Genomic DNA, 288,358 nt, shown 5'->3' with positions numbered 1-288,358 from the left:
ATTAGTTCTTACTAGAACAACTTGTTTCAATATGGTGTTAGAACCCCTGGCTTGTGCTATTAGTGACTCTGATAACATAAAGTGTATGGCACTAGGCAGGACTGAGCACAAGCTCATTTTATATGCAGATCACATTTTATGCTTTATTGATAAACCAGAGATCTCAACTCCCTAGTTCAAACATTTGGTAATTTATCAGGTTACTACATAAACTGGGGTAAATCAGGTTTGATGCATTTAGGTTCTACAGGTTTTCCTGATGAGTGTAGAGTTTGGGGTTTTAGTTGGCTTCCCGTGTCTCTTGTGTATTTAGGCTTAGTGATTTCTAGGAAGTTTTCTCAATTAGTTAATTTTAAAATGTTTCCAACTTCTTGGTTCAAATGAAAAAATGATTTAGATTGGTGGGCTACGATTCTGTTGTATATTAGGGGCAAAATGAATGTGATTAAGATGAATTTAATGCTGAGGCTAATATATATTTTAAGAGGTCTTCTGGTTCTTGTACCTTCTTCGTATTTTAAGCAAGTCTATAAATTAGTTAATGACTTCTATGGCAGACACCCGCCTAGATTTTCACTTTGTCGATTTCAACTACCCATTGAAGAAGGCAGGTTTAACTTTCCACATTTTCAAGTTTATCATTGGGCATTTATTCAGTCTTCAGTCCTTGGGTGGAACAATGAGTCTCAGGTTTCGGTCACACCTTGCACACATCTTGAATTTTATTATTTGGTCCTGCTGAAATCTTGGCAGGTGCTGGGTTCATTATTTTTTCGAGGATCTAGGTCATCAGAGTTCCCTCTAACATTATTATTTGATTCTGCTGAAATCTTGGCAGGTGCTGGGTTCATTATTTTTTTGAGGATCTAGGTCATCAGTGTTCCCTCTAACAGGGATTCCCAGATGTTGTTAACTACAACTTCCAGAATCCCCAGCTGCAGTGGCTTTTGCTTGGGGATTCTCGGAGTTGTAATCAACAACATCTGGGAATCCCTGTTAGAGGGAACACTGCAGGTCATTACCAGTGTTTAAAGACACAAGGCATATATGGAGAAAATTTTGGTTCTAGGCATGGTTTCACTCCTTTCTTACATGAAATATTATGTTATGGGAGAATCCGTGTTTGAAGTTTTTTGTAAATCTTTTTATTAGATTAGATCAATTTATCTCTTTTGAAACTTTGAGGGCAGAATTTGATGTATCTCTGAATGCTGGCTGGCAGTTTATTCAGCTAAAACATTTATTATCAAGACTTTTTGGTCCTGTTGCAATTGCAGCTTCTGAAATTCGATTTCTATTATTTGACCAGGAACATTTATTGGATGCACCTAAGCCTGTAACCTTGCTCTATCAGAAGCTTAAAGACATTAATAAGATGGATAATGATTATATCCAAGATCCTGGATATCCTATTTTATTAAACCAATGCTGGGTAGCTGCAGTGAAACATGCCTCTTTGGATCTCAAAATGAGTCTAATACAGCAGAAACTTTTGTTCCATGTTTATTGTACACCTCAGAGAATGTTTCACCAGGGATGGTCACAGACTTCTAGATGTTGGAGGTTTACTTTTTAGGAGGGCACACTTACGCATGTGGTTTGGTCTTGTTTGATTATTGTGCCATTTTGGTTTGAAATCCATAATATTAACATGGCTCTGCTACAATCATTGCCTGTCAAGGACCATGTTTTGTTGGGGTACACCCCCAGAACATGGAATCTAGCATTACATCAGGAATTGTGGATTCTTTGTACTTGGGGACTTGCCAAAAGGATTATGATACAGCACTGGACGGACAAATTTACTCCTGAATTGCAACTTTGGATAACTGATATGTTATCATTTGTCATCATTGTTAGCATTTGAACTGGTGTTTTTCTGAAGAAAAAGGTAAAGAAGAGGAATTGTCAGCAATTGGGTCAAATTGAATTGTTTGTGTTTGGATGGTGGGAAGAGAGAAAGGGAGATAGAGATCCTTAGAAGAAGGTTGTTTTCCCCCTTCCCCCATGCCCTTTTTTCTTGGTGGGTTGTATTTCATTATGTTAAAGTAATCAATATGCTTAAGTGATCCTTTTTCTTTTCTTTCCGCCCCAGTTATGCACATATATTAATTGTTATCCTTGATTATGAAATAAGGGAGCAGAAATCAAGTCTCTTTTGTAGGCTCTGGAAAATCCTGGATCTGGCCTTCATAACAACACAATAACAAGGAGGCTGGTGGGTCCTCATTTTGTGCCATTGTGCATTCTTAGGGGAGGCATTTCTCCTTTTTTTCTCAGAGTAGTGAAAGCCTCTTCTGAGTGGGTGTCCCCAGTGCCACAAAGGTACTGTATTATGCTATCTATATGTAGGAGGAGGGGGAGGGGGAGGGGTCTTTTCCTGCCACTTGCAGTTTTTGTAAGTAGAATCATAAAACATTCGAGCTGGAAAGGACCTTGTTGGACTCCTAGTCCAGCTCAGTGCTCAGTGTAGGAAACTCAAACAGCATCCCTGACAGATTGCAGCCCAGCCTCTGTTTGAAAGTCTCTAGGAAAGGAGAGATCGCCACGATGCGAAGCAGACAGTTCCACTGTCAAGCAGCTCCTAACATCTCAATTCCCACTGAAAATGCAAATACCTATGAAGGCCTTACCAGTGCCAGTCAAGAGCAAGCCAATGCAGTGCTCACCAGTCAGCTTGCACAGATGCTAGAGCAGCTGGAAGGCTGGAAGTTCCCTTTGCCCTAAGATTTGTGGACCTACTAATTCATTAATATGCACTTGCATAGTTTAGAAACCGAAGAAACGTGGACAAATAGGAAGAACTGAAACACAGAAAACAGTGAAATGTTTCAGTGTGGGGTAGTGGATACAAGTGTTGGGACTTGAATCAGGAAAGCTGGCTTCAAGTCCCATCTCTTAGTCTGCCCTACCTCGCAAAGTTGTTGCAAGGATGGCACGAGCACCTCCTTCAAGTCTCTGGATAAAGGGTAGGATATATATGTGAGATCAGTGATGAATGGTTAGTCTGGGAAAGGGTAGAAGTAATTCCTAGGAACATATGATGTTTCCTTATATTGAATGAGGCCCTTGGTCCATCTACTTCAGTGTTGGCAACACTGACTGGCACCTTCTCTCCAGGGTTGCAAAGAGAGCTTCCTCTCAGCCCTACTGAAGATGCAAGGGTTGAATCTGGGACCTTCTGCATGGAAAGCATGTTCAGCCACTGGAGTTATGGCCCTAAGAGGGAGATTTATCTCCCTCCCAGAACCAAAGTTGCAATGGCAACTACTGTAAATCTTCATTACACTGTAGGAGTCATGTTGACTGTTGCAGCCTGCCATTGATGTTGGCTGCTGCTACCAGGGATAATTATGCAACCTAAATGCATTCCCGGTGCCAATTAGAAGGTGGAATGCCATCTTCTTCAGTCAAAGTCCTTCTATTATAAGACACAATAGCCCACATTCTGCACAGCAGTATGACAGCAGAAGAAGGGCTCCACCCTTGCAGAGAGCCTGGAGCCTAACGGTCAAAGTCTTGTTCTACAGCCCTGTGTGCTGGGAGTGGAAGGGGGAAGTGATTTTTTGCTTCTATCCTCTCCCTGCAAAATCCCTTTACACTGCCAGACATATGTCTCTGAGGCCTGCACAACCCTCAGGGACATATTTATGGCAAAGAAAAGAGGTTTTCAAGGGAGGTGAGAGTAGTGAAAAGCATTTCCCTCTCCTTGTGTGCAGGGATGTGGAACAAGCCTTTGTCACAGTTAGGCTTCAGGCTTTCTGTGAGGGCAGAGCCCTTCTGCCCTCATACTGCTGCACAACATTTGGGTCAACAAAAGCTTTTTTTTAAATCCAGGGTTTTTAATTAATGAAGCTGTTTTCATTGATTGATCTAACCAAGCTAGTGACTAAAGTTTGCAGCTCTAAAAACAACAACAACAACAACAAAAACTATCAAGTGCACCAAACACACACATTTGTCCAGACAGTATAACTGCATCCAGGCTCGGACTGGCCTGCCGGGCAGTCTGCCGGATGCCCGGTGCGCCCCTTGCCTCTGCGCCCTGCTGCCTCCGGATTTGAGCCCTCCGCCCTCATCTTGAGCTCCCTCCCGCCGGTGCTTGCCTATCTCTGCAGGGAATCTCTGAAGACAGGCTGCTGCTTCAATCGGGTGGCTTCCCTTCCCTCTCTGTTGGTAATGCCTGGTCTGCTCTGAATTCTGTCAGGGAGGGTGCAAGAGTGCATTTGCACTCCCTTTGAATGAATGTAGAGTCTCACGTAGATCGGCAGTAGCAGAGAGTAAAGCAAGGGTTAACGTTTCTCCCAGCCCGATTGGTTCTTCTGGAGTCTGTCTTGTGCTCCTCCCCCCTGCTTGGATTTGTATGGCATTACAGAGCCTGCCAAGCTGCTTGGTCTCATTCAAGAAGGAAACCAACACATTTGGTAAAAAAACCCAACCCAACCATTTGCTGATTGTTTTGTGTGTTCTCCTTAGTCAAGCTACCCTGTTGGCTCTCCCCCGCCCCGAACCGTGTGTGTTTTGTACAGGCTAGAGAAGTCCGTGTGTGTGTGTGTGTGTGTGTGTGTGTGTGTGTGTGTGTGTGTGTGAAGTTTAACTGTTTGAGTGCAAACTTTTAAGAAAAATCCTCATCCCTACAGTATACTTTGTCAAGCAAGAGTATTAAGAGCTTTGAAAAGAATGGTGTGTGTGGGTGTGGGTGTGTGCAATGCTCTAACAAGTGTAATAATAATAATAATAATAATAATAATAATAATTATTATTATTATTATTATTATTATTATTAATGGATCTGTTGTTTTTGTTCCTGCCCCTATCTCTAATCTAGTCTCTCTGTGTGGGTTTCTTTCTCCCCCCCCCCTTATTAAAAATATTGATATGCAGCTTTTTTAAGCAACAGAGTTCTCAAAATGGCTTAAATAGCAAAAGATGAGAAAATGGCTCTCTCAACATGTTTCTGCTTTTAAACATTTTTATTTTATTTTGCTCTGTGCTTGTAGCAGGCTCCCCCACCAAAAGTCTATTTTTGTACACTTGCTTCAAAACAAGGCTTTGCAAATCAGTTCACAAGAAACTCATTTTTAAAACTCCTTTGCCCATGAAACTCCTTTGCCTGAGTCCCAGTTGCAGGGGAGTCACAGCAGGAGAGAGGGCATGCCCTCAACTCCTGCCTGTGGCTTCCAGCAGCATCTGGTGGGCCACTGTGCGAAACCCGATGCTGGACTAGATGGGCCATTTGGGGCCTGATCCAGCAGGGCTGTTCTGATGTTCTTATGAAATGATTGGTTGCCTTTAAATTTTACAAAATTGGGGTTACTCTATATATGACATTCTGCTGTCCTATTTGAAATCAAAATGGTGTCTTTTCTTTCTGTAGTGTATAGTCACACATCTCGGGCTCCTGCCTCAGAAGGCTGGATGGGGAGTCCCTGCTTGGAGAGGGAAGGAGCCAGAGCTGGTTGGGGCACCTGGCCATGATGTGAAGCTCTCCTCTTCTCCCCCTTCCCCACAAAAAACCCAAACACTACAGGCTGGCTCCTGCAGCCCAGCTGCCCTTGTCTCTATCCACTCCCTTCCACCAGTCATTTATTTTCTCCTCCCCCCCCCGTCATTTCTCTTCTCCCCCATTTCTCTGCAATGATATGCTTAAATGCTTTGAAATTCTATGACGCTATATATATTGTTAGGAACTGAAAATCATTCTTCTCTCTTGGGTAGGTGTATAGGGCTGAGGGGTGAGAGGGCAGGCATCTTGTGGAAATTGGTGGGGAGAGAGAACTTAAAACAGGGCTATTGTAGTGCTATTAAGATGCCATCCACTTCATTTTCTAACAAACTTGCAGGAACTGGATTACATAGGAAGGAACACATATATCCAAACTATTTTATTAGTATAGAATTGTGCTTCTTAATAGTTACAAGTGATACTTCATTTGAAATATTTATAGTAACCTATAAGTAACCGAAAACAGAGGTCAGATATCAAAAGTTAACAGGAAAAAATAATTATTAAATGAAACCATAAATGTAAACTGCCCTGAGCCAGGGCGGTATAAAAATCAAATCAAATCAAATCAAATCAAATCAAATCAATAAATAATAAACCTGGCGCCCTCCTCACATAAATTCCCCCGCCCTCTCAGTGCCCCCAGTCCGGCCCTGACTGCATCAGCACACTTGGCCATTTCAGTTTGCCCCTCCTTGTCCCAGTACTAATCTTCACATGTATTCTTACATGTGGCAGCAGCTGCAAAGATCAACAATGCTTAAACTGCTGCTACTGCCTCCATCTGTAGAAACTGCATCATTTTCCTGATTTTTTCTTAGATGACACCACTGCTACTGTAGCCACTACCCCTACTCCCCACTCCCATGCTCCCCACTCCCTGCCCATGCAATTATCAAAGTTTCTCTCACCCCCATCCCTGGAAAGGACCCCAGCATGGTGAACTTCCCTGAAAGTGCTGAGGTCAACATTTTGGCCCAGCACTTGTTAAAACGTCTGGACATGCCATGCATTGCAGCAAAAGATGTAACTCTTTTGCTAAACGTTTGCAGTCACAAAACATTACATGAATACAGCCATGAATGCAGTGGCTTTAGTGGAATATGCTCCCCAAGTTCTCCTCAGAATACCAGCTGGGTTTAAGAAAATGTACACAGTGTTTCAGGGTGTAAGATCCAAATTTGCCGAGTACTGCTATAGCTGAATTGTTTGAAAAGACATATGGCATCCCAAGTGTAACAGATAGTTGAATCTCAAGAGGGAACAATTGTTCATTCATCTGGACCAAGTGACATTCTTTATGCAAGAATAATTCCTGATTAAAGGGTGAGTTTTAATGGAAACTAATTAGGCAACCTCTTTAGCCTGGGCATAATGATCAAATGAGCTGTCACACAGTACCTGATACAATGATCTCACTTGGTACAAGATTTTATTCCTTAGCAATTACACTCCCACATTGCACTCCATGTGTTTATTGCCTGGAGCACACATGTCAAATTAAAGAGCAGCTTATGCACCTGATATTTAATTATTGCCTAGCACTACAGACAACCGGGAAATGTCAAAGCGAGCAGTCCTCAATAGGAGCCGCTAAAACTGATATCTTCTTTGCAAATTAAAAAAACACAGAGATAAAATATGTATGGACAATTCAGTTGTCTCACGGTATCACAGCTACAAAATATGGCTTCCCAAATCTTAAATAATTTACTATCACAATATACACAGAATATTCTGACATGGCAGAGAAGCAGGCAAAAAAAAAAGGAGGAGGGGGAAAAGAGCTCATCTATATATATTAAAACACATTTGCGTCTGGTTAAAGAGTTTTACAAAATATTTTTGGTCATATCAGAGCTATTTGTGTCTTGCTCATGCTACTCCAAAATTAGTATGCTTTGGGTTATTTTTACAGGTAACACCACAATACACAAGTGTTACAAGAAGCATTCACATGCCTGCAAAGATACTTTGGCAATTCTGTTATGCCACATTACCTTAAAAGCATCCTTAGCTAATTGGAAGTGTTCCTAAATTCCTTCAAAATCAAATCACTGCTTTAATTCTAGTTGTAATATGGCTAAAATGAAAACCCACAGTATTTCTTTTTAAAGCAAGCAAAAGCATTTCCAGAAAACTGAGATGCATTAATCGGAAAAGAAAGTTTTATAGCTATGCAGGATGAAGAAAAGGTGAGAAGGTGAGAAAAAAAATCCAAGCAGGCAAGTTTTGGAATGTAATTTTCATATTTCTCTTTCTAAAAATTCATTATGTGAAAGCATTCCTTTTAATGTACTGCTCTGCAGTGGAACACCCAAAGAGGAATCTATTGGTGTCCTGGAGCTAAGAAAGTTGTATGAGTGTGTCTTGGACAAATCCTATTCCAAATAAAGGAATTTAATTACCCATCATCTTAATTGCACAGTCTAATACTAAAAAGGCTTAATAAGAGTGCTTTTGTATTTACAAAACTGCACAGCTTGTGAAAGAACCCTCAAAACATTTGGCAGGAATCCCAGTCGAGGTATGACTGACTAGAACCTCTAATGACTACAACATGTAAACAAGTGTTTTGTTTCAACTGATAATCATTAACTTCCAGTGTCAGACTTATCCCACAAGGTTTTGTTCACTGCTTCACCAGACTGCTTTACAAAGGCATCTGGGGCTATGGGAGAAAGAAAGAAAGAAAGAAAGAAAGAAAGAAAGAAAGAAAGAAAGAAAGAAAGAAAAAGAAAGAAAGAACTGCAGAGTGGAAAAAGAAAGAGAAAAAACACCAAACCCTACCGAGTGCTAAAGTGTTGTCACTCTTAAACTAAAGTGTCAGTAGAAAATGAAAAGGGTCATGAGGTAAAATTATATCACAAGGAACAAGCTGTCATGGTAATTCCTGCCATTCTTTGATGGGTCTTCTCGCTGCTTGACGTAGTCAGCGGTGTAATGTGCTAGTTCTCCTGCATTGTTGGTGTGTGTGTGTCTGTGTCTGTATCTGTGTGTCTGTGTGTCTGTGTTTATTTTAAAAAGGATATATTGGTATTTAGATGCCAAATGTCGTGTACATTTGTTCTTGAGCAATAGAAAAAGATTGAAAAGCAATTTGTTTTTGCTAAAGTGGCAGCCACGTTGAAACCATTTGCAGCTTGCAAGACCCAGGTCCTCTGAGCACTGAATATATAAATGAAAAAGGGAAGTCACTGGCTAAGACTGGCTAGGTGATAGAGCGTGATCTCATCATGGCATGTTCAAATGCCAATGTGGCATGCAAGTCAGAGAAAACCCCATATTGACAAATGCATGCAAGAACAAATGTGTTCAAGATGCCTGTATAGTGCCTGATATTCAGAGTGCGTGGACTGAGCTAATTAGTCCCCACCCAGAATTGGTCCGAGACTCTAAAAAATAATTCTCCTATGCCATAGGCATCAATGAAATCTATGAAATGCTGAAGGATTTATCATTCGTGCATAATCTACAACCAGAGATAATATGGAGGACATTTTCACATGAGATTTAAAACAGTTCTGACTTCAATACAGTTTGTCAAGGGGATTTAAAACCCACACTGGCCAGGATGCTCATTTGCATTACAAATCCTCTTGATTTCTCTTCCACATGACCAGATATGTATATAAATAGTGTGCAAGAAAACTCCTAATGCAAGTTAAGATATATACATGAAAATGCCCTCTGGAAAATTTAAATTATTTCCGCAACCCTAAAGACATATCCCCTATCTGTAGCTGCATACCCAGTTTCACTGAGAAAGTACATATTCCCTAAAGTAATCTATCATTATCTGTAATGGTTAGGATATAATTTTAGATAGCAGTCATAGTTCAGTTATACATTAGTCAGTACTGTAATAAACTTTTTAAAAGTAACTTATACAATGATGGGTCAGATCCTGGCTTTTCTAAAGCTCTGCTTTGAGTCTCTAACTTGAAATAAGGCAGTTTCTAAATAGAATAAATAAATTATATGGCTGTTCCAAGTTCTTGGAACTGGCATTTCTTTCGTGCCTAATCAGGTCAGTATTATATTCAGCATATTTATTTGCTAACTAATAATGCCAAATTTTAGTATCCAGTGTAGAAATCTATTTCATGCTTGGTGAAATTTGATTTATAAAATTAGTGTTTCCGGGTATCCAGGTCAGGATGATGAGTTCTAAAAGAGGTGTTTGCTGTGACTTTTCTATTGGATGAAAAGGTTATTCATGCTACTCAGATCTCTTTGATACCAGGACTGGGTGGAGAGGGTGGGCAGGAGAAACGGAAGGAAAAGAATATTGGATCAGTCTTTTTCAAATGTCTTAAAACCCTGATTTTATCAAGCCTATAATTGTTTAATTTTATTTTAAGCAACTGCCGCACATGACAGTAATTCCTTCTAACTGCTTTATGAAAAAGCACATTATGCTTTTACACACCGCACATAAATGGTCAATGATTCTTAACAATGTTAAAATATCATCAACAACACCAAGAGTACATTACATGCATCAAACCTTCAGATTATAATTACATGGTTTTAAGGAAAATTCACTAAGAGTCTAACAGATGGCAAAATGCATAGGGATAGCAATTCAGTTATAAAGTTTATCTTTGTTAAGAGATAAGCAAATTTGTCCTAGATATTAATAACAGGTTTATTAGTAACATCAGAGTACAGGGAGGAAAGAAGGATTATGAAGAAATATGAAGAAAAACTCACAAACTGTTCTTCCAATAAAAGTTTGCATGTTTGAATTAAATATCTGTTTGCTTGTATTTGCTGGGTATCAGTGTTCTGGAATGCATTATAAAATTATTCCCCAAGTAAAACTTTGTAGACTTGTATGCATGTTAAGTGACTGATTTGTATACTGCAAAAAGCACACTTAAAATCAAAGTATAGCATTGGGGGAAGCCTGCAAAAAAGGCTAGACAGCAATCACTATATCTATACCATTACAAATATTTTGAATGTTTTAATCCTCAGTGAATGGAGATCGTTTTAGCTGTACAGAACTGGTTAATGTCTGATCTAATTCCATGGAATGGAACAAGACGAGAAGTGTGAATTCACATTTTCGTGTAGTGAATGCCTTCATGTTCTGTCTTCCATTCCATTTTTGGAACAGACTTTTTTTTTTTAGACCACTCATGTTAGTTTCTTATCCAGGTAAAATCTTCACAAGACGTCTGGGTTTTTTGTTTTGTTTTGTTTTTTTAAATGCTGTTGGAAGTTCAATACAGCTAGAAAAGAGAAGGACCAAATAGCTAGACAGCATTTGTCAGGCAACAACTAAATGCCCATACAAAGGTAGGGTATCTTTATCTGTCTTATACGTCTACCAGTGGTCTTCAGAAAAAGTGTTGGTTGGCTTCATTATTATTCTGAAGAAGAAAAACCCAACCACTGTTTTTGCCCTTATGTTTAAGACGATATCCTTTTACTCATAGGAGGAAATTATCCTAAAATAAAAGTCTACGTATTGTCGAGTTTCCTCTAAGCTTGAAATCAAAGTCTTTAAATTATCTCGAGCAGTCAATATGCAATCAGAGCTGCTGTGACAAATTTTCCCCACCTAATACAATTTTATACAGAAGCAGTCCTGAACAGATCCCCAAATGGTATATACATGCTTTATCTATCTTTTTGTTTTTTATGGACTCACCTACCATTGCTTTTTAAGCAAATATTTGTCATAACTCCATGACAGGAGGATTTGCAACAGTATGACTGTTAGATTATTTTGAAGGACTTTTCTATTAGCACAAGATACTGTATGAACAGAAGATTCCGAGGTAGCTTTTATTTTAAAAGACTGTTTTCCACCTTCCAACAGGCACTTGAAAGAGAAACTCAATATTAAAGGATGGATTATTCTTTTTAAATGTACCTCAGTTAAATATTCTTTGATTCGTCAAAGCTGTAGATGTATCTGATTTTCAGAAGCTTTGGCATTTAGCATATACATGTATATGGAAAACTTAGAGAACAAAGGTCCCTTTAACATTAGCATGGATGTTAAGTGGCCCAATTAATTAAGCTAGTGTAGCACTACTCGAAAAAATAGACAGCCGTATCCTAAGGGCACGAAAACATTTTGGATCAGGCCAACTGCACACAAAAATAAGCCAAATGAAAGAGTCATTCTTTATCTTAAGTGTAAAAAAAAAAATTGCCCAACTGTTTGAATTAGTTGCTTGGTCTATTTGCACTGCAAATTATTTCAGAACACATTTTAAATCTTATTCCATTCCCAGATACATAAAATGAAGCTGTCATGCTATGCTGAATACACTGATTGCCTGGCACCACCCAATGGCAACAATCAGAAATGCAGTGGAAGCTGTTACAAAACAAGAAAGTGAATTTGTCCAAGTGGTAAGTAATTGCCTTTCAGTTTGTTCATAACATACACCAGCAAAGGTCAGCAAACTATTAAGATCAACTGCTAGTTTCAAGGTCAGTTTTGCAAATACTGCAGGGAGTGGGAAAGAAATTATAGTGTTGTCCTTTTAAGGTGCACTACTTGACTAGAGTCACCTTAAGTGGCAAAGCGGGGAAATGCTTGACTAACAAGCAGAAGGTTGCCTGTTTGAATCCCTGGTGATACTATACCAGGCAACAGTGATATAAGAAGATGCTGAAAGGAATAATCTCATACTGTGCGAGAGGAGGCAATGGTAAACCCCTCCTGTATTCTACCAAAGAAAACCACAGGGCTCTGTGGGTGCCAGGAGTCGAAATCGACTTGATGGCACATTTTATTTATTTACTTAGTTGACTAGAAAATAATGTGCAGGTATTTACACACCATGAATATTAAAGAAATCAGTGACCAACTTCCCATTTTTACTCTAAAGGGCAGCGGAAGACGCATTGGGTAGTATTCAAGAAAGTTAGTCATGACTAAGCACCATTCAAATAAATGGCTGACATCCAGACTAAGTTACTCAATATTACTACTCAGGAGCTATTCTAAAGGACTACTTAATCTCAATAGGACTACTCAGGAGTAATTTAGTTTGGATGTCAGCCACTGAGGCAAGTTAGTAATGACTAAGAAATCCCACTAATTTCAATGGAACTTTCTTTAGATACAACCCATTGAGCTGGGTCTCACGATCCATGAGACCTGTTTTCTTCGGGTGAGTGGGGAGGGAGCCCTGGGCGGCCGGATCGGCTGCCCACATGATTGCCAGCTCTGAGACAGAGCCGGCGGGGGCTGGGGAGCGCTCAGGGCATACTGGGGAGACCCCCGAGCCAGGAGGCGGCTTTTCGCCTCCTGGCCGGGGGTCTACTTGTGAGTAGGTGCGGTGTGAAGGCGTGCCACAGCTACTCATGATTGTAAAAAGCAGGTTTGCGGAGCGCTCTCTCCACAAACCTGCTTTTTACCAGGGGTTCCAGAGCGGGTTACCGCTGAGCCCGACAGTTCTGACGATTAACAACAATCGGGCTAGGCTTTTGTTAATCGTGAGAATAGCCCCATTGTGTTATTGTTTTTAAATGGCTCGGACACATAGATGATCACAAAGGAGATTACAAATATTAAATATCAATGTGAAAAGGCAATGAGCTCCATGTAGGGTGCAGAACAGTGATGCGTAGAAGTACCGGAGAAAGAACAGAAGTTCTAGCGAACAAAACCTCCTCCACCTAGAACAGACTTGTCATTAGGGATGTGTGAATTGATTTGAATTTGAATCAATTTGACCCAGATCTGGTCAATTTGGGTGATTCGCACTTGAAACGAATCTGCCCAGACACTCCTGACCAAATTTGAGCTCAAATCAAATCGCACCAGATTCGAATGGAATCAATTCAAGATTCGGGTTCTTCCTATTAATTCCCCCAGATTCCCAACTTTCATTTTTTTAAAAAAAGCTAAGCTCTAGCCCTTGTAGAAGTGGAGTTATGGAGCAAAATGTATGGTCACTATTTTTCAAGTGTTTAGATTCTTTGGTGTATAATAAACATTTCCTCAATGAATCCCTATGATGATTCATTACACACCATCATTTCTTCTGTTCATTTTGACTGTCTTTGGACAGTGCCAACTGTCAACTGCCATGTGCCAACAACACCCCGCCCCCCACCTGCAAGGCAGTGGGGTACTACTCAATTTATTTTCTAGGCATTTTTTCAAGTATTTAGACTTTTTGTTGTCTAATAACCTTTTCTCATAATGAATCCCTATGAGGATTCATTACACACCAAAGAGTCTAAACACCCCAAACATTCCTAAAATATAAACTTACCCCAGTGGTTTGCAGGTTGGGGGGTAGTTGTCACGTGGGATGCCACTAATTCCCCACCCCCAAAGCAGTGGAGTCAAAATGAACAGAAGAAATGAAGGAGTATAATGAAGACACCAAAGAATCTAAACACTTCAAAAATTCCTAAAAAATAAACTGAGTACCCCAGTGTGTGGGATGAGTTTGGGGGGGGGCACTTGGCAATTGGCACTGTCCAATGACAATCAAAATTAACAGAAGATATAAAGGCGTATAATGAATCCGCATAGGGATTCATTATGAAGAAAGGTTATTAGACACCAAAGAATAGAAACACTTCTATATTTCCAATATTGCTCCACTGCCTTGCAGGTGGTGTGGGGGGTGGGTGTAGTTGGAACATGGCACTTGGCACAGTCCAATGATAGTCAAAATGAACAGAAGAAATGAAGGTGTGCAATGAATCCTCATAGGGATTCATTATGAGGAAAAGTTATTATACACCAAAGAATCCAAACACTTGAAAAATAGTGACCGCACATTTTGTTCCATAACTCCACTTCTACAAGGGCTAGAGCTTAGCTTAAAAAACAAAAAATTAAAGCTGGGGATTCATGTTAGGGATAGGGATAGGTCAACTTTGAATTCCCATTATTTCCTATGGTGGAAATATACAAAATCTGTAAAAACTAAAAAAGGCATTAAAAATCAAACAAGTGCCCCACTGCCTTCAAATTTGGGTAGTAGGTCACTTGGGGACCTACCCACAACTAAAATCTGGTGCCCTTAGGACCTTTAGAAGTGGGCTGAATCAATCTGAATCTGAATTGAATCGACTCCAACTCAAATTGAATCTGATCAGATTCAAGTTTGCAGATTTGAGTTTGAATCAAATCTGGCTGATTTGATCTAATATCAAATCACAAAAAATCAATTTGTGCACATCCCTATTTGACATGAGGTTTCTTTGATGGGGGTATCTGCTAGGCCTGTGTAAAACTGAATCAATAAAATCGGACCATGTCTGATTTTACCAAATTTGGAGGGGTTCAGAGAGAGTTTGAACCTGAACTTAGGCACCCCAGTTTGGATTGGACTTCTCCAACCCCATTTGGAAAAATTTGGAGCTTTCCAGAGCTTCAAATGGCAGCAAGAGGGTTTTTTCTTTAAGCGATCACAGTGAGGGGGGCATATTTTGCCCTCTGTCTACCCACCTTCTTGCCTGCCCATATCTTAGCTTAATTTCTTCACTCACTTCATTTGTAGCCACCAGCTGATTTCTGGGTTTCTCTTGTGATTACTTGATGTGAGGTAACTTCTCTTTAGATTCTCTGATGTTACCTTACTTCCCCTGCAACTCTATGATTTTAGATCATTTTTGTTCTGGATTCACAGCGAGTATGTTTCTGTGGCAAATGTTTTTGTCTGACTCCAAACCCATTCCCGACCCTGACCCAAATCCTGACTCTGACCCCGAATTTCAGAGGGGTCCAAAGGACCCCGAACTGACATTTTTGGGGGTCAAATGAGTTTGTGTCAGTCCTAATTCCAAATTTTTTGCATTACATCTCTACACTAGCAAAGCAGCATTTACACTACTACTACTAGAAATATGTATATGCCACTTTCCAACAAAAGTTCTCAAACAAGTGTACATAGAAAATAATAAGTAAGATGGTTCCCTGTCCCAAAAGGGTTAACAATAAAAAACATATGGTAAACACCAGCAACAACCACTGGAGGGATGTTGTACTAGGGTTGGATAAAGACAGCTGTTCTCCTTCTGCTAAATATGAGAGAATCACCACTTTGAAAGGTGCCTCCTTCCTCAATTAGCTGGGGTAGCTACCTATGGTTAACTAGGACAAGAGACTAGTCTGGATTCTTCCAATGGTTAATGGCTATCACATAAACTCTCAAAAATTACATAGGTCAGTAGGGAAAATATTAAAGAGCAGTGAATTTCCTTATTTTGCAGGTCACATTATTGTGCCTCAGCTCTGACTGAAAGATAAATTAGACATTCTAGTATTACTATATGTATTTAATAAAAGGATGGATTCCAAGGGCAGCAACAGCACAAGTAACACAATGGGAAAACAGTGGGCTGTGCAAATGTATCCTGGTCAAACTTATAAGTGAAACCAGGAAAATGAATACACATGAAAAATCTTGGTGGTGGTATACAACATTGGCCTGGATCAGACAGACAATGGACCGGGTCTCACGATCAGTGAGACCTGGTTTAGGGCGCTGAGTGGGCAGGGAGCCCTGGGCGGCCAGATTGGCCACCCACATGATGGCGGCTCCGAGACGGAGCCGGGGGGTGGGGGGAGTGGGGGCTGTGCGGCCCCCGCAAGCCCCAGTATGCCCTGTGCAAGCGCGCAAGGCATACTGGGGAGACCCCCGAGCCGGGAGGTGGCTTTTCGCCTCCCTGTCGGGGGTCTACTCATGAGTAGGCATGGCACAAAGCCGCACTGCAGCTATTCACGAGCCTAAAAAGCAGGTTTGCTGTAGTGCTCGCTCTGCAAACCTGCTTTTAAGCAGGGGTTCTTGAGCAGGTTACCCGCTCAAGAACCACCGGGCTCGGCTGCGAGCCCGGTGGTTCTTACGACCAACAAAAATCGGGATAGGCTCTCCTAGCCCGATTTTTGTTGGTCGTGAGAATCGCCCCAATACCTTTCCAGCCTGTGATTAAAAGGGGGACACACAAAGAGAACACACATCCTCACATCTTTCACAGGCATTCTGACATTCTCCTGGTATGCTCCTTTATCACATGGGGTGGGCAGTTCACCCAAATCATCAGTCTACTACATGTGATGCAAATACTAGTTTAAACTGATATTAGCAGCCCTATGCAGTTTTTAACTACTAGCTGGACACATTGGGTTTCTGTACATGGTCAGACCATTGTCCATATAGCCCAGTATTGTCTACTCTAACTGGCAGCAGCACTTCAAGTTCTCAGTAAATAGTCTTTTTAATCACCTGCTACTGGATTTTTCAAGCTGCAGATTGAGCCTCTACCAGTTAGCTTCTGATATGTCCCAGTTCCTAAGCAGCCCCTTAACAACACACTACAATTCTTCATAAAGAACCGTGTGAGTCCTCTTACACCACATTAGCAGTCTATACAACATATGAGACATTAGGTTACAAAAAATATATCTTTCAATATGATAGTAATCTAACCCTATAGAGTCAGTGGTACATTGGGACCCAGACCACCAGTAACTTTGTTAAATGAACAGCAAGCAGGTGGGATCTCCAGTACCATCTTAAGAGACCTCTGTGAGCAATCTTTTTTTGAAGAGGCACTATTTGAGAGAGGTAAAACAGTCATTGGCAAACATTCAGACTAACTCACTAAGGGACATGTTTTTGGAAGGCACAAGTGACGGCAGAGGGAAGAGGGAGCACGGAAAATTATAGCCCATCTTGCATGATGGAAAACTAACAGCATGCATTAGTCTGGATGTCAACCATTGAGTTTAACACAACAAGCATGAACAGAAACTGGACCTACATATATATATGGTGGGTGAATTAGGAGAGCAATGATAGCAGATAATAAAGTCCAGCTCTAAATGAACTTTGCCAGAACCTGATAGAAGAAGAGAGGAATATTTAGACATATGCTCTAGTCATTATTTCAGTCAAGGACAAATGTATTAATTCTTCTCCATACAGTACATGGTTACTGTCAAAATCTTTCTCCCTCAGTGGGGAGAAACAGTTAAAATGTGCTACCATACATGCTTGCGGTGCTCAAATTATGGGAGAAAAGGTATAGGAGCTATTCCAGATCCCTCTCAAATGTTAGCTAAATCATGCTCCCCCATAGGCTCTTTTGCTAAAGGGGCTGGCACAAAAGCTAAAAAGAGCAGGCCCTCAGGCCCTCCTGTAATTGGAGGACTGTCCATGCTAGTAAAAAAAACAAACAAACCCAGGAGTGTTAGCATGGTAGCATTAGTTGCTTTCTGGCTTAATTGACAAATTCATGGAGGACAGGTCTATCCATTGCTACTAGTCCGGTGGCTATAGGCTACATTATAGGCTTCTAAATACCAGTTGCAGGAGAGCAATAGCAAGAGAGAGGGATCCTTACCTCTTGCCTGTGGGCTTCTCAGAGCCATCTGCTGGGCCACTGTGTGAAACAGGATGTTGGACTAGATAGGCTGTGGGCCTGATCCAGCAGGGCTGTTCTTATGTTCTTCTGACATAATGCTCCATGCATTATGTGACCAGTACATTTGAAGATGTTTTTGTAACATTGATTGACTGATTAAGTGCCACCAGGTCAGTGTCGATTCTTAGCGACCATTTAGATAGATTCTCTCCAGGATAATTTGTCTTCAGCTTGGCCTTTAAGGTCTCTCAATGGTGCATTCATTGCTGACGTAATCGAGTCCATCCACCTTGCTGCTGGTTGTCCTCTTCTTCTCTTTCCTTCACATTTCCCAGCATTATGGGCTTTTCAAGGGAGCTGGATCTCCACATAATGTGCCTTAAGTATGCTAATTCGAGCCTGGTCATTTGTGCCTCGAGTGAAAATTCTGGATTCTGGATTAATTAAAATTGTTAGTTTTCTCTCCTCCATGCGGATTACCTACAGCAGGAAGAGGTGTCAGCAGATCCATCTTAATGGGGCCTAAGTGAAACAAACATGTGGATTTTATCTATATCTACCACCTCTGCTCTCCGAAATTCACCCATCATAAACTTGTAGACCCAATTTCCACTTATGCTTGCTAAACTTCTAAATCAGCTCTTTGCCACCAGATCTAGGAATGAAACCACGCAAGACATACCTTAGCCAAAACTTCCTTACTTTAACTTATCTGCAGCAAATCCTTATTTACCTATCTTAAACTTTCCCCAGTGTTAGTGCCTAATTCTCTGTCAGGCCTTGGCCAGGTTCCGAGGAAGGTTGCAGATGTGGAGTCTGCTTCTGATATGAATAGGTGTGCAATGGAAGGTAAGGGTGTGTGAGCTGGTTTGAGGTTGAGCAATCTGAACCCGCAGTGCTGTTTTGGACCCAGCTCGAGTTGGGTGGGGGCAGTAAATTTATTTTTAAATATGATAGACTTACCGCTGCTTAGGGTTTAGGGTTTGGGCAGCCTCAAGGGGTGCTGCGACTGCCGTGGGGGGTCTCCAGTGGCTCCCCTTCCACCTGCCAGCATCTCCTCTATTCTCCTTGGGTTGGTTCAGCCAGTTTCAGGGCCTGTTCAGCCCTCTGTGCATGAGTGGTGGCTATTTTGGTGGCCACCGCACATGCGCACTGGCCATTTGTGTGACCCCAAGCCCCCTCCTCCTGCCTGGTGGGTGGTGGGGACTCCTCCAAGTCCCCCACCAGCCTCCCAAAGGATAGGCCGGGCTGGCTGTGGCCCAGTACAGATTCTGCACATGTGTAGAGACCATTTTTGTGACCTCTGTGAATGCACAGAGGCCATCACGAAAATCATGCGGTTACGGAAACAGCTTCTGTATGTCACTTGGTATGTCGGCGGGGAGATGGAGGAGTCTCCACCACAGCCGTGTCTCTGCCACTTCACTGACACACACCTCTTTCTAAAGGTATGGATGTGCATGGAACCGGTGGTAGCAGGTTCGATGGCGGGGGGATTACCTTTAAGGAGCAGGGAGGGTGCTCTTACCCCAAGTGCCACATTTACCCCACTGGCACTGTCTTTAAAAACAGTCCCATGTGGCAGAAATGTATCTCACCACCCTGGTGCAAGTCAGACCAGAAGTGCCCGGTGCGTGTGCACGCACAATGGGCACTTTCGGTCTGATGATGTGCACCAGGGTGGCATGTACGCACGCTGCTGCCCAGTGGGACCATTTTTAAAGACAGCACCGGCAGGGAGAATGTGGCGGGGGTGTAAGAGCATCCTTCCTATTCCTTAAAGGTAACCCACCCACTGCCTTTACCATTAGGATTAGGGATGCCTCCTTTACTTGTAAAGGGGAATCCTCAAGGATTCCCCTTTACAAGTATGGCCAAGCTGGCCTGTGAACCAGCTCAGCCCGATTCGATGGCTGAACTGGACCAGGCCTGGTTCAGGTGAGCCTGAAGCCAAGCTGGCCAAACAGCCAGCTCGCACACCCCGACAAGCACCTGACTTAGCAGAACTAGCTAATGCAACATCCTTACACCAGTGCAACATAGTGCAGCATTAATCTGAATGCCAGTCACTGACCTCTGTTCCAAAACAGTATAGGGAGGGTGTTTCCATAATCCACATATTTCCCTTGCCAGATGCCCTGATGGCTTTGTGTCACATGGTGTGTGTACTTGGTTCTGGGTAAACAGGGTGGATTGGATATTTTGTTGGTGTACTGACCACCCTTTTGCCTAACAGATTTCCCAACTGAGTTGATGCTGATATTCCCAGATGTGATGTTGCACTGCCCCAGTCCTATTGTTCTAGGAAATGTTAATTTCTAAATTGAGGGTTAAAACTTATGTGACACTAGAACCCTCAAGGGCAAAGCAGTCATGTCTAGAAATGTCATTACGTTGCATATCAAAATAGCAGCGGTGAAAGAGGTAATCAGGATTAGGACCTCAGTGCAAGGGAAGGAGGCACAAGTTCCTTCCTTTCATGCGGCAGTCCCCCATGAAAATACCCTCCAAAGCTGAGTTGTAGCAAGATCAGCAAGGGCCTGTGTTCAATAAATGAACATTGATTGAATTTTTTTACTTGGTAACTTTATTTCTTACCGACTGCCCCCACTGCTGCTGCCAGTGCCACTACCACCACTGCTGTTGCTCCTCCTTCTGCCCAACCGCTCCTCCCCTTGCCGCCTGCCCCAGTACTCCCCCGCTGCTTGGTTGCCAGTTTGTGCAGTGGTGGGGGTAGGGTGCCATGGCTTCTCTCCTCACTTGAATGAGAAAAGAAGCCATAGAACTCCTTACCCCTGTGTGACCAGCTACAAAATGGAGGGCGTGCATGTGTCCAGATAAGACTTCTGGACACACGCATGCCTTCCATTTCCTATCTGGCTCACGTGGTGTTGAGGGGTTCTAAGGCTTCTCTCCTCATTTGGACAAGGAGAGAAGCCATGGAATACCTCCCCCCCCCACATACACACACTGCTCTGTAAACAGGTTACTCAGCAGCAAGGGCGAGGAGCAGCAGCAGTGAGGAGTGGCAGGGCAGGAGGCAAATGGTGGGGGCAAGGGGTAGCAGGGCAGGAGGCAAGCCGTGCTGGCGGCAAGCAGCGGGAGTGGGGAGGAGGCAAGGGAGAGGGGCAGATGGCAGGGCCCCTGGGGGCATAGGGGCCTGTATTCATTGGACACCTTTGAACACTGGTGGCTATACCCTTGCTCCTGAGCTATTATTAGCCCCCAGAGAGAGGCCCCTATAGGCATCTATGGGAGATTCCCACTGGAGACTGCTATTCAGGGGGCAATTTTTGCCAGGATTCCTGCATGGAAGCCAAATCCTGCATAGAATCCATGTGTTCTGCATGGAGGTGAATGTGTCAAATATTCCTTCCTTTATTTGCTACAGATTCTGATTGGGGCCCCTACAGCTGTCATTTCATGTGGAAAAAAAGATGGAAGGATAATTATGCTTTTAGCAGCGTGTTCCTATCCAGAGGCTGTCATAATAGATGTGATTCAAGAGTTTCTGGCTGCCAGGACAACTGTAGGACTACCTCAATGTGTGTCCAGACCCATACATGTTGCTCAGTCACACATCTGGTCATTTTTTTCTAAACAGCTGGTGGGTGATCTGTGGGTGGATCTGTTATTGATTCCAGTTATGGATGATCACTCTCTGGTTAAGTTTGGATGTTCTGGTGAACTTTCAGAGCAAAGAACCCTGCAGGAGGATGTGTGAGTGCAAAGCTGTTGCACTAAGTCTGGAGTTAGTATTGTGCAGCTGAGGCATGCCTCGTTTGTTTCGATAGGAACTTTTGCACAAGAGCTCCATAGGGCTATAGTGCAATTCTGCAGATCCCCATTTTTAAGTTAAGCTAAGCCATCTTCTTGTGCTAGGGCAACTTTGTTCATTTCACATGCAATTGGTTGCTCTGGATGTCGGTCACTGTAACTAGGACTGGTGAGCTGGTGGATGGTTTGATAGACCCTTATAAATCTGAACGTTTCCATAGAGCTTTGTGAGATTTTCAGCCTGGTCTGGGCAGCTGCCCTGTTCAAACCCTGACTCACTTCTTTAATACAGGATTATCTTGGACCAAGGTTAAGAGGCAGGCATTTGGATTTTTTTTAAATGTAGGGCTAGTTTGGACAATACATTCACCAGCCCTCTCAGACATGGGAGGAGAAGTGAACACACTTGTTGACTCCCCATTCGGTGTGCCATGTCACCACCACCTAATCATATGGTGAGCTGTTCACCTGAACAGTCCCTCAACGTAACTTACTTAAGGCAGTTAGAGACATCAAACATTGAACTAAAGCAATCTAACTTTCCCGGAACAGCAGCCACATCCCAGTCCCACACACTGACCACAGAGGTCATACTCGCCTTATCTCCTTTTACCATGTTTCTTAAATTAGCCTGTGCCAAAAGGCATCCACACACCCCACAACACCCTTGTGAGTCACATCATGCCCACACAAGCCCTCCAGAACTCATTCCCAGCAAGTGTTTGCTGGCTGGCTGCATTTATTTTGCTTTCTTTCAGTCACTGGAGGGAGAGGAAGGAAAATCAGCAAGGAAAATCAGCACGGAAGAGAAAAGGGAAATAAATTTACTCAGCCAGCATATGCTGGTTGGGAAAGCGCTCTAGAGGGCTCACACGCACCCTTAGGCATGCCCACATGTGCATGATGTGATGTGCAAGGGATATCACTGGCATGCGCATTGCGTGCACGGTGGGACAGAACCTGTGCCTCAATTCCCTGGCTCCACCACGGGATCTGCATATCCCTAAAAGATGGGTTCCATTAGTTCAACTAATTTCTTATTTAAGCATTCTGTTTCCAACTACTGAAGAACCTTTCAACTCTGCATGTCTTCCAATGACTATTTAAAACCTTTTTATTTACCCTCTGTGTTTTTAAAAATGTGTTAATTAAAATAATCTCTTTTATACTTATTAAAAATAAATTACTGCACATTTTAACATTTTCCTTCCTGCAAATTTTCTTCTTAATTAGTTATTTAAACTGTGCTGAAAGTCCCAAGCCAATACATTTCAATATTCATTTTTCCATTTCAATTTTTTGAACAAGGAAACAGTTCCCCCGCTTTAGCCTGAAAATTTAATATTAAAAAAATACTCATTGGTACTCTGGTGCATCCTTCATCACTTACAGTGAATGTTAGTGGTGGTTGCATCTGCCTACCCACATCCCACACTTAGCTCATAATGCAGGAGAGGGCAAAGTTGAAAACAGAAACAGAAAATGGCATCAAATTGGGGGGATAGTATAAAATATCCTACTTCTAAGCTAAAGATGATAAACATAGTCCAGAGATCTGTGCTAATGTCACAGTCATCCCCTGGGATTCCAGAAGAAGTAGCTAACCCTGTTTATAAGTTGAGTTATGCTTAAGTTTAAGTTAAGTTTGTTCATAAGTTATAAAACTTTGGACTGCTTCACATGTGCCTGTTCTTGGTTTTCCCCCCAAAATAAATGCACACAGACTGTAATAAGAACTTGTGACTGAGCCTTTACAGACAAATCACCACAATTGGAGAAAATAACTAAATACAGATTGAAATTGAGTGGCTCTGGAAAAAGAAAACAATAGTGGTGCCAATGGTTGTGGGTGCCCTTGGTGCAGTACCAAAAGAACTTGAACACCAACTTGACACCCTGGGCATCAATAAAATTACAACACATCAGCTACAGAAGGCCACACTATTCGAGGCAGCACAAATACTACGACACTACCTTTAATTTTTCTTTAGTTATCCTAGACCCTTGGAAAGGGCCCGATAATTAAAGTACCAAATCCAGTCAATAACATCTGGTAGATTATGTGTAAATAGTATCATCATCATCATCATCATCATCATCATCATAACAACAACAACAACAACAGTCAATAACACCTGTCTGACTGTGTAAACAAGAAATAATAATAATAATAATAATACCTGTAGCCAAACATTGGTGGGACCATCAAATTGAAAAAGTTGTTGAAAATGAAGATGTAAAAATATTATGGGACTTCCGACTACAAACAGACAAACATCTGCCACACAATACACCAGATATCACTGTAGTCGAGAAGAAAGAAAAACAAGTCAAAATAATCGACATAGCAATACCAGGGGATAGCAGAATAGAAGAAAAAGAAATAGAAAAAAATCACCAAATACAAAGATCTGCAAATTGAAATTGAAAGGCTGTGGCAGAAAAAGACCAAAATAATCCCACTGGTAATTGGCGCCCTGGGTGCAGTTCCAAAAGACCTTGAAGAGCACCTCAACACCATAGGTGTCACAGAAATCACCATCAGCCAATTACAAAAAGCAGCTTTACTGGGAACAGCCTATATTCTGTGACGATATCTATAACAATTGACAACACAATTCTGGCATCCCAGGTCCATGGGAAGGACTCGATGTCTGGATAAAACAAACCAGTCAATAACACCTGTCTGACTGTATAAACAAGAAATAATAATAATATCGCACAGACTGACTACAAACAAAGGCATGACAAGGTAGCAGGGATGGTACACTGGAACATCTGCAAAAAATACAAGCTACCTGTAGCCAAACATTGGTGGGACCATCAAACTGAAAAAGTTGTCGAAAATGAAGATGCAAAAATATTATGGGACTTCCGACTACAAACAGACAAACATCTGCCACACAGTACACCAGATATAACTGTAGTCGAGAAGAAAGAAAAACAAGTCAAAATAATCAACATAGCAATACCAGGGGATAGCAGAATAGAAGAAAAAGAAATAGAAAAAAATCACCAAATACAAAGATCTACAAACTGAAATTGAAAGGCTGTGGCAGAAAATTTAAATTTAAAAGGCCTGAGTGAACAAAAAGGTCTTTACCTGGCATCTAACAGAACGAATTGATGAAGCCAGACGAATCTCACTGGGGAAGCTATTATATAAATTGGTTGCAACCACTGAAAAGGCCATCTCCCTAGTAGCCACCGACCTCACCTTGTTTGGCAGGGGCACATGGAGGCAGGCCTCTGAAGATCTTAAGGTCGGGGTTGGGACATATGGGGCAAGGCACTCTTTCAGGTCTCAAGCCATTTAGGGTTTTAAATATTAAAACCAGCTCTTCGAATTGGGCCCAGAAATGGACTGGGAGCCAGTGCAGCTGATGAAGCACTGGTGTAATATAACACTCAGTCCCATTTAATAACTTTGCAGTCCTATTTTGTACCAGCTGCAGTTTCTGGACCATTTTCAAAGGCAGCCCCATATGCAATGCATTTCAGTGATCACTACATATTATAGGAGAAGAAAGGTGGAGAAAGGAAAGGTGAGGGCTACTGTTTTGGGCAGCAACACACACACACACACACACACAGCATCCACAGTGTCAAATTCCAGCCTGAGAGCAATGAAGCAATGTGACATAGAATAACAAAGAGTACACAGTGAGAGTCAACCTCGTGTTTCTTAGTAGGGAAGGATAAGTGTTGGTTTATTTTTATTTTATTTATTTTTATTTTTTACATTTTGTATCCCGCTCTTCCTCCAAGGAGCCCAGAGCAGTGTACTACATACTTAGCAAATACGAGAACTGAAATTAGTCCCCCTCACCGCAAATCCTGTCCCCTTTGTTTCTTCCCCTGCCAGTCCTTCTCATCTCATCTTGTCCAGACTCAAGTTACCTAGACTCGTTCTGCTTGGTAGTTGGCTTGAACATGAGATATTTGTAGTCATATAAAATGTATCCTTGTACAGCACTGCATATCCACTGGGTAATTTAGGATCCCTAATTATCTGCACCCAAAGACCCCAAGACAGAGATATGTTATATGATCACCTTATAAGCAAAAATGAAACCCCACTTTTAACTAATCCCCAACAGCTTGCTCTAAGAAGCGATCTACTGTCTCATCATGTTACATGCTGATGTTGCATGCAAAAATTAGTATTAATTATCATACCCCCAGGATCCCCAAACATGGATTTGGTCCCTCATGCATGAGATAGAGTACAAACAAATACAAAGTGCATACATTAAAGTATGCAATGAGAAAGAGATTCATACACTATATACTGTACTCTGTATGCAAATTCTCAGATTGTAGCTAATTATAGTGTTGGAAAGCAGAACCAAGACATCTCTACAATGATGCCCTTTCCCTGTGGGAATACTGCAGAAAAAAAGGCTTTTCTTTGTTAAAAGAATAAAAGTGTGAATTAATATTTTTGTGTAAATGAGTTTCACTTTTCATGTGTTGTGTTTCTCTGGATTATATATATATACACACACACACAATATTGTATAAGTCTCTGTAAGTATGATGAAATATAAATTACAGCGCTCTAGTGGGATGCAATTCCAAATATGTCGCCATCATAAAGAAAAGAACAAAAGAGATCAGAGGCTTTCACTATTTTATTTTTCTCCTCATTTTAATTTTTCTTCCATAATAGAACTTTTATGGTAGCAAAGTGTTAATAAATTCAGTGCATTTTGTTCAAACTTCCATGGCATTCAAAAATGTCATAATTCAGTAGGCAGCTGCATAGAAACAAAGCCTTGACAATATCTAATTGAGCCTATTTTTACTGCTAATAACAGCAACAGTATTGTTGGGATACTGTACTGCCTGTATGTATTTCATGGCCGGGATTCAAAGAGCCCCATGCACAAGGGGGAAAGACATCCACACGTGCTGGAGGGAGGGGTAGCAGGGTGGCCATTTTCTCTTCCAGCTGCATCCCTCACACCACATTGAATGCTGTTCCAGAGAGTCCTCTGACCTTATCACAGAATAACAGAAACTCCGAGTTAGAAAGGAGGTCAAATTTGAATGACACATACCCCAGCATGATAACCTGATGGCCAGGGAGGTGGGGCGGAGAGCAGGATGGTACACTCACATGGGACAGGGATGGTCAGGGAGTGTAATCCATGCTGTCCACATGAAGATGTCTCTTCATCTGTTTCCTCTGTTGTTTTCCCCAGTGCCTATTTTAAATTGTAAGCTCCCTGTAATAGGAACCTGTGGAGTGTGATGTACTCTGCATATTGCCTTCAAATAATACATAAATCTTTCATTTGTGATGGAGTATAGTAAGAGTCTTCATTGGTGGTTTTCTATGTATGAGAATTAATACATACAAAGGATTCATTCTACTAACGTAGGATCAATGCCATTGTAGCTCTTAACTTACTCCAATTGCTTTAAAAAAACACCCTATATAATAAGTATTCCTCCAGTGTAACTCTATATTTTAGAAGATTTTATTTACCATGGACTAACAGGGAGCTAAACTCTTTTAAAAGGAAGGCTTTAATATAAGTTCCCAGGAGTGGGGAAAGTTAAAGAACACTTAATAACTAGTCTAGAATTCAGAATCCCTCATTATCCCCAGAAGAATAAAGTATTATATTTGGGTTGACAATACTGCTTCTTAACTGTCACCAAACATTTTTAACTGTAGATGTGCTCCAGAGCTTATAAAATATGGCTACAGACAGCAGTAACAAATGTACAAGTTAGCCTCCTCCTATAGTGTTGATGCCCAGAGGCGATGGCCAGACATCCTGGATATGAAAATGGATATAGCATATAATCAGGAACATAATGCTCATGGCATTCAATTCCACCTAGCCTGCAGGCTTCGAAAAGCACTGGGAAATTCTAGCTGATGATGGAAGATGGTATTAAGATATGAGTTGCCAAAGAGAGTAAGGTTTCGACATGTATAATGCTTCATTTTACATGAGCAAGCCTGATTTGCTGTCCACAACACCTTGCCTCCACAGGCTGTTTTGTTGCTCTGGGTAAGAGGTTTTTGTAAACATTACACATTTATGTGCCCTTAACTGTTTTCCCATATAGGAAAGCTATATATGAAGTCTTCATTGATAATGATAGGGTTTAGCTTCCACAAAGATGCAACACAGATGCTATCTGCAGTTTTTGCTCATCAGTTGCTGTTTGAGATATACAGACAGATTCCTATGAGGCCGATCCCTGCCACCGCACCAAAACGAAGAGGTGGGGTGCGGGGTTGTGCCCCCGTCACATGAGGCAGGCACAGGAGCCATCTTGCCCCCCCCATGTGGCAGGGGCCAGCAAATGCGGGAAGGAGGTGGGCCGATTGTGTCCCGGCCACCTCCATTCCAAACAGTCGCTCTGCAGCTCGGCACCCTCCCACCTATCCTATACTCAGTGAGGATGGCCGGTCGCCTGTGGGGGCCAAGTAGGAATATTTGGGGTTGCACCAGATTGGCACTAGGCACAGCCTTTCCTCCCACCTACTTCTCACTGAGTCCTTTGGAGTTGAGTCATAGGTCAGCACTGAAAGAACTGGTCAATTGGCAGGAGAGGACAGGTGTTGGGTAGGTGGTTTGATTAATGGTGTTAGGCTGGAGGGCCATTTGGAGTGAGGGGGGCCAAGGAGCTGCCCTTTTTGTGACCCGGAATGGTTGGGAATGGCCCCCACTCAGGGGGGTGGCTCGTCTCACCAGCTCAGTCTGGTTGCCCCCCCTCAGCGGGGGAAAGCCACACGATGAGAGGAGGTCAGGACCTAGCGCCTGACTGAATCAGTACCTGGCCCTTCACCCAGGTGTGGGACAGCCTTCCCGAGGAGGTGGTCCCACACGGGTGGAGTACCCACACTCTGGTTAGTTAGGTACCTCGTTGCAAGTCTTATTCTGCTGTACATTAATAAAGTGGCCCTGTTTTACTCCAACTAAGGGTGTTCTGTCTTCATTGGGGCTCGGGGTACAACCTCTAAAACCATTTGCAGAACAAGCCTATTTATTCAAGTTTAAGTGTTGCTATGTTGAATAGGACTTAGTCACAGGTAAAAATTCATAGGATTTATTTATTTTGTTTAATTTGACAGCAACAACAACATTTATATACTGCTTTTAAACAAATGTTTTCTAAGAGGTTTACATAAAGAAATAATAAATAAATAAGATGGATCTCTGTCCCCAAAAGGGCTCACAATCTAAAAGAAATGGTTGTGAGGTACTGTGCTGGGGGTGGATAAGGCCAGTTGCTCTCCCCCGCCAAATAAAGAGAATCACCACATTAAAAAAGTGACTCTTTGCCCAATCAGCAGGGGTAAGAAATGTAACACATTTCTATAACACCCCATACGCGTCCCTGCAATCCTGTGCATGCATACCTGTGAGTAACCCCTACTCAGCTCAATGGGGACTTGCTTCTTTATTTAAGGTATTTATCATCAATTTTCTATTTAAATTTTTTTCTATTTGTACTATATAGCAATAAAAATAATAGCAATCAGTTAAAACAGCAAAGAAAGCATAGGATATAGACGTGCATAGGACTGTGCTGCATATATAGAATGGGAAACAAATCATGCACATTTCGGGTGGGTATTTGTGCTTATTTGAATGTCAATTTGAAATTATTCAGGAGATAGGAAGAGGAACGCTTGATTAATTCTGATTACTGAATGTAATACGAAAATTACCTAAATACCAGAGAATTCATCTCACAAGCCTATCTACCGTGTTGATGCTTAACATGCAAATACTAAATGCATTATAAGGGTAAGGCTGCATTCACATGATGGGGGGAAAGAGGGAAAGGGTGGGTGTCTGGCAAAAATTGTGGACTTGCTGCCATTGCGGGGTTTTGGAAAGTGCTGCTGTGTGTGGGCTCCCCCTCCTGGCCATGCAGATGGCCAGCGCGCATGCGTGGTGGCCTCCAAAATGGCCGCTGCCAGCACAGAGAGGCCTGGAACAGGCTGTTTGAGGGGGCCGGTGAGGGGAGACACACACACACACACACCTGTGGCTGTGGCAGCACTCCCCAAAGCCCTGCAATGGTGGTTTCCTGGGTTTTTTAAAAAAAACAAAACACCAAACCAGGCCCGGCTTGACCTCAAGCTGAACCAGGCCCGATCTGGCTCAAATGCCAGCCCCTCAGCTGGGCCAGTTCCAAGTGCATGGTGGCTCACAATGAAAGCCAGCTTGTACAGCCCTATTTACCCCTACTAACCGAGTGGGAAGGCACATTTTAAAGTGGTGAATCTCTTCTATTTATCATGGGGAGAACAACTGGCCGTATCCAGCCTCAGCACAGCATTCTTTCAACAGCTAATGCTGGTGTTACCTTGCATTTCATTTTCAGTTGAGAGCCGTTTGGGGGCAGGGGAGCACCTTATTATTTATTTTTATTTGAAAACCACTGTGAAACCTTCTGTAGAAAAGCAGTATATAAATGTTTGCAGTCATTAGAGAACAGCAAGCGAGTGGGAGACCGCTCATGCACCACTGTCCCAGCATGCAAAGAAGCTGGCTTGGTAGCTAGCTGCCTGCCATGCGCTGACCCAAGAGGTGAAGTTGCTGTCCTGGCTGGGGAGAGTAGGCTGGGTGACCCATGTGGGAGGAGGACAGAGGACTGTATGTTTGGTAAACCTAACCAGAAGCTTTCCCAGACAGCAGGCTTTACTGAGGGTTTACTGAGAGGCTTTACTACGAGTTCAAAGTTACTCCCCAAAAATGATGCAAAAAGAGGGGTTTTTTAACCCGGGATATAAATAGGGCTACATGCTAACATGCAATTAAAAAAACAATGACCCAAATTGTGTGTGAAGATAGCTTGCTGGGACTTCGGGGTAAATTTGGCCAATATGTGAGCACACCCCCTTATAAGCCATTCCTCTGGAATGGACATGAGAACTAAAAGCCAGATGTGAAAAACTTCCTGGAGATGAATATACGGTTAAGAAGCGGGGGCCTTGAGAACTCTGCACCTAGACAGCAGACTGAGCAGACACACAGCTCACCTTGTCATCAGCGTCCCAGTGGTGAGCTGTATTTATTCTCAAACTGTCCAATTTTTATTAAAATATGCATATATAACAACATTACACATATGCAAATTTTATGCAAAGTGGAGACTTTTTTGTGTGAAAAGCATCCTCAATTTAACTTTTTTGGTAATGGATATAGTCTTTTTTTTCACCTTCTGGACCTAGCAACCCTAGCCAGATCTAAGCTGTTTTAACCTGAGCTCAAAATTCCACTGAGGTCAAAATTCCCCCCCACCAAACAAAGAATTACTTTGTACCTAAAGCAATACTAGGGGTGCATTCAGCTTAGTGCTCTTGTTAGTTTAATCTGTCTCAGTATTAACTTGTGTGCATTTTCTGCACGTATAGCTGTGTTTCCTCCTCCCAGAATTGCAGGTATATTACAGAATACCGTATTAGATATATGAGATACAGAGTATTTGGATTGATTTTACAGATCCCTGGATGTGGCTGATCAAAGTAAAGTGAATGCCAATGATAAAAGATTCAAAGGAAAGCTGACAGTAAATGGTGGTGGTTGTTGTCAAAGAGGGCCATAAAAACCAAAACAAAACTCAGTTTCCCCTGCAGAGGAATCAAACAAGACTGAGCTGCTCAAGTAACAGACGGGGACACCTCATCCCTGCCTGAATAATCAGTCATCATCAAAGTAACTGAGACAAGCTTATGAACAGAGAGCATACTGACTATCATGATGTGCAGCATATCACTGGTGGTTCTGTACTGCCCACACTGCTGTAGATATCTAAAACAACGCCAGCCCTGTTGTGCAAAAGCGTTCTTGGGCTAATACGGAAAACTGCATGAATACACTGATGTGATGCTATGGCCATTGGAAATAATAGCCATAGCACTGTACAAATGTGATTGTGCCATTTTCCATATTCGTAAAAGAGTGCTCTTGCACAGCTGTGCCCAGAGGTGTAACTATTATAGGGCAAGGGGAGACAGTTGTCTGGGGGCCCACTGCCTTGGGGGGGCCCTCAGAGGCAAGTCACATGACTGACTCCCCCAGCCGCGCACCCGCCCGGGCTTCCTTCAGTTGTATTCATCCTCCGAAATTGATGTGAATGTTAAGACCTGGAGCTACCAGAACAGCATGTCTTTCTCTAGTACCATTAAATGACTTGCATCGTCCACAATTTACAAAACCTTATTAAACAAAATGTAGGATGATGTTCTATTGTGGCACATAGGAGATATATAGATATGCTTTTTGTTACCACTATTCAGCCTCATTTAAGATTTCTTTACTTCATGAGCTGAGCTTCATTGGGGGGGCACATTTTAAAATCTTGTCTCTGGGCCCACTCCAACCTTGCTACGCCCCTGGCTGTGCCGGTATTGAGAAGGATACCTGAAGCAGCATGGGTAGTGCAGAACTGCTAGTGGTATGGTGCACATTAGGGGTGTGCAATTCAGATTTTCGGTGTTTTGATTCGGATCCGAACCGAAACACCCCTGTTCTGTTTTGTATCCAAATATGGCCCATCCGAATCACCCCGATTCGATGCGGATCCGAATTTATCCGAATCCGAATCGATTTGGATTAAAAAACGGGTCTCAGAGGCAAAATAGTGGGGTGGGGTGGTAGTGCCCAATGGGTGGCGGCTACCACCCAAATTTCAGGGGGATTGGGCAAAGGGCTGATATTTGGTGAATTTTTGAAGTTTTAGTGTCTTTGGGGCAGATCGAGGGCATAAAGTAGGATATGGGCCAAAGGAGTGGGGTGGGGTGGTAGTGCCTTATGGGTGGAGGCTACCACCCCAATTGCAGAGTGACTGGGCAGAGGGCTGATTTTTGGTGAATTTCTGAAGTTTACGCGTTTTTAAGGTTTTCCCCCATTAGGTATAATGGAGGGTGTATCACTTCACGTCAGGGGGAAAGGGGTGGCCTAGAGCGGTGTGGGGTTGGTGGTAGTGCCGGGTATGGGCAAGGAAGCTACCTGAATTTTTTCATAGGATTTGGGCAGAGGGCTGATTTTTGGTGAATTGTTGAAGTTTACGCGTCTTAAGGTTTTTCTTCATAAGGTATTATGGAGCTTTCAGCAGCCCCATAAGTGCACTTGGGGGGTGCTGGGGTGGCCCAGAGCGAGTGGTGGTGTAGTGCACAGGGTGCCAACCACCCCCATGGGTTGCTAACCCATGGTGAACAGGGTTCTGTTGTTTCTGAGGTTTTCTGAGTGTAGATTCTATGACAGCAAATGAGATTTGCAATGAGACACCATGAATCCACTCTCATTTGCTATCATAGAATCCCACCCGAAAATGGTTCAGGGAGATTTACATTAAAACATGGTAATGTTAAAACAAAAATGGTAGCATGAAAAACCATGTGGCATTCATAGGCACTGCTATTAGATATAGATATAGATTATATAGATATAGATATACACTAATTTTGCTGAAGTTTCTAGGGAAAAGGAGTTCAGAAAATGAGAAGTAAAGCTAGTCTCAAAGGTAGACAGTGGCTGGGGAATAAGGCCTGGCCAGAAAATGGGCCTTCCATTTTGGAAGGGCAGTATATAAATTGAATGAATGAATGAATGAATGTGAGATCACACAATCCAAAATTAGTGGAATGAAAGGAACTATTTCTGAGTGAATAGTTGATGATCAGAGTTTAGGGCAGACTTTATACAACCCCTTTCCATGGATTTGGGAGCACACATTTGTGGGTTCCATTTTTAGACATGCATCTCTCTGAACATGAACATATGATCAGTTTATATTTTGCAATAACTCAACATTACAAAGCACAACATTAGCCCCTATATGCAAAGTAACAAACAGCAAACAGCATCAGTTGGTGACAGAGCATAGCACTAGCCCTCCTAAGACAAAATACAATATACAAATACTACAAGTATCCGGAAATAGCTTTAGCCGTCCTGATTTTAATAAGACAGTGCAAAGAGAAACCCGCAATGCACCTGCTCCTTCCAAAATTATCTATGAAAAGACAGAACAACTTCCTCCAGCTTTGTGGAGAAAAGTCAAGAGCACAAATAGAGGGGTTTTTTTTGTCTCCTGCTGGGGAATAAAAAACAAGGTAAATATAATATTAAATGAACAGGTATCCACATAAAAAAGACAATAGCAATAATAAAATATGGCCTGCACAGTAAAATGAGACTACCAGACTATGTGGTATGAGGCATTTAATCCATGTGAATTTCAGTTCCAATGATCAATTGGCCTGTATAGATTGGGGATTGCAATTTAAAAAAAAAAAAAATCAAAACTTTTAGACTTGAAACAGGCCATTTCAAGTGTCTCGAGTTCGAAACAAAATACCCTTTAAACAAAGGGCCTGTTTCGAGCTCGGAACAAAACAACCCCATTTCGAATCGAAATGTTTCAATGTTTTGAGCACCATTTTGAAGGCGTTTTTCTCTTGCTGATTGGTTTTCTGGCACAGGCTTCTGATTGCCTTGCTTCTTGATTAGCTTGTCATAATACAAATCAGTTGCCATGGGCAACTGTGCCTCCATTGGCTGGGAGAAAGGAGGAGGGAGGGGGAAGCCCAAACGAAAATGTGTGTTCTGTGACAGGAGGGACAGATTCCCTTTTACGGTGTGCTTCTGCAGTGTTTTTTGAGGCAGGGTTGCAAAATGCATTGCAAATTGCTATGCAAAACTTGTGTGCACTCTGTGAGCGTAGCTTGTTCCGGCCATAAGAAAGAATGCGGAAACTTGTAACACCCCCTAGTGAGTTTCAAAACTCAACTCAAAACACCCCATGGGCAAGCAGGCAATTTTATACAAAATTTTAACCTTTCCCCCAAACCTCCATACAATCATATGGGGGTTCTGGGGGAAGGTTAAACAATTGTTTAAAATCACCTGCTTGCCCATTTCTTTTGTGGGTTGGGGGCGAGGTAGGCAGCACCCATCATGTCCTACCACCCAACCCACTTTGGTGTCCCTAGGATTTAGCCATGGTGAACAATGGGGTGTTTTGCCAGGGGCAGAGCCACCATTGGGCGAACGAGTTCAAAGAACCCGGGCCGCCACCAATCAGGGGCGGTGAGGGCAGCCCCAGACATGCCCCCCTCATCTGACGTCAGACGCGGGGGCATTATCTCAGTCCCAAACAGGGACACTAGGCCCCATTTGGAGCCAAAACTGGCCTGTGCTGCATTGGCAGTACAGCTGGAGTGACTCTCCCTGCCTTAAAGGCAGGGAGAGCCGCTCCTGGTATCACTGCCAATGCAGTGGGGCCAATCGATCTCCCTCCCAAACGGGGCTACGTGGCCCCATTTAGGAGAGAGATCAGCCCGTGCTGCATTGGCAGCATGGCCAGAAGGGCTCTCCTGCATTTAAGGCAAGGAGAGTCACTCCAGCCCACGCTGCCCAATGCAGCGCGGGCCGATCTCCCTTCCAAATGGGGCCACTCGGCCCCATTTGGGAGGTAGACCATGTCCCCTGCGTCTGATGTCAGATGCGGGGGCATGGCTAGCCATCAGACACGGGGGGCAGGGCCAGGGATCTGCGGCAGTGGCCGCGCACAGGCCGCTGCCAGCCTCCCTATGCTCCTGTGTTTTGCCTTTCCCCATTGTTACCTATGAAAGGTTTTGAGTTTGTTTCGTCAAAACAACCAGGGTTGACTACTGTTTCAACAAAACGTTTCGGCCATCTGCATTTTGTTTCAAGCTCAAAACAGAACTCATTTTCTGAACATCCCTTGTATAGATGTGACTTTCCAGGGAGAAATCTCTCTGAAGTACATGTTTTATGGGTTTATTTGTCTAGTCTCTATCCCATGACCACTTACCTTTTAAGGCACATTCACATGTTATGTTCAATGAGTGAACAGTATGCACAGGAACAGTCATTCACATTATCTTGAAAGCAGGTACATAAGTACACTTCCTATCTGTACCATGTTTTTGAAGGGCCTGTATCCAGGTTCACTTTTAAAATGAACACAGGTACAGTCATTCACACAAACACATGTATGAGTGTACAGACTTCAGAGAATGTAAGACTGTATTGTGTGGTAGTGCATTGATTTCAGCATAAGATATCCCTGACTCTATCATCTGCTTCTCCTTTCAATCCAGGTATAGATGGTGGGCTTATGGAGATGCAAAATGCAAATAAATGTAGTACTGTACAGTAGGGATGTGCATTTCATTTCGGATACAAAATGTTTTGTTCACAAAACAGGCCATTTTGGCTGTTTTGTAGCCAAAACAAAACACCCAATGCTCAAAACAGAAAATTTTGTAGCCAAAACAAAACATCCCTGTATCGGATACAAAACGTTTTGTTGTTTTGGCTGTTTTGGAACTCCATTTTGCAATCGCAAAAAGTCTTTCTCCTTCAGTCTCAATTTTGAGTTTTGACATCTGTTTGAATTTCCAGCCCTTCCAGCTTGCAGATTGGCCAGTGAAAGCATGGGCTGATCTGCTGGCAATTGCCTCCTTATTCCTTTTAAGCAAATTTAAGGGTAAAATTTACCCTCATTGGCCAGTGGGGCAGTGTGCACACTGCATTGTTGTTGTTTCACACTCTTGTGTGTAGATCAATTGCATTTTGGGGGGGGGGATGTGGATGTGCATGACCTTTGGAAATCTGCCTGGTTCTTTGCAAAGCACTGCTGTTGTTGATGATGATGTGTGATGTCGATGTTATTTGGGTTGGATTTGGGGCAGAAAGGGGGCTTTGGGGGCAGAAGACTGGGTCAGGTGGTAGTGCTCCAATGGTTGCCTGCTGACACCCAGATTCCAACGGAATTGGGAAAAGGGCTGGTTTTTAAAGAATGTCTGAAGTTTGCATGTCTTTGGGGCAGATTCGGGGCAGAAAGGGGGCCTGAGGGGAAAAACAGTGGGTTGGATAGCAGTGCCCCAAGGGGTGCCTGCCACAACTCAGATTCCAAAGGAATGGGGCAAAGGACCAATTTCTTAGGAATTGTTGAGGTTTACACTTCTTTAAGGTTTTTTGCTCCTAGGGAATAATGGAGGTTTCAGCAGACCCATAACTCCACCTGGGGGGCACTGGGGTGGCTGGGAGCGAGTGGTGGTGTAGTGCATATAGGGTGCCAACCACCCCCATGGGTTGCTAACCAATGGGGTGCTGGATTCTGTTGTTTCTGGGGTGTTCTGAGTGTAGATTCTCTGGTAGCATATGAGATTTTCAACAACAAACCATGAATCCACTCTCACATGCTACTAGAGAATCTGAATCAACACTCAAAACATCTCAGAAACAACAGAACCCAGTACCCCATGGGTTAGCAACCCATGGGGGTGGTTGGCACCCTATGTGCTCTACACCACCACTCGCTCTGGGCCAGCCTGGTGCCCCCCAAGTGCAGTTATGGGGCAGGAATTATGGAGGTCCATCATTCCCTATGGGGAAGAACTTTACAGACGTGCAAACTCCATTACATCTTTAAAAATCAGCCCTCTGCCCAATTCCTTTGAAATAATTCTGGCAGCTTCCTTGCCCCCACTGGGCAGTACCACCCACCCTACTCTGCTCTGGGCCACCCCTTTCCCCCCAACATGAAGCTATGCTTTTGCTGAAACCTCCATTCTTCCCTATGGGAAAAATCCTATACTTCAAAAATTCACCAAAAATCAGCCCTTTGCCCAATTCCTCTGAAATTTGGGTGATAGTTTCCACCCATTGGGCCTACCACCCACATCCACTAGTTTTTCCCCAGGCCATTTTTTAAAATCCAAAATGTTTCAGATTCGGATTTTGCATTTTCGAACAAATAACAAAATTGGGGTGTTTTGGATTGGCTGATTTTGAACAAAGAACAAAATGGGGGTGTTTCAGATTTGGGCCAAAAACAAAACAGAAAAAAAAGCACAACCCTACTGTACAGCACAGTTCACATGTTACTTTCTCCACATGGTAAGGGGTGGGGCGTGGGAGTGGTGGAGATGCATGTCCAAACTGGAGAGGGAGTGGTGGAGATGTATGTCCAAGCAATTATTCTCTGTAAAGCATAGTCAGGACCAAAGAACCCACGAAACCCAGAGAAGTAAAGCAATGCACATGAATCTTTGATCTTGTGAAATTTACCCTAAAATATTAACAACAAATTAAGAACACATCATTCCACTATTGGCACCCTAGTGAAAGCAAAATGACTCATAGTGTCAGACTGTTTTGCTAATTGACTTGTTAGGCAAATTGAAAACAACTGATATCCCTTGTAAGACACATAATTTATGACAAGTCAAAACATCTGAAAATTATTGGGAGTTAGTGCACTAGGTCAATATACCATCAGAGGAACAAAAGTTGAATTTTGATCCTGTAGCAAGTCCTATGAATGTTTTGCCAACCTGTGCAGCATGCAAGTGGACTGGCTGGCATAAATAATCTAGACTCTGTAGACACTTTCCTGCGGTGAACCTGCTCTCATTTTGTAAAACATTGCCATCTGAATTGTATAGATCTATCAGGGATGAATGTTGTGGTAAATGGTGGCCCTGCCTCATAACAGAGCTTTGGGCTTGGTGTCTTCTCATCCATTCAACCTCTATGATCCTACAAATACACATACTGAGATGTCATAATATTGTACTTTGAAATGTGACAGTGAATTAAATTAAGGATGCACGAGGAAGGGTAGAAGTGTACTATACTTTTTTTTAAGTGGCAAATAAAGTAGAACTTTTTCATTAAGATGCATAATATAGTACATTTTGTAAATTAGAAAAATTAAGCCTGGTGCTTGGCTAGAGGCTTTAGAAAAAATACACCGTTAATATTTTAAATTATGTTGTTGCTTCAAGCTCCCTCTCTCTCTCTCTCTCACTCCCTCTCTCTTTATCTCATACAAAACTTTCATTAAAAAGGCTCAGACGTCCTTGAGCCAACTCCCCCCTGCCATATAATTCCACAGAATTTGCAAATTAGCTTTTTACAATATATGCGTCTTCGAACATGTCACTGCTAACTATATGAAGGGAGTTTGGAGATTCAGACAACTACAGTTAGATATAAAAAGCCACCCTTCAGCTTTCTTTCCAAGCGAGCAACTAGACAAGAGATGCAGAGATCCATGATCAGATCTCCCCCTTTTTAAAGAAAAGTCAAGAACAAGCACAGGGAGCCCAAATCAGAATGGTACCATAATACCATTCATCCCACACCATTTCTGTGAGCTAAATCACCCAGAAGCTGCTATATGCGAGCAAGTGTGCATAGGATTGCAACCTGAACTAAAAGGGGGATGAACCAGCAGCACCATCAATAGGCTTCTACCATGAGCAAGTTAAGCATTGTTTATTTTTCTATGTAAACTGCTTTGAGAACGGTCTGGCTACATACCCCTGTCCCCTTTTCCAAACCTGGCCTCAGAGCAGGGATGGGAAGGGGGTTAAGTGTCACCCTGTGCCTCCTCCATCCCAGGCTGCTTGCTCCTTGTGTCTGCCCCTCTCCAGGGGCCCCTGACACTTGCCACCAGCCAGCCTCTCATCCCCGGATGGTTCTTTATATGCCTCCTCACAGGCTACACACCACCCGCCCCCAATTACGGGGCCAATGTCCCTCTTTATTCTGTGTAATTGTCTACCCTTTACAGCTGCTGCCAATGCCTCTCCTCCTTCTCCCTCCTCCTGCTTAGACCCCCTCCCTTTGGGAGGCATGCTGCTGGTGTTATCCTCGCACACCTCCCCTTCGGCCCTTTCAGGGCTCTGCCCCTCCTCTGCTTCTCCCCGGCTGCCACCCATCTCTGCCTCCTCGGACCCCCTCACCCAGAGGTGCACCTAGCTAATTTTGGAGCCTGGGCCTAAAGGCCTTCAGAGCCCTCCGCCCAGCATGAGCCCCTCCCCCTGCCCTCAAGTTAAGCATCCTCCTCCTGCACACACACCTAGTATTTTTAATACGTGGGTTCTTGAGGGCACAAACAGCAACTGCTCACAAGAATGGAAGAATATAAAATGGGTCTATTTATGCAAATATGCATTAGCAGAAACATTTCAACCCACAACTTAACATCTTGCCATTCCACATATTTCTTTCCCCACTCCCCCCTCTACCTCGAAAGCACTGGGCACAGGTCACAATCACACTCGGCCACATGACACAGTGCGGGCTAGCAGTGACCACACCACCCAGGACAGACTAAATTTGATTTGGTGGCCCCAGGAGGTGTGGAGGCCCTGGACTTCGGCCCCTGTGTCACAGCATTGCATGCCTTAAGTGCAACCTGAGAGTTTGCCATCTTTACTGAGGAAATGATTAGGGAGCAGATTGTTATGAAAACAAACTGCTCCAAACTGAATGAAAAACTGCTACTGGAGCAGAAGCTTCCCTTGGATCAAGTTATAGAGATGGCTAGGAGGCTGGAAGATGCTCTTCATTGTGCCAAATTACTTTCTTTGGTACCCCAAAACTAATTTCCTGAAATCCAGGTTGTTCGGTCTAAATCCTTCCAATCCCCCTTTTTTCCTATGGCACTGCCCAGGCAGTGGCAGCACAAGCAAGAAAGAGTTACCACTGCTACCCATGTGGAGACTCTGCCCACAAAGCCGATTTTGCTCACTGTCCTGCCCTGAAGGTCACTTGCAACAGGTGCAAGGAAAGGGAACACTCTGCTAAGGTTTGCAGGTCTGCTGTCCACTCCATTACTGATTCACTATATGATAAAGATGAGGCAAATGAACTGCTTCATGACAGCATTTTAAGTGTGACAGACTAAGAGTCTTTATCTCCACATTGTTAAGTAAAACTTAATGGCCATGACGTGAGGATGATGGCTGATTCTGGTTCTCCATATGCTATTATTTCCCATCTAATTTACAAGAAATTCTTTAGAACATCAGATCTGCACCTGCAGCCTTCAGAAATCTACCCATGGGGATATGGAGATTCCCTCTTGCCATAAATGAACCCTGCTGTCCTGGAATAAAAGGGTGCACTGCAGAAGGGAAGTTGTACATGTCACAAAAAGGAGTCTCAGTATTGAACTAGAAATATCAGAAAGATCTATGGATAGAGTTAGACACAAATAGCCCAGAACACATATTGCAGATGGTGGAGAATCCATCTGCTGATGTGATGGCTGATTTCTCAGATGTTTTTGCTGATACTCCTGGCACTGCCATACAAAATTCAGATGAAGGCAAATGCATACCTGTACAACACAAAGTGAGGGAGGTACCCATAGCACTGTTCCGACAACTTAAAGAGTAGCTTTCAAGACTACAGCATGCTGACATCATAGAACCAGTTGATTTCTTAGACTGGGTTTCTCCCATTGATCTTGTTTTAAAAAAACACACAACAGTATACTTCGAACATTTGTAGATTTAAGAGATGTGCACTTGAACATGGTAATGGATTGTAGGGGTGTGCATAAAACCGACTGGCCCAGTTCAGATCGAGTTCAAACTGGACTCAAATCAGACCAGGCCAGTTCAGTTTTTCACCACCTCAAACCCCACCCCATCCCGGTTTGGTTTTGGGGGGGATTCACAATTGTGTGTTTGTTTTTGAAAAAATTAAATCAACTTACCCCCTCTGGGGGGGATTCTCCAAGGCTTTGGGTTGGGGGTCTCTGGACCTGGCAACACAGAGAACCATTGGGCATGTGTGGCAGCCTTCAAAATGGCCACCGCGACTAAGGGCAGGTCCGAAATGGGCCCAAGACCGCCAAACAGGGCAATTTTGGCAATAATGGAGGCCAGTGAGGGGAGGGGATCCTGTGGAGACCCCCTGTGGCTTCATAGAAGCCCTCTGACAATATTACTACAAATAAGGTGATTCAATTTTTGAGAGAGAAGGAGGCAAGTCTCACAATCGGTGAGACTCACCAGAGGGGATTCTGTTGGGAGAGCGGGCTTGGCCCGCATTCCCTGCAGACGATCCAGGTTGCAGCTAGCTGCAATTTTTGAAAAACTGGCTGCAGTTTTTGAGAGAGGAGATGAGTCTCACGATCGGTGAGACTCGCTGGAGGGGATTCTGTGGGGAGAGAGGGCTTGGTCCGCTCTCCCCACAGATGATCCAGGCTGCAGCCCTGGGTGGCCGGATCAGCCGCCAACACGACTGCCAGCTCCGTCACGGAGTCGGTGGGAGCTGTGGGGATTGGGGTCTGCGCGGCCCCTGGAAGTTCCAGGATGCCATGCACAAGCATGCGGGGCACCCTGGAGAGACCCTCAGGGTGGGGAGGCTTGTTTCAGCCTCTAGGCGGGGGTCTCCTCATGTGTTGTCATGCCACGGAGCCACGCCACGGCAACACATGATCAAAAAGATGGGGTTAGCGGAGCACTCACTCCGCTAACCTCATCTAAGGGGAAAGCTAGTTAAGCCAGTTACGCACTTCGAGTACACTGGGCTCGCCTGCGATTTCTGGGGGCAGGATGACACATCCCAGCATCTGACCCTCCACACTGCCAGGGGCAGCCAGTGTCTGCCTGGGTGTGCAATTCACATGCCCAGCAAGGACCAAACGATCATCTGCATGGGAGGTAAGTTTCAGCAGCCTTCCTCCCCATGTGCCCAGTAGCCCTTCTCAATGATTGTGAGAAAGGGCTCTCTGTTTGCTCCTTGAACCACTCCTCATTTTACTACAGAAGAATCACCTTTTAAACTACTGAGAGGAGACAAAGCTATCACCAAACTTACTCAATGGTAACAACGGACAAGGCTTTCCATACCATCTCACCCTGACAATGCAGAGATTTGTGTTCAAGTAAGGGAGAAGCAGTAAAAATACAAATTATATGTAGATGAGAAACAGGGTGCTAAACAGAGCAATGTTCAGGTGCAGGTGGGGGACTTTGTTCGAGTATGGCTGCTTATAAAGTAAGAATGGGATGTTTCTGATATTCTGGACCAAAACAAATAATCAGATTTGGAGGATATTTTGAGACTATTCTCACGCACAGTCTAGCCCAGGCTAGGGACGCCCAGGCTAGGTTAGGCGGCATGTGAGAACTGCCGGGATCAAGACCGATCCTGGCAGGGCAGCACTGCTTAGCCCAGGTTTTTAGGCTGGCTTCAAGCTGGGGTTAAGGGAATGAGTGCTCCCTTAACCCAGGCCCTGGGACTGTGTGGCCATGCAGGTTGCTTGCAACCCACAGGCTCATAGAGACAGGAGCCTAGTGTGCCTGTCTCCTGGGGGAATCCCCCAATGGACCACGCTTGGCATGCCATGCATTGTGGGATACCCAGAAGGTGGGACACATAGTCTCAGCCTCCGAAGATTGGGTGGTGTGGGAGTTCAGTCAGTGCTCCCAGCAGGAATTGTTCACTCATCGGGGGGGGGGGAGGAAAAGACTGTGCAGTCTTCCCCCCACCTGCCCACTGTCCCGCCTGCCTGGTCATGCTCCTGTCATATTGGATTATGGAAGAAATGGAACAGTTCTAGACTTTCCAGCATGCATACTATGAGTCAAGAGGGAAGGGAGTCTGATCTCAAGAGAGAAACTGAAGAGGAATTGTTCTTGCCTTCAGTTTCGACCTCACCGATGAGGCTGATAAAAGTGATGGAAAATCCTCAGTACCAGAAGAACAAACAGCTTCTGTGCCACAGAACCCAAGACTTAGAAGTATGTATGACAGGAGACCTCCTAAAAGACTTCAAGACGTTGTCACTCAATTTTAAATTAATTCAATTTTGGTTGTTATAAAGGGGAGGGGTGTGTTGTATTCAATTCAGTAATATTTTGTATTTTGTTTGTTTTTCTTTTGGTTTTCTTTATTGGGATTTTGTATAATTTTGTGTTATTTTTTATTTTCTGTATTCTGAACAGTGATTGAAATAAATGATTCATTCATTCAAGATTGCTTTTGAGTTAATTAGGGAAGCCGATATATAATGCTACTGTCAGTCAGTGTAAACATTACAATACTGAGCTAGATAGACAAGTGATCTGAGTCAGTATAAGGCAGGTTCATATAAGTTTACTGTTTGTATGTCTGTATTTTAAATGGAGAATTTTCACAAAGGAGTAAGAAATGAGGACTCTCAAGGATATGTATTGGGGCCAGTGCTTTTTAACTTGATCATAAATGATCCAGGTAAGCAGAAAGTATCCACATTTATATATAATACCAAACTAATCAGGATGGTGAAAACCAAAACAGATTGTGAAGAACTCCAAAGGAATATTTCTGAACTGGATGAATGGGCAACAAAATGGCAAATGTTGTTCACTGTAAGTATGTACAAAGTGATGCATATAGGAGCAAAACAATTAACTTTGCATTACAGGATGCCCTCAGTTATCACAGGGGCTATATTTTCTGCTACCACTGTGAATGCCAAAACCCTGATAATTGTAATCTTGCACCTATGAGAATTATGGGGTTAGGTTCTTCAGTACATGAAAAAGTGCTTTTAAAAAGGAAAAACCTGGAGGGAAGGGACAGAAATTATTACTTCTCAGCACTGTACCTTTGCCAGCTCTCCAACTCCTCCAGTAATGGTCCCCCAATCCCCCTCCCCAAATCCTCCAGATTCCACAAAAAAATCCTCCAAATTCCTAACTTGGCTCCATTCTGCCTCCAGACATGCATCCAAGCCAGGAATGCCACCAGAAGTGTGAAATGCATGCACAAGAACTGTGAATGGCCAAAATTCACCCCCACGATAATGGAAACTGGGTATATATAGTGCAACCATGAATAGCTGAAACTGTGGAGAACTCATGATGATCAAGGGTTTCCTATGCATTCATAGGGTCTGAGCTGTTAGGGACATGTGAGGGATCATTAGGAAAGGGATCAGAAATAAAACCACTCATGTTATTATGCTTTTGCACAAATGTATGGTCCAGCCATATCTGGAATGCTGTGTACCATTCTGGACATCCCATTTCCAAAAGGTTATTGTAGAGCTGGAAAAGGCTCACAAGAGGGCAGCAGAAATGGTCAGGAAGTACCTCCCTTACAAGGAAAGACTGCAAAGATTTGAGGCTCCTTAATTTACAACAAAAGACACCCAGGATAGAGAAGGCATATTACAGTATGCATGGTGTGGAGAGAGTGGACATAAACAGGTTTTTTTCTCCCTCCATCACTACAATAAAACCAAGGATAATGTATTGAAACTAACTGGCAGTAGGATGGACAAAAAGAGGTACTTCTTCACAAAGTACAAAGCCTAGATGGCTTTGAAATAGAATTAGACAGATTCACAAAGTCTATTAATGGCTGCTTGTCATGATGGCTACATGGAATGTCCAGATCAGATGCAAAGGTAGTATGCCTTTGAATACTCATTACAGGGGAGCAACTCCAAGAGAGGGCTGTTGCCTTCATCTCCTGCTTGTGGGCATAGGTGTGCACAGAGTGTCAAGTAATAATGAGGGTGCATTATTTATTTCATTTCATTTCATTTCATTTCATTTCTATACCCACTCACCCCCATCCAAACAGCTCTGGGCAGTGCACAGCAGCAAAAATAAAACCCATGAATCGTTCATTTAAAAAACAATCAATATGAAACAATTTTTAAAACAGTTTAAGACAATAAACAATCAAAACTTTCATACAGTTTAAAAACCCTGGAAGGCCAAGCCAAACAGATAGGTTTTAAGGGCTCTCTTGAAGGCCAACAATGAACTCAAACTATGGATTTCTGCCGGGAAAGCGTTCCACAGCCACAGAGAAGGCCAGCCTCTGAGTTGCCACCAGACGTATTGGTTGTAACCGGAGGCAGACCTCATGATGACCTTAATGTGCAGTGGGGATCATGCAGAAGAAGGCGCTTTCTAAGATAACCCAGACCTAAGCCATTACTTAGTATTTACAATTGTATAATATGACAAAATATTGTGTCATATCATACTGTACTGATTGTGGGAGGTCAGGACCGGAAAAATGGTTTCGATCTGCCTGTTTTGGATCGAGCTACACTTCCCCTGAAAGATCAGTTACATAGCTTGGGAGTGCTCCTAAATCCGAAACTTTCTCTGTTTTCTCAGGTTGAGGCAGTGTCCAGGAGCACTTTTTATCAGCTTCAGCTGATGCATCAGCTACACCCATTTCTGGAAGGTAAATAGCAATAGCAATAGCAATAGCACTTACATTTATATACCGCTTTATAGCCGGAGCTCTCTAAGCGGTTTACAATGATTTTAGCATATTGCCCCCAACATTCTGGGTACTCATTTTACCGACCTCGGAAGGATGGAAGGCTGAGTCAACCTTGAGCCCCTGGTCAGGATCAAACTTGTAACCTTCTGGTTACAGGGCGGCAGTTTTACCACTGCACCACCAGGGGCTCTTTAAATGACCTTAAAACAGTGGTACATGTGCTGGTAGCCTCCAGGCTTGACTACTGTAATGCACTCTATGTGGGGCTGCCTTAGTACATATTCTGAAAACTAAAATCGGTACAGAATGCGGCAGCCAGGTTGGTCTCTGGAACAACCCAAAGGGGCCATATAATATTGATTTTATAAGAGCTGCACTTAAGTACAGAGTACTTAAGAGATTGCCTTCTTTGTCATGAACTCTGCCACCTATTAAGATCATATGGGGTGGTTCGGTCATGGTTGCTGCCGGCTTGTCTGGTGGTGACTTATGGTTGAGCCTTTTCTATGGCTGCCCCTAGGCTTTGGCATGAGTCCTGGACTAGGACCGGGGAGACCCAAATTCAAATCCCCATTTAGCCATGATACTAGCTGGGTGACTCTGGGCCAGTCACCAGCTAGGGAGCTTTGAATAGCGAAAGGGCGAAGGGGCGGCAGGGAGGTCTCTGTGAAGCGTGCGCACATGCACAGGACTCCTGCTTGCTTTTGAAGAGCAAAAGGGGCAAAGGGACAGCAGGGAGGTATCCTGCCGCCCTGATTACTACTACAATTACGGGGGCCAGAGCGGGAAAGCGGCGGGAGGGGTAAGTAAACCCTCCCCCGCTCTTAAAGCAACCTCCCCACCCGAACCGAACCACCCAGGTCCGGACCAGACCGGACCGGTTCGGAGGCCTTTACAATGGCTTCTGGACCGGTCTGGGCACATCCCTACATGGAAGATCCCTCAGCCTAGGAGTTGGATTTTATGGATGTACTCTTCTCATCCTCCAAACCCCTCTTTTCTCTCTCTTTCACAATCTCTTCATCTTAAAGCTTTTTAAAGAGCCCTTTTAATCAATCTTAACCATTCCACTGCTGAGTGGTATGGTTTACATCCAATTTATTTGGTTGCAGGAGCATAGGAAGGTTGAAGCAGGTCCTGGGACAAAAAGTGAAGATGGCTGCCTCTCTTCTCCTCCTTCTCCTCTCCTCCTTCTCCTCCTCCACACCCATGTCTTTGCTGCAGAAGAACTGCATGAAGAAGAACATGAAGAAGAACTATATGTCCATAGTGAAAAGCAAAACATTCTCTGCATGCCCTACCAATAATCACACTCCACACAGTCTGATCAGGAGCCAACAGCTTCTTAAATTCATCTCCTGGGCACTTTCCAGACTAGCTTCTCAACAGCAGCAAAATGCCTCCATTCAGGCAAGACACATTTGAAACATAAACAGCAGGGGGAGAAGGGGGAGCAGTCTCACGGAAACTAACAACCCGAAAAAACAGCAACTTTTGTACGCCGGATATACAACGTCCTAGCTCTATATCACAGCAATTAAATTCGAAACAAGGCATTGGCAATGTGAATGGCACCCTGCTGTCCGCGTAGGGACTGTGGTGTCACAAAACAGGAAGTGTGGAAGCACACTTCCAAGATACGACGTGACCCCATGGCAGGGTCTAATCTGGAAAGCACCCTGGTTGGGTTCACCACACACACAGTCCTCTGTCTTCCTCCCCCAGAGGTCACCCAGCTTGCTTTCCCCAGCCAGGCCAGCAACTTCACCTCTTGGCTTAGAGCAGGGCAGCCAGCTAGTTGCTGAGCCATCCTCTTTGCATGCTGGTGCAGCGATGCATGCATGATCTCCCACTAGTTTGAAGTTCTCTAATGACTACACTTATATACTGCTTTTCTACAGAAGGTTTCACAGCGGTTTCCAAATAAAAATAAATAATAAGATGTTCCCCAAAGGGCTCACAATCAAAGAAGAATTGCAAGGTCACACCAGCATCAGCCAATAAAGGGATGTTGTGCTGGGGTTGGATTGGGCCAGTTGCTCTCCCCATGATTGCTAGAAAAGATTCACTACTTTAACTTAGTAACTGCTAACTGTGTAAAGTTAGGTAGCTGACCGCTAACTTCTCACTGCTACCACCACCACTACCACACAAAGGAAGCAAGCGGCAGTGCACCTGCTGGGCCCACCTATCCATGCTCCTACATAACATGGCTCTGCAAGCTGCCACGAAAGCAGAAACTTTCCTCTTGCTTCTCCATTAGATGGATGGTCAGTAGGATGCTGGCAGGGAAAAGGAGACAAAGGAAGAGAAGCTGCTCATGAAAGCAAAGTGTTCTGAGCAAACAAAACATTCCAGCTGCTTCCCTGAACTTCGGACATCACAACATTTGTCATTTGGTCTCCAAAAGTCATTTGGTCTCCAAAATAGTTGCATGTATGCTATAAAAGTCCCTAGTTGGCAACCCTATGGTTCAATGATAGCCATGCCCTGATTGGCTCCGTTGAAATTCCCCCCGCCCCCCGCAATATAGAGTTGTATAGATTAGCCGTGTGATCATGTTTAGCAGCTGCTTTGCAAGCCAGCTAATTTTGGAGTGCATGCTAGGCCAATACTATTCCAACACATGGTGGGGAATTAGCCTTGCGCTGGGTGAGTGGAAGCACATAATTGTGCGGCTTAAAGATTTGACACCAAAAAGAGTCTACTCTACTTTTTCCTGCATCTCTTGGAAGATAATTAGGCTACAAATGCACCCACATGACTCTCCCCTGCAGACACCTATAAATGTGGGTTTCCCAAAGGATCAGGTTGGCTACTCTGGGAAACGGAATGCTGACCTAGATAGGCCTTTGGTCTGATCCAGCAGGGCTCTTCTTACATTCCTATTATGAAGAGAACCCCACAGCTACTGCATGTTCTTTCTTCCTAAATGTTTTATTTGTAATCCCTAATCTGCCTGCCAAACTCTCTTAGGTTTTCATTCTGTTTTTTTTGTGGTTAGTTCCTTAACTAGCATTTTTCAATTTTCTCTCCCAAATGCTGGTTTAACGGGCATTTTTCTGGCTTCTCTCTGCAGAAAGCATTTAGGGTGGCTATGCAAGAAATCAAAGAGAACGGTCCCCACCATAACTATGCTGGTATTGTAGCTGAATTCTACCCTTTATATTTAGACACCACAGAATGGAATTGCCTCCCCAATCCACTTCATGAGAATAACTTGGAACATTCTGTTCTTTTTCCATTTTCACAGAGCAGAGCCTTAATTTGGAATAATGTTACACTCCAGGAACATACTTCATTATTATTTTGGTCAATGAAGAGAAAAGTCAATTCAAAGATCCAGGATGGATTTCTGTCACTCAAGCCTACTGAGAGAGTACATTGTGTGTCTGATTATAGGAGGATTGTGTGGGTAGATAACATTATTAATGGGAGTATTTAGAAACAGGGCTATTGTGCGCAAGAAAAAGTTAGAAATAATATCTATAGGCACTGCCTCTTCCCTTTTATTTGATTGTACATTGCGTCCTACATAGTGTCCTACATACACTTGCATAGCACTTAAGATTCTCCCTAAATAATCAATAGTTACTGGAAACTCACAGGGGCATAACAGTCAGAGCACTTCTGGAGAAAGGGGAGACTGGTGAAAAATTTGCCTCTCACATGTGAGCCCTCAGGGACATATTGCACAGAGTGCTTCTAGCAGAAAGGGAGATTGCAGAAAATCTCTCAAACAGCCCCCACTCCCGCAAGACGAGTGCCTGTGCTTCAGAAGTTGGAACGCTACTGCTGTGGTCTTGCATCTTTTGGTTGAATGCGCACAGCTGAATGTTGGCCTATGGTTTTAACGGTTTTATTGTATGTCCCTTTGGGACAAGACAGTGGAGTAGAATCAGGAATATTAATGGTTTGAGGAAATAGATATTATTTACAGAGAAGCAAGTGCAGACTACTTTCAATGCTCTTGCTGCTGGTTGTTTGTTAACCCCACCTCTACTCCAGGAGTGGACTAAACGTGCCCTTTGGGCATCTTGAATGTGATATGTAACTTTTAACATAAATACAGAATGCTGCCAAGGAAGCAATTTGCATGACAAATTTCTGTATGCTGTCCTGTTAATATGTGTCTGCTTCATATGTGTGTCAGCCAGGGGACCCTCAATGATAATTGAAGCATAGCTCAGTATTTACGTCCAGATAATTTCTGGATTTCCCCCCCCATGAAATTGCCATAGAGAAACAATTAGCAGTATGATTCCCCTTCTAGTAGGTGTGGTGTTTATGGTTAATCCATTCCTTGTCCCAAGCACCATTCAAAAGCTGGCCTGGTACAAGGAATGGATCAACTAGAAATACCACAGTAGGAAATGACAGCATTTAGGCTGTGATCTCTGTGCTAATTAAGGATGAAAACATGTCTTGGAATGGTTTCCCTTAGGAAAGGAATTAAGGTATTGCAACTATCACTGTGATATAGAGAACTGCTAACATTAGGCCAATGTCAGCATCAACTGGTTTTGTTGGACTTCTCACAACCTTTGATACTATTAGACCATTGCATCCTTCTGGTTCGGCGGGCAGGAGTAGAACTGGGGGGCATAGCATTGCCGTGGCTCCACTTGTATAGTACTTTTAATGCGCTTGTCTAGGAGTGTAATAAACTCACTATTACTACTACATGTCTCCACTGTAAGGTAGGTTCCAGATGATTGTGCTAGGGGACTGTTATTCAGCCATTGGCTTATGAGGTCCACAGGATTATTTCTTGTCCCCCAAGCTACCAGGGAGGCTGTAGATGTTTTGAACTAGTGCCTGGCTGTAGTGAAGGACAGAATAGGGGATAACAAGCTGAAATTTAATCAAGACAAGACAGAAGTACAGTTGACCAATGGCCAGTAGGAAAGTCGATTCAGGGTTGCATTTGTAGTAGGATTATGCATCGAACCAGATCCAATTTGACACAGGTCCTATTGAACTATTTTTCATTGTATCTGGTCTCATGAAACATTGTCTGATAGGGTCCGATCCAATCAGACCTGGAAAAAGAGTGTCCGATACAACCTATATCAGATCAGATTGGATTGGTTATGTGGGAATCTTACCTGGCAACAGTGTGGTGGGCTCCCTTTTCTCTTTTACTTCAAAAAGTTGCTGCTTAAATAGGCAGCAGAAGTGAAGTTAAAAATTCCCTGGCAGCTGGCCCATAATGCCCCAGAGGACGAGGCAACATCATGACATCATATCCTTTTCCTGGTGCATTACTGGGGGAAATAGCCATCCCTGTGGTAATTACTATTTTTCCAGTAATTCACTAGGGAAAGGCTGTGGCATCATGATATTGCTTCTTTCCCCAGGGCATTATGAGCCAGGGCTTCTAAATTCTGCTGCTGCTTCCTACTGAGGTAGCAGCTTTCTAAAGTAAGAACAAGTAACTGCAAGCCACCAGGCTGCCACCAAGTAAACCCTCCAATACATAGGCTTGAGCCAATAGCAAACTGAGCTATCAGTTCAGTTCAATACAGGCACATCCCAGGGTGCATCAGCAAAATGATGCACGCAGTAGGAATTGGATCCAATTAGACTGTGATGTTTTAAGTGATGCACAGCCCTAATTTAAAGCCTTTTCTAGATGGGGTTGTAATCTCCATGAGGAATCAGATAAGTCTGGGAGCACTCCTAGATACAGCCTTGCTCCTGGAATTTCATGTTGTGATTGTTTCCAATTGTGCCTATTCTCACTTTTGGAGCAAATGCTCAGCTATGCCCTTTCCTATCTGGCCACTGTAAACCCTATAGGTAAACATTGTGACTGGACTATAGTAACATGCTGTACATGGTGCTGCCCTGCAGATGGTCTAGAAACTTCAAGTGGAACAAAATAGTGGCCGGGGTGCTCTCTAGATTGGAAATCATTACTACAGTGCTTCCCCGCCTTCATAGGCTTCCAGTTGTTTCTGAGCAGAATTCAAGGTGCTGCTTATAACCTACAAAGTGTAAGATCTGAGGACTTGAAATACCACTTTCTTCCACATGAACCTGCTCACTCACAGTATTTGCCCACTGGAGCCTCTGTTCTGCATCCCTTAACCTGTGGAGAGTTGGTCAGTTGGGCAGAACAGGGCCTTCTTGGTAGTAGCATCCAGATTATGGAACTCCCATCACAGCTGGATTTTAAAGAATCAGTGAAAACATTTTTCCCCAATCTGTTTTTTTGTTCTGCACCTGCACCTCTTGCTGGTTTTGGTTCTAGCGTGTTTACACTACTGAAAGGTGTTTCTTTTCTTTTCTTTCCCCCTTTTTAAAATTACTCCCCACCCCTTCACTATTGTTTTATTGGTAAAATGTATATATTACATCTTATTAGCTACCTCTTCAAATGGGACAGAAAAGGGGATACAAATGTTTTAAATCATCAGTTGATTAACCAACTGCAGTATGCACTCTCTCTGACCAAAGTAACCTTTCAGAAAGCAAATTGGGATTGCAGCGTTAAATGTCTAGAATGAGGTTTTTGAAGGTTTACATCATCATTCAGAAACCTTCAACTCTTGGAAGCCTGATCTGTGGTTCTCAGAACATCTATCCCTTGCAAAGATTTGATCATGTTTCCCACTCCGCAATCAGTCCACATTTCACTGTGCTAAATGGATTATGTGAATCCTTAATTTTTCATCTCAGTGATGCTTGCTCTCAGCCACAACCTCCTTCTCCTCTGGCTCACACATACATAAAATGTGTGGGATTGAAAAGATTATTTCTGTGAGTACTATTTAAAGGTTTTCGGAACATCCCATGAAATAAATAGAGTACAATATAATAATGCTCTCTGATTTGGGAATCACCAGCAGAAAGCAGCAGAACATAAAAGAACAAATGCTTGAATAATTGGCTGAACACGGGAGTCATTAAAGTAATTTACGCTGCAAAGTAAGTGCACTGATGTTAAGAGAGAATGAAGGACATAAACCATACATTAGTACTGTCAGTTCTAGCACTTATCTCAGTTGTGTGTCAAAATAAACTTGGATATGTTAACATTTACAGAAATGAACAAGCACTACAGCTCAGGGATTAATGTGCAATATGCTGGTTATATAATTTGCATCCATATGGTCATCATTGTCTTTACTATAATTTGAGAGGTAAGTATTAGTCAATTCATTTCTAATGCACTTTACATTATCATGAAAGCACATTATGTCTGCTTTGCTGAACCCTTTGACTAGATAGCCTGGAGTGATTTAATGGCCTCACAAAAATATGTGGCATATGATAGAATGCCATGACACCTACAAAGAATGCAACAGCAACAACTTGTTCATTGACTAGATGTTTAGCTTTTAAACCACACACTATATTATACATGGATTTAGCACGTAAGAGATCAGTGTGAATCAGAACTTAAAAGATTATGAAATGTCATTAAAAAGCAGGACTTCTCGAGATGGAGAGCAGGAGATCCACCCACTCCAAACAGGCCAACACCTAATCCTACATTACTAGATTCATTATTTTACCAGAGGAGGGTTTCCTCTGCTTTCAAACTAATAGAAGGAGAAGAAAAATGTACCACACATAACTGTGAAGCAAATCTTGTGCCAAATCAGACAGGAATGTCAATATAAGGTTGTGGGTTTTTACAGCAATATACCTTCTCATATGAAGGGTGATCTACCCTAAAGCTGCTGAGAGAAACTGGGACAGTTTTAACCTATGAAAACAAATACAGGATAATGTGTGCTAAAAACATCTCTCAGACTAAACCAGGGCTTCTCAACGTGTGGGTCCCCAGATGTTATTGGACTTCAGCTCCCATAATCCCCAGCCCCAGTGGCCTTTGGTTGGGAATTATGGGAGTTGAAGTTTAATTACATCTGGGGACCCACAGGTTGAGAAGCCCTGGACTAAACAAAGCCTGGTGCAGACATCATGCTTAGCCATAGTTAGTGCTAGCCATAATTTGGTGCCTTAATCCTGGTTAACAAGAACTCAGATGCACAACAAAACCATGATCTATCTTGTCAAGCTAACAGGTATCTGGAGGTGTCTAGCAAGGTGGCACAGGGAAGCCTGCTTGCTCTCTTGTACTATTAACTACAACTAAGGATATTTATATACCACTTTTCAACCAAAGTTCTCAAAGTGGTTTACATAGAAAAATACATAATACATAAAAAATACAAAAATACATGTCCCCAAAGAGCTCACAAACTAAAAAGAAACATAAGGTAGACACCACCAGCAGTTACTGGAGGGATGCTGTGCTGGGGTTGGATAGGACCAGTTGCTCTCCCCCTGCTAAATATAAGAGAATCGCCACTTTAAAAGGTGTCTCTTTGCTCGGTTATTAGGGGTTAGCAGGGCTCTTGTAGGCCCAAGGAGCCTCAAATCACAGCTTGTTTGGTGCAGATATAATACTTAATTGTGGTTCATGCAAACCATGGTTTGTAAATTTCACATCCTGGTTTATGGACAATATTTTGCCAATTGTAATGCTTCACCATGGTTAAGGAAAACAAACCACCATTAAGGCCCCATTCGCACATGATAGGAAACTGGAGTTGGAGGGGCCTGTGGTTGAATTTCTTGAATGTCTGAATGCGTTCAACTGCAGTTTGGACACAAAAGCAACCTGAGGTTTCCCTCCCCAGCTCCAATTTGAACGTTGGGTTTGTAGTGAGTTTTGCCACTACTACCTGTGGTTTCCTTTACTGATCATTACAGCCGAATACTGCATGCTGCACTAGCCAGCACTGAGGGAGGAATCTCCTCCCTTGATCCAGCTGTGATTGGCTGCTGGGGCTGTCCATTCCAGAAGGATGCCCACGCAGCCAGTTCCTCTTCCTCTTTGCAGTCTACCTGACTGCAGTTAGGGTCCTAGCGGTTATGTCAGAATGCAAAAAGGTAACACACATGGTGGGAGCGGGCTGGAACCACTGGTCCATTGGTCCCTCAGTTCCAGGTCCCTCGGACCCTCGGTTCCAGGTCCATTGGACACTCAGTTCCACATTACATGTGAATGTGGCATGTCTTCACATGGCCCACCACCAATTTAACTTAGAATTTTATCCATAGGTTTTTTTAATCCGTGAACTACCTAATCATGTTTGATTCCTGACACTTCCTAGATGGGGAGAAAAGCTCCTAGCAGCAACAAGATGACTACAAAAGTACAGCTACAGCAGCAAGATCATAATGTTATTGCAGAAAGATCCCACCTTTTTCAGTCTCATATCACCTACCCAGGTGGTGTGCACCTGTAGCTGTTGTTTCTCTCTTGTTTTTCATATATTAGGCTTAGGTAGTAAACATACATTCCACACTTTCTAGGGTGTCAGGTGGGTGGATAGCCCATGGGAATCCAACAATAACTATGCAGGGTTTTCTTTGTTGGTGCCAGCTGTTCTTTGCCAAAGGATGCACACTGTGATTCTAAACAAGATGCATCTCTCCCACATCTGGCTAGCAGAAAGCTCTGTTTTTTGACATTATCAACCTTTTTAGTATGCAACAAAATCTTTTAAGCATCTGATTTTTAATAAGTTAATCTATTCATTGTCTGGAGCTGTGAAAAGTGACATAAAAGCACAATGAAGCCTAATTAGACTTGTTCTGTGAAAGTTAATTTGTCAAACCCAGAAGCATAGTTCAGAGATAAATGCTAATATTTGAAAGTCAAATTAAAGTTGAAAAGGTTTGTAATAACAGTTAATTAACTCTTGTTTTGTTTTCGTCTCAAAAAACTTGAACCAACTGAAATACTGCTCAGTTCATCTTTAACATTTTGGACCACAAAGATAAAATTCAAAGCTTAGAGATAAGCCTTTGATGTTGGTATTCTCCACAGATTAGATATTATTTTAAGATCTCTTTGTTTAAAAATTCATTTTTATTATCCCTGCATGAAATGCATGGCAATTCCCCAAATAACTAACCATCAGGGCAATTAACATCTTCGATCGACACCATATTCCTGATAATTAATACAGACTTTGTACCTCCCCTGTGATAGCTGCAAGGGTTTGATTTTTCAGAGCAACTGTTCATTTACGGCATCAGTTTCATCCTAATGAAAATGGATTGTGAAACTTTAATGAACAAGACTTTGCTGTCATTATAATAAAGACTTTGAAACAACACGAAGACCTACATAACAAGCATCTGACGACATGCATGCTGCTACAGTATATCAAGCCAATTAAGCTATACAATGAATATTTACACCCGTGTGCAACTTCTTTAACAATATGACATAAGATAAACTCATAAAAGTGAGCTTTGCATTCTGCTCCGACAGTTCCTGACATTAGAGTTTAATAAATAGCATCTGTAGAGCAATGGGACTTGATCTGCCCTTCTTTCTGCAGTAAACAATTTTTTAAAAACAACAACAACCCTGAAAATCCAATTTACATAACAGTACATATGTGCTCGTTATAAGCGGAGGAAAGCATCAACAATGGGGTGATCCAAATCTACTGTTCAGTGTCTGCATCTAGTAGCAGGTATTTATAAAATAAAGTAATTACAAAAGACACCTGCCAAGGCTCATAAGCTTGTTACCAAGAGGGGTATTTATCCATTGGCATGGTGTAAAGTAAATAATTGATTTGTTCTGAGGCAGACAACTCCAGTGGGAAATGCTTTGCTTTGTCAGCAGTTCTGTTTGAACTGGCTGTGGAAAGTGGTTCTTTAAGCTGCAACTTCACAGGCTGTTCTAGATCATTTTGTGGTGATGTCTTCAGAAATTTCTATACTCAGAAATGTGCTTTTAGAAACAGATGTTGCATAACAGACAGCTCATTTCCTTAAAAGGAACTACATGGGATAAAAAGGGGGAGGATGGGACATTATAATGGTGACTGACATGATGCACCGCTTTCCAGTGGTGGTACAATCTGTTCCGTAGCTGCTGCAGATTCATAAGGCAGCCCTGATGCTGTTGAAAACAAGAGGTTGTGCAGAAAACACTACCTCATTGGTCACAATGGAAATAACTGTGGAAGCACTGCTTGCACAAATCCTTTCTCCACAGCATCGATGCTGCCTTACGATAGCATCAACTGCACCATAACTGGAAAACTGCACGTCATGTAGGCCACTGTATGTGAATCTCTCCATACTATCATGCAACCAACAAGTTCTTCTAAGCTGCGCAGAGATTGCATTATGCCACTTATGAAACTAAGAGGCCCTGGTCACTGCCAGCATAAAAACGGATCTCACAGGACTGAAAGAAGAATAACTTGCTTCTCTAATGACCAAACATTATAAGGTAATCAAGTCTTGATATCCCATCTCTTTAAATTTCTTTCAAAGGTAGCACCATTAAATGTTTTTCAAACTGGGGCAAATCAGATTTAAGCCAAGAAAATGGTGCAGGGGGGAAATAGCACTCCCCAAGTGCCACAGACCCTATCCAATTTGTCCTCATGGTTGCTTTTAACAGAAATGTAAAGGAATAGGAAAGCCAGGGGAGTAGCGAGGGGAATGGAAGCCTGTGTTCACCCCCATCCTTGGTGGCATTGTCAGCGTGCATGCCAGTGATGCCCCTTGCATGTGATGTCACACACAGGGGGTGTGGCCAGAGCCCTGGAAGGCCCATGCCAGCCCTCCAGAGCTCATTCTCAGCTGGCATTTGCTAGTTGGGTGCATGTATTTCCCTTTCTCTTCCTTACTTGAAGGATAGACGGGAAATACATGCAGCCAGCTAGCAAATGCCATTCGGCGGTGGCTAGCCCGCCTAAATACCCCTCCCCTAAAATGAGGTTACTGGAGTGAGCGCTCTGCTAACCCCATTACTGTGATCGTGAGTTGCCATGGCATGAGGGGACCCCCAACTGGGAGGATAAAACAAGCCTCCTAGCTTTGGGGTTCTCTCCAGAATGTCCCATGCACTCATGCAGGGCATTCTGGGACTTCCAGAGGCCGGGCAGCCCCCAATCTCTGCCGCCTCAACCACCAGCTCTGTGACGGAGCCAGTAATCATGTGGGCAGCCAATCTGGCTACCCAGGGAGGAACCAGTAGGGATGTGCAAACTGGCTCGAAGTCGAGCCAGTTTGACATCGAGCCGGTTCAGTTCGATGGTTTGGGGTTGAACCGAACCACCCCCTGTTCAGTCCAAACCTGGACTGAACACCTCCCAAATGTTCAGGGGGTTCGCGGACTTTTTTTGTTTTTGTTTTTTAACCTTATCCCTGTCAAGGTCTTGACTGGACTTGGCTGCACGCTGTCAACATATAGTTTGACGAATGTTGTTTTTCAGCAGGGAGTAGCCGACTGACGACGTGATTTATAGTGCAAGCCACGAAAGCTCCCAGCTGGCAGGGATTTAAGGCTTATCAGCCCTCTGCAAGAGGCGTTTGATTTTCCTAATAGTCTCCAATTGATCCCTGCGTCTCGTGACACGCCGCTGTTGGGGGTCAGCGGGGGTTGGTTGCATAGCTCTTCTTCCGATTGGTCTTTCGCGATTTCCGCTGCCTCAGGTTGTTGTGCCTGCTCAGAGTCATTATCCACAGCTGTTTCATGAACACTGACAGCCTGGCTCTGCCCCTCAGATACTCCTGCATCGCCTGGAAAGTTGACAGTTTCCCCTTCCTCCTCACTGTCGGAGATCGAGGGCGTGACAATCCCCCTCGAGGGAGTTCCTGGAGGCAGCGGGGGTGGTCCATGTAGGTCCCCCCTCCCCCGCTGGCTTTCTATATGCCTCCCTCCAGCCAGTTTGGCTGCTCTTTAGACAGTTTTCGGCCTTCTCCCCTCAGCGCGGTGGCCATTTTGGAGTCTGCGCACCTGTGCAATTGACCTCTGTATTGCCCGGGCCATGCAGAGGCCAATAGCACAGGTGCGTGGCCTCGAAAATGGCCACTGCAGGGAAGGCCAAAAACTGGCCAAAGAGCTGGCTGAACCGGCTGGAGGGAGCCATATAGAGAGCTGGCGGCGGGAGGGGAAACACACACACAGCCCGCTGCCTCCTCCAGGAACTCCCCAGAGGGGGATAAGGTTAAAAAAAAATAACAAAAAAAGGTCTGCAACCCCTCCCCCCAACAGAACTGAGCTGGGGTGGGGGATCAAGGGGGTGCCAGACTGAACTGCCCCGGTCGGATTCGAGTCCAGTCTGGACTCGAACCGAACCGGGCCAGCCAGTTCCATGCACATCTCTAGGAGGCAGCGATTGTCTGCAGGGAGGTAAGTGCTGTCAGGCTTCTCCCCACAGAGAAGGCTAGCTTCTTGGAGCAATCGTGAGGGTCACTTTAGGGACTCCTTCTCTTTCCTGTTTATCTCTTCCTCTATGACCCCTCTATGGATAGAATGTACTCAGGAGCTTCCTGAGAGTGAGTTCCTTCTTCTTCTCCTCACAATGCTTCTAACTCCCTCTTCTGAGCACCATGTTTCTGTAGGTCTCTCTCTGACTAACATGTAGCCAGCTGTAAGATATAGGTCTTTTTTATCATCATGGACTTCTGAATAAAGTAGATTAGGGTAACCTTACATGAATCTCCATGCTTATCATTTACAAGCTGTTGCCCTTGAGACTCTGTTAACATCTGCTATAATGGGAGTGAGTTCGCTCCTGAGATACTCTGCTATATAAGTAATTTTCTCTAACAAATCTGACTTTGTGGGATGACACACCAGTCAGATACACAGGCATCCAAGAAGGTGGAGCCAATAGTATGAGTACCACAGGGGCAGTTTAATGCTCCCTATGAGCCATCTTCAGAAATTATGCTGTACAAATGTCTGCACACTTGTTCATGTTTTGTGTGAATAATTGTATTTGTGTTCATTTGAAAGTGAACCTGGGTGCAGGTCCCTCTAATATATGGTACATATAGGATGTGTGCTTCTGAACCTCTGTTGAACATAACATGTGAATAACTGTACCTGTGTACAGATCTCTATCCATGTACACTCTATACTTGTATTAAGTGTTGTATTAACATGTGAATAGGGTTATGGTGTCTTGACTTCATGATTGTTGCTACTGATTTTACTGATTTTCTGTCAGTAAAAATTCGCCACATCATTGGCAGCAACAGTGGGGTTGCCTATGAAGCATGAAAACATGAAAGAGCATTTAAGTTGCTATTTATGGAAATTTTGGGCAGGTAGAATTAAGCAGCATGGTGTAGTGGTTAGAGTGCTGGACTAGGACCGGGGAGACCAGAGTTCAAATTCCCATTCAGCCATGAAACTAGCTGGGTGACTCTGGGCCAGTCACTTCTCTCTCAGCCTAACCTACTTCACAGAGTTGTTGTGAAAGAGAAACTCAAGTATGTAGTATACCGCTCTGGGCTCCTTGGAGGAAGAGCGGAATATAAATATAATAATAATAATAATAATAACAACAATAATATAAATGTCATAATGTTCACTATAAACCCAGTTCCTAAACCGCTGACATAATTGCATAATAGATTGTCCCAAGGGCAAACTATTGTACATGGTCAATGCCCATGTATTAAGCTGCAAAAAATCACACAGTTTGCAGTCCTCAAACTACTTACCCTGAAATAATCACATTGACCTCATTCACATCCATGCAATATCAATACAGATGCAAGAAGTGTTAGCCAATGAGTTTACTTTGGCACCAGCATTGCCCATGAAATTTATGTTTAACAGATGCAGAAAGTCCATTATAGACATATTTTGGAACTGACATCAGCTTAGCCAGCGAGACTGGCTGACTCCCTGAAAATACAATTACATAATAAAAGAGTTCAGTATTTTGCTGATTGTATTTGCCATTTCTAGGAAATTACTGTGTGCCTAATAGAGTTTGTTGCCTCCTTCAACATTTCATTTTGTTAATGTTATTAAAGTTTGCAAGTTAAATTATTAGAAAAGCAGAACAATTTCCTTTCAGATTAGAGCCAATGTTTCTACAAGTACCATAAGAGAGTGGGGGTGCTGTCAGATCAATGCAACTGAACATTCCACCTGCAAACATGAGCTCATGGTCTGTAGATTATACTCCTCCTCCTCCTCCCCTCTTTCCTTCAACAACACAAGCAGCCAGACTCCACGGCTGGTCTTGAACTTGCTAGCTCCAGTTCATTTGCCAAGAAGACTGCAAGTCAATGTATTACAAAACAAAACAGAACAAAACAAAACACCACTTTTCTGTTGTTCAAATGTGCAGGATCCAAGCAATAACTTTGATCCTGCACATTTGCAACCCCTGCTAACTTGGCAAAGAGGCACGTTTTAATGTGACGATTCTCTTTATTTAGCAGGGGGAGAGTAACTGGCCCTATCCACCCTCAGCACAGTTCCTCCAGTGATGGTTGCTGGTGTCTATCTTATGTTTATTTTAGATTGTGAGCCCTTTGGGGACAGGGACCCATCTTATTTATTTGTTTGTTTCTCTGTGTAAACCACCCTGAGCTATTTTTGGAAGGGCGGTATAGAAATCGAATTATTATTATTATTATTATTATTATTATTATTATTATTATTAACAACAACAACAACAACAACAACAATAACAGCATGAGGGAAATAAAAGAATGATGGGTCCTTCATATTTTCTAAAGGGGCCTTGCTACTAACATTTAAAATGTTCTACATACTTTAACTAACAACAGAGTAAGGGCCTTCACACATGCAGCCTAATACAGGCTAGGGCAGCCCAGCCTGTGTTAGGCTGCACATGTGAAGCAGCGGGAGAGAGGTTGCTCCCATCACTACCCCTGCACCCAGCCCCACTTCTTAACTTGGCTTTTAGCAAACCTATGGTTCGCTTAACCTTGGCCCGCAAAGCTATGGCAAATGTATGGTTTGCTCAACCTCGGCCAACAAGCGTCTGGGAAATCACCAGCAATCACTCGCCAGTCCGCCACCGTTTCCGGCAGTAAGCAGGGGGTGGGGGGAGGAGTGGCCATGCCAAGAGCAGCGGCTGCTCTAACTACAGCAGCCACTGCGCTCCTGCCACAGGGCATCCGGGGATGCAGGAGGGGGAAGTCCTCCTGCTCCCGTTTCCCTTTGCCACACTGCCGCTGGTGTGGACGTGCATTGTGGAGGATGGCAGCTGCTTATCTGCCGGGGAAGGCAGAGGTTGTGCACAACCTCAGTGCCTGAGTGAGGGTCATGTCTTAGGTCTACATCTAAGATGATTTACGTGTACATCTAAAAATATAACATGTGAATGTGATCAATATCTGTCTGCTAAGATGTGTGTCATGTAGGGATATTTGTCCAGGAGCCAAGATCGGCTGAAATTCCTGTTCAAGTATACACATCAAGGGTGTGGCTATAATTGAACAAGACAGCAGCGGGGGGGGGGTGTCCCTGGGCCCATGGGGGAGGGCACGGGCTGGGAAACTGCCCAACTTCTCACTGTCGCCTTCCGCCGCAGTGACTCATTGACGAGCTGCTGGCTCCTGATCTGAGTGTGGGGACTGTGTGATATTGTTTACATAGGAGTGAGAGAAAGGGCATGCCAAGAAGATGTTGCTTTTCACCATGTCTATATAGTTCTTCTGTAGCAAAGACATGGGCGGAGGGGGAGAAGGTGCAGGGCCCAGGGGCCCATCCTCACTTCTTGTCCCAGTGCCCATTCCAACCTTGCTCTGCCCCTGATATACATGGTGGGAAACCTGGATTTGCTGCCATGTAATGTGTGGAAGAGAACTTGATCAGTCCCACCTAGAATAGCATACAGTTGTCTGCAAAGTATCCCCACTTACATAAAGGAAGTCAACAAATACTTTTGCAAGACATATGTCATTTGGCCCCATCATATATGTTCTAGATCCATAAGATATGTCAGGAGTAGCAGACAAAACTTACATCACGAACAAGTATTTCTCATAGCATGCTCACTATCAACTCCACAGAACGTTAAACCCATTGCTAGCATTTTCCTAGTATGGGTGAATGCTGTTGGTTCCCTTGTTCTATTCTTACAATGCCCAATATGATGTATGAAGCAATTCTGAAAATAGGAATTGTGGTTTTCATTAGCCACAGGAGTGAGTAGAACAGGGAATGGACATAAATGTACAACCTTGGTGAAATTAGAGTATGGGCTGTGAAGGAATGAAGCCTGAACCTCCTCTTTTTGTATATAAGATTTCTGTATTTCAATTGCTTTGCTTACACCCTGTGTAGGGAAGTTAGAGAATATGAGGAAGCTGCCTTCAGCAGAGTTAGTGCACTATAAGTTGGAGAATTAAAGAGTCAGAGTCAGAAGGAGTCTGACTGAAGATCCAGTGAACATCAGAGCTGGAAAGAGTTGCAGAGCTGGAGTAGGAAAGAAGTGAAAAGAGTTGCTGAGAATAAGGGTTGAAAAATCACTAGGAGAGGGTCAATCTCTCAGGAGAGCTGGATCACTCACCACCAATCTGGAACCGAAACCCCAGAAGTGTGAAATGCGAGCAGGACCTAAGGCTAAACAAGGGACAAGCCAAGTTTGTTGGAGAAGATGGAGTGATTGCAGAAGACTCTAGGTAAGGATTCTGAAGTTAGGGCCCAGTGTTAGGTCAGTTTGAATGTGTTTTGATCACATTTTATTTCTTCCTTGTGCTCATTTGGTTGCTGTTTTGGTACTAAATCTTGCAAAGGAACTATTGTTTAAAGCTGAACTGTTTTCAAACTAAAATTTCTTGTTTGTATTTCAAAATCTATAGCTTCTTTCTGTTTTCTCTGCCCCACACCTAAAGCCATTAGCACACTACTTAATTTTTTAATACAACAGAATTTGGAAGGATGGTTTCAGTAGACACAGCCAGAGAAGTCTACCTGGTGGCAGTAGTTAAACATCACGGATCTGGTTGAGACCGGGCCATAACACATGGTGGCGGCACAGTGGGATCCATAACATAAGCCAATATGCTACAGGATATCAAACGCTAGTGTTCAAAGCTGTTCTTGTATTTTGGAAGAATAGGAAAGATACAGCATTAATATCATTGCCCTTGCTTAAAATTTAATTATGATAATTGCTTCACGCTGAACTATAGACAAACTGTGTTTCCGGTCTTGCAATACAAACTGAACAAATTCTTACTGCTTTGCCCAGACTGAACAAAGAAGCCTAAGGCCTTGAGAAAAAGAGATGTTTGTTATGATCTATGCATATTAAATCTTCAATATTGTCCAGATTCTTTACTTAAGTAAATATCTATAATCACTTTTTTCTGCTAGATTTCTGTTTCACTAAGGAAAACTCTGCAAATAGCTGAACCTTACACATGAGCAGGTGTGTTATTTTCTGCTGTGTGTCAAGATTTCATTCCCTTCCATTTTTGCTGCTATACTGACCCATGTCTTGGCTAGCTCCAAATCCAGCATGGATTTTCATCTCCTTCCACTGTGCTTTGAAAGGTTTGGGGCTTTAAAAATCCAGTTCATTATTTATTTGCTATCCTTTCTGAAAAGACTATCTATTCCCTTAAAAATGCTGCTGCCAACAGGGAAGGAATGGTTTCATTATTGTCACAAGGGGCAGTCAATCTGCACAGCCAGTTTCTGCTGAAAACAGGAACTGGTTCCTGACCTTGATTCACTGTGGAAATGTATACATCTGGGTAAAAACAGGAGTGCAGAATCACATCATGCTCGCCACTCAAGATACGTGTGTGTACATAGTCTCATTTCAAACATTTCCAGATGTGCTTTGAAATATATTTTAGAAGAGACATGGCGTTTCTGAGCATCTGAATGCAACCCATTACATCATATTTCAATGCAAGGGCTGCTGTGGGCTGACAACTGAAGCATGGGTTGATACTCTGAGCATTTCTTTCCCAATCTGTATCTCACCAGTTCAGTGCTTCACACTCATGTAGGTGGAGAAGCATATAAATGGCTGCTTTAAAAAAAAAATGAACCACACAGTCACAGGTTGTGTGAAAGCACTTCAGCCATGGACAGTCTTTCATGAGGCATGGTGAGGCAGTTGTCTCAGGTGGCAGATTATCGAGGCACCAGCAGAGCAGCTAAATCCCCACCACCACCACCACCACCACCACCATTGGAGCAGCTTTGACGGCTGATCCTACCCTTGCAAGCTTCTCAGACAGTCTTTCACAGACATTCCTAGCAAAGCCTGCAAGAAGCATGAAGAGAGAAAAGGAGGCTGCTGGCAACCTTACCTTCCTGCCTGCCTTGCACCATTTGAAAAGCTTACAAAGGTCAGTTTGCATTCCCACCATTTGATGGATGTCTCATTAGAAACTGGCACACTCTCCATTTTAGAGGGAGAGGGGCTCATGGCATAAATCCCCCCAAATTGCAACTTACTGTATAGAGATTCTATTCAGGAAAGGATATGTGTTCTTTAAAAAGCAGAGAATGGTCAGCAAGGAATATGGACATTGATTAGTATGAGTACGTGTGGATCTTTTTCTAGGCTGTGAACAATCTGTGACAACCGCAAAGAGGTTAAATGAGATTGATGGGCGAATAGAAACTGGTTAGCCCTGCAAATTCGAAACACAATGCTGGAATATCTGGCTGGAAAAACAAAATGTGTTTGCAAGATTAAAACATATTAATCCAACTCAGAAAACTGTCATGTCAGAGCTTCTTACTCTAATGCTGATTGACAGCCAAACAGTTCCAGTTCTGAAGATAATGTAGCACATCGTACGTGCAGTCTGTTTCAAATCACATGTCAGTACCCAGAGCCCCCACCCCGCCCCACTGGCACTGGTCTCAATATGCCTACATTTTAATGATCCATTTCAAATCACGTCTCAATACCCAGTGCCCTCCCCTGATGGCACTTATGCTTACATTTTTATAACTAGAGGGTGCAGAGAATAAGGGCAGTGTAAGTTAATAAATACATATCACCAAACTGCTCTACAAGAGTCTCCATTCAGTATCCTGTGACCAGAGATTTAAATGTATACTACCGTGGTTAAAAATATGTTTGAATGTGGCACAGGAGGTGAGATGTGTTTGATGAAGCATTGCTTACTCTGCTGCACCCCAAAGCACAGAGGAACCTCATCTGTCCCTAGACCTGGTCTATTGACAGTTTTTACACTTCTGAGCTGTTGGAATGTTCATAAAAATTGCATGAAACTTCAGCAGCTGAACCAGTGGATAGGGAGGGCTCATTAAATATACCAAAGATGGACAAGGAGAGGAGAGCTGGTCTTGTGGTAGCAAGCACGACTTGTCCCCATAGCTAAGCAGGGTCTGCCCTGGTTGCATCTGAATGGGAGACTTGAAGTGTGAGCACTGCAAGATACTCCCCTCAGGGGATGAAGCCGCTCTGGGAAGAGCAGAAGGTTTCAAGTTCCCTCCCTGGCTTCTCCAAGACAGCGCTGAGAGAATGCCTGCAACCTTGAAGAAGCCGCTGCCAGTCTGTGAAGACAATACTGAGCTAGATAGACCAATGGTGACTCAGTATATGGCAGTTTCCTATGTTCCTATGTTCCTAACTTTTTGAGGATTGGGGGGGGGGGTGACCTATCTTCCTCTTTTAAAGCCTGATTCTCCCTGGCCTTGACATCATTTTATTTTATTTATTTTTATTTATTTCGATTTATATGTCGCCCTATTCCCATAGGACTCAGGGCGGCTTACAAATAATAACATACAAAGCAACGCCGTTTTATAAAATACAACATACATAACATCATAACCACAACCCCATACAGTACTCATTGCACCCTCCTCCCAGCAGCTTGGCCGGAAAGTGTATGAGCCAGCCCACCGCGTGTAGGCGCCCCTCCTGGTGGGAAATTAGAGGTTGCTGTGAAGGCTTCTGGGAAGGCCACTGTGGAGAGACAAGAGGTGGAGAAGCTAAACAAGAAGTGAAGGGGCTGTAGTTCAGTGGTAAAGCATATGCTCTGCACGCAGAAGGCCCTCGTTTCAATCCCTGGCATCTGCAGGTAGGGCTCGGAAATGGCCCTCTCTGAAATCCTGGGGAGTTGCTGCCACACAGACCAAGGGCCCAATTCATATAAATCAGCTTAATATATTAATATAGGTGGTGCATGATTGTTTCACACGTTCCATCTCTGAGCCAAACTGAGGCCCCAGTCCAGTAGGGGAAGGAGTTGTAGGATCTGGGAAAAGCCATGCTGCTGGACAGATGTGGGCTGGGAGCCACCAGTTTGCAATAATTCTTTCTTACAGTCTGTCACTACAGGTGTTTCAAATTGCAGCCTGCATTTTTTGATTTGGTCAAATCTATCCAATTCTATGGGCACACTGGTAAAACCAACATCTATCGGCAAGTCAGTATGTTCCATGCATCAATCTGATACCCCATTTGTCTTTCTGTGACCACAGTGCCGTAAAAGATTATCCAAACCTAACTCTGATATGGCAAACAGATATATAGATTAATATCCATGTGAAGTAGCTTTTTAAAAAACTCAGTGCTATTATAACAGCTATTTCTTTTTTATTTAATGTTTTTTGACATTTGTATTTTACATACATCTTTCCCTGTTCCCCCCTCCCTACCCCCCACCTGCCCCACCCCAACCCTGAGCCCAATCTTCCCTCCCCTTGCCAGCCTTTGTGCTGTCTGCGGGCAGGTGGGAAAAGAAAGGAGAGATGGGGGGGAAGAGAGAAGAAGCGGGGAGCAGGAGGGGAGGGAGAGAAGAAGAGAAGGAGATGCACACCGTTGCACCACGAGATGTGGGCAAATCAGAAAGGGTGTTACATATGCTTATTTAACCTTCTGTTATTTCTCTCAGAGCCCACACACCAGAGACCAACATTGACATGTATTTAGAGGCAAATTTAATCATTAAACAGATTTTAATTAATCTAATCAAACAAATAGACGTCACACATATAATACATGTGTGTGTTTGAACAAAAAATGCCAATTCCTTCTTCACAAGAGTCAAAGCAAGCAAAACAAACTAAACACAGGAGTCTCACAAATTTTCTAATCCACAGGTTGGGTGAAGCAGCTGCTCCTCAAGCTTGTCAGCGGTCCTTAGGGCTCACTCTCCTTGGCTCCTGATGCTGACTCTGGCCACAATCACATGTAACGTGAAACGGCAGTTAAATTGGGCAGAGGGATTGGAATTTGGGGATTGGAATTTGTGATTGGAATTTGGGGGTTGGAATTTGTGTACGTCTGAATGTGTGCAACCACGGTTCCATGGTAAAAGCGACCTGTGGTTTCCCTCACCCAACCCAATTTGAACCTTCAGTTTGCTGCACCAACATGAGGTTTTGTGATGGCAGCGTTACATATGAATGTGGATGCCGCCATAACTGTAGTTTCATGCTGTTTCTGGAACTGTAATCATAGAGAGGGTAGCCCAGACCCACCCGGGATACTGCCCATGCCATGCCTGTGGCGCTTCTTGTTGGCTGCCTCTCTGAGCACTCATCCTGCCCCGTCTCCAATCCAACAAAGCAGTTGCCCAGCAACAGGGATGTCACCATGTCTCATCTCAAGCTTAACATAGGAACATAGGAAGCTGCCATATATTGAGTCAGACCATAGGTCCATCTAGCTCAGCATTGTCTACACAGACTGGCAGCAGCTTTTCCAAGGTTGCAGGCAGGAATCTCTCTCAACCCTATCTTTCAGAAGCCAGGAAGGGAACTTGGAACCTAGATGCTCTTCCCAGAGTGGCTCCATCCCCTGAGGGGAATATCTTCCAGTACTCACACTTCTAGTCTCCCATTCATATGCAACCAGGGTGGACCCTGCTTAGCTAAGGGGACAAGTCATGCTTGCTACCACAAGACCACCTCTCCTCCTGGCCAGCTCTCCTCCTCCTCAAGACCAGCTGTCCTCCTCCTCTTCTTTCCAGCCTGTCAAACAGAAAGGTCACATGGGGGCAATCAGGAGAGAAATGGAATGGGTTGGAAAGATGAGCACTATGTGCTTTGCTCTCCAAAAATTTGAATGAGAGTAAAGATCTGTCCCCAGTCCTTCTGTTTCCCCAATCTGCCAACCCAGCTATGCCTGGACACAAGGCGTGTCAAATTCTCCTCTGGGTGTGTCAAAGGCTTCCCTGGAGAGGAGGGAATCGCCATGCAAAAGTTCTATCATTTACCAGATGATTTTTTTTTATATGGCTCAACACATGTGTGCACAGTCTGATGGAAGACTGAAGGCTGTTGAGCCTAAGGTCCTCTCCAGTAGACTCACCATCTCATTAATAGCAGCAAGCTATTATGGGTGCTGGAGTGTGGTTTGGTCTCCATGGACTGCTTTGTCAGGATGAGCCATTGAAAAAGCATCCTTGGTCACAATGGGCCACACCCCAGGAAGCCTCCCCACCCCTCATTTACATATCCCTTTTCCTGAGTAACAGAAAAAAGTGTCCCTCAGCACCCCCCCACCACCAGAAATTGTACTTCTGCGAGACAGTTTTGTTGCGGGGCTCTTATGAGGGGGGGGTGCAATCACTATCAGATGAAGGGCATGCATGGCATTTAAAGGTATTTAAATGCCTTTCCCTGCTGAAGGAAGGCAGCCTATTCCAAAAAGGCACAATCACACTAGGCACGTCCCCTTGAAAATAGTGGCCAATGTCTGCTGCCCTGCACTGACACTCTGATGCCTCTATGGAGCTTGCTGGGATGTGGATTCAGCAGACCAAGAAGAGGAAGAGGCTCCCCCTGCCATGAAAACAGAGGATGCTGGGGTGTGGTTGGATGATTGTCTGCGATGCAATTCACAGTCAGAAAAAATAACCGCAGGTTTGGCAACCTCCGATTTCACATTACCTGTCACATGACCAATCACATGACCGATCACATCACATTACATCACATTACTTTACATTACAGTAAGGATTAGCTCCCTCCCCTCCCCGATTACATTACATCACATTACCGATCACATCACATTACCGATCACATCATATTTCACATTACCTGTCACATTACCGATTTCATATTACCTGTGAAGGTGGCCCAAGTCATCCAATCTCCCCTCAGAATTTCCCTCTCCTAGAGCAACCCACCAGAGTGAAATATAATTGAATGCACTCCTCATCCAACAGAGGGCTACACATACTCAGAGTTACACATGCATAAGAAGAGAAAGGATGAAGGATTAAGGAAGGATTAAGGAAGCATAATTAGCGGAGGTGAGGGGGGGGACTTGACAAAGAAGACAATACAATACTAAAACAGACAATGAGGTGAGTCTCACGATCAGTGAGACCCACCGTAAGGGGGTTTGCACAATCACAATTGCATCTCTGGGCAGTTGGATCGGTCACCCACACAACTGTCAGCTCCGTCACAGAGCCGGTGGGGGCTGCGGGGATCGGGGGCTGCACAGCCCCTGGAAGATTCAGGGTGTCCCGCACAAGCACGCGGGGCATCCTGGAGAGATCCCCAAGCCCGGAAGGCTGCTTGCAGCCTCCCAGCACGGGTCTTCTCGTGTGTTGCCACAGTGTGGAGCCACGCCACGGCAATACACGATCAAAAAGACGAGGTTCATGGAGCACTCGCTCCTTTAACCTTGGCTAAGGGGAGGGGTACTTTGGGAGGTTTGCTGCCGGGAGCTCCCATTGCCTCACATGATCGGCCACAATTGGGCTAGGCTCCCTTAGCCCAATTTCAGCTGATCGTGAGAATAGCCTCAATAAGGAACTCTGCTTTTGCAGGAGGAGCCAACAGAGCACCCTTCAAAAGAACTCATCCCTGTAGCTGCATTTTAGTATGCATTCTACCCATACTTTGACTACCGCAGTTCCCTATTAAGGTTAGGAAAACATAAGTTCCCTTCATTATGAGTCCCTCCACCCATTGAGGTCATCCGGAGGGATCCATCTCCAGTTGCTGCCAGCTCGGCTGGTGGCCACATGGGGACGGGCTTTTTCGGTTGCTGCCCCAAGACTGTGGAATGCGCTCCCTACTGAGATACAATCCTCCCCATCTCTGACAATTTTTTGAAAGCATTTGAAAACCCACTTCTTTACCCAAGCTTTTTCAGTTCTTTAAAATTTTAAGGTTTTAATTTGTGGGTGATTTTTAAATTGTTAAGTTGTTTTTTGAATATATTTTAACTTGTTTTATGCTATTGTTAACCGCCCAGAGACGAAAGTTTGGGGCAGTGTACAAATTTGATTGATCGATCAATAAATAGATAAACAAACAAACAAACAAACAAATAAATGTCCTAAAACACATCATGTTTATTATGAATAGGAAATAGCATAATGCCCATGCACCCATACCTACCATCAAATGGATATGGGGAGGCAGGTGTAACTAATCACTAAACATAATTGAATAATTATGTTTTACCCCTGCTTATTTTAGACCCCTGCTAACTTGGCAAAGAGGCACCTTTTAACATGGTGATGCTCTTTATTTAGCAGGGGGAGAGTAACTGGCCCTGTCCATCCCCAGCACAGTACCTCCAGTGATTGTTGCTGGTGTCTATCTTATGTTTCGTTTTAGAATGTGAGCCCTTTGGGGGACAGGGATCCATCTCCTGGCACAGTATTTTTCTAGGTCCTAACAAGAAGTAGCAGTAACCAAACTCAATTAAAAGCAGAACTTGGATTATCAAAACAGATCATTGGCTAACATCCAGGCTAGTTCTCCGCCAATATGCTGGGTTTTCTATTGTCTGATGGGGGAGAGGCAATTATTGATTCTCCCCTTCTCTCTGCAGCTGCCTGTGCCTCTCAAAATGATATTCCCGAGGGTCCCCCAGTCCTCAGTGACATAGTTTCAAGAAGCACAGGTAGCTGAGGGAAAGGGAGATTGCCAGAAATTGCACCTCCCTTGTGCAAATAAGTAAGTAAATAAATGCTGGTGCATGGGCAGAAAGCTAGTCTAGATGTTGGCCATTGTTTCTAAATAGCATGTCAAGGATATGTGTAGAGAAGGCTAGAATTATTCTCCAGACAAGATTGTTTTCTGTGTACAGAGAAATATTTGGGTGAGCATTGGAACATTTAATTCACCCCCTCAAGACGGAAGAGGTACAGCCCAGCAAGAGCTGCACCACATGATTCTACTGATTATACAGATCAATAAGGTCTTAAGGGTGCAAATTATTTGAGGAATGGAACCTGTAGTTCATTATGTGAACTACCGTGATATTTTCAACAAAGCGATGATTGTAAATGTTAATAGATCAGATCTAGATCAGATAAAGCTTTATTGTACTAGCCATAGGCCATGACGGAATAGCATCAGTATGTACATGGTGGTAAACCTTACAATCAGTGACACACACATTAACAAATCTTATAATCAGTAAACATTTCAGCCTCTACTTGTTCTGATCTCTGAAACAGCTTACAGCAATTTTATCCAGTCCGCTTCTGCTGCTTTTCTTGACTGCCAAACCTAACAGAACTACCCCATAGGTTACAAAAGCATTTGTATTGCCCAATAGGAAACACAGAGCTTCAACTGGGAGGTAGTTCTCCCCATATTTAACAGAGGAACTATAAACCTTACTCTGGGCTCTGCATATAGTGGGTGGTGAAGGACATAGTGCATAATGTAAATAGATAAATGAAAATATCAGTAATCTCATGTATAAATTATCTCTCACTGACCACCATGGTATCTACTCCCTACTTATAGACTGCCAGCTTTATAGGTATGTAAAGAGGAAACAACATTGTTTTATATGAAGAAGTGAACAACAACAACAAAAAAAAGGTCACCAACATGATATGCAGTTCTAACATGTCCAGTAGAACTTGTGATGCCACTGCTGCAGACCCAGAAGCAGTGGCACTGTGGTACAGAACCAGTGGTAGTACTATCAGCGTTTCCATATTTATTCCCATATAACAAATGAGGGGAAAGTGTGGTAAAGCTACTAGCGCTACCGCCAGTTCTCTACAGCAGTGCTTCTGCTTCCTGGTCCGCAGCAGCAGGGTCACAAGTTTTACTAGACACATTAGAACTGTGCATTATGTCGGCCATTATGTTTAATAGTATGTATTTCTAGAAAGTCTGTGCATTTGTCAACAAACTCTAGATGCCAGCCAAAAGACATGTAGAGATAACTAACTTGTACTGTAAATGCACAGTGAATTGCTTTACATTTCCAGTAGATGTCAGCACATCTCCCTCAGTAAGCAGCTGAGGAAATCTAAAGACTTTAAAAAGTTGATGGGTGTGTGTTCGTGGGCCAACCTTTCCAGTTCTGTTGTGAGGATTATAATTTCAGGGACATTTTAAAAGATTCAAACGATGTTAAAGCAAAGCCTTTCTCTCTGCTATTGAAATATTTGTATTCCAAGTAGTTTACATAAAGGAAGGTTGCAAGCATTAAACGAAGGTTTATAAACCTAACCTAAAGATATTTGCAGCCATCTTTGGTGCACAGAAGGTGCATGCTGGTGTGAACCAGACCCTTGGAAAGAGTTGAGTTCAGCTGAGTGCTCTTGGTTTTCTAACCTGACTTCACTGGAAATTACCGCACCTCTACTCAGCCACAGTGTAATTTCTCAACCACCTTGGGTGGTGGGGCGGGGGGAGCATGCTGAAGCAACACAGCCACCGAATGGCACAGCGGGGAAGTAACTTGCCTAGGGAGCAAGAGGTTGCTGGTTCAAATCCCCGCTGGTATGTTTCCCAGACTATGGGAAACACCTATATTGGGCAGCAGCAATATAGGAAGATGCTGAAAGGCATCATCTCATACTGCGTGGGAGATGGCATGGTAAACCCCTCCTGTATTCTACCAAAGAAAACTGCAGGGCTCTGTGGTCACAAGGAGTCGACACCAACTTGACGGCACAACAACAGTTATTCACATAAAAACCTGTATGAGTGTACATAAATCTGTACACGGGTACAACATAATGTCTCAATAGGGCTTATGTTGTACAAGTGTACAGATCTCTGTGCACTTGTACATGTTTTGGGGTAAATTACTGTACCTGCATTTTAAAAATGAACCTGGATACTTTTTGCTCAAATGCATGGTACAGATAGGAAGTGTATTGTTATCCCCATGTTCAAAATAAATGTTGAATTATGCGCTGGTTCAAATGAACATCAGCCCACTGCTCATTTTACACACAAAAGTGCCCATCTCCTTCTAGCAAATGCACTCACTTCAGCATCACTCAATGTGCCGACATATTCTCAGCTTGTCCTTTACTCATGTGTAACGGGTGAGAATTTGAACAGCCCCTCTACACGTGCTGCAAAACCCTGTTTAAACTGGGCTTTGCAGCACATGTAGAGGGGTGTTCCAGATTATCACCCTTTACACATGAGTAAAGGACATGCCGAGAACACATCGGCATGTCCTTGAGTGACCTTGGGGTGGGCATATTTGCTTATTGTGTGTAAAAGGAGTGTCAGGCTGAGGTTCATCTGAACCAGCCCTATATGTATAAAGATCTGTATAAACTGTACGTTCATTGTATGAGAGTTGAATATAGCATATGAATAGGATTTCAGTCATTAAGCTTACTAGGTGGCAGTGGGTCAGTCTGTCTTTCAGCCTAACCCACTTCATAGGGTTGTGGTCAAGGTAAAATATGTGGGGAAACCATACATGTAGATTCCTCTGAGGAGTGAAGAATACTAGCTCTACTACTATTAATATACCACTTTTCAACAAAAGTTTCCAAAGGGTTTTACACAGAAAAATAAATAAATAAATAATAAATATACTGGTCTCCTGTTCTGAAAGGGCTCACAATCTAAAAGGAAATATAAGAGAAACACCAGTAACAGCCACTGGAGAGATGCTGTGCTGGAGTTGGATAGGGTCAGTTGCTCTACCCCTGCTAAATATAAGAGAATCACCACTTTAAAAGGTGCCTCTGCTCAGTTAGTAAGAGGGTATATACAAAAGTAGTAAGAAATAAAATAGGGGATCAGCTTACTCAAACATCCACGTGAATTTAAAGCACTTCTTTAGGAAGTGAACTTCTGAGCCTTTAAATTAAAAAAAAAAATTCCAAACACATGCAGTTAAAGCTCTTTTCCCTCTTGAACTCTCCAGGCATGTTATTAGATGAACGAAAAGGATGGCACAGTAGGAAAACAATGCAAGCAGCCAGCCCTGAGAAAATTAGTTGATTATTAACTTTAAGGCTTCCAGAAACATGCATGGAATATAGCTTTTTAAAAAAGCAGCAGCAGTAATAACTCCTTCTGCCTAGAAGAGGCACACACATTGATTCTTTGTGGAGCTTGGTTGTTCTGCTGTGATTTGAAGCAAAGCCTCTACTATGAATAAACAGAAAGTAAAGAAGCTATCTCTGACAAAAGTTGAAGACACAATGGCTCTGAAATGGGCAAGGACAATAAATCGTGGAGAAGAAAAGAGGAATGCTGACAAGATTAAAATTCTCCAGAAAGCTGCAGCTTTCAGTTGCTATGAAATAGACCGCGAAAAAGAAGCTCTCCTGAAGTTTCTGGAGAAAGTTCAGATATCTACAGGACACCTAAATAAAGACACTCCTTTATCAAAATCACATGTAAAGGCAACAAAGCCTCTTCTTTTCAAATAATTCAACATCCAGCGGGTGATACTGCTTCATTCAAAATTAACAATCACCACCCAACTTCTCTTGGACTTGATACTGCTTAAATCAGATTTTTGATGTGAAGAAAAGTAAGCTATTTTCTTCTTTAAGAACATGGACATCTGTATATGGTCTCACTGAAATGGTGAGGTTTGTTGATTCCCCCCCCCCCTTGGAAATCACTGAAAACTGCTGAGATTTTATTCAATTCAGGTTCAAAAGAACACTAACAGCAGGGCGGGAGGACACGAAATGGGCAACAGCTTTGTAATCCTGTAGTGTCTACCCCTAAGAAAGCTACTGATCTCCAAAAGAAAGCAACTGGTACTTGAAAGATATAGTTTGCCAGTTTGCAATCACCAAAATTCGGGAGAGACTAGTCAGAATTCTGGACATGAGAATGATGACCAGAGGACTGGGACTAAGAGGAGCGCAGAAAAGCAATAGGAGTTTCTCAGTTCTAGTCTTCCCACCATCTCAATCAGCCAGTTCAAGCACTGCACTATGAAAATACAGCAAAGGAAGTTAGTTCAGTCAGACCTTAGAAACAAAGCTTCTGATGTATATTCTCCACCTGAGGTGTTCACAGCTTCCCAGTTATAGACTGCTAAGGGATTTGGGGAAATGAAGGTATACAAATGTTACATATGACTAAAACTTATCAACAAGTCTTAAGGTTTATGATTTACTGATATCAAAGCTCAAAAGCAATCTTGGAAGTTCTGTGAAAATTGAAAATTGAAACAATATTTTTGCACTAGGGCTGCATTTTTGTGCCCAGGTATAACAACAAGAGAGAAATATATTCTAGTCATCTGTGTTTGTTAAGGACATTATAAGAATAGGGCAGAAATGCAGCCAATTCATAACCACTTATTCACTTGGTTTTCAAATTATATCAAAATGTTGAATGTTATGTACAAGTGTGGAGCATCTCAGCACAGTGTAGTCCTATTAGCTTGTTAAAATAGTTCATAAAGAAAAGGGAATTTTAATGATTATTCAGTTTTAAATTCTGAACATTTCCAAAATCGCTGGAACAGATTACCATGAGGTTTCTCTGAGTCAATTACTTTTATTAAATCCTTTTGATTTCAGAACATGTTTCCTTCTTTTTTTAAACTGCAGTTCTATATATAACCAGTTTCTTGCCTTCTTTTCTAGTCTAATACTGTAGAATAGAATAATAGAATTTTCTCAACAGTAGACTAAGAACACAACCTTTTAATGCCAAAATTATAAATATTACAAAAAGATATAGTTAGAATTCCAGTAATTCTTTACAAGGCAATTTAATACTATTAGCCAAAATATAGGAGTATTGGTAACAGAAATCATTACATAGAAAATATATCTAGATGAAGAGGGACGTTGATAAAGGGTCAAACTAGACATTTGTGGGAATGCATTGTTAAAAAGGATGCTTCTAACCTGAAGCACCTATTCCCTCACACACACAAACACACACACAAATGCTGGGGGTGGGGTGGGAGCATAGCAGGGTTTGAGGGCAATTACTATAAGAAAAGCTGTCTGATCTATGATTGTAATAAAGTTTATCTATCTATCTATAAAAAAAGAACATGAGTTGAAACAGTTAACCTCTTTGTGTGGCACTGAACTGGCCCCGCTGCAACTGTTTCTTATTCTTTTAAGAAGTCGCTTTTAGTTGGTTTGGGTGTATTATTTCAGTTTGGGAGGTAAGCTACACAGCCTGATGGTGATATGATATATCCAGGGGGCCTTCCCTATCAAGAGAAAAAAGGCAACCCATTTTCTGCAAGAAAATGAGGCCAGAGGAAAAGACTTGCACTTCCTATGTAACTGCAGCCCGGGGGTGGTGGTGGTAATCTGCATTGAGCCAATGAATGGGCAGAATTGTTGCCATGTCTCCCCCATTTGGGATTTTGTGAGAGGAAAGAAAGAGGGGTACAGTCGCCTATTGCAGTTTTCCCAATCATGAATTTGAGAATCCACAACAGGGAAATTGATCCCTGACCCCTGCGACCATCCTCACCAACTGCAACCTGGGTATCTGCGGTTTGGTGATTTTAAAAAATTGGAGATTTGGGGGGTAATTTGGGGGTCAGGGGTCATTTACGGGTCAGAGGGTCTTTTCTGGGGTCAGGGGGCAATTTGTGGGGGTCAGGGGGATTCTTTCAATTTTTTATCTTGTTTTTGGTTGCTTTGTGACCGCGATTCCCTTAATTCCCTATTTGCCATTGAAACTAATGGCTCATCTACCACAAATTTTCCAACTTGATGCAGTGTATTAAAGACACTAGAAATCTGCAGCTGGTTTTGGCTGGTTATTTCAAACCACAGTATGTGATTCTGAATCTTGGAAATGTGCAGTTCTTGCAACTACTCATTTTCTTTCCCAATTTTCCTTCTTCTCTGACTTCTTCAACCCCCTGGCTTCTGCTTCCCTAAATTTATGCTTCTTCAATTGTCTTTCATAACATTTTGCTTGCTCCCCTGTCTCTTTCTAGGATCTGAGCAACTCAGCCAATGGCAGCCAGCAACAATATGAGATTAGTGTGGCTTAGCCAATCATCGTCAGAGCCCTTACCAGCTCAGCAAACTCAGGGTTTGGATTGATCATAATATTGCTTCAGTATATCCACCTGTGACATTTTGCTGTTGTGCTGGTGTCACAGGTGTTAGTACCACCACCACCACCCCCGCATTTCAGAAAATTGTGTGAGAGAAAATAATCATGTAGCATTTTAATAATTAAACACATTTATTGTGACATAAATTTTCATGGGCCAGAACCCACTTTCTCAAATGTACAAAGTTTCCACCACATTGGATAGGTATATACAGGAGAACCTTGTTACTCACAGGAGTTCCATTCCTCGTCTACTGATGTGAGTAATGGAACGGTGAGTAATGAGTCATTCTTACTATGGGGAATGGGGGGTTAGGTTCCGAAGTGGAGGGAAAACAGGGGAAAACATATTAAAAAGGCAAAAAAACTTGAAAAAACTTACTGTGGTGTGTTCCGCGGGGTCTGTATGCAGTCAGGAATCCCATGGACCCAGGAATGCCCCAAAATGCCCCTCAAACCCATGAAAAATCATTAAAAATAGTCAAAAAAGCCAAATTTTGGAAGAAAAGGAACCACAATATGGCTCCCTGGATATAAAATGGAGAGTGGAAGTGACCTCCACTTCCAGCCCTCTAGGAACCACAGATACATGGGTTTTAAATCCTTTATATTCACGGATACTGAAAATGGGTGTCAATTAGACATCTTGTGGATATGCAGAACTGCAAATAGTGATTCAGCGAATAACGAGATTATCCTGTGTGTGTGTGTGTGTGTGTGTGTGTGTGTGTGTGTGTGTGTGTGTGTTTGTGTACGTACACACATTTATCTCCCGAGTACAGAGAAGGGAGCAGGGTGGGATATGCTTGTAAAACAAAGTAAAGCCAAAAGGTCAAGTGACAGTAGTATGTCCTACGAAGAGCACAAATAAATGCCACATCTAATCAAATGACTGGCATATCAAATTAGCCCCATGGAGTATTGTTTGTTTCAGTGTTGTTCCTTGTTATTTCTGAAGGATCCAAATTCTGGTCCAGTGACTTGTTGCAGGCTGATGGACATAAGACATTCCGTCCTCCTTAGTGCCCATAAGGCTGTTAAATTCACTTCACTATAAATGGCACCTTTGGGCTCAATCCTCTCTGTGTATGGGGAGTTAATTGATTGGAATAGCCTGCAAACAGCAACCTCCGTATGCACCCTAGAGAACCTCCATGATGTAAATGCCCATGGAAGAAGATCAGAAAGGAAAACAAAAACAGCAATATACCTATAAACAGCCACAACAACTATTGTAAAGATGTGTTTACTATTCATTCTAAAATGAAATTAAAAATTAAAAAAAATTCTTTTTGCATTATTTTGTTTGGTGACACGTTGCACAGGCTTATGTCAGCATTTCTGATCCACACTGCTGTAGGCATCCTGAGGAAGCAAAAGTTCAAGTGTGCAAACATTTGAAGTTGCTTGCTGGCACTTTGGGAGCAGAACATCTATGGAAGCTGTGTTCCTGAGGTGTGGTTGTGCATGTTTAAGTATTTCCATATTGGTGCCCTTACACAAAACCCCCAGCACTTTCTTAGATGCCTGCAGTAGCATGGCCCAATCAGAAACTGTAGCACAAGACTTTGCAAGATGCTGGCCTTTGTTTAAATTTGTATTCTGCCTCCATAAACAAACAAACAAACAAACAAACAAACTCAAAGCAGTATTTGAAACAAATCAATAAAGCTTAAATAGGAAGTTATCATATATCATATTCTTTCTCATGTAATGCAATTTTCACTCACTTGAGCATTGCATGGAAAGACAAATAACCTTTTGTTTTTAGTATTTCATTTTGAAGATAACATTTTGCTCAAGTAAATGGTGGAAGCAACTGCTTTCCGGTCAAATGTACTATTGTTATTTTCTGGCTTCTAATATCACTCATCACAGATATCTTTCTGAATCAGTTTTTGAAGCTTGCCATGCACTTTTATGTGTTCCTTTTAATAAGAAAATGTGACATTATTTGACCTAAGGAATTGATTGCATGACAAATATGGACTTGGATATAAATGGGAGTTTATTTTTGAAATCCAATTTTAGTAAAATAAAATAAGATTCTCTCTTGTAACTGGTTATTTGATGTTGTCTGTGTCAGTGGCAGCATGGCATGGCTTTCTTCTGGAAGGTGTCATTTTTAAACGGAAATTGCCCTGAAACGCAGTGTCCTGAGATGCAGTGTTAACCCAGAGTAGTTGGATAAAAACATGGCGGGTTCTACTGTGCCCAGTGTCAGCTATGGTTTAAAAAAAGATGGTGCCATCTTTACAGCTCTGGCTGCTGCCAACATAGGCATTCTAAAAATGAATCAGTAAATGTAATTTTTTAAAAAAAATAAATTAAAAAATAGAAACAAATGGGGAATCCAAAAACAAATTCAGCCCCTACAAAGGCTGCCACCTTTGGCTCTTGTCCTGATGTCTGAATTTAAATTCGGGGGAAATAACCATAATTGAATACAACTTATCATGTATAATATGCTTTTTAATCTGTCACATAATTGTGCTATCATGCAAAAGGGGCAAGTAATTAAACAATAACAACAAAATTCAAACTAGGAAGTTAGAAGGACATGACTAGTTTTAATCAAAGGCCATAGCTTTGATCTCTGCTTTCTGTATGTTGTAATATAATCTAATGTAATGCAATATGGTATAACAGCTCACCCATCAGTGAGGGAGTGAGGCTTAAGTGTTTTTATATAGGTATAGCTTGTACATTAGTATACAAAGGTACAGAAGCACAGTTTAGTGACTTGTTTTAGTAAAGGTGTTCAGGAACAGCAAGTAAGTTTATTTTCCATTAATTTGCCAGAAGATAGTAAGAATTGGACCATCTTATTTACAGTTTTGTGCTAAAATCATTAACTCAATATGACAGAACAGGGATTTTCATGCAAATAATCTTTAATAATGTTGTAGACAAAAAAAGTAGAAATACTTAAGATGCAAATAAATTCCACAGTGAAAAATATTTTAAACAGTCAACTACATGTACATTTAAAATGTACATTTACACATCTCATTATCATATGGTGTGCAAAAGACAACACATTTTTTGCATATAGAGTGTGTGTGTGTATTTATTTATCTGCCAGGTTTGTCCAATGATTACATATATATTTAAAATATTTCCAGCAATGTGACAAGAAATCATTGATATGAAAATGTTTCTGGCCAGCATGCCATTCGGTCAACAAGAGGTCCTCAGCACAATCTTGCTTTCTTTTACGTAAGCTTGAATCCTACTGACCTCATGGATACTGAATTCAAAAGATACAGGATAGCCATCTTATATTCTTAATTCAAATGGAAGCAAAGTTATAATTTAGTCAATATGATTATAAGCAACATCTAAAGAAACTAGTTCCCATCTCACTAATGCTGGTAAAACTTACAACCATTATTTGTTCACCACTGCACTGGAAGTATCACATTTGCATGTGCAGCTTAATTCTCCCCTTCAAGTTCATTGATAGCAAAGCTTGCATTTGTTAATATCAAATTCAACTCTGGGCATAGAGCTGATAATAGTTTTATCACAATTAAATGATTGGGCTTGGAGATTATCTAGAAATTCTCATGTACAGCAGTTGATTACATGCAAGGAAAATCTAGAATTTTGTACTTCCAGCATAAAAATATCACCATTGTGCATAGGTGCCCTGAAGAAACAGCAGCTTGCAAATAATTTTTATCTGCCGAACAGAAGCCAGCAACCTTATGTGCAAGATTTTGCATGATAAAGTAAATTGCACAACAATGAGTCAGAATGGCATTAGACTGCATTTTGAACAGAGAATAAAGTACAACAGCCTAGTTTGTGTTCTTAGCTAAACCTATAATAACTCTAGTCTGTGCTACTGAATAGGAGACTATGAGCAACAACAGCCTTGAATAAAGTGAAACAGCATGATTTGTGCTTTTGAGTGGGAAATAATCTAATGTTGTGCATGTGATGTGCAACAGTGAGAAGCAGTACTGATTCAGGAACCACACAATTCTACTACTATGAAGACTCATACAGTATCTGCTTTCATCTAGATGTCCATGCTCAGAAAGGCAGAAATATCGGCAAAACTAAATAGGAAGATTTTGCACATTCTTAGATCTATCCATCCCAACAAATTATCACAGTTATCAACAATTCTTGTTATCTAGTGGGAAGAAGGGAAAAGGGAGTCTGGCTTCAATCTCCCAACTGTCCAACCATGAATCAGCTCTGGTATTGCTGGATAAGACAATAGTCAGGTAGTCATAGAAATAGTAGTGTTACCAGATATTAAGGAGGACAAGGCTCCTATGCCTTTAATAGTTATAGAGAAGAGGAAATTTAGAAGGTATATATTTTCTAGATCTTACATGAGAAGCTGCATTTGCTGACAGTCCTTCCATACAATTATTAAAAGGTATGGGAGCTTTGAACTCCCTTGCATCAAAATACCCTATTCAGCAATTTGCAAAGACTTCCTTGTAAGGAATATGGGATCTGTTCCTTCATTTGCCTTTGTACGCGTGCATCTAGAGTACCCTACTGAATTGAAATCCTACTGGACTTGTATGCCTAGTTTCTTATAACTCGAATTTAGGATGATGTCACACATGCCATGGGATGCGACCATCCTGGCTATTATATATCATAATATGATATATATCATAATTACATTGACATGTTTACTCTCCTACTAGACATTCTTGGCAATGACTCTTAGGAGTATGGAAATGCTTAGTATGATCAAAATGGTCACCATAATAAACAGTTCTAAATGTTTTGTTTGGTGCATGAGCACTTGCCACAGAGGTGGGTCATATTTGGCATATTTACATGGCAAATATAATGTGTAAAACCATCTTTAGAATCTGATTTACATAAACTGCACTCCTGCTTCTTTTAGATCAATGAAAGTTTTGCTATTGACTTCAATAAAAACAGTATTGTGCCCGTAGTCTACATTCTTTTCTTCTTTGTTTCCAATTATTTAAATTAATATATTTTGATAAATCAACTAACACTGTGATTATAAAAGATGTGGTTAAAAAAACACGATAAACATTTTAATACAAAACCCTAGATTTTTGTCCTAGATATATCAATCAGAGAAGAATTTGCCTGAATCTGAAATTAAGCATCATGATGACTATCTGGACTGTTGCTCTTGTCAATGTCATAGGAGCAAACGGTATATTACTTGTATAAGGAAAATCGAAACGCCATTTTTGTCTAATGGAAAGCAGCCCTAGAAGGAGTAATTCTTCCACTCTGTTCAAATCCCTACTTTTCCTCAAAGGATTCCAGATGCAAACTTAAAAGAATACATATTGAGGTTGTTCTGATGATCAGCCAAAACTGGGCTAAGAAAGCCATGACTGGTTTCTGCTGATCATCAGAATTGCTGGGAACCTCATGGCTCCCGGCAGCAAACCCACCTCCGGAGCCCACCTTTGAAATGAGGTTAAGGGAGCAAGCAATCCCTTATCCCCATGTATTGATCGTCTGCGAGCCCCAGCTGCTTGCAGGCGGGGCTGGAAGACTACGGGGCTCCCGGCTGGCATTGGGAGTTCTGGGGACATCCTAGCCCCAAAACTTCCCTGCTGCTGGCTCAGTCAGCAATTGTCTGGGCAGGCAATCCGTCCACTCAGCAAAGCAACTCTCTGTGGGGGAAGGAAGCTTTTTGAGGCTTCCCCCACTGCCCCTTCAAGCCCTTTCTCACGGATCGTGAGAAATTGCCCATTATCTAGAACCCTATGAGGAAAATGCAAGGAAAATATGTAGCAGAAAAACAGACAATGGGGAACAGTTCCTCCTCCACTCCCTCTTAAAGCTGCTTTTCATATTATTATTTTTTTAACTAGCTTGTTGAGGTTTCTTTATACACGTAATATGGAGTTTACCCCCTAGGAGAATATAGTAGTTTATGAAAACCAAAAACCTATGGATTACCAATTGAGAACACAATCCTATTCATCTATGGCAGACCTGCTCAATTTAGGCCCCCCAGATGTTTTTGGACTACAACTCCATAATCCCCAGATACAGTAGCCAATAGCCAGGGAATATGGGAGTTGTAGGCCAACATCTGCAGGAGGGCCGAAATTGAGAAGGCCTGCTTTATGGGCATAACTCCCATATATTTATTCAGCCACCTTCTCCTCCCCAAAGTTCAGAGCATTTGCATTTGGTGTGCTAAAGATAAAGGGACATGGGGACAACTGGATAAGTATACAGAAGATTAACACAGGCCTCTTATTGAGTGTAATAGGCAAGCACTGCTACACAACTTCAGGGCTAGATCAGGAGAGGAAGAAGAGGTTTATGCTGCTCCTTTTTTGCTGAACACAGCTGCAACCACAACAGATCAGAAATGGATGGTGCCCTTACCTTTTCCCATACGAATCTCTATGCTCTTAAAATAAATTAATCATAAATAATATTTTAGCTACACAATCCTGCATAACACCAATGGCTTTATTTATGGTTTGTCTGTTTGTTTATACAAAGCTCTCTTCCATATTTGTACAAAGTAAAAAAGAATCCACAAGTCTGGGCTTTACCAATTGTTGGAAATCTGACTCCTGAAGACCATCAGGACTCATAACAGCTAGTCGTCGTAGTGCTGCCTGCAAGAAAACATGGCAATGCAATCTTAGAATGAAAAATCTGCTTTCACATGCTTGCTTTACACAAAGCAAGGTAAGCATCCAAAATGGAAAACAGTCACATACAGAATAACTCTCATGCTGGAGTTAAACAGAAATCTCTTGTCTCACATTCAACTGATTTAGTGACCATTGGAAATAGCATTGTCTCTATGATGTTACTGATGTCCATATGCAATAATTGCTGGTTTCTCTAGACAGATTTGGATTCATACATGGTTTACAAATCTCACACATTACATTAGCATTCTAGAATTAATTGATGGATTTTCTTAGATTTTGGGGGCTCAGGATGGGTAAGAACAGTTGTACATACATTTTTAAATGGCTGGGTCCCTGCCTGCAGAAATTTCATACAATCTATCAATCAATCTATCACACTTATATACCGCTTGAAATATATGTACCTCTAGGTGGTATACATAACATGACAACAATATACTAGCATGTTAGAATGCATATGGCCATTTCAGCTCACTCCTTCTGAGTGCTCTTACTTCTCCGAGGCCTCAGAAATCAGGGGAGTGTTTTTGCATAATCTCTTCCTCCTCTATCCTTGCTCGCAGCTTCTTCCAGCTGGGTCTTATTCTGAGCCAGAGCTGTTGACTAAATTTCTCCTTAGCCTTGTCTGTCTGCCCCTCAAATAGCCAGCAGCTGGCAGTCTCGCACCTGCATGTATGAGTTTCAGGCTGATGGCTTGAGACCTCGCCCGCCTGCGATCTGTCTTGGCAACCCAGCCAGCCTTGCTCACTTCACTACTGAGAATCATTACACTGTCTGCCTTCTGTGCTCCTCCCTTCCTTTGGCCACCCCACTCCCCAACCTGTCAGTCTGTTTTGGCAGAATGTCTATGGTCACGGCTCCCTAACAAAGGCTTTCCCAAAATTCTCTGGCACACCGGTTCTGATGGCACATCAGGTGGGAAACATGGTGGTTTAAACCTTTAATACACAGACAGGTTGTCTCAGTCAGAAACTTTTTTTCAGTTTCTTAGCATGAGCTTATAAGGAAGAACTGCACTGTAACAAATGCATAAATGTTGGATATACTGTGCCATGATATAATGCAATTAAAACACACAAATAATCTAAAGAAGAATGTGCTATTTTTTATTATAACTTTTAAGGTTGAGTGGCTCACACTTTCCCTTCAAATTTCACTAATGCAGTAGTGGCACCTGTAAAAAATGGGGGTAGGGGGAAGAAGGGGCAAAGTGCATGTATGGGTGGGTGAGTTGTGTAGAAATAATATTAGATTTCTGAAACTGGAATGGGGGGCAGGTGGGGGCAAATTACTTATCTTATGGGATGCCTGCCCTCCTGCCCCCCCCCCCCCGGAGCTGCCCTTGTACTAACGCCAGAATGTTTCTTACTTTTTCTCTAAAGAGACTTTCCCAAAAATCCTAGTTTTGCTGCCAAGAAATTTTTTCTTTCCAAATGCTGGCTTAGATGTTCTGTCTCTTGATAGTGTCTCTTTGTTAGAACCCTGAATTAAGAAGTATTGACATTTCTATAGATGGCTAGCCAGATATTCTGAGGACGTGCCAGCCTTCCTCCCCTGATATGTTTCTATTTCACAGACCATTTCCCTTCCCTTTGGTGTTTTTTTCTGGGCAACTTATAAGGCATACAGTATGTATCTGCTTCACTGAAGGGGCCAGGCAGTAAACTAATTGTCTAGAGAAGGATTTCCCCTTTTGCCTTCTCTTAAAGTAAAAAAGTAAAACTTCCACAGCACTTCTGCCCTTTCCTCAATGCATAAGGACCTAAAAGAGAGTTAGCTCAGTCCTTCAGTCCCTCAAAGTGATATTTTAATGACTATCACATCCATGGACGCCAGACTTGTTTAAAACAATTTTATGTTCTCTAGGCTTAATTCTAGAACTGAAAGGTGTGTGTTCTCAAATTCATGAAGGGAAGAATACCAGCACCCTGAAAAGGACCACTTAAAAGCATCCTGTCTAAAAGTATCCCTTCTCATAGACCCAAACACCCATCGACTGGCATGAGGCATATTTATTTCTTTGAGGCTAGTGCCAGTGAAGCACTTTGAGGGTCATTCTTCAGTTCAGCTCTTGAGTCCAGCACAGATTTATTGGGTGACCTCAGGCAAGCCACTTCATCTGTCTACTTAAAACTGTTAAGATTTAAAATTGACATAGGAATTATCTTTGCACAGTACATTGCATATTACTGGTTCCATTTTGATTGGTGTCTCTAAGCATTACTGTATTACAAATAGTAAATCACATGATTTCCAACCATTTGGGGACAAAAATTGGAGCACAAGACTCCATTGTACAAAGAAATATTGTCCACTTATCTTCATTATTTTTTAATGTAGCTATTATGAAAATTATTTTATCATGTTGTGAAAGTAAAGACACAAAATACTGGATATTGCTTGCAACAATCTGATAATAAATTTTAAAATGAAAACAGCAAACTTCATTTCAAGGAAAAGAAAATTATTCCAGACTAGCAAGACTTAGTGGCTCCAGTTTAACACCTTCACTTCTGATAATGTCATAGAGGCATAGATAATCTCAACCTAATGACACTGGGAACAGAAGAGAGCCAGATCATAATGCTAGTAGACTTTTGAGAGCAGAAATTCACATGAGCCAGTTTCTTTGTGATGAGTGGGATGTGTATGGAGATAGAACTTGCATATTGTAGGCATCCACATATATGGGAGACTATAAAGAGGTGTATTTAAAGACAGGGGTGAGAGTACTCTGCCCTCCCCCCCCCCCCGGTGATCCCATTGTCTCAATCAATCCATCAATCATTGTATTTACGGCCATAAGCCAAACAAAGATCTCATTGTCTGTGGAGTGTGATGTCACATTTTGCTCGCTCTCCACTTTGTTCCATGTTATAGCCGATCTATTTTGTCCCAAATAACTCAACAGCAGACACCGAGAGTTTAAACATTCCTATCAACAAAGTTCACCCTTTTTACCTGCTTATGCCTAGTCTGATTTCCATTTTTTAATGTAATGCAGGAGAGATAATAGACAGTCGGGAAAGGGCTTTTATAGTGAAAGGTTTCAGGTACTAGAATAATCCAGATCAGTAAGTCTGTGCTGTATTGTCTCATTGCTCCTCTGAAAACACATGCAACAATTATCAAAGAAGCATTATTTCTTCTCTGCCATTTAAGAACATGCTATACAAAGGTAAAAAAAAATTCTTAATTAATACTTAATTAATGTTTAATATTTCCATCACTGGAATGGCCATGAAATACCACTCAGTGGTGATACTCTCCAAGGAATATTAGAAATAATGACTAGATGACTGGTGCCTTCTAGAAGGCACCTCCACCAACGGAGCTCCACCACTCACTGCAATGGAGGGCACAGCTCAACATATGCAAAGGAACATGTGTATAGGGCTGCCTGTTCCACAAATAATGAATAGGGAAAGTCAATTACACAGGTGCACTGTGCATCTTAGTTCATGGTGGGTCCTGACCACTGTTCCCTCTAACAAGGATTCCCAGATGTTGTTGAACACAATTCCCGCAATTCCCAGCCAAAGGCCACTTTAGCTGAGGATGCTGGGAGTTGTAGTGAACCACATCTGGGAATCTCTGTTAGAGGGAACAGTGACCCTGACGCAGAATGAGAGGATTCTACTGACTTCCAAGAAGCAGTATTTCTTTGCAATCATGAAAACAAAGGTAGAGCTAATATTCCTATGCTGATAAGGGAGGGACTATGAAACTAATCCTATTGCACTGAAAACAATTCCAGAGTACAAAAAGTCCATAGGAAAAATAAATCAAAGAGGGAATCATGAAATGCACTTACGAGACATGCAACAAGAACCGAATCACTGTTACTTCTTTCAGTAGGAGACCTGCAGAGTTCTATGAGCCGTGGAATACCTATACGTGGGGGGGAAGGTTGCAAAAGCTATTTCCAATCAGCTTCAATTATCTACAGTACATATACTCAGTGTGGCATATTTCTAGATTTATCAGATTTAATGAAATTGCTGTTACACAACAGGAAAGTAAAGAATTTCTCTTATGTACATTAGGAATATCTATGAGTGGGAAGCATTTTAGACAGCAGATTTCAGTGGTGTGCTCAAAGGGCACTTATGGTTCTGTTTTCAAGGCCATGGATCCACTTCATTATGTCAGACATGGTTCCTCACTTACTTCTCTCTATTGGTGATTATTCCATTTTAAGGGAGATAGAATCCTGCCTCCTGTTTTCTCTGCAAGACCTCAACTATGCCACTGAATGACTGCAAAGGAAGAGCAAAACAAATTTTTCCCTTCCTATACTGCATGGGAGGAGGTAATGGTACATCCCTCCTGTATTCTACCAAAGAAAACCACAGGGCTCTGTGGGCACCAGGAGTCGAAATCAACTTGACGACACACTTTACTTTCTGATGAATACTGTAAAAATATTATTTTTTTCTCTTTTTCTAGAGACTAAGTCCAATGTAAGCCTTTTAGAAAATGCTGAAAAGTAAACTATCATAATTAAGAATCATACTGGGACATTAAGTCTGGATTCAAGGATGATTAAGCATCAATTCACACAACCACTGGGTTCACTGAAGCTGTAAATATGCCAACTCTCTGCCCAAGACCGGACATGTGCCACTTCTGCCAGCCATAGGAGTAAGCTTTTTGAGAAGTGCTACAAATTATATTGAGCATTTGGGGTGGCATACAAAAACCTTAGTTTGCTGTGTGAATTGGCCCTCACACAACTACTCTGAGATCTTCTTTCTTTCTGTAGAGCAGAGATTTTTTTCCTGCACAAATGAAAATTGTGCATGGGCAACTGGTCACATAAACTGACCACTACAAATACAAACAGCCAGCTTGAATGAAATGAACATGAGAAAATCCACACTGCAGAGGACACGAGCTGGTAATTTGTGCTCATCTCACTGATTGGCTCATAATGCTTTCACTGAACTAAATATCTTTCATTAATTGAGAAGAGAGCCATGGATGGGTACTCAAATGTAGTGCAACTGGTCAGATAGCCTGCAGAGAACAACTTGAAGTAAATGAAAAGCCCTCAGTGAGAACAATAAAAGTTGTTGCTTCCTGAACCTCAGTAGGATCTGTTGAATATTTTGCACTGTGCCAGAGGGTTAAACATTAAAATTCTCACAGCTCAGCTTTATGGCGGCATGTGCTACTTCGGGATCACGACTCAGCCGGGCGAGCGTCACGGCAGCTTTTTGCTGAACCCGTTCACAAGCAGCTACTTCTGGTGAATTCCCACAGGATGGTTTCTCAGATAGCATTTCCATTAAAATCTGAACACCTACAAAAGAGTGAGATGCTGGTGATAATCCTTCCAGACTATGGTAAGACTTTTCAATATAAAAGATGCAATTAAAAATAAAGCAACAGATACAGACAGCATCAACCTAAACCCAGCGGTGGTATTATGCTCTAAAAAAGAACATAATATTATGGTCTACTGCTGCTACTACTATAATATTTATATACTGCTTGTCAACCAAAGTTCTCAAAGCTGTTTACATAGAAAAAATAAATAATACATCAAGAAGACGGTCCCCTGTCCCCAAAGAGCTCACAATCTAAAAAGAAACGTAAGGCAGATACCAGCAACAGCCACTGGAGGGATGCTGCGCTGGGGTTGGATAGGGCCAGTTGCTCTCCCCCTGCTAAATATAAGAGAAGCATCACTTTGAAAGATGCCTCTTTGCTTAGTAAGCAGGGGTGCTAACTAAAAAAGTCTAAAAAAAGACTTTTCTAAAAAAGTCTTCCAAATTACACCTTCAGATTTAGGTGCAACGTACATATTGTTAACAATATAGACTTGCCTATTCTGATGAAAAGAGGGAGCAGTTGTGCCAGCCCTTCACTTGCCCCTGCATAGAATCTTTGCTCCTGGTCCTGGCCAGGCCATGATCTTTGCAACTCCTCACAGTAGTCTCTCAAAATCATTACACTGTTTGTAGTGATGATTACCACAGTTCCACCATGTGCAAGCTGTAGTCATGAAATATGCATGAAGGTGGGAGCGTAAGTGCCCGCAATAAGCCACTAACTCTCTGTTGTGATTTCTTATTAGCTAGCGACACTGTTCAAAATACACAGATAGCACATAAGTGGGCACAAGTGTAAAAATAGCTGATTTAGCCTATTATTTTATTTTCACTATGTGTTTTTTTAACTTTGTACACCACCTACAGATGCATGTATCAGGTGGTAAAGAAATATGATAGATAGATAGATAGATAGATAGATAGATAGATAGATAGATAGATAGATAGATAGATTAGAAACAAGCAATGAATCAGAACACATCAGGTACCTACTTGTACATATTGGATGAAAAAGGGACAAGTTATAAATGCAACCACCTTCTAAAATGGGAAGCTATTGCATGGGTATTTTGCCCATGCACCTCATAAAATTGCCCATGCAACTAATAAAACATACATGCATGAGTATTCTGCACTGGTACCTGGGTATAACTTATATAACAGAAGAATTGGTTTATTGTAAAAATACAAAAACAACAAGAACAGAAACAAAATCAGCAGATTGTCAGGCCACTATCTTTCAACACCACATAGGAGGATAATAACAGTGACCTAAATTTAGAGATGATGATGATGATAACCACCACCACAACAACAATAACAACAACAACAACAATAATAATAGAAGTGCAGTGTAAATATTGCCCAACATCCAGACTAACGTTGCACACAATAATGTTTTGCATGTGCAATGAGAGAAAGGCAATTTTCACCCATTTCCCCTCCTCCTCCAACACTCTGTGCCTCTCAGAAATATGTCCCTGAGGAATGAGGATCCTCAGGAACATATTTTGGGGAAGCACAGGTAGCTGAGGGGAAAGAGGGAATCAGTGGAAATTTCCACTCCCACGCATGAAATGTGATCCTGCCCATGCACTGGAAAGTCTGGATGTCAGCAATTATTTGGTAGTACTGTTAAATGTGGTGTATTGTCAAGAGTGTTGTACTAGGAGTGGGGAAACCCAAAGTTCAAATCCTAATTTGGCAGGGGCGGAGCCACCTTTGAGCGAAAGGGTTCATAGAACCTGGGCCACCAATGAAAAGGGCCGCTAGAGCCCCCGTTGTGCATGAAGTCATGTGTAAAGGGGGCATGGCCAGAAGGCCCGCCCCAGTCCTCCCCGTCTTATTTCTAGGCAGCACTTGCTGCCTGACAGCTTTTATTTCCCTTCCTCTCCTTCCAGTGAGGGTGAGGAAGGGGAATAAATGCTGTAAGGCAGCAAACACTGGATGAAATGAGAGGGGGAGAGTTCACTCGGGCTGTCTCAAGCCCATGCCATGCCCCTTTGCATGTGACATCACCGAGGCATTGTGAAGTGAAGCCCGCTACAGAGACTAACACTCAGTTTTGAGCAGCAAAACCCACTACAAACCAAGGGTTCAAACTGGAGTCTCTGGAGTTAAACCTTGGGCTGCAGAAGAAACAGGACCGGAGTTTCATGCATTCAGATGTAACTGTAGGGAAACTGCTGGCCTTTGCAACATTACGTTTGAATGTGGCCAGTAAGAGATGTTATTTAGGACTTCAGATCCAGAAACATTTGTTTTCGGTTTTAAAAGTTCTCTCAGTCAAAAGGACAACCCTGTATTACTTTCAGGTTACTTGTTCTTATTGAGGCCTTGTATACATATGCAGCAGAATGAGAATGGTCAGCATCAGTTCAGGCTGCAGGTGGACAGTAACTTTTCAAAAAATGCTCCTCTGTGTTAAAACCCTCCTGCAGATAGAAAACTAGCATTAACAGGCAAAAGACTGGACTACAGCCTTTCTCCCTGATGCACCAGTTTTCATATGGAGGAGCATTCAGAAGTGGTACAAGGCCTCTACAGCCTGAAGAGGTAAAGTCAATTCTACGACCTCAACATTCTGCCACCTCCTTCTGCTGCATGAACTCAGTCAGGGGTAATGGATTCAGAAAACAACCATATATAGACAAGCTAACAAATGCTACCCAATGGCTGTTAGACATGTTACATATCGATGTTCACTGTTTTATGCATTAGAAACTATCCCATGTTTTAAAATAAGCCAACCCTAAGGTATGAGCTTGCTTTTTCAATTCAAACTGTATCAGAGGCGTATCTAGGGAAAATAGCGCCTAGGGAAGCACTGAAATTGCGCCCCCCTGTCCAAACATCCAACACCCATCTTTCAGATAACTTTACCATAATATCAGCTGAAAAATACAAGTCAAGCTTGTTAATCTTTTAATATTTCAAAAACTATTTAGCTGTGTACGTAACCAGACCAAAAAGTGCTGGAAAACTACAAATTTCAGTATGCTGGGGCTCATGAAATACCCAAATACTATGTGGAGATGTACTTGGAAAACTAAACAGAAGTGCCTGTCTAATTCTCTACTATGTATTGTAGCATCACTATTACTTAAGTTTTAAAATTAAATGGAGAATTTGACTTTTCCCAGATACTCTGAAAATCATTAAAGGATATGCAGAGTAAACTGTGTCACTGCTTGGAATATATTCTAGTATTTCAGAAAGACAGTTAAAATGAGAGAAAGAGAGAAAGAAACTCTCAGTGGGCCTTAATACTAAGGATTTCACACTGATTCAAAGACAAACTCACCATTAATAGCCATATTATTAAGACATCACATTTTACTCACTTATCACAAGAAGCAAAGTAAGAGCAAATGAATACAATCCTAGCTCATAAGCTTCAGCTCATTATTCACAAGACCTGATTCTCTGTACATAGTGCCAAACTGAATATGTGTACAGTGACATATTATATTAAATTTAAAAAATACCTGTAGCCCCTTCGGGGGCTTCCTAAAGGCTGTGGGTGGGTCTGCAAAGGTCCCCCCTCCCCTCGCTGGCCTCTAGGGCCTCACAGAGGCCATTTGAGCATGCACAGTGGCCATTTTGTTTTCGGTGGCCATTTAAAATATATATTTTTAAAAATGTCGCCCCCCTTCAAGTGGTGCCCAGGGCACGTGCTCTGCCTGCTCAACCCTAGATATGCCCCTGAACTGTATTCCACTGTGTATTCCTCTAAACCTACTTTTTAATAGTTGAAATACATACCATTTCCTTGGATTATTTCTGAAGCACATTGGTCCAAGACAGACATGTTTGCTAATATTGTAACAACCTGCATTAGAGAGAGGAAACAGCTTAAACTATTACATCTCGCAACTGTTAACCTCACAGCTTATACAAAACTTGTGCTTACAAGAGGCCAATTTAGTACCACCTTTCTCCAGTTTCTGAGGTTGCTCTTATTTAGTTTTCTCACTAGCTTGTTCCTTTGACTGTAACAGTTCCTGCATGAATGGTGGTTGCATGAGAATGAGGGCTACTGTCCTATATGGGCCTATGACATCACAACAGCCATCCAATCCTCAGCCATTTTGTGAAGTTTTACAATTAAAAAATAAATAAAAATTAGAAGCTGGATACTCTTCTGGTTACTTAAGTGTGGGAGTGCTCCTGTAATTCTTTGAGTGTATGTGTGTGCATCTAATGAACACTCATTAAACTACTCTCTTAAAGAAATGACCTAGCATTTTGTGAACCTTTTTATTTTATTTTAATGCAACATATGGCTCTTTCCAGTACTACAATTCTCACTGTGGGGTTTTTTTAACCATAACAAAACCAGCATCCCCCTAGATGTGGCTACCCCACCTCTCACTTCCCCACATCAAGACAATCCAGTCCATATGGGGATGAGATTTCACATTTCCTCTCATGTCTGGAAGAGCTAGTCATCAAGTCAGCTTTCCCCCCTCCTTTAATCCTTCCAACTTCTATTTGCACCCAGACCCAAGGAGACACGGACACAAGTTACTTCTTTGGTGAAACTGGCCACTTTTATTAACATTCCAATTGCAGTGGACTTGTTGAGGCATTCAGCTGGGATTGGCGCTCCACCCCCCACAGTGCGGGCCCTCACAGGTCGGCCACACGTGTGGCCGCCTTACCCTAAATGCCTAGGGCGCTGGCACCTTGGTTCGAGGCGACTCAGCCACTGTCCAGCAGGAAGGCCCTTCTCAGCCGACCTAATGTCAGGTCCCTGCTGTCAGCGCTGCCCCTCCAGTGCTGTCCAGCCATACAGAAGGATGTCGCCTACAGCGGGGTAGGAGTTGAGCTGCATCCCTGATCTGTCAAGCCTCAGGGGATCAGTGCCTCCTACTTGAATACAAACGCTTACCTAAGGTGCTGCACCGATTATTCCCCTGTTTTCCGCCGCACTGCACCTGCCAATCCATGACAAAGTGACCTGTAACTACATGCAACTAAACCTCTAGCTAACTACTATGACCCCTGATATAGCCTGAGGCAGGTGAAAAAAGGCACACACCAACTGCCAATCAGGTGTATGCCCAAAAAATTCCTGCCCAGCCCCATAATGGCGACCAGCCAAGCCCAGTCTATATCCTAAGGGTGGGAGGGAGGGTGCAACTTTGAGAGCCGGACTGGGCGGGCGTTGGCATGCAGGCCACAGGCCTGCTCTGCCCTACCCCCCCGGAGGAACGCCTGACGAATGGGAGCCAGCTCCCAGTGTCACGTGCTCCTCCATAGGAGGCTGAGGCAAATGAGCCATGCCACCTAGAAAGGCGGCGATTGGCTGGTTTCTTCCACATAGCCTCATCCATTTCATGTTTCCAGTTATCAGTTAACACTATCCTTCCTTTCTGCCAAACAGCACTCCCCCGCCCCCAATGCTCTTCTCTCCACCAAGGTAAAATGTGCCATTGAGTCGATGTTGACTCCTGGCGACCACAGAGTCCTGTGGTTGTCTTTGGTAGAATACAGGAGGGGTTTACTATTGCCTCCTCCCGCGAGGTATGAGATGATGCCTTTCAGCATCTTCTTATATTGCTGCTGCTGTTCACAGCTGCATGTGCTCAATGCTGATGGCTGCAATATCAAGAAATTACTTGGACATGTGAATGAACCATTAGAGAACAGAGATATAAAAACCACAGATGGAACATGGATACTACCTCCCGTCTTCTCAAGCACAATGGCTTTCAGTTGAGTCAGTTGGATGCTAGTAACCAAGTGACATAGAAACCTGTCTACAACTGAAAGCCTACTGTGTAGAGGGTATGCCACTTTTGTGCTCAGTACAGTGTCTAGCACACTGGTGGCATTACATAAAAAAATAAATAGCATGAACATGAAGGTTCCTTGCACATTAGAGAGTGTGAGTCTTATACATCATTAAATAGATGTAAACAAGGGTTAAATTTGATGGCGCTTGAGGTATGCTATGTATTGCAGGAAAATGTGCAAGAGAAACAAACCTTTGGATAACATAGCTTCTGGCTGTAGCCTGTGTATTCAAACAAACAAACCTCACTGATAGATATGAGCAAGCCAAGTGCCAAATTGTCATCCATTTGGCTCTCACTAGGTCATTACAGTAACAAAGGAGATTTGCTTTTGGTTATGTGGCACTAAGGTCTTCCACTTCCCCTCAGCAGTGCAATAGTGTCATCTCTCTGAATAAATAAACCCAGCTAGGGTGTAAATGGTTTGATGGAATGCTAATAGTGACAGGTAGAAAAATGGGAACCCGCAATACATCTATGTATTTATTCAATGTTAATTATTAACAGAGTTTCAGGCACAGTGTATGTCTATATTCCTTCATTCTAAATTATATCCTGTTAATGAAAATTACTCTGTGCAGAGCCTGCACCCCACGTGGCTTTCCAAGCAAAATATGAAGAATTTAATTAAGAACAATTTGAATACATGCCAATTATTCCACTCCTTCAAGTTATCTAATAAATATTCTCAGATTTTTTTTGTAAAAAAGTGTGCATCTTCATGTTGCAAATTATTTGAGTGATGAGTTTATATCAGCTCAATCAGCTCAGTTCCCTGTTCCCTAATTATCCAGAACTCTATATATTTGAGAGGCATTCATACTGTGATAATACATGGTGTTCTTTTACCCTTTATAGAACCAAAGGAAAGATGGTTCAATCTCACATTCTGTATCTTTTTAAAAAGCCAAAATAAGGTACAAAATTGGGTAAACATAAATTACAGACAGAATAATGTTTCAAAATTGCAACTGACATAAAACAACAAACGACTTGGCACACTAGATCAGACCACTGATTCATATAACCCAAAATCCTACCTCCAAACATTTGTGTTACTGCCCTGAGGCAGTCCTAGACTTGCCTAATAATTAAATGTCTAGAAATTACTAACCTTCATCTAATCTTTAACTTTACACTCTATTCTTTCCTTAGAATTACTTATCTAGTCAGGGGTCATATGGCATTCCAACTGCATTTCTTTTACTTAACAAGCATTTGTACTTTGTCAATGACAGCAGTCACAGTTCATACTGAGAAAGAGGGAGAGCAGTTTGGGTAAGACCTGAGCAAACATAAACTGGAAGAAAACCAAAATATGTAAACACTTTGATTAAGCTTCATTATGCCCTTTGAATTTGAGGTTGGGCTCTTTTGACCAACTAGTGATTAATAACTGTATAGTGCAAGAGCAATAGAATAATAATTATATGCCATGATAAACAACAGGAGTGCAAAATGCCAGTAGCCTGGTCACCAGGGGCAACCATATTATCATCTTTTCGCTTGGGGGAGCAAAAAGAACACAACGTTCTTTCTTTCACGCTGCAGCAAGAAGGGAAAGCATTAAAACCCAAAAGGGTGAACTGGAGAGATCTGTATTGTGCTCCTACAAGAATGCCCCTCCCCCGGCCTTGTTGCAGGAGGGAGGGCGATTTGTCCCAGGCCGGCAACAGGCCAAGGGGACGCTGATTGGTTCTTGGGCCAGGTAGGTGGGGCTTGACGGCCATTTTCGGCGTCTTCCCACTCAAAGCCCCAGTCCGGTCCAAGACTTTCCCACCCTCCCTTCCCTGTAGCAGAGCGGCCCCCCTTTGACAATTTGAGGATATCCCCACTGGGAGTGGTCCCCAAAAAGACCCCAGGCTAGTATCGCCTCATACACCACCTGTCTTATCCCAGAGGGGGTTCGGTTAATGATGGGATCCCTGAGCATTTATGCTCTGTTCGTTATACATCCTTCGACGCGGCTGTTCGCATGGTAAGGAGGCAAGGGGTGGGGTGCTGCTGGCTAAGTGCGACATAGAATCCGCCTTTCTACTGTTGCCTGTTCATCCCGATGATTTTGACCTGCTGGGTTCTCCTTTGCGGGCCAATATTATTTTGATCAGGCCCTGCCTATGGGCTGTTCCATCTCTTGTGCGGCATTCAAGACTTTTAGCACCTTTTTGGAATGGGCAGTCAGGAGAAAGGCGGGTTCTATGTCCACAGCTCACTCTATTGATGATTTTCTTTTTGCAGAAAGTGCTTCTTCTAATGAATGCCACTTCCTGCTTCAGAGTTTTTTCAGTTAGCCAGGGAGCTAGGTTTCCCGCTGGCTCAGGGGAAGACCGAGGGTCCCGCGTCTAAGTTATCTTTCCTGGGTATTGAGTTAGTCACCATTGTTTGTTGTTCACGTCTCCTGTTGGAGAAGTTGGCAACCCTACGTGGTCTCATATGGGCCATGCAGGCTGTGCGTAGGGTCTCTCTTAAGGAGCTACAGGTGTTGGCGGGTCATTTGAACTTCGCCTGTAGGGTTGTGGTTCCTGGGAGGGCATTTTTGAGACGCCTTTGTGACCTTATGTCGGGCTTGCGGGCTCCCCACCATAGGGTACGGCTCACGGAAGGGGTTAGGGCGGACTTGGCTGTCTGGGGCACCTTTTTGGAGGGCTTCAATGGCATCTCCTTTTGCAGGGCTGAACAACTAGTTGAGGCTGAGCTGCAGGTTCATTCCGACGCAGCCCGGGGAGTGGGTTTTGGAGTTTACTTTCGCGGGCGTTGGTGTTCTGGGCGTTGGCCAGTTCTTGGGAGTGGGTTGGTATCACACAGGACCTTACCTTCCTGAAGCTGTTCCCCATTGTGGTGGCAGTGCACCTATGGGCTGCGGAGTTTTCTAACTCCACAGTCCAGTTTTGGTGCGACAACCAGGCGGTAGTGCAGGTTGTCAATTCCCAGACGTCCCACTCCCCCCGTGTCATGGGCTTGCTTAGGGCTTTTGCTCTGCAATGTTTACGCGCCAATATTTTATTTGTGGCGCGACATGTTCCCGGGCTTCAGAATAACATCGCTGATGCCCTGTCTCGCTTTCAGTTGGACAGGTTCTGGGAACTAGCGCCAGAGGCAATGTGGGACCCAGAGATCATGGCGGAAGCCCTGTGGTGGCTTGGCGCGTAGCTGCGCTGCAGGCCATCGATGCCTCCTTGGCGCACAGTACCAGGGTTAGTTATCGGGCAAAGGTTGGGGCTTTCGCGGCATTCAGGTAAGCAGAGGGCCTTGTGGAGGTGTGGCCTGTGCCTGTGGAACATGTTATGCAGTTCTTGGTGTCTCTTCATGGGGCAGGTAAGGCAGTCTCTACTATGAGAGGCTACGTCTCCGCTCTGGCCTTCGAGGCCCAGGCACGGGGGGTACAGGATGCTACAGGTGATCTTAGGGTTAGGAGGATGCTTGAGGAATGGGCGCAGCAGCGGCCCAGGGGCCCGGACAAAAGGAAGCCACTGATGTTAGCTGTGGTAGCAGCCCTAGTTCAGTGCTTACCAGCCTGTTGCTCTTCCCCTTGGGAAGCTACGTTAATGGGGGCTGCTTCCTTAGTTTCCTTTTTTGGGGATTTTAGGCCCAGCGAGGTTTTACCTCGGGGTAGGCATTCACCTTTGGGGCATTGCCTGCAGTTTGGGGATATGTCGTTGGATGGCCTGGGGGTCACGCTGCTCCTCTGCAGTTCTAAGACTGATCAGAGGGGGATGGGTCAGGTGATTCAGCTACATGCTGCCTCGGACCTGTGGATGTGTCCAGTTATAGCTTTGAGGCAGTACGTGGCAGCTGGCCCCAAGACAGCTGGGTGCCTGTTTGTTCATGAGCGGGGGGATCCCTTGACCCAGTATCAGCTATGGGCTGTTTTGAGGAAGGCCATGGCCTGTGCTGGGGTGTTGGAGTTGGGGTTCAGCCTGCACTCATTTAGGATTGGGGCGGCTACTACAGCTAGTGGCCTGGGCCTGGAGGCAAGGGAGGTGAGGAGGATTGGGCGTTGGAAGTCCGATGCGTTCTTACGCTATGTGCGCTGATGCAGCGCGGTAGTGGCTGTTTGTTATCTGTTTGTTCTTTTGACAGGTGCTGGCGGAGCAGCGGCTCCAGTACGTGTGCTCCTGTGCGGCCATTAGTTGGTTTTTTGGGCATACAAGAGGGCCAGCGCCTCACATTTTGGGACCCAACTCGGCCTGGGACAGCGGTCCAGGGTGTCCTGGTTGGGTATGCGGGGGATGCTCTGGGGGCAGTTGCTCCCGACCTTGTGGGACTATATTGATAGGTGCTCTTGTCCAGATGTTTTGGTATTGCACTTGGGTGAGAACGACTTGGGCAAGCGAACAGGACTCTCAATCATTCAGCAGGCCTCTTCTGATTTCGCATCCCTGCGGAGTAAGTTTCCGGGGATGAGGATTGTGTGGGTGGAGTGGCTCCAGCACAGAGTTTGGCGTGGTGTGCACTCTCTGAGGGGCATGGAACGAGCTCGACGTAAGGAGTCTACTGCTATTGGCAGGCTCGTTCTTAGTACCGGGGGTTGGGTGTTGGCACAGCCGGGCCTTTCGGCCTCCTTGCCTCACCTATTTAGGCCAGAGGGAGTACATCTGTCTGTTCAGGGCTGTGATTTATACTTGTCCAATATTCGGAAGGGGCTTGAGGAATTGTTGGTGAGTGGTGGGGCAGGAAGGCCAAGCTAGGCTGACCTACCTGTGTGGCAGTGACAGTGCGGGTTTAGTTGGAAAATAGTGGGTTTAACTTCGGTGAGCACCCTTAGATGATTTAATGGGTGATTGGTCAATCGCTCCCTTGTGGCTTGTGCGGCCCAGGGATGACGATTCACCATGAACCAGCTTCAGGACTTTGCAGATCCTTGGGGTGCGCGGTCCGGGGTGTGCAAACGCCTAGAAGGTTCTAGGCCCTCGCTTGGGGGTTGGTAGAAAGGAGATGGATCAGGCCGGCGCCTGATGCTCTCCTGAGCCAGGGTGTGTCGCGCAAGCATGGTGCAGGGGAGGACCGGGGTGTCCGAACCTGGCCATTGCTAGGTTCCGCACTGTCTTGGGTGGGGGAACATCCCTACCTAGTTCGCTTGCTCACTGTTGATTACGTTAATAAAGTTATGACCAGTTTCACCCAACAAATTGTGTCAGTGTCTTCTTGGGCTGGGGTCTGGGGACAAAGCCTTGTCCTGAGTCACCACCAAACGAGCCAGCGGCAACTGTAACCAGACCTTTCCAGAAGATCTTAATAGGTTAGAGGGTTCATGATTAAGAAGGCGCTCTCTTAAATACCCTGAAACCAAGCCATTGAGGGCTTTATAGGTAATGACCAGCACTTTATATTTCGCTCAGAAACATATTGGCAGCCAGTGCAGTTCTATTTAAATCAGTGTTATGTGGTCCCTTCAGGTTGTCCCAGAGACCAGTCTGGCTGCTGCATTCTGTATCAGTTGTAGTTTCCAGGTAACATAAAAAGGCAGCTCCACTTAAAGTGTGTTACAGTAGTCAAGCTTGGAGATTACCAGCATATACACCACTGTTGCTGGACACCCCCCTCATTTACCTTAAGAAATGGGGACATTGCTGACATATCAGCCAATTTAAAAAGCTGATTAAAAAATGCTCCTAGCCACTTCCTCAACCTTTCTCTCTCTGAGAAACCAAAGAGAGTTTTGGATCCAGGAGCACTCCAGAGCTACATATCTGTTCTTTCAGGGAGAATGGAACTCAGTCCAGAATAGGCAGATCTAAACCATATCTTGGGTCCTGACCCCGCCACCCACCACAGTCAGTACCTCTCTCTTACTTGGATTCAACTATTTCTGCAAAGTCTATGAAGGGGGTATCCAGCAACCCTTCTTGCAGTGTTAGATTGGATCAGATTGAATCAGTGTCAGAGGGAGTGTGGCTCTGCTGGTTCTTTTGGATTGTTTGTTTGTTTGTTTGTTTGTTTGTTTGTTTGTTTGTTTGTTTGTTTGATATACCGCTCTTCCAAAAAAGCTCAGGGCAGTTTACCTCAAAATAAAAACAATTAAAATCAGTTAACAGTTAAAATCAAAACTATAAAAACAGTATAAAACTAATTTACAGTTAAAACATTTAAACAGTTATAAACCCTGGAGAACCAGGCTGAACACTTACAGCAGTTAAAAACAATTTACAACAAATTAAAAATCCTGGAAGGCCAGGCCAAACAAATATGTTGCAAGGGCTCTCCTGAAGGCCAGTGATGAATTCAGATTATGGATTTCTGCCGGGAGTGCATTCCACAGCCCTGGGGCAGCTACAGAGAAGGCCTGCCTCTGAGTTGACACCAGGCAAACTGGTGGTAACTCTTTGCAGCGTTCAATACCATCGACCATGGTATCCTTCTGGATCGCCTGGGGGAATTGGGGATGGGGGCACTGCTTTGCAGTGGTTCCGCTCCTATCTCTCAAGTAGATTCCATATGGTGGAGCTTGGTGTCAGTTGCTCCTCGAAACAGGAGCTCTTATATAGAGTCCCTTAGGGCTCCATTCTGTCACCAGTGCTTTTTAATATCTACATGAAATCGCTGGTTGAAGTCATCAGATTTGGTGCTGGGTGTTATCAGTATGCTCATGACACCCAAATCTACTTCTTCTTGTCATCTTCATCATCAGGAAATGGCATTCATTCCCTAAATGCCTGCCTACAGGCAGTAGTGGGCTGGATGAAGGATAAAAAATTGAAACTGAATCCAAGCAAGACAGAGGTGCTCATTGTAGGGGATCAGAATTTGAGGGATGAGTTAGATCTTCCTGTGCTGGACAGGGTTACGCTCCTTCAGAAGGAACAGTTACACAGCTTGGGAGTACTCCTGGACCTAGACCTCACCCTGGTATCTCAGGTGGAGACTATGGCCAGGAGTGCTTTCTACCAGCTTCGGCCGATTTGACAGCTGCATACATTCATTGAAGAGGATGATCTCAAAACAGTGGTGCATCAGCTGGTAACCTCCAGGCGTGACTATTGCAATGTGTTCTATGTGGGGCTGCCTTCATACGTAGTTCGGAAACTTCAGTTAGTTCAAAATGCGTCTCTGGGGTAACCCGGAGAGACCATGTTATGCCTGTTTTAAAACAGTTGCACTGGCTGCTGGTATGTTTCCAGGCAAAATACAAAGTGCTGGTTATTACCTTTAAATTCCTGAATGGCTTAGATCTGGGTTACCTTAGAGAGCACCTTCTTCTGAATAATCCCCACCACACATTAAGGTAATCTGAGGAGGTACGTCTCCAGTTATCTCCAGTATCATTACAGTATCATTACATAACAATTTAAAAACAGCATAAAACCATTAACAATTAAAACATTTAAAACAGTTTAAAAACCCTGGAAGGACAGGCCAAACAGATAGGTTTTAAGGGCTCTCCTGAAAGCCAACAATGAACTCAAATTATGGATTTCTGCCGGAAGTGCATTCCAGAGCCCAGGAGCAGCTACAGAAAAGGCCCACCTTTGAGTCACCACCAGATGGTATCCAGAGTTGCCAGAGATGGTATCCTTCGACCATGGTATACCATCGACCATGGTATCCTTCTGGACCAGCTCTTGAGTATGGGAATTGGAGGTACTATGTTGGAGTGGCTCCGTTCCTTTCTTGGGGGGAGGGTCCAGAAGGTGGTGCTGGGGGACTACTGCTCAGCCCCGTGGCCATTGGCATGTGAGGTCCTGCAGGGTTCAATTTTGTCCCCCATGCTGTTTAACATCTACATGAAGCCGCTGGGAGAGGTCATCTGGAGACTTGGACTGAGTTGTCAGCAATATGCGGATGACACTCAGCTCTATCTCTCCTTGTCACCTGATCCTAGGGAGGCGGTGGATGTCCTGAATCAGGGACTGGAGGCTGTGATGGCCTGGATGTTGGCTAATAAACTGAGACTGATTCCAGACAAGATGGAGGTAATGCTGGTCAGTAGGAGAGCCAATCAGGATGAGGAGATTTTACCGGTTCTGGATGGGGTTGCACTCCCCTTGAAGGAGCAAGTACGCAGCTTGGGGGTACTACTGGACCCAGCGCTGCTTTTTGAAGTTCAGGTGGAGGCGGTGGCTAGGGGTGCCTTTGTACGGCTTCGGCTAGTGCGCCAGCTACTAGAGAAGGTAGCTTCTTTCTTGAGAAGGCAGATCTGGCCACAGTTACTCATGCCCTAGTCATGTAATGGCTGGACTACTTCAATGCGCTCTACGTGGGGCTGCCCTTGAAGAATATCTGGAAACTGCAGCTTGTACAAAATGCGGCAGCTGGGGTTCCATCTGGAGCTGCCCAGTGTGATCATATCACACCTATTCTGAAAGAGCTGCACTGGTTACCAGTGTGTTTCCGGGTCCAATTCAAGGTGCTGGTTTTGACCTTTAAAGCCCTTAACGATTTGGGCCCAGGATACCTGAGAGACCGCCTGCTCCCAAGGGTTGCTGCTCACTTGACGAGGTCATCTGACGGGGCTCTGCTCCGGGTGCTGACAATGAGGGAGGCTAGGTTGTTATGCACTCAGGGAAGGGCTTTCTCTATTGCTGCCCCCAGGCTTTGGAATGTTCTCCCAGTGGCCATTCGCTCCTCAGGCTCTGTCAGTTTTTAGAAAGCTGGTTAAATCTTGGCTTTTTATCCAGGCCTTTACATGATTGTTTTATTGCTGCTTCTGTGTGTTTTTATCCATGTATAGTTTTTCTGTGTTTGTATATTATGTATTTTAATATCAGATTGTTTTTATATTTTTAGCTAAATACTTTTAACTCATTTTTATTATGTGTTTTAACTTTTGTAAACCACCTTGTGATTGTTTTTAATGAAAGGCGGTATATAAATCTAACAATAAATAAATAAATAAATAAATAAATAAATAGGGTCGCTCTGAGGGCTATAGGCCACCTCCAGCCTCAGAGGCAAGATGCCTCTAAATACAAGTTATAGGGGAATAACAGTAGTAGAGAGTGCACACTCTCAGCTCTTGCCTGTGGGCTTCCCAGAGGCATCTGGGGGGCCACTGTATGAAACAGGATGCTGGACTGGATAGGCCTTGGGCCTGATTCAGCAGGGCTTTTCTTATGTTCTAAGCCTCACGTCATCCCTCCCTCAACACACCATGGGCAGATTTTCTAATGAGAACCCAGGCACTCATATTGACCAATTTGTACAGAAGTGGGTCACACTGACACAGTCTGTCTTCCACAAAAGAAAAGTGGGCATATTATGTGAAAGGGAGTGTGTGCACGGGCCTTGGTTTGTATTAAGCATTTTGCATGTGGAATACAGGAGCACACACACCTAGGGTGTACTCCAGTCCTCCACTACACGAATGTAGAATACAAATGCCAGGGCTGTCTGTGTGTTCATTAAAAAAAATTAACAAGTATGGAAATCTGGGAGGATAAAGAAATTAAGAAGATTTTTGAAAAGTTAAAATAAAGCAAGGCATTTGGGAATTACAAATAATGGATTTCCTCCTCCTACCCGCTTGCTATGATCTCACCTTTTCAGGAGTAAATGTCCTCATTTTCTGGTGGTCAGCATCTCTACTGCAGAGTTGGGACTTATTATGCTAATTAAATCTTTATTAGTCATAAGAAAACAGCTTTTCATAAGCTTTTATTGCTATCACTAACATGAGTAGAAAGATTTAGCCTAAAAACAAAAGTTACTGTGTCATCTCATTATGAGGCAAGGTAGATAAATATGAAAGTGCTAATATTAGTTCATCATCATCCAGATACATTGCTAAGCAAAATTGCTTTCTGCTTTCTACACATTATTTCACTTCAGTTAATTACATAAAGATCAGTTAAGGAGCATTTGCAATGTTTCAGCCAACCTATCACAGATTTGAGGGTCTTTCAATACTGGAAGCAATAAGAACTTAGCTTAAGTCTTTGGTTCCTATTTGAGATGATAAAAGCCTATATATATACACACACACATATATATACATATGCATATGCATATACATATATATATAGATATGCACACGCTCATACTTGGAGTGTTTTAAGTTAGATGCTTTCAGGAATTACAAAATTGGTTAGCAAGTTCTCAGATCAATTCTTTGGTATATGAAAAATGTATTGCCTCTTGTCTACACTTTGTAGTGTAGTGTAGTATAAAGTAAAGTGTGCCATCAAGTCGGTATAAACTCCTGGCAACCACAGAGCCTTTGGTTGTCTTTGGTAGAATACAGGAGGGGTTTACCATTGCCATCCCCTGCGCAGTATGAGATGATGCCTTTCAGCATCTTCCTATATTGCTGTTGCCCAACATAGGTGTTTCCCACAGTCTGGGAAACATACCAGCGGGGAAACATCTGGGAAGCATTTTCCCAGAAACATCTGGGAAGCATTTTCCCACAGTCTGGGAAACATACCAGCGGGGATTTGAACCAGCAACCTCTGGCTTGCTACTCAAGTCATTTCCCCCTGCACCATTAGGTGGCTCTGTAGTGTAATGTAGTGTAGTGTAGTGTAGTGTAGTGTATTTCTTTCTTTCTCTGCACTTTCCCTTTGCATCAGGTTGATAGGAAGCATAAAAGGTTTGACCAAACGGCTACATGTATGAACACTATGAAGAATTCAGACTTTACAGGGCATTCTATGTGTTGATCTTTCTTAACAGCCTTCAAGGAAAGCACCCCAGTTTAGAAAAGTAAAGCATTTTCTGCAAAAACAATTTATTGCCGTTGAAGGGAAATCCTGTTCTGATGTTCTGATGCCTTAATCTTATAATTCATTTTGAACAACATCAAATATGTTGACCCCTGCTAACTGAGCAAAGAGGCACCTTTTACTGTGGTGATTCTCTTTATTTAGCAGGGGGAGAGTAATTGGCCCTATCCACCCCCAGCACAGTACCTCCAGTGACTGTTGCTGGTGTCTATCTTGTTTCTTTTTAGAATGTGAGCCCTTTGGGAACAGGGATCCATCTTATTTATTTATTATATCTCTATGTAAACTGCCCTGAGCCATTTTTGGAAGGGCGGTATAGAAATCCAATTAATAACAACAACAACTGACAACTGGCGTCAGCAAAAACATTCAGATTATTATTATTAATAATAATAATAATAACAACAACAACAATAACAATAACAACAACTGACAACTGGTGTCAGCAAAAACATTTAGATTATTATTATTATTATTATTATTATTAATAATAATAATAACAACAATAACAATAACAACAACTGACAACTGGTGTCAGCAAAAACATTCAGATATTTATTTTAAAAAGCAATGACCATATGGAGTACACAGTTAACAATCAATGGCGAGACACTTGGACAGGTTAGCATTAGAAGAGGTAATTTCCAGGAGGGCTCACTATCCCCTCTGTTGTTTGTAATCACCATGACTTCACTTTTACAAATACTAAACAAAACAGACCTCGGATACCAAACATCTAAAACATCAAGTAAAACCAACCATCTGCTGTACATGGACAATCTGAAGCTGTATGGAAAGTCCCAAACAGAAATCAAATCACTTCTAAACACTGTCTGTATATTCAGTAGTGATAAAGCAATGGAGTTTGGACTAGACAAGTGTGCTGCATTATTAATGAACAGAGGAAAAATAAGAAAAACAGAAGGGATAGAACTGCCCAATGGAAGCAAGATCAAGAACCTGGAAGAGAAAGAACATTACAAATACTTGGGCATTCCCCAGGCTGATAACATCACACACACTGAAGTTAAAAGAAAAAATGGAAGTGAATACATCAGGAGAGTTAGAAAAATCCTAAAGTGCAAACTCAATGGCGGGAACACCATACAAGCCATAAACACTTGGGCTATACCTATGATCAGAAACACAGCAGGAATAATAGACTGGATCCAGGCAGAGCTAGAGACACTAGATCGTAAGACCAGGAAAATCATGACCATCAATCATGCTCTGCACCCCCACAGTGATGTAGATAGGCTATACCTCCCTCGCAGCTCAGGTGGAAGAGGAATGCTGCAAGTCCATCAAACAGTAGAGGAGGAGAAAAGAGGCCTTGAAGAATATATAAGGGACAGTGAAGAAGATGCACTTCAAATGGTCAAGAACGCGAAACTATTCAACACCAATGAAACAAAACAGGCCTACAAGAAAGAACAAGTCAAGAACCGAGCAGAAAAATGGAGAAATAAGCCCCTGCATGGACAATATTTACGCAATATAACTGGAAAATCAAACTTCACCAAGATGTGGCAATGGCTTAAGAATGGCAACTTGAAGAAAGAAACGGAGGGTTTAATATTGGCTGCACAAGAACAGGCACTAAGAACAAAAGTAGAAAAATCAACAACAAACAGCAATTTCTGCCTTTGTAAGGAAGCAGATGAAACAGTGGACCACCTAATCATCTGTTGCAAAAAGATCACACAGACTGACTACAAACAAAGGCATGACAAGGTAGCAGGGATGATACACTGGAACATCTGCAAAAAATACAAGCTACCTGTAGCCAAAGATTGGTGGGAACATAGAATTGAAAAAGTTGTAGAAAATGAAGATGCAAAAATATTATGGGACTTCCGACTACAAACAGACAAACATCTGCCACACAATACACCAGATATAACTCTAATCGAGAAGAAAGAAAAATCAGTTAAAATAATCGACATAGCAATACCAGGTGATAGCAGAATAGAAGAAAAAGAAATAGAAAAAAATCACCAAATACAAAGATCTACAAATTGAAATTAAAAGGCTGTGGCAGAAGAAGACCAAAATAATCCCAGTAGTAATTGGTGACCTAGGTGCAATTCCAAAACACCTCGAAGAGCACCTCAACACCATAGGGTCCACAAAAATCACCATCAGCCAATTACAAAAAGCAACTTTACTGGGAACAGCCTATATTCTACGGCGATATCTATAATAATAACAACAACTAGCCAACCCTGCACAGAGCATCTGTGCGCTCTTTGGGGCCAGCTGTTCCCCCCTCACCGTCCCTCCTGCCCTGGTCTCTCTTGCCCTCCCCCGCTTCCATTCCTCTCCTCTCTCCCCACCACCACCTGCACAGAGCATCTCCAAGCAGGCTGCCAAAAAGGGCCCCGCTGCTACTGTTCCTTCTCCCAGGCAGCAAACAGGGAAGCCCTCCGCCCGTTTCCCTTCCACCCCAGACTCTGGGGTGTCGCACATTCAGCCCCACTCCCTTCCCCCCAAGCCCTCCCCCCAGCTTCTGCCCCATTCTCCGGTCTCAATGCCTGCCTGCCTGCTTCTCCCCCCCATTCCCCCAGGCCGCTCCCCCCCCACTCCCCACCCACAGTTTCTGCCACCGTCTCCTGACATAGGAACATAGGAAACTGCCATATACTGAGTCAGACCATTGGTCCATCTAGCTCAGTATTGTCTTCACAGACTGGCAGCAGCTTCTCCAAGGTTGCAGGCAGGAATCTCTCTCAGCCCTATCTTGGAGAAGCCAGAGAGGGAACTTGAAACCTTCCCAGAGCGGCTTCATCCCCTGAGGGGAATATCTTGCAGTGCTCACACATCAAGTCTCCCATTCATATGCAACCAGGGCAGACCCTGCTTAGCGATGGGGATAAGTCATGCTTGCTACCAAAAGACCAGCTCTCCTCTCCACCCGCCTCCTCACTGTGGCTGCCAGCCACCTCCTCAACTGGGCCTGCCGCCTCCTCCTCTGCGCCGCCTCCTCACAGCAGCCATTGCCAGCCGCGGCCATCACCTCCTCGCTGCTGCTGGGCCCGCCACCTCCACCTCCCCAACGTGACTGGGCCCACCGCCCCCACCTCGCCTGGCTCTCCTCGCTGCCATTAGTATTCAGTCCGGCGAACATCAGCTTACCAGCATCCAGCCAATCAGTTGCCTCCCTCGCCGGCACACATAGCCTTGCCACATCCCCACACATGGCTGGTGGCTGGCTAAGAGAATTAAGTATAATGATGATATTGATAATAAAATTCAGCCATCCCAGGTCCTTGGAAAGAACTTGATGTCTGGATAAAACAAACCAGTCAATAACACCTGTCTGACTGTGTAAACAAGAAATAATAATAAAATATCACGAGAGCAGCTTATGTTGATGCAGCTATAATAGCATTCTTGAGTCCTCTTTTAAGGAAGATTCATTGGTGGTGTCTCAGAGTAAGACCTTTTCCATGGTGGTGCTATTTATGTGGAATGCCATTCCCAGAGAAGCTCAGCATGTAGTACCCTAGTTCATCTTCTTTCTAATAGTGGTGTAGTTTTATTATTAGTTAATGGGAATTTTTAAATTGTTGTGGTTTTAAGGATCATATAAATCATCATTATACTTAGTTTTACTGTATATTCCCTTTGACATGTCTATGCGTGGAAAGGCAATTTATGCCCTTTGTGTGGAAAGGCAATTTATCAGTGGAGTGTGGGATTGCTGTCCCTGCATTGCTGGCCATGGCACGCTGTGTTGTAGCTTGAAGGAGCGGGAATGTGGGTATTGGGGCAAGTATGGATGGTGCGGTATATTGCCAGGCAAAGGGTAACTTAAGGTGTTTCCGCTGTGTGGCCATTGAGTGCAGACAGGAGGTTAGCGTGTCAGTAGGCATAGTCTGTTCTGGGCATGGGCATCTATGGAGGTTTTGCAGGTGAGGGCATAGCACATGTAAATAGCTATTTACATCAATGAGAGTTGTGCGGGATTGTCCTTAAAGAGCCCTGGTGGGGTGTGGGGCCCAGAGCAAATCAGCCAGTACAGGGACCTTTCCAGTTAGTTCGAATGGAGGTTAAAAGAGCAGGTCCCAGGGCAGTTGCTCTGCTTGCCATGCCCTAAGGACAGCCCTGGAGGTGTGGGTTCACATGATCAGTGGATCTAGGTTAGGGCACCTGGGAAGATGACTAACCTGGCTCTGATCCAAGATCACATATCCTGGTTTGATACTCTACAGAACTTAGCAAGGATTGCTGCTGTGTATGGGTTCACACAATGACACCAATGTTGGTTCACCCCATTTAACCAGAATTAACATGGTCTTGAGGAGTGGCCCTATTAAACTACATTGAAATTGATGCACAGGTCCATCCTGAAGTGCAGTTCTCCTTTATTTCAAACGAGCTCATACCAGCTGAAGACATCTCATGGCCCATACATGATTTAAGTCTCAGGTTGCCATTCACAGTTGAGTACCTTAAACAGTGAGGTCTTGGTACTTCAAATATCTCCTACCCTACATGCTACATAACCTGTATTTGAGCTCAAGCCTGAGAGTAAGGACTAAGGCATTTGATATCCTGGGGACCTCACTGTATTGACTTCTATGCAAGATTTATAACTATTTATCCTTGACAGAATTTGACTTGACAGAATTTGTATATCCTTAAAGCCCATATATTACTTAGTTCTTTATATGCAAACCAGCTTCAGAGGCACTTTAACCCCTGGACTTCTGGGTCAAAGTCCAAGGCCTGCACACACGCGTGTGCACACACACAAATCCTCTTTAGAGACAGAGGGGGGAGTAGGGAAAGAAACATGAGGGATGGGAATATGTTGAGGCGTGTGTTGAAATGTTTTTGCTAATGCATTTTTGCATAAATATATCTTTTTTATATTCTTACATTCTTGTGAGTTCACTTGTTGTTTGTTCCCTTAAAAATACTGTGTGTGTCACAGTGTGTGTCTGTGGGGGGGGGGATGATGCGTAACTTGTAGCGGGGGGGGGGGGGCTCCAGCAGGGTGTGAGGCCTCCAAAAGCCTTTAGTTCCATGCTCCAAGCTTATCTAAGTGCACCTCTGCCAGCTATGTAGATAACAAAGATAAGCATTTTGAAGAGATACAAAAAAGTTATTGTGGTTTCAAATACAATATTAATTAGAACAGTAATGTTATAACTGCATTGCTAGAGTTCATAAAAACCAAGCTTCAAAACTCAGCTCTGTTCTTATTTTTATATCCCTTCCTGGCAGTTATGCCACTTGTTTAATTTCCTAAGTATTTTGAGAAATTTAATTATGTAATTCATCATCTAAAGCTTTGTTAACAGAGACACGATGATTACCTCACCCCTTGCTATGTTGCAGTGCTTCTAAAGTCCTTTTCTAAATGTGAGCCCAGTCACTTCATAAATGACTTGTCACACATGCCAGGATGTATTATGCACAATGTTGGGGAGAAACAAAGAAAGCTTTAGCCAACAGATTTGCTGTGAGATTTGCAAAGGAAGTACTGCTTCTCTGGGCACTGTTCAGGTTGCTGATATTGAAAACTCTAAATAAAGGTGGGCTTATTCACAAATTGTGCTAACCCCTAAATGAATACAATTTAGGCCATCACAGAAAAAATGGTGATTGTACACTGTCCATGGGGAGACCAGCAAGCCTACACGCCCAAAGACTCCAGTATGCAAGCCAACAGTGAACTTACCTACACCTGAGGGAGTACACCATCATGTATGAACTATCCCAAGTAGGGATCAGAGATAGGGAAGTCAATCGAGATCATCAATCAAAAGCATATACTCTGGTTTCTCTTTACTAAAGATTCTGTGGAGAGGAACATTTATGAGTTTGTAACTTGTGTTTTAATTTTTTTTTAATTAGATTTGTTTTTATACTTTTTAGCTCAATATTTACATGTGTCTTTTTTATAATCGTGTTTTTAAATTTTATTGTGAGCCGCCTTGGGATTTTCTTAATGAAAGGCGGGGTATAAATTTAACAATAAATAAATAAATAATAAAATATTCTTCATCAACACTCCAAGTCTAGGTAAAAAGGGCATACATCTGTGAATAGTGTGTCATAACCCAATGCTTAGTACTAATGAAGTTGTTTGTTTCGTTTCGTTTGTATTCTGCGCCAAATTTCTATCTCAAGTTAAATGGGTGTGGGCCTAAACTGTGGGTGTAATCAGTGCTTGAAGGGGAGACTACTAGAATCTTTATGTAAGCTTTTTAAATAACAGCCGAATATAGAGTTAAATAAATACAGTCATTCTCGGTGGCTTTTCCATTATTATAAAATATTTCCTAGAAACATGAAAACATTTTTGGAAGTATTGCAGGGCCATCCTTCTGGGCTGACTTTTAAGGCCATTACACATTTCACAGGCCTGCCCCAGAAGACAGTCCCCTCATAGTAGTGAGTGATCCATGCTATGGCGGTATTGCTTAGAACTGATAGATACATACAGAATGGACTATAATCAAAGAAAATAGACTATAATCAAAGAAGATAGGACAGACAGAATGGACTATAATCAAAGTATTTGTTTTTGTGGACCAGGCTGTGAAGAATCACACCTGCTACCTTATCCACCCACCACCAACTGTAGGCTGTTTGAAATTAATGAGTTTGTCAGAGAAAATGATTTTATAAAACTCAACAGTGATGTCACAAAAAGAAACAAACACAATTTGTGGTTCATTTTCTATTAGGAAAATTGCTTTATTTAAATTTATCATTTTTGTAGAAGCCATCATTGCTGCGTTTGAGGAAATACTGGATAACATTTGTTCTCAATTAAATTATCTCTCTTCCATTTTTGGCAAGATGACTCATTGGATAAAAACGTCATTTCTATCCACTCTCTCTTTTAATCATTTCTTACTTACAATATATTTGGAGCCTGGCATGGCTAATCCATCCATTCTACTGAATGGAGTAATTCGGTCGTTCAAAGAGAACACTTAAAAAAAAATGCTTAGTAGCAGTGCATAATCATATTAACATCAGAACAGAGGTAGTATAGACAACCATATACCAAACGATAATTTACCACAGTTTGTATGCAACCCCCTTGGTTGGTTATCAGTAACATTCTGTCAAACTGTGGGAAGAATTAAAACAAATCTGCACCTGACCAGAAATTTGGGGAAATATGCAAGTGATAACATTCTCTTCACCAAACTGGAGAATATTACAGAGAGCCCATACAGATGTCCAAATCAACATTGAGTTCTCTCATCTCACAACAGCTTGACTGTCTGAATAATTCTGCCCCATAGTGAGGAGGATTTAGAATCATCACTAAGTTTTTCATTTAACTGCTTTGGCTAGCTGCCTTCCATGGGCCCCTTCCTACCTGGATGGGTCCCCTGAGGTTTGTGGTGGGATTTACATTCCTCAACATTGCTGGTATTAAATTTTTCCTGCTGCTGGAGGTGGTGGCAGCCACACCAAAGATCCTCCTCCATGGGCTTCTCCTCCCCCCTTCACTCCTGCCACTGATGGGACTAAAAAGAGTGTGAAAGAGTTGTACTCGATTGCTCTCTCCTCCCAAGCCTCCCTCCCTTTGCAAATGAGAACTTTCCCCAGAGGTCCCTGCAATGACACCAAGTTCTGGAAGAAAGCTCCTCTTGTAAAAGGGAAGGGGGAAGTGGCAATGGGGTCCATCACTGACTTCTTCAGGTGCCTCCCATCCGTAACTGGCAGCTTTTCCTAGAAGCTGCTGTGATGATGCAGGGGCTTCTTGGGGAAACTTCCTATTTGCAGATGAGATGGGAGAGAGGAGGCAACAACAGAGTGACTCTCTCTCAAATGAGAGTCACTGCCACATGATGGCACAGGGGTGGCCTGAGGGATCATCTTCCTGAGAGACTTGGGCCTTCAGCAGCTGCCCAGTAAAATCAACCCCTGATGCTGGCCCTTGGAGGATTATTACTTTACATCCCTGAAGTGTGGTAGAAAGTATGATGTTGTGTTCATCTGGATCTGCCCATGTTCCTCACTGATAAAGTAGTTAAATATATTCTATAGCAAATTACTCCAGCATGAAACTGTTGAATTAGAATTTTCTAGCAAAGTTGATTTTCCTGAATTAAGAGTCAATCAAGATTGAGATAACTTTTCTTCCACATAAATGTTCCTCTTTATTTGTTAAATCATCACAGCAAAAAGTATAATAATCTTGGACTGCTGTTGTGACTGGATCACCATCTACTTATGCTGATATTTAAGGAGCACAGGAGTGCCCGTTTAGTTAGTGGCAGCTGGTGAGAGCAGTGCTGGGGGCCGGAAAGAGGTTTAATTCCTTTTCAATTAAAAGAAAAAATTAAAAGGGGGGGAAAGCAGTTGGTTGGCACTGCAAAAAGTGAGGGTGTGGGGGGGAGAGAGACAGATAATCCAGCCGGCTAATCTAGACTTTCTGTCTCTCCACTGGGCCAGGCAGGCTCCTGGCCACTAACACCAGTCTTCTCTCTGCTGCTGCAGTATTGATGATCCTTTCTCCTCTCTTGATGAGAGAGAGGGCACTATAAGGGCGTTCTCTGCCTCCCAGTCCCTTTAAATACATTTTGAAACTCCCTCGTTTGGTCTCCCCCCTCCATCCCCGCAACCAATGGGGGCACAGCTGCCCATGACAACACTTGATTTGTATGAAAACAAGCCAACCAAGAAGCAAGGAGATTGCAAGCCAATTGGAAGCCAGTATCAGAAAACCAATTAGCAAGGGAAAAACAGGCCTACAAAATGTTTTGATCGTAACGGGGTTGTTTTGCCCCAAGCTTAAAACAGGCCCTTTATTTAAAGGGTGTTCTGATTCAAGCTTGAAACACTTGAAACTTTCAAACTGAAATGTTTCACTGTTGAAGTGTTCTGCAAATCCCTAATAACTAACAAGTGCTGGCAAAGTTATGCATAGAGTGTATGGTTTGACAATGAAGCCAAAGTTTGCCAGTACTCTAAGATTGGCAGCTAGTAGATTCTATTACAAGTGGAATGCCTATTCTGGAATGGAATGTGAACTCTCAGAGAAGAGTGGGAGGGCAGATATGGTATGGACAATTGTAGAAAGCCAGGTGGTAAATTAGCAAATATCTACAAACAACCTCAGAAATTAAATGAGAACAATGTGCAGGAGAAGCAGTTTGGGAGGATGTTTCTAAATAAGCATGCCTAGGATTGCAGCATCCTTTTCTTCCCCTTCTGTATCCTCGCTTATCTGTCAGGCAAAGAGTGACTCCCTCACACTTAATCAGAATTACCTCACACTTCTCTCGGTTGATGGCATACTGCTGCCCAACTCCCCACTATCAGAATGCTAACAGGAGCACTTAAATCAAGAGGGTCTCGTTGATTTCAATGAAGTGGGCCGCTTTAATTACACCTATTTTATAAACAAAAACAAAAACCTAGAGGTAATCTCAGCAAAATTTCAGCCTCTTTACAAAGCTCAACTTATCCCACAGTTCCCAGTTTGCTATTTTCTCTCCTCTATCTCCTAGACCCTAGAGGTGGGGTGTCTTTATTTTCAGTGAGAAAACTCCATAAGTCATTATGTTCATTATTTTTCAAGTGAGGGCCACTTTGGTTTTTTTAAAAAATCTCCAGTGTGAGAGCCATTTGTCATCTCCATGCAGTGTGAAGTGGCAGAGCAACCTAGGGAAGGTGATCACTGAGCCCACCCTCCCCAGAAAGGTCATGTGCGAGTTTCATTGCTGAATGGAGATTTGAACTCAGGTATTCCCGCTCCTAGTCCAACACTCTAACCACTATACCACACTGGTTCTACTACACAGTTGTAAGACTCCGCTATAATGCAGAATATCCCAAAAATTATGTGTTTAAATATATGCAATCCACCACAAATATAAAGTGTTCATTACAATCAACACTAAATATGACATGGGGGGAGTATTGGATTGCCAACACTGTAGTGATACATTTTCTTTTCACAATTTCACAGAAATTAGAAAGAAAAAGAAAAAGAAACCCTGCCATTTACAGTAAGACCAGAGTTTAGACTCTCTTATTTTGGCCCAAGTTCCATAAATCTCCAAAATAAACAAATACAAAAGCATGGGGCATCTTTGCTGGTGCCATGCACTCCATCCTCCCCAATTTGATTTGGGCCTCAAGTAACAAGGAAAAGTGTAGGTGCATGGAGTGCAAGTTGTAAGCATGCACAATTTGTGACACTGCACAACATAATTACTGATCACGAGGCACATCTGTTAGGTTCCAATTTCCCAGTTTTGTGGAGCTTGAACCAAAATGCGATAGGCTTAACTCTGGTGTTAAATTTGCAGGGTTTCTAAACTATCTAATATACATTTTGCTCTGCACAGAAATATGACAGACCTATTGCTACCCTTTGTATGAGCCTTTATCCCCACTATTTAAAAAATTCTTTTTTGCACACACGCACACACACAAACCAACTTCGTTTAATACTTCGTATACCCAGTGAAAATGTACCGTACAATAATAGCCCTTGGGGCTGTTCTCACATGTAGCTTAACCCAGGACAGGGAAGCCCAGACTGGGTTAGGCTGTGTGTGAGAACCGCCAGGATCAAGCCTGAACCCAGTGGGGCAGCACCACCTAGCCTGGCTTTTTAGCTGAGGTTAAGGGAGTGAGCGCTCCCTTAACATGGGTTTACTGCTTGTGCGTGAGCTCAGGACCACACAGAAAGAGGCACCTGGAGGAAACTCCCAATGCACTGGGCTCAGAAGAACGTCGCGCATTGTGGAATACTTGGAGGCCAGGATGCATCATTCCGGCTCTTCGAAAATTCATCATGTGGGAGTGCAGATGGTGTTCCCAACAACACTTTACTCACCATTCAGAGGGAAGGTGAATGTAGCGAAGCCTTCAGGTTGATGTGAAGGCCTCCTTATGTGTCACAGGAGTGTGGGTTGTTTTGCTTAGGCTTCAGCAGACTAACATAGGTACCCACCCCCTGGAATTGGTAAATCTTCACCCAGGTATACATCCAAGCAGGACCGCATGAGCTAGTTATTCCAAAACAACATCTCTAGATGATCCTGTATCTTATTAGAGTGAACCCTATGTTCTTAGAGTGCTTTACAGCAACTTCTCCAGTGCAGACCCAGTGATTAAAAGAAAGATGGATTTTTTAGAAAGGCATAATGATACATTAACACTTTTTATATTTCATTTTTAAAGCTGTATTAATAAAAGAGGCATGATAATGACCAAAGTAAATATGGAGAGCTAGTTGCTCAGTAGTTGCCAGGAGAGAATGAAAACGGCTGGCTATTTGAGTGAGCCAGAGTGTATTGACGTCAATGGTAGTTGTTCATTTGGCTTCAGTGGAATATTGCTTTAAATTTTGTTCAGACTTGTTGGACTTTCCTGGAACTCACAGATGCCTACTTTAGACCTGTATCCTATAGGCTCATATTTATATGCACAAACAAATGAGTTGCCAGAATAATTGACATCAGCATTTGCACATGGGTGCAAGAGAATGATAAACAGGTCAAAGAGGGATGATTTTCTTCAACCTAAATATGGAAGTTGGAACGGAAACTAAAAGCAAAAAACTTAAAAACTTTCAAGTCATCTTAGTTTTAATAAAGCCTAGCTAACCCATGCTTTTTGCAAAGGCTGTTCCACTTTCAAGGATGATGAAAGTGATGATGATGTCTGAAATCATTCCAGAATAAAAGCAAAGTGTCAGATATGTTTTCTGGACACATGCAAGATGCCAACTGGGAGGTGAGCAAGTAGTGAAGATTGCACAAGATTTTTCAGTCACTCACCCATTGATTATCCAATATGATCAATGCCCCAGGAAAGTTCCATGTTGGGCCTTCTTGAGGAATCATTATATGCATAAGGACCATTAAAAATACAGCAAATATACCTTCAAACAGCAAACCAAATCCATTTTAATAGGTCCAAATTCAATCCTTAATTAAATTCAAAAATCTATACATGCAGTCATTACAAATTTATCGGATGTGAGGGCGATCTGGCTGCGACATCTGTCACCCTATTGATCGCCTGGGTTGATTCGGCTGATCTGGCTGGCTAGGTGGGTGTCCCCTTCCTCCCTCACCTCTCCATGTGCATCCCTCCCGAAGCTGTGCATTCAGTGGAAGAGGATGACCATCCCAGATAGAAGGAGTGTACCATTCTTTGGTCAAGGGTATATAAATTTATATGCACTAAAATATCCACGCTCTCCTCCTGACGCCAACTGCCACCCATGTTTAATTCCCCAAATTATACTAATCATCCTTAAGGGGTATTTGTGCATTTTGTATGTTTGCAGAAATCATCTCACAGTATCTCATAACTATGGAGACAACTCTTTTGTCTCCATAATTATGAGGGTTAAGCAGGGGGAAAGAGTAATTTTTTCACATTCTGTCAACTCATGTTTGACAGTGTCCTCAGCTTTCACTCTGTGAATACAAAGAGCTTCCATTCACAGTAACAGGATTCTGCTCACCAAAGGGTTCCTGGGTGAGTGCAAATCTTCTTCCAAGCATAGAAGCTGCTTCCATCCCAATTGAAGAATTTAAGATAAAACCCAGCGAGGCTCTCCACATGAGCAGCGTGGACAGACTGCAGGGGGTTTGTGGGGAGAGCAGGCTTGACCTGCTCTCCCCACACATGAGCAGTCAACTCACCCTGGGCAGCTGGATTGGCCGCCCACATGATTACTGGCTTCGTCATGGAGTGGCTGGGGTGTCAGGGATCAGGGGCCTCCTGGCCCCCAAGAGTCCCAGAATGCCCCGCATGAGTATGCAGGGCATTCTGGGAAGCCCCCCAATGCTGGAAGCCTTGTTGTAGCCTCCCGGTCAAGGGTCTCCTTGTGAGTCGCCGCAGCGCAGCCAGGAGCAGCTCTTCCCTGCATTAGCATGACATTCTAAACTGTCTGGGAAAATTAAAAATTAACAAATCACCAGGGCCAGATGGCATCCCCCCGAGAGTTCTTTAACTCAAATGTGAAATTGCTGACCTTGCAAAAATATGCCATGTATCCCTACAATCAGGCTCTGTACCAGAGGACAGGGAAGTAGCCAATGTAACACCAATTTTCTATTAGGGACAAAGGAGAGATCCAGGAAATTACAGGCTGATTAGCTTAACTTCTGTGCTGGGAAAACTGATGGAAAGCATTCTCGATGATAAAATGGTTAAGCATATAGGAGAACAGTCCCTGATGAAGAAGAACCAGCATGGCTTCTGCAAAGGTAAATCTTGCCTCGCCAAACTTTAGGAGTTCTTTGAGAGTGTCAACAGTTGTGTGGGTACAAGTGATCCAGTTGACATAGTAGACTTGGACTTTCAAAAAGATTTTGACAAAGTTCCTTCATCAAAGACTCTTGAGAAAACTTAACAGTCATGGGATAAGGAGACAGGTTCATGTGTGGATTAGTAACAGGTTGAAGAACAGGAAACAGAGGGTAGGTATACATGGACAGTTCTCTAAATGGAGGGGGAAAGATGGGTCCTCCAGGGATCCGTACTGGTACTTTTGAATTTATTCATAAATGATCTAGAAGTTGGGGTAAACAGTGAGGTGGCCAGATTTGCAGATGACATCAAACTATTAAGGGTAGTGAAATCCAAAACAGATTGTGAGGAGCTCCAAAAGGATCTCTCCAAACTGTGAGAGTAGGAGACAAAAGGGCAAATGCAGTTCAGTGTTAGCAAGTGTAAAGTGATGCATATTGGGGCAAAAAAAACCCAACTTCACATATATGCTGATGTGGAATGAGCTGTCGATGACTGACCAAGTGAGAGATCTTGGGGTCGTGGTGGACAGCTCGTAGGAAGTATTGACACAATGTGTGGAAAGGGCCAATTCAATGCTTGGAATCATTAGGAAGGGGTTTGAAAATAAAATTGCTAATAGCATAATGTCTTTATATAAATCTATGGTGCAGCCACATTTAGAATATTGTGTACAGTTCTGGTCACCATACCACAAAAAGGAAATTCTAGAACTCGAGAAGGTGCAGAAGAGGGCAACCAAGATGATCAGGGACCTAGAGCACATTCCTTACAAGATAAGGCTACAACACCTGGGACTTTTTAGTTTAGAAAAAAGATAACTGAGGGGTGACATAATAGAGGTCTATAAAATCATGTATGGTGTGGAGAAAGTGAATATAGAGGAAAATTTCTGACTCTCACATAACATTAGAACCAGGGGTCATCCCATGAAACAGAAGGCTGGGAAATTTAGGACAAACAAAAGGAAGCACTTTTCCACACAATGCATAATTAACATATGGAATTCTCTGCCACAAGATGTGATAACAGCCACCAGCCTGGATAGCTATAAGAAGAGCTTAGATAAATTCATGGAGGACAAGTCTATCAATGGCTACTAGTCTGAGGGCTATAGCCCACCTCCAACCTCAGAGGCAAGATGCCTCTAAATACCAGTTGCAGGGGAGCAATAGCAGGGGAGAGGGCATGCCCTCAGCTCTTGTCTGTGGGCTTTCCAGAGGCATCTGGTGGGCCATTGTGTGAAACAGAATACTGGACTAGATAGGCCTTGGGCTTGATCCAGCAGGGCTGTTCTTATGTTCTTATGACTGAAGCACCGTGATGGGAGGTGTGAACCAGTGAGATATCTCTTGAGTCATCACAATGGAGGAAATAACAGAAGACTGTTTGAAATGTGTGAAGAAGCAAATTATGTCAATTCCCTGACAGGTTCAATTCCGAGTTTGAACTGAACAGGGCCTGGTTCAAACTGAGTGGGCTTTCGGGCTCTACTGGTAAAGGGGAATCTGATGGGGCAGGGGAAGGGGCTTCACTTAACCTAGAGGGGGCGGGAGGGGAGTAATTTAGTGCTCACAGTGCAAGCCATGGCTGTGGAGGGCCAGCAGGGACAGTGGCTGTTCCCCCCCCCCCCCCGCCGGCCTCCCCCCCCCCCCGCGTAGCCCGGGTCAGCGGCAGCCCACTTTGGGCCTACTTCGGCCCGTTTCAAGCCTCTGAGTATGTGTGCGGGCCATTGTAGTGACCTTCATGCATGCACAGAGGCTATTTCTGTGGTCATGTGGTCATGCAAATGGCCTCTGGGCATAAGTGGAGGTCACTAAAATGGCCACCACATGAGCACAGAGGCCCAAACTGGGCCACTGTTGGCCCGGGTTACTCTGGAGGAGGCCAGTGACAGTGGGTGGAGGGAGTCACAGCTGCCTCCCCACTACCCCACCGCGACTACTGCCACCATAACTTGCACTGTAAATACTAAATTACTTACCTCCCAACCCTTCTAGATTTAGGGAAACCCCTGTCTCTGCCCTTTTACTCATAAAAGGGAATCCTTACTGGATTCCCCTTTATCTGTAGAGCACTGAGCTGATTCAAGCTGGTTCAGTGGTCAAACCAGTTTTGAACTGAACTGGCCTGGCTGGTTTTGTGCACATCTCTATGTCCAAATATTGCACCCAGTACACCAATTTCTAAACTAAGAATAAAATATTTAATCACTTACCTGATCTCGGGAGTAGGGACTATCCACTTTCTGTGTGTCACAACAAGCTGCTAGAAGAATGTTCACTGCATTCAACTGAAGCAATATCTCACAGGCCATTGTGTCAAAAAAAGTAACATTGGCAAGTGCAGCTGAAGCCAGTAGAAAAACCTCTCCAGAGGTGGCCTCTTGGCAGAGTCCTAGATAAATAAAACATAATCTAGTTAGAAATAAATTTAAAATGTTAGTTGCTTCAAACTAAAACAGATATAACATGTTCCACACATAGTTAATCACCCCATCTATAAGTTGGGGGTTTGTTGTTGCATTCCCCAAATCTTTGGCTAACCTTGTTAACTTGATTTACTTACACTCAACATCTTACTGATGAAAACAGGAGCATGCCTGTGAATGTGTAGGGGACACAACCAAGCGTCCTGGGGAGGTGTGGCATACAGTTCTGACTACAAGCATATCACTTATGGAGAGCAGGAAATAAATGCATGCAAACCACATTATTCCAGATTACCAAAGCAGACACGCCCATCCCCTCTAGCACTTCACAAATGAAAATAGAGACATACCTGCAACAACCAGTTCTCATATCAGAGAAGACTGCCCAAGCCCTCCACCACTATTACACATTGCTGAAGTCTGGACTCCACCCACAATATGCTGTTCACTGGATACTGCCTTAGTGTTGTGCACCCATTACATGTAGGTGTACAAGAAATATAAAGCAATCACCTACCTACTTGGAGATTTAGTATATAGAGAGACTGGCCATGTTTGCACATAACAGCAAACTGTAGGTCTAACAGACCCGCAGTTTGCCTCCATTCCTTCCCCCCCTCCCTTCCCCACGTGCTCCCAGACGATTCAATATGCAGTCTGAGAGACTGCACTGGCTGCGTGCATGGCATGATGGACAGCCATGGCAGTCAATTCATTAGGAGAGTGGGAGGAGCTTCCTGCCCTCAACTAGAACATGGTGGCAGAATGCGGACAACATAATACTGCCTTTAACCTTGAGGTCTCAGCAGCAAAACTCATTACAGAGCTAAGGTGACAATTCAGGTTTGGGGACTAAAAGAGTCCCATGGTTCTGCAACAAAACCATGGTTTCCTGCATTAAAACCACCATGATTTTAAACCTCTGGCACTTTTGCCTCCAGTTTGCTATTATGTGCAAAGGTGGCCTCTGAAGGAGAAGGAGAGGGAGAATGAGTAGAATTCATATAGAAAACTAGGCAGTCCCAAAGGGCAAAAAAAGGGGGAAAACAGGGAAAGTGATTTACCAGGGACAGATTCCAGAAAAGAGAGACTATCCCTGGTATATAGAAACAATTGGAAACTATGGCTGACATCCTGACTCAACTATTCAGTTGTACTACTCAGGGAAAAAGGCCTCCTAAATTTCAACAGAACCTTCTCTAGCAGATTTAGTCAGAATATCAGCCTATGGAATTGATCTCCAGTGCAACTCAAACCATATTTATGTATAGCTTATCACTTCTCACTCCCATTCATACATCCTATGGCAGTCATGTGCTGTTACTGAAAGCTCGTGAAACAATGAGGACATAATTAAGACACCAAACTGGATTTAAATTTCCATGGGACTTATCCGTGTATCCTACAATTAAGCATTGCACCACTGGTTATTTATGCCTATGAGAATGCCAGTACACATTCTGCCTATGGGAATGCCAGGACCCTTCTGCAAGATTTTGGTATCAATGGAGAGAGCTGATCTATACTCTTAAGAGAATGTATAAGAACATGGAGTTTCTCAACTGAAACAAATGGGGAGAAATAAACAGCCAAGAGCCCTATGCTTATATAGGAGCATATGAGGGATATGCATTCATTTTACAAATCAATGGGAAAGGAACAAATGAGCCAGATTCATATAATTCATACAAAGGAATGGTTGTTCAAATAAATAAGATGCAAATCAACTTTTCATTCATAACTCATGCATTACATTCAGAACACATTTGTTCAAGATGCAACTCTGAAAAAGTCTGTGAAGGTCATATAAAGTTTACAAGGGAGTGGGAGACAAAAAGAGAGAGAGGACAGAAAATGTGTGCATGTACATGTTCATACAGTAAAATTAAAAAGCTGTTTCACTCTTAAGACTGGCAGGTACCTAACTCTGCTTTGCTGCACAAGTCCTCTGCTTACTGCACTCTGCTGGTGTGTAGGTGTGTGTAGTTGGATCTGCTGTGTAAAACTGATGCTGCTTAAAACTGGTCCCTGAATCTGGTCCACTGCTCAATTCCTCTGCCTTGCCCAATTCTGTAGGGGTGTGCGAAAAGGTTCAGTTTGACTTCAAAACTGGTTCAGTTCAAGAATTCAGGGCCAAGCCGAACCACCCCCAATTTGGCTTGACCCCAGACTGAATTTATAAATTTATATTTACTATTTGGTCCACGAACCCCCCAAATGCCTGAGGAAGGTTCAGTCCGGGGTCAAGCCAAACTGGGGGTGGTTCGGCTTGACCCTGAACTGTTGAACCAAACCGGTTTTGAAGTCAAATCGAACCTTTTATATATTCAAACCGAATATATATATATATATATATATATATATATATATATATATATATATTCTCAACATATCAACTTACCCCCTCTGGGGGGACTTCTCCAAGGTGGGGGGTTTTCCATGGAGGTTTCCCCTACCCCCGCCAACCTCCATTATTGCAGCCATTGCCCGGTTTGGGTGATCTTCAGCCCTTTCTGGGCCTTTCACCTGGTGCGTCGGCCATTTTGGAGGCTGCCGTGCATGTGCAAATGGCCCCAGCATGGCCTGGGTCATGATTTGGCCACACAGGGACCATTTGTGCATGTGTGGTGGCCTCCAAAATGGCCACATCCTGGGTGAAAGGCCTGGAAAGCGCTGAAGACTGTCCAAACCAGACGATGGCTGCAATAACAGTGCCCGGCAGTGGGAGAGGGAACCTCTTCAGACACACGCGCACACACACACACACACACACACACACACACACACACACCCCGTCGCCACCACCTTAGAGAAGGGGTAAGTTGGGGGTAATTTTTTAAAGCTTTTTTTTTACTATTTGGTTTGCGAACCTCATCGGACAGAACTGGGGGAGGGGGGCGATCGAGGGGCTGCTGGATTGAACCCAGCCAGCTGAATCAGTGCACATTCCTTCAACTCTGCTGCTGTTTTAGTCTACCACCCATCTGCCTGTCTGCTCCTCTGCTGTGCCACTTTTGAACACAATCATTTTCTTTGGATAGATGTTCAAGTGTGTGTGTGCATGTGTGGGGAGCCCTTGTCCCATCTGTCTGAAATCTGTCAGGTCTGATCCTTTGAAGAGAGTAGCAGGATAACTGAAAATGTCATGCCAATAGAATACAACACAGAGAAGTTACAAGTAGCACAAGAGCAGCTGTGCCTCCAACTGCAATCAGTGGCAAATAAAACAAATGGGAGTTGCAAGAACTAATGAATTTGTTTTAAATCTGTAAGAAAATAAATGCAGTTCTAAAGAATGAGTCATAAAACAAATGAATCTTTTAACAACAAAATCAAAGGGAGTAATGTAACCATTCTTCTTACAACCTCTGAAAATGTTTCACTCTAAACACCCCATGTATATTACCTTTTACAAATACGAATATGACAAATATTTATATACCGCTTTTCAACAAAAGTTCCCAAAGTGGTTCATAGATATAAATGAATAAATAAAATGGCTCTCTGTCCCAAAGGGCTCACCATCTAAAAAAGAAGCATATGATAGACACTAGCAACAGCCACTGGAGGGGTGCTATGCTGGGGATGGGTAGAACCAGTTGCTCTCCCTTGCTAAATAAAGAGAATCACCAATTTTAAAAGGTGCCTCTTTACTCCATTGGCTGGGGACATGCATGGATCACTAAAAATTACAGTCACCACATGGAAAATATTTTGACCCACCCACATGCCATGCCACAAAACATGGGTGGCTGAGCACCTGCCCATGCTGCTTCCTGTGTGTAAGCACTGATGATGATGAGGCAGAACAGGGCAGTTCTGCTCCAACTTGGTTGCACAAATGCAGTTATGCTATGCCCTTTGGATATAATGGGTGTCCTATCAACAACTTTTAGTCGGAGTAGATCTAACCCTGTTCCACAACAACCACTGGCAGTACTTGCACACGCACACATGCGCACACACACACACACACACACACACACACACACACACCAGTGCAGGCAGGTGCTCAACTGCCCGCATTTCACTGTGCAACATGCAGGTCACTGTCATTTAGAAAACACATTGTCTAAATGTGTATTTTCATTTTCCAAACGATTATTAAACAGGCATTTTCATTTGTATTGTTATATACTGAAAAGAAGATAAATCAAGAACAAAAATCACTTCATGTATTGACTTCATTAGTGTCCCGGGCTAGTACATTTAGCAGTCTACATTGGATGTTGTTCAAGATGATGTTATATTACTAAATAAAATGAGATAGTATGAGCAGATGGGTAAAACTAATTGATCTGTGAGTATAATTCTGCAATTTATCTTGCTACCACTACAACTACGTATTGAGGAGTCTTTATAAAAAAAATTCTGTTGGTCCTCTTAGAAATGCTGCAGACACAGCTATTATTATTATAACCTTCTAAGTGCCTTTTAATTCCTGTACACATCTATTTTAACTAAGGTCTGACTCACTCAGCAATTTGACTTCACTGTGGTTTAAAGATTAAATAAATGAGAAAAGTAATTCAATTACTCAGCTATAAATATTAGAGGGAAATTAGTGATTGATTTTCTCCAAAGTGTCCATTTTTTATTTCTAAATGTACTTAGGCAAAGCTACACCTTTCCAAGCTAGGTGCTGTTTTAGTGATAATATATGTAAAATAACTAAATCTTACTCAAGATATACACATAGTCATGTTTATTTCTTGATCATAATTCTGACTGTAGTACATCATGCTCCATGATGGTCACAAATCATGTTTTAAACCACACTGCCTCCCTGGTTTAGGTTACAATGGAAAACAGAAACATGGGGAATATTGCTGTTTATTGTGCTGTCTGAATATATGCCAACAACTCTGAGGACACCACGCGATTGCACTGAAGGTTGAGCAAGGCACTGCTTCATATAGTTTTGAGTAACAGCCTAACTGAATGAGACAATGGAGATCTGGGACTACATCTCCTATCTCTTGATATTTGTAGGGACCATGGCATTGCAGGAGAGGAATTCAACTCTGCCCCCCAGGGTTGTTTGCCGAATGAAAATTTTCTATTTGCCCCACTAGGGAAAATATTCATGTTGCACAAGTGTTCCTTAACAGAGCAAACAGCAACTTGGGGAGGTGGTTTTCATTGAGAAATGGCACCAGGCTCAGAGTTAAACCCTTCCTACCCCAGCACCTAACATAATTCATTCTCCCAAGGTTACGATTTACTAAAATGTAAAGAGACAGGAGATCCATTCATAGAACTACAGGACCTGATTGGACATAATGCCAAACCAGAGGTAAATGTGCCAGAGGTTTGAGTTTGTGATCATCTGAAAGCATGAAGCCACAACTTTGTCACCCAAACTCGGCTCAATTTTTGCTCCCAATCTTCAGTATGAACCTTTGGTTTGTAGTGAGTTTCGCTGCTGAAACTTGAGGTGAGAAGGCAGCAGTGTGTCGTCTGAATGCTGCCACCACTATAACCTGGGTTCTGTGTGCAAGTTCCACCCCCACCCACCCCATCATAGAGAGGTTGGCTCTGAACACTCCAGAAATGTGTCAGTTCTAGGGTGGCCATGTTTCTCCCTGGCTGCCACTCAGAGCTGATGCCCCACCCTCTGCCCTCTCCTTGTTCCTCCTGATGGTGCTTGGCAACAGAAATGCCACATCCTGCAGTTCCTGCATTTAAAGGGTTAGCACTGGAAAAAGTATGCTTTAAATAAAAGGAAGATAATATACACATGTGCAAGGAGCCCTTTCATTGACCTAACACCTGTTCTAGCCCCATTCCTGGGACTCTCAGATGTTATCAATGGAGTGTAGTTTCTTTGGTCTTAATGTACACAAAGGTGAGTGTGTGTTTGCGGGGCAGACTGAGGAACATGCCCGAGAATCCTGGAGGAAGACACCAGTTGCCAGACCACCTAATACTCCAGGAACAGGTCTTATTGACTGCCTAGGAGAGGACATGAATATTAAGGCTGGCAAAGGATCCTTGGGTTTGGTTCACTGTAATGAAGGTTGCTACTAGGCTAGCAGATGCAGGAAAAGCAGTGAGAAAGACCCAACATACTCTTGTGCTCATGACAGCTTGCTGGCCAGTGGATTAGCCTTCTCATGAGATGGCCAGTCCACCAGAGAAAACAAAAACACCAATAGGTTTCAGCTTGCAGTTTGACTGCACTCTTATGAGTTAAACCTTCCAACTATAGGGGGTTCCACTGTTGTGGAGCTCCTGGCACCACTGGTTAAAAATACTCCCACCTTCCCCCTTCCAGATGTCAAAGTAGTTCAGGCCGCTTCTGGTGTCCGAGCGGTTTTGAGTTGGGTGGCCAGACAAGGAGAGACCGGGAATGAATCCTACATCCCAGGCTAATCAGTGCTGGCTGGGCCTGATGTGGCAGCAAATGCAAACCAGCCACTGCGGGGCACTCTGTGATGGGACACCCATTGATTAGAATGGTCCCTGGCTAGCCAGGTGACTATGAGAAGCTAACCATGAGCATGGAAATGTGTTGCTGGGAGACCAGACACTTTTAAGGGGTGCTTATTTTCCCAGTTCCTGGCAGTCACCAGGACATAGAGGGATGTTGCAAGGGACCCTTCCTGGGGCTTTGGTGGAACTGCCAACCAGGCCATGCAGTAAAAGCCCTCCAGCCCACATGCATGTCTCTATGGCCAGGCACTCTCATAAGAGAGTGGTCCACTCCAGCGCATGATCCATCTTTGTCACACAAGAAGAGTCTCTTGTGTGATTTAGTCTTGCTCTAGATGGACGGTTCTTCTCATAAGGTCTGGCAGAGAGCAAGAATGCTTACACCCTGGTGAAGGGGCTGGTCCCCCTTCCCCTACCAATTTTTACAAAAAATAGAACAATGCTACCAAAAACTGAATGGGAAAATCCTAAGTAATCACAACCTATTCCTAGCAGTCCATCCTATCCATCCATACGCATATACGGGATAGGGATGGGGGTCTAGGGGGAGGGAAAAATATAAACCAGCAAAGAATAGGACGGGGTGGGCATATGTCTCCCGGCATATCCGCTGAAAAATCGGCTGGTGTGGGTGTGTCACAAATGGTCATTGTCGGTAACAAACGCATTATGCGGACATATGAGAAAAAGTAGAGGGAATGCTTGTGCAGTCTATCTTTAACCAGTACAAGTGGTACCCAGTACTGCAAATTGTGTGAAACCGCAGTTATAGCTGCACCAGCAGCTATACCACAATAAAACGCTTCAGATGTAACACATCAGCGGTAAAACCGCAGTTGGCAGCTAACCTTAGATAACCAAAGGTTCAAATGGGAGTTTGGCGAGGAAAACCAGAGGTCGCTTTCAGCTCATAACTGCGGTTTTGCATGTTTGGGCATAATGGATTTACAGCCTTGGCCAGCTTTAACCACCATTTGCCATTACGTCTGAACGTGGTCATTGACTTAAGGTTTCATCATCCACAGTTCCATTAGCCACAGTTGTATGCCAAATTTAGTACAGTTGTAGGGGCACATAGGGACACCTCAATGGCATAGTTTGTGGTGATATCATCCACCCCAATTCAAGATGGCAGACATGTGAACATTTGAGGTGGAATTGAGCTAAATTGTAAAAATTGTTATAATCAGTTAAGAGTATAGTGAAAAGAACATAGGTAGATTAGTTCTCATCAGAACTTCTTGTTTACAAAATGGAAGCATATTCCTACATTTTCTCCAGGTTCAGAAAAAATATATTATGTGCACCAGCAGAAGTATAATGTGCACATGTATGCTTCCTGCTTAGTGTATCAAACAGATACATATTTCAGGAAATCAGGTTTGGCATGTGGTTATTGTGCACTTATATACACAGTGGCTGTACATTAATGGCTGTGTCCTATTCAGGAATTCTGTAATATATTTAGGAATGATGTAATTCTGTAAGTACACACGGTTACAGTGCTGACCTGTGAAGTCCTGCCCCTTCACGCTTATGCTCTATGTAACTTCTTTCCTGGGTGAAGACCATGGTCAAATTCCCTTCAGGAAACTGGAGGTCTGGTTTCCGCACCCGCATGTCTGAATTTGGGGAAATGGAGTTTGGGGCAGAAAGGGACATGTGGTTTCCCTCCCTGAACTCCACTCTGAATTTTTGGTCAGAGTGGAGTTTTGCTGCTGCAAACTCCATTTCTGTGGTGCCAGAGTTGTTACATCCTATAGCTAGCACTGCAGTTTTGGCCTCACGGTACCGGAGTTGAGAGAGGAAACTCCTCCCTCACTCCAGCCTGATTGGCTGTGCAGGCTGTCCTTCTGTCTAGAAGGAAGCCCACACAGCCAGCTCCCTTGCCTTCCTGCAGTCTCACTGACTGCAGAGAGACAGCTCTCCCAAACATACAAATGTGGATAGGAAAATGGGGGGAGGGAGTGGAACTGTGGGTCCATTGGACTCGTGATTCCACCTTACATTTAAAGGCGGCCCATGAGTTCAGTATTTGTCTGCAAAGAAAAATAACTGTAACCAGGGAGAGATTTTCCCTGTGATTAGGAAAGCTGGTACCCAGTGTTCCTGATCACAAGGAAGATCTCTTCAGAGAGAGTGCCAGCTTTCTAATCGCAGGAATAATCTCTCCCTGAATACAACATTTGTCTCTGCAAATGCTGTACACAGGGTCACCATGGGAAGGAGCACATTAGCATGGCGGAGGGGCTTTCAGTCACTGTTGTGATTGTGTATCCTGCACACAACTACTGAACACCTGAATAGGGTTATACAAACTTCCTGAAGCTCATAATAACATTCTTTAGACACTGTTTTCCAGAAGGGTCTGAAGGCTGGCTACACATCATTATTACAGTTACTGCTACCATTACTTATACAGTGCCAATTATGTACATAGCATTTTACAGAGTAACTTATGTCGGAACCCATGGAGGTCCCTGTCCCCCAAAATTTACCATCTAAATTAGCTTGAAGCTACCAGAAATCCCCTGCAGCTTGAAAAGAAAGTTCTGATCATCAGTTCTGTAGCATTCCATAAATGTATTGTTTTCCTAAAAGGAAATTAGTTTTGCCACCTTACAATCAATCTATGATTGCAAATTATTGCATTATATCAATTGAATGGTAAAATAGAGAACTTGTCTATGGAAGCAGGTTCCTCTTTCGTGGTGATCAAGCATTTACTGCCAGCTTGTACAGAAAAACAAATAAAATCAAAATGCATACTGAGAAGTGCTGTAACGATTTCCTCCATGTTCTCAAGAAAGCTGCTGAGATGCTGAGTGAAAGTGAGCTGAGGAGATGTGATCTGTGCTATTACTGCTGCAGCTTCTGCATGGGTAGCTTGGGAATGGGTATTGTCCATAAGGATGTCAGCTAAGCATAATATTCCATCAACCTAAGGGGGAAACAAAACCATCAAGAGCATGTTTTTAAAACAGGAAATAAATATCAGGTTTCTTCAGAAAGAGCATATTTTTGTCCATATCATGAAGACTAAAACAAAACTGTTTTTAATACAAAGAGCAAACTTTGAATGGAAAAATGGTATAAAGAATAATTAATGTCTTTAAAACAGAAGTTCCGTTGGGAAAGCCTGATACCAGGGGAGAGTTTGTAATCAGGGTAAAATAGCAAGTTTTCCACATTATGGATTTATTCTGACAAGAGGGAGACACCTGGAAACATACTATAAAATCTCCAGTCTGCTCCTGCATCTGTTCTGCATACCTACACAGGGAAAAATATTCATAGTAAATCAAATCTACCTCACACATACAATATGTACCTCTCTGTCCTGAACTTGGGCCACATATTCTGTGAAATGGATAAGATGGATACAATTTATGTACACCGCCTAGAGATGTACACATCAGGTGGTAAAAAAACATGATAAATAAATAAATAAGAGACCAGAAGAGGAAATAGCCTTGAAATGTCTCTTGTTTTATCTGAACCAGAAACTCACCTTTCTGCCTGGCACCTCATTCTCTTCTAGGAAGGCACAGACTGCTAGAGGCAACTTATCTCCCTCTAAAACCATTTGCCCTCCCAAATTTCCCCATCCATTGCCAAAAGATTGCTGCATACTCCTTGCCATTGCCCTCTGGTCTATGGTCTCGCCAAAATAACTTAGCAGTCAGGAAAAGAGGAGTCCCCCACCCCCCACCCCAAATAAGCACCCGTCCTCCAACCAATCCAAAAGCAGGATTGTTCCTAGAGTTCCTGAGTTGGGATATCAGCCTTCCTCTCCACACAGTACTTCCTTCCCAATTCAAAGAGGGCAAACTGGAGATTCGAGAGAAGGGCTCCATATTCCTGCATCTCCGATGGTGGTGGCAACTGAGGGCTGTCACAGCTTTAGCTGAGGATCAAAGCAGCTAGAAAGAACTCACTTGACACCCTCTGATGTGGAAATTCTTCCCCTAATCCCTCATGCATGTGGACTCTTTGTAGTTAATAGTGAGAAAAGAAAACTTGTTTGAAGTTCAAATTTGTTCAACAGCACTTTTATCTATATAAATTTCATGTTCTGGCATTGAAAAGTCCTGGCATTGAAAATCCATCCTGAGGCTAAAGTATGGTGAGCTCTGGTACAAATTTAGTCCTTAATGATACCTAATTGGGGTTGGGGGAGGTCTCTTATCAGAAGATATGCTTTTAAAAGATGCCCAAGTTTTTTAATGAATGTATTCAGCCAGTGCCGTGGCAATAATCGAGCAAGGGAGGACAATTGTCCCCAGGTCCACAGGGTCTGGGGGGGCAAGGCCCCTGCAGCCTGCCCTGCTCTCTTTCCCAGTCCCAGTCATTCCCAATCTGGCCCCAGCAGAGCCAAGAACTGACCTTTTTGTGCAGTGCAGGCTTGCCTGGGAATTCCCTCCAAGCAAGCTGCTACAGCTCCTTCCCTCTCTGCCTCTTAGCTGTGTGGCAGGTGGGCAAAGCTTCCAGAGAGGCCTGTAGTGCAGGCCTCACTGAAGCCTGAACTCTAGTGCTGGCTGGTTGCCTGCTGCAGGCAGCAAGGGAGGGAGGGAGGCAGACAGAGTGGCCAGAGCTAGCTGCTCTTGCTCACCATGGCTCTGTACAGATCCTCTGCCCTGCCCAGCCAAGCCCAGACTTTGTGTGCTTAGTAACTGAGGTATAATCTGATTTCCTTTTTGTAGTTATTCCCCCCGCTTGAATATTTAGGGATCGGCTTGCCATAGGGCCTTGACATGGGGGCGGGGGTGGGGGAGGTAGGTCAGATTGAGGAGACTCTGAATATTTAATTTGAAACGGATTGGGGAATTTGTTGGTGTGTGTGTGTGTGTGTATTTATATATATAAAGCTAACACCAAAAACATCCTATAAGTGGATGTATATATCCTTCTTGTTTCATGGCAGAAAATTACAGAAAGTTCTGGAATTTATACACACACACACACACACACACACACACACACACACACACACTATGCTCAAGTTGGTCTGAGTGAGAACTGTGAAGCACGTATCGTGCTTTTTATTTAATATTTTCTTTAGAAATGCACTATATGTCCAAGCTGGTTGGACATGTCCAAAAACCTCACTCACACTATTTGCACTGTATGTCATCAATAAGTATGATTCTGTAATGATATGAAATGTTAAGGAGGCCCCGCACATGCTGATTCACCCCCAGCCCCACACCTCCTTAGGGGTGGCCCTACACAAAGCAGAGAGTGAGGAGGAGGGAATGCTCTGGGCAGTCAAGTGTGGCAAGACCTGCAGTGGGGCCCCACCAGCCTGCCTGATCTCTCTTCCAGGTGAGGGGGACGGTGGGTGGGGCAGCCGAGCCATGGGAGCTGCACCACTGCCGGGAGCAAGTGTGGCAAGACCTGCAGGCAGAGCCTCCACCAGCCCTCCTGATCTCTATTCCGCATGGGGGCGGGGGTGGCCGGGCCATGGCAGCGTGCCTGCCTGCCTGCGCAGCAAGGGGCCCATTTTAAAATCTCATCCCCAGGCCAGGCCCACTCCAACCTTGCTATGCCCCTGTATTCAGCTGTATCCTTACCATTCCCCAATCTTTATTTGCCTCAAAATTTCAGTATGCACAGAGCCATTCATCATAGAGTATTCAGCCCATATGTTCAAAGTGTCTTCACTTCAGAACATTTAATGTTCTACCATTATTATTCTTCCCTTAAATTGTTTCTTTAGAGCTTTTGTTGCTTTCATTTCAGTTATTTATTAATATACAATGCCAAATTATCCTACCTGAATGTCCTTAGCTGGACATAAATAAAAGCATGTTGTTTCTGCTGTCAATAAAAGCATTATGTGAGAAGTGCCATCAGATTCTCAGAAGAAGTGCTATTATCGTAGAAGTTGTTATGATTACAACAACAATAAATATGTCACTGAAATATTTATTTTACAGAATACAAATAATGTTCAGTATATGATCAGAAATGAAAAAGAAATTGTTTCCAGTGTTCATTTTTCATGACAAGCTTTCAACATCCATCTGCTTACAACAAGATATGTTCTTCTAGTTATGACAACACTGGAGGTCAAAGTCAGTCATAGCCACAATTCATTTTGCTCAAAGATATATGAAAATATTCCTGTGCTACAAGATGTTTTGTCCTCACAAACCTATTGTTTTCAAATATATGCATTGGACATTATAATCATGAAAGGACCCCGTTTTATCACCTTTAAGTCTTCTGTATCATAACCTAAAATGCATGCTAAAGAACGTCAATGGCTGTATTTGCACATAAGATGAACCCACAGTTAAATGAGACAGAGGTTGGTATTCTGTGACGTCCGAAGGTGTGCAACCATGGTTCCCTGGCAAAAGCTACATGAGACTAAACTCCAATTTAATTAACTCCAATTGGTCAAAATCCAATTTGAACCTTTAGCTCGTAGTGAATTTTGCGGCCATAACCTCCATAACCTGAGGGGTTTTTTGGCAGCAGCATTATATCTGAACACGGACAGCACCATAACCATGTTTTTGTTCATTGTCTAGAACTGTAATCATGAAGATGGTGGTGCAGACCTGCCCAGGATCACACCTTCTCTATGCCTACGGTGCTTCTTGAGGGCCGCCTCTCCGAGTACTCATCCCGCACCCCATCTCTGATCCAACAAAGCAATTGCCAGGCAAGAAGGACGTTGTCAGCTTGTCAAACTGTCAAACAGCCTGTCAAACTGTCAGCCTGTCAAACAGCCTCATCGTTGTCAGCCTGTCAAACTGCAAAGCCACACAGGGGCATGCTCAGTAGGTTATCTCAGTAGGTGGCAGGGTTCATGACAAAGGAGGCATTTTCTTAAATACCATGCACCCAAGCCATCAAGAGCTTTATAGATAATAACCCACACTTTGTATTTCATCTGGAAACATACCAATAACCAATGAAGTTCTTTTAGAATACAAGTCACATGTTCTCTTCTGGTTACTCCAGAGACCAACCTGGCTGCTGCATTCTGCAACAATCGTAGATTCTGTACTATGTACAAAGGCAGCCCAACACAGAACACATTGCAGTAGCCAACCCTGGAGGTTACCAACATATGCACCACTGTTTTAAGATAATTTATCTTGAGAAAAGGACATAGCTAGCATATCAGCCAATGCTGATAAAAATCAATCCTGGCTACTGCCTCAACCTGAGACACCAAGGAGAGGTTTGGATCCATGACTACACCTAAACTACATACCTGTTTCTTCTGGGGGAGTTTAACTCCATCCAGGACAGGTAGGTCAAAATCATCTCGTGGGTTCCGATCCCATACAGTGGGGCCATTCACATGACCAGGTGGGCGGGGGAGCGGGTGGGCAGGGGGAAGGCTGCTCAAATCTTACCTTCTCCCCAGACAATCCATTAAAAGTTGCTGGGAGTGCTACACTACACACTACAACAAATATTTATATACTGCTTTTCAAGAAAAGTTCCCAAAGTGGTTTACATAGGTAAATTGATATGAGGAACATTTCCAGTAAAGCAGCAGGCTTATCCCAGCACTACTGTGGAAATCCATAAGTTATTCCCCAAAGGCAAGGATATGGGAAGTATAACTATGGAAGACGAATGGTCAGTAAGTCAGACAGTAATTCAGAGGAGGAGCTGATGTCCAGTGTCCAGTACACACTTAGATACTAACCTGGAATATATGGTATTAGAACACCAATGTATCCATGCTGAACCCATACACCCACAGTCAGGTCAGGACTTTCAAAGCAAATATAGTCATTCATATTCTAAGATCTAGATAAATTGTGTGACATTGCAGGTCACATGCTTGATCTGGTATTTTACTCTGATCAGGATGTTGTTCCGTGTTTGGGGACTCCTGTGATCTCCCCATTGTCATGGATGGACCACCATCTGGTTAAGGTTGGACTTACAACCACTTCCCACCTCCGCAGAGGTGAGGGGCCTATTAGAATGGTTAGCCCAAAGAGGTTATTGGAGCCAGTAGGATTCCAAGAAGCCTTGGAGGGATTTAATGTTGGCTTTGCTGGTGCGCCTGTTGATAACCTGGTTGAGAATTGGAACAACTTTCTCACCAGGGTAGTAGACACAATTGCTCCTAAGCATCCCCTCTGACCCGCTTCAAAATTGGCCCCTTGGTATACGTAAGATCTACAGGGGCTGAAGCGGCAAGGTAGGCAACTGGGGAGAAAGTGCAGAAAGACTCAACTCGAATCTGACAGATTGCGACATAGAGCACACGTAAAGATCTATGCTCAGGCAATACATGCAGCAAAGAAGTGGTTCTTTTCTGCCTGTATTGCCTCTGCGAGTTCACGTCCAGTGGAGTTGTTCAGGGTTGTGAGGGGACTAGTATTTGCCCCCGCTCCCTTGAACCAGAATTTGGAGTCATCACTTACCTGCTGTGATGTGTTTAAAAGAATTTTTTGCAGATAAAATATCTCGGATTCGGGCAGACTTAGATGGAGAATCCACAATTAATTTGATTTCTGAACTGGAGGTGTCCAACAACTCCTCTTATGCGATTAAACTGGATCATTTTCAGCTTGTGACTCCTGAGGATGTGGACAAGCTTCTTGAAGTGGTGAGGCCTACCACTTGTTCTCTTGATCCCTGTCCAACATGGCTTGTTCTATCTAGCAGGGAGGCTGTTGTAGGTGGCCTGGTGGGAATCATAAATGCCTCTCTGAGGGAGGGCAGTATGCCTCCTTGTCAATTATTAGACCTCTTCTAAAGAAGCCTGCATTAGTTGAGCAAATATAGGCCTGTTTCCAACCTCCCATGGCTGGGCAAGGTAATTGAGAGGGTGATGGCCTCTCAGCTCCAGGCAGTCTTGGAAGGAATTGATTATGTACACCTATTTCAAACTGGTTTTCTGGTGGGCTATGGGGTGAAGACTGCCTTGGTCGGCTTGATGGATGATCTCCAATTGGGAATTGACAGACAAAGTGTGACTCTGTTGGTCCTTTTGGCCCTCTCGGCAACTTTCGATTCTATCTACCATAGTATCCTTCTGGAACATCTGAAAGTGTTGGGGGTGGGAGGCACTGTTTTAGAGTGGTTCCGCTCTTACCTCTCAGACAGATTCCAGATAGTGTCGATTGGAGAATGTTGCTCTTCAAAATTGGAGCTTAAGTATGGTGTCCCTCAAGGCTCCATACTCTCCAATGCTTTTTAACATCTACATGAAACAGCTGGGAGAGATCATCAGGGGATTCAGAGCTGGGTGTTACCAGTACACTGATGACACCCAGATCTACTTCTCCATGTCAACTTCTTCAGGAGCTGCCATATCTTCCCTAAATGTCTGCCTGGAGCATTAATGGGTTGGATGCGGGAGAATAAACAGAGACTGAATCCAGATAAGACAGAGGTACTTATTGTGCAGAACTCCAGAGACGATTTTGACCTACCTGTTCTAGATGGGGTCACACTTCCCCAAAAGGAACTGGTATGCAGTCTGTGAGTTCTTCTGGATCCACACTTCTCCCTGGTTTCTCAGGTTGAAGCGGTGTCCAGAGGTGCTTTCTATCAGCTTCGGCTGATACACCAGCTGCACCAATTTCTTGAGATCAATGCCCTCAAAACAGTGGTACATTTGCTGGTAACTTCCAGACTTGATTTCTGTAATGCACTCTACGTGGGGCTGCCTTTGTACCTAGTCCAGAAACTTCAGTTGGTTCAGAATGCGGCAGCCAGGTTGGTCTCTGGGTCATCTCGGAGAGACCACATTACTCCCTTGCTGATGGAGCTACACTGGCTGCCAATAGGTTTCCGGGCAAAATACAAAGCCCAAAACGGCTTAGGCCCTGGGTATTTAAGGCAGCATCTTCTTCACTATGAGTCCCACTTTCCATTGAGGTCACTTGAGGAGGTCCATCTCCAGTTACCACCAGCTCGTCTGGTGGCTACACAGAGATGGGCCTTCTCGGTTGCTCCCCAAGATTGTGGAATGCGCTCCCTATTAAGAAACGATCCTCCCCATCTCTGGCAATTTTTTTTAAAAAAATCTGAAAACCTTTCTCTTCACACAAGCTTTTTCAGCTTTTTACAATTTGTAGGTTTTAATTTTCTGGTTGATTTTAAATTGTTGAATTGTTTTAAATTTTATATGTGTTTTGCTATTTCAACAAAGCAAGTCACTAGTCTAGTTTATTACAGAAGTAGATTTCTTGGTCAACAACTGATTGCTGACATGTTGCATTTGGAAATGGGTACTTGATTTCTTGGTGAGAACGGGTCTATGAGAACTGATCCATACTGGCTACTTAGCCAGAAAATAGTGTTTCAGGTCCATAATAACTAGGATCAAGACATGTTCTTTTTCTTCTTATTGTAGTGATGCAATAAACTAAGGTGTATGTTATACTATTTTGGCCTGATTTAGAAGTGAAAAAAATAAAACACTACCCGGCCACACACCATTTATAAGTGTCCAACAATAAATTTAAAGAGGACAGGAGAACAATCTAATAAAAGCACTTTAACATCCAAAAAAAAATTGCTGTTCAAAGCATTTATATAATTAGCTTTCACACTGAAAGGAACTTTGGACTGCTGCCCTGCTTTCTGTTTAATTCTGGGGAAGTAATCAGCTAAAATGTCAAATGTGTTCCATGCCTTGGCATTACAAAAGAATGGGTCAGCTGGATAATACAAACAAAAGAATTCTATGAATGCAACAGGATGCTACAGAGACTCTGCATTTGAGGAATGTTATGCAGAAAACGCTTGATTACAACATACAGTAATGTTGGCAATTAAATCCACCAAGAGGTTGGCAGGTTCTAGGTATGGAGCACAATCCATTACATATCATTCTAGTGCATGTCCCTCATTGTCCTGTCTCACTCCAACAGCAATGTCATTACCACTGATTTTTTACATTTTTCTGCTTCTTGATTTATATGCATCTACCTGCCCACCACTGCTAGTGCTAAAGCACCAATAAGAAAGCTCCAGATGACCGAACAATTTCATATGCAGACCATAAATTATGGGATATGATGATCATGTAAAAACTAAATGAAGAAGTTCAAAAACCAACAACAAAAATGAAAGCATTTTGGATACATGGGCCCTTTTTCTATAAGTATGTCGTTAAAAAAGTGGGGATAAACAGCATAAAATATATTTTTCTATTTTAAGTTCACCTTTCATCAAACAGAACCCAGAGTGGCTGTGAAAAATTAAAAAAAATAAAAGAATATAATGCAAAAATGCAATACTATACAATGTAAATGCAGTAAATTTTGTAAAATATAAAGGAAAAACAAAGAACCAGAAAGGTTAAACTTCAAATCCATGACAGATTTAATTTTGTGTTAAACACATCAGGTGATATATAAATATGATAAATAAACAAATAAATTCATGCCTAATTTTTCAGTTAGGCTTAAAGGGTAGGCAGAATGGACATCAGGTGAAGCACAAGAAGTGTGTGTATAAAAGATAATATAATAAAATTTAACATCAATGTACTGAAGCCAAAATTATAAACAGTATTATTTACTCGATGTAATTCTCATAAAAGTTTAGTAAAAAATAGAGATATTCTTTGAGAGAAAGTAAAATACTGTTTGAATGCCAGGAGGTAAACTTGATAAAGCCCTACTACTGTATGTCCCTGTGAGGACTGGATAGCACTAGATAGGCTATGCAACATGACTGTGCGAAGGAAAAACAAACAACAGGTTTCTTATTACTGTGTGAAGAAACCTTATTATAACTGTAACTGCCTATAAAAAGCAATGATATTACCAATGAACAACATAACAGCTAAATCCATATACCTATTTGATACCAAATTGGGTTTCTTCAGGCAGACAAGCAAATGAGGGTGATCTTGAGATAAAGTAGTCAGGGATGCATTTGAAGAAGTGGGTCTGTAATCAAAGGTGACTTCAACCACCCGTGTGTTAGCTGGATAAATGCACTTTGGGGTCATGTCTAAGAGACAACATTTCTAAGTATCATAGATGAGAAATGAAATAGTGATAGAACTAGAAGCAAGGTGACTCTATACTTTAGCTTGATTCAGACTACAGCTAGTAACTCCACTGACATCCATGTGGGTCTTAGAGCTCCTGACACACTTGTTCCAGGAGACAGAGAGAAGAAAGGAGGAGAAAGGGAAGGTGGGAGTATGGGAGTAAGTTAGTGGGTGACTTAAAGCTAAAGAAGAATAGCAATAGCAATAGCACTTACATTTATATACCGCTCTATAGCCGGAGCTCTCTAAGCGGTTTACAATGATTTTAGCATGTTGCCCCCAACATTCTGGGTACTCATTTTACCGACCTCGGAAGGATGGAAGGCTGAGTCAACCTTGAACCCCTGGTCAGGATCGAACTTGTAACCTTCTGGTTACAGGGCGGCAGTTTTACCACTGCGCCACCAGGGGCTCAGTTCTCATACAGAACTCACACAGCTGTATTTATTCATTCATTCATTCATTCAATTTTTATACCAGCCTTCCAAAGCTGGCTCAGAGCAGTTTACAAATAAAACAAAGACAGTTAAAATCAATCAACAATTAAAAATATAAAATACCATAAAACAATTAAACAATAAAACAGTTAAAAACTCTCAAAAACAGGTACATTAAAAATGCTTTATAACAATTTAAAAACCCTGGAAGGCCAGGCCAAACAGATAGGTCTTAAGGGCTCTCCTAAAAACCAATAAAGAGTTTGAATTACAGATTTTTGCAGGGAGCGCATTCCACAGTTCAGGAGCGGAGTACAGAGAAGGCCCGCCTCTGAGTCACTACCAGACATACCGGTGGTAACTGGAGATGGACCTCCTCGGATGACCTTAATGTGAGGTGGGGATCATGCAGAAGAAGGCGCTCGCTAAGGTAACCTGGACCTAAGCCGTTCAGGGCTTTAAAGGTAATAACCAGCACTTTGTATTTTGCCTTTTATTAAAGGCAAGCATTATGAGTCACCAAGGTTTGAATTAGGAACAAAAGAATTAAGAACTCTGGATTGAATCCTGAGTGGTGCCCAAAGTATGCTGTGAAAACAAAATGCTGTTGTACTGATTGGAAGTGATCACTGGGCTATCATATTCAACATACATGTAAGCAGAATGTTGCTGAGAGTGTTCATTAACATCACATTTAATTTCAAACGGGGAAATCTAAAAACTGAGGGGATTAACAAAACCAGTTGAGAGAGAGAGAAATCTCTCCAAGGTGCTTGAAGGTTACTTAAAAATTCAATCATGGAAGCACATCTTGAAAGTATACTACAGATTAGAAAAAGTATCAGAGAATCATAGAATGCTAATGAGTATAAGTCAAAAAGGCTTTTAGAAACTGAAAATCTTGCCCAAATGAGGGAAACAAAGGAGGAAATGAGGGAAACATCTGGAAAAACAAATGTAAGTTGATGGTCGTAGAATCCAGAGGAAAGAGTTGTAGGGATGTGCACGAATCTATTTTTTAAATTCAATTCGAGTTTGAATCAGATCAGCCTGATTTGATTCAAGCTCAAATCTGATGCCCTCAAATCTGGGTCAATTCAATTTGGATTTGAATTGATTTGGCCAAATTTTTGAGGGCTAGAGGGCAGCAAAGTGGGTTTGGTAGCGGGGCCCATGAGTGTCAACTGCTACCCAACCCCCCAAAGGAATCAAGCAAAGGGGTGAATTTTTAGGGATGTTTATATATTGTAGTTTCTTGATTGTGAAATGACTTCATAATAGTGAATCCCTATAAAGAAGTCATTTCATAACCGAGTATCCATTCTGATAGAATCACTAGCACTGATAGTGATTATCTATGAAGAAGTCATTTCACAACCAAGAATACACACATTAAAATTCCTAAAAATTCACCTCTGGCAGTGATGGCAGAAGCTTGGAGGAGACAAAATGGAGGTCACTGGGGACAAAATGGAGGCTCAAATCACTGAATTGATTCAAGCACAAATTGAGTGTGTTTCGATTTGAATTCAAATCTGGTAAGCATCCTCAAAGGTTATTCAATTATTATTTCTTGTTTACACAGTCAGACGGGTGTTATTGACTGGTTTGTTTTATCCAGACATTGGGTCCTTCCCAAGGACCTGGGATGGCTCAATTTTATCATCAATATTGTTGGTTATTATAGATATCATCGCAAAATATAGGCTGTTCCCAGTAAAGCTGCTTTTTGTAATTGGCTGATGGTGATTTCTGTGGACCCTATGGTGTTGAGGTGCTCTTCAAGTTGTTTTGGAATTGCACCTAGGGTGCCAATTACCAGTGGGATTATTTTGGTCTTTTTCTGCCACAGCCTTTCAATTTCAATTTGTAGATCTTTGTATTTGGTGATTTTTTCTATTTCTTTTTCTTCTCTTCTGCTATCCCCTGGTATTGCTATGTCGATTATTTTGACTTGTTTTTCTTTCTTCTCGACTACAGTTATATCTGGTGTAGGGTGTGGCAGATGTTTGACTGTTTGTAGTCGGAAGTCCCATAATATTTTTACATCTTCATTTTCTACAACTTTTTCAATTTGATGGTCCCACCAATTCTTGGCTACAGGTAGCTTGTATTTTTTGCAGATGTTCCAGTGTCTCATCCCTGCTACCTTGTCATGCCTTTGTTTGTAGTCAGTCTGTGCGACCTTTTTTCAACAGCTGATTAGGTGGTCCACGGTTTCATCTGCTTCTTTACAAAGGTGGCACTTGCTGTTTGTTGTTGACTTTTCTACTTTTGCTCTTATTGCATTTGTTCTTAGTACCTCTTCTTGTGCAGCCAGTATTAAACCCTCTGTTTCTTTCTTCAAGTTGCCATTCTTAAGCCATTGCCAGGTCTTGGTGATGTCTGATTTTCTGCTTATATTGTGCAAATATTGACCATTCAGTGGCTTATTTTTCCATTTTTCTGCTCAGTTCTTGACTTGTTCTTTCTTGTAGGCCTGCTTTGTTTCATTGGTGAAATAAAATAGTTTCTCGTTATTGACCATCTGAAGTGCATCTTCTTCACTGTCCTTGATATAGTCTTCAAGGCCTCTTTTCTCCTCCTCTACTGTTTGATGGACTTGCAGCATTCCTCTTCCACCTGAGCTGCAAGGGAGCTATAGCCTATCTACATCACTCCGGGGGTGCAGAGCATGATTGATGGTCATTATTTTCCTGGTCTTACGATCTAGCGTCCCTAGCTCTGCTTGGGTCCAGTCTATTATTTCTGCAGTGTATCTGATAACAGGTATAGTATTTATTATTATTTCTTTCTTGTTTACACAGTCAGACAGGTGTTATTGACTGGTTTGTTTTATCCAGACATCGAGTCCTTCCCAAGGACCTGGGATGGCTGAATTTTATCATCAATACTGTTGGTTATTATAGATATTGTCGCAAAATATAGGCTGCTCCCAGTAAAGATGCTTTTTGTAATTGGCTGATGGTGATTTCTGTGGCCCCTATGGTGTTGAGGTGCTCTTCAAGGTCTTTTGGAACTGCACCCAGGGCACCAATTACCACTGGGATTATTTTGGTCTTTTTCTGCCACAGCCTTTCAATTTCAATTTGTAGATCTTTGTATTTGGTGATTTTTTCTATTTCTTTTTCTTCTATTCTGCTATCCCCTGGTATTGCTATGTCGATTATTTTGACTTGTTTTTCTTTCTTCTCGACTACAGTTATATCTGGTGTATTGTGTGGCAGATGTCTGTCTGTTTTTAGTCGGAAGAATTATTATTATTATTATTATTATTATTATTATTATTATTATTATTATTATTTCGATTAGAAGTTGAATCACTTGAATCACCCAGATTCAAGTCAAATCAATTCAGCCACAAATCAATTCACACATCCCTAAGGAGTTGTGGCACAAAAGGACAAGGTAATGGAGTAGAAGCAGGAATATTTATAGTTTAATGAAAATAGCCTTTATTTACAGAGAGGCAAGTGCAAACTGCTTTTAATGCTCTTGCTGCTGGTTGTATTTTAGCCCCACCTCTACTCTTGGTCCAGACTAAAAGTAACTAAAGCACCATTCCAAAGCTGGTCTGGATCAAGGAATGGATTAACCAAAAACACCACAACCCTCCTTTCCCCTCAAATAAAAGACCAGTCCCATCAAAATACTAACAAAATTTGGAACACTGAACTATACACATAAAACAAGAACACAGATCAAAAAGTGGTCCATAGATCGTGACCAGCTACTGCTATGTAGTATAGTCCTGCAAATAGCTTGGAGCTTGGTGATTGATCTTTTGCAGATAACATAAATGGCACTATTCAGGATCACATGGCGCTGCAGACACTGGTGGATCAGGAGAGCTGGATGGGATGACATTGCCACTGGGTATGAAGTCATCATAATCTGAGCTTGAAGCATGATGTGTGCTCTGCACTGGTTTAAAGTGAGATACATGTCTTGTGATTTTATGATTACCCTGCTGGGCTGTGATCATGATACCTTTTATCTGCATTCTTTGATATGGTGCAGGATAAAAGGGCCGTGACAGTTTGTTCCAAGGCTGAAGGTTTTTCACTAGAACCATGTCACTTTCTATGGTAGAATAGTGGCTCACCTGAACTGATCAGTGTACTGTTTCATCACTCTCTTTGCATGTTCATTACGTTGACGTAAAACAGTGTCCTGACGTAGAGTGTCAGGTTGACGCAGTTTTGTCTGAACTTGTCTGCCAAATATAAGGGTAGCTTGTGCCACACCAGTAGAACAGTGGGGAGTGGGCCTGTAGTTGCAGAGGAAATGAAATACTTATTGTTTCAGATTGGCACCCTCTTCTGTGGCAATCTAGAGAACTTTCTTGAGTGTCCTCGTGAACCTCTCAACTTGCCCATTGGCCTGCAGCCAGTATGCATGATTTTTCGATGTGTGAAGCCTAGATAGCCCATGGATTGAGCAAACCGGGAGCTCTGAAAAGGCGATCCATTGTCACTTTTGAGAACAGCTGGTATGCCATAGGAAGAGAAAATTTTATCCAATGTGGGAATCACAGTATTAGCTGAAGTGCTGGTAAGCATTTCCACCTCTGGAAAATGGCTACAATGATTTCCCACCACTGGGAAGATCGCAAAAATCAACACTGACCTCCACCCATGGTGAGGAAGGAAGAGGAGAAACCTGCAGTGGAGCCAAGTGACTCCAAGGAACCACAGCCTGGCACAGAGAGCAAGATTGCACACATTGTTCAGCAAGGGCATCAATTCCAGGAAACCATACTTTCCCTCTTAACAACACTTTGGTTTTTACCACACCTTGGTGACCTTCATGAGCCAAATCACTGGCACAGTTCCATAGAGCTCATGGAATAACCAGGTTAGTGCCCTGAAGGAGGAGATCATTGTCTGTGACTGTAAGTTCACTGAACACATTGGCAAAGGATCGAGTGGTGGCAAGTGCCTCAGAAGTCAAATGTGCTAAATCATTCAAAAGTGCCTTCCACTGACCACTGTGAATGGTCTTAATGAGAATCTAGAGGCAAGAGTAATCACATGTAGCAGTCTCTATCTCTTGCAAAGAGAGAGCTTTGGGAACTGTATGGGAGATAAAAAGTTGACATGTGCCTCTGTCTTGGTTGTAGTGACATGTTCAGAAGCTGTGCTGTAGATAGGGTGTCTGGAAAAGTTATCAGCTGGATTCTCTTTACCTAAGCAATAGATGAGCCTATAGTCATATCCCTGCAATTAAGCCTCCAGCATTCAATACACACTGGAGGTTGAAGGGATGGATTATTGAACATAGTTCCAGAGCCTTGTGATCCGTTATGACTGTAAAGGGACAGCTATGATGGTATAAGTTAAAATGAAAACATGCCCAGGCATTTGCAAGTGCCTCCCACTCTATTTGACAATACCATTGTTCTATGGGTGAAAGAGCTTTGCTAGCATACACTACAGTAGAAATATGGCCAAGCTGATCTACTTGTGTGACGACAACACCCAGGGCAACAGGGCTAGCATCCACTAAATGTCCAGTGTGTTTGGGGGAGTCAAGTATGACATGACAACATCAGGGCATTCTTGAGCTCTGTGAAAGCAGTTTGATGTTCAGTCAACCATTCCCATGGTGGATTTTTATTTTTATTTTTTTGGTAAGTTGACTGAGGCTGGGAGATTGTGGCAAGCAATAGGATGAATCTGCCACAATAATTTGTGAGGCCCCAAAGGCTGTGAACTTCAGTGGAAGTAATGCATACAGCAGCATTGTGAATTGCCATTACTTTTGGGGGGTCCACAGAGATATTGTTTTTGGGAAAGATATAGCCAAAGAACTCCAAAGTTGTTGTTTTTTAATTTGCATTTGTTCTGGTTACGAGTTAGAGTCTCCTCCTGCAGATGCTGTAAGACTGCATTAAGACAAGAGTCATGATCCTCTCCTGTGGTGCCAAACACCAAAATATCATCACTGACATTGAGCAGATCTGGGAGTCCGGCTTGCACTTCACAAATAGTATTCTGAAATGACATTTCCACAGCAGAAAGAATGCCAAAACTGAGGCATTTGTAGCTGTAAAGGCCCACAAGTTGAAAATGTTGGGTATATCTGGAAACATGGGCTGGCGGGCGGCCCAGTTTGTGACCTCTATGCATGGAGGCCATTTATGTCACCATGCAATACAAGCAGGGCAATCAAGCCAGTCGAACCACGCTGAACTGGTTCAATCCAAACTGGGCCCAGTTTGTTTTAAACACAGACCAGCCCCCTCTTTTGGGGGGCCAGTTCAGTTCGAGCTTGAACCAGTTGAACCAGGACAGTTTGAATTGAACCAGATTCAATTCAAACGAGTTCCACACATACTTTTTGTGAATTGGGGGAAAGCATAATTAAATATAGGACCGGGTCTCACGATCAGTGAGACCCAGTTTAGGGCGCTGAGGGGGAAGAGCGGGCTAAGCCCGCTCTCCCCACTCACGAGCGGGCAGGGAGCCCTGGGCGGCCGGATCAGCCGCCCACACGATGGCCAGCTCTGAGCCGGAGCCGGCGGGGGCTGGGGAGCTCGGGGGCCGCGCGGCCCCCAGAAGCCCCAGTATGCCCTGCGCGAGTGTGCAGGGCATACTGGGGAGACCCCCGAGCCGGGAGACTGCTTTTAAGCCTCCTGGCCAGGGGTCTACTCACAAGTAGCCGCAGCGCGGAGCCGAGCCGTGGCTACTCACGAGCAGATAGCCCGGGTTTGCGGAGCGCTCACTCCGCAAACTAAGGAATGGGCTACAGGAGTGGGTTAGCCGCTCCAGAACCACCAGGCTCGGCTGCGAGCCTGGTGGTTCTTACAATCACAAAAATCGGGCTAGGATTTTCCTAGCCCAATTTTTGTGATCGTAAGAATAGCCCCATACTTTTATTAAGCATATATAAAATGACCAGCCTTGCAGTATGAAATTGAATAACAATTGCTAGGGGAACGATCGCATGTGAGGGCTATGCTTATGAGTTTCATGGGAGTATCTGGTAAAAGTGGTACACAACTCACTGTTGCTTCTCATGTACACATCATGAGAAGCAACACTTCACTTAAATCATTTTCAACTGTCTTAAACTATCACCTTTCTCCAGAGTACTCCAGAGTATTTGATGGGTGACTGTACTGAACAGTAATCTTGCATTTTCTAGACCCTTCATGTCCCAAGTTCTGTTAATTTAAGTATTATTATTATTATTATTATTATTATTATTATTATTATTATTAATTCGATTTCTATACCGCCCTTCCAAAAATGGCTCAGGGCAGTTTACAAAGAGAAATAAAGCAAATAAGATGGCTCCCTGTCCCCAAAGGGCTCACATTCTAAAAAGAAACGTAGGACACACACCAGCAACAGTCACTGGAAGTACTGTGCTGGGGGTGGATAGGGTATCTAAACAAGTAACTTGTTTAATATACAAAATGTTTCAACGTAGGATTGTTTCAACTTGAAATGCGCTGTTTCAAGTGTTTTGAGCTCAAAACAAAATGCTCTTTAAATAAAGGACATGTTACAAGCTCAGAACAAAACAACCCCGTTTTGAGCACCATTTCGGAGGCCTGTTTTCTCTTGCTGATTGGTTTTCTGGCACTGTCTTGTGATTGACTTGCGATCTCCCTGCTTCTTGGATGGCTTGTTATCATACAAATCAAGTGCTGTTACGGCAACTATGCCCCCACTGGCAGGAGGGAGGGGGGGCTCAAAAGAAGAGAGTTTCAAAATGTATTCAAAGCAGGTGGGAGGCAGAGATACTCCTTATAGTGTGCCTCTCTTGAAGAGGATTCATCAGGAGAGGAGGAAGGAAGTTTGATTTTGTGGTTTTCTCAGCACTATGCTGTGCTATTGCTGCTAGAACTATCTGGTTTTGCTGGATATCAGATTGACAAAGGCAGAACTTGGGTGCCTTCCTTGAGTTGTTGTTTGGTCTGTTTGTGAGATAGTGTTGTGGAAAATGGACAGTGGCAGCTGTGTGTGTGTTTGTGTGTGTGTGTGCACGTGTGTAATATTTCTTCGTGATTGCTGTGATGAGCTCCATGTCTGGCCTTGAGACTTCACTCACTGCTCGGATCTGCTCTGCAATGTGCACTGCAAAGTTAAAATATGGCTGAAGTTGCTCTAGTTATTTAAGGCTATGTGCGCCACTTTTGGACTATGTTTGAAATGGAGTGTCTCAAGTTCCCCCATTGATCCCTATGGCCAAAACACTCGAAACATTTCAATTTTTGTTCCGTCAAAACAACGGGTTCTACCACTGTTTTGGTCATCTGCATTTTGTTTCACGCTCAAAACAAAATGCAAAATCCTTTTGTGCTCATCCCTATTATTTACAAATGTATGAAACTATGTTGATCTGTGAGCACCACAGTCAAGATATCACAGTTTATAGGGGGCGGTGATTCTTTTTAAATAATAAATAAGGATTTGTCTTACATTCCAGATCTGAATTCATAAGAATGAAGGTACACATCCATCAACAGAGAAAGGCACAATGAGGAAAACTGTCAAATAAACTATACTAATGATAAACCTGAAACCTGGAACTGAACACAAGTCAAACATTATCACTTCCTACATAGCCTCATTTTTTCCTACCCTGAGGGATTATAGTCAAAAACAAAAACCAATCATATATACAGAAAGGTTTTGGCTTATACACAGGAGAGTGCCCTTAAAATGCTCACTGAAAAACAGTCTGATCTTCTAGGTTTTAATAAATAATGTCACCTTCACTCAATTACATGAAGATATAATTTTGAACACCTGGTATCTAGTGTTTAGGAGGAAGAGTATTAAGCAAAGCTGATTATTTTGTGAGGCTCTATTTTCTAAGCAGTATTGGATTGCTCGCTCGCTCGCTCTCTGGAGTGACACCACATTTCAGGTTCAATATGTGCTTTTCAGTGTGTCCCTTGTTAACAAAGAAAATAAACACAGGCATACTAGTGGACTCTTGGCAAATTACGATAATGAGATAAAAGCAACAAGCTGTACTCTTGGCATAACTGAAGAAAATGACTTGATGTGCCAATAGGGGGGAAATGTCTGTTTTGGCACCAGATGAAAATATCTGAGTTTAACATGCCTATAACTTCAGACACGCAAAAATACCCATATTCCAGAATTTGACAGTACAGATATTTAAAATGTCTTTTCGATCCTTAAAACTAATTAGATGTGTGGATTCTTCTCATTATCCTGCTAAAGAAAGCAATCCACCCCCACCCCCACTGCAGTCTCTCTCACCAAAGAGATCCACCTAAGAATGGTAGGGATGTTTCATGTATTTACATGGGTAGTGTCCTTTCCAAGGAAAAGTCCTTTCCAAGGAAAATTGTGATTTTTCAGTGAGCAGCTGCTAGAACAAATAGAAGCAGCTCACCACATCAGTCAGCTCAGCCCTATCGCACAGAAAGTATTCATGTACAAGTGGGCCCCAGGAAGGCATGGAACTGGCATAGACCCATATTATGTGGATGCTTTATTATTACTTAGAATCTATTAAAGCATTTCCCCCACTTTAATAAACTATCGTGAACAATATACATTCAACAATTCTTTGATGAAGAGGAGCCTTGTTGCTACTGCTACCACCTGTGGCAGCAGAAAAATCACAGAAAACACACAATGCTAAAATGAGCCCCTCCATGAACCCACAGAAGGCACCCTTAGACCTGGAGTTGGTCCTAGTAGCACCCCTTTTAGGACACAACATCGCCTGATGAAGAAACTCTGACTCCATTAATAGAGATCTGTTTCCATGCTAGATTAAGGAGGGGTTTTGCTAAATTAAGGAGGCTAAGGAGAAATTTAGTCAACAGCTCTGGCTCAGAATAAGAGCAAGTAGGAAGAAGCTGCTAGCAAGGACAGAGGATGAAGAGAGTATGCAAAAACCCTCCCCTGATTTCTGAGGCCTCTGGGAAGTGAGAGCACTCAGAAGGAGTGAGCTGAAATGTCCACATGCAATGAAATGTCTAACATGCTAGTATATTGTTGCCATGTTATGTACACCACCTAGACATGCATATGTCAAGCCATATATAAATATGATAGATAGATAGATAGATAGATAGATAGATAGATAGATAGATAGATAGACAGATAGATAGATAGAAAGCTTGTGCATTTCGATTCGGCTACAAAACGTTTTGTGCCTTGGAGGTTTTGTAACCAAAACAAAATCAAGAATTAAAAAACAGGGATTTTTGTTTCCAAATCGAAATGACTGTGTTTTGGACGGAATGCTTTGTTCTTCAGAAAAACATTGCAATTCAAGTTGTCTTCTCTGACTCTCTCCACTCCAGCTGAGGCACTGAGTAATTAGCAGAAGATAAGATACGCAAAAAGCTTTTGAGCATGAATGGTTTAGTTAAGTATGTGTTGTATTCAGTGTGATTGAAATGCAAACTGACCTTGCAAAGGGATTTGGAAGACAGCATTTTGAGACAGAAATACCCAAATATCTTTGGGAGCTCAATGCAATTCCAAAGCTCTTGCTAAAAGCCATGGTATAAATTGTGTGCAGAATCTTTTCCAGAAGCTGGTTAGGAAAGTTCTGAAATTACACAGGTTTTTCTTTCCAAAGGTTTAGAAAGAATCTCTTGACTTGTTGAGGAGCTATTTTGAAGAGCTATTTTGTTTTTCTTCTGATTTTTATGAGTTATAGTGGTGTCTAAGTTTTGTTGCCCAAGTTGAGCAGTCTAATGTAATTTAGGCCACAATGTAATTTGGTGGGACATGATGTCTAAGCCAGTGGTTCACAACTTTTGCCATTGCAGGGACAGGTCATCCACATGGGACTATAGGAGACAAAAGGAGGGGGGTGAGAAATACCCCGTCATTCTATTGACATCCCCAGGAATCTTAGTTGCTTCTCTCTTTCTTGTAACCATGATCCATGGTTTTGCACTTTCTTAAATGCAGTGATGATCAAGCTCAACAATTGTGAACAGTAGGCTGATTTGTTTGGGCTACAGCTCACTCCACTTCAGTTAAATGAACATTTGAAGCTGTTCCATAGTGCCAAGGCAGTTCATTGGTCTATCTTGCTCTCTCAAATGACCTGTGGTCACTGTTCCATGGGGAGGGAGTGTTTTTATTGAAAGATTGCTTGAATCCACAAATGGGTTGTGCTGCTGTGCAAGTGCCACAGGGACAGGCTCACACCCGATGCAAAATTCTCAAATAACTGTGCCAAAAAGTTAAGTATTGTTGTTGTTCATCATTCTCTTCACTCTTTCAACTTGTTTATGTGGGGCTTCCGGGGCAAAACAGTGGGTTGCAATGCCGCAACGGTGGTGCACCCAGATTCCAAATAGGGCAAAGGGCTGATTTCTTTGGATTTTAGAGGTTTACGCGTCTTTAAGATTTTTTCCCCATAGGGAATAATGGAGGTTTTAGCAGCCCCATAACTCCACCTGGGGGGCACTGGGATGGCCCGAAGCGAGTGGTGGTGTAGTGTACAGAGGGTGCCAACCACGCTCCTGGATTGCTAACCCATTGGGGTACTGGACTTTGTTGTTTCTGAGGTGTTGAGTTTAGATTCTCTGGTAGCAAATGAGATTTTTAATGAAAAACCATGAATCCACTCTCATATGCTACTAGAGAATCTACTCTCAGAACAACAAAACCCTGTACTTCATGGTTTGGCAACCCATGTGGGTGGTTGGCACCCTATGTGCACTATACTGCCACTTGCTCTGGGCCACCCCAGTGCCTCTCAAGTGGAGTTATGGGACTGCAGAAACCTCCATTATACCCTGCAAGGAAAATCTGAAAGACACGTAACTTCATTAATTTTTAAAAAATCAGCCCTTTGCCAAATTCCTCTGAAAAAAATGTGTCCTTGTACCAGCTGGGCACTACCACCAATCACACTCCACTCTGGGCCACCCCTCCCCCCGCACACCCACATGAAGGATACTTTTCCTGAAACCTCCATCATACCCTATGGGAAAAATCTGAAAGATGTGCAAACTTCAAAAATTCACCAAAAATCAGCAGTTTGCCCAATTCCTTTGAAATTTTTGCGGTAGCTTCCACTCATTGAGCACTATAACCCCCACCCACTCTTTTGACCATGTGACCCATTTTTAATCTGTATTAATTCAGATTCAGATTCTGATTAATTCGGATACAAAACAAAACTGGGGTAATTCAGAAGGCTTAATTTTTGACAAAATACAAAATGGGGTTGATTCAGATTTGGTACAAATTGAAACAGAAAAAATACAAAATGCACAGCCCAGATAGATAGATAGATAGATAGATAGATAGATAGATAGATAGATAGATAGAAAGATAGATACATAGAATGAATTTTCTGCAGGCAGAGGCCCAGTCATTTAAAAATGTATGTGCAACTGTCCTTACCCATCCTGAGCCCAATAAATCTAAGTAAATTGATCAATTAATTCTAGAATGCTGATTTAATCTGTGAGATATGTATGCCATGTATGAGCCAAAATCTGTCTTGTTAAAGAGCAATCAGTAATTATTGCATATGGACATCAGTAACATCATAGATAGGAATGTGTGAATCAATTTGGGTACAAAATGATTTGTACCCAAATCTATCTGTTTTAGGTGATTTATGGACAAAACAAATTGCCGCTGTGCTACCTAGCCAGATTCAGGTCCAAAACAAATAAGCCCAGATTCTGGACCTGAAAAATTCATAGATTCAGACTTCCATTTTTTGGCAATCTTCGCTGTCTCCATTTTGTGTCAGGATTTTTTTAAAAAAAAAATCTGCCCTCCTAAGCTTCAGATTGGTGACTTACAGTGTGCAGCGATTGGCTGGTGATTCCTCCCTGGTTCCAGATTGACCCATTCCCATTCAAATCTTAGGTGGGCAGGGGTGACTGACCCTGGATTGGCTAGGGGGAGGGTCAAAGAAGCGACAAGGTGGGGGGGGAGTTCAAAGGACTGGAGGGATTTTCACATGTACTTAAGGAGGCAGGCAGGCACCATTCTGCCTTTCTGCCTTGTGGGAGAAGAGAGAGACAGAGTGAGAGAGAGAGCCCAAGGAGCTTTGCTTTTGCCTTGTCTGCCTGCTGCCTGGAGTGGATTCTCTGCTTTTTGTTCCTGCTTTCCTGATTGTGGAAAAGAGAAGAGAGTTTTTTCCCCACTCCCCTCCTGCTGCTGAGAAAATCACTGCCTGTGCCTGCTGTCTGTGCGAATAGATTTGGGTACAAAATGATTTGTACCTGAATCTACCTGTATCGGGAGATTTGTGGACAAAACAAATCATCCCTGTGCTAGCTGGCTAGATTTGGACCCAGAACAAATCAGGGGTGATTTCATTTGGGTACAAATCAAATCAAAAAAATTGATTCATGAACATCCCTAGTTTTTTCACCCCAGCTTACACTGGTTAAAAACAAAACACTAGTTATTTATTATTTATTTATTCAATTTCTATACTACCCTTCCAAAATGGCTCAGTTGCTTTCTTTTAACATGTAGCACCCAAGAGACTTCAAAGAAATTATTTTCTGTCCACATTCGTTGTTCATGTTGCTGCTCATTAATGGAGTATCTCTGGATATGCATTCTGGTATCTGACCTTAACAACTCTCAGTCTAGACAATGTCCACATATGAATTATGCCAGACTATATAAAGTATTTATTAGATAGTCAAAAAGCCTGTCAGTTAAGTTAAGGCTTATCCTGACCAGAGTTAAGGCTATCTCATTTTGGATCAAGCTGCACATTGGGAAATTGTAACCTACGGCTGATGCCTTAACACACAGGCCACTTGATCAGTGCAATGTCATAAATTACACTTGCATCCAACTTGCCCTACATGCATCCACACCTTTCCTTGGTCTTTGAGCCTCAAATCAAGATGGAAACGTTAGAGTGCCTGGCACCAACAAAGATGCCCTATGTTGTCCTGCAGGGGTTTTCAAACCTGAGTTGCCAGAGGTTGTTAGGCCACAACTCCCAACATCCCCCAGAGCAATACAGATGCTCTGTCAATTTCCAGCACTTTTTAACCTGCTGTAGCTGTGGCATTTTATTTTTAATCAGATCTCCTTGAAATTCTGCACATTTGTAGACCTCATCAAGTACATTACACATGCCAGATTTCAAGTTATTAAGCTCAACAGTTGTCATTTTTAGAAGCAATATAATTTTGAGGCTTATAATGGCAAAGCCTTTTTTTCCTGCTACTTGCTTTAACTAAAGGGGCACTGCCATGCTCTTTTAGAGCAAGATTAGATGAGGAAGAAACCTAACTAGTAACTGGGTGGGGGGGATCAGCTTACTAGACTGTAACAGGTGAAGTTTTTATTCCTGTAACATTTAACAGAAGTTTAATCTTGTGCATGGTCCTAGTATAAAATTATGCTATTTGTTTAAAAATGCTGCTCCCCACCCCTGTGACCATGCGGTGAGGTGCAGTTGTGCCTCCAGCCGCTGAAGCAGGCACAGCGGCCACCATCTTGGCCCCCTCCACATGGACTGAGGCTGGCCAATCAGGAGAGGGGGCGGCGAGGAACTTGCCCGGCAGCCACCATTTTACTCAGTCCCTCAGCAGCCGGGCAAGAGGAAGGAGTGCTGGTCAGTTGCTTGTCAATCGGCCACGTGGGCAGGTCAATTGCGAGTGGGAGGAACCGGGACCAGCACTTCCAGGCTGACCGGGAATTGGGGGAACAGGAAGCCAGCTTTCTTTGGCGTTATCGGGGGAGCAGGCCACCAGCCTTCTTCGGCGCGGGGGCCAGGGAGACAATTGGCGTGGCATGGTGAGGGACCGAGCAGCCAGGGGAGTGTCTGGGCCCAGGTGATGTCTGAGCCTCTATTAGGGCTCCTTTCATTGGGGGGGGGGGCTTTAAAGGGAACATCGATTCAGGGGAGAATATAGTGATTCCTTGGGGAGGGTTTAGAGAGCATCTATTGATTTAGTTGGGGAAAGCCTTTTAAGTCTATTGAGAGTGTTTATTGATTGGGGAGCATTTATTGTTTTAGTGGCATTTACTAAAGTCATTGGGGGCATTTACTAAAGGGGGAGCATTTATTTGTAGAGAAGCTATTGATTGGGGAGCATTAATTGTTTGGGGATCATTTCTTGATGGGGTTGCTTTTATTAATTGTGGGCCATTGACCAAATTCATTGGGGGCATTGGCTAAATTCATTGGGGGCCATGTTAATTAGGGAGCATTTTTGTGGGGGGAGGCATATGTTATATTTGTTTGTTATTTCTCTGTGTAAACCGCTCTGAGCCATTTTTGGAAGGGCGGTATAGAAATAAAATTATTAATAAATAATAATAATAATAATAATATTCACTGGAGGGCATTCAATAAATACATAAAGGGGCATTTATTGAATTCATATGGGGGCATTTAGTTAATGCTTTGGGGCATTCATTAAATTCATTGGGAGAGGCGGGTGTTAAATTCATCGGTGGCATTTAATAAACTCACAGGGAAGCAACAGTTGGGTGGCATTTGGTCAGCTCACTGGGGAGCCATTTTATCCCATTGGGGATAGCTGCATTACGTAGGGCATTTGCTGACTCTTCTTTACTTTACTGAGTCATGCCAGCAAGGAAAGGACCTGGCAAGGAGAAAGGCAGGGGGAAGCCCCCCACCCCAGCGGCCTCCACCACGTCCCAGAGATCCTGAACTCTCCTGTGATTTAGAGGATGAAGGGCAGAAGCTAATGGCAAGGATCTTGTCCTGCTTGGACACTTTGGAATCCAAAGGGAAGGCCCCTCCGGGGCGAGGGTTCCAAAACAGGTAAGAAGGAGGGAGCAAGGAAGGCAGGGAACTGGTCTAACTAGCAGCTACAATTTTTACGTTCAACTGAGGCAAGGCTGGATGCACTGGAGAAAGATGAGGGGGAGGTGACTGGGTCAGCAGATGATGCCAGACCTGTGAGGTCGCCCAATCGGAATACCTTGGATGCAGATGTAGGATCTTTTGGTGAGTCTGACTGGGGTTGGGGCTATCCCCTGTGTGCTGAGCACCTGGCCAATGTCTGGAGGGGAATGCCGGCATGGCCAGTGGGAGCAGGTTACTCGACCCCCAGCATGACAGGGACTACAGGTGAAACAGATAAGAGGGCAGAACCGGCTGCCCAGCAGCAGCAGCAGCTTACACCATGGGAGCTGAAGTGAGGGGGCCATAAGGTGGCGAGCGCAGACCCAGGACAGGTGGCTGAAGGGGTCAGTAGCAATGAACAACAAGATGGAGCACTATGCCCAGGGGGAGGTGTCTTTGCCCCGGGTGATCACTTGCTACTGGCCACTAAGGAAAAAATATGGAGGAACGAATATGTGGATTGTTGTTCCGGGAAATGGAACCCAGGGATGGGGACAAGGGAGGCCTGAAAGACAAAAAAAGGCTCAGATACAAGTTGGATGACTGCAATTGGTTGAACTGGCTGGTCAGGTACATGGTGTATATGCGGGTGGTGTATATGCGGGTGGTGTTGCAGAAACAGCCAGCGCGGGGAGCATCTATGGTGAAGTATCTAGACATCATCTGTCATGCATTCTCGGAGTTCAGTGGGCCCGCTTGGGCCCATTATGATGAGGCGTTTAGGAGGTATTCAGTCCTGAACCCAGCTCTCCCTTGAGATTGTCACTATCAACAGCTCTGTTTAAAGATCATGGGCCTCAACTGGCCGGTGAATGGAGAGTACTCTGACAGGAGAAACTTAATAGTGAAATCCGCTGCAGCACCCACTAGGGGCCAGATGCCAGGGTCGGCAGGCCAGCTTTGCTGGGAATTTGCATCTTCGGGAGCATGCTCACACTGCCCGTGTGATTTTCGGCACACCTGTACCATTTGGGGGGGCCACACCCCTTCAGCTCCTGTACAAGGGGCCGCTGGCCCTGAACTGACCTGAGAGACATGCATTCTGCCAGGAAAGGGGGAACCCCCACACCCGCTCCAGCAAGGGGGACCTAGTCCCATAAGGTTGGAGCCCCTGCTGCAGCACTACTTGCTAGTGCAGGATAGAGGTTACCTGGTGGAGGGGTTCCAATGGGGTTTCCGGACCCCTTATTGGGGTCTTAGGTTAGGTTGTTGGGCAGAGAATTTGCAATCAATATGGGGGTTGGAACAAGTTGTCAGGGTCAAAATCAATAAGGAAGTACAGGAAGGGCAGGTGCTGGGTCCCTTCCCTGAGCCACCCTTGCCCAGCCTTAGGGTTTCCCCCCTGGGGGTAGTGCCTAAGAAGGCCAAAGGGGAATACCGCCTGATACATCACCTCTCCTTCCCTATGGGTGGATCTGTGAATGATGCTATACCCCACCAGCTGTGTTCTGTTAAGTAGACGACTTTTGAAGCTGCAGTGGAGATGGTCCGGGCGCATGGGAGGGGTGCGTTGATGGGAAAGTGTGAGATCAAGTCATCCTTCAGGCTCCTGCCAGTTCACCTGGATGATTGTGACCTCTTGGGTTTTGCCTTTGAAGGTGGTTACTACATGGATAGGACCCTAACCATGGGGTGTTCCATCTCCTGTTCTGCCTTTGAGCATTTCCGTTCCTTTCTGGAATGGGTGGTACGGGACAGGTCGGGCTTAGCCTCAGTGGTGCAGAATATAAATGACTTTCTTTTTCCTGGCCCGGGCTCATCATTGGCCTGCAACTACCTTATGCGCACGTTCCAGAGTCTGGTGCAAGAGCTGGGCATACCATTGGCTGCGGAAAAAACCAAGGGGCCTACCACATCGCTGGCCTTCTTAGAATTGAAATAGATGCAGTAGCCCAGTGCTGTCGGTTGCCAAGAGACAAGGTTCTGGCCTTGGAGCAGCGGCTGAGTCAGCTGCTGGATGCCAGGACGGTTACCTTGAGGGAGTTGCAGGTCATAGTGGGGCACTTGAACTATGCATGCAGGGTGATTGCTCCCGGGGGTGCCTTCCTCAGGAGGCTCTGCAATGCCACTAGGTGGCTTAAAGCCCTCCATCATCAGGTGCGGGTGACTCACGATGTTAGGGAGGACGCCAGGATGTGGGTGGAATTTCTAAAGGACTTCAATGGCATTTCCCTCTGGCGCTCCAAATTCCTGCTGGAGGCTGAGCTGCAAGTTCAGTCTGATGCAGCAGGTGGGCATAGTTCGGGCTTTTCTTCTGGGGGCGGTGGTGTGCTGCCTGGGTTGGGACAGAATGGGAGTCACCCGAGATATGGCGTTCCTTGAGTTCTTCCCAATAGTGGTAGCAGTGCACATCTGGGCCAGGGGTTTGAAAAATCAGGCCATTCTGTTATGGTGCGATAACATGGCTGCAGTGCATGTGATCATCTCGGGGCCTTCTAGGAGTCCCTGGATGATGATGCTGGTGCATTGCTTCACACTGCAATGCCTGCGGCACATTCTTATTGCTGCCTGACACGTGGATAACAGCATCGCGGATGCGCTGTCTCGGATGCAGGAGAAGTGCTTTCGAACCCTCGCCCCAGCAGTTAGGGAGCTCCCTGAAGCCTTTCCTGCCCACCTATGGAGCCTTGGATACTAGAAGTCGAGGAGGCCATTCGCATATCCTTGGCACCTAGCACAAGAGCACTAGGTATTCAGTGTATTCGGCAGCAGTCCGTAAGTTTCACACGTTCAGGGAAGCATCAGGGCTGGGTGACCTATGGCCTCTCCCGGTGGAACATATGCTGCGCTATAACATCCACCTACCTGGACCGGGCTTGGTGCCGGGATCCATTGGTGAAAGACTGGCAGCCCTTGCCTTCTAGGCGAAGATGGGGGGGCACATGGACTCCACGGCCGACTTCCGTGTGCACAGAATGCTGGAGGGATGGGTGAGGGCGTCCCCCCCACACCCAGATCCAAGGGTCCCTCTTTCTCCAACAACCCTGCAACAGCTGCTACCACACTAATTGTTTTTCCAACTTTGAGGTTCGGCTGCATAAGGCCTCCAGCCTAGTGGCCTTCTTCAGCGCGTTGTGAATCAGTGAGCTGGTTGCTGCTTCCAGGTTTGATGTGTTGGCTCGTGCCCTGCAGTACGAGGATGCCCAACTAGAAAGGGTGGTGTTGCACCTGCATCGGGCAAAGAACGATCAGAAGGACAGGGGAACTACCATCACCCCGGCGGAGGGGTCTAATGTGGGCCTGTGCCCAGTGCAGACCATGCAAGCTTACTTGGCCATGCATGGGGAGGGTGGTGGCCAGCTGTTCTGCCATGCAGACATGACTTCCCTGACCCACTCCCAGATCTGGGCTCTGGTGAAGGAGGCCTTGCGGAAGGTGGGCCTCGACCCGAGGGAGTATGGCACCCACTGCTCCCAGATTGGGGCGGCCTCTTTGGCGGCGGCAGTGGGGTTGCCTGAGAGTCGTATCCGGGAGTTCATCTGCCTGCCACCACTACATATGCCCTCTGCAGCAGTGAGTGGTTGCAGAAGTAATAACCTGTTTTGTTTTGCATACCATCTGTGGCTTCCTTTCCCCTTGCGGGTACTCATCTATGGGCACAGCTATGTGTTTTGGGACAGTTGAAGACCTCTATTATTATTAATTCGATTTCTATACTGCCCTTCCAAAAATGGCTCAGGGCGGTTTACACAGAGAAATAATAAATAAATAAGATGGCTCCCTGTCCCCAAAGGGCTCACAATCTAAAAAAGAAACATTAGATAGACACCAGCAACAGTCACTGGAAGTACTGTGCTGGGGGTGGATAGGGCCAGTTACTCTCCCCCTGCTCAATAAAGAGAATCACCACGTTAAAAGGTGCCTCCTTGCCAAGTTAGCAGGGGTTAACAGGGGTATCCAGTTGGGCCTTTCTGGAGTGGCTGAAGTGGACTGGAGGGGGCACTGAGGGATGCTGTGGAATCTTTTCCTTCCACTTCTAGATGAGTATGCCACCACACGGGGGACACCACATGTCTTGGTCATTCACCTGGGAGGCAATGACATTGGTTTGCTACAGGGCAAGGCCCTGATTCTGCAGGCAATCAAAGATTTACAGGGGCTGGCCACCCGATGGCCAGATATGTGGTTGGTTTGGTCTAACTTGCTTCTGAGGCTGAGTTGGAAAGGCCAGGGTGGCCCCCTGTGCTTCAATAGGGCACACAAGAAAGTGAATAGGGAGATTGGGATAGCGGTCACCGCAGCGCTGTACAGGGGGGGCAGAGTACATTTGTCCAACCGGGGGAAGGAGTTGTTCCTCTGGGACTTGCAATGTGGTCTTCAGGAAGTGCTATCTGGGTGGTGGAAGCAGGGCTAAACAGAGGTTTGCCCCACTTCTGTGGCAAGAGAGTACAGGTGTTGGGTAGATAGATTCCATATCAGTGTTTGGCTGGAGGGCCAGTTGGGGTGAGGGGAGGTCAAGAAACAGCCCTTCAGGGTTTTGGCGGCCTGGAGGACTAGGAATGGCTCCCACTCAGGGAGGGGTGCGACTCACTGGCTCAGAGCTTTGGCGGCTTGGGTTTGGGGTGGGTCGGGCCACTCCCCCCTCAGTGGGGGAAGTCTTGTGCTGAGAGGAGGTCAGGACATGGAGCCTGACCGAATCAGGACCAGGCCCTTCGCCCTGGTGTAGGATGGCCCTCACTAGGAGGGGCCACCACACAGGAGGAGTACCCGCAGTGATTAGTTAGGGACCTCGTCACAAGTTTGTTATCACTGTACAATAATAAAGTGGCCCTTATTTACTCCAAGTGTGTCTTCATTGGGGCCTGGGGGTGCAAAGAGTAGGATCTATAAATATAACCCCTGCTAACTTGGCAAAGAGGCACCTTTTAATGTGGTGATTCTCTTTATTTAGCAGGGGGAGAGTAACTGGCCCTATCCTGCCCCAGCACAGTACCTCCAGTGACTGTTGCTGGTGTCTATCTTATGTTTCTTTTAGATTGTGAACCCTCTGGGGACAGGGATCCATCCTATTTATTTATTCATTATTTCTCTGTGTAAACCACCCTGAGCCATTTTTGGAAGAGCGGTATAGAAATTGAATTATTATTATTATTATTATTATTATTAATATCACATGATCATAATGTGGGAAAGATGTCAGAAATGACACAAATACAGAAGATAAATGTGCAATGTATTTTAGTTATTTCTAACAAAAAATACAAAAAAGAACAGACTCTAAATGTTTGCAGTGAACTATTGTGCTGGTAACTTCTCAAGCTATTTGAAATTCAAATACACTGCTATTCTAGAACATTATAGCCAGCTGTGAACTCTTCTTGTGTTGATATTTAATCAGCCAGCAGATGGGGCTAAAACAGAAACAATTTGGGAATATTTGTTCTTTTATCAGTTATGCTTGCACAGTTATTTCAGCTTAGTCCCAATAAAAACAGGAAGACTAAACCAGTGTACACTACGTTGGTTTCTCAGTGTAATACATCTGTACATGAGCATAGCAATGTAGCCACAGCTGCATGGAATATTTTGAAATCTGAATTTTCAAGTCAAAAATAGCACTTTTGAGGGAATAGAACTATTTCTCTTGACACATTTTGTGCAAATATTAATCCCTTTTTGACCCTATCCAGTGCTATTATTACTACTGCTTATTATTAGTAGTACTGGTCCCATTTGGCTTTCCTTTTGTCTTGCAATTCTTGTTTTATATTTTTGTTAACTGGTTTGTTAGGAGCATGAGCACCCTCCTAACAAAGCCCACTCTTGTTCCTCTCCCTGGGGCGGGAAAAACTCTATGCCCCCTTGTGCCTCAGCAGCGCTAAAATAAGAACAAGCAACTTCTGGAGAAGATGGGGGTGAAAACATACACACACACCCTGCCTTTCGTTAGCAGAAAGTGTTAAAAGGTGTGTGTCATTGCAGGCACAGCTCCAGGAGAAGCTACCTCAATATGCATGGTTGTGTAAAAGAGTCTTAGGTATTTCAAATTAGCAACACAGGTACTACCAAGTCAGGATGTTTCCCACTATACATTAATTCAATTTCATTAAGTCAGTTTAATTAATTCAGGGGTTCGAAAACACTCAGCCAAGCTTAGAGTCCCTGCAAGTCCAATTAGGAGCAAAGATAATAATAATAATAGATCTACAAATTGAAATTGAAAGGCTGTGGCAGAAAAAGACCAAAATAATCCCAGTGGTAATTGGCGCCCTGGGTGCAGTTCCAAAAGACCTTGAAGAGCACCTCACCACCATAGGGGCCACAAAAATCACCATCAGCTAATTACAAAAAGCAGCTTTACTGGGAACAGCCTATAATCCGTGACGATATCTATAACAACAGCAACAACATCGACAATAAAATTCAGCCATCCCAGGTCCTTGGGAAGGACTCGATGTCTGGATAAAACAAACCAGTCAATAACACCTGTCTGACTGTGTAAACAAGAAATAATAATTTGATTTCTATACTGCCCTTCCAAAAATGGCTCAGGGTGATCAAAGATTCCAGAATCTTCTCAGGAAAAAAGGCTGGACCTCCACTTACCTCTGTCTAATCTAAATAATGACTCAAAAACAAAGCAACCCCAGCCCCTGTTAAAAGAGTTAACTGAATCAAGAATCTCTGTCAGAGTAATAAAAAGCTCTTGTTCTGCTTTCCTTCGACCCGCTCTTCTCAAAACATCTGCTTTTGCAGAACAATTATTTATTTAGATTTAGATTGCTGTTGACATTGTTGTTAAAACTATTCAGTTTGGGGTATAATAGCAATAGCAATAGCACTTACATTTATATACCGCTCTATAGCTGGAAGCTCTCTAAGCGGTTTACAATGATTTAGCATATTGCCCCCCAACATTCTGGGTACTCATTTTACCGACCTCGGAAGAATGGAAGGCTGAGTCAACCTTGAGCCCCTGGTCAGGATCGAACTTGTAACCTTCTGGTTACAGGGCGGCAGTTTTACCACTGCGCCACCAGGGGCTCATTATAAGGACCAGGTCTCCAATCAAGAAACCTTGACAGCAACTGGCGTTCCAGACCAAGAAGGCTACAGAAAGAGACTGGTCATTGCCTCCCAGGCATTTTCCAGATTACCCGCTGCCACAGATTCGCAACGTGTTCTATAAGTGCTCCTCTGTATGGCCAGTGTTTTGACATCAGATCTGCTGCACTGCCAGCAGGGTGCCATTCATATTTCCCATGCCCTGTTTCAGATTTTATTGCTGCGTTGCACCCCTACAACGCTATAAATGTGTTGCAGGAAAGTGGCTGTATTTTTTCTGTTGTAGGAGGCTTGCCCCATTTTTTATGTATTGCAATCAAGTGTTGTTTGAGTGGCTTAAAACAAAGTGTCTGACAATTTTGGTCACTTACTTAAGAGGAAGCCCATTGAACTGAGAGTAAAGTGTTGTTCAATTCTTCGTTGAAGGCTGACTGGCCATTCATATTTTCTGTCTCCTGCAACGTGTTTTCAAGGCAAGAGTTGTCCATATTCTCTTTGAAACGCATTTATCTACAACTGCTCCTGCTAAATTTTGGGCCCGTGGGAGGGTGTGTGTGTGTGACGTGACGACCTTCCTTTAAAAAAAATAATTGTGGACTGCCTTGAGCAAATCCTCCGGCAGGGAAAAGCACTGTTCCAAAACAAAAATCTAACTGCTTTTCTTCATTGCAGCCTTGCGCAAGTGATCCCAGAAAAAAAAAAATTAATCCAATGGCGGAGAAGGGAGCCAGGAAGGGTGAAAGTCAGGAACTTCTGGCATGCCCGCTCTCAAGAAGGGGAAGGGAAGGGAAGGTGGGTGCTCTCTTCCATGGCGGTGGCAGCGGCTGGGTGGTGGGCAGTGGCCCCTCAACTCCCCCGCTGGGGCTGCTGGGGGCAGCTGTAACAGCCACAGCCACTTCCACCATTCCTCCTCCAGTCGGTGCACCAGGAAGAGCCTCACTAAGGTTGGGGAAGCTCGCAGCAGGGCACCTTTCTTCTCTTCACTGTCGCCCTCACTCCTTCCCTCCTGATGGGCCTTCTCCTGAGGAGGGAGGATGGTAGCCCTTGCAGCCATCGCCACATCCTCCTCCTTACTTCCCCACTCGTGTCTTTCCTTGCCATCAGATCTTTCTCTGCTCTTCACCCACCTTCGGTCGGTGGCAGCTGCGAAGGTGCAGCAGCAATCGGTCTCCTCCTGGCATGGCTTGGTTTAATTGCATGTCTAGTGGGGGGAGGGAAGGCAGGAAGGCAAGCGGAGCCTTTGGTAGCTACTACTGAGTAGGTACACATAGTGACACCTCACCTCGAGATGTAGTTTGTAATGATGTCATCCATGCCAATTCAAGATGATGGATGCATGAACATTTGAGGTACAAGTGGGCTAACTTGTGAACCACCTAACTGATTTGAACCAAATTTGGTACAAATTTGTAGGGAAGCATGGGATCGCCTCAATGGCGTAATTTGAGCTGAGATTATGTCATCCACCCCAACGCAGATGCATGAACGTTTGTGGTGGAAGTTGACTAACTTGTGAATTAAGCTTATAGTGAAAGGAAAGTAGGCAGATTAGTTCTTAGCAGAATTTCTTGTTTCTATTCCTTTTACTCCCCTCTTCTTCCAAGTCCCTACTAACTTGTTCCCACTGGAAAAGATGAAACCCAGGCATAGTTTGTTTCCACAATTTGATAAAGGTGCTACAAGCTTCTCTGGATCCCCTCTGTTCCACTCAAGATTTGCCCTATCAAGTTTCTCTCTTTAAACAACAAGATCAGGGCAAAAAAGCCCCTATTTGTGAAATTGCTGTTTAGCTTAGTGGGGCCTCGCAGCACACAATTGCTGGGCAGGTTGATAGCCTACAAGGGGCAGACTTACACAGGGACTAAAAGGAATGTCCAACAGGGTGGAGGAAAGGCCACCAATATTTGGCTTTTTGGCTGGAGATACCAACCAAAATAATTCCTGAGTACAGCAAAGGACGTGTATTCATGGATACGCATTCTTCCACTGTGCTGGGCCAAGTTCCAAAGCTTTCAAGTTCCAAAACCCAGTCTTCCTTCTCTCGCTAACAACTCTCTCCCTCCTCAGGAACATCCCAACAATATCTCTCTCCTCTCACTGCTCCAAACAAACTACTACCCACACCCATCTTGCCTTCTTCCCCACCTCCCTTCTACCTTTTTAGCTCTTCCTGCTGCTGCAGAACATCTGTTCCAGACAGACATAGCTGTTTCATCTTTCCAAGATCCCTCTCTTTTGCCTATCTGCTCCTGTTGCACCGATTTCCCTCCCAGATTTGCCAGTTGCTCCAAAACCAACTCCTCTCCTTCCTTGATCCTCCCCAACCTCCTCTCCCATATCCTCTCTAGGATCTCTCCCTCTCTGTGTCTCACTGTCTTTTCAATAGATTCAACTTCAGTTCTGTATTAATCTAGAAGTACTGTCCTCAAAAATTATATAGTTTTTGTATATTTTATTGCTTACTATATCAACTGCTACCATTGAACTGAAAATGTTTTTGCTAATTTCTATTAGCAAATTACTATTAGCAAAATTTCTATAATCATTGCTATTCATGATTAGTGCCTATTTCTTTTTATTACTGTGTACTGATTACATTTTAAAATAAATATTTGATTGGTCATTAGAAGTTTGTATCACCTCCCTTGTATCGCTTGTACTGTATCACCTCCCTCATTCCAATACAAAGGTAAACCACAAGTCTAAAACACCCCATATGACTTCTGTCATTCCCAAACATGTTTAACAGATTGTATTAGTTGTTTAGTTTTCAACTGTAATTAATGACTTTGTAAGCTATGGCACTTCTTAGTGGAAGGGCAGGATAATTCTTTAAATACATTAAAATTCTATGTGAGTACTTATATATTAAAAATAACTGCTGCAATCCTCAATTCCACTGGATGTCACTGTTCCACAGCCCTGATACCACAAAAAATAATTGTCAAAGACAACAGGCTGAATTTTAAGTTGAGAGGTTTTTTTCCCCTTCCACCTGGAATCTCAATCACTGTACTGAGTGTTTTCACTCATATTCTCATCTATTAGCAAGTCCTCTTTGAACCGAAAACATTCTTCTAAAAACTAGAACAGCATCCTGAAATCTATTGTGGAGATTTGCTGTAGTCTTCCCTGTTCATCTTTATTTCAGTTATTCTGATGAGACTTGGATGTGAAGCTTTCCACCTCTCATTAGGTGTGACCACAGATCCTGTCATGCTGGCAGTTTCTTTTACACAGAGGCTCCAGAAGAAACTGCCTTTCCTTCCTGCTGGACTGAACATGAGGCCAAAAAAACCCCAAAAACAAAAAACTGTTACATGATCTGAAGCTTCAAAAACTTCATAGGGAAACTATTTTTTATCCTCAACAACCATGTATCTGCAGTATCAAAGTATTCATTTTGTTTGCTGGGTACTAGCTAAACAAGACCAGTTCTTTTTATTTACTTCAGATATTTTAAATACAGGCTAAGGTCAGGCTCATATGACCATTTTAGGGCCAAATGAGACTCTTTAATAATGTCATTGGCCCTGACATGTTTGCTTTTCCACCCTGTAAATCACCAGTGCAGGCAGGGGCAATCTGGATTGGCACCATGGTGAGGCAGTAAGAAGCCACTGGATGTTCCCACCTCCACTCCTGGCGAATAGCATGTGTGAGGACCCAACTCCCAACTCACACTGGGACTGCGGTGAAATGGATGGTAGCATTATATAGTCTGATCAACGCTTCACTTTGCGTTTAGTGCTCACTCTTGTTCTGTAATTAGAGCTGAAGAAACGTGTATGGTTAAGTTTCAGTCTGAGCTTACCAGACCGTTCTGGTGGCTGTCCAATTTTTGTCCTATTTCCACGACCAGTGCTTCAATCATCTGTGAGCTGGCTGGAGCCAAGGAGTCCTGCAGACTTGAAGCTTAGCCAGTGAAGGGTTACAGTCAGGAAGCAACTGAGCAGTTTTATAACTGACCCAACTGCCTCATCCCTTCCTAGAGAATCAGTAGAGTTATGATCCCGGGCACAATTTGTTTCTTACCTGCTCCTCCTGAGTAGAGCTCAGAGGTGAGGGGGGCTTATGCTGACATATATGCTCTGCACCTTCTGATCTGGGCTTCCACTCAGATTCATTGCCATCTCTGCTCTTCGGGTCCCAGGGATTACTGTGAAGGCTCTGGAGCTGGGTGTGTCTGGTCCCCTGAATCTGCAACCTCCCTGAATGGGACATCTTCCATCATGAGTGCAGTGGTGGTCTTGGGTTGTTTTTCAGAGTCCACTGACTTCCCTTGGCTGATGTATGTCCTAGGGTCAGTGGTGGAGTCCTCTTACTCCAAGGAGTTCTCAGCCAGTTCTAGTTCTGGACTGGTCCTGACAGGAAGATGGTGGAACATTATCGTTTCCTATTCTAGAGTATGATCCACTCCAGTATCATCACCACTCTGAACTTAATGGCTTGTGAATTCATATGTATTCAGGGGAGAGTCCACTCCAGTATCATCACCACTCTGAACTTAATGGCTTGTGAATTTATATGTATTCGGGGGAGAGTATGATTAGGGAAATTAAGAGTCTGCTTCTAATAGACATTTGCCATTTTGGAGCCTCCATCTCAACCTTTTCTTCACATTTCAGGTATACCTGTGGGCTCAGAAATATTAGAATTCTGCATTGCCAAATACTAAAGTTCTGAAGAAATGACAGTGGGAAGAAATCTTCCCAAGCTTTAAACAGATCAAGTCTAAACTGGATTAGAATTTATACAGAAATTTTAGGCCACTCTGACCACATTGAATTGGAAATGAAATAGAACTGCTAGAGCCATTGTGGGAGTCCCTAAGAGTATGCCTTTGGTTCTCTTTCGATCAAAAATAAGCATGCTTCCTATAGTGATGGAAATCCATTCTTGTATTTTCAGTTATTAGAGTATACCTATTTCAGTGGAAGCAGAGAGACAGCCAAAAAGTTGTCTCCAGGAACAAAGCTCACAGTCAACTGAAGGGAATGTCCAAGCTGTTCAAGATTTGTTATGGCCTAAAGTTAAAAAAGCGGGGGGGGGGGATACTTTTGCCTGTCTGTATTGGGGGGTGGGGGTGGGGAAAAGGGAGGTATTGGCTGTTCAGTGCATGGATCCTGCCACTACCTGGAAGGCTGTGGCAGCAGCTGGGAAACCTTGTGTTGCAGAGTGATTCCTTGATTTATAAGGAATTAAACAAGAGGCTGAACTTTAGTTGCAGAAGGTAAGGGAAAGTGTGTCATCAAGTTGATATCATCTCCTGGCGACCACAGAGCCCTGTGGTTGTCTTTGGCAGAATACAGGAGCAGTTTACCATTGTCATCTCCCGCACAGTATGAAATGATGCCTTTAAGCATCTTCCTATATTGCTGCTGCCTGATATAGGTGGGAAACATACCAGCAGGGATTTGAACTGGCAACCTCTGGCTTGATAATCAAGTCATTTCCCCACTGTGCCATTAGGTGGCTTATACTTAGTTGCAGAAACAACAACTTAATTACTTATTATTTCTTAACACTAGCTAACAAGGTAACAGTCACTTCTGTAAGAGAGGGAGAGCAAAACCAACTGAACTAATAAAACAACCAATCAACTGAAGACTGACTCCACCCCAAGGACTTAATATAGATACATACATATAGAGGTAATTATGCCTTGGACAAGAAGAGAGACAAAGCTTAGTTACACAGTAAATTCCAACACCTCTTTCCTCTGTGGAGCTCTCATGTCAGATCTCACCTTATGAACATGGAGGAAGAGGCCTGTTCCTATTCCTTCACCATTCATAAAGGATCCACAGCCTAAAGTAGGTTAAGTTTAATGCTAATTGAATGAACATTTTTCACACAACACATGATTTGTGTGACTGCATTTTCATGTGAAGACATGTAGGATGTACACAGATGCACAGCACAAATAGGGACTTGCATACATTGTTAACATCAAGAACAGGAATATCACTAAGAAAACTTGAAGGCTAGACTGTCCCTCTGCATCTTGGGATTTTTCTGATAAATCACAAGATCAGCACTATGTATGTTGTAGTGAGATACAAAGCCAGCATGTCAGCAAGTCTACTTCATTATGGTAGTGTGTTTGGCTCCAGTGCAGAATATGCTTTGGCAAGGAGAATTTGTGCCAACTGATCCTGCTTTTTCTTTATGAACTATTTCAATCAGCCCTCAAACACATTTGCTACTGGTTAATTCTTCTAGTGTGCAGGGTTTGAATCCACACGTCTACACAAGCCATGCATTTACCTGTTGACCCAGTATAGATACCCAGTATAGATTATTAAACTGATAACAATAGCTTTAGCTATGTATTTACTGTGTCACAGTCCATGAGGTGGTGGTGACATTTCTGGGGCCTTTGGGATTTATTTGTACGCACATAATACTTAGTTTTTTGTGGAGCCATATTAAATGGAAACTATAAATATGAGTCCTTTAGTTAATTAAACTGCTTTAACCTAGATCTCTGTGTTCCTCATCCCAGTGACTTCTGGAAGTCTTTCGAGGAGAGATGCATTCTGACATTTGTAAAGTTATGATTTTGTTATTTTTCACTGCAGTGGTCTTCCTTCCTTCCTTCCTTCCTTCCTTCCTTCCTTCCTTGAACTTATGTATTTGAACCCCACCCCACCCCACCCGGAAAAAAAGAAAAGAAACATGGGGGAAGGGGAGAAAATAAACACAGGCTATATTCGCAAGTAACACAAAATGAGAGTTGAATTGGCCAGAGGTTGCCAGACCTGTACGTCTAAATAAAGGACACCCTTTTAAAACTCTGGTTTCTCACGGAAAGCAACCCAAGGTTTTGCTCTCCAAACTCCAGTTTCAACTCTCGGTTTGTAGTGAGTTTCGCCACACAGCCAGAGGTTAAATGCAGCCTGTGTTACATGTGAATGCTGAACTGCATGCTGCATTCCCTCAAACCAGAATTGAGGGAGGAAGCTCCTCCCTCTCTCTGTCTGTGACTGGCTGTGTGGGCTATCCTTCATGAAAGAAGGAAGCCTGCACAGACAGTTCCCCCTCCTCTCTGCAGTCTCACTGACTGCCAGCTCCCTGCTCCATTGGACCTGCTGTTCTGTGTTACATGTGAATATGACCACTGGCAATATTTTTTAAAACCTGGTCTTATTCTCCAATATTCTTATTCTCCTTTAGATATCTCTTAGATCCTACAATTGACTGCTGAGGGGGAAGGGAACATTTGAGGCTTGCTGCTGTAAGTCTCTCCATTGATTTTCATTAAACATTGCCCTGAGTTTAGAAGCTGAGCAAGCTGTTCCTTTCTCTCCAGAAAAGTCAGCTTGCTTGCCAGGTGGGTTTCCCTGAGCTATAATAAAACAAAGTTATCATTAGTCACATTGGAGCCAATTTCTCTACTGCTGATTGTGAACCATTTGTCAACCCTGATTATTGCCTCCACTTTATCCATTATTATAAATCCCTAAATAAAATCAAAAGCACCGTCAGCTGACTGAAGGCTATTTCTCATTCACAATAGTCTGTTAACATCTTCCCATAATGGTGGGCTTTACAGCCATAAATCTAGCACTAGATTAAATCCCTCAAAATAAAACATTTATTGCAGGACAAAAACAAACCCATGGCACAATATACTGGAGTATTGACACACAGCACCACTGAACTTTGGTTTCTTTCCCACCCTCACCCACATCATAGTTCCTCGAAACAGGATTTGGGGGGAAATACAGTTTCACCAGAGAACATCCTTGAAGTCCCTGTTTATTAAACACAATAATTCCAAGTTGACTCTGACCCCTCTTCCCCACCTCAGTCAAGGTGAGGAGAGCTGGTCTTGTGGTAGCAAGCATGACTTGTCCCCTAAGCTAAGCAGGGTCCACCATGGTTACATAGGAATGGGAGACCAGAAGTGTGAGCACTGCAAGATATTCCCCTTAGGGGATGGAGCCTCTCTGGGAAGAGCAGAAGGTTTCAAGCTCAATCCCCATGTCAATTTTTACACACCAGCACACATACACACACTTTAGACTCCTAAAAAAATTCACCAGTAACAAATGATGAATCAAAATTTATAGTGCTTTCAATTTGGATATTCTTGAAAACATCTGGGGTCCAGCAAGATGGGAGCTAAATGCATCATTCTCCCCACATCTTTTTTTAAAACCAGCCCCTGGAGAGCTCAAGTGCAGCATGGAGGGAGGGTGCCCTGCCATGATATCAGTGCAAATCTATCCCTGAAGCTATGGTTTGCCCCAGGAGGGAAGCTGCTTTGAGAGCAAATAGCAGCGTTCCTCCAGAGGCAAATACTGGCAGGCTTCATTACATGCAGCCCGCAGTTTCACCTATCCATGGTCGGGCAAGACCTGATCTCAGAATATGCAGTAACATTAAGGGTTAATATCCACATATCCGCAGTTTCTAGGTGGCCGGAAATGACCTCTGAGGACATTTCTGACCACTATTTTGCTTAAAGGAGCTATTTTGTGGCTCTTCTGTTTAAAAAAAAAATCCATGGTTTTTCAAGGAAAATTGCCAAAATGGGAGGTGGGGAGATTGCTGGACAGTTGGAGACCTGCAGAGCATGGTACAGCACTTTATTTCAATTGTTTTTTACCTTTTCCAGCCATTTTTAGCCATTTTTTCATCTCCAGGAACCTAACCCCCCAATTCTCATTCACTCAATGCCTTGTTATTTGTGGTTTCACTATCTGCACTTTCAGGACAGAATGGCACCTCTGTGGATAAGGTTCACCTGTACTAGGTTTGCGGGGGGGGGGGCTGGATTTTTGTTGGGACCATAACACCTAAAGAAAATCACCCTTCCCCTTATGCCATGGTCTGGATCAGAACTGGGGGACCCTGCAGTTGCAATTTTAAAGAAAATATAGATTTCAAATCACATCTGGTTTGACTCTCAAGCACCCTTGTCAAAAGCTTCAATGTTTTCAGCTCGGCTGCATGTCAATCCTACAAGAGTTTGGTGTGCTTTATTTCCAATGGCCGGTAACAAGCATTGGATATTCTTGTTATTTTTTTGCCTTTTTCACCGTCGCCTCCTGTAAACATATCCCCTCGGACAGTACACTTTTGTGTAACAGAAAAAAACCATTAAATGTTTTGAACATTGATGTTTTGAACATTGAACTCTTCTATTCCCAATCAAAAGAATCAAAATTTAAAAACTACAAAATCCATGATAGAGTGCAACTGTGAATGAAAACACATAAATGGCAGCATCTAGGGCATAAACTAAATTATGCAACTGCCTGCCAGATACAGCACATCTTTCACAGATAATTAATTGAAGGAGCTTTTAGAATGGCATAATTCAGTAAATGATATCCACGACACTGGGACTGTACATTATCTAATTGTGCCACCTACTCAGTTCTTGAGATAGGCTTGCCAAGTTTTCAGAAGGGATAACAACTTTAGGAATCATCCTCCCAGATTAATGCCCCTTGTGTTTGGTCATTTTGTGCCTCTCAGGCTGGTGCTTCATTTGCCGTTATGACTTATACTGAATGAAAGCGATCATGAGGCTTATTCACAGAGAGTCCTTAGAATGAGATGCTCAAAATAAGTTGCTCAGGCTTGGTTAGTATCATGATGAAAGAGGGAAATAATATAACTACTTTCAACATGAATGACCATTTATATTACACATAACTCCACGAATAATGATTAATAATCATGACTACCAACTTGTCAAACTACTTACGATATTACAACCGTCAATAAGAAATAATTTTTTACAGATTGTGAGAAGCATCTATTGAAAGGTTCTTTGTGTGTGTGTGTGTCTCAGAATAATCTCCTACAAGTAGAGCTGTTTAAAGCATTTGGCAGAGGGGCAAATGAATGCTGGCTTTCAGTTAGGCTCGTGGGAAAGCACAGAGACAGAGAATGATTCCCCAGTCATGCAGTTTCAGTTATGTTTCTGCAGTAAACAGAATCTTCTTTATTTTATTTTATTTATTTTAAATGAAGTGTTGCTTTTAGTGTGGAACTGAATAATGACAGGGACTTAATTTGTAAAGGATGTTCCTGTTGATCAGACTGGCAAAATTGATGGGAGGTTTGCCATTGATGTCAATGGGCACAGGGACCACTAAACGAATCAACCTCCTCAAAATAATCCGAGTGGCTCATTATTCACTGTTCCTAGATTTATTCAGTCTAGTGTAGTATTTACCTGAAAACATATCTCCTCATGAATATGGAGGATGAGGAGAAAGGGAATGGCAACAATGACCACAACCTTCTGAAGAAATTTCCTTCAATACTGTGACATTTAATTTAAAAAACGAATGATATTTAGCAGCAGTTGAAGCTATTTAGTTTTTTTTTTAAAGGTATTTTGTCCTCTTCTGAGTAATCTAAGCAAATTATAGAGCAGCCAACATGAAAAAAATTCAGTTGTCTTGTAGCTACAATGCCCCATACCTGCTTCTTTGGCTCTACTGGAATACTGCTTCCTTCCTCTTACAATAGTCATAACGATAAGGCCAACCATCCCCACCTCCTCCAAATGATTTTAGAAAATAAATTCTAACAATACCTGAATTTCTACGTTGCCCTATTCAAAATGAACTAACAGTTTATACAGCATAATTCATACTGGGACAATTCCTTACTAGTCTACTTAAACCCTACTCTGCCCAGTCCCTTATATAATGAGGCTAGATATGTATTACCTTTAACACCTGAACAATGTTGCCCTTCCATTACCATTCCCAAATGGTATGGAATAATTTAGCAACATCCATAGCATTAAAACATTTGCTGCTGCTCATCTTGTTTTGCCACAGCTTTTATTAATGGCTCTATATACTAATGAGCAATATGCAATTATCAGCTGCATGCTAGCAGATATATACAGCTCTCTTTTTCTCCTATCAATTTTCATTTAAATTAGTAGATTCCAACTGTTGGGCTCTACATGACATTTTAAACCAATATATGTTCTTCAATGACAATATTTGGGCAGCTGTTTGAATTAATTTTTGCAGTGGTAATATGATGCAGTTTCCTTGAGTCTAGATACAGAGAGATAGCTTTAATTAATGCATTATCTAATGTCCTAAAAAGCATAGGTGCTAATTTATATTGCAGTAACCAGTGTTCATTACTGGCATGATCTTGCATTCCTCTTACTCTAATTAGACATTATCCCTGAGTAAGAAATTATCAGTTAAGCCCTACTGGCATCACCCAAGACCTGCACTGGGTCTATAATGCTCTCTGGACAAATGCCCTAATTTTAGTAATAGAGTTATTGCTTATCTGTATCCAGCTGACAAAAACTGTTATACTCCAAAGACCACATCCTTCATTCCTGTTTTGCTGACCTCAGATATAACCACTTTCTCAGAATATGAAAGAAGCTTCCTACCAAAAACCTAATTTGCCCTCCAAACATATTTGCAAAATTCACCTTTTCAAATTTTGATGGCAAATATTCTTAAATTATTCTCTTGATATGTGGATATTCAGCAGATATTCCAAAAATGCCCTCGGGCAAAATGTTGAAACAGTTTTGAGGGATGCCAAAAACGGTTTTGATGAGATTGGTGACATTTCACAGATAATGGGGAAGGGGTTTATATCTCTGCTTTTTAATTTATTGAGTTATAAAGCATTTATTAAGGAACTCATTCTTCAATTAGCTACAATTAGCACACCATAAGATTTTCTATAAATAGTGTTCCAGGGGAATGTCAGAGTTGCAGATTTCAGAGTTGAAAGTGTCAGAGTTGGAAGACCTTGGAGTCTCCTAGTCAACTCCCTGTTCAGTGCAGGGCACTGCTACCCCATCCCTGACAGAAGGCTAAATTCTTCCTAGTGTCTAGCCTAAATCTGCTCCCTTGTAATTTCAGTCCTAGACCTTCCCTCTATGCAACAGAGAACATGCCCACCTCTTTCAGATATTTGAGATATTTCCCCTTAGCCTTCTCTTCTCCAAGCTATATATACCTAGCTCCTTTAACTATTCATCACAGAAGGCCATTACCATCTTTGCTGCCTTCCACTGAAGCCATCCCAGTTTATCAATGTCCTCCTTGAAATGTGAGGCCCAGAACTGGACACAGGAGTTGACATTCTGACTAAATTATTTGACTAAAGTCCTACTGAAATTCTTTGGAATAATTCTTGAGTAGTACCACTGAGTAACTTAATCTGGATATCAGTAAGTAAGTAAGTTTATTGTTGTAACTATAGGTAATAACACACATGCTACCACTTGTTCTCTTGACCCTTGTGAAACATGGCTTGTTCGATCTAGCAGGGAAGCTGTTGTAGACCGCCTGGAGGAAATCATAAATGCTTCTCTGAGGAAGGGCAGGGATGCCTCCTTGTCTTAAGGAGGCAATTATTAGACCTTTTCTAAAGAAGCCTGCGTTAGATCCCTCAGTTGAGCAAATATAGGCCTGTTTCCAACCTCCCATGGCTGGGGAAAGTAAAGGAGAGGGTGGTGGCCTCTCAGCTCCAGGCGGTCTTGAAGGAAACTGATTATGTACACCTATTTCAAACTCATTTTCGGGCATGCTATGGAGTGGAGACTGCCTTGGTCGGCTTGATGGATGATCTCCAATTGGGAATTGACAGAGGAAGTGTGACTCTGTTGGTCCTTTTGGATCTCTCGGTGGCTTTCGATACTATCGACCATAGTACCCTTCTGAAACATCTGAGGGTGTTGGGGGTGGGAAGCACTGTTTTACAGTGATTCCACTCCTACCTCTCGGATAGATTCCAGATGGTGTCCATTGGAGACTCTTGCTCTTCAAAATCTGAGCTTAAGTATGGTGTCCCTCAAGGCTCCATACTTTCTCCAATGCTTTTTAACATCTACATGAAACAGCTGGGAGAGATCATCAGGGAATTTGGAGCTGGGTGTTACCAGTACGCTGATGACACCCAGAGCTACTTCTCCATGTCAACTTCTTCAGGAGTTGGCATATCCTTGCTAAATGCCTGCCTGGAAGCATTAATGGACTGGATGAGGGAGAATAAACTGAAGCTGAATCCAGATAAGACAGAGGCACTTATTGTGAGGGGTCAGAACACTAGATATGATTTTTATCTAACTGTTCTAGATGGGGTCACACTTCCCCAAAAGCAACAGGTTCGCAGTCTGGGAGTACTTCTGGATTCACACCTCTCCCTGGTTTATCAGGTTGAGGCGGAAGCCAGGGGTGCTTTCTATCAGCTCTGACAGATACGCCAGCTGCGCCCATTTCTTGAGATCAATGACCTCAAAACAGTGGTACATCTGTTGGTAACCTCCAGACTTGATTTCTGTAATGCACTCTACGTGGGGCTGCCTTTGTACCTAGTCCAGAAACTTCAGTTGGTTCAGAATGCGGCAGCCAGGTTGGTCTCTGGGTCATCTCGGAGAGACCACATTACTCCCTTGCTGATGGAGCTACACTGGTTGCCAATAGGTTTCCGGGCAAAATACAAAGCCCAAAACGGCTTAGGCCCTGGGTATTTAAGGCAGCATCTTCTTCACTATGAGTCCCACTTCCCATTGAGGTCACTTGAGGAGGTCCATCTCCAGTTACCACCAGCTCGTCTGGTGGCTACACAGAGACAGGCCTTCTCGGTTGCTCCCCAAGATTGTGGAATGCGCTCCCTATTAAGAAACGATCCTCCCCATCTCTGGAAATTTTTAAAAAAACATCTGAAAACCTATCTCTTCACACAAGCTTTTTCAGCTTTTTACAATTTGTAGGTTTTAATTTTCTGGTTGATTTTAAATTGTTGAACTGTTTTAAATTTTATATGTGTTTTGCTATTTCAACAAAGCAAGTCAGTAGTCTAGTTTATTACAGAAGTAGATTTCTTGGTCAACTACTGATTGCTGACATGTTGCATTTGGAAATTGGTATTTGATTTCTTAGTAAGAATGGGTCTATGAGAATTGATCCATACTGGCTACTTAGCAAGAAAATAGTATTTCAGGTCCGTGATAACAGCATCTTCTTCACTATGAGTCTCATTTCCCATTGAGGTCACTTGAGGAGGACCATCTCCAGTTACCGCCAACTCATTTGGTGGCTACACAGAGACGGGCCTTCTCGGTTGCTGCCCCAAGATTGTGGAATGTGCTCCCTGCTGAGATACGATCCTCCCCATCTCTGGCAATGTTCAAAAAATACCTGAAAACCCATCTTTTCACCCAAGCTTTCTCAGCTTCCTAAATTTTTTTAGGTTTTAATCTCTGGTTTATTTTTAAATTGTTAAATTGTTTTGAATTTTTGTAAATGTTTTTAACTTGTTTTATGCTATTGTTAACCAGAGACGAAAATTTGGGGTGGTGTACAAATTATATATATGTGTAGATAGATAGATAGATAGATAGATAGATAGATAGATAGATAGATAGATAGTTTGGTCTAGGACTGTAAATAGACTTGACTATATATATATATATATATATATATATATATATATATATATATATATAGGGTGGTGTACAAATTTATATATATACACACACACACACACAGAGTTGAGTTGACAAGGGAAGATGTCCTAAACTATCTTGAAAAGCTAAAAATTTACAAATCACCAGAGCCAGATGGCATCCACCCAAGTGTTCTGAAGGAACTCAAATGTGAAGTTGCCGATCTCCTAACAAAAAAAAAAAAAAAACCGTGTCCCTACAATCAGGCTCTGTACCAGAGGACTGGAAAGTAGCCAATGTGACTCCAATTTTCAAGATGGGATCCAGGGGGCATCCTGGAAATTACAGGACAATCAGCTTAACTTCGGTACTGGGTAAATTGATGGAAACCCTACTTAAGGACAAAATTGTTAAGCATATAAAAGAACAGGCCTTGCTGAAGGAAAACCAGCATGGCTTCTGCAAGGGAAAGTCTTGCCTCACTAACCTTTTGGAGTTCTTTGAAAGTGTCAACAGGCAAGTAGATAAAGGTGATCCGGCTGACATAGTATACTCGGACTTCCAAAAAGCTTTTGATAAATTTCGCCACCAAAGGCTCTTGAGTAAACTTAGCAGTCATGGAATAAGGGGGCAGGTTCATGTGTGGATCAGTAACTGGTTGAAGGACAGGAAACAGAATAGGAATGAATGGACAGTTTTCACAATGGAGGGAGACAGGAAACAGAATAGGAATGAATGGACAGTTTTCACATGGAGTGAGTTCCCCCAGGGATCGGTACTGGGGCCAGTGCTCTTTAACTTGTTCATAAACGATCTAGAAGTTGGGGTGAGCAGCGAAGTGGCCAAATTTGCAGATGAGACTAAACTATTTAGGGTAGTGCAATCCACAATGGATTGTGAGAAACTCCGAAAAGATATCTCCAAACCGGGGGAGTGGGCAAGAAAACTGCAAATGTGGTTCAATGTAAGCAAGTGTAAAGTGATGCACATTGCATGATGATGCACATGCAAGTGTAAAGTGATGCACATAAAGTGATGGACATTATCAGCGGCCTGGAGCACCTTCCTTATGAGGCTAGGCTGCAGCATCTGGGGCTCTTTACCATGGAAAAGAGGCAACTAAGGGGAGACATGATCAAAGTGTATAAAATTATGCATGGGGTGGCAAAGGTAGACAGAGAGAAATTTTTCTCCATCTCTCACAACACTAGAACCAGGGTTCACCCCATTCAACTGAAGGTTTTAGGGCCAACAAGAGGAAGTACTTTTTCACACAGCACATAATTAATCTATGGAATTTTTGCCATGGGATGTGGTGATGGCCACCAGTTTGGATGGCTTTAACAGATTCATGGTGGACAGGTCTATCAATGGCTACTAGTCTGGTGGCTGTGGGCCATCTCCAGCCTCAGAGGCACAATGCCTTTCAATACCAGTTGCAGGGGAGCAAGAGCAGGAGAGAGGGCATGCACATATCTCTTGCATGTGGGCTCCCCAAAGGCATCTGGTGGGCTACTGTGTGAAACAGGATGCTGGACTTGATGGACCTTGTGCCTGATCCAGCAGGGCTGTTCTTATGTTCTTATATTAAAGCACAATAAAACAACATAAAACATAATAGCTAATATATCATGCTTAAAGAAAAGGAGACAACATAATAAGACAGTTAAAAAACATAATAACTAGCTAAACAGCATGCATGAAGATAAAAAGAGACAGCAAGATAAAAGAAGCAAGATAGAAAAAGCAATGATGCTTTTGAACACTGGTGCTCGAGAAGACTTTTGAAAACAAACAAATGGATCACAGAACAAATCAAAACAGAATTTTCACTCAAGGCACAAACGACCAGGCTCAAACTATCATACTTCAGACACATTATGCGAAGATCTAGCTCCATTGAGAAGTCCATAATGCTGGGAAAAGTTGAAGAAAAGAGAAGAAGAGGAAGGTGGATGGACTCGATTATGACAGTAGTGAATGCACCACTGAGAGACCTTAAAAGCCATGTTGAAGACAGACCGTTAAGAGTTGACACCAACCTGATGTCACTTAATCAATCATTCAATCAATCAATCAATTAGAACATAAGAACAGTCCTGCTGGATCAGGCCCAAAGCCTATTTAGTTCAGCATCTTGTTTCACATAGTGATGCACCAGATGCCTCTGGGAAGCCCACAGGCAAGTGGTATGTGCATGCTCTCTCTCCTGTTCTTGCTCCCCTGCAACTGGTTTTTAAAGGCATCATGCCTCTGAGGCTGGAGATGGCCTATAACCACCAGACTAGTAGCTATTGATAGACCTGTCTCCATGAATTTGTCTAAGTCCACTTTTAAAGCCATTCAAGCTAGTGGCCATCACCACATCCCATGGCAGAGAATTCCATAGATTAATCATGCACTGTGTGAAAAAGTACTTTCCTTTTGTTAATTATGCTCTGTGTTAAAAAGTACTTCCTTTGGTGAGTTCTATATTTCCCAACCTAACTGCAGATAAAAACTCTGAAGAGTACAACTCAAATGAGAGAGCTAGTACTAGAACTAAAACTTAGCCAGTATGTGTAGCAGAGCTCGCAGATACAGTTCTCTTCCTAATTTTAAAAAACAATAAAGCAAAAATGGCCACTTGATAACAAACATAAGGAAAAACATCCACCAGCAAGTAATTAACACATTCTGCTTCAGAACTTGTGAATTTATCAATAATCTGACCCAGTGTTTTTTCTTTTATTATTCCATAAAAGGAGCACTGTAGTATGTTTAATGTCCTCCACTTGCCACTGGCCACATGGATAGAGATGGTTTTCCACAGGAATTTTGTGAAATCTACCCTCAAGATATGCCAAGGGCAGGGTTTGAAAAAGTAAATGGGTATATACCTTCCTTAGTGGTGCACGGATGAGGTTGAGAATGTACAGGTGGATCTCTTTATTTGCGGGGTTTTCCAGTCTCTGCGATTACTGTGGACAGTGAAACAGCGAATACAGAGTCATTGATTCTATGGGATCATGGGGGTTAGGTTCCTGGAGGTCTGAAAAATTGGTTTTAAATGGTGGGAAATGGGCAATAAGGGCAAAAAATGTCCCTTACCATGTTCCGCAGGCCTTCAGTGATCCAACATTGCCCCCAGAATTAAAAATTCAGCCTTTTTTCCCATTGAAAAACACATTTTTAAAAATAAATCAAGCCTCAAAATGGTTCCATTTGACCTCTGAGGTCATTGCCAGGCACCCCAATCTGTGGAATTAACCCCTTTTATACTAGGTTTTGTCCACATATGCCAAGATTGGGTGTCAATTATCCAACTGCGGATACACAAAACTGGATCTGCATAAAACGAGGTCCACCTGTACTGTGAAGTGGATCTGTTTTTCTTGTAGAGAGGATACCATAGGGAGAATTTTGAGTGTTAGACCAAAACAGCATCTTGGCTGGCATCCTTCTCAAGGAGCCAATCATGGATTTTTTCCCTACCCCAGGACTTAGGTTCCTCTAGTGAAAGCAGAGAGTACACCTGTAAAATATGGGATAGCATATCTTCCCACTGATTCCCCTCTTGGAGGTTTTACAGACAGGGCTTTCCCGCTGAATCCACTCCTGATTGGAGCGTGCCAGTCCACATATTCGCTGGATTTAACCCGACCTCCCTGAAGGATATCAGGGACCAGGACCAGCAGCTTTTTTGCGGGGGGGGGGGCGGCTCTAGGGCTTCTGCTTTCTCCAAAGGTGTTGATGGAGGTGCTGGTGGCTATGCGAAGGAGGTGCTGATGGTTATGCAAATAGTCCATCTAATCCCTCAAATTAAAATGCCTCAAATCTGATTCACTCTTCAGATACCCCGAAGCATAGAGCCATGTGTGAAAAACTTCCAGGTAGTGCCAACAGCATGATTTAACTAGACTTCTGGAAGGCTGTCAGGTTTCTTAAAATATTTTAGCAGTGTCAGATGGGCAGAGATGAGGGCAGCCCTGCCTACATTATTCGATGCGCAGCAGGGGTGCCCGGGGTAAGGCCCAGAATTCTCCTGAGGAAATTATTCTGGACTATTTCTAATTTCCCAATTACTTTAACATTCTACCCCCAAATCTCTGCCCCATACAAAAGCTGCAGAATTACTTAATACAGAAATATTTTTTCCTCACTGTACATCATGTAGTTAATAGGGTTGCATTAAGATGGACTGACCAAGCTAAAGATCTCTGAAAGGAGACACCCAAATATTTAAAGGAGGGGCATTGCTCTGTTTGCTGACTGTTAATTGTCCATCTGTGTTTGATTGTGCTGGTACCCAAAACTACCACTTTTGTTTTATCAGCTAGTTTTCCACCTGACATCTGAGCAGCACAGAGTAGGGTGGGACTATTATTTCTCATGACTGGGGCACTATGCCTCTGCTAATGCACTTTAAGACTGCATTTTTTAAAAAATAAATAAATATCTAATTGTTTGTTTGTTTGTTTGTTTGTTTGTTTGTTTGTTTGTTTGTTTTGCGGCTGCATCACATTACTGGCTCATGTTCAACTTGTGGTCCACTAAGATACCTAGATCCTTCAGATATGTATTCTGCCAAACCAGGTCTTCCTGACCTATACTTGTGCATTTGGTTTTTTTTAACAATGTGGGACTTTTTATTTTTCTCTTTTGAACTCTATCTTGATGGATTTAGTCCAATGATCAAGCCTGTCACAATAGTTTCAATATTTTCTTTCAGAGTGTTAGCTACCCCACTCTCCATCTTCATGTAATCTGCAAATTTGATAAGCATTCCTTCTATTCCCTCATCCAAATCACTTATTGAAATGTTGAACACCACAGGGCCCAGGAAAGAGCCCTGTAGAACTCTACTCAATAGAATACCTCCTCCAGGATAATGTGGAATGATGAATGAACACTCATTAGATATGGTTGTTCAATCTCTTGTGACAATAGTATCAGTTGGTCCACATTGTACTATATTGTCTCAGCTCAAACATCTGCGGTCTACTACTTGAAGAACTTGTACAGGATTTTTCTATTATCTCCTGTAACTATTATAATCACTTTGGTGAATGTGCCACTCCCAGTTACAACAACATAGCATTAAATATTCAGTTAGGTGATACAGCCTGTCTTATTTCAAATGGCTTTATGTACACATTTGTGGCTTAGAAAACTAATTCATAAAAAGATATATTGATCGAACGTATTTACATTTCATTGCTTTGTCTCCCAACAATTTCATGAATCTGCAATTTAAAGTGATGTTCTGAAGTCTAATGCACTATTTATTGTGCATTAGTGCTATTATTAGATTGTGCTATTTATTATTATTATTATATGTATTGTGTAACATGATATAGATGTACAATAAAACGCATTAAAACAAACACCACATAAGGAAGATGCAGTGGCTGCTCAGAATGACAATTTTTAAAAGCAGGAAAAAAGACAAATATCTTCCTGAAAGCTGATCAGTTTATGTATGAGAATTTTCATAAGGATGTTCTACAATTTCTACATTAAATGCATCCTATTTGTCTTCAAGCGAAAAACAAATGTGTGCATTTTTTTCATCATACCTTACAATTATTTTTCAAAAAAAAAAAAAGGAACCGTATGTAAGCTACATATGTATGTATGGAAGCCAAAAGATAGTTTTGTAGGGAGGGGAGAGCAGTGAAAATAGCTCCCCCGCCCCCTGTATGCACAAATAGCTGTGCAGCAAGCCTTTAGCAGAGTGACACGGCTCTTAGTCTGCCCTCAAACACTGCCGAACATGTTGGTCATTGCCACCTGTTTGGCTGCAGTTTCTTGACACCAGCTTGTATACTTTCATCTTGTATCATTTAGATAAGAAATACGTTTCATAATTGAGAAAGACTCAAGATATCTTCTAGCCCAAGTAAGATATAGAAAATATTCTTTGACAATTGGCTTACAGTGTTTGCTTTTGCTACAGATGCTCTATCTTTTTTTGCTTCCGTTCTAAGCACTAAATTACAAGGCATGGCATTGTAAAGTAGAAATGAAATCATTTATCATTAAGTTGAAGAGGCACATTATTCAAACATACAAGATGCACTTTATGAAATACTAAGGATGAGGTCATAATTTAGTGACTGGTAAAACTACTCATGTTCCCAAGTTTAACAATGTACTTTTGAGGGAAGAAAGGGTGAATCTGAACAATCCAAATTACAAATTAGACTATGTTCACGTTTACTTTAAGAGCTTGTCAAATATCTACCTCTGAGGGCTGAAATTAGCTTGCATAATATATTGCTGAAAATCTCTTGCTGATGCTCATCTGTTATATTTTATTCAAAGCTGGTTCAGTTCTACTCCTTATGTGTCATTTAATTAGCTGAAATTATGATACATTGCAGGGATGTCAGATAAAGGAAATGGATCTATTTAGATCTCACCACATTTCTGTGAAGTTTGGGTTTTAGAGTGCACAGATTTCTAAACACAGTAATCTAACACATTGAGATAATCACTTCATATACTTCTTAGCAGACAATTCTATATTTACTTGCCCCATGTACATAGAATTTAATTCATCATCATCTGTATCGTCGTCGTCATCATCATCGAAAAGCAACGCCTGCTAATTTATTATTCCATGTTTGATGGTAACCCAGAGAGTCCAGAACATCTAAAGGGCTTGGTTGTTATCATATTTATTTATTTACTTACTTACTTACTTACCAAAAATGGTTCAGGGCAGTTCACACAGAGAAATAACCCCCCCAAAAAAGATAATCAAAATGGATCCCTGTCCCCTAAGGGCTCACAGTCTAAAAAGAAACATAAGATAAACACCAGCAACAGTCACTGGAAGTAACTGTCATTTTAGCATGGATAGATAGAACATTAAGAAAAGCCCTGCTGGATCAGACCAAAGGCCTATCTAGTCCAGCACACTGTTTCCCTCAGAGACCAACCAGAGCCTCTGGGATGCCTCACAAAGAAGAGATAAAGCCAGGCCCCTTTCTCAGATAGAAGGAGCTTCTGGATGCTTTGACATGTAGAGACATATAGAGAATCTGATGTAACAATGTTCATATGCACTGGACATCAATTAGCCAAGTTTGAGGAGGTCTGAAGCACAATAGCCCTTCCCAGCAGGATTGCTTGCAACTTATGACCTGCTTCGTATCTATAACAGGCCTACTCATCATAGGCCTCCCAGCTGTTTTTGGACTACAACTCCCATAATCCCCAGCCACAGTGGCAAATTTGGCAGGGTAGCAAATAGCCAGGGATTATGGGAATTGTAGGTCAACATCTGCAGGAGGGCCGAAGTTGAGCAGCCCTGATCTATAGGCACAAACTACTAATGTATTAGAAAGCAGTTCACAACCATTACAATAAATAGGAGTTTTACAAAAACTGGTGTGATGCAGTGGTTTGAGTGGTGAATCAAGGAGAGCTATGACCAAATCACTTAGCCACAAAGCTCACTGAGTAACATAAGTCAATCACTATCTCTCAGTCTAACTTAGTTGCAGGTTTGTTGTGAGCAGAGGTGCAGATGGAAGGAAAGCTTGAGGAACAACTTTTTAATTTTTTGGTGGAGGAAGGAAAGACACTTTTGCAGGCAAATGTAGGTTATTAGGTTTGACAGGAGAGGTTCAGTAAAACAAGGGGGGACTCCTCAAATGCTTAGGGGGATCTGCACCCCTGGTAGTGAGAAAAAATGTGTGGGGGGGGGGAGATAACTCTGTATTCTACCCTGAGCTTTCTTGAAAGGATAAATACATAACTCTTTTTTTAAAAGTAATTTCAATGGGAAGCAGTTTGCAACTTTAATCTATTCCTACCACTCACAGACACAAAAGAATGATCTCTTGAACAATTTGTCACCATATGGACAGCTTATCTTGGGGTACAAGCTCCTTCCTGGAAAGGATGTATGGTTTCAGCTGGCCCTGTCTCCTGGGTTGGATTACACATATTCTTACAAAACAGTGAGCAAAATATATTGTTTCTGTAGAAACAGAGTGCAGAGATGTTAATACCTTTTCCAGCTGCTGAATTCCTTCTTCCACACAGCATATGGATGCCAGCGTCCTGAGCGTCTGAGGATATAGGGACCGGAAACAATCTTGGCGGCAAATCTTGAAGAGAGCAGTTATGCCTCCTTCCTGTTGAAAGATTTCAAGGGAAGCGAGAAAAATAAGTTGAAGTAAATTACCCTACAGTCTTTTCTTCTGTATTCACTGTTGATGAATGAAGAAGACATGAATGAAGACATGTTAAGAGCAAACCAATCAGACAAGTTGATTAGCTTTTATAATTTGATGATGAAAGTAAGGCTTAGTGAGAGGTGTGTGCAAGCTAATGGTTGTTACTTTTCATGTATCTCCCATTTAAATTAAACGATGCACATATAGAGAATTGCCATTATCATTTCTAGTCTTGTGATTACAACATTATCTTGAAATATTAAGAAGAAAACAGTTTGTTCTGTGGCTAATATGCACTTAAATGAAAAATAGAGGAGGGTGGATCCTTCTGCTAATTCTCCATCCTTAGCCAAATTTCTGATTCCCTACACCATATCACTATCTATTTCAGCCTTCTGGAAATCGTACAGGAATAGATATAAAATTTACATCAGGACAATCATTTGAATTACCTATCTTACCTCTTTAGGATGTCTTGAATGAGTCTATTAGAAATATGTGCCCTAGTACAGGCATACATTCTTAAGCTTTTTTAAAATGACAAAGGTTGTGCTACAACCTTTTGTGCAACTTGTCATCTCCCACTAGTACAAGACCTAGCCTGGAACAGATGTTCCTTCTTTGCACAACATCCTTACACTAGTGCAACAGCATTATGCCACAACATTAGTCTGGATGTTAAAGAAAAGTAAAGTGTGCCATCAAGTCGACTTTGACTCCTGGCACCCACAGAGTCCTGTGGTTTTCTTTTGGTAGAATACAGGAGGGGTTCACCATTGCCTCCTCCCGCGCAGTATGAGATGATGCCTTTCAGCATCTTCCTATATCGTTGCTGCCTGATGTGGGCCATTGAATATAGCACTCTTGGATACTGGTCCACAAAACAGTGGCAGTAATAGTCTATAATATAATATAGGATCATTTACTGGATCAATATAAAATAATATAATCAATATAATATAAATCATGTATTGTAAATAACTTTGGGGTCTTGCAGTGCCCTATTTCTGTAGGTATGGCAATTATTCTGAATTAACTAATATGCATTTGAAACAATTTCTGTACACATTTGTGGAGTATGTCTTCTGCAGCAGCAGCAGCAGCAGCAGCAGCAGCAGCCTGGCCTTTTCTCTCCAGCATCAAACTTGTCTGATGCTGGAGGGAAGGGGAGACGGTGGGAATGAGAGGAAGAGAACGGCTGCTGCTGGCTTAGTAGCCCAGCAGCCAGAGACAAAGAGGCCAGGCAGTCACTGACCATGCTGCCTCTCATGGCGCATGCCATATGAACAGCCAGCAGTCGAGGTGGCAGAGTGGCCTTCGAGGAGAAAGAGGGTGAATGTGGGAGGCAAGGGTGAGGCAGAGCCAGTGAGGGGAATCCATCAGCACAGGCCAGGGGTGAAACCAGATGCACACAATGGGTCAGAGCCTGTGAGAGGGGCAGGGCAGCTTGTTGCTGCTCACCTCTCGTGGCAAATGGCAATTAGCCAGCAATGCGTGGGGGGAAATGTCACTCTCCCAGGGCTCTCTGCTGCTGACCTGAACGACTCCCTTCAAAGCAAGGCTCCAACATGGCTTTGCTGAGCTAGAATTTATCAGCTCATTTGATTTTTCCCCCACAGTGACTGTTGTTGTGAACAGGACACTTCGCCCTTATCTTGTACACATTTTGGCTCTGCATACAAAATGTCACAAACCTATGACCATTGCAAATCACGGCCTTTAGGCCACACCATTTACACAAATATATTTCCTTGTACCCATGTGTGTATACATAAGTACCTGCCAACTGTGGATAACATTTCATGCATCTGATGAAGTGGGCTCTACAAATACAAATACGTATGCCACAACAAAGCCATTGGTATTCAGGATGTCACAAGACACTATTGTTTTTGATAGCATTTGGCCATAAAGAAATAACTGTAAGATTGCTATCTATTCTGTAAGGCGCCATTTTTTGAAATGTCAAGAAAAGAGGGGCTAGGGGAGAAGAGAAGCAATTAATCTGGGTTCATGGTGAAATATGGGTATGCAGCAATTAGCAGTTTATAGTGGAGTGGGAGATGATTTAAACAATTATAAACTGCCTGGGGAAGAAATAAAACTTCCTGTGCATCCAGCTGAAATTCTAGTCATTAGTTATTTCAGAACTGATCTTAGTTCTGCTTGGGATCTCAGCTTTAGTGATTTTGCAGTTCCATAAAATTGTTCTATTTTCCTGTTTCATTTGCATTACACAGCAATAAGACAATTCAGAAAGCTGTACTGGCAGGGCAGCAGCAAAGCAAAAGTGAATGAAATTCTATTGATTGACTTCTGGAATGAAAACTAAATGCACAGGCTACCATCTTCAAGCCATTGCTTCTTGAATAGTCACATGAAGTTGATAGAGACTAATCTGCAATAGTGGTACAAGGACTTCACATCAAAATTGGTTTTGATTCTTTATAAAAAAGAGAAGAGTTTATTAGATTTCCTTAGACTGATTTTAATTTAGAAACAAATCAGTTACAGTTAATGTGTAGAATACGCTATGAGTATACCTTTCATGTGAAGATTAAATTTTAGCAATGCTTTTTATTTACCATAGTGGTTAACAGAAACTATATGCACTATCTCAGAATAATATTTAACTAGCTCTCTTGCACATTATATATAATGCAAACTTACTATGTTTCAGAATGAATACCAAGAGAGTCTTACTACTGAAGGGTGGTTTATAAGTTTTCAAACTGAATGAAGACTCATTAGGGAGACCAGAAGGGTAGCCAGGAGAAATTTGACCCTTCTCCTGACAATTTCCAAGAATGTTCTTGAACAAGATAGAAATAAGAGTGCCAGATCTTATGCTTATCACTTCCTCTCAGGGGTGGGGGTCTGTGATACAATCATATATCCTTATATGATCCTGCAGGGCAAAGATGCATCTTTTGAAGTGGCAGCTTTCTTATATTTAGAAGGGGGAGACACTCCCTGAGACTATTCACACAACCATGCAAAAGCGGGCTAATGCAGCCCAGCCCGCTTTTGCACGGTTGTGAGAACCACCAGGCCGCAGGGAAGCCCAGTGGTTTTCTGGAGGCTAGCCTGCCTAAAAATCTCTCCCCTTAACCCAGGTTATTGGAGCAAGCGCTCTGCTAACCCGGGTTTTTGGGTCGTGAGATGCTGAAAGGAGACCCTCCGACTGGGAGGCTCCATCAAGCCTCCCAGCCTCGGAGGTCTCCCCAGCATGCCCCGTACACTCCCGTGGGGCATGCTGGGACTTCTGGGGGCCGGGCAGCCCCCGATCCCCACTGCTGTTACCAGCTCTGTGATGGAGCCCGTAGTCATGTGGGCAGCCTATCTGGCCACCCCAGGCGAGCACTCTGCTCATGTGCAGAGAGAGCAGGCTAAGCCCACTCTTCCCGCACTTAACACTAATCCTCCCTGCGCTTAACACTAATCATGTGAAGCGCCTCCCTCTGTGATATGAAATACTAGGGTGTCAGTGTTCCATATCACAGGAAGAATCCCCGAGTTTGTACTCAGAATATGTAAACAGAGGTGCCCCTAAGTAATTTTGGAACCTGGACCTAAAGGCCTTTGGAGTTTCCCACCCATACCTTGCAAATTAAGCATCATCATGCTTGGCCGGGCAACCACACCACCCGGGACAGACTAAAGAGGATTTGGAGGCCTCCATGGGCTGTGGAGGCCCTGGACTTCAGCCCAGAAGTCCAGAGGTAAGAGTGCCTCTGGATGTAAATCCTCTGAATAAAATTTCTCCACCAACACTCCACTCCACCATTAATTTGAACTTCCTCCCCATCACAGTTTAAAAGATCATCCCACAAAGAGAAAAGAATTAGCCTCAGACTTTCTCAGAGCCCAATTCTGTCCCTTCTCCTAGGCTTCCCCCATCCCCCCCACCCGACTGGCCAAATGATCCCCACTTGTCCTACATAATATTCACCTGCGATATTTGGCTATGTCTCCCTTGAGTTTGGCTGCTGCTCCACAGCTACCGACCAGAATTATAGATGGCCATCATCAGGGAACTCAGGGGAAAACCCAGTAAAATGAAATGTCTGAATGTGGCCAAGCTGTTTTATAAAGAGCCTGTGTGGTGTTGTGGTTAGAGCATTGGACTAAGACCTGGGAGACCCAAGTTCAAACCCTCATTCAGCCATTACACTCACTGGGTGACTCTAGGCCAGTCACTTTTCTCTCAGTCTAATCTACGTCACAGGGTTGTTGTGAGGAGAAACATAACCATGTACACTGCTCTGGGCTCCTTGAAGGAAGAGCAGGATATAATTGTAATAAATAAATAAATAAATTCTTGTTCACATGAACAACAACCAATTAGACCTCACTTATCCTAACTCAATCGTAATAGCTACAGTGCAGAGTTTGTCTATGAGCATTAAAAAACTAGGGATGTGCACGGAACCAGTTTTGGCAGTTCAGTTAGAATTCAGACGGAATTTGAATCAAACCTCTAGCCAGCGAACCAATTTGGTCACACCGGCTGGTGGTCTAGTCTGCTCAACTGAACAGGGTCAGAAAGGTTCAACCCAGTTCAAGGGGTGATGTTTGTAAAGCAAAGGGGAATCCTGCCTTGAAAAGTTTTCTAAGAGTGGCCAGGTGGTGGGGCAGTGACAGGGGTCTGCGGGCTCCTCTAAACCCAGCAGTGCAGCACACACGGCAGCAACACAGTTCCCGTCTCCGTTGATGCGTGAACACCAGAACTGGGCCACAGCCATGCGGGCCACACTGCTGGGGGAAGCCCCAGGGTTTAGAGGAGCTGGTGCCAGTAAGGTGCCCTCTCTCCCACCCACCCCCAAGCCCACCCTTAGTAAAGTCTTACAGGAAGGATTCCTCATTGCTTGTAAATGAGAATCCTCACTGGATTACAAGCATCAGCCCCTCAAACTGGGTCAATCCCCTCATCCCACCGGCCACCCTTAGAAAATTTTTTAAAGATTCCCTTTGCTTGTAAAAGGGAACCCTCACCTGATTTGCCTTTACAAGCTACACCGCCTTGAACCGGGTCAAACTGGTCCCGGGCCTAATTTGGTTTGAACTTGGACCAGCTGCTTTTTTTTTTTTTTAAGGCTGTTTCAGTTCAAGTTTGAACTGCTCGAACCAGGCCTGTTCGAATTGAATCAGGTTCAGTTCAGTTCTTCACTTCCCTATTAAAAACCTGCACAATTTATCAGTTAAAAGAATTGCACCAAGACAATCAAGCTTTGCTGAAGGGCTATCTTTCTTTTCTACAGCTGTATTGAGTGGGAGCTTTAAATGGATGGCACTGCTAGATTCCCATTGACATTCATGCATTAGCTGCAAACAATTGTGTGACAAAAAGCCACCATGTCAAACCACTGATAGAATTTGAACTATAAGCATATTGTCAGCAAGAGGCAGTGTATTAAGAGAAAAGAGGCATTTACAATTAACACATCTTCTGGAAGAAGAGACTTCAAACTCAGTACCCAGGGGTCTGTTGTCTTTCATGACTACTTGTAGCAGGAATGGATTTGCCCTAAAGCTTGTGGAAAACGGTGTATTTCAAAATCAGCCCAAGGCAAAAAGGGCAGATTATTATTAAATGTGTATGCCATTCTAAGACACTCATGATGGTATTACACACAAAGTATTAATCTTTTACCCTCACAATAACCCTGTGAGGGAAGTCAGGCTGAGTGAGTGTCTGGGGCCAAAGTCACCATCTCATTACTAACCAGGAATCTGAACACAAGATTCCACAATCTGAGTCCAACATTCTGTCCACTACACCACACTGGATCTCAATGAACAGAACAGGTGCACACAAAACAGCCACCAGAAGATGGCTGACTTCAAACAGCAGGTTGTTTGTAACCAGTGGCTCACCCCTACAGACTGGGTAATTTTCTCCATGCTGCCTCAAACCTCCAAAATAAGAAGCTGCAGTTGAAATTTAAAGCAACATCTATGATGCAACTGCTTCATGCTCAAAGGACATCTGCACAGGAGAAAGAGTTGTCAACCTTTGACTTTTAAAAGGGGCCCTTTCTGGATGTGTCAAAAGATTCATTCTTTTCACGACAGCCCTGTCATCTACCCTCAAGCTTTTGGTAATAAGAGCATCTGCCAAAACAGATGAAACATTAAATGAGTAATTGCTTACTGTGGTCCTGTGAGGAGGAGGATGCATTTCCTGACAGTTTTGCTAGTGGTTACAAATCTGAAAATTATGGATTTGTCTAGTCATCTTCAAACCCGATCTAGCTAGTTGCCTTCATAGCATCCCATGGCAACCAATTCCACTGATTAGTTTTGCTTTCTTCATAAATGTCTTTCCTTTTCCATATTAATTTTGTGCTTCACATTAATATAATAATTTGTCCTGAAGTTCTTGTATTTAGGGCTAAGTGATGGCTCTCTTCTGTTTCGTAAGGGGAAAGCAATTACCCGATTCGACCCCAGCACAGCTTCCCTTCAGTGGCTCTTGCTGGAGTCTCCTCTGTGGTTCTTTTCCGATTGTGAGCCCATTTGGGACAGAGAAACATTTTCTCATAAAGTCTGCTATATAAACCATTCTGACAGCCTTTTTTGTTGTTGTTGAGAAGAGATATATAAGAATAATAAAAATAATTTCTTATTCGTTTTCTTTTGATATGATCTCAAACCGGAGAGCAAGGAGATACCGACTAAAAGGAATTTAATGATATATGTGTAGCACACAGATATAAATCAAAGACCAAAAAGCACAAGGTAACAATGTGCTCCTGAGATATAAATGGTATTATTACAGATTGCATCAAATGAAGCGTCTGAATGAAGAAATCGTATTGCACAACTTTGCACAGATACCACCTTGCTCAGAGTACTGTGCTCAGGTCAGGGCACTGCTCAAAAAGGATCAGGAGCATAACAAGGTGGGAGTGGGTCCTGGGACAAGAGGTGAAGATGGGCTCCTGTTCCCACCCACAGCCCCCCACCCGGCCCCCTGCCTTCGTCTCTTTCCCTCCACCGTTTATATACTTCCCATCCAAAATGGCTCAGGATAGTTCACAATTAATAGCTGTACTAGCTGCTGCCATGTGTTTTTTTTTTACTATAATGAAATATCCCTGTCCTACAGCATTGGATGTAACAGTGGAGGCATTGTGTTATACAAGTAAAGCAAGATGACAACTGCCAGTGTGGGTGTCAAAGAGCACTCTGAGTTAGGGATGTGCATGGAACCGTTCGGCGCTCCATTCTGGGAGTGCTGAACTGGTTCTGGCAACCAGCATTTTCAATCTTAAGAACAAACCAAGCAAGCTCATAGTGCATGCGTGTCGGCCATTTGCATAGTGATGCTGGTTCCCCGCTTCAAGGAGTGACACTGCAGCCCCATCTGCCAACTTTTTGGAAGAGCGCCGGCAGGGGGAAAGTGGCAGGGCGGGGGCTGGCAGGTAGGCAGTGCCTCCCCTGCCATTTATAGCAAAACAACAACAATAACCCAGGATTGCACATCACTACACTAAGTCAGCAAGATAAGCCTCCACAAAGATTTGGAGGAGTCTCACTTGGCAGTACTGGCAGCAGCTTGAAGCACATCTCCGTAGCCACATTAGCAGCCGTCATCTGTGTCCCTCAGGGCCTCTGGAGTCAGCCACAGGCCCTTGGCAGTGCCTTAGTTCACAGATGGAGGGCTGGAGTGATATGAAGGTGTTCTAAATAGTACAAACACTGAAGCAGGCCTGGGAAGTTTACTGGTAACCCACTCAACTTCCTTTATTAAAGCAGCATTGACTTTCACAGAGTGGCTTATTTAATAAAAGTGTGTGTTGTGTGTGTGTGTGTTTTTTTTACTCCCCCTGTAAGCTGCCACATAATGAGGCGATTCTCATGATCGCCATTAGCGGGTTGGGGGCGACTGACACACAATCACCCAACCAACCCCAGGCAGCTGAAACGGCTGCCCAGACAACTGCCAGCTCCATTATGGAGCTGGCGGGCACTGGGAAAATCGGGGGCCGCGCAGCCCCCCAGAAGTTCCAGCATACCCTGCGTGAGTGCGCAGGGCATGCTGGAAGAGACCCCTGAGCTGGGAGGCAGCTTTTCACCTCCCCTCCAGGGGTGTCCTCATGAGGAGCCCTGGCACGGAATCGTGCCATGGCTTCTCACGCTGGCCAAAACCAGGGTTGCAGAGCTCTCTGCTCTGCAAACCTGGTTTAAGCACCAGGCTACTTAAGCAGATGACCCGCTTAAGAAGCACCAGGCTCACAGCCGAGCCCGGTGGTTCTCACAATGGGAGAAAATCGGGCTAGCCTCTGCTAGCCCGATTTTCTCCCATCGTGTGAATAGCCTCAATGTGTAAAGTGATGCTGGCTTTTTAAAAAGCCTATGGGAACCCACCTCCTTTTATTGATTCGATTTCAATCTTTAACACAAGGCTTAACTCCAATTTCACTAGTTTGTAGAACAGGCTATAAACCATGTCACTAAATCTTTGATCTGCTCTGTAGGTCCCTTTTCAGAAAGCTGCCACATAACCAGAATCATATCCACGTTTACGTGTTTAGCTGTTGTGCTTATGAGCTTGCTTAGTTTGTTCTTAACAATGAAAAAAAGTAATGTAATTTAGAAATCATTTGCTTTAATAAAGCCCAGTTTTTAAACGTACAACGAACTATCCTTAAGATTTATAGTCCTAGTTTATTGAGGTCCCATTGTCAACTCAAGCCTTAAAGACAGTTTGCTTTCACCAACTGCAACAAGATTTATGAGCCTGGAAATGGATAGTCCAAGGGGAAGAATATACAAACTATAATCAAAACAATTTTACTCTAGAACTCACCTTCATCTAAATGTATATTTTATTATTTTATCTATTATATGTACATACTGCCTTGCATTTTCAACAGGAAAAATAAGTCCTCAAGTGAAATACAAATGGGTCAAAGCATGCCAATGGAAGAGACCTTGCTCTCCCTTCCTGTTCTGCAAAGGTATTAAAGGTAAACTAAAGACTAATCAGATGTTATGTAACAGTGTACATGATCACAAATACTATTGGGAATTCTCACCCCCACACTGAAGCTATTTGAAAGCCTCTTTGCTCCACTTTCCACAATCCTTGCTGGAGACAGACTGCTGAATCAGGCGGAATGTTGGCTTGATCCATTAAGGCAGGGCCTCTCAAGCCTGGTCCACAGATATGACTTGCCTAGCGAGCAAGAGGTTGCAGATTCAAATCCCCGCTGCTATATTTCCAGACTATGGGAAACACCTATATTGGGTGGCAGTGATATAGGAAGATGCTGAAAATCATCATCTCACACTGCACGGGAGATGTGGTAGAGGCATCCTTCAGGGATGTGGTAGAGGCATCCTTCAGGGATGTGGTAGAGGCATCCCACTCCAGGGCTGATAGCTCCTTTGCTGTCAAGGAGAATGAAGGTCTCGGGGAAGGAGGACCTCGGTCTGAGGAAGAGGGAAATGTTCCTTTGGAAGGGACCCCTTCCGTGGAAGATGAGCCCATATCCTCTTGCACAGGGGATAATCCTCTGGCGGGTGGGGGCCTCCTTGTAGTGGGTGATTCAGTCATTAGAGGTATAGAGAGATGTGTTTGTGACCCTCGTGTTGACCGCAAAGTGACTTGCCTGCCTGGTGTGAAGGTTGCAGATATCATGCAGTGTCTAGATAGGCTCTTAGGCAGTGCTGGGGTAGAGACAGCTGTCGTGCACGTCGGCACCAACAATGTGGGGAAATGTAGTCAGGAGGTCCCGGAAGCCAAATTTAGGCTGATAGGTAGTGTATTGAAGTCCAGGACCACCAAGGTAGCATTCTCAGAAATGCTACCTGTTCCATGCGCAGGTACAGTGAGACAGGCAGAGCTGAGGGGTTTCAATGCGCGGATGAGATGTTGGTGCTGGGAAGAGGGGGTTAGATTTGTTAGGCACAGGGATACATTTTGGGGGCAAGCAAGGCCTGTACAAAAGGGACGGGCTGCAATTGAACCAAGATGGAACCAGACTGCTGGCACTTAAAATCAAAAAGGTTGCAGAGCAGCTTTTAAAATGACGCCTGGAGAATAGTCAACAGGAGCTGGGCAGTATCCGATTTGGCAAATGTCATCCTTCAAAGTGCAAGGGTGCAAAGGATTCAGATAAAACAGAAGGGGACAGAGCAGAACCACAAAAACAGCAGACAGAAGGCTGTGCCAGCTGGTCAAAGAGTTGAAAGAAAGATAGCATACACCAGGAAAGAGATTCAGCGTATAGGTGCTTATATGCCAGTGCCAGAAGCCTTCGAGCCAAGATGGGTGAGCTGGAGTGCTTGGTTGCTAACACAGAAATAGATATAGTGGGCATAACAGAAACATGGTAGAGCAGTGAGAACCAGTGGGACACTATTATCCCTGGATATAAACTCTATAGAAAAGACATGGAGGGGCACCTTGGAGGTGGAGTAGCACTGTATGTTAAAGAAGGGATAGAATCTAACAAGCTAGAAAACCTAGGTGGACTGGAGTCCTCCAAAGAAACCCTGTGGGTGACAATACAAGGCCTGAAAGGAAACATTCTACTGGGGACGTGCTATCACCCTCCATATCAAAACACTGACAGTGACTGGGAGGTGCAGCAGGAAATCAGGGAGGCATCAAGGAGAGGCAGGGCAGTAATAATGGGTGACTTCAATTACCAACACATAGACTGGGTAAATTCACAGTCAGATAATGACACAAAGGTCAAACTTCTAGATACGCTGAATGACTGTGCCCTAGAACAGCTGGTCTTGGAACCAACCAAAGAGAAGGCGACCTTGGACTTAATCCTGAGTGGCACCCAGGAAAAGGTGCATGATGTCATTGTCATCGACCCTTTAGGGAACAGTGACCATAGTGTGATCAAATTCAGCATACATGTGGAGAGATAATCACCAAGGAAGTCTAACACAGACACTTTGAATTTCAGAAGAGGAAACTTCTCCAAAATGAGGAGTACAGGTGAAACTCGGAAAATTAGAATATCGTGCAAAAGTCCATTAATTTCAGTAATGCAAATTAAAAGGTGAAACTGATATATGAGACAGACGCATTACATGCAAAGCGAGATAAGTCAAGCCTTAATTTGTTATAATTGTGATGATCATGGCGTACAGCTCATGAAAACCCCAAATCCACAATCCCAGAAAATTAGAATATTACATGGAACCAAGAAGACAAGGATTGTAGAATAGAACAATATCGGACCTCTGAAAAGTATAAGCATGCATATGTATTCAGTACTTGGTTTGGGCCCCTTTTACAGCAATTACTGCCTCAATGCGGCGTGGCATGATGCTATCAGCCTGTGGCACTGATGAGGTGTTATGGAAGACCAGGATGCTTCATTAGCGGCCTTCAGCTCTTCTGCATTGTTTGGTCTCATGTCTCTCATCCTTCTCTTGGCAATGCCCCATAGATTCTCTATGGGGTCAGGTCAGGCGAGTTTGCTGGCCAATCAAGCACAGTACACTGTATACTTTTCAGAGGTCTGATATTGTTCTATTCTACAATCCTTCTCTTCTTGGTTCCATGTAATATTCTAATTTTCTGGGATTGTGGATTTGGGGTTTTCATGAGCTGTAAGCCATGATCATCACAATTATAACAAATTAAGGCTTGACTTATCTCGCTTTGCATGTAATGCGTCTGTCTCATAAATCAGTTTCACCTTTTAATTTGCATTACTGAAATTAATGGACTTTTGCATGATATTCTAATTTTCCGAATTTCACCTGTATAAAACTATGGTGCAGCCACACCTGAAATTCTGTGTACAATTCTGGTCACCACATCTAAAAAAGGTCATGCTGGAATAGGTGCAGAAGAGGGCAACCAAGATGATCAGGGGCCTAGAGCACTTTCCTTATGAGGCAAGGCTACAACTTCTGGGGCTATTTACAGTAGTTTAGAAAAAAGATGACTGCGGGAAGACATGATAGAGGTCTATAAAATCATGCAAGGTGTGAAGAAAGTGGATAGAGAGAAATTCTCCTCCCTCTCACATAACACTAGAACCAGGGGTCATCTCATGAAATTGATTGCCAGGAAATCTAGGACCAACAAGCGGAAGTCCGTTTTCATACAATACATAATCCACTTGTGGAATTCTCTGCCACAAGATGTGGTGACAGCCAACAACCTGGGTGGCTTTAAGAGGGGTTTGGATAACTTCGTGGAGGAGAGGTCTATGAATGGCTACTAGTCGGAGGGCTACAGGCCACTTTCAGCCTCAAAGGCAGGATGCCTCTGAGTACCAGTTGCAGGGGAGTAACAGCAGGAGGGAGGGCATGCCCGCAACTCCTGCCTGTAGGCTTCCAGCAGCATCTTCTGGTGTGCCACTGTGCGAAACAGGATGCTGGACTAGATGGGCCTTGGGCCTGATCCAGCAGGGCTGTTCTTATGTTCTTATGCAACCCATGATTCAACCACCACAGGTATACCTGCAGATGCCCAATTTGCAAATCATCCTCACAGGGATGTCTTTATTCCCCTTGGTAATCCTCTTCTTCAGACCACGAAGGAGACAATATGGAAAAGCAAATATGTAGACACATTCTTGCTGTTGTTTAGTGAGCCCAAGCCTAAAGATTTGGTCAAGACAGAAGACAAGGAACAGGAGAAGGTCAAGTGCAAATCAGTGGGCCATAATTGGCCCAACTGGTTAGCAGATTAATTGGTCCACATGGACATCATTTTACAAAAGCAGCCACGACATGGCCCTTCACTTTTCAAGTATCTGGATATAATTTACTAAGCTTTCTCAGAGTTTAACAGTCCAGCTTGGGTGCACTACGATGAATTGTTCCTTATGCACTTGGCCTTGAACCCAGCACTCCCTTGGGATGAACATCAACCCCAACTGAGGCTGTTGATCATGACTCCTAACAGTCCCATTCAGGGTGACTAATCTGACAGAGGGCACATTGCTGGCCACACATGTGAAGGGGCAGTTGGCCAGTCAGTGGGGTTTAATCCCACCTGTTGTGCTAGGAGTATGGTTCCTCTGGAGCCCGTTCCCAGTGCTAATGCAGATTTTGCCACAGCTCTTCCATTTGTGGGGGTCTCTGCTCATTTAGCTCTTGCCCCAGGAGGAGTAAGGGAGATAAGGGATGGCCTAGGGACTAGCAGGCAGGGGAGAAAGGTGGCAGCCCTTCCTCACAAAGTAAAGGGTCCTACCCCTGTTAAACTAGAACCTCTTGTAATTTTATCCCAATCAATGTTGTTGTATACTTGGCTGAGGATTCTCAGTCTGGCTTCCACATTCCTTTTCACAGTCACTGAAATCAGTGAAGGGCATGGAGCACATTGCTCATTACAAGGCCCAAAAGGAGCTTGCAGAGTGACATGTTTGGGGTCCATTTGCTCCCTGCCTCCAGTCCCTCATTTACAGATATCCACCTGGAAATTGTTCCAAAAAATTCCATGGTGAATATTGCCTTATCCATCACCTATCTTTCCCCAAGAGAGAGTCGATGAATGATGCTATCCCTCAACATCATTGTTCTGTGCACTACAGATCTTTTGATGCAGCTGTTGACATGGTTAGGGCACAGGGGAGAGGGGCTCTGATGGATAAGTGTGATGTCAAATCAGCCTTTCTACTTCTTCCGGCTCATCCTGGGGAGTTTGACCTGTTGGGTTTGCTTTTATGGGTATGTTTTATATGGACAGGGCTTTACCTATGGGCTGCTCAGTCAAACAAGGATTGTGTTTGAATGCTTCAGCTCCATGTTGGAATGGGCCATGCATGACTGATCAGGCCACGATGCACTTGTCCACTTGTCTCTTTCTTCAATGCCTCTCCCTTTTTCTGCCTGGGTTTCTTCTCTGCTCTCCCCGGTCCTTCCTGTTTCTTCCACCAGTTCTTTTACTGGTTTCACTCTCTTTCTCTTCCTGGGTTTCTCCTGGGGCCTTATCTGCTCTGCTCTCAGTTTCTCCTAGGACCTTATCTGCTCTCCCTTCCACTGGTCTGGAAGGGAGTCACACACACACACTGGTCTGGAAGGGAGTCACACACACCAGTCACACACACACTCTCTCTCTCTCTCTCTCTCTCTCTCTCTCTCTCTCTCTCGCCCTCCCTCTCCCTCTCCCTCCCCCTCCATATCCCCTCTCCACCCCATCTCTCCTTTTTTTTTAAAATCCTAGTCCTTCCGTGCTCCCAAGCAAGTTCCCTCCCTCTCCTTCCCTGGCTCCTTTCCCTCTTCATCTGCTGGTTCTCCCAGGCTCCCTCTCCGCCTCCTCACTCTCTCTCTCTGCTCCCTCACTACTTTCCTCCTGGTTGTCTCACTAGATTCTTCCTCAAACTTCATTGGGTTTTCTCTGCTAAAAGAACCATCCATTACCTCTTCCTTTCCCCATCACAATATCTATAAACTTGCATTTTTATTCATACCAGAGGTAAAGCATTGAGTCTGGACACGCTTCTATCAGATTGCCTAAATCTAAGTCGCATGAGAACTCCCTTCAAGTCTCTTACTTTGTACTAATTGAAACAATTGATTGGATTTGAATTTTAAGCCTGTGGCAGTGACTTTCTGGAAAGACTGCCTGTTTTATAGCCACACCCAAAAGTCCCACAAGTGGGGTGAGAGTTCCCAACATAACATGGGTACCACTAAAAGCAGTTAAGAATGTGCACAGAACTATTCGGCACTCCATTCTAGGAGTGCCCAACTGGTTCTGGCAACCGGCATTCGAACCAGGTCAGGGGGGTGGGGGCACTGGCCATTTGCGTAGCAATGCTGGTCTGGGCTGCAAGGAGGCATGCCGCAGCCCCACTCACCTGCTTTTTGGAAGAATGCCGGCAGGGGGGTAAGCAGTGTGGTGGGGGCTGGTATGTAGGCAGTGCCACTCCCGCACTCCCAGGAGTGCATGTAACTGGTTCCATGCACATCCCTAAAGGAAGGACCTTTTCTGTAGCATTTCTGTTTCTGCTTAGCAACATATATCAGTCCAGTTCACCAAGTCAATTCAGGAAGATATTGAAAACTTTCTTCTTAAGGAAGGTGAACTGTTACTTGAGCTGCTGCTGCTGCTGCTGCTAAGTTACTGGGCTGGTTTGCTTAAACACTATTTTGGCTCTTATGGTTTTAGTGCAATATTTTTATGGCATAATATTCCTTTTAACTTACTGTTAGTCACCATGAGAGCTCTTTATGGGCTGACTAGTTGGATAAAATCTTTGAAATGAATAAATGAAGCAAGCAAACAAACTTTAGAATCCCTGGCTTCTGTTTTGAATTGAGAAAAGCTTTCATGGGGATTTCATTATAAGACACCCCACAGAATTTCTTTGAGCACTTTCATCCATACAAGCACAAAACATGCCCACAATTGTACATAGTTTTCAGACTGAATTTAGTCCAAGTGCAGCTTACCTTAGCGATGATACGAGACATATGAGATCCTTCCTGAGTAAGACTGAATAAATTGCTTGTAGCTGATTCTGCAGAATACAGATTATCTGATGAATCTATTTCCCTCACCAGGTTCTGTTTGAAACAGACCAAAATAAAATTTCATTTACTCTCTCTCTCTCTCCCTCCCTCTCTCCCTCCCCTCCCTCTCTCTCACACAAACACAAACACAAACACACAAACATACACTGAGTGATGTCTAAAGCCTTACTTCTAGGCTGCCTGCAGATTTAATCAATTTAAAGCTCTGTGTTGTAACTGGGAAGAAGAATTATTGTTTGATGATGTCTCATTTATTTTCCTATTATTCCTAAAAGATGTATTTTCCTATTTGCCAATACCATTATTCAGCCCAAGCACTTGACTACAATCTATAAACATATTACAGATATACGGCGTCCTTAGCAAAATGTTTGCTACTTCATTTAATTCAGCATAGAACAGTATAGTGTTTCTACTTTCTATGGAAAACAATGGCAAACATTCAGATTAGTGTTGAGCTACCACAATGAGAGATGTTGCACACGCTGAAGAAGTAGAGCTGTGCAAAGTTGTGGTGCTGCAGAATGGTGTACCACTCATGGAAGACACAGGGGAATAACAAGGTTGGACTGGGTCCTGGGACAAAATGTGAAGATGGGCTCCTCTCCCCCTCTTTCATCTTCAGGGAGGGAGGGGAGGAAGAGTGAAGAGCAAGCTGTCACCTATCTGGAGGTTCCTCCTCTCTCTGGGGTCCAGGTACATTCATGGCTTAAATGGTAACCATGTAGAAGTACAAGGAACTTTAATATTATACCTATGATGCATTTTAAATATTTATACCCAAATTATCTGGATCCTCTGCATCCTCACCACAACTGGGAGGAAATCAGATCATTTCTTCAAGGAAGTTTGATTCAAATCCTCTCAAGACAGAGCTTACAATACAATACCAAAAAAAACAAAAAAAAAAACCCTACTCAGTGCCTTTGTGGTCTGCCCAGTGACAGAGTCAAAATATCCTTCCTTTCATCCCTGTAGTCCTAGGACTACTGACAGTTTCCCATGGGCTCTTGCTCTGCTGCCTGGTGACAGAGGCCAGGAAGCCCTTTCCCTCACTTCTGCAGTCCCACGGCAACTATGGTTCACCTACAATCCAACCACCTATAGTTCTGTGGTCATTCTTGTATCTGACTTTTAGAATAAATAATAAAGCATTGATTGAAGTTCTGGAGGACATTCAGCTCAAGAAGAATGGTATGGAGCTCATTAGCCTAAAGGACAACACAGAACATTGAGACTCTGGGTGGTAGGGTGAGTGATGAAACAGCCTTTCCAGTATTTAAAATAAGAAATCTGTGGATATGATCCAGGAAATTATAGATATTTGTGAATATATTTATGAAATAAGGACCTAGCTACTTAGATGAAGCTAAACCTATAAACCTAGGTTGTTCCAAGGTTTGGCCATTATGCCAAAAAAAAAAAAATCTACTAACCTTGATTTCATGTGTTAAGGCTAGTTCTATCAACTGGCCAAAATACTGTGCAACTGTAGTTAGTGCATCGTTAATACAAGATTTCATAGACTTTAGTATCTGTTCATCTTCAATCTCTATGCATCTGAAAGGAAAATATGAAAAATATTAATAAGGAAAAATAACATCATTTATTTAAATGTAGTGAATTAATTCAGGTATCTTCCTAATAGAATGTGTAAGACACAAGCCCACATTTTCCAGAGCATTACAAGGCGGAGGAAGAGTTCCTCCCTTTCAATGAGTTCGGACATTAGCTGTGCTGAAGGCTTGTCACACAGCCCAGTGCACGGAGAGGGGATGAGGAAGTGATTCTGGCTTCTCTCCCTCCCTGCCAAAGCCATTTTCACTGCCAGAAATATGTCTGAGGGTCATGCAGCCCTCAGGGACATATTTCTGGCAGCAAAATGGGCTTTTGCATGGAGGAGAAAACCGTGCCAACCACCACCACTCATGTGAGTGCTTCAGAAGTGGGAATGCGGCCACATTGGCTGCTCACACACAAGTTTAGTCAGGATGTAGGTCAGAGATTTGCATCTATCTGTCTCTCTTTTTAACAGCTCCTAGTGTATATTAGGCAATCATAAATAAAAAATGAGTAACTAGATGTTTCCTCATATTTAAATCAGGCCTGTCCAATCCCCAGGCTTCATATTGCCTGCCAGTTGAAAGGCTGGCTGTTGCACCCGCTTCTGCAGGGGCGGATTAAACCTTTTGCCGCCCATAGACGACCAAGGATTTGCTGCCCCCACCGCCACAGCTGTGTGGCCTTTGCTGCCCCCATCCTGCTGTTCAGCGGCGGTTTTTAGAAGAAAAAGGGGGGACATTCCCCTCGTCCCCAAAGAGGGGTGGCAACATTTGAGAAGCAGCAAAATTTACCACTCCTCAAATTTTGCCGCCATAGGCAAGTGCCTACTTTGCCTCTCCTTAAATCCACCACTGCCCTTCTGTACATAAAGAACGCTCTGAGGACAGGCAAAACTAGGGGGGCAGCCAGGGCATGTGTCCTAGGTGCCACTGGGGGGCACCAGTGCCATGCTGCCCCCCACCCCCTCCCCAATTCACAGATTTAATAAATAAATAAATAAAATTAACCTGTAGCCCCTTCGAGGGGCTTCCTAAGGCCCGCAGTGGGGGTCTGCAAAGGTTCCCCCTCCCCCCACTGGCCTCTTAGATCACTGCCACAGCCTGTCTCAGGCTAACTTTCAGGCCTGTTTAGGCCTACAAAGATCAGTGCAGTGGCCATTTTGGAGGTCGCCGCAAATGCTCAGAAGGCCTCTGTGAGGCCTGGCAAGGCATAGGACCTCGCAGGGACCATTTGCGCATGTGTGGTGGCCATTGTTTTTAAAAGATTTTAAAGGCTGCTGAAAACAAAAATGGCTGCTGCACATGCTCAAATGGCCTCTGCAAGACCCAAGTCTAGATTTTTCCCTGATCTAGGGAGTCAGAAGAATGAAAAGTTGTTGGCAAGGGACCCGAGCATTTAAAGAACAGATATAAATGGCACAAAAGTAAGTGCACAAAACATCCCTTAAAAAGACAATGTTGGTTTAATACCTTGTAAGCTGGCAAAACTGAAGGGTTGGGGGCGGGGGGAAAGGCAAGGAATAAAATAGAAATATTCACTCACATGCTGTTTAATTCTCTATACAGAGCTCTATCTTTATCTGTATATTGTCAACCAATCTGATCATAAGGTTTGTGGGATTTCAAACTTGGAAAGTGCCTGCCTTTAACTTGTGTGGTGCTTAAAAAAACAAACTGAATATCACAATGTTTTGCTGTTCTGTGGCTAGTTGCAACTTCCACCTTCTTCCTGATCAGGCTGCTGGATCCAAGCCTATTGAAAGCTGCTGGATAATTTCTGATTGTTTGGGGCCCCTAGGATTTCCCATTGCAACCATCTCTCTTTAAGGCAAAAGCTGTTTGGACAGAAAAAACCCATTCCTGAATTTCTTGGAGGCAGCAACCTGTAGTGAGGTGTGCTGAGGTGGCAGAGCATTTTCTAAAGAGAGCTTTCACTGCTTAGCTCTATGGAGGCATGCCTAGCACATGGATGGGCTGCGTTTCCTTGGGAATGCAACTGGAACATACGTGCCACATGTGTGGTTGTATGCATGTGTGTGATGCTTACAACCTGTTTCTCCTGAAAGTGTCTGAACTTGTATTTTTGAGCTGATATTATGGTAAAGTTATCTGAAAGATGGGTGTCAGATGTTTGGACAGGGGCACAATTTCAGTGCTTGCCCTAGGCGCTATTTTCCCTAGATACGCCTCTGGCTCTGAGACCCAAACATAGCCAATCCTAGATGGCTCACTTGACAGGATCTTAAGCTTGGGTGATGAGGTTCTTGCTTCAAGATCCACTTTAGTCAATTTCAACAGTGAGACAAATACAGTAGGAGCTGCATTTGTTGAAGTTCCAGTTCATCAACTTTTTGCACCAACTATCCTAATGACCACTAGGAGCATTGGGAATATAGATCATGAGTAAGGGTCTCTATAGCCATTCTACCTGTCTCTACTCTATGACCCCTGATATGACTCTTCAGTTATTTCCTGTGAGAGTCAGAATCCCTTCCTTTCCTCTTCGAGAGCAGATAGGAAACATCTCTCTCTCTCGCCCTACCTATTCATTATAGAGGAGGAGAGCTGGTCTTGTGATAGCAAGCATAAATTGCCCCCTTAGCTAAACAGGCTCCACCCTGGTTGCATATGAATGGGAGACTTGATGTGTGAGCACTGTAAAATATTCCCCTTAGGGGATGGAGCCACTCTGGGAAGAGCAGAAGGTTCCAGATTCCCTTGCTGGCATCTCCAAGACAGGGCTGAGAGAGATTCCTGCCTGCAAACTTGGAGAAGCTGCTGCCAGTCTGTAAAGACAATACTGAGCGAGATAGACCAATGGTCTGACTCAGTATATGGCAGTTTCCTATGTTCCTATGTTCCTATTATGTAGTTCTATGGATTAAGGATTAGATTTTTCCTATCCAAAGTATTTATTCACCAATAATTACTTAGTATTTAGTTCTACAAGAATCTCCAAGTGTCTTCTCTAAATAGCTGCAATAACTAAACTCTGCATTCTACTCTGCAACTGGAGTGTGTAGCTTCTTTAGTGCTCTGCTAATTAATCTGGGGGTAAAAATTACAACCCCCAACAGCACTGGCATGAATGAAACTGCTGAACTGCATGAGGAAAGCCTAACACATGCAGTTTATAAAGTGGACTTGCCTTCCATATTCTTGCTTCATTTCAGCAGCCCCTGCTCATTGCTTGCACATATGTAAGGTAAAGGTAAAGTGTGCTGTCAAGTTGATTAATCAAGAAAAGAGTCAAGACCAAACAGCAATTCTAAAGCACAAATATGAAGATTAATTAAAATGCATCAACTGGTCATTATGAGGATGACCCAGAGCCACACATGCTTCTAATCCTCTTCTGTTTAGGGAAAAGCTCCACAAACACATGAGGATTCTCCACTGCACATACAAAACTAGTAACAGAAAGGAAATTATGATGCACAGCACAACTCTATGTATACATCAGAGCTAGCAGATCTCAGCCATTAGATGAGAGTGGAAACTTATCTATTTGTTTCAATCCACTATAATATCATAGTTCTTCAAATATTAAATATGTCCACCATATTCAGCCTTGAAGGTAGAACTACAAAGGCAAAGATATCATAACCGATGGCACTGGGTATTACCTTTCTGTAACTGTTGTAAGTTCGGAGCATTTTTCCACTAACATTTTTTCATACTGCAGGACAAAGAAATACAAATGTGTTGAAATGGGGGGCGGAAATGCTAAGGACATTTTCTTTTTGCAACAAGAAATAATTAAATTATTATAATTTAGATGGAATTGATGTCCAGGTTAACAAAGTACTGTACAGCAATGATGAGTGTGCATGCTTCAGTGGATGGGTTATTTTAATCAATCTCTTCTTCCTTCTAAAGCAGACTGTGACTCCCAAAAATATGTCCTTGAGGGCTGCATTACACTCAGGGGCATTTTCAGGAGTCACAGTCAGCTTCAGAGGGAAGGAGATATTGATGAAAATAGCCCCTCTCCTGAAGCATGCACATATATCATTGCTGCACCAGCACTTTGTCACCCAGCATTTTCACAGTATGAGTTTTGTTTGAAAACATGTTTTAAAATATTTTCTGGCTTTAGCAAAATATAAAAATTTGTGTTCACTCATGTGCAGATCAGGTCAACAAGAGTAAACACAAGGTGTTTGGAACCCCACAGAGGGAAAAGTGGTGAGTAATTTAGAGCAGAGAATCAATAGATAAGCAGAGCATTAAGCACTCACTCCTAAATAAATTCTAAATAAGTCAGCTTTAATCTAAAATAAAAGATAGCATTTTGTTACACTCATACACTTTTCTTTATACCTAATCGCCTTTAAGCATCTCAACTTCAGGAAAATTTCACAGCATGGAAAATTATTCCTTTTCCTTGACTCACAATCTGCTGTTTTATTTCACACATCATTTTTGTGACTTAATCCTACTCAGTCATAACATTATGACATAGTATTTTGTAAACACATGAAATACACATTTTCAAATCATAAAGGGGATTCATAAAATTTTATTATGTTTAAGGGGTTTTTTTAGAAAATAAAAGCATGTATGAGTTTTGACCTCTCACCAGTCCCATGAGGTTCTAGGGTTTTTTAATTTTGTTTTGTTTTTTTAATGTAGTTACTCTGGATACAAAGAGTATGTCATAATAATCCTACCTGGTGCATTTCTTCCCAGGAATTCCTTGTGAATGTGTTATATTCATTTATCATTGAACGGACATGGCAATTGACTCTTACTGTCATGCTATGGACTCTCTGCCACCTGTTCTTCTCTAGCTTTTGAACTATTCTCGTCAGCTCAGTGCTTATAATCCAAGCTCTTTTCAGCAACAATTGCAATTTATCGCAGGCAGTGTTTTGTGATGAAAAAGAAAATTCACTCTGTGCATCTTCTTCTATACTGATTGGTTTAGACTGAAGAATACACATGCATTCACAATCGGTCATAAGCTTCAGATCTTCCATCCAACGCTGGACAGAGTCCACCTGGATTAAATGCATGCTAAAAAGTAAGAGGAAAAGAAAACATATAAATGTTAGTTCTGTTTGCTGATTCCTATCCTGTTTTTTCTGCAGCAGATATCTGTCATGGCAGACATCAGTCATGGGGAACATCCCCATTATTTTTAATGTGACAAATGCAAGCACAAAGGTGAATGCATACAAATGGCATTCCTCAAGCATAGGGAGAATGCAGTGTAGAATAAACGTTTGGGTTCTGAGCAAGGGATCTGAGCAATGTCAGGTGGGGATTCAGCTTGTGCAACATCACCAAGCTCTATCCAACTACACAAAAGAGCAGCTAAACTACCCAAGAAGCTTCATAATATCATTAGGCCAGGGTAGATCATATGGTACAGTTTGACCCTTATAAAAGCTTCCACATCATTAAGCTTTTTGTCTGATCTAAGTACCAAGAGAACTAGTTCATATGATTGCAGATAAAACTTGAAAACAAGACTTCAGTTCTAAGACCCAGAGGAACATGTACCCAACCACCGAACAGCATATTTTTAGCTCACACGATTGTATAAGTCATTTTCTGATTCTGCAGGACTGACTCACAATATTTGGGGCTAACTATACTACAAAACTGTTCCCTCAACAGCTAGAAGAATCAGCTAGTGACAGGAAGTTTATCACTTATGTCCCTAACAAGCTGCAAATTGTTGACTGAATCTAAAAGACAAGATACAAAGATATTTGAATAGGCTGAAAACTAAGTTTGAAGGGTAAGCTCTCTCAATTGTATGAATGTCTCCACTTTATTTAACAAATCCTTTTGCTGAATTACAGCTACACATGACTTATATGATAATTTCCACTGCTGCAATGATACACAACATAGGAAGACAGGAAGCTGCCAGGCCAGACCATTAGTCTATCTAGCTCAGTATTGTCTACACAGACTGGCAGCGGCTCCTCCAAAGCTGTAGGCAGGAGTCTCTCCCAGCCCTATTTTGGAGATGTCAGGTAGGGAACCTGGACCCTTCTATATCCAAGCATGCAGATGCTTTTCCCAGAACAGCCCCATCCCCTGAGGGAAATATCTTGAACATCTGGGGGCCCAACGTTGAGGATCCCTGTTGTGTTCACATGTAGTCTCCCATTCAAATGCAAACCAGGGTAGACTCTGCTTAGTAAAGGAGACAATTCATGATAGCTACCATAAGACCATTGGGTGGAATGAAAGACTATTACTATTACTACAAATATTTATACACTGCTTTTCAAAAGTGTTCTCAAAGTAGTATACAAACAAAAATAAATACATAATTAAGGTGGTTCTCTGTCCCAAAAGAGTTCACAGTTGAAAAAGAAACATAAGGAAACACATCAACAACACATACACTGTAAGGAGACTGTGCTGAGGCTGGATAGGGCCAGTTGCTCTCCCCCGGCTAAATTCTAAGAGAGTCAACACTTTAAAAGGTGACTCTTTGTTCAGTCAGCATTTATTTATTTATTTATTTATTTGGCAAATTTATTGACCGCCTGACTTCCATAGACTCGAGGCGCTTTACATAAATTAAAACAATAACGAGAACAAGAGAGAAAGGGGGGAAACACACACACACACACACACACACACACACACTAAAAACTAAAAGTCTAACAAAATAAATAAGTTTTCAAAAGCTTCTTAAAGGACAGAAGGGAGGTGGCATTACGAAACTCAGGAGGCAGGGTGTTCCATAAGGAGGGGGCTGCTACAGAGAAGGCCCTCCCACAAGCCCGGGCCCCACACACCTCCCCTGGGCCCAGAACTCTGAGAAGGGCCACCTGAGACGACCTCACAGGTCGGGTCGAAGTTGGAGGGAAGAGGCTGTCCTGAAGGTACACAGGTGCCAAACCCTGAAGGGTTTTATAGGTGATAAGCAGCACTTTGAATTGGACCTGGAAGCGAACTGGCAATCAATGCAGTGACCTCAACAAAGGTGAAACATGGTCATATTTTCTGCTGCCCTTAAGCAGCCAGGCTGTGGCATTTGGGGCCAGCTGAAGCTTCCAAGATGTCTTCAAAGGCAACCCCTCTTGTTAAGAATTGTTATATACCAATTGTTACATAACATTTTTCAAAAGAGAAATTTTCAAAGCAGTTTGCATAGCAAAATGAATCCGTTCCTGTTCCAATAGGGCTCACTAAAAAGAAACATAAAGGTAGACACCAGAAATACCCACTGAGAGGGATGGTGTGCTATGCTAGGATTAAATATGGACAGTTAGTTACAATCCCCTCACTGAAAATAAGACCCACCACTTTCAAAAGGAGTTTCTTTGCCTAGTTAGCAGGGGTAAATGTGCAAAGTGTACACAAAGAGTAACCTGGCACCCACAATATTTCTGAAAATATTTTACATATGGGAAATTGAGCCTTTTGGAAGGGCGGTATAAAAGTTTTAATAATAAATAATAAATAAATAAAATTATTATTATCAATTTTCAGCCCCCAAAAAAGGTATCAGTGGTTTATATAGGGGGAAAAAGTTGTAACAATAAGAGGATTCCTTCTCTCCAAAGGGCTCACAGTCTAAAAAGAAACACAAAAGAGAGACACCAACCCCAGCCAGCACAGGGATGTTGTACTGGGGTTGAATATAGTCAGTTCCTCTGTCCCTTCTAAATATAAAACAGCCAATATTTGAAAAGGTGTCTCTTTGCCCAGTTAGCAGGAGTTATGAAAATCAGCCATAGGTTTCCTATCCACAATAGCATTTAAAATTCTCCTGAAAAGCTTGGTATCTACTCCCCACCCTGGCCCCACCATCTGCATATTAATAGGCCTGTTCTTATGAGGAAAAGCTACCCAGGTTTTCCTCCTACCTTGCTTCCTCACAACTGAAAATTGGGAGCATAAACCGCTCCCAACCTGGAAGTAGGACACAGTTTTTGATTGTGTGAATGATCTCTTTGTCTCCAAGCTGGCTATAGACCTGGTTTTTAAGCACTGCATCTGTAAACTGGTGGGGGTTAACCTTCAGATGCTGGACCCGTGAGTGCTTCCTGGTGGGTTATTTGGCTCCCCCAACCCCTCATTTTTGCTGGTGCAGTGCTTAAAAACCATGTTTGAAGCCAGCTTGGAGACAACGTGTCTCCAACCCAGCTCCTGACCTGAACTTTAAGCGCAGCACCCGGGGGGGGGTACTTTGGCCCCCACACCCCACTTCCAGTTTTGGGGATACAGTCTTTTAAATCAAAACCTGGAGTTGATTTGGAGATACTTTCTCTCCAAGCTAGCTTCTGGTAAGTATTACTGGGTCAATGCCAACCGGACACCAACAATGATAGTGTTGGGGTAGACCTATCAGCCTCCCTGATATTTTTCTTCCATATCATTATTGGATCAGCACTGATCCAGCATTTCTCCTCATGCACAGGCCTACTTACTATGCTCTCTTAAAAGTAAAGCCCTCTTCAGTTGTTAAATTAAAAAATGCTGTACTTGCGGAGAGCGTCTAAAACAAGGAAGTCCTGTCACAGCCCCATCACTCACCCCCTCAGCGGATCTGCCAGCATTCCTATGAAGAGGCAAACACTGTATCCATACCTGGGAGACTCGGGCAAATACAGTGATGCTCTACACACGATCCATGTGTAGAGCCTGCAGGGCTTAGCCTGCTCTCCCCGCAGACAATCCAACCTTGAGCCCTGGGCAGTTTAAGTTATGCTCAGTGTTCAGATGAGAAAAGCTGTATAGTCAGTATAGTGAATCCGTACACATAAACTTTGGCCTCACTAGAAAAGATTAAGTGTGACATAAATGTGGAATATTTGAAGTTACTTTGAAGTTAGATGGTCTCAAATCCAGACATATGACTTTAAGAGATGGACTGAACTGTCTTTGCCTCCAGGATTCACAATAGCAAGCTTAAGTGCAATATGATATATCAGTGGACAATATTAGTTCCTCTTATGGGCTGTATTTTTCATGGGCTGTAATCCTCACAACTATAATTTGATTATTTATATTTTGTTTCTGCTGGATTTTCATATATAGTAACCCCAAAGAACAAAAGAACGTAAGAATAGCCCTGCTGGATGAGGCCCAGGGCACTTATAATCCTGTTTCACACAGTGGCCCTCCAGATGCCTCTGGGAAGCTCACAGGCAAGAACTGAGGGCATGCCCTCTCTCTTGCTATTCCTCCTCTGCACCTGATACTTAGAGGCATTTTGCCTCTTAGGCTGGATGTGGCCTATAACCCTCAGACTAGTAGCCATTGATAGACCTGTCCTCCATGAATTTATCTAAATATTCTTACAGCCATTGAAGCTGTTGGTTGTTACCACATCTTGTGGCAAGGAATTCCATAGGTTAATTATGTGTTGTGTGAAAAGGTACTTCCTTTTGTCGGTCTTAAATTTCTTGGCAATCAGTTTCATGGGATGACCGCTGATTCTAGTGTTATGGGAGAAAAATTTCTATCAACTTTCTTCACACTATGCATTTTTATAGACATCTATCATGTCTCTCCTCAGTCATCTTTTTTCTAAACTAAAAAGCCCGAAGTTTTGTAGGCTTGCCTCATAAGGAAGGTGCTCTAGGCCGCTGATCATTTTGCTTGCCTTCTTGCGTACCTTCTCCATCCCTATAATGTCCTTTCTGAGTTATGGTGACCAGAACTATACACACTACTCCAAACATCAGAGGCTATCTAGGGAAAATAGCGCCTAGGGCAAACACTGAAATTGCGCCCCCTGTCCAAGCATCTGACACCCATCTTTGAGATAACTTTACCATAATATCAGCTGAAAAATACAAGTCAAGCTCATTAATCTTTTAATATTTCAAAAACTATTTAGCAGTGGACTTAGCCAGACCAAAAAATGCTGGAAAACTACAAATTTCAGTATGCTGGGGCTCATGAAATACCCAATTACTATGTGGAGGTGTACTTGGAAAACTAAACAGAAGTGCCTGTCTAATTCTCTACTATGCATTGTAGCATCACCATTACATAAGTTTTAAAAATCAATGGAGAATTTGACTTTTCCCAGATACTCTGAAAATAATTAAAGGATATGCAGAGTAAACTGTGTCACTGCTTGGAATATATTCTAGTATTTCAGAAAGACAGTTAAAATGAGAGAAAGAGAGCAAGAAACTCCCAGTGGGCCTTAATATTAAGGGTTTCACACTGATTCAAAGACAAACTCACCATTAATAGCCATCTTAGTAAGACATCACATTTAACTCACTTATCACAAGAAGCAAAGTAAGAGCAAATGAATACAATCCTAGCTCATAAGCGTCAGCTCAGTATTCACAAGCCCCGATTCTCTGTACATAGTGCCAATCTGAATATGTGTACAGTGTCTTATATTATATTATTATTATTTTTACCTGTAGCCCCTTTGGGGGGCTTCCTAAAGGCTGGGGGGGATTTGCAAAGGTTCCCCCTCACTCCGCTGGCCTCTAGGGCCTCGCAGGGACCATTTGAGCATGTGCAGTGGCCGTTTTTAAAAATAATCTTTTTTTTAAAGGCCACTGAAAACAAAATGGCCACCGCGCATGCTCAAATGGCCTCTGCAAAGCCTGGCATGACCTAGGGCCTCACAGAGGCCATTTGAGCATGCACGGTGGCCATTTTGGTTTTGGCAGCCATTTTTAAAAAAAAATAATTTTACAAAATGGCGCCCCCCTTCAAGTGGCGCCCGGGGCACATGCCCTGCCTGCCCTACCCCTAGATACGCCCCTGCCAAACATGGCTTCACCATAATTTTGTGTAAGGGCATTATAATATTAGCAGTTTTATTTTCAATCCCTAATTATTCTAAGCATAGAATTGGCCTTTTACACAGCTGCTGCACTGTCATCACTTTCAACAAGCTATGCACCACAACCCCAAGATCACTCTCCTGATCATTCACCGACAGCTTAAACCTCATAATCGTATATGTGAAGTTGGGGTTTTCTTGCCCCTATATGCACACTTGCTAACATTTGCCACTTTGTTGCCCAATCCTCCAGTTTGGAGAGATCCTTTTGGCACTTTTTGCAATCTGTTTTGGATTTCACTACCCTAAGTAGTTTGGTGTCATCTACAAATTTGGCCACCTCGCTGTTTACCCCAACTTCTAGATCATTTATGAATACATTAAAAAGTACTGGTCCCAGTACAGATCCCTGGGGGACCCCACATCTTACTTCCCTCCATTTAGAGAACTGACCATTTGCTACCCTCATTCATATTCTGTTTCAGGAATATGAATGAATATGAAAGAACCCCTTTCATGCATATTCTGTTCACTCATGGCGAACTCTTCAGGTTACATTATAGTGGCTTCACTTATTATTGCTCTTTTTAAATGTACAATCATGTACTTGCAGCTTTTTGTGTGTGCATTGTAATTATTATGGCAATGAATGGCAATGTAATTCCCATGCTTGAGATATCAATTTGATTACCAGTTACTCTCACTTTTGCAATCTTATATCACAGCCACGCTAATATTGAATATGAGATGCATTTATGAAATCCACTCTCATGGCTGTGTGAGTATGTGTACACATATGCACACATATGCACACCTATGACAGGTATGAGTACATTCCCACTGATATGAAATAAAACAGAGGAGAAATGCGGGGGGGAGTGAGAGAATGATGTATAACATTCATGCAAACACACACTTTTGTCATTTAGGGCACACAAAATCTCCCCAAAAGCTTTGAACACATTGTTCTAAGTACTAATATATTGCATGCGTATTACTTTCTGAATTCTGGTTAAAATTAAAATCAATGTCAGCCAACAGACAGAAACCTTTACAGCAGTAGACCGGTTTTTCTAAGATTATTAGAGGAATTAGAATGCCAATCATTGTAAACTCAAGCTGACGATGACAGAAACAGCACTGCCCTTAATGGACCTCTTAGTGGTGCTCTAGGTTTAGGCCCTTATTAGATTCCATGAATCAATACAGGAAGCACTGAAAAATAATGGCACTCTGGCAAAATGAAATAAGAAAATTTCTGAACGGGAGCACAAATATAATGACATTCACTGGATGTTTTTGGTACACTTTTAGTAATGCTACCACCTGAATAAAACTACACCTGGCAGGCATTTGCCTTTAGCTTGATGGGCATACATCTTTCAGCAAACAAAAGCTTAGTAATCGAAGCAGATCATAAAGTATTCCTAAAAATAGACAGATGGAATACTGAGCCAACATGGTGCAGTGGTTGGAGCACTGGAGTGGGACTGGGCAGACCCAAGTTCAAATCCCCATTCAGCCGTGAAACTCATAGGATGACCTCATGACACTAATCTCTCAGCCTACCCTACCTCACAGTGTTGTGGTGAGGATAAACAATACCATGTAAACTGCTTGGGTTCCTTGGAGGAAGAGCAGGATATAAATGTAAATAAATAAAATACCTGAATGCTTGCATGTATCAAAGATCATGTCACAAAGTCCCTTGTAAGATAGGGTAAGAGAATTCCATATTCAGGATGTCAGAAGGTATCTTAACAGTCCTTTGACCTTACCCCTCTTTTATTGTAAAAGCTTTCATGGCCATGCAAAACAATAAAAAAATAAAAAATCATACCTAAACATCAGTATTCCAGTCTTCTCTGAACAAAAAGCAGGTTGTCACTAATAGCCTTATTTACATCTTGCCTTCGATCTATTGTTACTCCAATCAGATATATAATTAATTCCTTTTCATGTAGATATAAATTCCTTAACTACTACTCCTATGTGAGGAACAGAGAACCACTAGATTATTTCTTGAAAATATCAGAATAATAACAGCCTCAAAAAACATTTGGTTTCAGGTAAAAAGCATTTAGGAAAGGTTGTCATTTTCTAGGCCAGGGTTGAATCAAATGACTGAAGAGAGAATCCGTGTCTCTTGTTGGAACTAGGACCCTGGTAGCATCAGCTCTCAGCTACAATGTCTCATAGTGACCACTGGGGGGAGGGTCATGGATAAAAGTGCTGGACTCCTCCCCTCTCTGTTCTCCCAGTGTTAGTCTCCATTTTGTCTCTCCAGAGATGGCTCTTTGTTTTGGTCTCTCTCTTCAGCCATAAGCTACAGCTGAAATAAGCTGCAGGCTTTTTCACATTTGTTTGTAACTTTCTTTAAATAAATTCTTTCTTGTTGTTCTTCAGTCCTGAAGAACTGTCTCAAGACCTCTTGCTTTGCTGCTTTCTCACCAAACTGGTTTTGCTTTTGCAGTTTGGGGACTGAACTGCCATTCTTCCTCTACAGTTTTATTCTTATATCCATGCCAAGATGATTAGTGATATCAAAGCTGACATTGCAAATGCCAGCCATTTATTTGGTAAAATTCATGTGGTTTCCAACTCAGTGTCACTAACAATCTACTCAGCTCCCAAATGCAGATACATGTTTAACATGTGCAGTTCCCCATTCCAGCTATGCATGCATCATTGCCACTAAATCATCAAATGCACTATATCATCAAATAGCCTTCAAAACCTGAGAACCCCAATTTATACCAAGCAAACTGGTCCAATACACTGGGTTAAACAAAGGCAGTGACATTTTTCAGAAGAAACCAAGTGCTTTTCAATGTGATGAGCTCCTAACTATTGTTATGTCAACTATTATCATGATTTAGGCTAATTGTTCATAAAATAAATAGAATGGCTGAGATCCAGACTTACATTGCATGTGCTGAAGAATGCTGCACATGCATGGAAAAGAAGAAATTTTTGCTAGACTCCCCTTCTCTCTACAGTTCACTGTGCCTTCTGAAAATATGTCCCTAAGGGTCCTGAAACTCTCAAGGACAGATTTTTGGGAGGCAAAGTGAGCTCCATAGGAAAGCGGACAAAGGCTAAAATTGTTCCTCCCCCACTTTACATGTGCACCATTTTTCAGCATGCTCAATGTTAGTCTGGATGTCAGCCAGTGAAATCAGATGAAGTCAATGGGAGTAATCCAGGTAAACAATTTGAGAATTTATTTATATTAGCTATTAAAATACTTATATATGGCTCTTCTAGCAGTTCAGAGCAGCTTACAACAGACATAAAAACAGAAAACCAATTTCTCTGTCTAAAGTCCAATGAAGTTAGGAGTTACAATGCAGCCTTCGATTTCAGTTCTTGAAGCTGGCTACTTGCATTGATCAGTAAGCTTGAATATGTATAATTAGGTACACAACTGCAGTCATGGAATCCTGCAGACATAATTCATAAGCCATTATAAACTATCAATTAAGCCAGATCACATCCATTAAAGATGGCAAGGTTAAACTGGCTTGTGGATAATAGCTCCTGTTTGATTACTGCAAATTTTGTGCCAAGGGTTACTTAGGACCCCAAGGTTTACTTAGGACATGCATGTGTTAAATAATGCAGTACTGACTTGACTTTTGCTTATGGTTGCATACCTAAGGCTCCCTTAACTAGCATTTTGAAATCTAAGGAGATTCCAAATTATTTCAGTCCATCTGTGTCAGACCTAGCCAAATATTCTGTATCATTAAGGGCAATCCAGGACGCAGGAGTGTTCTTTTTTCTCCAGCTGTAAAATTCTGTGGCTTGGGGGACGAGGGTGTCTCTGCTATCCAAATCACAGAATAAATAATTAAATCTTAATGTAAAATATTGCTTTGAATTTGTTTTAATACATTGACCTACAATAAGAATGAACCACTTACAAACATATATGGTTCAACACGCAACATATTCTGATGCACTTTCTTCATTCAAACTTCTATTCTTTTGACATTTTTTAAACCCACAAATATCTAAGTGTAAAACGTGGTTTAATAACATTTTGACCGTATGCCCTAACCACAATTACATGCTTTCACAAAAGCCTAAAGCAATGCTTACAGAGCACAACAGAAGCCAATGGAATGGGCTTCCAAATCTGGAATGAATATACAGCCCAAACCTAAATTAATTTGCAAATGTAACCTCTGAAATTTGTTTACAGTGGTACATATGTATTTCAACTACACACCAAGAATTATTTGGATAGCAGTCAATGTATTCAATAAGTTAAAGAAATAGCAGTCATCCTTAAAATGAAAGTGATAGAAGAGGAAATAGATTTGAGATATATCATTTTAAGTAAAGCAACACAATCTTTTCTAGTATATTCCAATTTCAACTGAAAAGTGGCTTATGACATAAATGCTCTCCCCATTTAACTTTAAAGATCACAAAGCATTGGGTTGTCAACTAGGGACTTTTATAGAGGACATGCAACTATTTTGGGTACCAAGTGATTTTTTTGGGGAGGGACATTAGGAGGATGTTGCTAGCACTGCTCTTCTGCATGCTCCCAGAAGCCTCTCTGCTTTTGTCTGAGACCACAGGCATGTGGTTCTCACTTTTAATATGCTCAGGAGTCACATGGGATTGTGAGCTCTCCATTTTTTGGCATATTGGGGACCAGTCACACAGCGGGCAGTGGGACAGTTACCCCCAGATTTAGCAGCTACCAAAGACAAATTGAAAGGGAACTAGCCTCACACCTTCCCATGTGTTTGAGAATGCCTAAGTAGACTTCTGAAGTTAATTTGCAAAAATTAGTTTTTCATTCAAGGTCTCTCTGCACAAAGATTGGCTCCTTCTTGGTCTATCTCCCCTCCATAGTTGCCTCAAATGAGCTAAATCACCACAGCAGGGAAGTCAGATAAGGCTCTGAGATGCAACTCCCTTCTTATCAATAGAGAGCTAAGTGGGCGATAGAAACTCAGAGGTGTTAAAATACTGATTACTTTACCAACCTAAGAGATACCGTGTTTGCAGGTTCATTCACTCCATTTGCATAAAGGGTGTTCTCGACCCATTCAAATCATTGTGTTGTAGTGCAGCACAGCAAACACAATGGAACCTTTTGAAATTCCCTTGAACCACCCTATTCAGGCAACTGGAATGTTGCCTCAAGACACAGTTTGGACTATAATTGCCTCTGGTTTCTTGAACAAGTGTGCTTCATTTGGTTTTTATACCTTGGAGTCACCCACGCTTTGGACGCTAGACCTGACACCTGCTATAACACCTAGCCATGTCTTGCTCTGTGTGCCAATCACACTTCCAGCCACCAGATCGCCCTTCTTGCCTGGCCTGATCCATCCAGCTCGCCTTGCTGCTAGAACCTGACTTCACGAAAACAGGCACCTTTTGGTTAGGTTGCCCCTGCTACCTAACCAAGCTGTCTTCGGTTCTTCATCACTTGGTTCCATCCCTGAGAAAAGAGATCCTTCGGTTACACCAGAGCTAAGAGGGTCTAATCGCCACTAAAGGAAGGATGAGGTTGTATGATAATTGCCGCACTCCTCTGGGCTCCCTATTCCTGCTCTCCTTCTTATATCCACAAACATTTTTCTCTCAAGGCTCCTTTCTCTAGCCAGCCTGGAAGTTATTCTAATTCAGATACTAAGCTAAATTTCCTCTTTGCAGTTATCTGGTTAATCCTGTAATGTAGTAGTAATATTGCTTTTATCAACTTTCTTATTCCACTCTGCCCCTACCCTACAATAGAGCCTTGTTTGTTTTTGAACTTCAACCTCTCTCTCAGTTCATTTTCCCAAAACCAAAGCTTTGCACAAAAATTATTCTGACATGGAACTGCTCCACCCAAACTCACTAATTCCCCACACAAAGTGCAAACGCAATTTTGGGGTGTTCACCAATCACCCCTAGGCAATTCCATTAACAAGGAATAGAGACAATTTTGGGGACCAAACAACCTTTTTGCATGTATTGTGGTGTCCAGAGTTCTGGGGAGCAGGTAGAACATTTTGTTCGCTCAGAACACTTTGCTCTCATGAGCAGCTTCTCTTCTTTTGTCTCCTCCAAACAGGATTATTTTCAATGGGAAAGTCAGAGCTTATGAGGACGGAGGGGCTGTGCCAAAGGCATCACAGAAAAGGTGAGCTTTGAGAAGAGATTGGAAGGAAGGAAGGAAGGGAAGGAAGGAAGGAAGGAAGGATTGATTATATTAGGGAAGCATAATTAGGGTTGCCAGGTCTAGATTGTGAAAAAAAAGTTGATATCCATCACTAAAAAAGTGGAAATTTTCACACACAAAAGTCTCCAAAAAGTCTCCACTTTTCATAAAAATTTGCATGTGTTTATTGGTATTATATATGCATAATTTGATTTTAAAAATGGATAATTTGAGAATAAATACAGCTCACCACTGTGAAGCTGATGGCTAGGTGAGCTCAGTCTGCTGTCTAGGTGCAGAGTTCTTGAGGCCCCAGCTTTTTGACCATAAATTCATTTCCTGGTTAGGTTTACCATACACACTGTCCTCCCCTTTCCCCCACGAGTTACCAGCCTGCTCTCCCCAGCCAGGCCAGCAATTTCACCTCTTCGCTCAAGGCAAGGCAGCCAGCTAGCCACCAGGCCAGCCTCTCCTATCTCAAATGGACTTAACCTAATAAATCTTGTTTACTTTATACTGCACTACAATCTCCATGCTTCTTCTTGTCTAACTGCAACAATAAGGCTCTGCACTACTTCGTAACTGGAGTGGGGCAGCTTCCTCTTGGTGCTTTGCTAAACAATCACAAATTGCAACAGTTAGTAGGGGAAACTACTAACTGAGTAAAGTTAGCTAGCTAGCTGCTAACTTCTCACTGCCACCTCCACTGCCACCACATGAAGTTGCAGCTGCCGGGCCCACTGATTCATGCTGCTGTATCACATGGCTCTGCAAGCTGCCACTGAAGCAGAAACTCCCCTCTGGAGATATGGATGTTAATTTGGATAAATCATTCAGTACAACTGGGGCTGGAGGTCTACCAAAAAAAAAGGTGTAAACGGTTAAAGGATAGTGGGTTGAAAGATGCCTGGAGAGCAAAAGACAGAACAAAGAGACTAAACTTATTATTCAGGAAGACACAATACAAACAGCAGAAGACTCCATCTTTATATCTGACAGTAGAATAGCAGAGCTAAAATCAGTTAATATAGGCACAGTGGGGAAGTAACTTGCCTAGGGAGCAAGAGGTAGCTGTTTCGAATCCCCACTGGTATGTTTCCCAGACTATGGGAATCACCTGTATCGGGCAGCAGCGATATAGGAAGATGCTGAAAGGCATCATCTCATACTGTGCGGGAGATGGCAGTAGTAAACACCTCCTGTATTCTACCAAAGAAAAACCACAGGGCTCTGTGGTTGACAGGAATCAACACTGACTCGACAGCACAACTTTACTTTACTTTAAAATCTAAGCACTTCATGCTCCTGTACAAAAAAAAAAGCTGGGAAAGGAAGGCAAAAAAGAATAAATTGAAAAACTGGCATTTGAATAATACTCTTCTAGATTCCCAACTAATTAAAGAAAAAAAAATTAAAGAGAAAATAGATCTATATTTTGCTATAAATTTCTTAACCTCAGACTTAGTCACAGTGTGGGAAACATTTAACACTTATAAGAGAGGTCAGTTAATACCTTTAAGTTCTTATTATCATAAGCTATCTATTAATTTCTCATTGCCGCCACCACATGAAGGAAGCAAGCTCCACCTGCCAAGCCCACCTATCCGTAGGGTTGTGCGTTTTGTATTTTTTCTGTTTTGATTTGTAGCAAATCCGAATCAACCCCATTTTGTATTTTGTCCAAAATTAAGCCTTCTGAATCACTCCAGTTTTGTTTTGTATCCAAATTAATCTGAATTTGAATCTGAATTAATTCAGATTTAAAAATGGGCCACATGGTCAAAAGAGTGGTGGGGGTTATAGTGCCCAATGAGTGGAAGCTACCACAAAAATTTCAAAGGAATTGGGCAAACTGCTGATTTTTGGTGAATTTTTGAAGTTTATGTGTCTTTCAGATTTTCCCCATAGGGTATGGTGGAGGTTTCAGGAAAACTATAGCTTCATGCTGGGGGGTGGGAGAAGGGGTGGCCCAGAGTGGAGTGTGGTTGGTGGTAGTGCCCAGTTGGTGCAAGGAAGCTACCACAATTTTTTCAGAGGAATTTGGCAAAGGGCTGATTTTTAAAGAATTAATGAAGTTATGCGTCTTTCAGATTTTCCTCGTAGGGTATAATGGATGTTTCTGAAGTCCCATAACTCCACTTGAGGGGCACTGGGGTGGCCCAGAGCAAGTGGCGTTGTAGTGCACATTGAGTGTCAACCACCCACATGGGTTGCCAACCCATGAAGTACAGGGTTTTGTTGTTCTAGAGGTGTTCTGAGAGTAGATTATCTAGTAGCATATGAGAGTGGATTCATGATTTTTCATTAAAAATCTCATTTGCTACCACAGAATCTAAACTCAACACCTCAGAAACAACAAAGCCCAGTACCCCAATTGGTCAGCAATCCAGGGGGGTGGTTGGCACCCTCTGTGCACTACATCAACACTAGCTTCGGGCCATCCCAGTGCCCCTCAGGTGGAGTTATGGGGCTGCTGAAACCTTCATTATTCCCTATGGGGAAATTGATTTCCTAAGAAATCAGCGTTTGCCCTATTCAGAATCTGGGTGCACCACCCTTGGGGCACTGCCACCCAACCCACTGTTTTGCCCCGGAAGCTCCACATAAACAAGTTGAAAGAGTGAAGAGAATGATGAACAACAACGACACTTAATGTTTGGGCACAGTTATTTCAGAATTTTGCAGCGTATGGGAGCCTGTCCCTGTGGCACTAACACAGCAGCACAACCCATTTGTGGATTCAAGCAATTTTTCAATAAAAACACTCCCTCCCCATGGAACAGTGACCACAGGTCATTTGAGATAGCAAGATAGACCAATGAGCCAACGTGGTGTAGTGGTTAGAGTGCTGGACTAGGACCGGGGAGACCCGAGTTCAAATCCCCATTCAGCCATGATACTAGCTGGGTGACTCTGGGCCAGTCACTTCTCTCAGCCTAACCTACTTCACAGGGTTGTTGTGAGGAGAAACCTAAGTATGTAGTACACTGCTCTGGCCTCCTTGGAGAAAGAGCGGGATATAAAATGTAAAAAAATAAAATAAAAATAAAATAAAACTGCCTTGGTACTATGGAACAGCTTCAAATGTTCATTTAACTGAAGTGGAGTGAGCCGTAGCCCAAACAAATCAGCCTACTGTTCAGAATTGTTGAGATTTATCATCACTGTATTTAAGAAAGCGCAAAACCATGGATCATGGTTACAAGAAAGAGAGAAGCAACTAAGATTCCTGGGGATGTCAATTCCAGGGGTATTCCTCACCCCCCTCCTTTTGTCTCCTGTAGTCCCATGTGGATGACCTGTCCCTGCAATGGCAAAAGTTGTGAACCACTGGCTTAGACATCATGTCCCACCAAATTACATTGTGGCCTAAATTACATTAGACTGCTCAACTTGGGCAACAAAACTTAGACACCACTATAACTCATAAAAATCAGAAGAAAAACAAAATAGCTCTTCAAAATAGCTCCTCAACAAGTCAAGAGGTTCTTTCTAAACCTTTGGAAAGAAAAACCTGTGTAATTCCAGACTGTGACATCCCAGTGTAATTTCCTAACCAGCTTCTCGAAAAGATTCTGCATACAATTTATACCATGGCTTTTAGCAAGAGCTTTGGAATTGCATTGAGCTCCCAAAGATATTTGGGTATTTCTGTCTCAAAATGCTGCCTTCCAAATCCCTTTGCAAGGTCAGTTTGCATTTCAATCACACTGAATACAACACATACTCAACACATGCTCAACAGCTTTTTGCATATCTTATGATCTGCTAATCACTCAGTGCCTCAGCTGGAGTGGAGAGAGTCAGAGAAGTCAATTTGAATTGCAATGCTTTTCTGAAGAACAAAGCATTCTGTCCGAAACACAGTCATTTCGATTTGGAAACAAAAATCTCAGTTTTTTAATTCTAGATTTTGTTTTGGTTACAAAACCTCCGAAATTGCCATTTTCAGGCACAAAACGTTTTGTACCCGAATCAAAATGCACAAGCCTACCTATCCGTGTTCCTGCATCACGTGGCTCTGCAACCTGCCACTGAAGCAGGAACTCCATTGGATGGATGGTGAGTAGGATGCTCGCAGGGAAAGGAGACAAAGGGAGAGAAGCTGCTCATGAGAACAAAGTGTTCTGAGCAAGCAAAATGTTCCAGCTGCTGCTCAGAACTTCAGACACTGCATCAAATGCAAACGTTATTTGGTCCCCAAAACAGTCTCTATTCCTCCTAATGCAAAAAAAAAAAAAAAAATCTCCAAAATGGTTGCATGTCCTCTATAAAAGTCCCTAGTTGGCAACCCTACATCATGCAAGCGAGTTCCAGGAGTAAGAGCCCGCAGAGCAACCAGGGACCATCTTGCTATGAGGGGAGGAGAGAAGAGAGAGAGACAGGCTGGAGAGCTGCCACCATCCAGCTCCCATGTCCCAGCAGTGGTGGCCCCTCCCTCTCCCAGCTGCCCCCACAAAGCAACTAGAGACCATCTTGCTCTGAGGGGAGGAGGGAAGAAAGAAATGAGTCTAAGGCCCACGTGTTGCTTGATACATTGTTCTTTATTCAGGTTTTTTTGGAAACCCGCTTTAGGAGGTTCACCTGAAAAGCAGTCAGGGATGTAGCTATAATTGAGTGGATGGGTTCAAAGAACCTAGGGCCCCCAACTCCTGAGCACCTCCCAGTTCCATCCATCCCTATTTTCTTCATGATCTCCCTCACTTCAGGGGTATGCTGGGGAGACGGACAAACACGGGCCCCCTCTCCCCTAGCTACACCCCTGAAAGTGGTATATAAATGCAAAATAAATAAATAAAGTAAACAGAGTTTTGTAAAGGAACATGAGATATTCAGGCCACTGAGAGTGGTGAAGCTGGAGGAACAAAGGTGAAAGTAGGATATTGGAGAAATAAGGGGGCAAGGCAAAGAAAGCTTTGAAGGTAAGGATGAGAAGTTTGTGCTGGATCTGGATGCCAGCAGAACGTCAGCCTTAGGATTTTAAGAGAGGTGTCATGTGGTCTGAGCAATAAGAAAGGTTATGATAGCTCTCTTAATTCCAGATTTCTCAGAGTTACATCAGTTTATGCTTTTAATTGAATTAGCCATTACCACTGTTCTTATTGTTAGAACTTCAGAAAATATACAGCATTATGGCATATTGACAAAAAGACAATTTATCCAGACTTAACAATGCGGAAATAGCTACATACATAAAAGCAGCAGTAAAAGTAATTCAGTGGGGGTGGGGGGTGGGGATCTTAAAGGAATGCATATGTTTTCTTCCAAAGACATAATTCTATTCCATCTTAGGTAATAAGAGCAAGCTACTTCAGGAATTCCTATTAGAGAGGAATTGTGTTGTCATTTGTACATATTCATTGCCTTATTTGATTGAAAAGCCTACAGGAATGTATACCATTATTATTCACATCCAGGTTTTACAGGAAGCTCTCTACCATGATGACAGAATGCTTTCTAAGGAACAGTAGCACACCATTTTATTGGTACCAAAATCACACAGAAGTTAAATCTGCAAATGTTATGAGAAAGATTGAAGTCTCTCTAGGTATTATTCAACATGGCAAGGCACCAATTTATTTATTTTTTTAAAAAAATTGTCAATATCACTCCATGGGTATTATTTATCAGTTATTACATTTATACCAATGCAAAATGGATACAGTTGTACAGAGTTAATTTTTTCAATATTTCATCTTCATTGTCACCAGTGGTGGCAAATTTATAACAGTTTTGAATGTTCACTTAATATTACAGAGCCCAGATATGTACAGGGTAAATGAAATGTTGCACCAAACCTTATGTGTACCTGATGATTTACTAGTCCAGACAGTCTAAACTCAGTCATCTACAGAAAATTTATTTGATGAATTGACACATCATATTAAAATGTTGTTTTGGGGGTGTTATGATGACACCCAAATCTATTTCTCTACATCAACTTCATAAGGTAATGGCATAACTCCCTAAATGTTTGCCTGGAGGCAGTAATGGGCTGGATCAGGGGTAACAAACTGAAATGGAATCCAATTAAGATGGAGGCACTGACTGGGGTGAGAGGTCAGATCTAGAGAGATGGTTTAGATCTGCCTGTACTGGATAGGGTTACACTCCCCCAGGAAGCTTGGGAGTGCTCTTAGATTCCCAAACTCACTCTGGTTTTTCAGGTTGAGGCAACAGACAGGCGCTTTTTATCAGTTTTGGCTGATATGTCAGCTATGCCCATTTCTGGAGAGAAATAACCTTAAAACAGTGGTACATATGCTGGTAACCTCTAGCATTGACTACTGTAATGCACTCTACATGGGGCTGCTTTTGTGCGTAGTCTGGAAAGTACTGTTGGAGCAGAATTCAGCAGCTGTTATGCAAATAACCTGAAGAGATCGTATAACACCAATCTCAAAAGAACTGCACGGGCTGCTAATACGTTTCTGAGCAAAATGAAAAGTGCTGGTTATTACTTATAAAGCCCTTAATGGCTTGGGTCCAGGGTATTTAAGAGAGTGCCTCTTTTGTCATGAATCCTCCCACCTATTAAGATCATCTGGGGAGATCTGGTTAAGGCTATCACCAGCTCATTTGGTGGCTACTCTGGATCAGGTGTTCTCTGTGGCTGCCCCGGGCTCTGGAATGTACTCCCTCTTAAAATCAGAGTTTCACCATCTCTGACTGTTTTTAAAAAGACCCTTAAGATGCACCTGTTTTATCAGGTATACCGCCTAGGGATGCACTTGTCAGACAGTATAGAAATATAATAAATAAATGCTCCTGATAACCTGCTTGTTATTTTTTCATTATTACAATTATATCCATAAATGTTACAGTTGAAGCAAATTACAGCCACCTAATAGCGCAGCGGGGAAATGACTTGACTAGCAAGCCAGAGGTTGCTGGTTTGAATCCCTGCTGGTATGTTTCCCAGACTATGGGAAGCACCTATATCAGGCAGCAGCGATATAGGAAGATGCTGAAAGGCATAATCTCATACTGTGCAGGAGATGGCAATGGTAAACTCCTCCTGTATTCTACCAAAGACAACCACAGGGCTCTGTGGTCGCCAGGACTCGACATCAGCTCGACGGCACACTTTACCTTTACAAGCAAATTAATACAAATGTTTAAAACCCTATGTGCATGTAAAGGGAATTTGAACAAATACATTTTAGACCACATTATGACTAAACCAGTAGCTGACATCCTAATGTAGAATGGGAGCTATGTGAGATGTGTGCCTGCTGAGGATAAGTTTGACTTAACTTAGCAGCAGTGACTGGGCATGGTGAGGCAAAATCCACTGATCTTCCCTTCCCCCAGAAGGACCCCATGCCACTCAAAAATATGTCCCTGAGGGTCACGGAGCTCTTTGGTACTGTACATATTTTCAGGTGGCACAGGGCATTTCAGGCAGAAGGAGAGATCAGCAAAATCCTTCAGCAGCACAGGCACTTTTTCAAGCAGCCTTAGTGCTGTGTCAGTCAGGATGTCAGCCAGTGTTTTCAGCAAATAGATTGATTCTTCCAAGAATCTTCCACCTGCTATTTAATATCATTTCTGTACAGACATGTAAATTCATTTCTATAAGGGATATATGCATGGAAAGTAAAATGTTTCCATCATGAGTAGTTGTGTAAACCTTCAGTGTTACTTCTTTTAGAATCATAATGGAAAAGGCTGAAAATTCACTTTTCCAACAAGGAGAAGTACCCAAAGAAGGTCTTAAATTAAAAGCAAAAGCAGCTCATGTTTGGGTCCAGAAATATACTGTAGATTCCACAGCTGCCAGATCTAGAGGCAGAAAAGGGTACTAATAGAGTCCTTGATTTGCTGAAAATACATATAACAAATCCCTGTTCCAGAACTAAAGGCAGCTTCAGGAAGGGATCATTTTGCAGAGAGAAGTGGCAGTGGGAGTAGATGTCTAACCTTTTCCTCTTCTACCTTTTCCCTACTGCAGCTCTGCCCTCTGCCAAACTGTTTTTCCCCCTGTGCCACAGGGTTTCAGTTATTGTTTGATTATTTATTTATTTCAATAGAGCCATCTGTGTGCATGGTGCTTTATAAAAAAACTGAGAAGACAGGTTCCTGGCCCAAAGGCTCATAGTTAAAAAAAAATGGTTGCATGTTTACTCTTCCAGCAACTGTCTGGGTGGAAAAGGAACTGGGAAACCCCACAGGATTTCCTGAAGCAAGAGTTTCTTGCCAAAAATGGGGGCTCAGAGTGTTGAAAGCCTCCCAAACCTCTATTAGATTTGTTAGAATCAATTGTCTTTGACAAAATCCCAGCTGATTTTATACACTGAAGTACACTAGTGCTGTCATTTATTTATTTATGACTTTCACTGACATGGAATTCAAACAGAATATTTGTATTTAGCTTGTCTGTTATTTTACTATACTTTCTAGTCTCACCCCCAAGTTTACTATACTTTGTCTCACCCCCAAGTGTAGTTTGCAGGAATACCCATGAAGCCATTGCATTAATATACTGGCATTTTAAAATCTTCTAATTCTGTTCTTTAGAGACTTATGTCAGAGTCAGCAGTTCAGCAACTTCATATTTGAATTCTTTCAGCACTCTTGGGTGAATGCCATGCAGTTCTGGTGACTTATTGTTATTTAATATATGAGCTACTTTGAAAAATGTGTTCCTTGGAAATTTTAATGTGTGACAGTTTATCAGATACATTACCACAAAGAAATGATTTGGATATGGGTATTTCTCCAGTAGTCTTTGCAGACAGAATAGATAGATGTGGATAACTTATTAACCTTATCCACAATATTTCCATGATCCAAGAGCATACCACTTCTAAGGCCCATTCACATGACCATATGGGGGTGGTTGTGGGATTTGGAAATCCTACCCTGATGTGACAGATGAGTAGAGCCTCCATTGTGTTCTGCAAGCCCTGCAACAAAACAATCGAGGCAGTGGCCAGCTCTGTAGTTCAAACCAGGAGCTGGGAGCTTCAAGTATCCTACAATGCATTGCACTCTCAGTAGAGGCAGACCTCATTGCACAAGAAGATATTCTCTGCTTGGCCCCTCTATCCACAGAACTCTCTGATAAAGATGGCAGCCAGAGCCCGGGAGCTGTTTAGAATGACACAAATAACTTCACAACCAAACTCCAAGGTAGAATAGCAGCTATTTTCCCATTTCCTTGGTTAAGACCTAGGTACAAGAGTTGGGCTCCCTTGCATTTACAGGGGATGGGTCAGCAGGATTCCCATGGCTCCACATGAGCCTGTATACCTGCATTTACTGCCTCCTACCCCAAATATGCTGGACATTTTATTTATTTTAGTTATTTATTTATTTATTTTTACAATTTTATACCGCCTTTCGTTAAAAGAAAACCCCAAGGCGGTTTACAAAAATTAAAAACATACAGCAAAAAGCAGTAAAAACATCAAGCTAAAAATAAGCATAAAAACAACAGATAAAAACACACAAGAACAGCAGTAAAAGATGATTATGTAAAAGCCTGGGTAAAAAGCCAAGTCTTTAAAAGCTTTCTAAAAACTGTGATGGAGTCCGAGGAACGAATGGCCACCGGGAGAGCATTCCAGAGTCTAGGGGGAGCAACAGAGAAGGCCCTGTCCCGTGTGCATGACAGCCGGGCCTCCCTCATTGTCGGCACCCGGAGCAGGGCCCCCTCAGATGTCCTAGTCAAGTGGGCAGCAACCCTTGGGAGCAGGCGGTCCCTCAAATACCCCGGGCCCAAACCGTTTAGGGCTTTAAAGGTCACAGCCAGCACCTTGAATTGGACCCGGAAACAAACTGGCAGCCAGTGCAGCTCTTTCAAAATGGGGGTGATATGTTCCCAACGGGCAGCTCCGGATAAAACCCTCGCTGCCGCATTTTGCACTAGCTGTAGTTTCCGGATATTCTTCAAGGGCAGCCCCACGTGGAGCGCATTACAGTAATCCAGCCGCGACGTGACTAAGGCGTGGGTAACCATGGCCAGATCTCCCTTCTCGAGAAAGGGACGCAATTGACACACCAGCCGAAGCCGTGCAAAGGCACCCCTGGCCACCGCCTCCACCTGAGCATCCAAAAGCAGAGCCGGGTCCAGTAGTACCCCCAAGCTGCGTACTTGCTCCTTCAAGGGGAGTGCAACCCCATCCAGAACTGGTAAAATCTCCTCATCCCGATTGGCTCTCCTACTGACCAACAGTACCTCCGTCTTATCCGGATTCAATTTCAGTTTATTAGCCCACATCCAACCCATCACGGCCTCCAGCCCCCGATTCAGGACATCCACTGCCTCCCTAGGATGAGATGACAAGGAAAGATAGAGCTGAGTGTCATCCGCATATTGCTGACAACTCAGTCCAAATCCCCGGATGACCTCTCCCAGCGGCTTCATGTAGATGTTAAACAGCATGGGGGACAAGACCGAACCCTGCGGGACCCCACAGGCCAACGGCCACGGGGCCGAGCAGTAGTCCCCAGCACCACCTTCTGGACCCTCCCCTCAAGAAAGGATCGGAACCACTGCAACGCAGTGCCTCCGATTCCCATACTCGAGAGGCGGCCCAGAAGGATACCATGGTCGATGGTATCGAACGCCGCCGAGAGGTCCAGCAGAACCAACAGGGACGCATTCCCCCTGTCTAGTTCGCGGCGTAGGTCATCCACTAGAGCGACCAAGGCAGTCTCAGTCCCATACCCGGGGCGGAAGCCAGATTGAAAAGGGTCCAGATAATCCGTATCATCCAAGACCCTCTGCAGCTGGGACGCCACCACACGCTCCATCACCTTGCCCAAGAAGGGAAGGTTAGACACAGGTCTATAATTGTCCAGGTTGGAGGGATCAAGGGAGGGCTTTTTTAATAGAGGTCTTACCACCGCCTCCTTAAGGCACAATGGCATCCTGCCCTCCCTTAACGAAGCATTAACGATCACCTCCAGCCATCTGCCTGTCCCCTCCCTGGCAGCTTTTATTAGCCATGAAGGGCAAGGGTCAAGAGCGCACGAAGTCGCCTGCACACTGCCCAGGATCTTGTTCACATCCTCAGGCCGCACCAACTGAAAAGAATCCAAAACAACGGGACCAGATGGTACCAGAGGCACGTCTGCCGGAACTGCCAAAACTCTGGAGTCCAGGTCAGCACGGATGCAAGCGACTTTATCTGCAAAGCGACAGGCAAACCGATCACAAAGAGCCGTAGATGACTCCTCCCCCATTGTCCGGGGGGACGTGTGGAGCAATGTTTTCACCACACAAAACAGCTCTGTTTGCCTGCACTGAGCAGACCCAATGGAGGCGGAGAAAAAACGTTTCTTCGCCGCCCCCACCGCCACGGCGTAGTCCCTAAAATGGGTTCTAGCCCGTGTTCGATTGGATTCATGACAACTCTTCCTCCAGCGTCACTCCAGCCGTCGTCCGAGTTGCTTCATTGCCCTAAGCTCCGAGGAAAACCAAGGAGCAGAATGGGCTCCACCAAGCCGGAGAGGGCGTTTAGGAGCAACCGTGTCAACAGCCCGGGCCATCTCTCCATTCCAGAGATCAACCAAGGCCTCGACAGGGTCACCAGCTCTGGACACTGGAAACTCCCCGAGGGCCATCTGAAATCCAAGCGGATCCATAAGCCTCCGGGGGGCGGACCATCTTAATCGGCCCACCACCCCTGCAGAGGGCAGACGGAGCAGTCAAACTAAACCCCACCAGGTGATGATCTGTCCATGACAAGGGAGTGATCTCCAATTCCCCCACCTCCAGATCATTTATTTCCCGGTCGGCAAAAAGCAGATCCAGAGTGTGTCCCGCCACGTGGGTAGGGCCCGATACCAATTGAGACAGGCCCATGGTTGCCATGGAGGCCATGAAATCCTGAGCCGCACCCACTAGGGGGGCCTCAGCGTGGACATTGAAATCCCCCAAAACAATAAGCCTGGGGGAACCCAAAGCCACCTCCAAGACCACCCCCGCCAGCTCAGGTAGGGAGACTGAAGTGCAGCGGGGTGGTCGGTACACCAACAGAATCCCCAGCCTATCTCGGAGGCCCACCCTCAAGGACAAACACTCGAAATTCTGAGATTGCCTGACCGGGCACCTGGAAACGGGGAGGGTCTCTCGAAAGATGACCGCAACGCCTCCTCCCCGAGCCTCGAGGCGGGGCTGCTGCACGATCTGGAAACCTGGAGGACAAAGTTGAGTGAGACCAACCCCACCCAGCGCATCCAACCAGGTCTCTGTCACGCATACCAGGTCAGCACGCTCATCCACAATCAGATCATGGATGAGAGATGTTTTTGCGTTAACTGACCTGGCATTCAGCAGCAGCACCCTAATCCTCGAAGGAGTGTTCTCAGAGCAAACTAGGGTCAGAGGGTTGGGAGAGGGGCCGGAAAAAGGAACAGGCCTCAATTGCCTGGACCGATTTCCCCAGTAACGGCCCGCCCAACTCCCACCACCATACCTCCCTCTGCCCGCTACCCGTGATATTGCCGCCCCCACTCCAGACCCACTTTTTCGCTCTCCCAGGCACATCTCCCCAGACTAACCCACCACAGCTTCTTGGCTAATTTAAAAACCAGGACCAGGCTTATACAATCTCTGCTGATGTCTTAATTGAAGGAAGACAGATCTTCAAGGCAGACGAAAAGGGTCTTCAGGCCCCAGGCAGCTCGCCCCACGGCTGAGAGCCCTTGTACTCCCGCCCTTCGGCTCGCGCCAAGAGGCTCGCGCCCCTGGGCCAGCCTGCCCTTTATATTGGCAGAAGCCCCAGCTCAGCAACAGCCCAGGAGATGTTACACACCTGGAAGAGAAGTGGAGCAGAGGCAACAAACAGTCAGTGCCCCACCCAAGCTGTTCCCTGTTTCCTTCTTCTCCCTTTCTCCCTTCTTCTCCCTGACATAAGAACAACCCCCTAGTCTGCTGGCCCAATTACCCTCCTGAATCCCTGGCAGAATTCTTTGTTCTATTATATTTGAGAACATGCAGCTGAACCTGGTTAAATGACTTTGCCAAAGCAACCCTGGACCTCAGCTGTCTCTCTTATGAGAGTAAATTTCACCCTTAGACCTTCCCTCCTTCATATCCTTATGTCATTCTTCCTTAGCTATATTATGGCCAATGATACCTTACCAACACTCACTAGATACCCCTGCTAACCTGGCAAAGAGGCACTTTTTAATGTGGTGATTCTTTTTATTTAGCAGGGGGAGAGTAACTGGCCCTATACACCCCCAGCACAGTACCTCCAGTGACTGTTGCTTGTGTCTATCTCATGTTTCTCTTTAGATTGTGAGCCCTTTGGGGATAGGGATCCATTTTATTTATTTATTATTGATCTGTGTAAACCGCCCTGAGCAATTTTTGGAAGGGCAGTATAGAAATCCAATCCAATCCAATCCAATCCAATCCAATCCAATCCATCCATCCATCCATCCATCCATCAATCAATAAAATAGATACCCAAGAAGTCATTACATTGCTTGACATCCAGAAAAATATTGTGGTAGCTGAAAAATGTTTCATATGCACAACGGGCAATTTTCACTAACACACACAACCTGCTTTTGCAGCCTAAACTATGTCCCCAAATGTCTCACAACCCTCTGGGACATATTTTCAGGAAGCACAGAGGACTGCAGAGGGAAAGGGAGATAACTAAAATTGCCCCTCCCATGTTACATATGCAAAATGTTTTTCAGACACATAGTCTGGATATTAACTGCTGTTGCTTAAATCCATCTATTTGCTTATGTAAGTGGTATACAGTACTTCTACAAGCAATGAAACATCAGAGGAGGTGATTCAAAGAACTCTGTAGAAACATTTCTGTGAATTCAAGTCTTAGGTAGCCATTTGGTTCATTAGCAGAAAAATCTACAATCCAAGGAAGGTAGTGCTTTTATTAGAACCAACCAAAAAGTACAAACCTTCTCCTACCATCTAGCCTGATGATGAATTCTTTAGAACTCTAAAGCTTGCTTTTTGATGCTTTGTTACTTTTTAGTTGGTTCTAATTATGAATCCAGAAAGCTCAATTTCCTGAAACTGCTAAGCAGAGCTTTACAAATCCTCACCTCTGACATTATACTGCTCATAAGAATAAATGACTCATGTGAACAGTTAAATGCACAGATCAGATGGCAAAAAGAACACATAAGTGGTTCTTTTTGATAATCCTGAACTGTTCGGTACTTTTATATCCAGAGACAAGTATATATGTGACCTAATTAGTCTTTCAGGAATTTTAGACAATATTAGCAATATCATTTTTCTTTATTTCATCTGTCAATGTGAGCTTTTTTCCCCTTGTTAAATAGTGCGCATGGAAGCAGGGCACAAGGGGGATGAATCAGCTCCTATTTAATTAGTTATAAACAAGCACATCAGCCCTTGTAATGAACTTAAGGTCACCTGTGGTTTGGCCCCCAAAGAGTAACAATTATGGTATTAAATTTCCTGAAAAAGCCAACCAGCTTAAAAATATATGATGAGAAGCAACAGATGTAAAAGTTGGACAATAGTGTCTTAACTCAAAGTAAATGGAATAAAATTCATTTTTTGTAAATTGCATGATTTACAATCTCAATGTTAACCTAACATCTAGAGTAGAAATTCCATTGTTGTACATATTAACCTCTGCTAACTGGGCAAACAGACACTTTTCTAAAGAAGTGGCTCTCCTACATTTAGCAGGGGGAGAGCCTGTCCCTCCCTATTCAGCCCAGCACAGCAAACCTCCCAGTGGCTGTTGTTGCTGGTGTCTCCCGAGTGTTTCTTTTTCGACTGTGAGCCCATTTGGGGCAGGGGAGGTGCACAAACATAGGCAGCACCGAGCAGATTGTTCATGGACTCAAGAATACATCGCAGGTATTATAAAATGAAAGCCACCTCATGGCACAGCAGGGAAGTAACTTGCCTAGGGAGCAAGAGGTTGCTGGTTCAAATCCCTGCTGGTATGTTTCCCAGAATATGAGAAACACCTATATTGGGCAGCAGTGATATAGGAAGATGCTGAAAGGCATTCTCTCATACAGTGTGGGAGATGGCAATGGCAAACTCCTCCTGTGTTCTAACAAAGAAAACCACGGGGCTCTGTGGGCACCAGGAGTCGACACCAACTCGATGGCACAACTTTATTATAAGATGAAGTGAACGTCTTTTTTTAATAGTAGTAGTAGGATGAAACCAACCTATACATCCATCCCTGATGTCTTCATGAAATGAGACTTCCCTATGAATTTCTACGTAAAAATGAGGCACCAAGTTTCAAGTATTCATAATTGCATGCAGATTAGATATTATGTAGCATTATTAAAAGCAAACAATGTTATCCAGAAAAACAACAGACAGTATAAAAATAAGCCAATTATCCTGTGGCTGTGATAATTATTGCTTTGGGCTAAAATTAATTCTGGATTATTACGCATGAAAAGAGCCTTTTGAAGCAGGCAGTGGAAGTAGCAATGGGCACCAGTGCTGCTACAATAATATACCACAAGGCTGAGGGACATCACCTCTGGCACTAAATAGTAACACAGTTATTTTCTCTATGGGAGGTGCTTTGCAATAGAAAGAAACAATTAGAATAAAACACTGCTTCAATTAACAGTCTATCTTGCCATAAGTAAACATACCAATTTAAATACCTGACAATGCTTTTAAAGTATCAGAACTCCTATCTTTTATAGATTTTTTAATATAAACAGTAAAAATGAAGTGTCTTTTATACATTCAATGATAAATTAGAAACCTGCACCCAAAGAACTTGCTGCTTAGCTCAGATCAATATATGGCATTCAAGACCCTCCCTTTTGGCCCTCTTTGTCCACTTCAAGTTGCCACATCACAATGCTAAAGTGAGAAAAGAAGCCCAAACTGGCAGAATTCCCCTGCTGTGCAATCTAGAATGTTGCAGTAGCACCGTCAGAGTCTAGACCAGGCCTGGTCAACCTAGGCCCCCCGCCTGTTTTTGGACTACAACTCCCATGAACCCCAGCCACAGTGGCCAATGGCCAGGAATTATGGGAGTTGTAGGCCAACATCTGCAGGAAGGCTGGAGTTGACCAGCCCTGGCCTAGACTAGACCAGCATCCCCCATGCCCCTTTGTCCCATATAGACCTTCATCCTGCCAATCTTCTGCAATCCCTCCCAGAGTTGACTCAAGACATGCTTCTGCCTGAGGAGGAGAAGAAGATGACACCCCCAAACCAACCATTAAAGCAACCATACCATGGAAGCAACAATAAAACAATGATCCAGTATTTTCTCCCCCAGTTAAGAACACAAAGGAAACACTTTTCCAGGCAGTTTTAATCCAGGATTTTCTTCCCTAATTAAAAACCACAAAGAAGAAATACTTCTACTATTTTCTAAAAGCAGGAATAATCTAGTGTTTTCTCCCCAGATAAGAACCACTAAGGAAAAAATTCCCAAGTAGTTATAAAACAGTAGAATTAATCCAGAATTTATTTCTTCTGTTAAGAGATACAAGACAATACAGTACCATAAAAAAAAAAAAAGAATTCAGATTTTCTCCAATTAAAAAGCATAGAGAAACAAGCACAAGAAAACTGAATACAGGTTTCCCTCCAAATTAACAAAATAGCACAGAGAGAACACAAAAGTTAAATACATACACTTCACACATACCTCCATTAATAAGAAGTCCCATTCTTATGACTCACCACCAGTGTTTCTTCTAAGTTGTGTGCATATGTGTGTACACAAACTTTTTAAATGTCCGCTCAGTTAATTTTTGATCCACTCAGGTTTAATCAGGAAGACCCCTTTCTAACTGCATGTGCACACACACATTGCCTTGATATTTCCACCTGGCCCAGGACAAAACTCATTCCATGCACAAATGGGGGGGGGGATTAGAGGGAGCATTGCTCACCACCTTAGTGGGAGGAGAGAGTAGAAGGGGAAGGCATTTGCCCCAGTGTCATTGGGCAAAAAGGGAGGAATAAGCACCATGCATGCACAACTGGGATTTGGGAGATAGAGGCAGACATCCTCATTAGTGGTGCACATTTGCAGCCTGAAAAGCACATGCTCAGTGCTAGCATCTGCACTTCTGATTTTCATCCCCCCCGCCCCGTGATTCTTGCAACCTGGAAATAGATCCCTGAGGGTTGTGCATCCCTCAGGGACCTACTTCTGGATCACATGGAGCATTTCCAAATCAGCAAAAATCATCTGTGCAAACATCAGTGCCTCAGAAGTGCAGGTGCTAGCACTATGAAAATTCTCTCTCTCTCTCTCTCTCTCTCTCTCTCTCTCTCTCTCTCTCTCTGCCTGCAGGTGTGCACCATTAGTGAGGATTTCAGCCACAATCTCCAAACCTCTGTTAGGTTTGGTCAATGCAATAAATGAACACAGTAGGGCTCAGTCTGCTGCCCAAAACACTGCACACCCCAGACCATTTGATCTGCCTTGCTCGGAGGATTTAAGTCTAGGGCCGCTGCAGCTCCATACATATGCACACTGCACAGTCTGCTCTCATAGTATGCATGTATGGGAGACCAGACCCACAAACCATTGGGTGTAAGGCATGGGTGTAAGCAGGCACTCTATTTGCTCTGCCACTGGCAGTGCCACCATGGCAGTAGCGGCTGGTGAGGGCAGCACTGGGGGTGTGGGGTGGCGAGAGGTACCTTTAAAAATACATCAGTAGGTACTTACCAACATTAGGGTAGCACTTGCAAGCTGCCTCAAGCAGCGGCACTCCACCTGAAATCCTGTACAGGGTAGTGGCACTCCGCCCTGCATTCTGGTGGGGCAGCACACAGGCAGAGGCCAGGGCTCCACCGCTGCCTTACCGGGATGCCAGGCGGAGTGCCACCGCCCTGCATGGGATTCCACATGGAGCGCCACTGTTTCAAGCAGTGTGCAGTTGCTGCCCTAATGCTGGAGAGTATCTGTGGATTTATTTTTCAAGGTGCGTCTTGCCATCCCGCCAGCACGCCTCTCACTGGCCGCTACTGCATCATGGCAATAGAATGGACCCGGAGCTCAGATGACATCAGTGCAGGCAGGGCAGCAAAGTGGGCTGACACAGTCACTGCTGTGGTTCAGGCTCAGGCTGTGGACGCAAAAGGGTATGCACACTCCCCCCACCCCAGACCATAGTCAACCACTTAAGACTACCTCACCACAACTCATTGCCAGGCCAGCCATTACCGCTCCTTCTTTATCCTTGCATCATTTCTGTGAGTAAGTGAGAGTTCATCATCCTTCATAATATTTCAGAAATAGAAGACTTGTCCCAAACTCTTGCATAAACTTTTACTGCTAAGAATACTTTATTTCAATCTGGAATTGACATTATGATGGACCCGGGACCCAGCCATGCAGAGGCCCATTGGGCATGCACGGCGACCTCCAAAATGGCCACCGCCATGGAGGAGAGGCCTGGAATGGGCTGGAAACCACCTGAACCAGGCAATTTTTTATTAAATGGAGGCTGGTGGCGGGAGGGGAGACCTCCAGAACCCACCCACCCCCCATGGCTGTGGACAAGCCCCCAGAGCAGCGGTGGTGAGTTTTATTACTTGTTTTAAAAAGTGTCTTTGCACAGGTGGAAGCAATGGGCTAGTCCTGTTCTGACTTCTGCTTTCATTTTTTTTGAGACCTGTGCCTAATGTGACACCCCTGAAACTGTTACACTAGATGGACCATATATGTCATTTGTACTCACTTATGAGTGTCTTATACAAAAAGCTTAGAGAGTATTGGCAGAGTCTTGATGTAAAAGAGTAACTCATTGACTACACACTATTCTGATAAACTTGGTATGGGATTTGAAACTAGGAGATAGTGGTTTGTGCCTGCTCATGCCAATGGATTGCTGTAGACAAGACATTTTACCTCCTTGAAGCATTGATCGTATGGCATTTCATTTGAGGAGCTTCTAGGTGTGATGTACTATCTATGTACTACATTATACTGAAATGTTAATACCTTCGAAATATCTTTTACAAAGTTAGGAATGATGAATTCAGTTAGAACCTGAAATGACTAAGTGTGAAAGGTATAATGCACAGATGATTTTTGTCTATGATCTATGCCTTATTATTGACTATATCTTTCTCTCCTGTCATCTAGCAAGCTTGCTGGGTTTCTTTTAATCAGTGAACCAGGGGGTTGTGGAGACAGCTTTTCACATTGTAATTTTTAGATTTGTCCACTCTCTTTTTGAGGGAAAAGCTCCTTCCCAGCAGGTTATGAAATCAAAGTCATACAATTTGTCTTAAAGCCGCTTGTCATCTCTCTCACATACACTTATACCTTTCTGTCAAAGAGACTATTTGTTTTCCAGTGTTTACCTTCTTATTTAATTGTCTTTATTTTGTTCTATGTTGCCTAGGGATGGAGGAGAAAGTCTTAAAACCAGTTGCTTATTCACATCTAACAAGAAAGATAAAAAGGGCATCAGCAAAACCATTTCACAGCCCTGTCAATGGTTTTGCTTTTAGCATCTGACAAACGGGCTAGAGGCCTTGTATGGTGTTCAACCCAATTTCCCCTCTTGTTAATTTATTTGATGTGTATTAGTTGTTGCATTTTCCTAGTTCATTCTTAGCCTTTAGGAACAGGAATGGGAGAACACAAAATGCTGAGAACTTTATAATGTTTTTTTAAAAAGTAAAATATTGGCAAAATTATGTCATTGCCCTTTGTTTTTCATTCTGCTTTCTCCATAGACCTAGAATATCAGACTCTGATATCCTGTTATTTCGAAGGGCTGAAATTTAGGCTGTTCTCACAAGTAGCCTAACCCAGGCTAGGGCAGGCCAGCCTGGGTTAGGCTGCTCCTGTGTAGCACCAGGATCAATGGGAATCCCCACCGCTCATCGTGCAGTGCATTGTAGGATTCCCGGAGGCTAGGACACATTGTCCCAGCTTTCAGAAAGGTGTGCAGCTCCCGGATGAGATGCTCGTATGTGTGGCCAAGCCACATGGCCAGGAGGCAGAGGGGAGGGCAAGGAGATTTGGGCGAAGGTAAGTTCAGCACAGCCTTCCACCACCAGCCCACTTGTCCCTCCTCTGGTTGTGTGAATAGTGTTTGTGTGTGTGCTATGGAGGAGGGGCAATTTTTGTTGGGATTTGCTACAGACATTGTCTCAGTTCTTTATACTGCGTACGCTTCTCTATTTGAATGTATATATACTGCCTTGGGGGTGGAGTCACAGTTTGTTTGTTCCTCTCTTGTTGCCTTGAATTCAAAACTCTCTTTGCATAAGAGACTGTTAGTCTTTTTATGGTTTTCTTATCCTATGTTTAGTTAGTAATAAATATCAAACAATTATTTCTCAGTTAAAGTTGGCTAAAGTTTTTGTTCAATTACTTATAGAGCATAAGCAATTACTCCACAACAATTTTCACCAATCTCCCTTTTTCTCTGAAGCCCACTATGCCTCCTGAAAATATGTCCCTGACGGTCATGCAGCTTTTAGTGTGGATCTCAATCAAGGCATTTAATGGAAAACCTATACTCTTGATGGAGAACGTTGCTATTGAGAACTTCAAATGCCTATGAGATTCTTGCCAGTGGTCCACATGCATCTTGAGCATCATCTCCTGCACTGTGTCTCATTTGGCCCTGAGCGGCAAGTGTAGTTTGGCTCTAATTATAGTACTCAACTTCCAAAGTTTTGTCCTTGACCAGCACTTTTGCTGTTACTGCTGGATTTTGGTGAAACTGCTCTGTGAAATGAGGATGCCAAAGAGTGACAGACACTTGAAGTCTTCAGTTCTTTGGGATCCTGGTATTGTTTTCTTCAAAAGCTGTTCATATTTCAGCAGTAGCTTCCAATTCTTGTTTTTTAAAAAAATGTGCCTCGCATGTCAGAAGTTTGTCGGGGCACTGAAATCCAAGCAGAAATCTGCTGTGTGTTTTGATAGCCTGTGTATTATATCCTGACAACAAGATGTGGTGACTGACTAAGTACATACTTCTGTTTTTCAGTCTTAAGACACAATCAGTTTCAACTATGGTGTAAGACAAATTGGAAGGAAATTGTGTACAATGTGTCACTCTGTCAGAGGAAGCTGGTTCACTTAAGAGGCTAAAGAAGAGAATGACAGTTGAACAATGTTCTTCACAGGAAGCTGGTCTGGCTAGGTTACTTTTCATGTTTTCATTCTAAATTGCTAGATTTGAAAAGCAACTCTTCCAAGTTCTTTAAATGGCTAAAGTCTCATTAATGCATTTTGAGTGCGTATTCTTTGCATTCAACCCAGGCCATATTTTATATTTTAAAATATAAACCAACTATAAAATGGAAATTAAAGCATACAGAGCTTGAGCCATTGTCTTGACCCAGGGCACTGAATGATCTTTCTCAACACTTCCAAAAGCTGGGAGGGAATCTGATGTGTGTTATATTTCTTTCCTTCTATCAAATCAGAATCCATCTATTTCTGGAAGAATTGCTAAATTTTTTTGTTCTGCTGCTTGTACCACTCCTCAGAAGTTGACTAAAATGACAATTTAAATGGTGGAGAGTTGTTTCCTGGAGTGCTGTTTCCTTAATTAATGATTACTAATTATGTTAATGATTATGCATGATGGTTCTGTAGTTTTTGTATGTACTTTCTGCTGGTCTATGACCGTAACTAAACCAAACCAACTTGGGGTTGGACATGGCAGTCACATAGAGCTGCCTCTATCCATCATCCTTCCATCCATCCAAGCTTACTTTGTAATTGTCCCCCCATACCTTTGCTCTGCTTTTATGAAAACAGTTAAAATGAAAACCAAAATGTCCACATGACAATGTTTACTTATACATGTTCACATCTCTTTGAATACTTTAAGCTCTCATTAGGGACTCTCTTTAAGCTCTCATCAGACCAAGATATCTAGAGGAACACTTCTTTCCATACAGTATATATTTGCCCAGATGTTAAAATCCTTATTGGAGGTCTATCTCTGCCTGTTTCCAGCTTTGGAGGTGAGGTAGATGGCTTCCAGGGCAGTGAAAGGGACTTTTTGATGGTGGCTTCTCATCAATGGAGTTCTCTTCCCATGCCCATTCAGTTGTCATCTACTCTGTTAGCTTTAGACCAGTTGAAAAGATTTCCATTTACCCTGGTACTTAATGCCATTTAATGCGTAACTATCTACCTGAGCCTTACTGAGTTAATGGCTGCTGTTTTATGCTGGATAGTTTTTAATTTATGTTAGCTGTGAGTTATTCACAGTTGGCTTCAGGCTTCAGGGTAAATGCTGAGTGAAGCCACTTCGAACAACACTTGCGGCACTGAAGGAAGCCGCTCCTTCCCTCAGCTCTCAGTTTTATTTTGAAACAAGTTCACATGGCAGGTGTCAGTGTTATCCTTCTAGCCAATGGGAGTGGGGGGAGGGGGGAGACTGCTCCTTACAGAGAGGGATCTGCATTTCTGAAGAGAGCATGCCTCTTATCATGCTAATGGTTCTACATCAGTGCCTCTCCCATCTGCTTCGCCGTTCTCAGAAAAAGTAGCTTAAAACCAGCATTTTAAAAACTCAAAAATACGTCGAGATAAGCTAGAATTTCCATCACAAAACCCGGATTGTGTGTGGAGTGGGTCCAAGAATCTCGAAGGGACTTTGAGGTAAGTTTGGCTGATGTGTGAACGTGCACACTCTCTTCTAAAAGGGATTCGGGACAGAAGCCCTGTGTGTAAAGCCTCCTAGTGTAACAAAATCATTGCACTCACTGAAGCTATTCCCACAATCAGTAGAAATCTGGCTAAGGGAGCCTAGCCCACTTTCTACTAATCGTGGGAACCACCAGGCTCATGAACAAGCTTGGTGGTTCCCAGGCGGCTAGCCTGCCTAATGCACCCTCCCCTTAAATGAGGTTAACGGAGCAAGCGCTCTGTTAACCTCATTTTATTGCTTGTGTGCCGCTGTGGCGTGTGGCAACTCATGAGTAGACCCCTGACTTGGAGGTTGCCCCCAGAATGCCCCGTGCAATCATGCAAGGCATCCTGGGGCTTCCAGGGGCCAGGTGGTCCCTGATCCCCACAGCCCCCACCAGCTCCATGACACAACCAGTAGGCATGTGGGAGGCCAATCTGTCCGGCCAGGGCTCTGGACATGATCATTCGTGGGGAGAGCAGGCTAAGCCTGCTCTCCCCACAGACCTCATTGAGGCACTTCACAGTAATCATGTGAAGTGCCTTACTGGGTGTAAAGCTCTAGCTCCTACACTCTGCAACTCCCTTCAGTTTGTGTTTAGCAACAAATTGCAAGTAAAGCCTTGGATGCCTTGATCAGCTTTGCAGTGATTGGCTAGGCCCTGCCCCCTGGAGTCTCTGTGTCCCAGGGTAAGTGTACAGAAGAGAATAAGTCAGTCTGTCTGGTGGAACTGAAAGTAAACATACAATCTGTCTCAACTCCTGAAGTGAGAGATAAGACCCTGGTAGCTCAGGCTAGTTCGCTCTTTAGCCTACTTTCCAGTAGACTTATGATATCACCCAGCATTCTGTGTGTTTGTCCGTATGTCCGTGTGTGTGTCCGTGTGTCACGCCCGCTAACAAATCCGCAACGCCTGAACCAGTATGAACCAAATTGGGTACAGTTGTAGGGACACATAGGGACACCTCAATGATGTAGTTTGTGATGATGTCATCTACCCCAATTCAAGATGGCAGACACATGAACGTTTGAGGCACAAGTGGGCTAACTTGTGAACCATTTAACCGATTTGAACCAAATTTGGTACAGCTGTAGAAACTCATAGGGATGCCTCAATGGTATAGTTTGTGATGATGTCACCCTCTCCAATCCAAGCTGATGGTTGCATGAACGTCTAATGGGCAAGCGAGCTAATTTGTGGACTGTCTAACCCATTTGAACCTAATTGGGTACAGTTGCAGTGAGTGACACACAAGAACACATCAATGGCATACTTAGTGATGATGTCATCCACCCCAATTCAAGATGACAGACATGGAAACTGTTGAGGCACAAGTGGGCAAACTTGTGAAACGTCTAACCGATTTGAACCAAATTTGGTACAGCTGTAGGGACACATGGGGACACCTCAACGATGTAGTTTGTGATGATGTCATCCAACCCAATCCAAGATGATGGTCATGTGAACATCTGAGGTGCAAGCCAGCTAATTTGTGAACTGTCAGGGATGGGGAACCTTGGCACTCCAGCTGTTTTTGGACTACAACTCCCATAATCCCCAGCCACAGAGGGCAATAGCTAGGGATTATGGGAATTGTAGGCCAACATCTGCAGGAGTGCCAAGGTTCCCCATCCCTGGTCTAACCCATTTGAACCAAATTGGGTACAGTTGTAGTGAGTGACACACAGGGACACCTCAATGGTGTAGTTTGTGATGATGTCATGTTGCATGATGATGTCATGTTACTCCCTAGTTGCAGGGGAGTAACAGCAAGAGAGAGGGCATGCCCTCAACTCCTGCTGTGGGCTTCCGGTGGCATCTGTTAGGCCACTGTGTGAAACAGGATGCTGGACTAGATGGGCCTTGGGCCCCATCCAGCAGGGCTGTTCTTATGTCATCCACTCTGATCCAAGATGGCGGATGCATGAACATTTGAGGTGCAAGAGATCTAACTTGTGGACCTCAATTTGAACCAAATTTAGTCCAGTTGTAAAGACAGTGAAAGGAAAGTAGGCTGATCAGTTCTTATTAGAACAACTTGTTTATCTCTGGTTTAAAGCATGACACTGTAACTTCTCTCTGCCTCACTCCTTTTCAAATCCGGGTCCTTACCCCATTATAAAATAAACACTTTTTGGTTTTGTAACTGCTGGTCTGTGTCTAGTTTGTCTAATCCTAAAACTCCCCATAGTTCAGGTCATGTTGGTGTAAAAAAGGCTGTAACTCTAGGGCAGGAGGACCATTACAGCTGGGTTCGCACAATCACAAGGATCCAGGTGAAAAGGTTAACCAGGATTTATAAGCCCAGCAGAGCTCATTGTGTGAACCCAGAATTTCAACACAATTCTGGTCAAACTACTTCAGTTAACCTGCATTTAACCAAGATAGATAATTAACATTTTTAATAGGAATTTTGTGATTTTGTGAACACGGTCGCTATAAGATAATTTGTACTGAAATAAAGGATAGAAATCTTTAAAATAACACTTTGAAGATATATAAAAATGTTCCAGTGTTTGAGTGTCAATCAATCAATTAATCAATCAAACTTTATTATGGTCATTAGACCAGCAAAGAAACACTGAAAACACAAATCAATGTTTGAAAAGCAAGTGTGAAGATGAAAGCCAAGAAAGGTCATTCTCTTGAATGTGTACTTTAAAAGTTGGTGGGGTTTAGGTTTCTTTTTGTTTTGTTTGCAAAAGGCTTTACATTCATAACCATTACAAAAGAGCGTTCAGCAAACAAAACCAAAAGCATCTGTGTCAGATAATGCGTCATATTCAATATTAAACACAAAAACAATAATGACAAATCCCATTCATAGCACAGCCCTATGCACAACAGGTTAGTAATCTGATGGCAAAACAATATTCTTAAAATAGTATACAGGAGGAAGAAAATCAATAAAATGGTTAACAGCAACCATGAAGACTATGGGCCTATCCCAAATGGTCTCTTTTGTTCTGGTCAGGGTGGTGTTCCATGAGTGGGGACTCCTGTCACCTCCACATTGTCATGGATGGACCAACTTCTGGTTCAGGCAGGACTTGCAACCTCAACCTTCAGTCCTACAGAGGTGGACCTATTAGGTTGGGCCACTCGAGAAGGTTATTGGATCCAATAGCATTCTAAGAAGCCTTGGAAGAGTTTAGAGTTTGCTCTACTGTAAGCCTGTTTCCTTGCTACCTGCTAGTGATTATGTTGATGCTCTGGTGCAAACATTGAATAATGAACTCACTAGAGCAGTAGATAGCTCCAAGTGTCCTCTCTGACCTGCTTCAAAATCAGACCCATGGTATTCAGAAGAATTACGGGAGCTGAAACTGTGAGGTAGACCACTAGAGTGCAACTGGAGGACGACTTAGTGCGACTCTGACAGATCACAACATAGAGCACATTTGAAGATACAAGTTCTGGTGGTGCAGATGGCAAAGAAGCAGTTCTTTTCTGCCCACATTGCTTCTGCGAATTCACTTCCAGTGGAATTGTCTAAGGTTGTGAGGGGAATCATATACACCCCCACCCCCAGCCCTTGAATTTGAACTTGGAACCATCAATCACTTGCTGTGACATTTTCAGTGATTTTTTGTTTTGTTTTTTGCTGATAAAATCTCTCATATTTGGGCCAAACTGGATTCCACAATTACTGCAGAATAAACTGTGGAGGTGTCCAGGAACTCCTCTTATAGGATTAGATAGGATCACTTTCCATTTGTGACTTCTGAGGATGTGGACAAACTGCTTTGGACTGTTCTTACTACAATCGGTTCTCTTGACCCTTGCCCAACTTGGCTTATTTCATCTGTTAATCATATAATCAGAAAGGGTCTGTTAAATACTATAAATGCTTCTTGGAGGGAGGGCAGGATGCCTCCTTGTCTTAAAGAGGCTATTATTAGACCTTATTTGAAGAAAACTGCATTGGATCCCTCAAAGTTAGCTAATTACAGGCCCGTTTCCAGTCTCCCATAGTTGAGCAAGGTGATTGAGCGGTTGGTGGCCATTCAGTTCCAAACAGTTTGGGATGATACAGATTATCTAGACCCATTTCAAACCAACTTTCAAGTGGGCTATGGGGTTGAGGCTGCCTTGGTCAGCCTGATGGATGATCTCTAACCAGCTATCGACAGAGGCCGTGTGACTCTGCTGATCCTTTTGGATCTCTCTGTGGCTTTCAGTACCATCGACCGTGGTATCCTTCTGGGGTGCCTGAGGGAGATGGGATTGGGTGACACTGTTTTACAGAGGTTCCATTCCTACCTCTTGGTAGATTCCAGATGGTGTTGCTTAGAGACTGCTGCTCTGCAAAACAAGAATTAAAGTGTGGAGTTCCAAAAGACTCCAGGCTGTCTCCAATGCTCTTTAACATCTACATGAAACCTCTGGGAGAGGTCATCCAGAGGTTTGTTGCAGGGTGTTATCAATATGCTGATGACATCCAGATCTATTTCTCCATATTGACTTCATTAAGAAAAGGCATAACTTCCTTAAATGCCTGCCTTGAGGTGGTAATGATGAGCTGGATGAGGGAAAACAAATGGAAGTTGAATACAAAGAAGACAGAGGTACTGACTGTGGCGGGTCGGGACCCAAGATATGGTTTAGATCTGCCTCTTCTGGATAGGGTTACATTCCCTATGAAAGATCAAGTAGTGCTTGGAAGTGCTCCTGGATTACAAAACTCTATCTGGTTTCTCAGATTGAGTCAGTGGCCAGGAGCACTTTTTATCTGCTTTGGTTGATATGTCAGCTAAGCCAATTTCTGGAAGAAAATGACCTTAAGACATTAGTAAATATGCTAGTAACCTCCAGGCTTTACTACTGTAATGCACTCTACATGAGACTGCCTTTATACATATTCTGGTAAACTACTGTAGTCTGGACTGGTGCTTTTTAATTTATTCATAAATGATCTAGAACAGAGGTCCCCAGCCTGCAGCCCTTCAGATGTTGCTGAACTACAATTCCCATCATACCAGCCACAATAAATTATAGCTGGGGGTGATGGGAATTGTCGTTCGGCAATATCTGGAGGGCCATTGGTTGGGGACCCCTGATCTAGAAGTTGGGGTAAGCAGCAAGGTGGCCAAATTGGCAGATGACACCAAACTATTTAGGGTAGTGGAATCCAAAACATATTGTGAGGAGCTCCAAAAGAATCTCTCCAAACTGGGGGAGTGGGTGACAAAATGACAAATGTGGTTCAGTGTTGGCAAGTGTAAAGTTATACACCTTGGGGTGGAAAACCCCAACTTCTTGTAACTTCATATGCTGATGGGATCTGAGCTGTCAGTGGCTGACCAGGAAAGGGATCTTGGGGTTGTGCTAGACAGCTCGTTGAAAGTGTCGACTTAATGTGCAGCAGCTGTGAAAAAGGCCAATTGCATGCTAGGGATCATTAGGAAGGGGGTTGAAAAGAGTGAAGCCACATTTGGAGTACTGCGTACAATTATGATCACCACTTCTAAAGAAGGACATTGTAGAACTGGAAAAGGTGCAGAAGAGGGCAATCAAGATCATCAGAGGCCTAGAGCACCTTTCTTATGAGGCAAGGCTACAACACCTGGGGCTTTTTAGTTTAGAAAAAGGATGACTGCAGGGAGACATGATAGAGGTCTATGAAATCATGCATGGTGTGGAGAAAGTGGTTAGAGAGAAACTCTTCTCCTTCTCACATAACACTAGAACCAGGGGTTATCCCATGAAATTTAGGACCAACAAATGAAAGTACTTTTTCACATAACACATAATCAATTTGTGGTATTCTCTGCCACAAGATGGGGTGACAGCCAGCAACCTGGATGGCTTTAAGAGGGGTTTGGATAACTTCATGGAGCAGAGGTCTATCAACAGCTACTAGTCTGAGGGCTATAGGCCCTCAGTTCTTTACAAAGAACTGCACTGCTAGACTGGTTTCTGGCTCACCCGGAGGGACCGCATAACACTGATTTTAAAAGGACAGCACTGGCTGCCAATATGCTTCAGAGCAAAATACAAGGTACTGGTTATTACCTACAAAGTCCTCAATCGCTTGAGTCCAGTGTACTTAAGAGAGTGACTTCTCTATCATAAACCCTGTGACCCAGGCCACAAAAATGGCCAAGACACATGCACAGCAGCCTCCAAAATGGCAGCTGGCACTGGAGAAAGGACCAGAATGGCACAAAATGGGCCAAAAAGCCCCTTAGAGCTTTTTGGGGGAAAAGCTCTAAGGGGCTTTTTGGCCCATTTTGTGCCATTCTGGTCCTTTCTCCAGTGGGAGAGGAAGACTGCAGAGTATTTTTGATTTTTAAAAAAACGTTAGAATCCCCAAACCAGTTCGAATTTGAGCCAACCCAGCAGAGTTGTTTGGGGCCACAAAACTAAACATGCTAGGTTTGGTTAGAGTCCGGTTCAGATTCAAACCAAACCGAACAAACCAGTTCTGTGCACACCCATAATAGCTCTCTGACATATCAGCATGCAGTGAAATAAATAATTGATGTAACTTAGATCTTGACTCAGTACCTTGGCTAGATGCAATCCGTTTTATTGTTCTGAACTAAGACCAACACCTGGAACACATGCACATCTTTGAAGAACTCTGAAGGAAATATGGAACTGCTTATAAACATCACTACACTACACTGTACCCAAAGGAATCTGCTCTCCACATTTGCTCTACATCTGTTTGTTGGCATCCATCTACCTATTCATTATCTCAGTGTCTCTGCTGGTCTCTTGTGTGGCTACCTATAGTATATGTCTACTCTACCTAACCAGTGCCTGCCTATTCTGTCTTCTCATATAATATGCCTTCTTATTGACACAACCTTTCCTTCATCCATTCATTTTGTTTGTCTATCTATCCACTGCTTACTTGTGTACCCATTGTGTCTGCCTATCTGTTCAGTACCTGTTCTGTAAGTCTACCTGTCCTCTATTTTGACAGTTCAGTGTCTCTCTATCCTGTGTCTGTTTCTGATCATTGCGTCAACCTGTCTGTAATGGTTTGTTCTGCAAGCCTGTCTGACTGAGTTCCCTCCTCTGCCTGACAATCCTGTGCCTAGTGTCATGGTCACAACAGTCCTCTTGCAAATGTGTCTGTTTTGCACTGTATGTTTTGCACTCCTTTTGCTTTGAACCTATTGGGACTTAATTGTCATGACACAATACCTACCACAGATGTTGCACAATCCACAGAGCTTTATTGATTGCCGCCTACAAACTGTATAGAAGCTAGATTAGATGAACCCCTAAATTCTTACTAGATAACCCATTTATTAAGACCATGGCTTGAGATAGAAAGTAGAGAAATAATGTATGTTATGTATTCTATAGTGTATTTGACATGGGTGTCTGGTTTTTGCCCATGTATTAGAAAATAACCTAGCTGTAACCTTATCCCTGATTCCTTCCCTCCTTGCCTCCTTTGGAATTTCAACTGGGGTCATAAAGCCCAAATGCCAGGAAGGGAACGAAATATATTTGACAGGCTCCCTCTTATCAATCAAAGCCGAAGCAGGGAGTAGAGGCAAGAGCCATTAGAATAACAAGATGCCCCAACCATTGCACCAGGGTGAGAGGGCAAAGACTGGATAAAGATCTTCTGAGACGGACCCCAGAAATGACATCAAAGGTCTTCAAAGACTGAGACGGTTATAATAATTCGAAGTCCAGTCCAGAAAAACAGAAAAAAAATCTTTCCCCTCTCCACCCATTGGGCAACCACCTCTTCAATCTTTTCACACCCCAATTTCTTCTCACCCCAGCAGCTCATCAGAAGGCAGGGAGTTGGCCAGCAGCGCTCACCAGTGCTTCCTGGGCCTTGGTAAACTATAACCCTTTCTCCTCCTTCCTCTTCCCCTCTCCCCTTTCCTTTGCAGCATTTGGTCTGTGAGCCAGGCTGTTGTATTTTCCTGCTTACAAGGACCCAGTTTTGCTGCGACTGTTCTATTTCCAAGTAAAATTACAAAAGACATTCTTGGTCCAGATTCATTCATTCGCCCATCATTGCTTCTCCTCACACACCCGTAGGCCAGGATCCCAGAGCTGGGTATACCACCCATGTGGCATATAAGCCCCTGTAGTAGCTGGGTGCTGAACCCCTGTGGCTCATAACACTAGTCAATGACACAAATCGAGGCTGTTCATACGAGTAGCCCAACCCAGACTTGCAAAACCCTACCTGGGTAGGGCTGCTCTTATGGAGTGCCAGGATTGGGGCCAGTCCTAGCACTGCCTCACTGGGTAGCCCAAGGTTTTTCTCTGGTCTATTACCTAGGTAGAAGAGCACAAGTGCACCCTTCTACCTAGGTACCCACTCATGTGTCTGCTCGGGCTGCAGGCATACTGAGCAAACACAGAGCTGGGTGTCAAATCCCCTTATGCCAGGGGCGTAACTATAATAGGGCAAGGGGAGACAGTTGTCTGGGGACCAACTGCCTTGGGGGGGCCCAAGAGGCAAGTCACATGACTGACTCCCCCAGCCGTGCACCCGCCCGGGCTTCCTTCAGTTGTATTCATCCTCCAAAACTGATGTGAGTGTTAAGACCTGGAGCTACCAGAACAGCAAGCCTTTCTCTAGTACCATTAAATGACTTGCATCGTCCACAATTTACAAAACCTTTTTAAAAATAAGCTTCAGTGAAGGGGGGGCGCGGCATTTTAAAATCTTGTCTCTGGGCCCATTACAACCTTGCTATGCCCCTGCCTAATGCACTGCACTCATTGTGATGTGGGATTGTGGAGGCGGCATCCCATCCCATCATTGTGGGATACGGGAGGCTGCTTTCCTCCCATTCCCTTGTTGCTCTTGGAGCCTCCATGTGTCTGTTGTGTGGGCGCATGACGCTGGCAAGCCCAAGAGCTGCTTGAATCGGGGGGGGGAGGGGAGAGGATGGCTCCTGCCTCCCCCAACTCTCACCCGGCTGGTTAAGCATAGGTCACATGAATGACCTTATTGTGTCATGCTGGCAGGCAGGCAGGTATCTGGGTACCTGTCTTGCATAAATCCACTTTGTCTTCTGTATGTCTGTTCATTGTTTCTGTACATTCACCCGTCCGTGTGTGTGTGTGTGTGTGAGAGAGAGAGTGTGTGTGTGTGTGTGTGTGTGTGTGAGAGAGAGAGAGAGAGAGAGAGAGAGAGAGAGAGAGAGAGAGAGAGAGAGAGAGAGAGAGAGATGGTGTGTGTGCCTACCCGCAAGTATTCTCTCCTGGCCTCAGCCTATCCCCTCATTGTGCCCATCTGTCTCTTCCCTCATTGTGAATAACTATCTGAGCATTGTGGCTGCCTAGCATGCATCTGTTCTGTGCTTGTCTGCTCATTGTACCTGTTCTATCAGCCTGGCTGTCCTGTACCAATCTACCTGCCTGCTTGCATCTGCCCATCTCTTCATTCGTTGTGTCTGCCTTGCATGCTCTGTCTGCTTTGTGGCTACCTGCTCTCTGTCATTGTCTCTGCCTGTACAGCTCCTGTCTCACTGTATTGTTACCCTTAGCCAGTGTGACCATCTGTGCACCAACTCATTATGTCTGTCCTGTGTTTGTTCTGCCTGCTCTCTTCCTGCTTGCTCAGTGTATCCGTCTATCCACACTGTGCCTGCCTACTACTTGTGCCATCCTGTCTATTCAGTGTGTCTGCCTAATGTCTGCTTGTCCTGCATCTGCCCACTTTGTGTCTGCTGTGTCTGTTCTGTCCGCTGTCAGTATATTTACATCTGCCTGCCTACATAACTACTCAATGAGGTTGTTCACATGACTGGGAGGACAACGCAGTGGGTGGGGCAGGGAGGCTGGATGAACTCCCCTCTCCCTCTCCCAGACAAGTATTTCACTGCTGCTGGGAACACAGACCGCCCTTCCAGACAATCCGCGCTGCGCAGCACAACGTGGAGCTCAAGAGGCCGGGATGACATGTCCCGGCCTCCGGATATCCCACAATGCACCACGCAACATGTGCAATGCATTGGGGGATTCCCCCAGGATATGGGCGCTCTAGGCACCCATCTCTGAGTCCACTGAGGCTGAACGTAGCCCCAACACAAACACAATCCTGGAGCCCAGGTTAAGGGTTTGCTCGAACCATGGGCGGAACTACCATTAGGCAAGGGGAGACAGTTGTCTGGGGGCCCCACTGCCTTGGGGGGGCCCCCAGAGACACCTCACATGACTCTCCATTGCCCCCTGCCCAGCCCCAAGTCCCCTCAGCCACTTGCCCTGTTTGCCCTCTCTCCTGCTTGTCCTCCTGGCCAGCAATCCCAGCCAAGCTGCAAAGAGCTCCTTTTCTCCCCGCCTCTCAGCTGATCGGCGGGTGGGCGGGGCTTCCAGGGAGGCCTCCGTGTAGGCCTCCGTGAAGCCTGAACTGGAGTAGGCCTGCAGGGAGGCCCCAAGCAAGCAAGGAAGGAGGCAGGCAGAGTGGCCCCCACAGCTCTCTGCAGCAGACCCTCTGCCCAGCCCAGCATTTGCCAGGTAGAATATGAACCAGATATATAGGGATCTGCTTACCATAGGGCTTTGATATGGGTGGAGGGAGGAGAGACTGAGAAGTCTCTGAATATTTAATTTAAAACAGATTGGAAAATTTGCTGGCTTAAAAAACTATCTAAAAAGTCCTATAAGTGGCTTGTTTCATGGCAGAAAATTATAAAAACTTCTGGAACAAACAATATTATATTTATTTTATTTATTTATTCATTCATTCATTTACAAATGCACTTATGTTCAAGTTGTTTTGCAACCCAGAAGGTCTGAGTGAGAACTGTGAAGCATGTATGGTCCTTTTATTTTATTTTTCTTGTATGTGAACTGCTCCCTAATAACTCGCAGGGACTTCAAGGTAAATCTGGCCAACATGTGAATGCAGCACCTCCATTCCAGAGGAGATGTGTGTTAAAGGGCTTAAAAGCCTCCTGTGAAAAACCTCCTGGAATCAAACTTTACTGAATTTGTTCAGAATTCTTAGAAAACATACATAGGTTCACACTGCATGGTTGAAAGTCTCCTTTGCTAATCTGCAGCGAGGGTCCCATTTTAATAATTAGTGTTTCTAGTAGGCATTAAAAGTAGCACAAATATATAGTAGACAATGTCTGTCACTATATATTGTGAAGTGTATGTGTGCATTCAGTGAAATGTATTTCTAGGCAGCATACTTATTTTGAAATATCAGACTTAAATCCTTGGGGGCCTGGGGTGTGCGGAGGCCCTGGACTTTGTGGAGGGGGCATTTTAAAATCTCGTCTCTGGGCCCACTCCAACCTTGCTACGCCCCTGGCTTTAAGCCTTAACTCTGTTTAAGAGCCGGGTTGAAAAGCTAGGCTAGGTGGCACTGCTCCACCGGGATCAGGCCTGATCCCGGTGGCTCTCATGAACAGCCTAACCCAGGCTGGGCTTCCCTAGCCTGGATTAGGGTGCACGTGAGAACAGCCTCACTATTTCTTTCTACCAGCCCATCTGTCAGCCTGTTCTTTGATCAGCCTATCTGCCCTGTTTGTGTACACCAGCAACCTGTTGATTAACTCTGTGCCTATCTGCATGATTACCCATTGTGCTGCCTGCCTGTCTGTCAGGGAATGGCGGTGTCAGGGAATGGCGGTTGAAAGGTGGGAGAAAGCAGAGGAACTTGCCCCAATGCCAGGGGGAGCCCAGCCAGTGTGCCATGCACCCCATCTGCTGCCCCAACTTGGGGCTGATGCCAAGCTTGTTGTGGGTGAGTACCACCCAGGATGGCTCCGACAGGGAAGAGCACCACAACAGGGATACAGGGCCAAGTTCTCACACGGTTTGTGGGACTCTTGCAAGATCTTGGGGCAAAATCTCATTCCTGTCCAAGATCTCATGACATTAGCCAAGTCTGCTGAGACCTATATAAAGGAGGACTGGCCAATGATAGGGGGCAGTGACTGACAAAGTCTTGTGCTGGCAAGTGCCCTGTGACTCCCTTTAGGTACACCACCAGGCAGGTCGTCTGGGAGAAACCAGCCCTGCCGAAGGTGGTGTCCTATAAATCTGAGGATTGTTCTGACCACAGTGAGGCTTTTCTTGGTCATTGGGTGCTTGAAGACCTGACAGTAGGCCTCCCTACCCTGTGTCTGTCTGCTCACCTGTTCATTGTGTCTGCCTCCTGTAGGTCTTCCTGCTTTCCTTTTCTTTTTTTGATTTTTCTGTCCACACATTCTCCATGTCAACCCATGAAGAGACACCATGGAAGAATTTCACAAAGCTTAACATTCACATTAGAACTCTCTGGATATTTAAATAGTTAAGAATGGTAGCCAAATTAGACATGGCATTAATGGCACTATTTCATTTGGTCCTGTTGATTTTTATTTTTAATATGATGCATCATAGGGGTCCTGTTGCAGATTGGGACCACAACAGTAATGGTGAGAGGCATTAATCTTTACCCTTCTTTGCAGTCCCAGTCCAGAATGGGGAGCACGGCAGTTATTTGCCCTGAGAGGGAAGCTCCCTTTGGCATGAATAGCACATTTTCTCCTGGGGCAAATAGCAGCTGCAGGGGCCAAAATAAAGATCAGGACTACAGAGGAGGGTAAGAGTTAAAGCCTCCCTCTTTCCACACAATGATCCTAATGTGATAGGGGCCCAGCCAGCTCCTATTTAACATTTTTAAAATAAGCAGGATCAAATGACTGGCATGATAAATGTCACATCTAGTTTGGCACTCAGTGAGCCTCCAAGACAATCAACTTCATGCATCTTGAAAGGAGTATGGATTCTCTCCAATGCCTGGCATGTGCAGAGCACATTAGGTTCAAGGTATAGGCAGCTCCAGCTGCAAGGCAGATCGCTTCCTTGAAATAAAAAGCATTACGCAAATTTATTAGTTCATGAAGCTGCACATCTAGTGTTTAAAAAGCATCAATTTTCTGCCACTGACCACTAAAAAAATGCAGCAGTCTTATGAGGAGGAATGCTTTGAAAAGCAGGCCCAGAATTGCAAGAGAAAGTTGCTTAACAATCACTTTTTAAGAGGAGCTCTGTTCATTCATTAATGGACCTGGATACAGACACAGCCCAAACACAGAAAATATGTGTGCCACTGCAGCAGGGTGGAAATGATACCAGAGCGAACACTATTCAGTTGTCTCGATTCCTTTCTGTCTTGAAAGGTCCAATTATATTTGGGCCTCTGAAAAAAGGAAGGAGAGCAAAGAGTGGGGAATGGCAGGGGTGTCTCTTGAAGAGATTTGGCTAAAGAAACAGCAACCCACCCACCCTTTTTATCCAGCCTATTTATCCCTATTAGTTGCAGGTATATTGTAAAGCTGTACTCCACACTCCTATATTATGGGAATTGAATTATGCCATAATTAAATTCTCTCGTATTCTGTATGGAATCGCATTCAGCATCCCTAGTGAAACATATAAATATCTTTAACCAGTTACACAGAAGCTTTGCATATGTACAAAGCTGCAATGTGCAGAGGTGACAGGGATCAGGCCTGCAGACTGGAATTAAATTTTTAAAAAAGATAGCTGTGTCACTGGAGGTCAAACTGGTGTCTGTGGCCTTTTAAAAGTTAGGCTACTGCACCAGCTATAGACCCTCATGGCAGATCAAGCCTGGTCACAGCTGGATGTTCACAACCTCCAGGTTAGACTACTGCAATGTGTTATACATGTGGCTGCCTTTGATAATTGCCTGGGAACTACTGTTAGCAGTGCAGCCACTGTATTTGGGACCTACAGGGAGCATTCCCTGGGAACACATCTTAGTGTTGATGAAGAGTTTCACTGACTCCAGGTCCATTTCTGAGCACAATTCAAAAGTGGTAGTACTTACCTGTGAAGCCTACATAGTTTGAAACCTGGGTGCCTGAAGAAAATCTACGTCCATATCCACCTGTCTATGCACTAAGATAATCTTTGGAGGCTCTTCTCCAGGGGCTTCTGCCATCCACGCTGAGGTGGGTACCAACAGAGGAGAGGCGATGTCATGGACTCTCCAAGGAGGCTTCCCTGGCACTCATGTTTGTTTATAAACTGCCTTACACCTAAATCTCAAGGCAATGTACACAATTTAAAACAATAAATAAAACTCAGTAAAAACAATTAAAATATTAAATAATTAAAATTTAAAAATAGCTTTAACAAAAACGTTTTTTAAATTTTTTTTTAAGTTAACAAAAGCAAAAGTCCTGAGAAAACAGGTGTGCCGTAAGTGATTTTTTAAAGGAAGCCAGAGATGGAGAAGCTCTCATCTTGACAGGGATCAGATTCCAAAACCCTGGGACAGCCTTAGAGAACACCTGACCTTGTGTTTCCACCAAGCAAGCCAGTGGCAGCCATAACGGAACTCTTCATGTTTATCTAAGTAAATGGCAGACTTCATAACAAAAAAAGCGCTCTCTTAAATACAGGAGAACTTCCATATTTGTGGGGGTTCCATTCTCTGCTACTGCCACGGATATGGAAACCGCAAATGCAAAGGCATTGGGCCAATGCAAATGTGAAGGTTATGTTCCCAGGGATTGGAGAAATGCCCCCACCCAATAAAAGGTAAAATGGCCATTTGAACGCAGGGGAAAGTGGCCTACCATGCTCCCCAGCAGTCCAGTAGTGCCCCCAAATAGTAAGAAATTGGCCGAAAATTGGCTGAAAACTGGGGGGGGTCCACTTTTTAAAGGAACCATTTTGAGGCTCCTGATCTCAAAATGGCAGCTGGAAATGACCTCTGAGCTCATTTCTGGCCACCCCCTCCAACCCATTGATATGTGAGGTTAGCCCATTTTTAGCCCACCCCCACCCCCATATACTGAGGCTGGGTGTCAATTCCCCGACCAAAGATACATAGATACATAAAACCACGGATAGTGAGTTCGCAATTAATGAGGTTCTCCTGTACCCTGGACACAAGCTGTTAAGGGCTTTATAGGAAATAACCAGCACTTTGTATTTTGCTCAGAAATATATTGGCAGCCAATGCAGTTCTTTTAAAATTGGTGTTATATGGCCTCTTCAGGACACCCCATAGACCAATCAAGCTGCTGCATTCCGCACCAGTTGCACTTTCTGAAATACACATAAAGGCAGCACCACATAAAGTGAGGCTCTTCTCACAATCATTCTGTGGGGAGAGTGGGTTTGCCCTACCCTCCCTGCAGATGAGCACTCACCCATCGCTGGGTGGGCAGATCGGCTGCCCAGACAAGCGGCAGCTTGCCTGCAGCTCTCCCGCACCTCGCCTCACCTCGCCCAGCAGCTTCAAGCGTCAAGCACAGGGAAGCCACTGTGTGGTGCCTCACCGCCCGGCCCGAGCCCCAGTATTGCACCGCATGAGTGTGCAGTTCATTTCTGGGATCCCCCTCCCCCTTCCCCCAAGTATGTCCACCATGGTTGCAAGCCAGACACACAATCTGAAAAATGAGGTTATTAGAGTGGAGCACTTGCTTGTGAGCAGGGGCGTATCTAGGGTGGGGCAGGCAGGGCACATGCCCCGGGTGCCACTTGAAGGGGGGCGCCATTTTTAAAAATTAAAAAAAATGGCCACCGAAAACAAGATGGCCACCACGCATGCTCAAATGGTCTCTGTGAGGCTCTAAACCATTCCAGGCCTTGCAGAGGCCATTTGAGCATGCATGGTGGCCATTTAGTTTTCAGTGGCCATTTTAAAAAAAATATTTTTAAAAATGGCCACCTCATATGCTAAAATGGTCCCTGCGAGGCCCTAGAGGCCAGCGAGGGAGGGGGAACGTTTGCAGACACACACACCCCACAGCCTTTAGGAAGCTCCCCAAAGGGGCTACAGGTTAAAAAAAATTAAAAAATTAATATAATATAAGTCACTGTACACATATTCAGTTTGACACTATGTACTGAGAAACAGGGCTTGTGAATACTGAGCTGAAGCTTATGAGCTAGGATTGTATTCATTTGCTCTTACTTTGCTTCTTATGATAAGTGAGTTAAATGTGATGTCTTAATAATATGGCTATTAATGGTGAGTTTGTCTTTGAATCAGTGTGAAATCCTTAGTATTAAGCCCCACTGGGAGTTTATTGCTGTCTTTCTCTCATTTTAACTGTCTTTCTGGAATACTAGAATATATTCCAAGCAGTGACACAGTTTACTCTGCATATCCGTTAATTATTTTCAGAGTATCTGGGAAAAGTCAAATTCTCCATTTAATTTTAAAACTTAAGTAATAGTGATGCTACAATACATAGTAGAGAATTAGACAGGCACTTCTGTTTAGTTTTCCAAGTACATCTCCACATAGTATTTGGGTATTTCATGAGCCCCAGCATACTGAAATTTGTAGTTTTCCAGCACTTTTTGGTCTGGTTACGTACACAGCTAAATAGTTTTTGAAATATTAAAAGATTAACAAGCTTGACTTGTATTTTTCAGCTGATATTATGGTAAAGTTATCTGAAAGATGGGTGTCAGATGTTTGGACAGGGGGCGCAATTTCAGTGCTTGCCCTAGGCGCTATTTCCCCTAGATACGCCTCTGCTTGTGAGAAGTGCTTGCTCAGAGCACCTCATTTAAAGGGGTGGCTTCTTTGGTTCCCTCAAGCCCTATGGTTCTCACGAGCGAGCAAAACTGGGCTGGGCCTCCTAAGCCCAGTTTTGCTCACTTATGAGTATAGCCTCAGTGTGTTACAGAAGTCTAGCCTGGAAGTTACTGGCATATGTACCATTGTTTTGACATTGATTATCTCCAGAAATGGGCATAGTTGTTGTATCAGCCGAAGCTGATAGAAAGCAGTTCTGGCCACTGCCTCAATCTGAAGAACCAGAGAGAGTTTTGGGTGCAGGAGAACTCCCAAACTATGTACCTGTTCTTTCTAGGGAAGTATTACCCCATCCAGAACAGGAAGATCTAAACCATCTCCTCAGTCTTGACAATTATCACCTCCATCTTATTTGGATTCAACCTAAGCCTGTTATCCCTCATCCACCCCATTACCAATTAGCTCATTACCCATTATGTTGATATCTTTCAGGTTCCAGGTGATGGCCTTTTTATTATCCCAGGCCTTTTAACATCTGATGAGTTTTTAATGTTGTTTTATGGATTTATTGTGTATTCATGACTTCATTTTTATTATTCCTTTTTCTTGTGATGTGAACCACTTGAAAATATTAATTGAAGGGAACCTTTGATACACCTTTGTAAAATAGATATATAAATAAACTGGGAACATGTTTAAAATATGTTTATATATGTAAAAATGTTTTAAACATATTCTAGCAACCTGCAATTTCTAAATTAATTATGGCAAATGATTACCATCCAAAGGTTCCAGCTCTTTAAACCACTAATTTAAACCACTAATGTTGGAGCAAAACATTGCTGCAACGTTAAGTGTGAATCAAGATAACCAAAAACCATTTATCCACTTCTTGGATAAACCATTTATTTTCCTATAGAGAGGAAAATCTAACACCTTCTAAAACCTATGTGACTTGGCCAGCTTTTCCAGAAACTTGGAGTGACTGCCAATTAAAATGCTACAAGGCTTCAAAAAGGGAAACATCAGGACTTCCATTGTAAAGAAATAGTTTCCCAAAGTCACTAATTTGATAAAGTTATGTATTAAAGTAACTCCACCATAGTACTGAGATAATCTGAGTGGAAATGGCATCTATTCATTTTCTTTGTTCACATAAAAGGTATTTCAAGATTAGATTAGATTAGGTTAGGTTTTACAGGACAGCTCGGTGATCTCATTGTTCCTTACAAAGAGAATGTATAGCAAGACACTAGAAATATAATGAAATTATATAACATAAATTTAACAAAGTGAATGGCATACATAGTAAATTTCCTTTTATTCAAACCTCCATTATCAAGAATTCCTAGATTTCAGAATACACCATATACTACAGTGTTTAGTACGGTTGGAAGCAAACCCCTTTCTAGCCTACTTTGCCCTCACCTGTCTCCTAGATAAAGAATGAGCTCCAGTTATACACAGACAGACAGAGACTGGAAAAGTAGCTTTTGAAATGAGTCGATTGCAAGCACACACCTAGCATACCCTCATTCCTTTCCCAAAATAAATAAAGGGTTAACAGCAGGTCTCTGATATGATTGCCTAGGACTTTTACACACATGGCTTTTAGTTCACATCTCCTCTGGAATGGAGGGTGCAAGTCCACATATCCACGGGATATTTAATCCCCCAAATTTACCCCGAAGTCTCTGTGAGTTACCAGGGACCCGTTCACACACTATTCTGCTTTTCCATGAATTACTGCTGCATATTCTAGCTTGGCCTGAATTATGTCTGAGATTTTAAAAAATCCTCTATTTGCGGCAGCTTTTTAAAACAAAAAACAAAAAACCCAAGCAAGCGTCTTCTCCCATGATATGTGGCGGCCCGATTGGCAGTAATTTGACTTTTTTCAAAACTCACACTCTCGCAAGGATAAATGAAGGGGAGTTTGACAGCTGTGTTCAGTATGGTCTGCTCTTTGAGTGATTTGCAATTGCGAGTGCTGGGGGGTGGAGGGGTTGTGGCAGATTGGTGAAATTTTGTGGAGGGAGTCCCGAAGGGTGGGGGGGAGAAATTCCTAAGTTAAACGCAAGCACAAACGGGAATGCAAAATGTGAGTCTTCCTATGCTTTCAACATGTACAATATCCTTGCTAGTGCTACTCCAGTCTTTTGGCAACTTTTAATTCATATATGAGTCTCTGGCTTCGTCTTATTGAAGCCTGGTCACCATAGGAACATAGGCTTTGCATATGCAGATGTTGGAGGATGTCTGGAAGCTTAACTATGGAGACTACCGGTTCGATGTAGCCTGGCCCCTTTGTGTCTGAGCTGATTCTATGAGACTGCATTTTTCTTCATCACAGAGAGAAAGCAATTATTTCTACTTTAAATTTCCATGGCCTCTTAAATGATCTTGGGTGAGGGGGACATGAGGTGATGAAGGCAGTCACAAAGGCAAGTTCATTACCAGCAAAGATTTGGGTCAGATTCAGCAGGTTCGGGTTAAGCGTTCTGTTGTTTGATCCGGCTGCTTGGCAACTTGTCTCACCGGTCTTCCGCAACTAGCTGTCAAACTAACAAAACAAAAAAAGGTCTCTCGCCTGCTCCTCTGGGATGTGATTGGTGGGAGAAAAAACAAAGGAATCAACAGAAAATACTTTGTGGAACTCAGTCAAATTTTAATATAACGATTGGGTCCATGGACCGGTAGCGTGTGGAGTGAGAAGAGTGTGTGAGAAACACACAAGGACAGACTCAAGGACCTCAGCCAGCCATCAGCAGAGAACAGCAGAGACCTTAGTCTACAAAGGGACATAGGAGCACTGCCTAAGCATCATTCTCACTAGTCCCAGTCCAAACAAACACCAAGAGCACCATTCACTTGGTGCACACCAAGTGTACACCAAGTGCACCATTCGCACATTAGTGTGAAGGTAGTAACCTTCACACAGTATCCCAAGTCTGACAACCAGTCGCAATCTCTCTCTCTCTCTCTCTCTCTCTCTCTCTCTCTCTCTCCTCCAACAGCCTTATATCCCAAGTCCAGGAACACATTGCACAATGAAGAGAGGTAATATTCCCTACTAAAATCTGTCTTCAAGATCTCTTCTCTGCCTCCTAAAACCTCTCTTTTTCTGTCCTCACTATCTTCACTCTCATTTCTCACTAGAATCACTCCACAGTTAATTTGTCCTATGAGTTTTCCACTTGTTATCAGTAATTTGCTTCCCAACTAGTGGGAAGACTTGCATAGGGATGTTAAATTTGACTCTTTTTGTGGGAGGTGGGAATTCCAGCCATGAAATCTTGGCAAGTATTCGCTGTGAAAAAAAAGTAATAAAATTCTGAACTCTAAAAAGTCCTCCTCAACAGTATCTCCTCTAACAGGGATTCCCAGATGCTGTTGACTACAACTCCCAGAATCCCCAGCTGCAATGGCTTTTGCTGGGGGATTATGGGAGTTTTAGTCGACAATATCTGGGAATCCCTGTTAGAGGGAACACTGCTCCCCAATTTTTTCTACTAACTCTCCCTGTTTCCAAGAGCATCTGACCAAAATCTTTTTTCACTGCTCCCAGAAATCCTCCATTCCAAATGGAATATCCCGGGAGTCTGCCTTCCTCCATCCCCTTCCCACCCCTCCCTTCTTCGTGCCTACTCTGCTGATGAGTAGTAAGTACACCAGTTCTGATAAAATACAGCTGTTGTGCATCCCAGGGATTCCCTTCATTTGCCTCTCCCTCCTGTCCAACTGCTCCCTCTCAGAAATTCACAGTTTTTTCTGACTTTGTCTCAAATGTCTTCCCTTCCCAATCTCTCCTTCTCCTCTTCAGTTTTTGTAGGGGAAGACTGGCAGTTCAGTCCGCAAATAGCAGAGCAAAACCAGTTTGGTGAGAAAGCAGCAAAACGAGGTCTTGAGACAGTTCTTTAGTACTGAAGAACTACAAGGATTTATTTAAAGAAAAGGTTACAAACAAATGTGAAAAAGCCTGCAGCTTATTTCAGCTGTAGCTCATGGGTGAAGAGAGAGACCAAAATGAACAGCCATCTCTGGAGAGACAAAATGGAGACTAACACTGGAAGAACAAAGGGTGAGCAGTCCAGCACTTTTATCCATGACCTTCACACACACACACACACACACACACACACACACACAGGTCATTATGAGACACTGCAGCTGAGAGCTGATACTGCTAGGGTCCTAGCTCCAACAGTTTCCTCCTCCCTTCAGAACTGCCCTCTCTAGGATTTTTTCTCTCCAGGGTCTCTATTCACCACTTCAGTGTCTTCATTATCAATTCTGAGGCTGGTTGCTGTCCCCATTGCCATTAGTTTATACTTCCTTGCATTTAGCCATAGTCCCATTTTCTCACTGTGCTCCTTGACTTTCATTACTAGCGCTTGGAGATCATCCACATTCTCAACTATCAGATTGGTGTCATCAGCATAACACAGGTTATTGATGTTTCTTCCTCCACCTTTAAAACCACGCTCATCTTCTTCCAATCCAGCTTCTCTCAGTATATGTTCAGCATATAAATTGAATAAAGAAGGAGAAAGTATACAGCCTTGTCTTACTCCTTTGCCAATCGGGAACCAGTCTGTTTCACCATGTTCCGTCTGGACTGTAGCTTCCTGTCCTGTGTATAGGTTTCTCATGAGAACAATGAGATGTTCTGGGACACCCATTTTCCTAAGGATATTCCACAACTTGACATGGTCGACATAATCAACGGCTTTTCTGTAGTCAATAAAGCACATATTGACTTCTTGTTGGCTTTCTCAATTATCCAACATGCATCAGCAATGATGTCTCTTGTTCCTCGGCCTTTTCTGAAACCAGCTTGAACATCCAGCATTTCCCTTTCCATGTAGGGCTCTAATCTGCGTTGGATGATCCTGAGCATTATTTTGCTAGCATGTGAAATTAAGGATAATGTGCGATGGTTGGCGCAATCTGTTCAGTCTCCTTTCTTTGGTATGGGTATGTAGACTGACCTCTTCCAATCTGTTGGCCACTGTGTCATTCTCCAAATTTGCTGGCATAGTTTGGTTAGAGCCTTGACTGACTCTTCTTCTGTTGCCTGCCATATTTCTGTAGCTATTCCCAGGTGCGGCTCGTGAACGTGCCTCGGGGGGGGGGGGCAGTGGGTGGCTTCTTTAAGGTAAACGGAGCCGGTGCTCCGTGTTGCCCAGCAGCCCCCGTGGCGAGGAATCACTTGCCTCCATGGGAGCCAGGTGAGTGGCAGAGGCAGTTCCCTGCCGCGGGGGCTGCTGGGTGGCACGGAGCACCGGCTCCGTTTACCTTTAAAAAGCCGCCCTCCCCCCCCCCCCCCGCCGAGGCGCGTTCATGCGCCGCGCCTGGTTATTCCATCAATTCCTGTAGCTTTCCAACTTGGTAATGCTGAAGAATATTTGGAGGGTGTGGGGAAAATTGAATTTTCAAATATTCTTGTCCAAGTCTAGTTTCAATACATTTCAATTGCTTTGCTTGAAATACACTTATTTTTGATTGCCAGTCCCCACTACACTGAATCAATATCACTGATTCCCATTTTGATTACTGTGAACCTTTTTGAGTGTTTTTAATAAATTGATTACTAGAAGCTTGTCACGCCTCGCTCTTCTGTTGAGCCTATTCCTCTACAAAACTTAGCCCTAGGGTGAAAAGGTCCCACTATTGTGTGTGTGTTTTTCCCCTGAGCAGTTGCCATAACAGTAGTGTTCATACAGGTGTGTTTATTACGGCTACAAACTGCAAAGGCAACTTCTTTCCTAATCATGTCATCAAACAAAGCCTCATGTCTCTTGCATACAGGTCAACACTGACACCAACATCTATGCTATGTTTTCCATCTCCATCACAGATCCTGCTTCCCCTACCCTTTTAGAAATTTCATAGATTGTGACATTCTGAAATTAATCAAGTATTTTATTTTATTTATTTATTTTATTTTATTAATCAAGTATTTATACACACAGGGTTGCCAACTAGGGACTTTTAGTGAGGACATGCAACTATTTGGGGCCCCAAATGACTTCGATTGCATTAGGAGGAATAGAGACTATTTGGCAAACCAAACAACTCTTTTTGCATGTGTTGTGGGGAGCAGCTGGAACATTTTGTTCACTCAGAACACTTTGCTATCATGAGCAGCTTCTCTTCCTCTGTCGGCATCCTACTGACCAGCCATCCAATGGGGAAGCCAGAGGGGAAGTCCTTCTTCAGTGGTAGCTTTCAGAGCCATGTGATGCAGGAGCATGGATAGGTGGGCCCCAGCAGGTACAGCTTGCTTCCTTCATGTGGTGGTGGCAGCAAGAAGTTAGCATTTAGCTAACTAACCTCATTCAATTAGCAGTTACCCCTACTGAATGAGTAAAAAGGCACCTTTTAAAGTGGAGAATCTCTTCTATTTATTATGGGGAAAGCAACTCACCCTATCCAACCTCAGCATAAAATTCCTTCAACGTCTGATGCTGGGATTACCTTGCATTTCTTTTTAGATAGTGAGCCTTTTGGGAACAGGAGAGCATCTTATTATTTATTTTTCTTTGAAAACCACTGCGAAACCTTCTGTTGAAAAGCAATATATAAATGGTTGTAGTAGTAGAAAACTGCAAGCGAGTAGGAGACCGTGTATGCACCACTACGCCAGCATACAAAGAGGTAGCTGGCTGGCTGCCCTGCCTTGAGCAAAGAGGTGAGATTGCTGGCCTGGTTGGGGAGAGCAGGCTGGGCTACCCATGCGGGGGGGAGGAGGTGTGTGGTAAACCTAACCAGGAGATGAATTTACGCTTAAGAAGCAGGGGCCTTGAGAACTCGGGGCCTTGTATGTCTGCAGACTGAGCAGACATACAGCTCAGCTGGTCATCAGCTTCACAGTGGGGAGCTTTAGCTATTATTATCCTATTTTTTATTAAACTATGCATATATAATACCACTAAACATATGCACATTTTTTTGCAAAGTGGAGACTTTTTGGTGACTTTTTTTGTGAAAAGTAAAGCATCCTCTATTTCCATTTTTTTGTGTGATGAATATCGGCTTTTTTCACCATCTGGACATGGCAACCCTCACTCAGAGAAGATTCAAATGCACCTTCATGTCCAAGTGATAAATTTGATGGGGCAATAAAGCACTATTACACTGTTATAGCTCAGAAATGTTCTGTAAAGTTTTCACCACAATGGGTTTCTTTTTCTCCTCTGCATTTGATATTTTAGCCAAATAGCAATAGCAATAGCAATAGCACTTACATTTATATACCGCTCTATAGCCAGAGCTCTCTAAGCGGTTTACAATGACTTAGCATATTGCCCCCAACATTCTGGGACTCTAAATGTCAGTTAGAGTACATAGGTTTGGCAGTACAGTAGAAAACCGCTAGACCGCAGTACCCAAGGGACTTTGAGTCTATGTTCTCCTCAAAACAACACAGAAGAAACAAAGGGTGGGGAGGGAAATAGGCCTAGGATATCATACAGAAAGCCAACTGAGAATTCTTATACAATGTGCTGTAGTAAAGGTCTATAAAACAATTCTAGTCATTCCATTCATTAGGCAAGAGACAATCAAAAATAATTAGAAAGAATGACTATGATCCAGCCCTAGGAACTTGAAGAACAGGAAGTGGGTAAGTGAGGAGGAAAAAAGGGGTAGTCTGGCTTCACTTGTTGTTTGTTTGCCCCATCTACACCCTGGTATAGGTTGCTGGATGCATCAGCTCAGCTGCAGCTTATGGTGTGCTTCTTCGTGGATGCATCATGCAAACTATGTCAATGTGTAGATCTACTGCTACTCCTGATGTGAGCAACCTGGCCAATGTGGCACCGGCCAAGGGTGCAGAGGTTGAGGGGCGCCTTTTCCCCACCACAGCTGTGTTGGCTTTCGCCGCTTCCAGAGCAGGGTAATCAGCTCTCTCGTGAAAGTGCAAGAACCGATTCTCCTTCTCTGGCCATGGTGAGAGCAAGACCCCTCCTCCTCCTTTTGCTTCCCGCTCCATGCCTCCCCCCCCCGCCTTTTATTTGCCCTCTTGTTTCCATCCAGTCCCTTCCCATCCTATCCCTTTGCTCCTTCCTTGCCATCTCCGTAAGCAAAACTGCTGACTGGATGAGCCACTGCTGGTGAGGTCCGCCACAAGACACCACCAAGTCCAATCTGTGGGGTGCAGGGCAGCCAATCAGAGCTGGAGTTGGAAGCAGAGAGGAGTCGCCTCCCATCACTGCTCTGATGCTGCCGCCATTAGAGAAGCGAGAGGAGGAAGGGCTGAGAGGAGGAGGAAGAGAGGCTGGGGGGGCATCACACCTTGGTAGCTGGGACTGTAGATGTGGGAGGCCCACTGAGGAAGGGCTCACAGCAGGCCACCCAGGATGCTGTGGTTTGGCAGCTGCCACCGAAGGAACCACTGAGGCAGCCAAGGAAGGAGCAGCTTTGGTGGCCTCCTCTGGCCCCCCTCAGACCATTGCCCACTGCTGCTGCCCCTCAGCTTGAGCCAAGCACCAAAATCCAGGAGGTGAGGCGCCAAAGCAAAATTGGCCAAAGGAGCCATAACCCCTTGGGCCGGCACAGCTGGGCAGTCAGGATTGGGTCACTGAATACATCTAAGTAGGCATAACTGATGAAGTGCAGATGTGAAGCAGGAAGAATAATTGGAGGCTTCAATTATTCTTTCCCACACCCTTGCAAAACAGACAGCAGTGACAAAAAACGGTAGACTACTGTTGCTCCCCTTTGGCCACCCCCAGCCCCTGAAATCCGAGCCAGAAGTTCTCATATAAGAAAAGTCATACTACAACTCAGAGTCATTAAGAGAAAACTGGTTAGTAGTAGATTCAGAACTGCCAGATTCAGAGCTGGAAGTACACCATCACACAATGCATAATCCTTATGGACTCTGGATCTGCTCGCTTAGATGGTTTGAGAAGGGGATTATATAAAGTGACAGAAGATAGGTTTATTGCATCTATTGCTCATAATGCTACATGGAACCTCCATCTTCAGAGGCAATCTGCCATTGAATACCAGTTTATGTGGAGCAACAGTGAGAAAAAGCTGTTGCCTTTTAATCCTCCTGGAAGCTTCCAGAAGGCACCAGGTTGGCCACTGTGGAAAGCAGGATACAGATGGTCCTTTGGAGTGATCCAGCAAGGTTGTTTTTATGTGCTGCTGCTGACTGTTGGGCCAATAACCCACAGTAGACTCCTTCATAAACTAAAACTATGGCCATAATCTAGCCCCACCATGAACCACAGTCTTCAATTTACTCAAGTAGTCCACCATAAGACTTTGGCCCAGACATCAGTATGAGCGCATCAAGACTGAGAGCCAACAATTTAAAAATGGGGTAGGCCCGCCTAATGTGAAGAAAAATTTAAAAAGCTTAGTACCTTTTTCTGAAATTCACTAAAGTTCTCAACATTGTTTTTGTGCAAGGGAACTCTATTCCATAATCAATTTTTAACTTGTGCTGTAAGCTGCCTTGGGGGCCTTTTCAGGCAAGAAACATTGCATACAAGTGTTTTAAATAAAAACTTAAAAGCCTTCTTTTTTTACATTATGCCTCTAGTTTATGGTATCAGAAACAGAATTCTGATAGGCCAGTCTCTCTGCTGTAAGCTCCTACATAAGGACTTGAAGACTTCAGAACGAAGTCGGAGGGCCACAGGCCACCTCCAGCCTCAGAGGCAGGAGGCAGGGGAGTAACAGCCTCAGAGGCAGGATTGCAGGGGAGTAACAGCAGGAGGGAGGGCATGCCCGCATCTCCTGCCTGTAGGCTTCCAGTGGCATCTGGTGTGCCACTGTGCAAAACAGGATGCTGACTAGATGGGCCTTGGGCCTGATCCAGCAGGGTTGTTCTTATGTTCTTATGCAACCCATGATTCAACCACCACAGGTATACCTGCAGATGCCCAATTTGCAAATCATCCTCACAGGGATGTCTTTATGCCCATGGGTAATCCTCTTCTTCAGACCACGAAGGAGACAATATGGAAAAGCAAATATGTAGACACATTCTTGCTGTTGTTTAGTGAGCCCAAGCCTAAAGACTTGGTCAAGACAGAAGACAAGGAACAGCAGAAGGTCAAGTGCAAATCAGTGGGCCATAATTGGCCCAACTGGTTAGCAGATTAATTTGTCCACATGGGCATCATTTTACAAAAGCAGCCAGGACATGGCCCTTCACTTTTCAAGTATCTGGATATAATTTACTAAGCTTTCTCAGAGTTTAACAGTCCAGCTTGGGTGCACTACGATGAATTGTTCCTTATGCACTTGGCCTTGAACCCAGCACTCCCTTGGGATGTACATCAACCCCAACTGAGGCTGTTGATCATGACTCCTAACAGTCCCATTCAGGGTGACTAATCTGACAGAGGGCACATGATGGTGAAATTGCTGGCCACACACGTGAAGGGGCAGTTGGCCAGTCAGTGGGGTTTAATCCCACCTGTTGTGCTAGGAGTATGGTTCCTCTGGAGCCCGTTCCCAGTGCTAATGCAGCTTTTGCCACAGCTCTTCCATTTGTGGGGGTCTCCGCCCATTTAGCTCTTGCCCCAGGAGGAGTAAGGGAGATAAGGGATGGCCTAGGGACTAGCAGGCAGGGGAGGCATGCCCTCAACGCCTGCCTGTGGCTTCCAGCAGCATCTGGTGGGCCACTGTGCCAAACAGGATGCTGGACTAGTTGGTCCTTGGGCCTGATCCAGCAGGGCTGTTCCTGTGTTCTTATGAAGACACAAATTGTCTAAGATTCAAGTGGTGATGAAGGGAAGGGAAGGAGGCCACTTTGAAGAAACCAGTTAGAGAGAGAATGGAGATCCCTAGTAAAGCCAATGAGGTCATTCACACGACCAGTACCAGGGCAGGAAGGAAGGCAGGATTCAACCTACCATCCCCCAGATGGCCCATGTTTGTGTTTTGGGTGCACGGGAGCAGTGCAGATCGACAAAGGCCGGGGCTTGTTTTCCTGGACTCTGATAATTCCACAAATCACTGTGCAATGAACATGGTGCCTTGGGGGATTCTCCCTGTCAGATGGGTGATCTAGGCATCTGTCTCTGCATGCAGCTCAAGCAGACACACAAGCCTGGCAGCCAGGTTAAGGGCACACCCGGTACCTTAACTTCGGCTAAGAGCCAGGCTAAGGAATGGAGTTCATTTGGGCAGGAGAGCTGGGATCCGCCCTGATCCCGGCGCTCCACACAAGCAGCCTAGCCCTGACTAGGCTGCCTAGTCTGGGCTAGGCTGCTCATGAGAACAGCCTCATAGTTGAAAATTTGTCTTTGTCTGTCCGTAGCAAGTCCCCTGCAGTTATTATCTTGCGCCAAATTTAGGAATCTAGCTTATTTGAAACAATTGAATTAATTGGTCTGATTCACACAATTGTTCAGGTCTAGCTTTAATGTGAGTTTCTGACATTAGAGTGATTGTGTAAACCCATGCCAAGGTGGGAATCTCAGATTCATCTCCGGTCATAAACATCTTTGGCGTGGGTCCATACAATCATGCTGATGTCTGTAGTCCACATTAAGTCTAGATTTGAATGACTGTAGCGATCGCTGCTTCTTTTCAAGGATCTCTATTCTATATTACAATGTTAAAAAAAAATTACAAACAGTATTTCCTGCCAAACAACTAGCCATTAGAGTTTACTTAACCAACATATGACCCCTAAGTGCATAAATCTGGATATATCTTCTATTTTGCAAACTCAGTCTTTATGACAAGATCTTCATGACTTTATTACTTCTTCATAATGTTTTAGGGCAACTGTACACCTTCAGCTCACCATGTGCAGAGAGCAACCATAGGAAGCATCCATGTGGCTGCTGTTTCATGTGCACCATCATTGTGTTGCTTTGCTTTGCTTTGCTTTGCTAAATTTCTCTCTGAAGAACAGTTTTTCTATACAATTTAGATTCTATTAAGCCATCAGTTATTGTTCTTATACCCCCATTGTTCTGTTCCAGAAGCTCTAAACATTTTGAAAGGGAAAAACACAGTTCTCTTCATGGGTATTAGATATGTGGAAATAAAATTAATTCTGGAACTTTGTTTATTGAATGACAAGCTTTATGCCTACTGTAATCATTGCGAGCATTAATTCTGTGTCATTCATCAAGTACAACTGGATTTTACCATATTACTGTCACAGGTCATCTACATATATTATAGACTCTCATCCACTATACAGAGTTTGTGCACTTGAGCTCCTGAACCTGTGAGAGACCCTGCTCATTTCAACTGAGGGAACCAACCCTTAATGGCTTAGGTCCAGGTTACCTGAGAGAGCGCCTTTCTCTACAAGATCCCCATCATTCATTAAGATCATCAGGAGGGATCCATCTTCGGGTGCCATCAATTCATCTGGTGGTGACCTGGGTTAGGGCCTTTGGGTTGTGGAATACGCTCCCCATAGGTATAAGAGGATTATTTTCCTTGGAGACCTTCAGGAGTGTCTTAAAGACCCATCTTTTTAGCCTAGCTTTTAATGATATCTAGTTTTAATTTTCATGAGTTTTAACCTGGTTTAAATGTTTTTTAAATTGTTTTATTATGTGTTTTTTGGTTTTAACCCTGAGCCACCTTAGGAAGGGCGGTATATAAATTGAATAAAGAAATAAAACGTGTGCAAAAGAAGGTGTATATAAATCTGCTCCCACCATTCAACTGAATGGTGAAATCCTTGTGAATGAGAGAGACTCTGTGGAGTGAAAAGATTACCTGCATCTTTGCTTTTAGAAGTTCAGCTACTACATTCACAGGTAAGAACATACTGTTTACTGTATATAAATTTTAAAAAGAAAAATGGATGTGCTTACCGTTGAACTGGGAAAGCAAGGAAAGCCATGCCTATCTCAGCTTGTTTGCATGCTTCTCCACAGACCAAAATCTAAATGGAGGAAAAATATTTGAATTTATATTTTCATAAGGTTTGAATACAAACTGCTTCTCTTTAGAATAGGCTTCTGCATTTTTACACAGCTTAAGATACGGATATGAAGTCTAGCATAATTTAAACATTACTGGAAGAAGCAGTCAAGTCTCAGGAACGAAACAGGGCACAATCCTCAAATATTTAATCAGTTACAATACTACAAGAAACCAAGACTGTAGACAACAACACCTCTGGAGCACACAGATGCGCTCCCCAACTCTAAAGAGACTGCATTTATCTAACAAAGTGGATCACAGCCCCCAAATTTTATTGCCTCAGTACCTTTGTTGTTCTTTAAAGGTGCCACAGACTGCTTTAGCAGAAACAAAGGACTGAATTGCATGCAATGCTCTGGGCCCATGTGCATAAACTGGTTCAAAAGTGACGTACTGTAAAATAGGGTAGGGTGGGTTTAAAATGCAGGATAGCTCGGCAGAGGAGAGCACTCCACCTGTTACGATTTCTGTCTTTGTTTTTGTTTTGTCGTCCCCCACCCCCACCCGCAATGTTGGAGTTACAAGGTGAAAAAGCTCTCCTGACAGGGGTCAATCACTATGGAGAAAAGTGAATAGTAAGAGACTGGATTGTCATGCTCTGTCTCCCTGAGGCCCTTTACGTTGCTGTTCTCTGTGGCAGCTTGTTATACTGCAGCAAATTCCTAGGCTACTGAAATCCAGGACAAACCCCACCCTAGGGGATCACTCATTGACCCTTCCCTGCAGCAGGAAGTATAGAAGGCTCCAGGCAGAGGCAGGCCTTTTCTCAGTATCAAGGTTCCGTTTTTCCTGCTGCCTCTGTCTTTCTGCTTCTCCTGTCTACTTGATCTCACCTCTGTATTATTTTGATTCCTGATTACTACTTGACCTTTTGGATCCTGAATGTAGATCTGGCTTGTTTCTGGCTCCTGTTCTGACCCTCTGGCTTCACCGATGCTCGGCTTGATTGCCAGTGTGCTCCTGGCTTCTGTCTACCCCCTTTAGTCCTGCTGACTACTTGGTTTGACCTTTGGTATATTCCTGACTATTGGCTTCTGTCTTGGTCCTCCTGGCTTCTGACTGTCTTACTGGTGTGACTTCTGTTGAACTCCTGAGTTCCCCAGTTCTGGCTTTGGACTTGTACCCCCTAGCGACTGCTGCCTATGGCCCAGCGGCCTGACACTGGGTGCAGGTGGGTTCACTTCTCCATCATACCTGCCAATCCTGCGCCTTAAAATTTCCCTCCATCACATATGCACACACCTTAAAAAGTTTCGCTCCATCACATATGCACACACTCTCACATCTGTGAATATCACCACTTAAGGAAACTACTTTAAAAGCCTAAACTAGAAAGAATAATGGGAGAAAGAATTCTCAAGGCAAGGTGAAGAAAACACTGTTGGATATGGATGAAGGAACAAGGTGGAGAAAACATTGTTGGATAGGTAGAGGAGAGTTGGTCTTGTGGTAGCAACCATGACTTGTCCCCTTAGCTAAGCAGGGTCTGCCCTGGTTACATATGAATGGGAGACTAGAAGTGTGAGCACTGTAAGATATTCCCCTCAGGGGATGGAGCTGCTTTGGGAAGAGTATCTAGGTTTCAAGTTCCCTCCCTGGCTTCTCCAAGATAGGGCTGAGAGAGATTCCTGCCTGCAACTTTGGAGAAGCCGCTGCCAGTCTGTGAAGACGATACTGAGCTAGATAGAACTGATGGTCTGACTCAGTATATGGCAGCTTCCGATGTTCCTATGAATAATGGCCAATAGACTTTGAAATGCTGAGAGAACAGAAATGGGGAATTTCAAGGCAAGAAAGAAGAATTTCTAATATAACTCTACAAAATGTAAAAGGTCTTGACATCACATTACTCAGCACTGGTTTGGATCAGTTTATGCAACAATAAATAAATAAATAAATGTTAGACAGAGCTGGCATGTAAAATTGTCATAAGTGTGGGCCCCAATGTTTTCCCCAACAAAGTGATCCTATTGCTAATATTTTCCTTGCTCTCATCCAGGATCTGCACATGGGAACCCACAAATGTTGTCTAAAAGTACAAATGTGGCCAATATACTTATTTATTTAGACACTAATTCATATAATAATATGGTTTGTTTGGAAATTCTTTTTTTCCTGGAAGCAGTGCACTTAGTTATAAAAGTTGCATCTCTAACAAAGAAATAAATACTGAAAATGGAACCTAATCATGCAATCTGAAGAACATTTGTGGTTTACATTAGCTTCATGAGTAGGTTTTGCCAATCAAAAGATGTCCCATTGCATAACATGTCTTGAATTTCTTGAACTGTGTCCACTTAGTTCATTGTTCCAGATTTTCTCTATAAAGCACTTTTCTGAAATAGTATCTAAAAATTCTCTAATCTTTTTCAAACTTACATCTTTGGATTCCCACCCCCCTTTTTCCAAGGAAAAATAGAGAATACGTAAAGGGTTTTTTGCTTGTTCATTTTTCAATGTGGTTTAACAGCCCTATCTGGTAGGGATGTGTGAATTGACTTGGGTACAAAACGATTTGTACCCAAATCTACCTGTTTTGGGTGATTTGTGGACAAAACACATCACCCCTGTGCTACCGGCCAGATTTGGGTCCAAAACAAATCACCCAGATTTCGGACCTGGAAAATTTATAAATTAAGACCTCCATGGCGATCTCTCTTGCTGTCTCCATTTTGTGTCAGGAAATGTTTTTGAAAATCCCGCCCTCCTAAGCCTCAGATTGGTGACTTGCAGTGTGCAATGATTGGCTGGCGATTCCCCCCTGGTTCCAGATTGGCTCATTCCCATTCAAATCTTGTGTTGCCAGGGCTGACTGACCCCTCATTGGCTAGGGGAAGGGTCAAAGAAGGGACAAGGGTGGGGGAGTTCAAAGAAGGGTTTTTCAAATGTACTTAAGGAGGCAGGCAGCCACCATTCTGCCTTTCTGCCTCATGGGAAGAGAGAGAGAGAGAGTGAAGATTTGCTTTGCCTTGCCTGCCTGCTGCCTGGATTGGATTCTCTGCTTTTTGTTGTTGATTTCCTGACTGAGGAAAAGAGAAGATGATTTTTTTTCCCCACCCACTTCCTGCTGCTGAGAGAAACACTGCCTGCGCCTGCTGTCTCTGCAAATCAATTTTGGTACAAAACGATGTGTACCCGAATCTACCTGTTTCGGGAGATTTGTGGACAAAACAAATCACCCCTGTACTAACTGGGCAGATTCAGACCCAAAACAAATTGGGGGTGATTTGATTTGGGTACAAATCAAATCGAAAAAATTGTTTTGGGCACACCCCTACTATCTAGTAGTCAATTCCAGATAAGCACATTTCATTGGGATTCTGTGTGGAGGAAGACCAGCAAGCACCATTCAATAGCTTACCACTGCAAATCCCACACACTTAGTCCTGATTTTCAGAGAAGGAGCAGTGTCTGTGCTCAGAAAAGGAGAAAGGTCATTGCAGAACAGATTATTCTGCTTTAAAGGGTGATAGGGACAGAGACAGAGAATAAAATTCTTAGATGTAACAGGTACTGCAAACTGATTTAAACAACAACAATAATAACAACCTTGAAGATCATGGTGGGGAAAGCCTAAAATAGCCTACCCAAGTAGAACAGATGCAAGACATTCTGAAGCAAACCGGAGTGTAGACTCTTCAATTTGTGGAATGGGTTTAGAACATATGACCAGTACTTCCCAACTTTACACGGGAAGTACTAAATTAAAATATTTTCTTTAATCCATTTAAAAATAATGGTTGCAGCCAAAATTGTGTTTACACATATGGAAAAGACTTCTGTTTGCATAAGGGGGGTAGAACATCTCCCTTGCCCACCCCCCATACCATTTCACTCTGGATGGTCTTCCAACCCTCTGCAGTGGATTTTTGAGGGCCACATAGAGGTTGCTGTGAGAAAGAGGGGGTACACCTTAAGTCCTAACCCAATGGCACCTTAGGGTAAGGTAATAACACCTCTTACCCCAATGCCACAATATAAGTTTCAAATTATCTCCTTTAAAAAAACCAAACCCTTTCACACCATTCATTCATTCATTCATTCAAATTATGTATACCTTGCCCATCCAGTGTGATACTGCCCAGGGTGGCTCACAAAGTTAGTAAAACAGATGGAACAATATAAAATATACAATTCTTTCTAGGATACCTCAAAAGGAAAAATTAGGGCTGTCTGAAGCTTTGCTGGCTTTTCAGATTCGGACCACTTGAACCTCCTGCAGCCCAAAGCACTGTCTGGTTGGGGGCTGAAGTGGGGTCAAAATGAAGCAAACTAGGCTGAACCCTTTTGACCCCTTGAAGCTTGGTTTCAGCTACCCTCCATCTCTAAAACTACTTGCTTGGTTTTTTTAAATAATGTGTTTCTTTTTCCTTTTCCATGGAGTCCTGGGAAATGCGCTGGTGCTCCTGGGATTTGTAGTCTTTTCTGAGGCTGCAACCTCAGGGGTGGGAGTCCTTTTAAACATCAAGTTGTGGAACGCAGCTGCTTGCTCCCTTATAGCAGCAAACAAAACACTGGATGGTTTTCTGTCCCCTGCTGATCCCAATAAGTAGTTTCAGGGTTGGGAGAGTAAGGTGTGGAGGGGCTGAAGCAAAGTTTCTAGTAGCCAAGGTTCAGCTTTGGCAAAGTGGGGCCCCTCAAAGTGTGGCCAAATTAAATAGGGAACTCTCTGGAAGCTCCAAAGTGGTCCCCAAAGAGATACAGGGTTACTTTGCACAGGCCTAGAAAAAACATATACATAGGCTCTGCTTTTAGTTACATATGTGATCTTCAGTCACAGAATTGTGACAGTCAATCTGCCCCTTTTACTGCCTGTCCGTGTACTGCTCTGGATTCCATCCAGCCGAGCACTTCATTAATGTTCCAACCTCTTCTCAAAACCTCTTCTCAGGAAAGCTCACATGGGCACTTTCCAGGCTAGCTGCTCAACAGCAGCAAAATGCCTCCATTCAGGCAAGTCTCATTCGAAACATCAACAGCAGGGGGAGCAGTCTCATGGAAACTAACAACCCGAAATAACAGCAACTTTCTTACACTGGATATACGACATCTCAGCTCTATATCACAGCGATTAATGTCAAAACAAGGCACTGGAAATGTGAACGGCATCCTGCTGTCCGCGTAGGGACTGCGGGGCCACAACACAGGAAGTGTGGAAGCACAGGTCCGAGATACGACGTGAACCCTTTGCAGGGTCTAATCTGGAAAGCACCCTGGTTGAGTCTGCACCTGGGTTGCTTTCTGTATTCCTTACTTGTTGCCTCAAACTGAGGTCTCACAGGTAAGTTTCTAATTCGGCGTTGCCCTCGGCAACATCCCTCAGTAAGTTGGTATATGCACTGGTGCCAGGATGGGTTTGGTCACATTTGGAGTACTGTGTACAGTTCTGGTAACTGTATCTAAAAAATGGTATTATAGAACTGGAAAAGGTGCAGACGAGGGCAACCAAGGTGACCAGGGGCCTGGAGCACCTTCCTTATGAGGCTAGGCTCCAGCACCTGGGGCTTTTAAGTTTGGGAAAGAGGCGACTACGGGGAGACGTGGTGGATAATATTATGCATAATGCAGAGAGAGTGGATAGAAGGAAATTTTTCTCCCTCTCTCACAACACTAGAACCAGGGGTAATCCCATGAAAATGATTGCCTGGAAATTTAGGACCAATAAAAGGAAGTACTTCCACACAGCACATAATTAATCAATGGAATTATCTGCCATGGGACAGGGTGATGGCTTTAAAAGGGGCTTCGACAAATTCATGGAGGAGAAGAGGGCTATCAGTGGGTACTAGTCTTGATGCCTATAGGCTGCCTCCAGGCTCAGAGACAAAATGCAGGGGAGCAAGAGCAGGAGAAAGGACATGACTTCATCTGTTGCCTGTGGGCTTCCCAGACACATCAGGTGGCCACTGTTGAAAACAGAATGCTGGACTAAATAGATCTGATCCATCAGGGCTGTTCTTAAGTTCTCCCCTCTCCCCCCCCCCCCGCTCCAGCCTCCGACCATCTCAGCTTCTGCCTTCACTCCCTCTCCCACTCTCTCCCACGGCACTTCCCATTTCACTTCTGTTTCAAATGTTGCCATATAGCCAGTTTTTGCATTGTGCTTTTGCTCTCTAAACACACTTTAATGTTTCAGAAGTCATCGTCTCAGAGTTTCCTCCTCTGGAGAAATTTAACCTGACACAGCACTGTCCGAACTGAAATCCATATGTTTTTCATTCTTGCAAATTTGGTTCTGAGCAATTTAGCTTCACAGTGTACAGGTAGGTGCACACATATGTAGGAGACACAAGTTCAAACAAATGTGGTAGCAGTACACTTAGATGCTCCAAGATCTTCCAGAGAATCTGTGCTGAGTGTCCTCACCTTCAGAAATAAGGCTAGTTATTACTAGGATAGAATCAAGATTTTCATGGTTGTTTGGTTTAGAAAGTAGGTCAAGACAAGACATACCTATTTAGGAAAGCTTTTCTGCAAGTATCTGGTTGTTAATTATGTATGCAGCTCTGTTATCTGTTCCATCTTATTTGTTATTTAACTGGCTGGTGTTTTGCATATTTTTAAATGTTTAAGCCATCAGAAGAGTTTGATAACAAGACTAATTCACAATAATATCTATTTTTACATAATAAAACAAAGCCTACATTCTCAGAATTAAATATGTCTGATATCCCAGCTTCTCTTGATATCCTGTCTTGTTTTCTTTTCAAACTTATCACTTCAGAAACATTTTCAAACTGCTAACAGAAGCAGACACAAATCTTTGTGTGTTTCTAGTAATTAACCTCTAAGTGGCAGATTGAATGAGTAACAAACAACTTGCTTTTAAGATACAGGAACCAAGAAAGAAAGCCACTTGCATTTTAAAGGTGCATTTCATCCTTTATAGGATGTTCAATAATTACTATAAACTGCTAATGCAATAAATCATAAGAAAATGTTAAAGTATGACACTTTTTTCTGCCTACACATCCATTCCTCAACTGCATAATGACTTCTTCCTAATAAGAATTTCACATGGACTCTCAATAATATGGAGCCTCTGATTAAGGGCAGGTCCCCCCCACAAAAAAAGAGTAATTTCCTGTTTTTAAAGGTGATTATTTTCTGCCCTGAGTGCATGTTTATCTTTGCTACAGAAATCAGCAAATAGTCTATTTACCATTTTAATAGATTCTTCGTCAATTGCAGCATAAGTGCTCAGACTCAGACATTTCAGCTGCTAAATTATTAATATAGTGCAGTTAATACTAAAATGTTAGATACAAATTTTCTGTATCCCCCAAATAACTCAGGTGATGCTATGATCTAATATTATTATTTAGAATGCATGGAAACTTCTTTTCGACAACAGTTCTCAAAGCAGTTTGCACATTAAAGGAATAAGGTGAGCCCCCAAAGGGGAGAGAATATGAATGAATGAATGAATGAAAGCAAGAGACAACACCAGCAAACAGCCACCAGAATGGAGCTAGGCCGGACAGGGACAGTTGCTTGCCCCCTACGAAATGTAAGCGAGACACAACTTTTTAAAATGCCCTTTTCTCCCAGTTAGCAGAGGTTAAACCAAATGCTTTAGATTTTTTTAAAATCACCATTACATTTTGGTCCTGCTGTAGCTTTAACTTCATTATATTACTGCAGCATGAGAGCTAATTCTCATCAAGAGTAGTCACATTTTGCTGGCATTTTGGGAACCATTTACATGATCACTTCAGATACTTTTTGTCTTAAACTGACGGTGATTCCCCCCCCCCCAATAAAATTCTTCTTTCTGGAGGCTGGTAATCCTGTCGTGTCATTTGATCAGCCACACAAATTCCACTTCACGGATCTAACCAAAGTGGAATGGTTCTGACTTCTGGGAAGAAACTCTCATTCTCTCTAGTAATATATTATTATTATTATTATTTTATTTTACATTTTATATCCCGCTCTTCCTCCAAGGAGCCCAGAGCGATGTACTACATACTCAAGTGCCTCCTCACAACAACCCTGGGAAGTAGGTAAGGTTGAGAGAGAAGTGATTGGCCCAGAGTCACCCAGCAAGTCTCATGGCTGAATGGGGATTTGAACTCGGGTCTCCCCGGTCCTAGTCCAGCACTCTAACCACTACACCACACTGGCAATATACATTGGAGTGTACAGGGTTGTACTAGGATATGGATGTGCATTTAGTTTTAGTTAGTCAACTTCGTTCTGGTTATTGCATTAATTAAAAGAAAGAAAGCTCAGTTCAATTTTAGTATTGCTTCCCAGCAGCCTGCCATGAGACTTACATGCAAAACCATATGGAGACATTTAAACTAGAGGGGAAGGAAGAAGGGTGGGGAGGGAAGTAAAAACCATTGTGATGATCATGCCTGCTACTTTGAATGGTGCAGCCAGCACATGAGGCAACATTATGACACACACAGAGAAATGCTGCTGTACAGCATTGTTTGTTGGATGGTGCCACAACGTGGCAACACACAGTCGGGGCACAGGAGGCCGAAGCTATTCACACTAAGGAATCGCTGGCTTTGAGCTCTTGCCTCACACAGGAGGTCCCAGGAGGCGACAGGGGGTCTCAGCAGGTTGTAGCAATCCTAGGCTTGTAGCATTGTAGCAGGGTCTCCACAGGGTGCAGGAGGGAAGGGGGGCCACAGCTGCCAGGCAGGGCCTCTGGACTCTCTGGTGAGCTTGGAGGCCAACAAAAGGTTTCCCGGCAAGAGGCAGCAAGGACCTGGAGTGGAGGCTAGAGTCGGTTATCAAGGGAACGAGAAATTACAGCAGGCTATACTACCATCCCCACAGCAAGCGGAGAGTTCAGAGAGGCTTGGATGGGCTGTGGCTGATGGCTGGGTAATGCTCTGTTAGCTCGAACAGCCGGAGCCAGTCTCCTGCTTGTTCATGAGTGGCCTCCTGCACTCACGGAGACTTCTTCCCAGGAGACCCTGTCAAGCTGTCAAATGGGCGCTCCTGCACCACGCTTGGAGCAAAACCCATTTCATCGGTGTCAGTGATCACAGCAGCTTGGCTGTTCCGCTCTTTCAGAAGCCTTGAGGGATCCTGTGGGGTCCAGCCAGGGTGACCAGTTCCAGGTGACCAACAGTCCGGGGTCCCTACGGCCCATACCTTGGGAGCCCTGGCTCAAGGTCTCTGTGAGATCTTCTAGGGTTGCGGTCTCAGGATTGGCTACTCTCAAGTCCCCGTTGGGATCTCAATGGTGCCTTCCTTTGATTTGGGCTCTTCTAGAACCAGATTCTCCACAGATTCCCATCGCTTCTTCAAGAATCACCCCTTCTGGTGGCCCCCCAGAACTAGCCTCAGGGTCCTCACCTTGGTCCACCTTTATGAACTTGTCAGGGTCCATCTCCTTTGCTGACTCCCCACTGGGGGAACCTGGAAGGATCCTGACATCTTGCCTGCTGCTAATTCTCAGGCAAAAGTGAATAGCAATTTTTTTCCTCCAGAGTCTGCTTCCCAACTCATACTCCCATTTCAAACTCAGTCACTTTTGCAATTCTGGTTTTCTTTCCCCCTTAGTTTAGTTTTCCTCTTTCCTCTTAGTTTTACTTACATGTTTTACTTTTATTGCAGTGTTTGATTTAATCTTCTCCCTGTCTCATTCAGTTTGTTGTGTGCATTCTGTTTCCCTCTCGCCTGTATTCCCTAAGCTATTCCATTCCTAGAAACTAGTGTTCCTGAACCTTCCATTGCTAAGGTTCCCCAAGCAGCCCTGTGACTTCGGGTGGATGGCACACTGCCAAATCCAGGGAGAACACTGCTATTTCTGCCCCATACTGTTTCTCTTTGCTGCCAACTCTGTCTAAATGTGGGCTGCCCGCAGCTAATCTCCCCCTTTTTCTTCTTCTGTCCGACATTCTGCTGCTCCTGTGCCCACCAGCAATCATCTGATGTTTCTCTCCCCATCTTCCTAATCTGTTTCCCCAGATACATATGACAAGTTGAAGCCCTGCTGCATCTGAGACATCATGCCAGTTACATGTTATTCTTCTGCCACCTGACACCTGCATATTTGTCTCTCAAACTGTGCTCAGCTCTGGAAGACTGCAAATTGTTACCCTGGACTTTTACACACAACATTGGAGGAGATAGGAGTTAAAGGACTTTAAAAGCCTTGCGTGAAAAACTTCCCTGTGCCTGTTTCCATTATACTGAGAACAAGAAAGAGGCCAACACCAAAACTTTGGATAAATAAAACTTTGGATAGGGGCAGGTATGCGCCTGCCCACAACTTTATTAACTGCTTAACAAACTGTATGCAGATATGTATATTACAATTGCAGGATTTGAGGAGGCAGCTGGATGGTGACTTTGGGGGTCCCTTATAGGGATGTGCGAAACATTTCGGATACAAAACGTTTACCCAAAACAGCCTGTTTCGGGTGTTTTGTAGACAAAACAAAACACCCATTTTCCAGATCCAAAAGTTTTGTATACAAAACAAAACGTCCCTGTTTTGGCTACAAAACGTTTTGTTGTTTCGGACCTCCATTTTGTGGTGATCTCTGAGTCAGTCTCCATTTTGTGTTTGACATCTCTTTGAATTTCCACCCTTCCAGCCTTCTGATCGGTGACCTAAATCATGGGCTGACCTGACAATTCCCTCCTTGTTCCTCATTGGCTCTTTTGCTTCTTGCCACTCTTTACTGACCCCACATTGGCCAGGGGAAGGATTGCTAACCCATGTGGTGCTGGGTTCTGTTGATTCTGTGGTGTTCTGAGTGTAGATTTTCTCGTAGCATATGAGAGTGGATTCTTGTTTTTCACTGAAAATCTCATATGCTACCAGAGAATCTACAATGAACACATCAGAAACAACAAAACCCAGTATCCCACGGGCTTCTGGGTATGGGGGTGGTTGGCACCCTATGTGCACTACACAACCCCTCACTCTGGGCAACCCCAGTGCTCCCCAAGTGAAATTATGGGGCTGCTGAAACCTAAATCTCCATTATTCCCTATGGGAGAAATCTTAGGCACGTAAACTTCATCAAATCACAAAAGATCAGCCCTTTGCCCAATTTCTTTGAAATAATTCTGGAAGTTTCCTTGCCCCCATTGGACACTACCACCCACCACACTCTGCTCTGGGTCATCCCTTTCCCCTTGATTTGAAGCAATACATTTGCTGGAATCTCCATTATTCCCTATGGGAAAATTCTTAAAGTTGTGTAAACTTAAAAATTTCACAAAAAATCAGCCCTTTTCCTTATTCCTTTGAAATTTGGCTGCTAGCTTCCACCCATTGGACACTACCACCACCACCCACTCTTTTTGCCCTGGGACCCTTTTTAAAAATCCAAATCAATTCAGATTCGGATTCAGAAAATTCGGCTACAAAACAAAACAGGGCTGATTCGGATTCAGAAAATCTGGGTACAAAACAAAACGGGGGTGTTTTGATTCGGATACAAATCAAAACAAGAAAATTCCAAAATGCACACCCCTAGTCCCTTATCCCTGAAGGTACGGCCAGATGAGGCAGCGCCTTGTCTGCCCTGACCTCTACCCCCTAGATCAGTGGTTCCCAGCCAGGGTTCCTCCAGATGTTGCTGAACTACAACTCCCAGCATCCCCAGACACAATAAATTATAGCTGGGGATGATGGGAGTTGTAGTTCAGCAACATCTGGAACAATCCTCGTTGGGAACCACTGCCCTAGATTTTATTTATTTTATTTTTTATTTTATTTTTACATTTATATTCCGCTCTTCCTCCAAGGAGCCCAGAGCGGTGTACCACATACTTGAGTTTATCTTTCACAACAACCCTGTGAAGTAGGTTAGGCTGAGAGAGAAGTGCCCAGAGTCACCCAGCTAGTATGGCTGAATGGGGATTTGAACTCGGGTCTCCCCAGTCCTACTCCAGCACTCTAACCACTACACCATGCTGGCTCATTGATCATTGTAAGGGAAGGCTACGGCCCAGGCAAAGCTACCCAGGTATGTAAGAGGTTTGGGCAAAGTCCATCCACCCGACTTCTCCACCCATGGTGCTTTAGTGCCACAGCAGACACAGGGGTTGGGGTGATGCTGAGGAGTGCCCTCTTCCAAGAACCCACCCCCAACAGAACCAAATTCCCATGCCCATGGCCATTTGCACCCCTACACTCCCCCCCCCCCAATTCCAGCCCTTGTCGCCATCCAGCTTATCTCCAGCAGGCTTAGAAGCCCACCTGTAACCTTCCACAACGCCAGTATATTCCCAATCCATAGGTTGCATTCATAGAGTTTTCTGCCTGTGGTATACAGGTGCACTCCATCGACCCAAAAAAGCTCAAGGCACTTAGATGGGGGGGAAATCAAACCACAGCAAGTCAGCCCAAACTCTTCGCAATCAGCCCAAGATCTTTTCAATCTCCAGCCAGATCTGTCTGTAATAAATCTTCTTCCATCTTTGATCTCCTTTTAGATGAACAGGCAGATTTGGCTTGCATCACTGAGACCTGGTTAGATCCGGATGGGGGTGTTCCCCTTACTGAGATGTGTCCACCTGGCTTCTCTGTGTTTCATCATCCCCGAGGTCCCGGTCGGGGGGGGCGGTGTCAAAGTGATTTTTAAAGAAGATCTTATGTTGATCATGTTGGAGATGAACTTCCAGTGCATTGACCTTTTGCACCAACTGTCCTAATGACCACTAGAGGCATTGGGAGTAGAGACAGTGAGTAAGGGTGTCCCTACTCTATGACCCCTGAACTGACTCTGCAGCACTTCCTGTGCTGAGTCACAATCCTTCCTTTCTTCCTAGAGAGCAGATGGAAACATCTCTCTCTCTCTCTCCTTACCTATCCATTATGTAGTTCTTTAGATTAGATATAGGTCTTTCCTATCTAAGTGTATTTAATGTAGCCCTTTATATTTTGTATTTAAGATACATAAGGATGGCTTTTCACCTCCAGGGAGACCCATTGTTTCCAGTTCTAATTCCATTCTGGAACACCTGGCCATTTATGTGGATTCATTTTTTAAACCGTTTGTGTTCAAAATAAAATCATATATTTGGGATACTAAGGACCTCATTAGACAGTTAGAAGGGGTCAGTATTCCTCAAGGATCCCTTATAGCAACGCTGGATGTTTCCTCTTTGTATACCAGCATACCTTTAGAGGAGGCCAGAATGGTTGTAGAGAGAATATTGGAAACTAGACACAATAAGGATCCTCCCACATATTTTCTGTTGGAACTAGTGGACCTTATTTTGGATAAGAATTACTTTAGGTTTGAGGACCAATTTTATTTTCAAATTAAGGGTGTTGCCATGGGAAGTTCTGTAGCCCCGAGTATAGCCAATTTGTTCATGTCTGCTTTGGAAGATACATTTATCTGGAATGAGACAGCTAGCCCGTTTTTTGCTGAGATTTTCATATATAAATGTTTTATCTATGATATCCTAATCATTTTTAGAGATGCTACATGATTTCAGTCTTTTCTGGGGTGGATCAATGCACTCCACACCAATATTAAATTTACTAGCAATTCAAGTCAGAATATGGTTCCATTTTTGGATACCAATATTTGGGTTAATAAAGCACATAAATTGAGTTTCTCTTTATACAGGAAACCTATGGATAGGAATACATTTCTTCATTATGATTCTTGGCATCCGGGATATTTAAAGGACAATCTTCCCTTTTGCCAGTTTTTACGGGTCAAAAGAAACTCTACAGATAACAGCTTTTATCGCAGGGAAGCTGATCTGTTATCCTCTCAATTGGGAATTAGGGGGTACCCAAAGGAAATCATACATAGAGCCAAGTCTAGAGCAGATACCATCAGACAAAGTGAGCTACTGCAGGATAGCCCAAAAAAACAGGTGGACCATTTGATTTGGTCTTCTAGATTACACTTCATTATCTTATCAGATCAAAAAGATTATTTATAGACATTGGCATCTTGTTTCTGATATTCCTGGTTGTAAAAAAAACAACCCATGGTGGCCTTTAGAAAAACCAAGAGCCTAAGGAATTTTCTGACTCATTCAGATTTTATAGTAAGACCACCATTGAGTAGTGCTGCACTAGGTTTCCATGCGTGTGGGAATTGCGCAGCTTGCTCTTTTTGTCTTCCCACTTCTAATTATTGGGACCTTTGATAAACAAGATAAACAGAGATTTCTTCTCCAAAAAGAATCATTTTTTATCCATAGGTTTAACACATGTATACCCAATGGGTTAAATGTCAACTGTGATCTCTCCTGTTTCCTTTAAAGATCTACACTGAATAGGCTAGGATAATCACCGCATCTGTTTCAACTTTCTCATCCAGTGGGTGATTGAATGATGGCTTGTTGGTGCGAGTATTTAACTCCCGTTTCAAGCACCATTCATCAAGGAACTTAGCATGTTGAAGCAGGCATGTTGGTGAGGTGCTGCCTTTTAGGACAAGGCTTTCCCAGATTGTAGGTGGGTGTATTTGTATCCATTACATGTTTTTCATCTTGTATGTTGTTTAATGTGGGGATTCATTTGCATGACTATTTATGTACAGATTTTTGGACTTCTGATGAAGATTCTTATGAAACAGTTCATTGCCTAGGATGTTTGTCAGCTCTACTTTCAAGATCACTGTGCTTGGACTGTGATTCCAGTGTCATCTTCAAGATTCTCATGCTTCAGATTCCAGCTTCATTTGCCAGATTTTTGTGCTCAGCCTTTAGGTGAAGAGTTGCTGGGGTGTAGTGCTACACTTTGCTTGGTTTTTAACCACATTTCCACATAGCGGCACCACCCCTGTGCATGATGAACTTCAGTGACTGTGGCTTATTGTACTTATTATATTGTATGGAGTGTATTCTGCCCTTACTACTGTTTTTTATCATACTTATCACAGGGGTGCCTGTGATTTTTTGCCATTACACTGTCATACCTTCCACGTTGTGCTCAGTTTTCTAGTGCCTTGGTGTTTTTGCATGGGTTACTGTTCATAGTTTTTGACTGGAGAAAGGGCATTGGCCATTGTGACCTCATGCTGATGTTGCCCTTTGAAGGATGGAGAGCAAGTTGCCAACTATCCATTTGAAGGAGGCACACATACAAGCAGCTCCTATGTTCACATGTTCCCTTGATTTTCATAAGATGGGTGCCCTTTGAGCCCCAAACTAGACAGGGTTTTCCTCCTTTCTCACTCCCCCATCCTTTGGAATGCAATTTTCACCTCTCCTCAGACAAGCAGGCACCAATATCTTACAACACTTTTTAAAGTCATGGGATGACTGCCCTGCAGGCTGCCAGTGATGTGCTCTTGCTTTCTCTCGCTCGCTCTCTCTCTCCTATGCCCATCTGCAGCCTATCAGCCATTTCTCTAAGAATAGGAGCCACTGAAGAGTCAGCAGACACCATTTGGGGATGAGAAAGCATCACAGAACCAGCTTGAGAAGGGTTATAGTTATTCCCACAGAGAAAAATGGAAAACAAATAAAATTAAAAATGAAAGCTAAATGTTACATTTTGTACACCCTTATTGTAAGCTTTGGGAAATAAGTAACTCAACTAACTCGGGGAGCAATCCTACAGGGTTGCTGGATTTTAAGTTAGCTCCTAAAAGTTGACTAGCGCAGCCATTTTGGGGACTTTGCCATGCCATAACAACTTTTCTCAGGCCCTTTTCAGATGTTAAAAAGCCCTGAAATGAACACATGGGGAAGGGATAGTAATCTAGGAGCAGGCTCTGCTCCAAAGGACAGATGCTCATTAGAACATTAATAAAGGGTCTTGTGTATACAGCGATGTCACTCAGGGGCACCTTTTCCCCCAGACTTGCGGAAGGAAGTCTGGTCCCCTACAGCCCCTGGCGCTGCCATATCCTCAGCATTATGTCCCTGGCAGGTGGCCACGCTACGGCCCACCGTTGGCCTGTGCCGGGGAGCCAAGTGCAACCAAGCTGTGAGGGCTGCATCTCCAGCGCCACCCGCCTGATCTCCTCCTGGGCACAGCAGGGGCCTGAGGGCAGAGTGCAGCCAGTCCTCAGCCTGCCTGAGCTCCTGCAGTGCCCCAGCAGCATGGCTAGCTGTTTCCCACGACCTCCGTGTTTCCACACACACACGCCCGCCCCCACCCTTGCTGGGGCCTGGCTGGTTCCCTCCAGAGTCCAGCCCCAGGAAGTGGGTAAGAATGCTGTGGCTTTGGCAGGGATGGGGGGTGGGGTAGGGTGGGAGAAAGGTGGCAGCAACAATCAGCCTCAGCAAGTGGAGAAGGATGCTGCCACTTCGACAGGCAGTAGGGGAAAGGAAATGTCACAGTGGTGGCTGGAAGGATACACACTGGCTGGGGGCCAG

The 288,358-nt window shown here is 43.3% G+C and overlaps 1 protein-coding gene and 2 long non-coding RNA genes across 7 annotated transcripts; 2 read left to right on the top strand and 1 right to left on the bottom strand.

Annotated features, from left to right (window-relative positions):
• Positions 1-80,613: 80,613 nt before the first annotated feature.
• INSC (INSC spindle orientation adaptor protein) lies at positions 80,614-211,098 on the bottom strand. Of its 3 annotated transcripts, none has more exons than XM_053284444.1 (13): positions 211,029-211,098; positions 207,861-208,206; positions 206,814-206,866; positions 203,062-203,185; positions 201,545-201,658; positions 185,990-186,115; positions 131,072-131,243; positions 121,655-121,833; positions 93,486-93,552; positions 89,534-89,689; positions 88,199-88,275; positions 84,277-84,342; positions 80,614-81,023 (listed from the first exon to the last, which is right to left on the bottom strand). In XM_053284444.1, the coding sequence occupies exons 1-13, from the start codon at positions 211,058-211,060 to the stop codon at positions 80,994-80,996; spliced, it is 1,542 nt and encodes a 513-aa protein (XP_053140419.1). In that variant the 5' UTR covers positions 211,061-211,098; the 3' UTR covers positions 80,614-80,993. The 3 variants fall into 3 exon arrangements, with proteins under 3 accessions (XP_053140419.1, XP_053140420.1, XP_053140418.1); XM_053284445.1 differs by having other exon boundaries at positions 80,614-80,987; XM_053284443.1 differs by lacking the exon at positions 80,614-81,023 and having other exon boundaries at positions 84,173-84,342; positions 211,029-211,097.
• Positions 211,099-220,014: 8,916 nt separating this feature from the next.
• On the top strand, positions 220,015-241,566 carry LOC128339910 (uncharacterized). The gene is made up of 2 exons (XR_008313316.1): positions 220,015-220,076; positions 241,032-241,566. It is a non-coding gene; the product is annotated as an uncharacterized LOC128339910 (long non-coding RNA).
• Positions 241,567-253,061: 11,495 nt separating this feature from the next.
• On the top strand, positions 253,062-287,522 carry LOC128339909 (uncharacterized). 3 transcript variants are annotated; one of them, XR_008313315.1, is made up of 9 exons: positions 253,062-253,143; positions 262,977-263,234; positions 271,735-271,908; positions 278,214-278,340; positions 279,403-279,464; positions 282,014-282,299; positions 284,498-284,746; positions 286,295-286,487; positions 286,573-287,522. It is a non-coding gene; the product is annotated as an uncharacterized LOC128339909 (long non-coding RNA). The 3 variants fall into 3 exon arrangements; XR_008313314.1 differs by having other exon boundaries at positions 279,403-279,587; XR_008313313.1 differs by having other exon boundaries at positions 279,403-282,299.
• The last annotated feature ends 836 nt before the right edge of the window (positions 287,523-288,358 follow it).

The sequence above is a fragment of the Hemicordylus capensis genome, chromosome 1 (genome assembly GCF_027244095.1).
Source record: "Hemicordylus capensis ecotype Gifberg chromosome 1, rHemCap1.1.pri, whole genome shotgun sequence".
NCBI lineage: Eukaryota > Metazoa > Chordata > Lepidosauria > Squamata > Cordylidae > Hemicordylus > Hemicordylus capensis.
Note: the sequence above shows the minus strand (reverse complement) of the source record. Positions and strands in the feature narration are given on the sequence as shown.

What these genes read in the sequence shown, in the direction of transcription:
- INSC (XM_053284443.1), bottom strand. Translation starts at nt 211,060, where the DNA reads ATGCTCCCAATTTTCAGTTGTGAGGAAGCAAG. An exon ending in CCTTAACACATGAAATCAAG is followed by an intron (nt 201,659 to 203,061) that starts GTTAGTAGATTT and finishes TGTTTCAAACAG; the next exon opens with AACCTGGTGAGGGAAATAGA. An exon ending in TGCCGCCATAAAGCTGAGCT is followed by an intron (nt 88,276 to 89,533) that starts GTGAGAATTTTA and finishes CCCCACGTATAG; the next exon opens with GTATTCCACGGCTCATAGAA.